This window comes from Prunus avium, chromosome 5 (assembly GCF_965620075.1).
Source record: "Prunus avium chromosome 5, drPruAviu1.hap1.1, whole genome shotgun sequence".
Taxonomy (NCBI): domain Eukaryota; kingdom Viridiplantae; phylum Streptophyta; class Magnoliopsida; order Rosales; family Rosaceae; genus Prunus; species Prunus avium.
In genome coordinates this window covers 27,014,224-27,238,349 of record NC_142288.1, presented here as the reverse complement: position 1 = coordinate 27,238,349, position 224,126 = coordinate 27,014,224, and the positions used below count along the sequence as shown (strand labels likewise).

Genomic DNA, 224,126 nt, shown 5'->3' with positions numbered 1-224,126 from the left:
GTTACTTTTCCCTCCCACCCTTTCCTCTCATTCTCTGTCTCAATCTCAGCCTCACTCCCATTCTCACTCTCACTTTCCTCTATACTCTACCATAAAAAAAAAAAAAACTAAAAACTAAAATTGAAATGGTTATCAAACGGGCCCGAAGATAATTAATTTATTTTTGCATGTTCTTGTATATGTTAGTAGTAGAGTATATGTACCCGAAGCTTTTGGAGGACATTAGGGTATTTGGCGAGATAATATAAAGCCCACATTTTTGAGAGGGAAGTGGATGAATATCCAGCAATAACAATGCTGACAATGTTATCTAACACCTCTTGGTCATTTAATCTATTGCCTTCATCGTCCTTAATTTGCATAAGCCCATCCATTAGATCATTTGTCACTCCTTCCTTTTGGGTTTTTTTCTTCTCTAGCTCCACCCTGAAAATGTCTTCAAGCTTCTTCCTACACTGCAAAGTACATATTCAATACTTTTTAATTACTTAGTGGAATTATATTTAACCAAAAAAAAAGAGAAAAAGAGAGAGACACACTTTGAGAGATTCAAACCTGACGGGCATGGTGATAAGCAGATCCAGGAATGTTCAATGGATGAGCTCTGATTCCTTTGACCAATCCATCAAACAAGTTGTCAATGGTATCTAGGAGAGGCCCTGGCTCCAAACTCACGAATAGGTTTCCAATATTTTCAAATGTTACCTGTCATTATAAATGACACCTCATCAAATTAATAACTTATAGTTAACTCGTTTAATTTATGTGGATTATGCCAGTTAATCAAGGTAGTGTTCCCGCCACATAGTTAGGGTATGTAGTTTAGAATATCGATATAATTTGATCAATTTTTCTTCTTCTCTTAATTATCATATAATTCTGGTGTTTTGATAGTTTACCTTTTTAGCTTCATCATATGCTTTGAATCGACCCTTGTGAGCCCATGACTCAAGTGCAGCCACCATGCGAGGCTGGACTCGTTGAGCTATACGACGTAGAGGGTCGGGTCGGTTAATTACATTTTCGACAAAACGTCTAAGTCGAGTATGGGACTTTCCATGAACTGACACTATAGAACTAGAACCTACAATGTCCACATTAGGCCAGTCTGGGATGAATGTCTCATCTGATTGGAACACAAACTTGTTGACTCCTGGGAAACATGTTATGATAGTCGGTGATCCAAAGAGGTGTGTTCTATACATGCCCACTCCATCGCCGTACCTGATCCAATCTTAATTTGTCAATAATAATCAATATTCAAATACTACGTATCATGCAACTAGTTTTTGTACGTACATATAGAGGAAAAATTGAATGGAAATAAATCGTACTTTGCTCGCTTAGCATTGATGAAATCATCTGGACGACGAAGAATTTTGAAATACCAAAGGAATGTGAGTATTTCGCCTAAGAATGGAAGTCCCATGTGACCTGGTGGCAATTTAGCGCCGGTAGGCGAATGTCGGAGTTTTAGAGGAAGCGCGTACCAAAGGTCATTCCACCACCACAAGAGCAACCCCAAGAGTGGCAAACCTCCCCAAACCAAGGCCACCAACTCCCCATTAGAAATATCCATGTGTCCCTACAAATATGCTAAGCAAAGTCTCTTTGGGATATAAAGTTTTGGTAGATCCCAAGTTGATTATTCGTCTTACCAGGAATGAGCAAGTAGACAAGGAGACCAACCCCACTGGAAACCTACAAATTCCTTGCGTCGGTCACGCCCTTTAATTATTATTTGTAGGTGTCACCTGTAGCTATAATTGATTTTGTGTCGTATTAAATTGGAGGTATTATAAACTTGGTCAATTTTGTTTGAGTTTTTAAATACAAAACAGAATATTATGCTCGCATGGTATCATCTATGCTTAGCATATAATCAAATCAATGGCCTCGTCGTTGTCCCAAGTAAAAATCCCTTTCATTGGCTAAAGGGTTATGCAGGTGAGAAATCATTCACCTCTATCTCCTTGTAAACTAGCTCTCCCGACAAAGGGTAAAGATAAAAAACTTACAAAATCTATGTAGCTCGAATTGGGAATTAGTTTTCAATTGAGTACATGGCATGTGTAAATCACATACATGCATGAGACGAGATCAATCAATCCGATTAAACACCGTTATGTACTAGGAAGATCACATTTATGTACCACATCTTTAATGTAGGACAAACGTATCATATAATGAATTCCGCCTGTATTAAAGAAAGAGTGCATAAATGTATTGTCTCCCTAACATTACCCAATAATACTTGACCTTTTTAGCTTCATCATATGCTTCGACTCTCTACCCTTATGAGCCCATGACTCGAGAGTCTCTGGCCTGCTTGTTACATTTGTGACGTACGTAGCTTCTAATCCTTTTATGGAACTTTCCTTGAACAGCCACGCTATAGAATTAGAACCGATAAGCTCAATGTTGGGCCAGTTTAGCATGAAGATATTGTCTGATTGGAATACTTGACAAGCATGTTATGATGGATGGTGATCCAAAGAGGTGTTCTATTTTGCATGTGACATGTGCTTAATTACAACCAAAAATGAAAAATGAAAAATGAAACACAAAGGCATTTCTATTTTTAAATTTTGCTGATTGTGATTTCAACCCTATCAACTGGTGTTGGGTGTGAAAGATGGATGATTTCTGCATCTGGATTGACAAGTTCCCATCTCAAAATTACATTACGATAAAACTCAGTAATGCCTTATATATATTATAATTAAAATTCAAAGCTAATTTTGTTTGTGAAACTTTCGTACTTGGATCCTGTAGATAAATGATGCAGAAGATTGCAAGTTGTATTTTAACAAGCATGTTTCCACGACATATTCTTGGTCCACCACCAAGAACTTGGAAAGTTACAGGCTTAGCTGATTCCTATAAGAAATGGGGGTACACACATTAGCCATCTTTTTTTAACAGACTACACACACTGGTCTAAACAGACCAGTCTAGAATGAACAATTCCAAGCAAATCATCAACAAGATAAGCACTTAACCAACTAGGGGTATTCTCAAACACGCACAGCCCGAGATCTACTTGATAACTCCAATTAGCCAATTGGTCAGCAACACCATTCTTCTCACGAAAAACACGCTGAAGGGCACAACTGGGAAACTGCTGCATAAGGTCACAACAGCTCCTAACCAAAGCAGCCAAGGGATGCAAAGCAAGCATAGAATCTGAGTGTTGGGTCGAGAGACCACCACCGTCTCTAGTAGGTGTGTTGGTGTCTGACGGCCTGCTTTGCCCCCCAACTGTTTGATTTTTCTGTGGGAAACAGGTTTTCTGTGTCTGAGTTCCTAGTGTGTTCTCTGTGGCCCTGTTTCCACCTTGGTTTCGTTTATGGTGTTTTCTTTCCCTTTGTTTTTCCTTGCCTATGTTTTTGAGGTTTCTATGAAATTCAATTGACCAAAAAAAAAATCTTCAATTAAGTTCTAACTGTCTCGTGCAAGAACGTAGTCTTACACTCCATCTATCTAGGTTAAAGCACACGGGATCATCAGAGTTCTCAGGATTTGTATGGAGATATCGAATCCTAAGAATCACTCTGGTGATTTTTCAGGAAAATTAAGATGATTTTTTACAGTATAGCCGGTCGGCTATACTCTAAAATATAAATAGAATATTTTAACGGTATAGCCGATCGGTTATACTGCTTAAATAGAATATTTTAGAGTTATAGCCGCGCGGCTATACTATATGAATAGAATATTTTACACGTATAGCCGCGCGGCTATACTCTTTAAATAGACTATTGTAAAGGTATAGCCGGCCGGCTCTACTATATAAATAGTATATTTTCAACGTATAGCCGGTCGGCTATACGTTTTAAATAAAATTTTTGTGAACGTGTAGCCGCGCGGCTATACTCCATAAATAGCATATTTAAACAGTATAGCCGCGCGGCTATACTCTTAAAATAGAATATTTTAAAAGTTTGCTGGTGCAGCTGAAAGCACTTCTTTCTTCATCCAGCTCCGTGTACAAAGCCATCAGCGACTTCCGATCCAACCGGACCTGTCTCTTCAACCGGTGCAAAATGGAATCACAATCGGCATCATTTGGAGTGCTCCTGTGGGCAGATTCTAACACAAAGTCGCTACATTTTTCCAGTGGTGATTTCCTTGAAATCCTCATAGCCACCCTGGGAGTATTTGTAGCTGAATCTGTAAGTGGTGATTTCCTTTGCCAAAAACAGGTGTTCTGTTTGCATCATCAGTTAAATCATCACCTTCTGGCAATAATGGCACTGCAGAAGCTTTGGGATCTTCCTTGACTGCTTCACAAATTCCATCCTCCAAATCAGTTAATGGTTTCCGAAAAAGAAAAACTCATATCGAATTTTAACAGATAATGCGGGCATTTCAATAAATAAGCCTTTAAAAAAAAATAATTAATTAATTGCTTTCCCACCCGTTGAGAATCATTGGTGCATGCCACGTTATTTTATTTTATTTATTATTTTATGCTGGGTTCCTTTATTTATGAAAGATTTTGTTTATTTTATTTTAATTTTTATATAATATTTAAACACTTTAATACGGTGTTTATATTTAATTTGGATTAAAAAAAATTAATAGTTAAAAGTACTAAAATGTACATGCCACATTAGCGATTTAACAGTTTTACTGAAGAAATAAACGAAATGAGATAACATGAAACACAAAATGTAAGTATAGTGGGAAAATTGAGTGAGTTGAAAGTTTAGAATAAGCAAACCACGTGGGCATATCAGTAAATAAGCCTAAAAACAATTGGATCGGTGAAGTTATGGAGGCAACAGCATGGGTCTATCTTACGTCAGGCCCAACCCAACAGCACACAGATGTGCGTTGACTACAAACAGTTAAGATTCTGAGAAACCTAAGGCTTAGGAGAAGCAGAAATTGTGCATATGCACGTTTCTGTAGTTTGTTAGCATATATGATATATGTGTTGTGTGTGCTGTGTGGGCGTGAGTTCCTGAGAAAATAATGTGTACGTAAAATTAGGATCCAAGTCAATGGCCATAACTCATAAGTCTTCACACACCCATAACAACCTGCTCCACATTTTGGTAATCAATCATCCATTTCACCATAACTATCCGTTAAGACTTCAAAGACTCAAATTGCAAATTTTGACTTAAAATCCAACCATTTTCTGAGCTGAAATCTTGGGCTAGTCCGAGTAAGCAGGCAGAACTACCGAGTCATAGCCAGTTTAGAAAACTTATCTCTTAAAGAGAGAAGCAAAAACATGCTAATATGGTTTAAGATAAAGTGGTGAGCAAGAGAGAGAGAGAGAGAGAGAGAGAGAGAGAGAGAGAGAGAGAGAGAGAGAGAGATGGAGAATGTGAATGATTCTTCTTCAATAGGGCAAGACCCTCCTCTAAACCCACCTTCTTCTAATGCAAGAAAACCAGGAGGATGGAGAGCTATCAAATACATTCTTGGTACACAACATTTTGCAACTAATGCGAAATTTTACAATCATGTTACTCAACTTTTTTTATGTGACTGATGATGGATTTTTTTTTTTTTCAACTTGATTTGAAGCAAACGAGTCGTTCGAGAAGCTGGCTTCAATGAGTTTGATAGCCAATATCACAGTGTACCTGACCACAAGATACAACTTGAGTGGTATATTTGTGGTAAATGTGGTTAATATTTGGAATGGTTCATCCAATGTTGCATCATTAGCAGGAGCTTTTGTTTCTGATGCTTATCTGGGCAGGTTTCGTACCCTCCTTTTGGGCTCCATATCATCTATCCTGGTAATTAACATTCATCTCTCTCTCTCTCTCTCTCTCTTTTCTAATGACATGTTCTAACTCTGGATTAATCTATTTGACAGCATCCATTTTTTGGAACATCAATAAATTTTAGGCTCTTTTTCTTTTAAACATGTGCTTAGAAGAAGGGAACAAATCTCCGGTCACTCTAGATCACTTTAGATCAGAAAAATGATGAACTTTGTATGTATGTTCGCACTTTTTTTTTCAGGGTATGGGAGCCATGACCCTTACTGCAAGTATAAATCAATTAAGACCCTCCACCTGCAAAGAGCCACCCCATTGCCCTGAGCCCCAAAGTTGGCAGCTGGGCTTTCTCTTCCTGGCTCTTGCATTGCTGTCAATAGGAGCAGGAGGGATTAGGCCCTGCAACATTGCCTTTGGTGCTGACCAATTTGACACCAAGACAGCTAAAGGAAGAGCACAACTAGAAAGCTTTTTCAATTGGTGGTATTTCTCTTTCACAGTTGCTCTAGTTGTGGCCCTCACCATAGTTGTGTACATTCAGACTAATGTCAGCTGGGCCATAGGCTTTGTTATTCCCACTGTCTGCCTTGCTTCCTCCATATCGATTTTCTTGTTTGGACGACACACTTACATTTACTTGAAGCCTCAAGGCAGCATCTTTTCAGACATAGCAAAGGTGATCACAGCTTCCTGTAGAAAATGCAGGGTTCCCGTTGGACCGGCTTCCGAGCACTCATTTTATGATCCTCCTTTAATTACTAATGCATCTGATCAAACACAGATGATCTTGAAGCTCCCTCACACTAATAGGTTTAGGTTCCTTGACAGAGCTGCTATAATAACTAGCCCAGATGAATTGGACAATCAAGGGAAGCCTAAGAGTGGTTGGAGACTATGTAGCCTCCAACAAGTTGAGCAACTCAAGTGCTTAGTGGCAATTCTGCCAGTTTGGATAACAGCAATTGGAACTTTCATGTCCGTGGACCAACAGAACACATTTGGGGTCCTACAAGCATTGCAAATGGACAGATCCATTGGACCCAAGTTCAAATTCTCACCAGGTTGGATGAATATCATATCCATGCTTGCACTTGCAATATGGATCTTCTTCTATGAGCGCATTTACCTCCCTCTAGCCAAAAAAATGAGTACTAGGAGGAACAAAAGACTGACAATGCAACAGAGGATCAATACTGGCATTATGTTGTCAATTGTGTCAATGTTAGTATCTGGGATCATTGAAGAACATCGTCGAAAATCGGCTTTGAGACATGGATCATACATCTCACCCTCAAGCTTTGCATTGCTCTTGCCACAATTTTTCTTATCAGGATTGACTGAGGCATTTTCTGCTGTTTCCATAATGGAATTTTTCACCATGCAAATGCCGGAGAGTATGAGGACTATTGCTGGGGCAGTCTTCTTTCTTAGCTTATCCATTTCAAGCTATATAGGCTCCTTGATAGTCAATATAGTCCACAAGGCAACTGAAAAGAAAGGTAAATCTCCATGGCTGGGTGGTCATGACCTTAACCAGAATAGGCTGAACTATTACTACTACATCATTGCTGGCCTGGGGGTTCTTAATCTTGTGTACTTCAATTTCTTTGCTCGGCGTTACGTGATAGTTGGAAGACCTGGTAATGGGAGAAAGGAGATGCAGTTAGAGAATCCAGTTCTTCATGGTTCAAGAGATCAGTCCGAATGTGCATCAAAGGATGAGGAGAAAGGCCATGGCAGTGCTAACCTGACCCTTTAGCACCAATTATATTAATTTTGCTTCTTTTTTTCAGTTAAGAACTATGTACATGGAAAATGGAAAGTACTATTATTTGTGCTATTTTGTTTGTTAATTAGGGAAGTGTATGCATGAAAACTGAAGAGTATCAAGTTGAGCTGCTAGACCACAGATCTTTCTCTTTCTGTTTCTTTTCTCACCCATATGAGGTTTAATTCATGAACAACCTCGAGCAAAAAGGGAAATCATGATATCATTTGGGTTAGGACAAGACATATTTACAAGGACACTAATTATTCAAAATCATTATTTTGCCCATTGTGCAGTAAAATTTCCACTGTATTTAATCATTTTTTGGGATGATAAATTACTATAATTATTTAAATTCCCCACTATCATCAAAGAAAATCAATGTTATTGGCACAGAACATGTGGTTGGCTACTGTTCAATTTCAACACAAACATGTGGACACACATCCAGTCAGAAAAATATCCATTCATTTGAATTCCACACACACATTTCAATCATTTCGATTGTCTAACACGGATAGTCCACGCACAGATTTTGTTCTTATGTTCAAGTGGGACTAACAATAGGCCTGTTTTGAGTTTTTAAAACCTAAAGCGTACGCATTCTAATCCCATACCTCAAAAGTCTGGAAAAATGCGCATGCTGCTAATTATTGTGACTTTGTCAACTGATTGTATTGCAGACGTGTTTTCTTGCACAGTTCTGCAAGAAATTTATACTTCAAACAAAACGTGCGTGGTTGGATTATTCACAGTTTAATAGAGAGATAATTAGGTAATAATACTTAAATTGCTGAAAAATCTGCAGCAAAGAGATAACCCTTGACAAGGACTCGAAAGTTTAAAAATGGCTTTGCTGGTTGAAAGTTCCAAGTTAAGGAAGTTGTTGGCCGACCTTTGTGGTATATCCTCAAGTCAGAATGAGCACTATGAATTTAGTCTCCTTCAATAATAACAAAAACCTACCAGTCAAAGGAAAAAGACAAATGAGTCAATGTGTAACGACATCCAATCTCATTGAGAAGAGGAAAATTTACTACCTGAAGTGAAAAAACTTGTGATGAAAGGACTAGAATATCTCAGCTATGGTGACTCGATTAGAGCACTTCCACCCCTATGGGCAAAGGCAAGGCAAGGGCTATCACTATTCACATGAATAGTGGCAGTCTTGATAATTTTGTTTCCACTTCTATGGGCTAGGGCAAGGGCAATTATTATTCACATGAAATATGAGGAGATGAATTTGTATAGAGTTTTTGGTGTGGGAAGTAAAGAACAAAAAAAATTCTGGAATTTTTGGTATTTTTTTCAATTGTTTTTGGTTGCTGATGTCATTATGACATTAGCATTGTGTTATTTTGCCTAGACAACAGCTCGAGCTGAATTTGACCGTGGGCTTGCCTGGGCTCGTGGGACCCAACTGTTGCCCAGACTGAACTTGCTCCTGCCCGGGTTGAAAAAGCACGCTGGAAGTGCTCTAATAGTAAAGGTTACAGCTAGACCAGTCCCGGGCAGGAGGCTGGACTCTAATAGAGCACTTATCGACTCTCGTCCTCTTTCCTCATCAGACTCTAGTAAAGCTCTGTTGTCGAATAGATTTTCATCAATGTGCAGCATTTTCCTTGTGGTTATGGCTTTTCCTATGTGGTTATGGCTTGAATTTGGTAATGGGAAAAACAGTTTTCTATACTTAACAATCTAAATCTAACTGAATCTACTGCATGTCCTTCGGCAAAATGACTCACAAATATTGAAAGAAACTAAGATGAATAGCATTTCACAGTATCTCAACTTACCAAAATATACGTGTGGGTTTAAACATTTGCAACCTACAGATTGAGACAAGAAAGTGACTGAGAGTTATCTCAGTTTGATTGAGAGCTTGGCTTGGTGTTCACATTAACGTGTGAGACCGTCCATTCACACGAATAAAAAACAAATGGCAAAAACTGCAAATCAACCACTTCAAAGAGTTCAAATTCGCAACGTCATCACCGTCGATCCCAACTCTAGTTGAGGCGGAGAGTCAAAATTGACGACTTTATAACACGTCCGTTTGTTAGCCTCACACTGTTGTCACAACTTGACAAATGTTAATAATGGCACTGTGGAGAGATAAATCATCTTCCTATCACAAAGAATAGCTTATATAAGTGGGAAGCTTATTCAGAAATTTATCACTTCTCTAGTTAGCTAGCCATCTTCCAATTTTTTGGCACTTTTAATTTCCACTTTGTATACTAGTTAGAGAGAGAGAGATGGAAGGAGAAAAAGAGCTCCATATTACAACAAGCATGGAGAAGAACAATAATGACAAGGCTGTGACAAAAGATGAGCCTGAGGTCAAGCACAGGGGCATCAAAGCCATGCCCTTTGTTATAGGTAAGAAATAGGGACCTTTTTTTTTTTTTTTTTTTGTGGCCTAAGAAACAGGGAACTAATTTAGTTCACTATTATTTTCTTTTTCAAGGATTTTGATTTCTACTTCTCCAGTATGATCAGACCTGAATAATATGTGTTAAAACCAACTGCAGGGAATGAGACCTTTGAGAAGCTAGGAACAATTGGAACCTCATCAAACCTCTTGGTCTATCTCACCACAGTGTTCAACATGAAAAGCATCACAGCTACAACTCTTGTCAATGTGTTCAACGGCACCACCAACTTTGCTACCTTGCTAGGAGCCTTCCTCTGTGACACCTATTTCGGCCGTTACAAGACGCTGGGATTTGCTTCTGTTGCTTCTTTCCTGGTATTAATAGCAGTCGTAATTCCTTTTATATGCAACATGAGCTAAAACCATGCAACTAGAGCTATGTCTGATTCTTTTTTTCTTCTTTTGGTGGGTTAAATTCTTTAGGGAATGCTGATACTAACGCTAACAGCAGCAGTCTCAAAGTTGCATCCCCCAAGCTGTGGACACAATGCCTCATGCACTGATGCAACACCATGGCAACTGGCATTTCTGTTCAGCGGCCTCGGACTTCTTGTTGTGGGAGCTGGTGGCATTAGACCCTGCAACTTAGCCTTTGGTGCAGACCAATTCAATCCCAACACCGAATCAGGAAAGCGGGGCCTCGACAGCTTCTTCAATTGGTACTACTTCACCTTCACTTTTGCCATGATGGTGTCCGTGACAATCATTGTCTATGTGCAATCCAATGTGAGCTGGACTTGGGGGCTGGCAATCCCTGCATTTATGATGCTCTTGTCATGCATTCTGTTCTTCATGGGTTCAAGAATTTATGTAAAAGTGAAACCAGAAGGCAGTGCATTGACAAGTGCGGTGAGAGTTACCGTTGCTGCACACAAGAAGAGGCGGTTGCAGTTACCGGAGCAGCCATGGGTTTCTCTTTTCAACTATGTTCCAACTGGTTCTATCAACTCCAAGATTGCCCACACTGATCAATTCAGGTAACTTAACCATAATGGCTAACAACATTTTCGTTTTTGTGTGAACTCTGACTCGAGAAAAGACTGTTTGGTAACGGGTATCAATTTAGGTACTGTAGATTGATATTCGGTATCGGTCCATCACTGCCCTTTCAAGTTTGGAATCATCATAAAGGTTACTGCTTGACTAACCAAAAATTACCTATGTTTTCAGAATCCTAGACAAAGCTGCAATAATTACCAATGAAGACAAAATCAACTTAGATGGATCAACAGCAACTCCATGGAAGCTCTGCAGCCTGCAGGAAGTGGAACAAGTGAAGTGCTTGTTGAGAGTGGTTCCCATTTGGACCTCAACCATTATATACTATGTTGCTATGGTCCAGCAGCAAACTTTTCCAGTCTTCCAAGCTCTGCAATCTGATAGGCGCCTTGGGAACACAGGCTTCAAGATCCCCGCCGCATCGTATATAGCATTTAACATGCTTGCCCTCACAATCTGGATACCAATCTATGACAGGCTCATAGTCCCAGCATTGAGAAGAATGACAGGAAAAGAAGGAGGCATCACAATACTTCAGAAGATGGGCTTTGGCATGGTTCTTGCTATAATAACAATGCTAGTATCTGCAGTGGTTGAAGAGAAGAGAAGAAGCTTGGCTCTCTCACATCCCATTGGGATTGAAGAAAGAGGAGGTGCAATTTCTTCCATGTCTGGATTCTGGTTCATCCCACAACTGGGACTCATTGGACTTTCTGAGGCATTTACAGTGATTGCCCAAGTGGAGTTCTACTACAAGCAAGTCCCAGAAAACATGAGAAGCATTGGGGGTTCTTTTTTGTTTGTTGGCATGGCAATGTCAAATTACTTTAGTAGTGGTTTGGTGTCAATAGTCCACCATACCAGTAAAGGTTCTTCAATGGGGGATTGGTTGCCTGAAGATCTTAACAAGGGGAAGTTGGATTACTTTTACTATATGGTTGCTGCATTGGAGGTTTTGAATTTTGGCTATTTCATTGTTCTTTCTAGGTGGTTTAAGTACAAAGGAAGTGACGACAGTGCCTCTGAAGTTGGGATGGAAAATATGCAATCTCAGAAACATCTTGTTTGATAGACAAGATCATACCCAGCTTAGCTACATGATTTAAAATCAAGTTCTCAATCTATGTCCATGTTACAGCTTGCCTGTCATGTATCGGTCATGTGACAGGTTATTATGAAAGACATTATATACACTTGTTGTATGCAAGAGTTTTTACGACACACCAAAAAACAAAGATATGAGAACATGACTCATGTTCAGATGATATAATTACAATGTGTTTTCTTGTTGATAAATGAGATTGATCAGATTTGCGAGTGGTGAACTAGTTGAGCTCTACCTCTATCTCCAAGTCCAACCCTCTATCATAAGTTATAAATGTTTGATATGTGATTGACAAGGATAATAAGAGTTCATTTACTTTCAAATAAGAACTGTCTTATTTGAAAGTATTTTCCTTTTAAAAATAGAATCAAGATATGTTAATTTACCGAAAGAAAAATCGAAATTGAGTCCAAAAGAAAAACGCAAAGCAAGGCGTGGCCACTTGAAGAAAAGCCAACTCCATTATTATGAAAGAAAATGAAAGGTCCATGCTCGACGATGCTGTGTGAACATTTGAGATGAAGTACCCACCGCAACCAGTGGCTTTATTATAATATAAATAATTGAACTAAACAAAGGAACAAGGACACAAATGCCTGCGGCGATCGATCAATATTGAAGAAAATGATTGATGACCAAAACAATAATGCATGGGAACCACATTTTTTTATTTGGGGATAAAATTGCATGACGTTCGGTACGTGTTGACTCATGCCACTCATCTCTTGTAAGGTAGTTGGGTGCATTTGGCTATCAACCATTCAACACCGAAATCAAGAATTAAGAAAAACTTAGAAGAGAGAGTAAAGCAAGAGAAAATGTATAGCTAGGAAGACTAAATGTTCTTCGTTTGCTTCTCCTTTTGGTTGTCCCGTTGTGAAACCCAATTACATCATTACAAACTAGAAATCAATGACTCAATAATTAAAAAGCTTATAATAAAAAAAATCTAAGTTACCAGGAGGGGATTCGAATTTGGGTGTGAGGAGAACATCTCACTGCTCTGACCAACTAACGAGTATACATTCATCGGATATTCATTAAATGTACAGGAATGGAATGGTTAGCAAAATTGAAATCTGCGTAGACTTGATATTTATTAGTAAGTTTTATTTTCTTTTGCCTACTGATCAGTAGAGTAAATATTCTTTGTAAATATGTATACAATTGCCTACTATAATTTATTATTGTCAGAAATGTATTTTTCTGGAATGAGAAAACGATGGGGCAGATGCCAAGTATGAGTGCAAAACCACTGGAATGAGGCCACTCTCTGCAAAACCCTATTGTAGATGTACTATATATTCTTAAGAGGTCAATTTCTTTTTTCTCACAGTACCTAGTCTATAATAGATTTACAACTTGCATTCAGACCTGCACAGTACCATAAACCAATCAGTCATAAAAATCCATTAAATTTCTGCAGACTTTTACTGTGGGCATGCAAATGAAAGTAATTAACTTGGTTTCATGGTTGAATTCTTGTTTTGGATTTGTCAATTAATATTTGATGGCTAAAAATTCTTCCACCCATCTACCCATTTTTATTTCTCTTTGGTAGAATTCTCCATCATGTTCCAATATTATCCATAACCAAAATTAGCATATTCATGAAGGTTGATTTACAACCAATCTCATCATGCATCACTAATAACAATAAGCAATTCATTCATCTAAGGAAATGAAATTAATTAACTTGTTTGCAAGGTTTGATTTCTTATTTTAAATTTCTTAACAATATAGATCCAGTCAATGGGTAAGCAGCATGCTAAACAAGTTCTGAACTAATATATAATCCGGAATAATATTAGTTTATAGTTGATTTGTTCTTGCATCACAATCCGTGTTCAAAATTAACCGATTTCAATATATATATGCCTCGTTTATAAGTGATACAAGATAGATCAAAATTATTTCTGTAAGAAGCACCTGGAATATATATATAAGGTATAGATATAAACAACAATAACCAAACATGACATTAAATATAGAGATTGTGTATGATATTTATTGAAGTTGTTCGTTCAAGAATAACGTTCATCCATGCCATATATAGTCAGTGGACTGACAGTCTACCATGACAACTTATTGGTCCAACTAAATCTCACTAACAGTAAGCAAGCGCATGTGTAAATAAATATACCTCAAACCAGCACAACTTTCAAGACACAGAGGACTAGGATCTGGTAAGAAGTAAACTAATCGTGTGCACAGGTAAAGTCGGGATGACTATCTGATCCTACTTTTTATTTTTGTCTTTTTGGTCTGAATTATTTTGCCTCTTGCTAGCTCTGTTCCTGCTTTGAAAATGAGAGAGATCATGGAGAAGAATGAGAGAGATGATGGCATGGAGAAGACTGAGATAGGTAATAGTTCTAGAACTGAGGAGCCAGTTAACTACAGAGGATGGAAAGCAATGCCATTTGTAATAGGTGAGAGAAAGGAAGGAGTTTGCTTTTCTTCTTTTTTTTTTTTTCTTTTTCATTTTCATGCATATGTTTTCTTCTTCTCTGCTCCCGTTTTAACCATGATTTTTTTTTCTGAATTTTTTTTTTTCAAGTTGTTTCTGAGTGAACCATCTGCATTACATTAACATTTTCAGGAAATGAAACATTTGAGAAGCTGGGAGCCATTGGCACCTTGTCCAACCTCTTGGTCTATCTCATTAGTGTCTTCAACATGAAGAAGATCACAGCTGCAACTATGCTCATCATCTTCAATGGCACCACCAACTTCGCTACCTTGCTCGGAGCTTTCGCTTCCGACACTTATTTCGGTCGTTATAAGACTCTGGGTTTTTCTTCATTCGCTTCTTTTTTGGTACTTGAATCACAATCTACTATTCTCCATACTCTCGCATGTATAGTATATGAACTGCATTTGCACCAAGAAGAAGATCAAATTACTTTTAAGTACCTCATGAACCCTTATTAGCTCCAAATGTACATTAATTCTATGATTAATTTGCTGCTTTTTTCTTCTTCTTAAAGGGGCTGTTGCTGATAGATCTTACAGTATTGTTCAAGAAGCTGCATCCTCCTCATTGCAAAGCAGAAGAAGGAGAAACATGTAAAGGGCCAACAGCTGGGCAGATGGCATTTTTACTAACTGGTTTTGCACTACTAGTAGTAGGAGCTGCAGGCATCAGGCCATGTAACTTGGCATTTGGAGCTGACCAATTCAACCCCAAAACAGAATCTGGGAAAAGAGGCATCAACAGCTTCTTCAATTGGTACTTCTTCACCTTCACTTTTGCACAGATGGTAGCTTTGACCCTCATTGTCTATGTTCAATCAAAGATAAGCTGGGCTCTTGGGTTTGGCATTCCACCCATTCTAATGTTAATATCATGTGCCCTCTTCTTTATGGGTTCAAAAATGTATGTGAAAGTGAAAGCCACAGGCAGCCCAATTACAAGTCTAGCACAGGTCATAGTGGTTGCTATTAAGAAAAGGCATTTGAAACTATCAGAGCCAGAGCAACCATGGCTCTGCATGTTTATTTATATGCCTCCCAATTCTATCAACTCCAAGCTTCCTTACACAAATCAGTTCAGGTAATTTTGTTATGTTTCAGTTTCATGCTTTTCTTCTTTTTTTTGGCTATCATGTGCCAGTTTACATGTTGTCACTTCTCAGATGCCTTGACAAAGCAGCAATTCTTACACCCCAAGACGAAATACTCCCGGATGGATCAGCAGCTAATCCTTGGAGACTCTGCAGCATGCAGCAAGTGGAAGAATTGAAATGCCTGCAGAGAGTTTTACCAATATGGGCTGCAGCTCTCGTATGCAATGTTGCAATAGTCCAGCTGCAAACCTACGTTGTCTTTCAAGCCATTCAATCCGATAGACGCCTTGGAAACACCAATTTCGACATCCCACCTGCATCCTACTCTGTCTTCTTGATGCTGAGCATGACCATTTGGATACCAATCTATGACCAACTTGTTGTCCCATTCCTCCAAAGGCTCACAGGAAAAGAAGGCGGCATCACTCTCTTGCAGAGGATAGGAATTGGCATGTTTCTCACTGTTATCTGCATGATAGTATCTGCATTTGTTGAAGAACGCCGAAGGACTATAGCTCTAACTAAACCGATTCCAGGACCAAAGGGTGCCATTTCTTCCATGTCAGGCTTTTGGTTGATCCCTCAGCTCTCAATTGCTGGACTTGCTGACGCATTTACCACCGTTGGTCAAATCGAGTTCTACTACAAGCAGTTCCCTGAAAACATGAGAAGCATTGCAGGGTCTCTCTTCTTTTGTGGAATAGCGGGTTCAAGTTACTTAAGCAGTTTGTTAATTGCGGTAGTTCACCTGACGACTGAGGGGGCTGCAACTGGAAATTGGCTGCCAGAAGATCTAAACAAGGGGAGATTGGACTACTTCTATTACTTGATTGCTGCTCTAGGAGCCATTAATTTGGGCTACTTTTTAGTTTGTGCAAATTGGTACAAGTACAAGGGTTCTGAGAACAACAATGCCCTTGGAGTTGAAGTTGAACTGGTGAGGGAAAAACTGCTGGTTGATAAAGCTTAGAAGTTATCACATTAGTTCATGATATGCTATAGCAACTGATCCTTGTATACGTTTTACATTGAAAGTGCTTAAGAATTTGAGACAGCATTAGGCTATATAGGTATCAAGAATCCATGTCTGGGAACAAAGGCTTAGAGCATCCACAGTGGGGGTGTAAAGCCACTTTTACATCCCCTTTACACCTCCAGGGGGTGTAAATACGTTTTTTGCTCCAATGGGAAAAGATGTAAAAGATAAGATGTATAATTGTTTTGTTTGTCTTAATTCATTTTTGTGTTAAATTTGTATTTTATGTTTACTTTATAAAATTAATTTTATTTGTATTAGGTTAATTTTAATTTTTCAAACAAATATATCTAAAAATATTTAAATTCGGAGAAGATATGATTTCATCCAAAAACATTGGGGGAGCATGAAAACCACAAATGAGCAAACAACATGTGAATTTTTTTTTCCAGCAATTACTGTAGCCATGGGTCCCAGCCTTTTATGTTGACTTTTCTTCATTTTTCTTCTCTTTTCTCGGATGGGTCCCGCCTGTAAGGGATGTAAAAATATATGTAAATATACATTTTATTTTACATCTCATGGTGGTGATGTATATTTACATCCCTTTACATCTCCCCATTGGAGACGATTCCGGTGACAAAGGGTGTATATTTAACATACACCCTCACATACACCCCTCCACTGTGGATGCTCTTACATGCTAGATTTCTAAAATATATATTTTTTTTATAACTATTTCTAAAATATATTAATTATGAAAAAACCCATTAAATGACATTAAGTACTTTTCTTCATTCTTCTGTCATATCAGTGTGTTATGCTCCTCATTCAATTTTTCGCCTTCTTCGTTAAACATTGTCAATTTTAGAGTCCACAAGCTGTTTGCCCACAAGGGCCAGCAATCAAACCAAATTTCAGTACAACCATTTTGTTGGGATGAATTTAATCAAATTTTATACTTCATCAGAATTCTCAACTCCATTGAGGCCCCTTTTCTTCCAACTTATCACCATTAATCAGTGACCAAATTTGAAATTGAGGTAAACCACAATAACCAGAAATGCATTTTAGCCTTCTTTATAAACCCATTGAATGTATGTGAACATTTCATGAATGGTTTCGATTACTTGAGGAGCAGTTTATTTCCGTTTACGTGTCCCCTGGTCATGTGAGACTTGACGCAAGAGGGAAGGGGGCAGAGGGGGAGGAAAAAGTAGAAAACAGCTGATTGCAGCACTCATTTTACATGCCAAAAACTGAAAGCACCAGTAGCAAATTTAAAATGACTGTCTACCGAAGGTTACTCACAACATGCTGAGTACACGTCTTTACTCTCAGCACACTAGGAGGAATCATCATCATCATCATCATCTTATACAGTATAGCAAGTAAATAAATTATGTCTCCCTTAAACTGTGTATGCTTGCTGAATTGTGTCGATGTCAAGTCCCTTCAATCTCACCACTGATTCTACGTGACCTTTCAGTGTGTGGAGCTCCCTCAACCTACAAGAAGGTGAACTTGTGGTTAGTGATTCACAAAGAAAATTAAAGCAAAATTTCCAAGAAAGTTTAAACTATGAATCTTGGATCACAATGAAACGAAAGGATATTGCAGCTCACCTTGCAATCTCAGCTCTTCTTTTGGCTTCTTCAGCCATCTGATTGAGTTCTGTGAAATGTGTGCGTTCTGTAAACATCTTGGTATCAGGTGGTTGCAACCCATGCAATGTTCTTTGTGCATGTGCCCATTGAAGCTCACGCTGTTCCTTTCCAAAATCCTTTTGCCTTGTGAAAGCAATCTAGAAAACAAAAGAATCCGTCAACACAGTTCACGGGAAATTCCCTGATCAAGTAAACCAGCCAGGTAAGCAAGCCAAATTCAATTCATACCCTTTGCTCAATGAGAAGATCCCAAGCCTTCCCACTCAGCGCATAGCGTATCATGAATTTTATGATATCCAGAGGGAAATAGAAGACGAGGTTATAAAGCCAGATCACCCCAGCCCAACCCCATCCAATCCCTTCAATGGCAGCAAAACTCCAATTTGCATAGACTGCAATCAAGGTGGCAATCTGCTCGAAATGGAAGATCAAAAGCTCAGTATTCCGTTTAAATGAATAGAAATGAACATGAAATGAGATGATTGCACAATTGACTCACCAGCTGAGCTATCACAAAAGCCACCACAAGCAACAATCCAGGACGCTCAACAAACGACCAACTTCGAGACCGAGTAACAAATATGAGGGCCTGACTGATAATGCTCACTTGTAGATATATAGCAGAGGCAAGCTTCCGGAAGTCATCATTAGCTGTTTTCTCAAGGGTTGACACCCCAAATACTCTCTGAAACAATAATGGGGCAGAAATTAAGTAATCAATTAACAAGAGATGACAAGCAGCCCTAACTGACAAGGCAGAGCATCTTACTGGGAAGAAGTCTGTTTTGTATGCTGCCCAAAAGAATATCACAGTCATTATTGCCAAGTAACTACCAAGCACAACTCCAGTTGCAAAAATCTCAGCCAGCTTCCAGCTATCTGGCAGAGGAGATGGTTTAACCCTATCCTTTGATATCGTCATGATAGTGCCTAAAAGGTCATATAGTTAATAAGTTGCTGCAGGTACTGACACATGAATTGACAATAAAGGAAAAACACACTTTACAGCGCTAAAAAAGTGCAACGTGTTTCAGCAACACCGTTGACCAAATAGCTATAAAACATAGAGCTAGAGAGAGAGAGATTTTGAACAGGGAAAGAAAGAACAAACCATCATTGAGGATGGCAATAATAAGCACCATGAAAGGTGGAAAATCAAACTTCCATATGAGGGCGAGCAACATGAAACCAAGCTGCCAACATAATAAGAATCAGAAAAGTGAGAAAATACTATACTGCATAATACAAGAAATTTAATTGAATAAATATGCAAAGATGCCGTCTACATGAATCAAACCAAAGAACCATTAACTTACCACAATACGAATTGTGATGGAAACAGCATATATCTGCCAACATAAACAACAAGAATTTGTCACTTTACTGCTAATGAGGACGACTCTTAATCACAAGAATAATATGCTACATAAGAAGCTAAAGCTTACTGTGTAATTTTTCATCCTCTGGAAGATTGCCCGACTGGTCAAAACAGCACTAATTATGACACTAAGGCCAGGTTCAGTTAGCACAATATCAGAAGCACTGCGAGCTGCATCTGTTGCATCAGCAACAGCTATACCAATATCAGCTTTTTTGAGGGCAGGAGCATCATTAACTCCATCACCAGTCATTCCACAGATATGTTTCCTAGCTTGCAAGCGTTTCACAATCTCGTATTTGTGCTCTGAACCAATACAATATTAATCCAGTCAATATAGGCAAGAGAACTGAAACCATGTTCTGGAAACCAAGAGAAACTTAAAACCTTTTCTCAAGTATGATATTTTGGTACATGCTTGAGCTTTTCCCAACAATGGGCAAGGGAAGAAGCATACCTGGGAAAACACCAGCAAAGCCGTCAGCTTTTTCTATCAGCTCGTCAATCGGTAAAGCAACAATCGACTCATCCTTGTCCTGTCCTAGCAAAGCAGATGAAGGATACATGTTGGTTCCCATCCCCAAGCGACGTCCAGTTTCCTTTCCTATGGCCAGTTGATCCCCTGAGAAAATACAAGGTTGAGCAAGATGGCAACATTAACAAAGTACTTAATATCATCATTCATCATTTTTCTATTGTGCTGAAAGGTGGGGCGGAAGGAGATAACTGATTACATACTAGCAGTATTGGAGACTCTGATTAATAAATTATTTATGCAAAATAACAAAAGCCAACTTCTACCCATTTCCTTCAGTGTCAAGTCATATGACATCTATGTTATTAAAGGTCAAAACTTTCCTTTCTGTCTCCAAAAATAACATTACATTAATACACCGATGTCACCAGTGTTCACAACATCAAGTAAAACATGCACTTGGTGCAGCATCCATGACAAATCACTCCAAGGATACATTAAGTAGAATATCAAGGCTTAACTAAATAGGAGCAAGAGGTTGTGAATTGAAAACATCCACTTGGATTGCTCATGATTTGTTAGATTCAATAGAGCATTATTAAGACTCCTTTAGATTTCCCATAAGCAGAAACAATACTAATCTAACCTACAATAAAGAACACACCTGTAATCATCTTCACATTTACACCAAGATCTAAAGCCCTCCTTATTGTCTCTGCACTGTCATGCCTAGGTGGGTCAAAGAGTGGCATTAGGCCAACAAACTGCCATGGGCTTCCAGCACTCTCTTTCCTTCCTTCTGGAACTTCCTGCATAAAATGAAGGAAATGTCTTAAAAAAAAAATTTAAGTTTAAACTAGAACAACAACCAAAAGATAAAACATTAGAAATTCACTAACCTGGTATGCTACTGCAAGAGATCGTAAACCTCGCTCAGCAAACTTATCAATAACAGCATGAACTCTACGCTCAATGTCTGACTTATTGTGGGCAAGATTTAGAATCTAACAAGAAAATTGCAGACAGGAATTAGGATATAATCTTGGGGAAACAAAGGGGGGGGGGGGGGGGGGGGGATAAGGACATAAAGTGAAGGACAATTTACCTGCTCTGGTGCACCTTTGCTAACTCTATGCATTTTACCATCACGGTCAAGATACGTTAATGCAGTTCGTTTATCAGTAGGGTTGAAAGGAAGGAAGTGTAATTCTTGAACACCAGCACGTGCCTTTTCACAGAAATGAAAAGAAATGGAATATGTAAAAGAGATAGTAGCACACGTATAACAAATGTACTTCAGAAATTATTCAAACTTAAAAACCAAAAGTGGTAAAATCCGCCTAAAGAACTTCACAGCTATATGAAAGCAGCACGATCCCATATAAAGATGTAATCACCTCCTTAGGATCAGCGAGCATCCCAACTATAGCAGTATCTATTGCATCTTGATTCTCCACTCTGGAGGCTCGAGCTGCCATCAGCACAACAGTATCTGGATCCACTCCTTTTGCAAAGACCTACAAATTTAAAAATCAGGGGCACATTCAAACAAGTATATTCATTGAGGAAAAAGAATTTCCAGTAGCCAGTAAGCAGCATATCTCCTAAACAACCTCAATAAGATTTTTGTCAACAGTAAGTTTATTTAATGTTAGAGTTCCAGTCTTGTCACTGCAAAGGACATCCATTCCTGCCATCTCTTCAATTGCTGTCATTCTCTTTGTAATAGCTCCCTGCAGTCATTAACAGACTTAATCATGTACAACCAAACACCTTATACCACACAGAATCGTAGCATTACAAGGAATCAGGCCAACCTGCTGTGATAATCTATGAGACCCAATAGCCATTGTCACTGACAGAACTGTGGGCATTGCAATTGGAATTCCACCAATGAGAAGCACAAGCAAGTTGTCAATTCCAGGACGATAGTCTCGGTCTTGTATCGGGTACATGACAATTATCTCTATTACCATCCCCACAGCAATGGAACATATGCAGAAATTCCCAATTGCAGTCAAGACCTAAGAATGAAATGAATTCAGAATCAATAAAGCCACAGCATACAAAGTCCTAAATAAAAGAAATATATAAAACTATTGCTCCCCTGCCTTTTGGAAGTGGCCCACTTGATTAGTGCTATCAACAAGGTGAGCAGCTTTCCCGAAGAAGGTATGGACACCAGTGGCAATGACCACTGCTTCAATCTCTCCTTGTTTGCAAGTTGAACCAGAGTACACACCATCCCCTGGGCTTTTTGTCACCGGAAGGGACTCGCCTGTGAGTGCAGACTGCAAAGCCCCAAAAAGAAACTTAAGAAAAACAGCCAAGATTTTCCACGACTCACCATGCATATGCTTCTAAACTTAATATAATAATAAACAATATAGTTCTAATCGCAGATCAACCTGGTCAATTTTCAGAGGATCCCCTTCAAGTAGACGAGCATCAGCTGGAACAATATCACCAAGCTTAATACTGATTATGTCACCAGGTACTAGAACCGCAGCATCTTGCTCATTCCACCTTCCATCTCGAAGGACCTTTCAAATATTTCTTTTTGTCAGAAATGAAACCAACAAAGAAATTCAAACATTATATTACCAAAGAAAACGACTACTTGTACTAGTACTCACACAATCACTTAAGATTCCACTGAATCCACAACTGATAACTAAACTAATGTGAAACTCATGGATCACTCAGTTTCCATAACAGAACAAGTATTCCCACCACCCTAAGAAATCAAAATATAACAAGTTGCCAATCTGATACCTTGGCTTTTGGAGCAAGACGAGCCATGAGTGCTGCTGCCGCATTACCGGCATTGTTTTCCTCGATGAAACTAATAGTGGAATTGATGACAAGGAGAGTAATAATACCCACAAAATCTTGCCAGTCGGGAGGCTTACCCTGCACAAAGATAATCATGGTAAAAATCAATGAAAATATAAATAAAAGCACAAAAGCAGAATCAGATAATTAGCAACAGTGACCCAGAGAGCTGAGCGCTTACTCCTCCATTTGCAAGAGCAATGGCCATTATAGCAGCAGCTTCCATAACCCACGAGAGAGGGTTCCACATAAAACCCAAAAACTTCAAAAATTTGCTCTCCTGAAACACACCCAGAACATGGAATTGTGTGAGCACAAAAGGGTCAGCTTGTAAATTACAAAATAACTAGAAAAAGAGGCTGTGAACATGAAAGTTAACCTGCTTTTCTTCAAGCTTGTTGTGCCCAAAAATGGTCAGTCTTTCCTCAGCAGCCTCACTGCTGAGGCCCTCTTTGCTACATCTCAGATTCTCAAAGACCTCCTCAATGGGTATATTTTCCTGCACTCAGAGAGTTCACAAAGAGCCTGTAAACAAAACCAAAAAACAGATGAACCAACCAAAAAAGGCTTCAAATTTCTCAGATCTAATTACCAAATCCACAGTTTCCTTCAACACAGCGTCCAATACTTCAGGCTTCTCCGCCATCTCTCTCTTCCTCTCTAATACGGCCTCACTTTTTTCGTTATATCTCTACAAAACCATTCAGAGATCAGGCCCCATTTAAAACAAACCAGAAAACATGAACCTTTTTCTCCTTTGCTCTTTTGCTGAAAGAAAAAAACCAACTTTTTCTGGCCTGAAATAACAAAAAATGAACCTTGAAAGCCAAAAAAGAGTGGAATTTTCAGAGAAAACAAGCAATACCCAGTTGCAAAAATTCGACTTTGATAGCAATTATGGTAGGGAAACCAAAATGAGAACGACCCTCGTCTTCCACCGAACACGCAAGCAGGAACCAAGAAGATGAACCGCTAAAGAGAGTATAAGAGTGGCAGTCAGTAACAGTCACAACCTTTTCTACTCTCTCTTTTTTAATGTCAAATTCTTAAAGAGCCCCTGAAAATTATTTTTCTTTACCTAAAAACCTCTAACTCATGAACCACTTGTAACTTGGCAACCTTAAATACTGAAAAGTTTGTAACTTTATTCTATCAGAAAAGACATTGTAACTTTTTTAAATAATGGTACATATAAATTGAAACAACAACAAAAATAAAAAATAAAAAGCTTATGTCTATCTTTTATAATAAATAATATTTTTATACATGAGGCTACCAAACCAACCAAAGCTATTGAATCATGAATTGCACATGCTCTGGTGCACATAGGTTATTGGCCTACCATTTTCTTTTTATTTTCTTTTATAATTTCTATCTGAAAATGATTATTTATCTTCAAATTATATCAAAACGTTTGTTAAAGCAGTGGAAAAGGCTGTGTGCGCTTTGGAGCTGAGAAAGGGTCGCATGAATGCAGTCAAACTTTTGTTGGTGAAAGTGTTGAAAATGACTCTCTACCTTCAGCTACAGAAACTTTTACCTGGCTCTCTCACTCACTGCTGACTGATTGGTGAGCAGCAAAGAAACTTCTTTTGGTTTAATCCATTGCCAACGATTTACAAGAAGGAAAATCTTACCCAAAATTTCATAAAATGGATTGCACGAGTTTTTATTGTTTCCCTAAAATATACGTTATCCGAATGTTTGCTATTATCACAAGCAAGTACCATATTGGTATTCCTGTAAATTCATGATTATTAAAACTCATCATCTCTTGTTTGGTTTAATCATAGTGGTCATGACAATGATATATTATAGTTTTAATAATTCAGAATTACTCGTTTGAGAAAGAATTTCGAAACACAATTACTTTGTTTTAGAAAGACAAATGCACAAAACAATACTCTATTAACACATAAGTGCGAGTCAAAAGACTATTAAAACAAGAAATGTGAAGCGTATTTTTTTATGATACGCATGCAAGATGGAGCATATGGGATAAAAGAATACTGGTTGAAAAAGAAACATAAGAAAAAGTATGAACCAATTAGACGTGAGATATCGTTATCATTCTATTTTTGTGATAAAAATAAACTTGTTTCAAATGATGGTGGTATATATTGGATATTTTGTGTATTTTAATAAATAATAGAATTCTCGATCTCACATCTCAAAAATTAACTCCTCGAGTGGTGGAGATAATGGAGGGAAAAAAACGGAGAAAAAAAAAGAAAAAAAATAAGTGGGAAATTGGAAACACAAAGAAATGAATAAAGGAAAGTCGATGGAGAAGAAGACGGAAAGGTGACGCAAAAGGAGGTGAGAAGATGGAAAGCAAAGTCATCACTGACTCTCATGGCTTTTTTAGATGTCCAAAGTTGAATAAAATTTCAGGTAACCAAACACTCAATTATTCAATATTTTTATATATTTAATTAATTTACTTCTATATTTTCGATTTTCTGCATCTTTTGACTAAGCCCTTGGCACATGCTCACCAATTGGTATTCTTTTTCTTTTCTTTTAGAATTAAACATGTCATTCATTTAAGGTAGGAAATTAGCGGCCTCGTTTGCATACACCAAATCATGAGTTAGGTGGCTAGCTTATGTTAGAATTGGATTTGCACGTTGTTTGACTCAATATATGAATAATTTATTCTAATATCATATTAGAATGCGAGCATCAAGTCCAAAATTACTGAAAAATAATAAAAAGGTTCGGCATCTTTTAAACTACTCATGCAATATTACTTCCATTTTCAATATAAAACAACTCTCACCAACAATTATTATTTACAAAATCATTACGTAGTACATTCCATTTCTACTATTTATATCTCCATGGATGCTAATAATTTATAAACATGAAGTTTGATGGCGATGAGTGACAATGACCCTCATAATGCATTCGTTTGCATCGTGACTAGAATGATCAGTAGAAAGCAACATAATTTAAGTGTATTTAATTATTTAAAATTCATGCATGCACGAGATTTAGCAAGTAATCAACATTTACCCATGCACGAGAGTCTCGTGTGCAAATAAAATTTTCCTTTTTTCCTTTTTCTCACTACTTTTCTTTCTTTTTCCTATTGTTTTTCTCACAACTTTTTTCTGTAGAGAGTAGTAGGTTAGCGACAGGGAGGATGAATGGAGATCGAGTATGATATTTGCTCTGCTTTTGTCGCCAACCAAGAAAAGCAGTTAAATTATTGGTACCATATTAATTTATATATATATACATATATACCCACCCTTTGTTTCACTCTCACACATGATTAATACGAGGAAGAGGGAGAAGAAGGGGTAAGTGGCAAGCATCCTTGGAAGAGAAAAGGAAGATCTCAAGATTTACTTCAATATTAGGTTAATTAAATTAGCAATTTTGTCACCTTTTTTAATATAATTTTAAGAGGATTTCCACCAATTGTTAATTGTATTGATGTGCATGAGAATCAGGCATGTCCACGTGATTGGATAGACATTGTTGGTCCATTACAGTGATAATAGACGTGACACAATAGTGAAAACAAAAGTTTAAAAAAGCTTATGATTATTAGCGTTAATTAATTATGTTTTGATTTTTTTTGTCATCTTTATGTACGATTCCATTTGCATTTGGACAGGTCAAAAGAAAAGTTAAAGATAGATTAAAGTCAAAATAATTAGGATTGTTCTCGTCTAATGTTTTTTTCTTTTGGTTAAATGATTCATTTAGCAGAGAATTCGGATCCAAACTGATCTTGTAATGCTACAAATATCAAAATAAATTAATCCAAAATATTAAAATCAAAATTATTTTTTATTGGCAAGTATAGAAATATTGTTATATCCTCTGTTTTATAAATTATTATTTTTTGTTGAATTATAAATTAAATATTGAAATTTGAGAAAAAAAAATTTATGATGAACAAATGCCTAATCATCCCAAATAATACTCTCTTTTTCTTTAATGTACTTATTAAATAATTATATCTATTATTCTTGAATTATATATTTAGTTTTTTATATCACCGAAAAAAATGAAATTTTACATTATTTGTGTAGACTGTGGGCGGTGGTGCCCTAATGGAAAATAATTTATTTGTTCGTTTAAAAAAAAAAAAAATTTAAAAAAAAAACAAGTATTGATAGAGTTAGTGGGCCCTTTGGGACCAGACATGCATGTGAAGCAATGGGCCCTGATGGTTCTAATGGGTAGCTGACACAGATGGGGCCGATGACAACGTGGCACGTGGCCGTTTGGCCAAAAAGCCAAAAATCTAAACAGCAACAGCACGATAAATGGCCCCACATGACAATTGTCTCCTTCTCAAAAGGAGGTACGGTCCGTACTATGCCGTACCACGTCATCCTCCCATTACATTTCTATTATGAGAACAAGGGCAAAAGTTCTGATGTGATGCACCGCACCAGCTTCTGATGGGACTGCAACCTTTATCTTTGCCAATCCAATTTCAGTCTGATCTTTGCCTCTTTACTTGGAATGGGTGTATTTTCCTTTTTTGTTCTTTTTTTCTTTCTTGTTCTATTTAATTTTCCAAGATAAATCTAAAAACTCAACTATATATATAGCAAAAGGCAGAGAATAATGAAACATTTAGAATACCAGAAAATGCTTTTGGTTAATGCAAACATTAAAAATTAAAATTATTAATTAAGTGAGGATAATATGGTAATTTCACACTTTTTATATTAAAATTAAAATTAAAAACAAAATTAAGTAATATGTCATATTTTTATGAAACACAACTACAAATTATCTTTTTTAATTCTAAAATAAAAAATTAAAATTTTAAAAACCAATTGACACGCGCACGCATGGGGCTAGTGGATGATTACTTGTGTTGTATGTTATTTTATGTAAATTGCAAATGCTTACTAAATACCTTTTTGAAACCATAAAAGAAAACGTTATATTAAATCTTGTCATACAAGGATTTGTTTCTCTTTTTAATATTATTTATTCTATTTTCTATTATTGTTTGTAGAGATCACGCTTTGCATACACAAATACTATAAAATTAAACGTATCTCAGATATTATTTTCATGGCCAAATCCAAAATTAGTTTAGTGGTGGTCGAGTCATAACCCAACACTGGCACACTTTTCGTGTAAATATTAAATTTCGAATTGAAATCTTATATAATCAAATCGACCATGTAATTTTTCGAGAAGAAAATGTATTTTTTTTTTTCACATAGAAAAAAAGAACTACGACTTCAACAGCCAGTTTGTTTGTATACACAATCTAGATATTTGATCTTTGATGTGTGGATGAGAATCCTTTCTAATCCAATCCAACCGATGAGAAATAAGACACCTCCAAAACTCACCATTTAAAAAAAATATATATATTCATTGAATTATTATCATATATTATTTTGCGTTGGACTAGTCCAAGTGTCTAAAAGATTTGGACCGTTCTTGAATTTAATTAAAATATATTGACGTTTGTTGTTTTACATTTCCAGGCCACCAAAAGAGAAAGAAGAAGAAGAAGAAGACACGATGGTCCCCCTAATTATAATAGGACTCTTTCAGCACCTAAAGTTAATGCTTGCAGGCACGAACACATGTTCATGTTGTGCTTCCCACGCCCTTTAAATTGACTTCAATTTATTACATTTTTCATTTTCAACTCTTATGTATGCATACATGGGCGGAGCCATGTACAGTATAGGCCTGAAGTGGTTGTGGTCTCTCGAGCTCTGAAAACTCTTTTGAAGTCGGCATGAAACTTACATAGCTAAATTCTGCTCCATCTTGATGTTTGTTTTTATTTTTTTCCGGTTGTTTCCGTCGTTTAGCCCCCCCGTTGTTTTTCGATGTTAAAATCAACAGCTATAACATGGAATCGCTTTTTCTAGAAGTGGTTTTGTTTTATTTGTTATTTGCACTATTTGTAACTATGTTCTTTGGTGAGGAATATTATTCAACAGCTACCGATAGAGATAGAGAAATGAAAGCTAGCTCAAAGACAAAGGAAAAGCTGCTTTTTTAGATATCAGGAATAATAAGCGTTCAAGTGGCAAACAGTGGATGAAGGCATCATCACATTCATGGCTTAACCTAATTAGGGTATACGTGTCCTCCCACTACATTAACTTAATTAACCCCATGCTACACTACAAATCACAAAGTACCCTAAAGCTTAGGGCACCGCACTATGCCCACTATCCTATATATATATATATATATATATATATATATATATATATATATATATTTCCATGCATATAATTGAACCAGTGTTATTTTATGTATGCAAGCTGATGAGGTGACCTAGCCTCCAGGGCTTGTGCTTGTCCTTTTCCAATTGAAACTTCAACGTTTCTGGCTAAACATTAATCTTTTGTTTAATGTACTTAATAGGACTTTACTGGATCCCAGAAACCTACTGATTGTTTGTTTTGTCATGGGTCGTATATTTGAAATGGGACTATAATCAATCCCACGCCAAAAGAAGCCAACATGCAGAAACTAACAAAAGGAAAAAGTGGGAGGGGGGATTGTTACGTCCCTATTAATTCCAAGGAGAGACTGGTTTGTCTGTTTCACTGTTCACTCATGTTGAGTGACTAAGAGTATTTGACATGCAAACTCTCAACTTAAATACACATTACACTAAACTCTTTACACATGTTTGAGGTTAAAAGGTCACAATTGAGATTGCACTTGTCCTTGGGTGAAAACAAAAACAGTAACAATCATCAATCCAAACATTTGATTACGATTATGAATCCTATCTAACTACATAATCATGTTCATTAAACAAGGCAAAGCGCAACGAATGTATTAAATTGATTGAGAGGAGATATTGTAGAGGATTCGGTGGTTTGGGAAGCATTTATTCAAATATTTTCTTTGGTATAAATAGAGGTGGCCTAAAAACTAAACTTGGGTTGAATCCCACCAGAAGATTAGGATTAAGTTGGATGAGATCCCTTAATTATGTTAGCACATAAAACGCATCATTGAATTAGTGTTATCTTCTCGAATCAAATACAAACCAATACGATCTAATTCTGCCTCATAATCCAATCAACTCCGAGTCACTAGGCGGGTCAATAGTTTATTCCCGCACATCTGTGCAAGGGTGTCAAAGTAGAAGAAAAGTAATAGAGGGTTCTATCGGGAGCTTAAAATATATAAAGTAGAGAGGGACGTGAGCTTGCAAGCAGCCTTGAAGAAACAAAAATGGAGATATGAGTCTTGACAGTGTGCCACATGTCCCATATAAAAGTATATTTTTTCTTCTGTGGGAAAAGAATTAATTTAAGAAAAGAATTAATTGATTTTATATAATTATCTTTCTCTTTCAGTTTTCTTTATATATTCGAAAGTTGGACCCCTTCTTTCTTTAATCTTCTTCTTTTCTTAAAGGCTTTTTATCACAAATGGTCCTTGACGTTTACGAAATTATCACGAATGGTCCTTGAGGTTTTTTTGTGACACTAATAGTCCTTAACGTTTGGACTTTTTATCACAAATGGTCCTTGCCGTCAAAAATTCTGTTATGTGTGTGATGTGGAAGATAAGTGGAGCCCACATGTACAATCACATCGTGACATGTGGATTAAATAAATAAATAAATATTTTTTTATTATGAAAATCCATTAAAAAAACTATTTAGAGAGTAGAGAGAGAGAGAGAGAGGCTAAATGGTTTTTTAATGGATTTTCATATAAAAAAAATATTTATTTATTTATTTAATCCACATGTCACGATGTGATTGTACATGTGGGCTCCACTTATCTTCCACATCATACACTTAACAGAATTTTTGACAGCAAGGACCATTTGTGATAAAAAGTTCAAACGTTAAGGACTATTAGTGTCACAAAAAAACCTCAAGGACCATTCGTGATAATTTCATAAACGTCAAGGACCATTTGTGATAAAAAGCCTTTCTTAAATTCAGGAGATGGGATGGGATGGGACGCATATATTTCTTTTATTTCCCTCTCCTTCACGCACACACAAACACTTTTTTTTTGGTTGGCCAAAAGACTCCCTCCTCATCTTTCTCCACTTTCTTTTGGTGGTTCACGATTTCTTTTGCTTCTTTTAAACTCGCAAGATTCTGTATAAATAAATGTTTTTTTAATCTTCTGAAATTGATATTTTTTTTATGGTAATTTAATACAGAGGTTACATGTTTTTTTTATTCTTAAATATCATGTCTGTCTAGGGCCTTTTGTTCTGTCTGCTTGTTGTTGAATAATGTTATTTTTCAATTTAATGTTGAATAAATAATCGTGTTTCGGAAACGAATACAATGCTTTGTAGAATCTAAGTTATTTTCATGTTTAGTTGGGTCAAGCCCATAGTTTGGTTGGAATAGGTTTGAAAAGCCTTCGTATGGTGGGTCTATAAGCCCAGGTTTGTTAAAGCTTAGTGTTTAACTTGTTGGGCTTTAGCCTGCCCACTGTTAGAGAGGGGGACTCGAATTTGGGTGTAAAGGAGAGAGTTCACTTATTTTGTCGCTTCTTAAAGGACTAAAAGCACTTCTTGACAACAAAAAACGCTTCTAACAGTGTTTGACATAAAAGTTTAGAAGCACTTCTGGCTCATAAAAGCTATTTCTGGATGTGCTTCTTCAAGAAGCACTTGAATTTCTTATGAAGATGTCAACATCTTTATAATAAAAGCACTTTTGCTAGAAGAGGTAATGAGCAGAGTGCTTTCTAGAGAAGCAGTTCCAAACGAGCTCTGCATCTTGTACTAACGCTAACGCTCCAATAACATTATTTACTCATTTAGAAAATTGGAAAATAGGTGGAAGTGAGAAGGAAATATTAAGCTTGAGACACTTTGGGCTCGTTTGGTACACGGGATTGGCTTGGACTGGCTTGGACTAAATTTAGTACCATGTTTGTTTTATCTAATCCTAGTCTTAGATGAGATTGCTAATACCGGGCCCACCAAAAACACCTCCTTAGGAGGGGACTAGTAATCCCATGTGGAAGGGGAGGATTAGTTAGTCCCAATGCTCACCAATGTATAAAATGCATATATTATATTGTAAAATTAATAACATATATTATTATTATTAAACTTACTTACACATATACTATAATGTACATATATACATGTATATACACATAAATTTATAATATATGTATATATGTACATATATGTGTATATATATACATACACATATATACATATATAATATACATATACATATATACATGTATATTATTATTATAATATACCCATATACACATATACATATTAATATTATAATAATAGCATACATGTATATATGTAATATATATTATATATTACAATACATATATATATATATATACGTATATATACATATTTGTGTATATATATATTATACCCATGTATGTATTATAGTATACATATACACACATATATACACATATACATTATATATGTATTATATATATTATAAAATACATATGTATATATATATTATAAAATACATATATATATGTATGTATTATACCCATGTATATATTATAATATACATATATACACCTATATACACATATATTATATATGTATAATGTATGTGTATATATATAATATACATATATACATGGGTATAATACATACATATATATATGTATTTTATAATATAATATATATATATGTATTTTATAATATAATATATATACATGTATGTGTACATATATATATAAATACATATGTTTATATTATTTATAATATACATATATACATGTATATACACATAAATGTCACATATATTATAAAATACATGTGTACACATACATAATATGTATTTATACATATATACATATACATAGATAGTTTTGAAAAACTAAAAAAAATCTAGTCCTAGTCCAAGCATACACCAAACGCAGGATAAGTGTTATCCAACTTAGACCAAGCCAAGCCAAGCCAAGATAGCCCCTAAGCATAGTTCATGCCAAGACAGTCCTGTGTACCAAACGAGCCCTTTATTTATTTACTTTTGTTTGGGGTAATGGCCTATTATGCTTAATAGGCTTTAATATAAATGCTTTTTGCTGTTACTCTATCATTTGGGGCCTGTGCCTTCCCCTTGGCACTCTACTGTGATTAAGAAGAGCGCACAAGTTGTTGAAGAAGGGATGCTAAACACACCGCAGGCAAGGGACTATGGAGAATCATAACTTCCTACCTAGAGTGCAAGCCAAGGAAAAATGATCCTGTTCTTACACCAGCAGAGCAAAAAAAATAAAAATAATAATAATTTAGTCATGAAATACATATATAATTCTTAAGCAACAAAATCGAGTACAACTCAAATTAATGGCCGAAAATGTTTTTAAAAAAAAAGAAAAAGGAAAGGACCAGCAAGTTGAATCTCTAATCACCAAACACAATCAAATTCAATAATTCAATTTCTAGAAGTGGGAAACTCACTTTACTATCTAATCAAAATCCAAAGAACAATTTCTAGGTATATAGAATGCAAATGAAAATAATAAATTAAAAAAAATGAACTGACCCAAAAAATGACTTAATTAATTCCATCGTGCCACAAGAAGCAGATTGCAGGAGCCTGCTAAAACCGCACCCATAACTCTTCCTTTAACCCCAGAAAGCTTCTAGTATTCACATTCTCCAAATAATAGCATACACGTATTGTATTTACATTACGGTCAACCTTTAGATCCATAGTTAGCAGTCATAATGAAACTCCTCCCAGAACTCTTTTCAGATCAGACTTTTGTTCTGTGGTGAGTCGTGAAGGATACTTGACATCAAACTTGATTCTCAAGTTTCCCCTTTTCCCAGGTTCTTTTGAGATTGGCATCCCCTCATTTGGTACAACCATCTCGGCTCCAGGTTTGATGATATCAGTTAACGGGACCACCAGATTCCTTCCGTCTAGGGTGGTTAGGTCAAGAGTCTTGCCAGTAAGTGCCTCCAACAGTGTTATCTCCTGATTGACCACCAGATCATTACCATCCCTCTTATAAAGTGCATGTGGTTTCTCATCTACCACAAAAATGAGATCTGCCGGAATGACATTAGGCTCCTGGTTACCCTTCTCCGGGAAGGTGATCTTTGTGCCCTTCTTCCAACCAGGTCTGATCTCGATGGTCAATATCTCCTCCACAGTCCGAACCTTACTGCAAGAGAATTACTCATGTATCAGGTCAAAGTTAACAAAAGCCAAATACTTACTGAGAACTACTCCTTTCGGACCTTTAACAGGGAAAAGAAAACACATACAGACAAACACCCCGACTAGATTCATTCATTTTCTAACAAGTAGTAGGTATTAAATTTATCTACTTTAACATGTATTGGCTCAAAGGGGAGTATGAAAACCCAAGAAACCAGAAAACAAAAAATGAAATGTGCTGATTCTTCTTTTAAATGTGGAAAGTGAGATCCCTAAGCAAAAAGTGGCATGTATGCTGCTTAATCATTATCAGACATGCTTCTTGCCGCAAAGGCAACAACAAATTACCAACACCTAGACACTTCGAAACGAAAAGGTTCGGCATTACAAACTTTACTTCTCTTATCACATTACGGACGCCAAATAGTCTCAACTCTATTTAGTGCAAGATGATTCTTACAAAAACATGAATAACACTTGATCTTGCCCCAAAGGACAACATCCAACCAACTGGAAAGGGCAACATCTTCGGGTTGGATCCTGTCTTTTTGGCCTTAAGGCCAAAGAAAGTAAAGCAACAAAACCATGCTTCAAGCATATAATTAGATGAGGAAACCCAGGTAGTTCCTGATCTTGCATATCAAATAATAATAACAAAGACAGGTAGGAAAAATAAGATTGAATCAAGAATGTGGCAATAGATGTAAGCATTCAAACGCAAGGCTCAATTCATACCACAACCCACAAACTAGGCAATATAGTATGGAAAATACACTGGCCGTGGTCGTTGTTAACTATAACTCTCTCCCCTTTGGAAAGTCTAGGGTTCAACTCATGGGAAGTCAGAGATCAAGGAGGAGAGAGGCTACCCATGGTTATTAGCCTACCAGAGAGCATATACCATGTTCTGCAAGATTGGGATAACAACTTTAACTTGTCCTTTAAATATTATTATCTAATTTTTCTGTTACCAAGTGTAACAAACATTTCTAACCCTTGTAAAATCAAGCAGACCCAACTCAAATCTAGAACAGCAGGACCAACTAAACTAAGAAATGACACAAACTTTGTACTCCCATCACGAACCTGCCCCTCAAATCCAAGAAAGATGAGAAACCTGCAATGTTGACAGAGCCAGCCCTAACAATAAACACCAAAGACTTGAGCTTATCTTAGTGCTGCCACTAGGCATGAGCTAAGTGAGCGTGCATACTTTTCTCCCAATCACAACCATATCTGGAAGGTGCTTGCTGTACTAAACCCATACACATAAGCATAGACCAGCTGACCTTCACTCTCAACCAGACCAACTTTATATACTTGAGCAACAAGTCACAAACCTCTTTATGCTTTATTTGATTTAATTGGGTGCTTTATGTGACAATTATCTACAGCATCTAAATCCAAATCAATAAGCAAGCACAATACAAACTTGTTACCTCTTTGCTAACACAAGCATTTTTCATCAGATACATAGATATTTAGCTGAGCTTCATGGGCACAACACAATTATTATTATTTTTTATAAACTGGGGGGCAAAGCACAACACTATTTTGGTTAAACTGTAGATTAGTTAAAAAAATTCACCAACTTTAGCTTCACCAAAATCAACTCAAAAGAAAGAAAGACTCACCAACCACACATCGGCATTATAACAAACAAGTTAACAACAACCAAAAATTTTCGTGTTGGGTGAAAAAAAAAAATAAAACATAAAAATTGGAGATTGAAGATAAGTGAATTACCCAGCACCAACAGCATCGTAGATGTTTCTGGAAATCTTCATCTTCTTCTTGACCCCCTTATAGAGCTCCTCCAAGCTGCAAGGCAACAAATTCTCAACCGCATTGGCCTTCCTCCCAAGCCCAGGCCCAGGCCCAGGCCCACTACCACTAGGTCCCGCAAACTCTGGCCCAGCACCATTGGACGTCCTAAAGAATCCATCCCTATACCTCCCGCCACCGCCACCGACACCGCCGCCGCCGTCCGATCCAAAAATCTCGGCATAAATATCCTCAGCGTCCCTGGGATTGAACCTGAAGGTGGAGGCATTTGGGTGGCGCTGGTGGTGGTGCACGTGGCTGGTGTAGTAGTGGGGCCCAGCGCCGGAGCGAGACGAGGAGGAAGAAGAGGGCGGGGGGAATTGGCCCGATTTCAAAGCCTCCTCGCCGTAGAGGTCGTAGATCTGGCGCTTGGCCGGGTCGCTGAGGACGTCGTAGGCCTCGGAGATTTGCTTGAACTTGGCCTCGGCCTCGGGTCGCTTCCCGGCCGGGTTCTTGTCCGGGTGCCAAATCATCGCCAGCCGCTTGTACGCCTTCTTCAGGTCGTCGTCCGTCGCGTTCCGATTCACTTTCAGTATGTTGTAATAGTCCACCCCCATTATCGCCTCCTCCTTGTTTTGCGCTTTTTCGTTTTTCGTTTTCGCTGGGGGTTTCGGTTATGAATTGGGAGAGCCCAGACCGGCCGGGGACGATATCATATAATCACGAGGGTCCCGCGTTCATTATCTTTAATGACAATTCCTAATAATAATAGGAAAGTATTAAGCTTTCTATAATATAAGAATCATATTTTGATTTAAACAATTTTGAACATAAATTTGAATATTAAAGATAATTTAGTGTTGCCATTTGTAACCATATGTGCCTATATTTGTGCTTCATTATATACATATATATTAAATATTTGAAATCATGTAAATGTGGTTTATTTTGATTCGATCAATAAAATATTATCGCTCTTTTTTATAAATAAAAGATATGATAATTAATTGTAGATTATTGACTCACGTATGCAAAGAATTAGAGTTTGTTTTGTTATCTATAACCTCTAACCCATTTTTGTTCTTCTAGCTAATTGAATTCTTATCGCTATACTCCACATTCCATGTTGTATTATGATACTGACTGGTTTGTTAACGTGCACCAAACTAACTAGGAAAGAGAGGAATTACAAGATGAGAGAGAGAGAGAGAGAGAGAGAGAGAGAGAGAGAGAGAGAGAGAGAGAGAGAGAGAGAGTTTGGGTATTAAATAATAATAAAATGGTTTGAGATGGCAGTTGAATGTTTAGGTATTTTTTAGTTGAATTAATTTTTATTTTTATTTTTTTATGAGTGTGGAGCCTTCAGAATATTGGGGGCCCAAAGAAATTTTCTGATTATTATTTAAGTGCTTTTCTGGTAAAGATCTTTGTTATTTGAGTAATTAAGTACACTGATTACACAAAAAGATATATTTTAAGTTTTCATTACATTATTATTATATGTACAAATTCTTTCACAATGTTGTTTGGATGCATTTAGCCGTCATTTGTACTAAAAAAATGTAATTAGCAGTACATGCCAAATTAGTCTCTTTCCCTGCCATCCCTTCTCTAATTTGTGTGGTAGCTAATAACTGCCTTTAGGAAGCAAAAGATGGTGTTGGAAAAAATATCCATACAATGACACAAGAAATCAGGATCACTTTTTAATAAATACAAACTGAGAACATCTCAGCTCAAAGTTTACAAGGCCAATGAAACAAATCGATTGCCATCCATTTAGTAAGCAAAAAACCATTAAACACAAAATGATGTAGAGATGACAAATACACAAAATGATGTAGAGATGACAAATATACAAGCGTATGTGACACATGATCGAAAAAATCTACATACTATGTATACACTGAGAGTCGATGATCTCCACAAACAGCTCCCCTTGCAACCTAACATGCCTTTCTTGGATGCAAAGCTTCATTCAGCCACAATCTAACAACCTACTAAGCCAAGCCAATGGTGTCCAGGAAGGTTGATTCAATATCTGCCCTCAAACCTCGGTTTACAAAAACCCCATCTGCCGCGATTTTCAAGTGTACGGACAATAAAAGAGAAGGAGAACCCCCAGCATGCACAATCTAAACAAGAATGCAAGTTATACAGCAATTGCTTGACCAGTTAGCCCGTCGTGAAGCTGCAATGAACCGTCTTTCATCAGGTTGAGGCTCAAACTCTTGAATCTCTCCCTTGAATACTGCCGAGACGCCTTTCTCCAATCCGTTCCAGTTTTCATCATCGCAACAAACTCCTCATAACTGATACGTCCATCCTTTTGTTTTGCAAAGAATAACAATAAATAAGAATTAATAACAAATGGAGCAAGCAACTCCAGTATTAACAAATAAAAGAGATTAAAAGGCTTGAAAGTCAAACCTTATCAGTGTCGACCTCACGCATGATGTCATTCAGCACTTCATTATCAATTTCACCTGATTCATCTAGTAAACCTTCCCTTAGCTCACCTAACTCAATATATCCACTTCCATCTTTGTCAAAGAACACAAACGCTCTGCGGAGATGCTCATCATTCTCCATTCTCTGCAAGTGAATTGTCACTGCTGCAAACTCTCCATAGTCCAAGACTCCATTTCCATCAACATCAGCCTACACAAAATAAAGCAGAAGGCATCAGTTTATTGTTAAATGGATCCTATATATAAGATATACAACAATACTTCCAAATTCTAAGTGACTATTATAGATTATTAATATATTAACATCAATTGGCTGTAAAGTAATTGTGGTTTTAGTTCAAGGAGCTACTTTGTAAGATATTTGGAGCATGAAGATGAATAACTTTTCTCAAAACCGTAATGGGAACCATAATGAAGCCACATCCATGCAAAAGTTATAGCATAGAAATGAAATTAAAATAAATGAAACTCTTCCCAAATGAATTTAAAACCACACAACTTACCACTTCCATCAGCATCTTAACCTCTGGTTCGGCCAATTGTGAACCAACTTTCTGAAGCCCAGCCTTCAATTCCTCATATGTTACTTTGCCATCTTTGTCAGTGTCCATCAATGTAAACATGTCTCTGATTACTTCCACTTCTTTAACAGATAAGTGTTCTGCAATTACCTACAGCATTTGATTGGAAGAAAAAAAAATCCCAAATGTTACATATATTTTGTGAATCACAGATCATTGCAATAGTAGCCAATACTTCAGCTGACACTCATAAAGTACCAATTATAGATGCTCACCCTTAGAGCCTTCTTTTTGAATCTATTCATCACTGAGAACTGCTTGAGCCTTGGCCTCACTATATCTCCTAATGGAACGTTTGGAGCTTTCTTTGCATTGTGTAACCATGGATGTTCTGTAATCACAAAAGGCAAAACAAAATTTTGTTAGCCTATTTCACAGAATACAAGTTATGTTGCAGAGTTATTCAATCTTGTGGCAGCATAGACATGACACACTGGTAACTTAAAAAATGAGTTTCGTCTAGTTTGGTCAAGGACTGAAAACATTCTCAAACCTTGGCTAGAACTCTAAATCAAATAGGAACTACAATGGCAAAGGAGCAAGAGTAAATCAGGTTAAATTGATTTTGCTTCGAAGGACATATTTTAGGTGTGCTGCTTACTTGAATTTCTACTATTGGACCCATCAGACTAAAAATAAGTTTTTTTTCATAAGGAGATCAAAGAGGTGTTTAAAATTGACCCCCGGTCCAGCCAATTTGCCTATCTAAATCCAACTAGTTTTCATATCCTTAGTAATGCCAAGCCCATAAGAACCTATAAGTACAGGTTTTCATTATCCAGCAAACTTACAGTATTTAACATTTCTTCTCTTTTTAGTTTTTTGATGAATAAGAATTTTTTCGATCAAAATATCATACAAAGCAGTAAAACTCAACTGAAACTAGACTATAAAAACATCTGGTCCTCTGTCTTATCCCGAATTTCACCCTAATTCACAGTTATATATAATGCAAAAAAGAGTGCTCCCCATTATGATATCTGGACCCTCCACGTATGGTTATTATGTTGCTACATTGTTTTCATCAATGATTTCACTTGTTTTACTTGACTTCATGTATTGCATAGTAGGTCTGAGTTGTTTGATGTTTACTAAGGAATTGTGAAAACGATTGTAATGCAATGTTCATGTAACATCAAAATACTTCACTCAGATTCAAATAATGCCATGGAATGTAGACTCCAAAGTTTCCAGGTTTCTAAAACAAAGAAGATGAGTGCATAATCCATCACCAATCAACACTGCTATTGCTATCAAAATGCTACTACCTACTGTGCAACTCACTTCAAATGGCATCAAGTTAAGATTCAGTGAGAAACACTGCTGAAGGCTTACCAAGCACCTGTTGAGCAGTCAAGCGTTTTCTAGGATCCGGCTCCAGCATCTGCCGAACAAGGCTTTTAGCACTCTCCGAAATCTGAGGCCAGGGTTCCCTCTTGAAATCAATCACCCCCCTCAAGATTGCGAGAGCAACACCCTGTTCAGATTCTGTTGCAAAAATTTCAAACAAAGAAAACCAATGTTACAATCCGAAACTAAAATCAAACCCACCCAATTAATGGAAAATGAACAGGGTTTCAAAAAGATTGGAGAGCTAGTTTTACTACAATACCTGCCCAGAATGGAGGAACCCCACACAACAAAATGTAAAGAATTACACCGGCGCTCCATATATCAACCTCTGGTCCATAATTCCTCTTCAAAACCTCCGGGGCCATGTAGTACGGACTCCCCACAATCTCCATAAACCTCTCCCCTGAACCCACACACCCAAAATTAAAATCCATCAAAACAACAATTTCAAAAACAAAATACAAGCTCAAGGACAAAAAGAAAACCAGAAAACCCAAAAACCCAGATAGAAATCACCAAATTCAACAAAAACCCAGAAACGTACCGGGCTTGAAAAACACAGAGAGCCCAAAATCGATGGCCTTAAGGGGCGAGTGCTCTTTCTTGTTAGAGAACAAAAAGTTCTCAGGCTTCAAGTCTCTGTGCATAACCCCATTGGCATGGCACATCCTCACCACCTCCGCTACAGTCCTGGCCACGTTGGCCGCAGCTCGCTCACTGTAATGTCCTCTGGCCACAATCCTATCAAACAGCTCGCCGCCTTCGCAGAGCTCCATAACCAAGTGGACGTTCTCGTTGTCCTCGTAAGTCGCCTTCAGCTTCACTATGTTCGGGTGCTCCGGCAACGTCGACATTATCGCCACCTCCCGCCTCACATCCTCTATATCCACCTGAACAAAACAAACCCAAAATTACAAAAACAAGCAAAAGAAACGACATGTCGTTTTCTCATTTCAGCTTCTGTACCGCGGTTCTGAGCTTGCGTTTGGATATGGACTTGCAGGCCAGGGCCTGCTTCGTCTCGCGGTCCGTACACAGATACGTGATGCCGAACTCGCCCCGACCCAGCTCGCGACCCAGTATGTACTTGTCGCCGATCCGGGTCCGGTGACCGAGCGGGATCACATCCTTTAGAACTCGGATCGGAGCCGGGGACCGGATCGGGTCGTCGGAGAACGGGTTGGGCCGTCGCTCTCCGGTCTTCTTCTTCTTTTTGTCGCGGTTGTTGGTACTTTTGTCGTCGACGACGTCCGCTCTCACGCAAACGTTGCAGTTTCCCATGGCTGTAAAAGCCTCAGCTTGCTAACTTCTTCTTCCTCCTCCTCCTCCTCCTCCTTCTTCTTCTTCTTCAGCTTCAAAAGCACACACAGAGACCAGTTTCACAGAGCAGAAAAGAACAAAGAACAACCTCTATGAGGTTGCTCCTTCTGGCTTTATACCAAAACGGGCCGTTTTGGTCTGCTGGTGGTCGTGGTGGTGCCGCCGGTTGTGCGTGACAGATGTGAAAGAAGGAGAGAGAACGCGCGCTGATCAGCTGAGAGACCCCAAAAAAACTGAAAATTGAAACTTTTTGAAAAAGGAAAAATATAAATTAACAACCTTTTTATTTGGATTTAATCAATTAATCCTCTGTGTGGAAATTAGAGAGCTCGGGTTAAGTTTCTCAGAAACTCTGTTCGTCGGTCACTCGAATTTTTGTCATTTTTTGTTTAGTATATGATCGTGCGAGCAATTGGATGGGGATCTAGTGTTGGAGGGAACATATTACATTGGGGTGGTGCGCCAAAAAATTTCGACAATCGACTCACTGTTTTGGCCAACTCGTCTATTCCACGTATATTTTGTGAACATTTTTTAATGGCAATGAAGTTTTAATCTTGGTTTTGATTGGGGTTTAGGATAAAAAGGTCAGCTTTAAGCTTGGATCTTTTAGCTACCAACCACTTTGCATGATTGGCTCTTGAATTATAATATTTTAAGAAATTAAAAATGGCTTAAAGGCACCAAATAATCTCAGCCGTTGATGTGAGGCTTTTGGATTGGTGTATCGTGTGGAGGGCTCGAATCCGATGGACATTAGTTGTTGTAGTAGGTTCACCGGTGGACAAGTTAAAGTCTTTGCGTGACTACGAGCGTTTGACTTAGTCAGTGGCCCATTGTAATTGTCTGGAACCAGAAATTAAAATTGGTATTAGCCTAATTAAATACGATTAGCCCTTCTCTTCGTTGCAATTGGCGCGCTGAGGTATCGCCACATATACATATTACGGTCTTGTAAATCAATATTTAAATTTAATAAAGAATTTCATGTGCTTGCTTCACTAATTTTCATGTTCACGATAAGTTATAATAAATACACGCTAAAACACTTTAGTTTTCTCGAGAAAATTAAATTATAATTTTTGCAGGAAAAAAAAATGTTCCATCGTTTGAAGCTCTTTGACTGCCATGTAGTCGATTAAATTATTGTTATGGATTATAAAACCATGCCGGCCCTCCTCGATCCATATGTAACAAATTTATTTTGGTTATGTATCAACTGTTGAGAATGATGTAGTGTAAGTTACTTGCTATTATGGATAACGTTATGCTTTACTTTTCTCTGTTATGTTGAAATGTTTACTTAGTCTAAGAGTGGGTTTGGTTGTGCAACTAAACATAAATGTGGTTAAATACAAAACAAAAAAATATTTAGGGGAGAAATTTAAAATAAATAAATAAATAAAAAGGAATGGGATATGCATGGCCGGAAAATGGCAAAAGGGTGAAGGGAGGTGTGGAAATAACAAGGTGGTGGTGGGTGACTTGGTCAACACAAGAGAAGTCCATGAAAGGCCACAGATGTGGAAAATTTAAGATTCGAGGATCAAAGTCAACAAAATGATGGCTTTACACATTTCTTTACAGAAAGCTAGTGCTGGCTGTGATGTTGGTTTTTCTTTCTTTCCAAACAAACCCTTTCTTTTACCTGAAAGAAAATTAACAGGGGAAAAGCAGTTCAGGTGAAAAGCCAATTAAATCACTCTTTTTCCAAGTAAAAAACAAAATTAAGTGATTAAATAAAAAAGTGTTTTAACTTTTACTTGTACTAACCCTTTTGAATGCAGTGTCCACTTAATTAGTTGGGGAGGGGATTGTTGGGTGGAAATGTAAATGTAAGACTTGAATTATACGCATAATGCATGGCTCCCCAGACCAGACCCCAAGTTTCTTTGATGTTGATCAGGAACAATATTATCACTGCTATTAATTCCAGCTACAAAGACAAAACTATGTTGAAATTGACTTGTGCTTTCATATTATAGTAAAGGGTTCCACTTCCACATTCAGTGGTGGAGCTAGGACTTTTTCGGGAAAATACAATATTTAAAAGGTTAAAAGTACAATAAACCCTCTTTGAGGCATTTAGTCGAACACATAGTGGACATCAACAGAGGGTAAATTCCGGCCTCTCCAAGAAATTTTCCGGCAAGGATCTTCAGGTTAAATATTTAACATATTATGTTGTTAGATTAGATCAAATAATTATAAAATCAACAGTCGATATTCAGTACTGATCGTGTTCAATTACATAACATACTCGATTAGATGACCCAACATAGGTAGCTTTATATTGTTTCCAAGATTATACGTGTGGGGGAAGAAAAGGAAAAGGTTTTTGACTTATTTCCCATTTTGTGGGCCATTTTTGTTCAACCATCAAAAAGCATCTATCATATAACTGCAGGTTTATTTGGTTACCATTAGTTAATATGCATAATATGTGTACTAATCTTGTGGAAAATCTGTTTACACATAAAAAGTCTTTTCTCTTTTGCTACACGCAAAAGTTAAAAACATTATATAATATGTTCTTTTTTTCTTCCCAAAGACACATTATATAATATGTTCGCTATCTCATAATTTTCATTGATTAATCTCTTTACTTAATCGCTACTAATGGGACCCTCATGAAGGGCCTTTTTTGTGAAAAAAATTATCATGTGGAAATAACACTTTTTCCTATTCCCAATCAATAATGCAACGACATGTGGACTAATTTTTTCACGTGTTATTCAGGAGCGGAGCTATTCCCAGACCTTAGACGGTCTGGGTCCCCTACTATATTCTCACATCCTTGAATATATAGAGAGTATAGGCATAGATTGCACAAAAAAAATCATATTTTTAAGCTTGTGCCCCCCCTCAAACATCAAACTCTACCTCCGCCATTGATGTTTTTGACCGGGTATAACAAAACAGTAATATCTTCGTTACAAGAAAGTTTTTTGCTTTTTTGCACCCTCCTCCTCCAGCTATAGGCAGCTAACAATAGGGCTACCTAGGGCAACACTTTTTGAAATTAAAATACAAAAGGGGGCTGAAAAAGTCTATAATCTTATACTTTATGCAGAAGGCGTGGGGGGTGAGCTGGGAATAGGAAAACATGCTTTTCTTGAACCCATCACAAAACATAATCATACCATCAACAATCAAACAGAGCCTTTTCATTCTCTTTTTTCACTCGCAAATACTATTCAATTCAATAAAGTTGTCTACGTGCATGAAGGGAAGAAAGCCTTTCCATCTTTACTCATGACCTATAAGCTCTGGCCTTCTAGCAAGCCCCTTCCTTTTTCCCTCTCCTCCCTCACATCACAAGAGGATTATGTAGCTGTTGATTCCGTCTTAAACTTCTAATCTCTCACATGGTGTGATAAAGCCTAACCTAATGCCAATCATGGGTTTGTTATGTTGACGACATACAACCCCGCCCTGGTTTGCGAGATGGGCGAGAGTATGAATGGAATTGAGACCCGAAATTTGGATGCAAAGGAGTGAGCTCACGGACTAATCGGCATAACTCATGTTTGCATCGAGAGGAGACTTGTTTTCTCCTCTTCAGTCATATAATCCAACCCATCAACAACAAAAACAGAAAAATGAGTTTAGGGGTCTTGTCTGAAAATTTTAATATGGGCCTACTATATGATTTGCAGAGAGGCCCACGCCGCTGTCAAGGCTGAAGCTAAGGCCCAAGGATGTGCCAAGGTCATAAAATCAGATCAGTAACGGAAAATAGATGGGGGACCCATATCCGTTTGTAATTACCAGAGTAATTACAGCAGTAAAATTAGGGAAATTAACGTAAATTACCCATTTGGCCAAGATTTTTGGCTTGAGCAACAAGGAAGATTTGATACTTTCCAATATAAAAACAAAGAACATTTGACTGTAACCGGTAAACAAAACAAACGCATGCGTCTTTGACCGCCGGTTGTCGACTTGTCGTCTAATGAGTAATGCTACTGTGCAGCCTCTGCATCAGCTTTCCAGTTAGGGTTGCACCACCATAACCGTTGGATCAACCAATTTTTATGAATGAGTTGCATGATTTTTGTAGAATGCCAATAACAAACTTCTTTTAGATTTTTAAATGACTATTTGAGAACTAGTGGTAATTAAGGAAGCAAATGCATAATTTTTACCAATCATAAGGAAAATATTGATAATGAAGTTTTATTCAATTGTATGTTTAAATTTATATTATTCGAGATATCAGTCGGCGTGGTTGTAACTTGTAACACAACCTGGTACTCCACGCAGTGTTATAAGTTCAATCAAATTATAAAATATATGACAATTATTAATTTATTTTTTAACTATAAAATCATCTTATAGGTTTTTACTTTTTAATAACATAACTTAGCCATTACAAAAACATATGTATTTTCTTTTTTCTTCTTTCGCATTTTATTCTATGGATCTTCATCATCAATGCATTTTATTCCGTAAAGAAATTGGACTAAAACAAGGAAAAATATTTATTTGCTTCCTTTTCTTTTTTCTCATTGCTGCTAAAGTTGACCGATCTTATTTTCTCCTTTTGCATACTTAAATAAATCTGATTTAAATATAAGCAAGCATAACAGAGTCTCTTGAGGTGAAGAATGGGTGACAAGAGCCGCACTGAATCATTCCAAAATATCAAAATCTCTAACACTCTGAACCGAGAAATCTGTAGAAGGGGTTTTTATCAGAACCTTCTGCAAAGTCACGTGTGAACCATGAAGGTCTTGGCACGTGTCCAAAAAGCCGCAGTACACGTAAGGAGAATTAGAAAGTAGGGCGAAGAGCGAAAACGAACAGCTGATTTCCAAGCCCTTCATCTCCCAACTTGGTTGGAAAAAAAAAAAAAAGCTAGAGTCTTGACGGCAGAGAGAGCAGACCCGCCGCCCCTCTCTCTCTCTACTATCTTCATCTTTTTAAACACGCGTCAACAACCCAGAAGGCCGTTCACCATTGTAGGTACCTTTCTCTCTGTCTCTAGGAGTTTTTTCAGTCTTCTTGTTCATTGGTATGTACTGTTTTTCTCTGTAAGAACTATTAGGATGAATGGTAAGTGGTTTTTCCTTTGAATATGGTGATTGAGGACATGGGTCGGTTGGAAAACTCTTAGATGTCGCAAAAATTGATTCTTTTTCTATACGCGTGGCTTTTTGTTTTGTTTAACATGGGAAGGTGACTTTGCGGGTTTGAAAGTTTCAATCTTTATGTTCATGTGTGTGTGGAAAGGTAGAAATTCCATTGTAGAATGTAGATTGAAGGTTGTGGATCATTTATAAGTTTTGATGTGTTCCTTTGTCAATAAAGATAAATAAAACAGAGAAATCCTAACACTAAGAAACTGTTAATGAGATAAAAGTGTAAGTGTAGCCTCAATTAATATAGTAGTTACAGAAATGAACAGTTAAGACATTGGCTTCTTACCAGTAGAAGGCGAAAACGAATGAGCAACTTGATTTATTTCAAGAGAGATGCCAGCTGTTATTGCAGAGAAAATCTTTGCAAGAAGGGGTGCTGCTGTTATTTCGGTTTGACTCTTTCTTAATGTCTGTTTAGGTACTTTTGGATATGAAGAATTGTTGTGGTTTTGTAAATACGATTGAAGAAGAGTTTTTTGGGATCAAAGTAAACATGGTTTGTGTTCTATCCACGAGCCAATGATATTGGGATCACAAGGCAGAATGGTATAGGCTGCAACCTTGATTTTGGATTACTGAGCACTTTGAGGATTTCATGACTCTTGTTAACAAATTGATACATGAAGTCTGATTGTATTATGGAGAATGCGTATTTAAGGAGTTCAATTCTCATTGAGGGGAATGCGTAATATTTTCCCTGTGGAGCAGTTACTCTTATCTTGGGACGTGTATCCAGGTATTAAGGGTTAGGATAATCTATTTATAGTGTTGATGTAACTTCGATGTGATAACTTTCTGACTCGTAACTGACTGCCTGCCACTAGCATTTTCACTTTTGAGATGTTAGAAATATTCCTATGTTGGTTTACATTTTGCTAATCCTTATCCTTTTCTTTTTGTGCAGGTGATACTGTGTCTGTAAATTATGTTGCGAGCAAAGCACATAAGTAATCTTTCAAGCAGTGCGAGGTCATTTTTCCTTAATGGGCCACGATGTAGTGCAACAGAAGGAAGTTCATGCACTTGCTCTGAAGATGAAACTTGTGTTTCGCAAAGGCAGCAAACAAGAAATGGAGGGCTACTTGCCCAAACTCCATCCACCATGGTATCCAAACCTTCAGCAGGGGCAGGAACCATCATCACGAGAGATGCAGTAAAAGTGGCAAGTTCTCATAAAGCTGAGAGTGTTGAGCACACAACTAATATTAAACAGGTTGCAACTGCCCCAAAATCTTTTGGGAGATCAGAGACTGTAACTTATGCTAGTAGCACGGATGCGGTACACTCATCACCTCTTGTTGTAGACCAGTTTGCTAGGGCTGGCGTTGCAGCTGTAAATTTTCTGTCTGATATAGTAAATGGTAAGCTTCCTTTATCGGATGGGCTTGGAATGCTTAACTTGCCACAGAACTGTATGGTTGATCCCACGAGGCCCCTCTCCGGTATCAAGCCCTCACATGTGAAACAAATAAAAAGAGAGCATTTCATTAGTGTTCATCCAAAACCATCTACTGAGACAGCAGCTGCATCAAAGCATGCAAGTAATAATCATGGTTCAAAGGGCAAAGGAGAGAAACCCAGTTTTGTTAAAGGTCTAAATCATGTTCCATACACTAGGACGGAAAACTCAGTGGTGGCTCACTCTGCATCTTCTGACACTTTTGATAAAAGGTCTATGCCACGGAAATCAAAAGTGCATTCAAACAACTTCATTCCAAATTACAGTTCCAATGTGCGGACTTCTGATGCAGAGAATATGGGTCGTGTCACTAAAGGTTTCAATAGACCTACAAGAGATATGAAAATGCCAACAGAGATAGCTCCAACCAACAGACATTTTGTGCATACTGGGAATGTTGTTCAAAATGTTTCTCACATACTGCAACAGATGAGATGGGGTCCTGCTGCAGAGGCGGCTCTTGTAAATCTCAACTGTTCAATGGATGCATATCAAGCAAACCAAATCTTAAAGCAACTTCAAGATCATTCTGTTGCTCTGAGTTTTTTTTATTGGCTAAAGAGGCAGGCAGGATTCAAGCATGATGGGCACACTTATACCACCATGGTTGGCATCCTTGGTCGTTCCAGGCAGTTTGGTGCCATTAACAAATTGCTTAATCAGATGGTGAAAGAAGGATGCAAACCAAATGTTGTGACATATAACCGGCTGATTCATAGTTATGGTCGTGCAAACTATTTGAAAGAAGCAATGAATGTGTTCAACCAAATGCAAGAAGCAGGGTGTGAACCTGACCGTGTCACCTACTGCACACTAATTGACATCCATGCAAAAGCTGGGTTTCTTGATGTTGCCCTACGACTGTATGATGGGATGCAAGAGGCTGGTCTTTCTCCTGACACATTCACTTACAGTGTAATGATCAACTGTCTCGGAAAAGCTGGCCATTTAGCTGCTGCTCACCGTCTGTTCTGTGAGATGGTTAATCAGGGTTGTGTTCCTAATTTGGTCACGTATAATATCATGATAGCTTTGCAGGCCAAAGCAAGGAATTATGAGACTGCTTTAAAGCTCTACCGTGACATGCAAGGTGCTGGATTTGAACCAGATAAAGTAACTTATAGCATAGTAATGGAGGTGCTTGGCCATTGTGGGTATCTTGAGGAAGCAGAGGCGATTTTTGGTGAAATGAAACGGAAGAACTGGGTACCTGATGAACCTGTTTATGGTCTTTTGGTAGATTTGTGGGGTAAGGCGGGTAACGTCGGAAAAGCCTGGAATTGGTATCAAGCAATGCTCCATGCGGGTTTACGGCCTAATGTTCCTACTTGCAATTCTCTGCTCAGTGCTTTTCTTAGGGTGCACCAGCTGTCTGATGCTTATAACTTGCTACAGAGCATGATGGGTTTAGGTCTGAACCCTTCTCTGCAGACATATACCTTGCTTCTCAGTTGTTGCACAGAAGCACGGTCACCATATGACATGGACTTTTGTTGTGAGCTTATGGCAGTCACAGGCCATCCTGCACACACATTCCTACTGTCTATGCCATCAGCGGGACCTGATGGTCAAAATGTGCGAGAGCACATGAGCAGGTTCTTGGATCTGATGCATAGCGAGGATAGAGAAAGCAAGAGGGGGCTTGTAGATGCAGTAGTGGATTTTCTTCACAAGTCAGGGCTAAAGGAGGAGGCTGGTTCAGTCTGGGAGGTGGCTGCACAAAAGAATGTTTATCCGGATGCCATTAAAGAGAAAAGCTCATGTTATTGGCTTATAAACCTGCATGTTATGTCTGATGGTACTGCCGTGACAGCACTATCCAGGACACTTGCTTGGTTTCGCCAACAAATGCTAATATCTGGGATTTGTCCAAGCCGAATTGATATTGTGACTGGATGGGGCCGGCGGAGCAGGGTGACAGGATCTTCTTTGGTGAGGCAGGCAGTGGAAGAACTACTTAATATGTTTAGCTTTCCATTCTTCACTGAAAATGGCAATTCTGGGTGTTTTGTAGGATGTGGGGAGCCTCTTAATAAATGGTTGCTCCAATCTTATGTGGAGCGAATGCATTTATTGTAAGTCGGTAGTGCTTCCTTTCTGTCATTACCGCGCGATTTTTGTTCTTTCTCGGCGGGAAAGATGAGCAGAGTTGGTGTTGATTAGGGCCTTTATGTATCATGAAGACTATGTATTTATGTTGTTCTCATGTCATGTGCAGCTATTTCTAGATAAATGAATAAGTTCTATTTTCACCAGTAGCATAGCCCTTATTATGGATTTTATTCAAGTTTTAAAACAGGATATACAGCAGAGCTAGCAGAAATAGAGAGGTTTGGCTTGGTGATATTCAGTTGCAGCAAGCCATTAATCATTCATCTATTACCACTTGGTTTCAAAATAACAGTCTTGCTTTGAATATCCAGGCAGAAGACTAGATCCTGGGTTGTGTTATATTATTGTTGGTTACCCCTTACCAGGCAGAAGACTAGATCATCATCAACTCCACCAAAGACAACTGCCCACCCAACAGACAGAAATGAGTTGAAAATGTGGAATTATTCCCCCAACTTTTGAAGTGTAGGTAGTTGAGATTGACCATTAAGTTGGTGTGCTTCTTTTCTCTCTTTTTATTCTTTGGACTCAAAGTTGGTGTGGCTGATTCTGTCAGAATAAGAAAAGATAAGATAATAAAAAATGAGTGGTGATTTCCCCACTCCCTTTTTATCCACTTACACTCTGGGTTGAATGTTGAGAACCTCTGCAGGGCTTAAGGCTCAAAGTGCATTTCATTTCTTGGCAATATCTTAATTATATGTTGTAGTTGGTGCATGCTTTTATTGAACTACAATTTGATTGGTGTAAAACCTGTAAACTGAAAAACAAACAACTAGAAGGTGACATAATAATGTAGCAGAATCAGCTTTTGGGGGATTAGGGGGAATTATTTCAGCTGGTTGTTGCAGTCTCTGGCTCTCTACTCTTATTACTGCTTTATTTGTTAACCTGTCTACCTTGTTGCTATACATCATGTTGCTCCATATAAAGCAAACTCTATATCTTCAATTCTTTTTTTTCACTCCGGATATATCTGCAAATGTTTGTTAGATCAGTTGGTTAGGACAGTGTGTCTGTTTCTTTTAATTCGAGTTCGAATCACTCTCCTCATAAATTAGAGTAATTTAAAATATCAACTTATGGAAAAAAAAAAAAAAAAAAAAAGTGTACATGATTCTAATAAGATTGAGACTAAATTTTTTATTTCTTGTTTTATTTGTTTCTTTTTAGGCTCATATTCTTAAAATAAGTAATCACATTCCATTAATTTACTTTTAACCCAAAAGAAAAATGGGGATATTAAAAATAAATAAAAAGTAGGTAGAGGATTTGAAGATGATACTTCTTTCAACAAAAGAGAAATACTTGTTAATCAATTTTTTTTTATTTCTCACCAATTTCTTTTTTTTAAAAAAATTTTAAAAATCAGAATCATACTTTGATTATGAATTCCAGACAAAGTTTACATGTATCAGTTGTGAATGGATTTATCTTTGAAATTCAAATCCTCAACGACCTCAAACTCGGGAAGATTCTGATCCAACAAAAAGGAAAAACAAAAATCAAATTCCACTCCTTTTGTTCTTGTCAATCTTTTATTTTCTTGGGGAAAGTAAAACTTTTCTTTTCAAAAAAGGAAAATCCTTCTCAAAGAAAACCATAGAAATTGCCTTAACCTCTACTAGTACTAACTTAAGTTTATTTTCTTTATCAACCCACTAACGCAATTAAAAACATAATCTAAAACCAAGGTCTAAAATATCGGTGATATCAGAAATATCGGTAGTCCAAAAATACGGAAATGTTGATGGAAATATCGGGAGATTATTGATATCGATAAAAATTGAATAAAAACCACGGAAATTGTAAGATAAACTTAGAAATTTTTATTGAAACTTTGCAGGATGTTTATTTAGTCAATTATCTATTAGTTTATCACAAAAAATTGGAAGGAAATGCATTGCATGATGGATTTAACTGATTTAAGTTGATTATATAGCGAGCTGGCAAACACTGTAAGTGTAGAAAACATGTAGTAATTAATGAAAGAAGATTAAACACACCATAATCATTTATATATATAATGAATTACTACAATATTTTACACTTTATACATTGTGTTGAGGCCCAAAAAATCTATGGTTGGGCCCGGATAAGTTCATAGCCCAAAGCGATATATTATCGAGAAAAGACTCGATTTGGAGCACGCAAAATCTGTCACTCACAAGTTATACTCTGCATGCCATGCCAAATGAAAATTCATCATGCTAGAAAATGAGACTAAAATTATAAAAATGCATTTAGCTCTGCGAATCCATGCTAATTATCTTATCAAGCATCGTAAATTAAAAGCATGCCAAGCAACATGCCATGCCAAGTGGGAAATCGTTATTTCACACCCAATTGCACTGCAAGCTTAAGTGGGCCCAAGCCACTCAAATGCCCGGGGCTTGCTTAAATGGGTTGTGGTATGGATGGTAACAAGTTATCATGGGGCCCATCGATGGGTTGAGAAATGGAAGTCTCGGGTTACTTGGGGGCCTCGGGACTCAAGCCCATTTTCTTAGGCCCAAACATGGGTAAGCACAAAAAAAGAGATGGACCATTGCCTCAACCAAAATAAGCCCATTGACCCAATTAGAATAAACTAGCCAAAATAAGCCCATTGATCTAATTAGAACAAACTAACCAAAAAGCCCAACCTTTGACAAAGCCATCCCATCCATTGGATAGATCATGTGGTTGTCCCAAAAGCCAATATAATTAGGATAAAACCAGCTCAAGCCCTGTCACTCAGTTTGGAGACAAAACCACAAAGGAACGTTGGAAATCTACACGTGAGTGGCTGCTGGGAGCAAGTTCCAAGCAAGAAACATTCAAGGAACCAAGGAGTATTAGCATGCGAGCTGCCAGAAGCACCCTTTGGACCAACATGTATATCCACTTCCTTTCCCTCATCAGATCTAGCCATTGAAGGAGGAATGAAAGAAGAAGAAAAATAGCTGAAAGTGGGAGTCTCCCACTGAAGCTGCTGCGGGAAAGGGAGGCCTTGAGCTCCCAAAATCCCTAATTTCGTGCAAATAGATAGAGCCAATTTCACTGAGATAGGAAAGTCAAGGGAGGAGAGGAGAAATGAAGGAAAAGCTTGGCCAAATTGGAAAGAAACCATTAGGGTTTCTTGGGAAAGGATAGTTTCCCGTAGCTATAAAATGGGGCCTCTTCTACCTAACACAACACAACCCACAACCTTCAGAGAGCAAGCTTTCTCTCTTGCAAACTCAACGAATTTTCGTGCTTTGCTAGCCCATTTCCCCCATCTCCCCTGCTTTAGCAAAATTGCTACAGCTCTGACAGAGTCACTGTCGAGCTGCCGGAAGCTACGAAAATCACCCAAAACTCTCCTCCTTAGAACCTCTCTTCTCTTCCATTAGAACTTCTAACCTTCATAGGAACCACAAACTTTCTCTTTCCCAAAGTGCTAAACCCATGGTAATTTTGCTCTCATGCCACATGCCCCTCATGCCAAGCCCAAAAGTTCATTTGTGAGTGTGAAGAAATTATCTGTAACTTGCTGTTGTGTTTGTTGGAGAAGATAACCAAAATACTTCCTAAGGCTTTGCTGCCCTTTCGAAGCATTTTGGGGCTTAATTTTCGAACTCAAACAAAGGGGACAATTTCATCAGCCCAGCCCACTCGCTGCCGGAAGGAAAAAGCCCCTACACATTGCATGGTAAGATACATGAGTGACTTAGTACAACATAGAGTTCCTATGAGGTTCAAAATTTTCACTATCTTCATCATCTCTATGTGTAGAGTAAGTATATTGTGAAGAGTAGTCATTCTCATCTCATGTGAAAATTTGTTTCTTGCAAAAAGAATTCAAAACAAAACCATGTATATATATAAATATTTTAGCATATTTTCACAAAAACATAAGTGATATGGTGATTAAGGTGTTGAAGAAGTAAAATGGGAGGGGTTCGAATCCCTAAAGACGTTATAAATATAGATATTTATAAAAATACCAAATCCTAGACATGTATTTATAAAAATACCCAAGTACTATTTAAACATAGAAACATACCCAAAATGGGTTTTGGGTATGTGTGTAATGATGGATTTTGGGTATGTGTAATAATGAGTTTTTGGTATGTTTATAAATGGGTTTTGAGTGTGTGTAATGATGAGTTTTGGGTACGTTTATAAAGTGTTTTGGGTGTTGGGTATTTTTATAATTTCAGCCCCCATTTTGGGTCCTTATAAATATTACATGCCGAAAATATAATCACAAAATGCTTTATGGCAGATGCTTCTCTAGAAAGTGCTTCCATGGCCTAAAAACACTTCTAAACTTTTCTACTAAACGTTGTTAGAAACACTTTTGGTTGTAAAAAAGTGCTTTTAACTCTTCTATGCGCAACAGGGGAGGCATAAACCTTAATGTGCGTTTTAGCTTAATTATTAAATTCCTCATCAAACACCTCAAGCCCCTGTTCCATGGGCACTGGTACTAGTAGTAGTAGGTAGTGTGTCTGTCTGTCTTTCTGTCTTTCTCGCTCCCTCTCCACCTCTCTGGATATCACCTCCGATCACCAATCGCCTCCGTGCCCTTGTAAAATTCCAATTATACCCCCAACATCGTCCCCCCCAGTAAGTACCCCTCTCCCTCTTTCTCTGTCTAAAACTTTCTCCCTCTATACGTACACACATATATATATATATATATATGATAGATATAAAGATAATATATATAAAATTTTATATATATGCATGTGAGTTGGATTGATAGAGAGTTGATATATGGGGCATAAGAAGCGAAACGCGGCTCCGCGACCCAAACAGTCGCCGGCGGCGGTGCAGCCACTAGCGGGGGAGGGAGACGCCGTCGTTTCGGTCCCAGCCGATACTACTCTCGCTCTGGTCGAAGCAGACTCGAATGATGCCCTATCGATTAAGATCGAATCCTCGCCGCCGATCGAATCGGACGGCTCGTCTTACTCGGCGGCGAAGCTCGAATGCGAGCGGGCCCTTACGGCTCTGCGGCGCGGGAACCACACCAAGGCCTTGCGGCTCATGAAGGAGTCGTGCCAGCGCTACGAGAACTCGGCTCACTCGGCTCTGATTCACCGAGTCCAGGGCACTGTGTGCGTCAAGGTTGCTGCGATTATCGACGACCCCAATGCGAAGCAGCGGCATTTGAGGAACGCGATCGACTCCGCGCGCCGAGCCGTTGAGCTGTCGCCGAACTCGATCGAGTTCTCGCACTTCTACGCCAATTTGCTCTACGAGGCCGCCAACGACGGGAAAGAGTATGAGGAAGTGGTGACCGAGTGCGAGCGAGCGCTGGCGATCGAGAAGCCCGTCGATCCTGCGAAGGAGAGTTTGCAGGAGGAGAGCCAGCAGAAGATATCGACGACGGAGGCACGGATTGGGCACGTGCATAATGAGCTGAGGCAGCTGATTCAGAAGTCGAATATCGCCTCAATTTCGACTTGGATGAAGAATTTGGGCAACGGGGAAGAGAAGTTTCGGTTAATTCCAATTCGGAGGGTCACTGAGGACCCAATGGAGGTGAGGTTGGTGCAAACCAGGCGGCCAAATGAGATTAAAAAGGCGACTAAGACGCCTGAGGAGAGAAGGAAAGAGATTGAAGTTCGTGTAGCAGCTGCGAGGCTTTTGCAGCAGAAGTCTGAGGTGCCCCAATTGGGGAATGATGGTGAGAAGAGTGATAGGGGATTGGATTCGTCCTCCGGGTCTAGCCAGAGAGGTAGTGAGCGAAGGAAGTTTGGGAATTTGAGGAAAAATGGGTCCTCTGCGGAGAGGAAAGATTGGGTTAGGTTGTATTGGAAATCAATGAGTATTGATATGAAGAAAGAGTTACTTAGGATTAGAGTTAGTGATCTTAAGGCAAAGTTTAGTTCGTCTAAGGATGGTTTGGCGAATGAGGTTTTATCCGAAGCATTAGCATTTGCGGAGAGTAATAGGAGTTGGAAGTTCTGGGTTTGTTGTAGATGTAATGAGAAGTTCGTGGATTCCGAGTCCCATATGCACCATGTTGTGCAAGAGCATATGGGAAATCTTATGCCAAAAATGCAGTCAGTTTTGCCTCAAAATGTTGACAATGAATGGATTGAGATGCTGCTTAATTGTTCTTGGAAACCGTTGGATGTGTCGGCCGCAGTTGGAATGCTTAGGGATCAAAGAAAATGCAAGGACCCTGAGGTTGTTGAGGATTTCTACTCGGGGATTCATACCAAGGACTGCGATGAGTGCTTCAAAGATGCGTGGGATTCTTCACCTGAGAAGGAAGTTCTTGGGGACAGTCCTAGTGACTGTACTATTGAGGGCAATAACCAAGAGAAAATTGCCCATGTTGAGTTTGGAGAATGTGAGGACAATGGGTCGATTGCTTATTCTTCTGTTGCTAATGGTTGGCCAATATCTGATGATTCGGAGCGCACAAAGCTACTTGAAAGAATTCATGCCTCATTTGAGGTGCTTATCAGGCACAAGTATCTTGCTGCAAGCCATCTTAACAGGGTGATACAATTTACAATGGATGAGCTCCAGGCTTCTGGTTCTCAGCTTCTTAACCATGGTGTAGAGCAAACACCTATGTGCATTTGCTTTTTAGGAGCTAACCAACTCAGGAAAATCCTCAAATTCTTGCAGGACTTGTCCAATGCTTGTGGTTTAGGTAGATATTCTGAGAAAAGTAGCAGTCCTATGGATGATGTGAATAACACGAATCAGGGTGTGGAGATTAAAGAAAGGATTGTTCTCAACGGAGATGCATCCTGCCTCCTTTTGGATGAGTGTCTATTGTCATCTGAATGTACATGTGGTGCTGGTCATCATACTGTTACTGATGCTGCTCCTGCTGCTGTTGGTAATGGAAATGGGGTTCTTCCTGATTCCGATGCTCTGCTGTCCTGGATATTTGCAGGTCCAACTAGTGGGGAACAATTGACATCATGGGTACGTACGAAAGAAGAGAAAACACAACAAGGGATGGAAATCCTTCAGATGCTTGAAAAGGAGTTTTACCACCTGCAGTCACTTTGTGAGAGAAAATGTGAGCATTTAAGCTATGAAGAAGCATTACAGGCAGTGGAAGATCTTTGTGTTGAAGAAGGTAAGAAGAGGGAAAATGTCTCAGACTTTTCCCATCGAAGCTTTGAATCTGTTTTAAGGAAGAGAAGAGAAGAGCTTCTTGAGAGAGAGAATGATGTGATGTTCCTCAGCAGTAGGATTGAGTTAGATGCCATATCAAATGTTTTAAAAGAATCTGAACACCTAAATATTAATCAGTTCGGATATGAGGAAACTTATGGTGGCGTGACTTCTCAGTTATGTGACTTGGAATCTGGGGAAGATGATGATTGGAGAGCCAAGGATTATGTGCATCAGGTGGACACTTGTGTAGAAGTTGCAATCCAGAGACAGAAAGAACAGTTATATGTAGAGGTCAGTTGGTAGACTATAAATTGGCTTACCTTTTGATTGAAATAATGATATAGATCGTTGTCATTTTACCTCAGTTGTTTTGTCATGCAGCTTAGCACAATAGATGCAAGGATTATGCGAAATGTTACTGGAATGCAGCAATTAGAAATTAAGCTTGAACCTGTTTCTGCTCATGATTATCGGTCGATACTGTTGCCTCTTGTGAAGTCATACCTGCGGGTATATATTAAAGAAGTTGAATTTGTGCCACATTTAGTGTTTCTGAATTTAACTGTATGTATTCTTGTTTTTCTCTACCTATAGGCACATTTGGAGGATCTGGCTGAGAGAGATGCCACAGAAAAGTCTGATGCTGCAAGAGAAGCATTTTTAGCAGAACTTGCACTTGATTCTAAGAAAGCTGTCAGAGGAGGAAATGATAGTTTGAGACATACGCAGGAGAAAACAAAGGATAAGAAGAAGAACAAGGAGTATAAGAAAGCAAAAGATTCTAAGGTTTTAATTGTGTTTTCTGGTTGTCGTTTTCTTTGTAGTGGTCAATATATAGGTTACAAATTCATTAGGATATCCTGATATCCAACCTTCTTTTTTCACATCTGCAGGTTAATGGTGTTTCGGACGAGCACATGCATCACGATGAGACTTCTGAACTGTAAGTCTCCTTGCTCCTAACATGCATCACTATAAAGCTATCCATTCATTATGATTGCTTACGCTGGGTATAGTTTATTTCTAATGTACATTTGATGTGTTTCTTGGTGCAGTTCGTTTCCAGTTGCATCTGATGGTGACCTTCTGGATTCTGAGATTATTGTTTCTGTGAATGGCGATGACTTGAAACAACTGGAAGAGGAATCTAAACGAAGAATTGAACTTGAAGCAGAGGAAAGAAAGCTTGAAGAAACTTTAGAATATCAAAGACAAATTGAGAAGGAAGCTAAGCAGAAGCACCTTGCTGAGCAAAATAAGAAATCTACTCAAATGCATGCAGAGAAGGTGGCAGAGGGGACTCATGATGTTAAATTGGAGCCTTGTGCTAATGAAGATGTGCATGAGCGATTTAAGCTTTCTATGCAGGTAATCATTGTTAGGTTGTGCCTGTTCGTATGTGTTTTCTTCTCTCTAGATTTATTTCCATCAATATTTGGTACATCAAACTGGATACTGAAGATATTTGAAGAGGAATTCCAAGCTGTCTAATTTAGAGGATATTTATAAAAGTAATAAACTTCATGAAAGTGTACTTTCCAGGAGCAATTGGCACAGAAGACTGGATTCTCAAACAATGTCGAAGGCATTCCTGTTAAGATGGCAAATGGTTCTGCAGTGCCAGTAAAATCTTCTATCGTTGGTGCTCAAATGATTAGTGGTGCACATCAAGCTAAAGTTAACCAAGGTTGGTGTAGGATTCCTTGGATGAGGCTGGGGTTAATTTAATAATAGGAGATGTTTTCATTGTGTATCTTATTGAACAGGCCTACCTAATGGAGGAATTCTAGAGGAGGATGGTTATTTGACTTCTGATCGAAGAACAGGAAGGAAAAATCGAAGGCAGAGGAGTTCCACAAAGGTGCCTGATGGAAAGTCTCAAGCCCTGTTATCTGAAAAGGAAAATGTTGATGTTGGGAGGTCAACTGTTGAGGGTCACTTGAGAGAACAAAGTACATCACATGACAGTCTCCTTGCAGACAGCAGTAAGTTTACACATCCTCCATGAGCATTTTTGTTTGAATAATATAAATGGTGTTTGGGTGCTTTTTTTTCTTCTGTTTTTTTGGGGGTGGGTGGGGGAGGTGTATTTTTTTTTGGTCCATTGTTAATATTCCAGCTGCTGTTTTAGTCAAACTGAATATATGATAGTCTAGAAGAGTGTATTTGGCTGGATCTAAACACTTAAGTGTTGATTTTAGCATAGAGCGTTTGATAAGCTCCTTTTGACAGTATGATGGACAGTGTCGACATTAGTTGCTCTGTCATTGTTTGCTTGGTGGCTGGGCAATTTTACCCGCTCATAATCTCATTTATAGCAAATGGAAAATTATTTTTGGTAATACTTTTACAAAAAGATTTTTCTTATGTAGTATGAATCTCTTTCTACTTGCCTGTCCAAGTGTTCTCTTGTAGTTTATTATAAATTTAGAATTTTATATCTGCTTAATGATTCTTCCTATGGTCTCATTAGCATGAAGTTCATCCCCTTTTATTTGAACACCCATCTTTATTTTTCAATGTTACTCTCATTCTTTGTTGGCATTTTGCTACAAGATGTGCATTACATGTGTCATCCATTTTTTGGAATTTGGAATTAATATGACCATGACTTTTGCCAAGTGAAAACCGGTTATACTGTTTTGGCAGACAGTGGAACAAATGAACTGAGACAGCAACGAGCAGAGGAAGATGATGAAGAAAGGTTCCAAGCTGACCTTAAAAAGGCTGTACGTCAAAGCCTTGGTAAAATTATTCTCTCATTTATTTGGAATTCTCTTTGTTATGTTATTTATGCCTTAATAGACAGGCTTCTGGACTAGTTTAGGCCCTGGTCTGTCTATGCTGTGATAAACATGAACTGAGAAATACGCTAAATGCAGTCTATATAGGCACTGGTCTGTCTATTCTCTTTGTCTATGCTGTGATCGACCATTTGAGTCATTAGTCTTATCTATATAATAAATGTGCGTTTAATGCAGTCTGACCTAGACGTTATGAGACTGATTGAGAAATATGCTAAACCTTGCCAAATTGTATTGCTACTAGCCGTCTCACTAATGCATTTCTCCCAATAAATGAGGCTCTGAGCACTTGCTACTATGATGTATGTGGTATGTGCAACTGCCTAACCTTTTAACTCATTTCTCAGACACATTCCAAGAACATCAGAAGTTGCCCATAGTCTCAAATTCGAGGATGCTTAAAAGGATATCTACAGAAGTAGATGGTGGTGCTGTTTTACATAATGACATCACAAATGAAAATGCGAGTGAAACCAATATATTTGGTACAGGTTTAAAGAATGAAGTTGGTGAATACAACTGCTTTCTGAATGTTATTATACAGGTTTGCGCTGTCTAATTTATGTTCTTCGTTCAGTTGTCGTTGTATTTCATTTTTCCTGAGCATCTTACTGATATTGAAACATTGCCTTTTATTTTATCATTTCAGTCCTTGTGGCATATTAGACTATTTCGAGATGAGTTCCTACGAAGATCAACATCAGAGCATGTGCATGTGGGGGATCCTTGTGTTGTCTGTGCATTGTATGAAATCTTTACTGCCTTGACCAATGCATCTGCAGATATGCGAAGAGAAGCAGTTGCCCCTACTTCTTTGAGAATAGCTTTAAGCAACCTGTATCCAGAAAGTAATTTCTTCCAGGAGGTATTTTTGGAGAACTTGATTGCATCCCTTGCCTCGCAAACAACTTTTATATTTATTCTGAAGTCATCACTGGCTCATAAATTTATCTTTATTTTTAAAGTTGGGACTAATATAATAGAAACTATACAGGCTCAGATGAATGATGCTTCTGAAGTTTTGGTGGTGATATTCGAGTGTCTTCACCGGGCATTTACACCTGGTTCAAGTGTTTCTGATGCTGAATCGGTGGAGAGTAGTTGTCCGGGATCTTGGGATTGTTCAAACAATGCTTGTATAGTGCATTCCATCTTTGGCATGGACATTTTTGAACGAATGAATTGCTACAATTGTGGTTTGGAGTCCAGACATCTCAAGTACACTTCATTCTTCCATAACATAAATGCAAGTGCTCTCCGAACAATGAAGGTATCACTTTGGAACTTTCGTGATCCTGATGTTTAAATTTTTTTAGTTAAGCAACTTATTTCTGTTTTTGGCATGTTAACTGATTGCTCCCATTTCTCTTTATCGTTCTTTGCTATTCAGGTTATGTGTGCAGAAAGCTCCTATGACGAGCTTTTAAATCTTGTGGAGATGAATCATCAGTTAGCCTGTGATCCTGATCCTAAGGCTGGTGGCTGTGGGAAGCTCAACTATATCCATCACATTCTCTCAACCCCACCACATGTATTCACAACAGGTGACTTGAAGAGTTGTGGGGAGAATCTTCGGTTATGTTTGTAAAGAGGAAATTGGATTTCCATTTAAACTAATATATGTATATTTATATTTGGTCATGCAGTTCTGGGTTGGCAGAAGACATGCGAGAGTGCTGATGATATAACAGCAACATTGGCAGCTCTTAATACTGAGATAGATATCAGTGTCCTTTATCGTGGCCTGGATCCAAAGAGCACGCATAACTTGGTTTCTGTGGTATGCATATTTAAATAATAACCCTCAATGTTGTTGTCATGCAGATATTAGCGTTCTATTTCCCAAACTTCTGTTGCGTAATTTTCCTCTGATTTTGAAATAGGAAAGTTGAGTTTGGTTGAAGGTTGAAGGCTTAACTTTCTTAACCATAGACTTAGGTTTATGCGGCTGCTTTTATTTATTTGTTTTCTATTTGGAGTTGTGAATCTCATGATATCTCCAAAATCTTGTCTGATTGAAAACGCTCCTTTGTTATCCCTGCATAACTTTTGAATATCATATTGAATTTGCTTTGACAAGAACTTTTGTAGATACCGGTTTTCTTAATTTTTTGTTACCTCATATCCGTTGTTTACTTTCAGGTTTGCTACTATGGTCAACATTATCATTGCTTTGCCTATAGTCATGACCGTGAATGCTGGATTATGTACGATGATAAAACTGTCAAGGTAAATTCACCTCCTAGTGTAAAAATAATGCCTTCTTTTGCTCTTCTTTCGCCCTTTGTTATAATTTGTGTCTGATGTCTAGGTGATTGGTGGCTGGGCTGATGTTCTTACAATGTGTGAAAAAGGGCATTTGCAACCACAAGTTCTTTTCTTTGAAGCTGTAAACTAGGCTTTTTGTGGATCTCATTACGTTCTTAGACTTCACAAGAGAGCATTGGTGTTGTAAGTGACTTCACATTCGTTCATCATCTATGGCGAGGAACCAATCATAGTAATGAATTCCTCTGTACCCTGCCGGTTAGACAGTAAAGTTCACAACGTCTTAGATATTTCAGTTGAAGTCCAGAGTTCTGATATAGAATTAACAGTTTTGTGATATAATGAAGAATTTTTGTGGGAGCAACTGGTCCTTGAGGAAGAACCGTGTATCTAGAAGAGAGTTTCAGCATAAGCAGGCAATTGAGGAGCCAAAAAGTGTAAGGTTGTTCTATGTTTACCACCAATAACTTTTCAACATAATCAGGTCACCTGTTCCTGCAATTTTCCTTTTAAGGTGGATTTGTTGATGATGAAGAAGAAGAAGGCATAACAACTAAGTTGTCTGGCATTTAAGGAGCTTATAAACTGCCATTTTCCATAATGGCATTGATTGCCAGTTGTTTCTCAGAGCATGTAACAGTTGTAACGGGGGAATTATAGGTTTTGCAAATCGAAGTCTTTGCTAGACGTTTTCTATTTTTTATATTATATTTCCCCCAAATTTTGATAAAAAAGGTTTTGTATGTATAGATAACCCTATTCCCCCACCCCCCTTTGGGTCTTCCAACTTCAGCTTAAAGTAGATTTGTTGCTGCATCTTGATACTACAATTGGGTTCAATTAATGAAGATCTTCTATTGCCCTTTCTCCTCTCCATAAATTTTTCTTGTATAATTTATCATTTCAAAGTGTGAGTGAGTTAACTGGTTTTGCTCTACATTACCATTTTGGCACGTGTTACACATTCCAAGTGAACACTCATGTGATATGTAGTCATAAGAAGGATGATAAACTTCACCCAATAGTTACTTATACAAGCGATAACCTAAATTACTCAACCTACGGAAATAGGGATTTGAATTTGAATGCAAGGGGAATGACTCACTGCATTGGCCAATTGACTTAACCTACAACAACTTTGCCCAATCAAAAATTCAAAAAGTAAATTAGAATTTAGAATTGGGAAGCCATGTCATGCTCATGCAGAGACGGGTCAGTGTGAAGTAGCTATGACCATAAAAGTGTCCCGAAACTTTAGGACTCTTCTCTCCAACGGTCATACACAGAGAGAGACTTCCCCGTCTATTTCGCTTCCTCTTCAAACTTTTCTTTTACTCAGTCTCTTCTACTTCCAGTAAATACGCACATTATCAGACCTTTTCAGATCCCAAAAAATGTCTCCCATATCACTTCCAACGATCTCCTCCTTCACCTTCTTCTTCTTCCTCCTCCTCCTCATTCTTGTTCAACTCATTGCCACTCTTCTTCTTCTCAAACGCAGCTCCAATTGCTTTCTGGGTTTTTCCTTCTCTCGTCTGCCACATTGGTTCCAATCCTTGTTTTCTCCAAACATGACCCTTAAGGGTGCCACTAACTCGGCCTGTGCTGCGTGCAAATACCAAAGAAGAAAGTGCACCCCCGAGTGCCCTTTGGCCCCTTTTTTCCCAGCAGACCAACCCAAAATGTTCCAAAACGCACACAAGCTATTTGGAGTTAGCAACATCGTGAAAATACTTAAAAACGTGGACCCTGAAATGAAGTTTGAGGCCATGAGGTCCATAATTTACCAGGCCAATGTTCGTGACAAGTTTCCGGTTTACGGCTGTTGGGAGGTGATTTGGCATCTACAATACCAACTTCTGCTGGCAGAGGAAGAGCTTCAAGCTGTTCAAGCCCAGCTTGCAATGTACAGGCAACATCACCACCACCAGCATCAGATTTCATCTGTGCCTGAATATGTAACCTCACAATTAGAACTGGGCATGGCTCCACCTAATAATTCTCTCCCTCTTTTCAATCACAACCCACAGCCTTACAATAATAATAACAATAATGCCATGCCTGCTTTGCCTGTAACACAACACCACCATCAACAGCAGTCTTACTCTAACAGCAGTGATGCTGCTTATAGCTCTGCTTATATTGACTCTAAGGATAACAATGCCGCAAATCCTTTGTGGGTTTCAAATCCTTGTACCACTAACAACAACAGCAACAATAACAATTCAGAGACAATTCAATCCCAACTGGGAGTTCTTCAGCCACTCTCTCTCCAACCAGATGTTGTTCAAGATTATGATGAGCTGCATCCCTTTTTCGACACCATCGACGACAGACAGTCCTACATTGATTCTAAAGCGGCTTACGAGTCAAGGTACATTTCTTTTATAATCACTTTGGTTATGTAATGTAATGCACTAAATGATTGTGATTAAGGTTCTGGTTCATTGTTTTGTTCTCTTCATGATGCAACATTTTACTTGCAGCTCCGAAGAATCGTTTAAGGACACGACACAATCGATGGAGCATGTGGAGAACGCATTGAAGAATGCTGCATCATGCTTTAGTCTTACCAGCGTCAACTGATCAGTAAGCTTTAGATGAAGTAGTGTGGTTGTTATTCTTCTTCTGCTACTTTATTTTCTTACATCTTGAATTGATAATTCACACGGGAACACCAACAATTTTGTTTTGTTTTTTTAATAAAAATCCACAATACTGAGCTTTTTTTTTCTTTGTATAGAACTTTGGCTTTCAATGTTTCACAACTGAGTTTATAATCGACTATTTGTTTATTTGAATAACATTTTCTATCTCCAGATAACTGTGCGCAGTGTTTTAACTTAATGAACTAACTATAGCATATTAAAATAATTTACAACATTATGAAATTAAGATCTCAAAATGAGGGAGCTTAATATACATATTCATAAGTGTTGAAATTTGATTTCTTTACATATAAAGTAGCTTCATCATCTATTGTGTCGAATTGAGTCACAGAATCCTGGTGTTGTATGAACCACAAGAGGAGCACTTGTGGTAAAGCCAATGGAAGGGAGCAGTTCCTTTCTTCTCACAATCATTGCAAAGTATGACCTACAATTCTTTTGACAGTCAATTAACATATATATATATATATATATATATATATATATATATATATATATATATATCTATGTCTGGAAGCATTAGAAGCTCTTGAGAGAGTATGATGAGGAAAAATGGGGTGACAAACCTGAGTTTGGCCAGAGTACTCATTTGGAGTTTTTTCTTCAGCCAAAAATGCATCCAACATTTTAAAATACACCTGCAAAATGGTTCAAGGGCCGTGAGACGTCACACAACTCAGTTGGATACAATTCAACATATCAAGCAATTGGATGAACTGAATCCGCTGAAGAAAGTTTCTTAGTTTATAGCTTAAGCTCAAGACAATATCTTAACAGTAAGTTTACATTTTATTCACTCAGAGAATCCATTGTTTTTCGAAGTTTCTAATCGTAAGTTTAATTCTTTTTTTAAAATAGTGTATTGTTTGCAGCAATATAAATTCTAACAAATTATAAGTAAATAAAATGCAAAAGACTAGAGAAAATATTTGGTAACTGACCTGCATGTCCCCAAGTGACTTGCCACAGATTGGGCAGGTATAATTAGTGCAGGTGTAGGCCTAGAAGCAGCATCAGAAGTACCAGTAGTAAAGAAGTCTGAATATATGCAAAATCTCCAAGTAGAAAAGCGAGAAATTATGAAAGGCAAATACCTCAAAACATGTTGAGTGCATCAAATGACCACATGGAAGGGACTTTACTGGCAAGGTGGATGTGAAGATGTCCTCATTGCAAATAGGGCAGTTATCCATGAATAATTTCTCTCTGCATGTGTGCTTCATTAGCAAACGGGACATACAAGCATTACAAGTCATGCAATGGAAGTAGTCAATACCCAATCCCTTTCCAAGTCGGCACAAGTTACAATAAGGGCAATGGTAGATAACCCTGTTAAACAGCTTCTTCGTTAGAACCATAAAACATCTGGTAGTGGTGAATCTAATAGTAAAATAGCTAATTGGCATGGCAAGGTAGCATTAAATTTATCCCAAATCACTCACTGCCGTCGTACAAAATGGGGGAAGAGCAGGACCCCATTCTAATCACTAGAGAATTTTAGCAGATAGAGGCGGCCAGAAGTGCTTAATTCCTTACAGTACAGATCAATCCAGTCATTGTGGTGACTAGACCAGAGAACTAAGATTGCCTGCATAATGATGTAATGAGATTATAGATTATACTCTACACTTCCAAACATGTGTTCTACACCAGGGTAGCTACTGACTGTTGACAAGGTCATAAGTTGTTCCATTTAAGAAATAGGTAACTGGAGGTGGCAAGTTGCCTAGCAGATTTCAGAGCCTCGACCATCTTAACCATCTTAATTTTAAGTCAAGAATACTCCTCTGGTCAGCTTAGTATCTGCTTCCTACTATGATTTCTATATCCTTTTCATTTTCTGAGGCAACAGAAGCAACAAAGAGGCTGGACTTTTGTTTCAGAGGGAAGGAGTTTAAGTGCTTGTTATGGTCAAACTTTTAAAGTCACCCATTTAACATGCTATTATCTTACAAGCAAAGAGCTAAAACAAAGCAGGCCAATCAGGATAAATTACCGTTCATCATCAAATATTTTGCAGATCCTGCAAAAGTATCTTGCCATGGAAATATTACTGCAGGATGCAGTTGAGCATGTGGACCCCACTGGCTGAATTTTCAAGCATTTCATGCACATCATCTCTGTTATAGATCTCCTGCATATGTATCACATAAGAATCAAAACTGAGAAGATAGAAAAAGAAAACTATAATCTTCACAGGCTAAATGCCTGAACTGTAACTCAGACTGTTGATACCTATCTATTGTATGATCAGCCATCTCATCATGGCAGCGTATGCAGGTATAAAGCTGGTTGCAACAGGCAGCAACAAGCTTACAGTTCCTCTTATAGTGTTTACAACCAAAGGTTAGTCCAAAAGGGTCCTGATAGGATGGATGCTGACCAGGAAATTCTTTCCCATTACTTGTGTCTCTTAATTCAGAGTGTTGTCTGACTATCCAACGGCTGAAACAATATAAATATTGAAAAGATTTCACTTTGGTCTATGTCATATTTTATGAACATGTAGAGACAAACAGACATGTTACAAAGTAAGAAAAAGCACACAAGTCTTAAGGACTTTTGTGATATCATATTTGTCAGATTTCTGATGTACAAAATACAAAATTATATAACTTTACTTCTTTGGTCCAACCTACTCCACTACCTCTTCTAATTTTACCTATAAGCTAGTTTTGTCAAGGTGATGTTATACTCAAATTACTTTTACTCATACCAAGGTAATTTTTCCTCTTATACTAGGAATAAACCATGTCAATAAAATACTCAGATTACTCTTACATATATAAAGGTATTTTGCCTCTTTCCTTCACAATAGATAGTATAATTTTCTCATAAACAAGGGAGAAAAATGATAAAGAAAGAAAAAAATGGGACGGGACCAACCTCATTAGCAGGTTCTGGATCATATGTGATTTCTTCTGAGGATCCAAGGAAGAGTCACGGGATATTTTTCTAATTGCAGCCTCCAGATCCTCTTGGCCTAGTGTCAGCAAGCACTCACAATACTTGGATTTCTGGCTTGCTTGAAAAAGTTGAACTGGATCATTGATTTGGTTTGTGGCATTTTCTACTTCTTGGCATCTCTTCTTGTCACCTTTAGCACAAGGTCTTACATATTCTGTATCAGTATAAATACACCGGTTGCTATCAGAATCCTTCGGCTTCTCATCCACATCACTATTTTCAAATGGCTTGGTATTAACGGCAGGGGAATCTTTGTCTGAACAATTGATACTTTTGTAACAGACACTTCCTTCCTGTTCACCTGATCCACACAGATAGGTACAGACAATCTCCAAGGGATCTGCAGTCAATGAAGGAGGAGGGACATTTGACTCCTCTACCACTTTAGCTGCATCATACCCCTCCCACCATTCTTTAAGCCACTCATCAAACATTGTGTTTCGTGTGACCTGGCGCCATAGAGACATCATGGCTTGCTGTTCTTCTGGTGTCAAAGACTCCATTAGCCAGGGTAGCATATCCTGCAATATTTTTGCTTCTGTTCTACCAAGTATGCATCCTACGATCTTTTCTTGCTCTTTAATGGAGAAACATTCTTTAAACAAGGGCCAAAGTTCAACTTCTTCACGATGAATATGTTCAGTCAGTAAGTAGCACATTGATTTGCACATATCATGAAGCCTCATGCACAGCTGATGGTGCTGCAGCATTTTCTGATCCACTGTGTTTGACTCAACCTTAGAAGCTGAAACATCCAATTGAGACATCTCATCTAAAATGAGGGATATCTTGTTAAAGTGTTCAACTTCCAGTTTGTGGTCCATTGTGTAAGAGTGGCTAATGTTTTGCAATTTTCCTTTTGCCTCCAAAGCTGGAAACGCAACCTCGTCCTCTGCTTCGCTATGAATTTGATATAAAAACTGTATAAGATGGAAGCGTCGGCAAAAATCTGTGAGAAAAGCAACATTTTCGGCCAACTGAGCTGAACCAAAGACAAGGTATTCCAAATCTTTCTTGAGAGCCTTGTGGAAAAAAAATATGAGATCTACTGGTTTTGGTTCATGGAGATCATAACCAAGAAGGTTTTCTCCACTAAGACTTTCAGGCAAGTGATGTGATGTTTTCATTGTTCCAGGGAAATATATGTGAATATTGGTTCCACTGGAGTATGGCATAGAATTCTTGCCCTTGTCAGACGAGATTGGTGCTATTAGCCGAGTGTTTGATCCCTCACAAGGTTGCACATTGGAACTTAAGGATGAGGATCCAGTAGTATCATAGAATTGCTTGGATAAGGAAGTGCACCTGCTCTTGAATATTTGCTGCAAGTCCTTTCGAAATTTTTCAACAGAGGTCTTACCAGAATGACCAATGCGGAACCACTCATGTAAGAGGGATGCAAATGATTTATTGACTAAAGAATCTCCCTGCTTCAAGCTGCTAAGGATGGACCTGGATTCGTCCTCAGATAAACAAGCTGAAAACCAAGTGGTCGTGCACTTTAGCAATCCAAGTGGCAGAATATGAAGGCTCACGTACAACAGTTGCTGCTGCATTTCATGGCTACAGTTCATCCTTACAATGGGAAATACCTGATAAAAACTGGAAAAGTGTTAATTTGCAACCAATGTGGAAAATATTTTCAGTAACATACTGATAGTAGAGTTAAGACATGTGATCAATAGAAATCATGGTAACCCTAAATTCCCTATATCATCGGAAAGAGAGCCTAGAATGCTGATAATATTTCTCTTCCTTGATTTAAAAGCATCTTCAATAATTTATGCAGCGTACCTTCGTCTCTTGGAAAGCAAAATGCTTGTTGATTCCCACCACAAAAGACTCCAGTTCCCAGCAAAGTTTCTCCACAAATTTGCATAAAGGTGTTCCATTTTCAGGAGTACAGTATAGCAACCTCTGCAAACCTTCGACATGTATTTCATTGGGAAATTGTTCACTGGAAGGGTAAAGACAGCTATTGAAAAGTTCATTTAACACAGGATGAAATAACTTCTCCAATGCACTGCTGCAGGTCAGAAAGTTTTTGGTGAAGAATCAATTACTGAACAAAAAATAAAAAAATATAAGCACATAAGGACACAGCAATTACATCAATTACCTGTAGAAAGCAAGGACATCAGCAAAGAACTTTAGCTGGACAACTATTGAATCAAGACTCAAAAAACTGCTTGAGCTTCTTAATTGGTAAAGCTCCTCCAGAATCTTTGTCAAATCTTTCATAATGGCAGCATGCCAAAGATGAAGGCCATCAACCGGATTGTATCCAACTTCAGAGTGGACGCAATTTGCCTTAATGCTACTCCTATTTTCTTCAAAAAACCTCTTAGGCGAATGAGACTTCAGTAATTTTTTCAAATCTGCAGATTCGCCAGTGTGTTGAGCTCCTCCAGCCTTATTGTTGGCCTCAAATGTGACTTGTTCATTGCTAGCAAGCCAAGAAAGTACTACCTTCACAAAGATTTAAGCTAGTAACTATCAAAAAGTTGATTCACACAAAGGTTAGAACTTTGGGTCAGAATCTACCTCTTGGAGTGATTTTTCGTCAGGTACAATTTCTTTTATGCAATGTATAACTTCTTCTTGTTCATCAGGTGGAAGAAAGGACATCATCCACGGAAGTAGATCCTCCAGCAGCACTAAAGGAATGCTACACATGAACTGCCACACAAGCGAGGCCTGTTCTTCCGCAGAGAATTGCTGGAGGATCAGAGGGAAAACCTGCATCCCATACACATAATTTATGTAGCGCAAAGCAAGCACCACAACCAGTTGATATATAACTACAGAACTATACAAAGACGATACAATCAAAATATCAATGGAAATACACGGTTACAAATGACATTTTGAATTTGGTTAAATAACCATTTTGGCTATACCTGTTCTTCTTCTTTCAGCATATGCTGGCAAATGAATGCCTGAAGCGTCCCGATGCAGAACACAAGTTCTTGAAATTGCTTCGAAATATTCCCACTTTCATCTAACAAAGCATCCAAGCGATTGAAAATTGAATCGAAGAGACCGTCTATGGTCCTATGTTCTAGTGAATATGTACTGGCTACATTTTTTGTTCGTCCATCTAGCGCTAAAAAAATAATCTGCCAACAACATTATGAAAATTTAAGTTTAAAACTCTAGTTAATAATGCATTGCAGCTTCAGATACTTTTTGTCACATTAATCAAGCAATTTACTAAAATACATTAGCTTAATTAGTTCATGAATTAAATTAATTATAATTATAATTTCTTTAAAAGAAAATTGATAGCCAATTGGAAAACTTTGAGCTGACCTCGTCCTCTGCAGAGCAGTGGTACTTATAAGCGAGCTTTAGGAACTCAAACCGCCGCAGAAGCTGCAGAACAAAGTCGCGGCCTTGGCGGTCACGTGAGGCACTCTCCAAGGCGGCCGATGCCACGTGGCGGAGATTTTCGAGCTCGGCTCGCAGCGCCTTGTGGAAGCAGACGAGAAAGAGGATCGGCGTGTGAACGAGCCTGACATGTGCGGCGGAGGAGGGGGAGGACGACGCCGGCTGAGTGTCGTTGATCGAAGGGGGGAGGAGGCATTGGGGAGAGTTGTCGTCGCCGCCCATCCACGGTGAGACGACGACGTCGTTTAAGCACCATGAAGGTTGAGAAAGAGAGAGGGAAGTTTGGCATTGCGAGGGTCAAGGGAATTTAACACACTAGTTTTCTAGGCTCTCTCTTTCTGTCTGTTCCCCAGCTAACCCACACATCAAATTCAAAACTATTTTTTTTAACTTATATTTTTTTTATATATTTCGAATCTTTTATTTTATGCATTTTACTTGCTGCCACGGCCGGTGATTACGACGTCGTACTGAAACCCCAACGCTGCCTACTGTTCCAACCCCAGGCGCTTCAACTGGAGCGTGGAGAGTGCGCAACGAAAACGGTTGTTTGGCCTTTTTTCGTCTTTGGAAAATACTTGCTTTCTAGCATAAATGGTTCGTTTTAGCATTTTTATGTCAAATTGTGATTTAAAAAAACAAGAAATATCTCCTTTCAAAAGAGGGCGGAAGCAGCTATGTTCGCCTTGTATGCCAACGTGGTTCTCCAACGGCACAAGAGCGCGTGGCTTTGACAGCCTCTCCCGCCAATTGTTTAATCCTTCCTGCCAATTGTTTAATAGTGATTAGATTAATTTAATCTTGTTTAATGTGGTTCAAGTTTGAATAATGGTACTAAAAGCCTAAAAGGGGTAGGGTCAGAAATCACCATGCAATGCGTTGGTTAAGTAGGAAGGAGGGCTTGTTCACGCCGTCCCGCTTTGCCTCCTTGTGCTTGTTCTGTCTTATTTTAATGTCGGTGAAGGAGCGAAACGGTGCGTTTGGTGCTGGACGATGCTGGAGACCTTGTCGTCAAGTGAGGCAGGTCAACCGTCGAAGCTCCTAATGTCCACAGTTAATCTTTGTCCAGTTGTGCACGTGCATTGGACCTTTGGCCGTGTGGTTTCCATGTGCCTGCACGTTCCTGCCTAAGCTTTTTGCGCCACGGTGACCTGGACTTTTCTCTAAATGAAAGGGCAAAATATAGATCTGTTGTTTCTCAATTTTGGGCCATAAGAAAGAATAATGATAACATGAAGCAACTCAAGTTGGACAAAATTATGAAGACTTTTGGGCTGGACTGGAGGGAGGAACGCCGAAATCATCGGACGTCGAACAAAAGCAAAATATTGTTATGCAAGCTTGAACTTGAACAGACAGCCCAATGCCGTACTGGGCCATAAGATATGACAAATTCATTGAACATTTTGGACCTCCTTTCGGTTCTCCGTGAGCGGGCCTGTTATTTGTATATTTATGATCTATCTGTTGATGCATGTAAAACCCACAATGATCCAGTGATCATGCTAGCTTCACAACGCACATCTCGAGCACTTGAATTTACAAAATCATGAGCAATAAACATGGTTGGATTTGTCCTCCATTTATTTTAACAATAGAAAACCATATTATAAACGTGAGATGATCCCAAAATCATGAGTGGGATTTGGAGTTGATTTTGTGGGTGGGTGTGTCTTAGTCTTTCCAAAAGTCAAAACATAGAGGTCACAGCCCAGCAAAGCTACCTCATTGATTGAAGTATTATTATTGTTATTAGGGCCCAATAAATGGTAAGCTAGCATGGCTAACACAGTACGACATGCGTGTTGTATCTAAATCTCGAGTCTTCAATCTTATTTAAAGTCATTGTCATCACCATCAGTATATCTAATAATGTATTGAATCTGTATTTTTGGGTATAATATATAAAGTTACCTAAAAATGGAGGCAGATTTTACATTTGTGAAATAAAATTTCGTGCACTTTAAGATGGTCAACTTTTGTATATTCCCGAGATTAGATAGCGTGTATTTAGAACATACAAAAATTTATCCCCTATCAGATAAGTGTTCTACCTTCTTTTAGTGAAAATTATCGAGACTAGAACTGCTTTTTCAACAAGCGCTTTATATCGAGGCAACAGAACAGAAATAGGATATTTTTGTTTTGGTTAGGTCTGAAAGAAAGCTGTCACGGATTGTGTGTGGTAATCTTGAAAATTTGATGTTAGCTGCAATCATTGTCGACAGCATAGCCAATAAAATGGTTAACAGCGAAATAGATAAAAGATAGCTTTCATTTTAAAAAAAGTGAGAGCTAAGCTAAGCCATGGCAGAGATGGAGAGGCTGAGCAGCAAGTGGACGGCCACAGCGGCCAGCATATATATCCAGAGCGCCGCCGGCTCTTCCTACGCCTTCAGCATCTATTCGTCGGCGCTCAAGTCCAGCCAGGGCTACGACCAATCAACGCTCGACACGGTGTCCGTCTTCAAGGACATAGGCGCCAACGCCGGCATCCTATCGGGGATTTTATACTCCGCCGTCGCACTCAATCATCGCCGTATCGGCGGGCCCTGGGTGGTGCACGCGGCGGGGGCTATCCAGTGCTTCTTGGGGTACTTCTTCTTGTGGGCTGCTGTGACCGGATTGGTCGAGAGGCCGCCGGTCGCGGCTGTGTGCTTGTTCATGTTCTTGGCGGCCCACGCTCAGACTTTCTACAACACCGCCAATGTGGTCACCGGGGTCCACAACTTCTCTGAGTACGGTGGGACCATCGTGGGCATCATGAAGGTTAGATAGATATGATGACTACATTGTTCATCACACAGAGATAAATGTCAAGAAGAAGTACTAATCTAACTTCTATATTACAAATTTGCTTCATAGATTCTTACTTGTTTATATTTATTGGAGGGCAATAAAAGCAGCAAATTTGTACCATGGAGATATGGAGATATGCTATATTTTTCTTCACATGATTTATAATATAGAAGTTAGAACACATATACATGGTAAAACACCTAGTCAGTTGGCATAATATGGGAGATAGGGTTTAGGGAGATATGGAGATATGCTAGCTGCATCAATAACTAGCAGTCACTCACGCGCATGTAATACAACATTTCTCTTTAAAGTCGTGAGTTTACTAGAAATTTCCTGCATTCACATAGGATGCATAATGTATGAGCAAGAAAGTGGGGTTCTTGGAATTCCTATGACAACTTTATATTCAAAAACAATCGTTAAAGTTATTTAATATAATGTCTTAAATTCAGATTCAGAATTTTCGCATTCTCCTACTCAAGGTGTGTGAGATTCACCAATTAGACGAAAATTGAGAAAAAAGTTTGTTCTTTGGTATCTTCAACAGATAAACTTAAATGATAATATAGTGTTTGCATTTCTTTCGCTTTTGGGAGCTGGCTAATGTCTAATGAAACCACATATGTTTTCATGGCCAGGGATTTCTTGGTCTTAGTTCAGCAATGCTAGTCCAAGTCTATGACACGTTCTGCAAAGACAAGCCCAGCACATTCCTTCTTATGCTGGCTTTGTTGCCTACATCTGTCTCCATCTTGTTCATGCCTCATGTGAGAATCTATGAAGCTCATAGATCTGATATTGATAAGAAGTACTTGAATGCTTTCTCTGCTTTTGCGATGCTCATAGCTGCTTATCTCATGGTGATAATCATTTTGAAAAACATCTTCAGTTTCACATCATGGGCGAGTATTGCTACATTCATAGCACTTCTTGTAGTCTTAATTGCCTCACCCCTTGGAATTGCAACCAAAGCCCAGAAATTTGAGTCAAAGAGGCTTCCAGAGACTGTTGATCCTTTGCTAGAAAACCCTGAACCAAGATTGGCATCATCAAAGTTCTCTGCATCAGGGGAACCTGTAGAACATGAACATGAAATGCTGGTAGATCATCTTGAAGATATGAATCTACTGAGAGCTATGGGTTCTGTTGATTTTTGGTTGTTGTTTATTGCCATGATTTGTGGAATGGGGTCTGGATTGGCCACAATAAACAACATGAGCCAAATAGGCCAGTCCCTTGGTTACACAACAGTTGAGATCAATTCCTTTGTTTCTCTATGGAGTATATGGAACTTTCTAGGCCGTTTCGGAGCCGGGTATGTCTCAGATTATTTGCTGCATACCAGAGGATGGGCAAGGCCATTGTTGATGGCTGTTACTCTAGCAACCATGGCTGCTGGCCACATTGTAATTTCATCTGGTTTTTCTGGAAATTTGTATGTGGGTTCAATCCTAGTTGGCATTTGTTATGGCTCACAGTGGTCACTGATGCCCACAATCACTTCTGAAATCTTTGGGATAAGACACATGGGTACTATTTTCAACACAATTTCCATTGCCAGTCCTATTGGTTCTTATATTTTCTCTGTAAGAGTGATTGGGTACATATATGATAAAGAAGCTTCTGCAGAAGACTCCTGCAATGGCACTCACTGCTTCATGTTGTCTTTTCTGATCATGGCATCTGTTGCTTTCTTTGGGTTTCTTATTGCTCTCGGTTTGTTCTTTCGAACTAGGGGGTTCTACAGCTCGATTGTGCTCAAAAGATTGCGGCATTCTCCGAGACTGTGAGTCAAAATATGACAACGTTGTGTGGAGGCCAATAAGGCAAATATTATTGTGGTTTGAGGTTGTGATCTCTTGGCATTCTGTTGTTAATTTGTGATCTATTACAACTGTTGTAGGTGTACAATTCTTTTACATGTATAAAAAATGGTTTGTGTTCAAGAAGAGAGTTTTCTGTCATATTGTTAATTTTTTTGGTACCAAGTGGTAGTCCTAAATTACAGGGGATGGAGTTTCTCACACACACAGAAAACTAAGATGCGATTCAAATTTGAGACCTCTGGTCTGCAAGTGAAGATCATTTTCGACTGGGCTAGATCGTGGGTGTCATATTGTTCATTTATATGTGGAAGTTTTGATCAAAACTTTAGTTGAAATGTAATTTGCTAAAGATGGTTGTTATCAGTTCTTATTTATTTGATCAAAACTCACTTTTTCATATAAATTTTACTCTTTTTTAAAATAAAAAATAAGTGCATTTTTGGTTCATAAAAGTGCCACCTTTCATATCATTGAAAGTTAAGACAACACGTGGGCACAAGAGCAAACTAAAAACCCACACATCACAGAAAGCAACAAACGACCATGTTGTAATCGAAGATGCAGACTTTGCCACCAAAATTAAAGATGCAGACTTTACCGGGGTTTTTCCCAAAAGAAAAAGAAAATGGAGGGCAGTCAACAGAGAAAGAGACTGAGACTGAGGCTCTTCGACAGCAAATGGGTATCTACGGTGGCGAGCATATGGATACAGTGCAGCAGCGGCTCCCTCTACACCTTCTCCATCTACTCTCAGACCCTGAAGACCACACAGGGCTATGATCAGTCGACCCTCGATACCGTTTCAGTGTTCAAGGACTTTGGAGCCAACTGTGGGGTCCTCTCTGGCCTCCTCTACTCATGCTCCGCCACGTGGCGTGTGGTTTGGTTGGTCCTCTTGGGCGGGGCGGCCCAGTGCTTCTTGGGTTACTTCCTCATGTGGGCCGCCGTCTCCGGCGTTATTCCCCGGCCGCCGGTGCCGGTGATATGCCTTTTCATGTTCGTGGCGGCTCATGCTATGTCTTTCTTTAACACTTCCAATGCGGTCACTGGTGTCAGGAACTTCCCATATTATAAAGGGACCATTGTTGGCATCATGAAGGTACTTGCAATTTCATGTTTTTTTTTTGGGCAACTCTGTTTGTTTCCTTGGAAAATATCTGCTTTTCTCAGTGAAGGTTTATTCTGTTAATGAAGTGAATTGGTTCGATTTAACCCATTTGTTGTTTTGGCCAATTATGTTACTTTACTGAGAAAATTAGATTATGGAGGTATTTGGGTAATTGGGTTGATGTTCTAGAAGAAACTTTTGGCTTGTAGGATGGGATTATTGGTTGTGCTCAAATCTGGGAGAGCTGCCTTTAGTTTTTTTTGTTTGTTAGAAAATAATCTTACTTTATATTGTTTTTCTTCTATGAATATATATATAATCTTACTTTATGTTGTTTTTCTTGTACTAACAAGCAACATAAGTTAGCAGGGCCTTGTTTTTGTTTTTTTTTTTCCATCCCCTCTTTCTTTTATGACATGGTAAGCAGTAATTTTCACCTGACCTTCCGGACAATTCTTATATCCATTGAAACTGGTTACTATGCTAGAAGGATGCTCAATGAAGTGGTTGTCAGTGCCATGGCTCATGTGTAATGGCTAATGTCCGAGCTTGAGTTCTTTCTGATCTAAATACTTGGATTTGATGTGGATGAGAAGTTTATCTTTTCCGTGTTAGGGATTTCTTGGTCTGAGTGGAGCAATATTAATTCAAATATATTGGACATTTTTATGCAAGAAACCTGCTTCATTTCTCCTGATGCTGGCACTGCTACCTACCATAAATACTTTGTTGCTTATGTGGTTTGTGAGGATCCACAAGAAGTACGAAGGAAACGAGAAGAAGCACCTAAATAGTTTGTCGTTGATTGCTCTCATTGTTGCTGCTTACCTTATGGGATTTATAATATTAGAGAACCTCCTTACGTTGTGCTTAGCCATACGTGTCGTTGCTTTTGTTGCGCTTATACTGCTGCTTGCCTCACCTCTTTGCATTGCAATTAGAGCACATCAAAGGGAGTCTAATAGGGTTTCACAGACGTTATTAGCTGAGGGTGACCAGTTAATAGATGGTGAGTCCAACTGGCGAGATACTGAAAAGAGCCATATACAAGATCCTTCTGGGTATTGCCATTTGCCTAGCAATAATACTGATCAAGAGCTGGATAGTAATGATAGGACTTTGCAATCTAGAGATGGTAAAAAGTAGCAATTTCTTTACATGTAAATAGATTGGGAATAGATTGGGAATGCAATTTATCTACGTGTATGATAAAAAACGATAATGTGCAATTTAAGAAAAAATTGAAGTAACACTTGCATTCCATGGATTAGCTTATTTGTTTACAACAATACGAGCATGGATAGCGTTTACTCAATTTCTACTCTCTACATATATAGTTTAAGCAAGCATTGTCTCACTTTTTACAGGCAAACAAATTCTACTGTTGCAGGCACCTTATTTTTAAGGTGCATAGCATGATGTCTTGCCTTTGCTTCCTTCAACCTCTTTCTCTTTCCCCACTCTGATCCGCTATGATGACATTCCCAGGTCGTAGGATCAATAACAAGTTTCTCGAGTGCAAAAGCATTCTCTATCAAGAACATGACATGTTCGACAATATTTCTACGACCACAATACCCTAATACTTCTACTACCTTGAGGTAATGGTGGGGGCATTTGGCAGCTTTCTGTATTTTTCTCTTCTCCTTGCTCCCCCAGACTTGCAACTGCATCAAGAAAACAATTTATTAGCGAACGATGCACATATATGCAGCAAGACCCACAATTTAGTCAGTTTATAGTTGACATATAGAATCACCATTAACCTCGTAAGTCATAAGACCAATGGAACCATAAAGCAGTATATACTCATCTCCTACAACCTAAGAAACAAGAAACAAGTATATACTCATCTCCTATAACCTATGAAACAAGAAACAAGCACCATTGGAAAGTGCGAGCTAGATATAACGATTCTCTTCTAGTATCATGTTTTACTGCGTACTCAACAAATTATGCAAAAATATACCTTCAACGTAAGTCTCTGCAAGTAAGGAAATGCCTTCATAAAAGATGATAATTGGCTAAGACCCCACTCATAATCCGGGTCAGCCGTTAACTCAAAATGCTTGAGATTTGATAATATAGGAAAGACGTGATCCTTATTGTACTCCTGAGAACCAGAAAAGAGTGAGTAACTACATAATGAAACAAAAAGAAAAGAAAAAAAAAACATATCATAATTTTTCAAATACTAACCATTAATGTAATATCGATCATGAAAGTCTCTAGCTGATAAAGACAACATGAAAGTTGGGTAAAGGCAAATCTCATGCAGTCAGTGGAGGCACATAAATCATTGATGTCAAAACCAGAAATGCCTACCTCAACCAGAGAGGGTACATTACTGAGACGCAAGTCCATTGGAAACCCAGTGTGAATAAACGAAACAAGTTTTGTGTCACAAATTTCAACACTTTTGAGGCTAAAGCAGTTATTTAGCACTAAGTATTTCAATTCAACTGATGGACCGACAACTCTTAAGTTAACTAAACTTTTAGCGAAAGACACTGATAATCGTTCAAGAACTGGACAGTGTGACAAGAAGTACTCAAGAATTTCTCCAGTCACATAAACATTATCAAAATAAAGAACTTTGAGAGATTTAAATCCAACATAGTGATTTGAAGCAAACTCTTTTTCAAGATCTAACAGTTTCCTCGGAAATGCATAGGCATATTTGTTGATACCATATATCTTAACAAAATCCAAGACAAACACTTGAACTCTCTTTTTCAATGCAAATTCAATCCATTTATCGATGGAACTTGTAAAGCGGTGATCTAGATCAAAGCAAGCCCTAAATGATTTGATATTAGGGCCATTATGTTGCTCGACCACATGATTGACCCAGTTGACGTACCTATGACTTTTCTTGTCTTGTAACGTTCGACTAAGGTATCTGAAGCCAACCAAAGTTTTCTCGGGATCAAAATCAAGTGTCAAAGTAGATGCCCACACATGCCGCCAGTGCCTTGATAGAAGGCTAGTAGCCACTGCTTCCTGTTGTGCGGAAGCGTCAACCAAGTGCGAGTGAAAATAAACACAACTAGCAGGAGATAAAATAATGGACACAAAACAACACCAACAAGAACACCAAGATTTATACTGGTTCGGCAATGCCTACATCCAGTTTGGAGACGACGGAGTATTCCACTATAATCAATGAGAACATACAACAGTGTTTATCACTCAATTTCCCAAAGACCCAAATAACCCAAGCTCACACATTTACAATAGGAAGAGAAACTGAAAATACAAAGCAAAGACAACTTGAGAGAATTTTCTTCTCTCTGCCGAATGGCTTCTTGCTGTTTCTCTCCCTCTACTTCACTCCTTCAGCTGCTGCCATGCTTCTCAATTTATAGAGAAGCCAACGGGTGAAGGCCAGCTAGTCAAATTATGAGGCCAACTATGAAGTCAGAAAGCCAGCCAAGTTTGCATGGCTTTTGTCTCCCACGTGCTCCCATCTTCTGCCAAAGCTTCAATATTCTTCTGCAAAGGCTCTGCAAGGTTGTTATTCTCCTACAAAGCTGCTGCCACCACTTGACAGCATCCACCCACAATATTTGGTCGGCTGACACAATTCTTCCTTTGGCCATGTGATGGCTAGTGTGGCAGCCATCATGAAGAAACTATCAACACACGTGGGTGCAATTTGAGCCAATAATCAACAATCTCCACCTTGGCTCAAATTGTACCAAACTCGTAATACTCCCAATAGTCGTCTCCCAATCCCCCACGGGGCAATCAACAAATTTTACAAATTCCAATCAAGTCTAAGCAATGCTTAAACTTGAGCAACGAAACTGGTTTCGTCAACATATCTGCAGGATTGCTGGTGGTTCCAATCTTCTCAAGAAGAATATCTCCCTCTTCAATAATCTCACGAACAAAATGGAACCTCACGTCAATGTGTTTCGTACGTGCATGATGAACTTGATTCTTTGCTAAATAAATAGCACTCTGACTGTCGCAATACACATCCACATGGTCCTGTTGAACCCTAAGTCATCAAGCAACCCTTGAAGCCAGATGGCTTCCTTTATAGCTTCTGTTACCGCCATGCATTCAGCCTCAGTAGTCGACAAAGCAACAGTAGATTGCAGAATCGACCTCCAACTTACTGGACCTCCAGCAATAGTGAATACAAAACCTGTAGTGGACCTACGCTTGTCCAAATCACCTGCGTAATCAGAATCTACGTATCCAACAACACATTGACCATTAACTTTATCTTGCTGAAACAATAAACCAACATCCACAGTACCCAGAATATACCGTAGAATCCATTTCACAGCTTGCCAGTGCCCTTTTCCTGGATTATGCATATATCTACTGACAATACTAACAGCTTGTGAAATATCAGGCCTAGTACACACCATAGCATACATCAAACTACCAACAGCACTTGCATATGGAATTTGAGCCATGTAATGACTCTCCTCATCAGTATTAGGAGACATAGAAGCACTAAGTTTGAAATGAGGGGCAAGAGGTGTACTAACCGGTTTTGAATTTTCATTCATCCCGAAACGTTGTAGTACCTTCTTCAAATACTGCTTCTGACACAGACTAATCTTGCCTTTCGCTCTATCTCTTTCAATTTCCATACCCAGTATCTTCCGAGCTTCTCCCAAGTCCTTCATCTCAAATTCATTACTCAGTTGAGTCTTCAACCTTTCAATCTTCACTTTGCTCTTACATGCTATCAGCATATCATCAACATATAAAAGCAGATAAATGAAGGATCCATCTTGTAGCTTGCGAAAGTATACACAATGGTCATAATGACTTCTTGTGTACTCATGCCCGATCATAAACCTATCAAATCGCTTGTACCATTGTCTTGGAGACTGCTTCAAGCCATACAATGATTTTTGCAATTTGCAAACCCAATTTTCCTTGCCAGCAACCTTAAAACCTTCTGGCTGAGACATATAAATCTCTTCCTCCAAATCACCGTGTAAGAACGCCGTCTTGACATCAAGTTGAGCTAACTCGAGGTCAAACTGCACAACCAAAGCCAACAAAATACGAATAGAAGAATGTTTTACTACAGGAGAAAATACCTCGTTGTAGTCAATGCCTTCCTTCTGAGCGTAGCCTTTAGCTACCAATCTGGCTTTGAATCTTACATTGTCTTTTCCCAAAGATTCCATCTTCTTGGCATAAACCCATTTGCAACCAATTGCTTTCTTCCCCTTTGGTAACTGAACCAGCTTCCAAGTCTCATTTTTATGAAGAAATTTCATCTCCTCATCCATAGATTTCTTCCACTCCACGTTCTCTGAACTTCTGACAGCTTCTTTGAAGGCGGATGGAATATCATCTTCAATAACAGGAAGTGCATATGCCACAATATCAGTAAACCGAGCAGGCTTCCGAATTTCCCTTCTCTGTCTTCTGATTGCAATAAAATCTTGTTGCTGTGGAGGCTCTTGGGTAGGTGCCTCCTCTTCATCGTCCTCATCATCAGAATCAACTGCAGGACTAGTGTCTGTAACATCAGACCTTACTGGAACAACCGGAGTCTTTAGTAACTCCACCTGCTTTGAACTACTCATGGTCTTGGTCGCTTCAGTTTCACCTTCATGCTTGTTCTGATTAACCATAGCAGCCTCATCAAAAGTCACATCTCTGCTTACAACAAATTTCTTCTCATCTGGACACCAGAGTCGGTATCCCTTCACGCCAGTGCTAAAGCCCATAAATAGAGCTTTCTTTGCTCTTGGATCCAACTTGCTTTCCCTGACATGATAGTAAGCAGAACAACCAAATATGTGTAAATACTTGTAATCAGTACAAGGTTTACCAGACCATACCTCCATGGGCGTTTTGCCCTCGTTCGCAGCAGCCGGCAACCGATTAATGAGATGGCTTGCATAAGTAATCGCCTCAGCCCAAAACGCCATGCCTAAACCAGCATTAGACAACATACACCGAACTTTCTCAAGCAAAGTACGGTTCATGCGCTCCGCCACCCCATTCTGTTGCGGTGTCTCCCTAACCGTGAAGTGCCTCACAATACCCTCATCTTGACAAACTTTCAAGAAAGGATCAGACTTATATTCACCACCATTGTCTGATCTGAGAGTCTTGATCTTTCGACCGCTTTGCATTTCAATCATCTTTTTCCACTTCAGGAATATCTTTAAGACTTCATCTTTACGCTTCATGCTGTACACCCATATTCTTCTAGAGAAGTCATCAACAAAGGAGACAAAATAATGGCTACCTCCCCAAGATGCATTCTTGGAAGGTCCCCAAACATCAGTGTGAACATAATCAAGAATGCCTTTAGTGTTGTGAATAGCGGTGCCAAATTTTACTCTAGTTTGCTTACCCAACACACAGTGTTCACAGAATTCCAATTTGCATGCCTTTGCACCTTTCAATAAGCCTTGCTTCACCAATCCTTGCAACGCTTTTTCACCAGCATGCCCAAGACGCATATGCCATAACCTCGTAGTGTCTGTGCTATCTGCGTCAGCAGCTTCGGTGACAGCTGCTCCACCAATAACTGTACTCCCCTGCAAGAAATACAAGTTATTTCGTCTTGTACCTTTCATCACCACCAGTGCCCCGTACACAGCTTTAAGAACTCCACCCTCCATGGTGATCTTGAGACCCTTGGATTCCAAAGCGCCCAATGAGATGAGATTCTTCTTCATATCCGGTACATACCGAACATCACTCAATTCTCTGACTGTTCCATCATGCATCTTCAAACAGATTTTGCCTATTCCTTGTGTTTTGCAGGCATTATTATTGCCCATCAAAACAACTCCACCATCCAGCTCCTCGAAGCTAGAAAACCATTCCCGAATGGGACACATATGATAGGTGCAACCTGAATCCAAAATCCACTCCTCGGAGTGACCATCAGCAGATGAACTAGCCAAAGCAAACTCGAAATCATCATCTCCAGATTTTGCAACATTTGCTTCAGAACTCGCTTTCTCCTTCTCTTTGTTCTTCAATTTGGGGCAGTCTTTCTTCCAATGACCCTTTTGGCGACAAAAGGCACATTCGTCTTTAGCAGGAAACTTCCCTCGCGACTTGGAACGAGATTTTCCCCGCTTCCCAGATTTTCTTTCCTCTGTTCGACCCCTTGCAACAAGTGCCTCGGTTTGTGAATTGTGAGTCTTCTGATCCCTTTTACGACACTCATGATTCACCAATGCCGCAGACACCTCCTCAAGTTTCACCTCGGATTTTCCATACAACAAAGTAGTTGTCAAATGATCATAATCATCAGGTAATGAATTTAACAAACATAGTGCCTTGTCCTCGTCAGGAATTTTCACATCAAGGTTTGCTAAATCAGCAAGTATTTTATTATAATCATTGAGGTGTTCATGCATAGAAATACCTGGACGATACTGAAATCGGAAGAGTCGCTTCTTCAAGAAGAGCCGATTTTCTGCACTCTTGGTCATATACTTCTCCTCCAATTTCGTCCAAAACTCCTTAGCAGAAGTTTCCTTCATATATGGGTATTTCAACTCCTTATCAAGGAACGATCGAATAGTGGCACAAGCATGAAGATTAATTCGCGTCCACTGCTTGTTATCAATATCTTCTGGTTTATCCTCCAGAACTATATCCAATTCTTGTTGATACAACACATCCATAACTTCACATTGCCACATACCAAAACTATTAGAGCCATTGAATTTATCAACCTCTAACCTTGTAGTAGCGATCGGATGTCTATTGGATGTAGGTGCCGACGAAGACGATGCCGACTCCTTCTCCTTCCCAGATTCGTCTTTATCTCCAGCCATCAAATCCACTCGGCACTATTCACAGCTACTGTAGCAATCACTATTCACGGCACTGTAGCGCAGCTACTATTCACGGTACTGTAGAACTGGTACTGTTCACAGTACTGTAGCACGCCAATTTCCCCGGTCGAAACTGGAGCTCTGATACCACTTGTTGTGCGGAAGCGTCAACCAAGTGCGAGTGAAAATAAACACAACTAGCAGGAGATAAAATAATGGACACAAAACAACACCAACAAGAACACCAAGATTTATACTGGTTCGGCAATGCCTACATCCAGTTTGGAGACGACGGAGTATTCCACTATAATCAATGAGAACATACAACAGTGTTTATCACTCAATTTCCCAAAGACCCAAATAACCCAAGCTCACACATTTACAATAGGAAGAGAAACTGAAAATACAAAGCAAAGACAACTTGAGAGAATTTTCTTCTCTCTGCCGAATGGCTTCTTGCTGTTTCTCTCCCTCTACTTCACTCCTTCAGCTGCTGCCATGCTTCTCAATTTATAGAGAAGCCAACGGGTGAAGGCCAGCTAGTCAAATTATGAGGCCAACTATGAAGTCAGAAAGCCAGCCAAGTTTGCATGGCTTTTGTCTCCCACGTGCTCCCATCTTCTGCCAAAGCTTCAATATTCTTCTGCAAAGGCTCTGCAAGGTTGTTATTCTCCTACAAAGCTGCTGCCACCACTTGACAGCATCCACCCACAATATTTGGTCGGCTGACACAATTCTTCCTTTGGCCATGTGATGGCTAGTGTGGCAGCCATCATGAAGAAACTATCAACACACGTGGGTGCAATTTGAGCCAATAATCAACACTTCCTTTAGCGGCAAGAGAGACAATATACTAGCCAGAATTTCAAGTGGCAACTCACTGATGCGGTCCGCCGAGTTGTACATGCTCTTAACAAAAGAAGAAAACATAAAAAAGAGTAAATGCACGGAAATCTTCTGTCTTAAGTTTCATGGCTCCACCAAATTGGAAAATTAATTTAACAAAAGAGCTAGCACGACCTAAGCAACGACGACACAAATAAGAAAACCAACCCAAACCAAGAGGCAAGAACAAAGGCTAGAAATTTGTTCTAGTTAGATATGTAAGAAAAAATAAAAGATGCAATTCTTATACCAACTAAATATCATGCGAATAAAAAAATGTTACCTTGTTCTGGACAAATTGAAAAGTTTGGCCTACTCTCTCTTCCTCCATCAAATCTGGCTCTAGCAGGATGCCCACTTGCAAAGGCAACGACGCAGGCCTGAACACTTTCAGGCTAGACAAATTTAAGTACCTTTCCTCTAACTCTCAGATATCCAATGCTCCTAGCCCTAGGTTTGTCTGTTGTTGCACTGGTAAGGTAATTGTGTAAACCACTCTTTTTAACTTAATTTTTTTTCCTTTTCTGATTAGAAATAGGATATGCTTCCCCCCAAAGAAAAGGAAGGATAATAGGATATTCTCTTCTTTTCCCTCAAAGACTAGGAACTCGGAATAGAATAGGATATTGTGTGGATGCCTAATTACTTGGTCCATGACAGGAAAGTTGAAAAGAAATGTGTATTGTGTGGATGCGTTTGCTTTTTAAGTAAAATCGCATTGAAAATACATAGCCGAGTAAAAAATCTTGATTATAAAAAATTCATAAATAAAATGTCATTACATATTACTTAGGGGGGTGTATTCAATTGAGATTTTAATGGATTGCAATTACATGATTTTAATGTAATGGATTTCAGCCGGATTTGTAATTATATGATTTTACTCATGATTTTACTAGATTGCAATTACATGATTTTACTTATGATTTTAATTCACTTAGGATTTTACTTATGATTTTAATAGATTGCAATTACATGATTTTACTTATATTTCTATACAAGCTTGAACTCTATCACTTGTTCATACAGGTTACAAGCTGAGAGCTCTACCATTTTGAGCTACATCCCTTAAAACCTAACTAACTAAACACAAATATACACAACAGACAGCAAAACAAAGCAATGCACATAACATAACCATCATACTAAAAGCCAAACAAATCTAAAAGAGAAAAAGCTACCAAGAAGTTGACATTATACAATTGATAAACAATAAACAACAAAACAATGTCATAGTTCAAATGTACAAAGAACTTCAAAAACTCCGACCCTATATGCGAAAACCAAGCAACTTCAATATAACATATATACTTCAAATATCCAAAAAGAAAAACTACTCAAGAGAAATGTTAGTTTAGAAATCTCCTTTAACAAAAGCAAGACAAAAATTCTCTCCCATAATAAGCAATCTACGTAAAGGGCTCATTCCAAAATGACAAACCAGGACTACATTCTTTCAATACATTACATGTTCTCTTTGTAAGTTCATTACTTAGTCATAAATTAGAGACAAGTGTTACATTTAATGCAATCTCTCAGAGGACCTCATCCCTATCATCCCTTATCCACACTTCACGAGCTTAAAATCCAGCTAAAGTATATTTGTTCATTGTTATATTGTAGGTTTTTGCAAGATCCAAAATAAGCTATGCATGCATTAAAGCACGACTCACATTCACATTAGTTCCAAAAAATCAACCTGTATTAGCAACCAGCTGGGAATAGTCGAATGACGCTCAACCACAGCATTATTGAACCAATAAAAGAAACACACCCAGCAACTCATAAGGACATCAATATAAAAAGCACACTAAAGTTCAAAATGTCTAATTTGATACCAACAATCAACAATATAATTAATACTCAATAAGTTGGATTGCAATGTCAAATATAATAAATGTCAAATTGATCATAGAAAGTGTGTCAGATTGCAATGTTCAATAAGTTGGACTACGCATGAGAAGCACCAAATGAAGAAAAGCCACCCAAATACATGGTTCTGATGGGGTTTGGCAGTGGATTGCTGGGGGGTGGCAGCCACGCAAAGGTTGCAAGGTCTCACATAAAAGAAACACAGAGAAGAGATAGAAAGAAAAATAGAAAAATAGAAAGAAAAGTGAGAATCAGGCATAGAATGATGAGATTTTTTATGGGGCTTGGTATTTATATCATCTACTCAAAAGTCTCATACAATACACCATTTAATGAAATATTTCAAAATCAATAAGCTTTTCAATACCACCAGACTTGTATTTAGTACTTAAAAATCCTAATTGAATACCACTAGATTTTTAAGCTTCAAAACAATCTATTTTAAAATCTTAATTGAATACCACCAGACTTTTATTCATTACTTAAAAATCTTAATTGAATACCACTGGACTTTTAAGCTTCAAAACAATCTATTAAAATCCTAATTGAATACACCCTCCTTAAATTCACTAGACTTTTTTATCCTTAAATTATCTTTTAAAAGCCACCTTATTTTAGTGAAAATTACCGAGACTAGAACTGCTTTTTCAACAAGCGCTGTTGTGGCAACAGAACAGAAGTAGGATATTTTTGTTTTGGTTAGGTCTGAAAGAAAGCTGTCACGGATTGTGTGTGGTAATCTTGAAAATTTGATGTTAGCTGCAATCATTGTCGACAGCATAGCCAATAAAATGGTAACAGCGAAATATATAAAAGATAGATTTCATTTTAAAAAAAGTGAGAGCTAAGCTAAGCCATGGCAGAGATGGAGAGGCTGAGCAGCAAGTGGACGGCCACAGCGGCCAGCATATATATCCAGAGCGCCGCCGGCTCTTCCTACGCCTTCAGCATCTATTCGTCGGCGCTCAAGTCCAGCCAGGGCTACGACCAATCAACGCTCGACACGGTGTCCGTCTTCAAGGACATAGGCGCCAACGCCGGCATCCTATCGGGGATTTTATACTCCGCCGTCGCACTCAATCATCGCCGTATCGGCGGGCCCTGGGTGGTGCACGCGGCGGGGGCTATCCAGTGCTTCTTGGGGTACTTCTTCTTGTGGGCTGCTGTGACCGGATTGGTCGAGAGGCCGCCGGTCGCGGCTGTGTGCTTGTTCATGTTCTTGGCGGCCCACGCTCAGACTTTCTACAACACCGCCAATGTGGTCACCGGGGTCCACAACTTCTCTGAGTACGGTGGGACCATCGTGGGCATCATGAAGGTTAGATAGATATGATGACTACATTGTTCATCACACAGAGATAAATGTCAAGAAGAAGTACTAATCTAACTTCTATATTACAAATTTGCTTCATAGATTCTTACTTGTTTATATTTATTGGAGGGCAATAAAAGCAGCAAATTTGTACCATGGAGATATGGAGATATGCTATATTTTTCTTCACATGATTTATAATATAGAAGTTAGAACACATATACATGGTAAAACACCTAGTCAGTTGGCATAATATGGGAGATAGGGTTTAGGGAGATATGGAGATATGCTAGCTGCATCAATAACTAGCAGTCACTCACGCGCATGTAATACAACATTTCTCTTTAAAGTCGTGAGTTTACTAGAAATTTCCTGCATTCACATAGGATGCATAATGTATGAGCAAGAAAGTGGGGTTCTTGGAATTCCTATGACAACTTTATATTCAAAAACAATCGTTAAAGTTATTTAATATAATGTCTTAAATTCAGATTCAGAATTTTCGCATTCTCCTACTCAAGGTGTGTGAGATTCACCAATTAGACGAAAATTGAGAAAAAAGTTTGTTCTTTGGTATCTTCAACAGATAAACTTAAATGATAATATAGTGTTTGCATTTCTTTCGCTTTTGGGAGCTGGCTAATGTCTAATGAAACCACATATGTTTTCATGGCCAGGGATTTCTTGGTCTTAGTTCAGCAATGCTAGTCCAAGTCTATGACACGTTCTGCAAAGACAAGCCCAGCACATTCCTTCTTATGCTGGCTTTGTTGCCTACATCTGTCTCCATCTTGTTCATGCCTCATGTGAGAATCTATGAAGCTCATAGATCTGATATTGATAAGAAGTACTTGAATGCTTTCTCTGCTTTTGCTCTGCTCATAGCTGCTTATCTCATGGTGATAATCATTTTGAAAAACATCTTCAGTTTCACATCATGGGCGAGTATTGCTACATTCATAGCACTTCTTGTAATCTTAATTGCCTCACCCCTTGGAATTGCAACCAAAGCCCAGAAATTTGAGTCAAAGAGGCTTCCAGAGACTGTTGATCCTTTGCTAGAAAACCCTGAACCAAGATTGGCATCATCAAAGTTCTCTGCATCAGGGGAACCTGTAGAACATGAACATGAAATGCTGGTAGATCATCTTGAAGATATGAATCTACTGAGAGCTATGGGTTCTGTTGATTTCTGGTTGTTGTTTATTGCCATGATTTGTGGAATGGGGTCTGGATTGGCCACAATAAACAACATGAGCCAAATAGGCCAGTCCCTTGGTTACACAACAGTTGAGATCAATTCCTTTGTTTCTCTATGGAGTATATGGAACTTTCTAGGCCGTTTCGGAGCCGGGTATGTCTCAGATTATTTGCTGCATACCAGAGGATGGGCAAGGCCATTGTTGATGGCTGTTACTCTAGCAATCATGGCTGCTGGCCACATTGTAATTTCATCTGGTTTTTCTGGAAATTTGTATGTGGGTTCAATCCTAGTTGGCATTTGTTATGGCTCACAGTGGTCACTGATGCCCACAATCACTTCTGAAATCTTTGGGATAAGACACATGGGTACTATTTTCAACACAATTTCCATTGCCAGTCCTATTGGTTCTTATATTTTCTCTGTAAGAGTGATTGGGTACATATATGATAAAGAAGCTTCTGCAGAAGACTCCTGCAATGGCACTCACTGCTTCATGTTGTCTTTTCTGATCATGGCATCTGTTGCTTTCTTTGGGTTTCTTATTGCTCTCGGTTTGTTCTTTCGAACTAGGGGGTTCTACAGCTCGATTGTGCTCAAAAGATTGCGGCATTCTCCATGACTGTGAGTCAAAATATGACAACGTTGTGTGGAGGCCAATAAGGCAAATATTATTGTGGTTTGAGGTTGTGATCTCTTGGCATTCTGTTGTTAATTTGTGATCTATTACAACTGTTGTAGGTGTACAATTCTTTTACATGTATAAAAAATGGTTTGTGTTCAAGAAGAGAGTTTTCTGTCATATTGTTAATTTTTTTGGTACCAAGTGGTAGTCCTAAATTACAGGGGATGGAGTTTCTCACACACACAGAAAACTAAGATGCGATTCAAATTTGAGACCTCTGGTCTGCAAGTGAAGATCATTTTCGACTGGGCTAGATCGTGGGTGTCATATTGTTCATTTATATGTGGAAGTTTTGATCAAAACTTTAGTTGAAATGTAATTTGCTAAAGATGGTTGTTATCAGTTCTTATTTATTTGATCAAAACTCACTTTTTCATATAAATTTTACTCTTTTTTAAAATAAAAAATAAGTGCATTTTTGGTTCATAAAAGTGCCACCTTTCATATCATTGAAAGTTAAGACAACACGTGGGCACAAGAGCAAACTAAAAACCCACACATCACAGAAAGCAACAAACGACCATGTTGTAATCGAAGATGCAGACTTTGCCACCAAAATTAAAGATGCAGACTTTACCGGGGTTTTTCCCAAAAGAAAAAGAAAATGGAGGGCAGTCAACAGAGAAAGAGACTGAGACTGAGGCTCTTCGACAGCAAATGGGTATCTACGGTGGCGAGCATATGGATACAGTGCAGCAGCGGCTCCCTCTACACCTTCTCCATCTACTCTCAGACCCTGAAGACCACACAGGGCTATGATCAGTCGACCCTCGACACCGTTTCAGTGTTCAAGGACTTTGGAGCCAACTGTGGGGTCCTCTCTGGCCTCCTCTACTCATGCTCCGCCACGTGGCGTGTGGTTTGGTTGGTCCTCTTGGGCAGGGCGGCCCAGTGCTTCTTGGGTTACTTCCTCATGTGGGCCGCCGTCTCCGGCATTATTCCCCTGCCGCCGGTGCCGGTGATATGCCTTTTCATGTTCGTGGCGGCTCATGCTATGTCTTTCTTTAACACTTCCAATGCGGTCACTGGTGTCAGGAACTTCCCATATTATAAAGGGACCATTGTTGGCATCATGAAGGTACTTGCAATTTCATGTTTTTTTTTTGGGCAACTCTGTTTGTTTCCTTGGAAAATATCTGCTTTTCTCAGTGAAGGTTTATTCTGTTAATGAAGTGAATTGGTTCGATTTAACCCATTTGTTGTTTTGGCCAATTATGTTACTTTACTGAGAAAATTAGATTATGGAGGTATTTGGGTAATTGGGTTGATGTTCTAGAAGAAACTTTTGGCTTGTAGGATGGGATTATTGGTTGTGCTCAAATCTGGGAGAGCTGCCTTTAGTTTTTTTTGTTTGTTAGAAAATAATCTTACTTTATATTGTTTTTCTTCTATGAATATATATATAATCTTACTTTATGTTGTTTTTCTTGTACTAACAAGCAACATAAGTTAGCAGGGCCTTGTTTTTGTTTTTTTTTTTCCATCCCCTCTTTCTTTTATGACATGGTAAGCAGTAATTTTCACCTGACCTTCCGGACAATTCTTATATCCATTGAAACTGGTTACTATGCTAGAAGGATGCTCAATGAAGTGGTTGTCAGTGCCATGGCTCATGTGTAATGGCTAATGTCCGAGCTTGAGTTCTTTCTGATCTAAATACTTGGATTTGATGTGGATGAGAAGTTTATCTTTTCCGTGTTAGGGATTTCTTGGTCTGAGTGGAGCAATATTAATTCAAATATATTGGACATTTTTATACAAGAAACCTGCTTCATTTCTCCTGATGCTGGCACTGCTACCTACCATAAATACTTTGTTGCTTATGTGGTTTGTGAGGATCCACAAGAAGTACGAAGGAAACGAGAAGAAGCACCTAAATAGTATGTCGTTGATTGCTCTCATTGTTGCTGCTTACCTTATGGGATTTATAATATTAGAGAACCTCCTTACGTTGTGCTTAGCCATACGTGTCGTTGCTTTTGTTGCGCTTATACTGCTGCTTGCCTCACCTCTTTGCATTGCAATTAGAGCACATAAAAGGGAGTCTAATAGGTTTTCACAGACGTTATTAGCTGAGGGTGACCAGTTAATAGATGGTGAGTCCAACTGGCGAGATACTGAAAAGAGCCATATACAAGATCCTTCTGGGTATCGCCATTTGCCTAGCAATAATACTGATCAAGAGCTGGATAGTAATGATAGGACTTTGCAATCCAGAGAAAATTTTAATCTAGTCCAAGCCATGTGCACTTTGGACTTCTGGATTTTGTTTATTGCCATGGTATGTGGAATGGGCTCAGGACTTGCCACCATCAATAACCTCAACCAGATAGGAGGATCACTGGGCTACAGAACCTTTGAGAAAAGTACTTTGATTTCTTTGTGGAGTATCTGGAATTTCCTTGGTCGTTTTGGAGCCGGGTATGTATCAGATCATTTCCTGCATTTGAGAGGATGGGCAAGGCCATTATTCATGGTAATCACTCTAGCAGGCATGAGCATCGGTCATGTGGTGATTGCTTCTGGTATGCCTTGTGCTCTTTATACTGGATCCCTACTGGTGGGTGTTTTTTATGGTTCTCAGTGGTCGCTAATGCCCACAATCACTTCTGAGATATTTGGTGTGCTACATATGGGAACCATATTCATTGCCATTACCATAGCCGCTCCTGTGGGATCTTATATCTTTTCCGTGAGAGTGATCGGGCATATTTATGACAAAGAAGCGTCGACGGCATGGAATACATGCACCGGAACTCACTGCTTTAGGTTATCATTCCTTATCATGGCATGTGCTACCCTTTTGGGGTCTCTCACTGCCTTGGCTTTGTTCTTCCGGACAAGAAGTTTCTACAGTCAGGTAATCCTCACGAGACTGCTGTATTCTTTGAGAGTTTAAGCTGTTTTGTTGGGTTTTTCATTTGATACAAAGGGGAAAAAAAAGTTTAAAAAGGATTTGACACTGCATAGAAGCAAGCTTTGTCCTTGTGGAGGAGTGATGAGAGTCTCAGTTTTATCATCTGGAATTTTTCCCTTAATTTCAGTCACATTTGCTCCTATTGAAGTAATATCAGATTGCTATGGTAATTCAATTATGATAATTTAAGTGCTTTCTGTCTTTGCAGGATATTGATGGAACCAGCAACACCTAGCTCCTCTGTCCTGCTACATCTCAACCTGCACTTGTAAATTGTGATTAAGGTGACCATAAAGTCCAATTGTCAAAAGAAATTATCAAGTTGCAGATACTTTTAGTGTCTCAAGCTGCTTCGACCTCGCCGAGATTTGCATCTTTTTCTCTGTTGTCATGTATACATTGGTTGTACTTTTGGAAGTCTGTCATTTGTAAGCAGAGTTTCCTTCTAGGAATGCCATTCAAACGCTGAAACAGTACAGTATTTTTCTCTAGAAGACTAGTTCTCCTCCAAATTCCCAAAGGTTGTGAATAAAACTCAGACGCTTGATATACAGATCAAACGTGTCTTGATCTTGAACATTAGATCACAAGAATATTTCAAGAACAGAGACTTACCCTCAGGCCCTAGACACCGAGCCCCAGCCCACCAATTTGGGCCAAGCAGGGCCTTATTTTCCCAAATATTACCCATTTAGTTTATTTATTTCCATTTTTTTTTTATAGGCTTTTTATCACAAATGGTCCTTCACGTTTACAAAATTATCACGAATAGTCCTTGAGGTTTTTTTGTGACACTAATAGTCCTTAACGTTTGAGCTTTTTATCACAAATAGTCCCCGCCGTTATAAATTCTGTTAAGTGTGATGTGAAAAATAATTGGAGCCCACATGTCCAATCACATTGTGACATGTGGATAAAAAAATAATTTTTTAATTTTTTAATGAAAATTCCTTTTTTTTTTTCTGCAACTTTTCATCCCCTTCCTTACTCCATCTCTCTCCCACCTCTGCCCTCGCTCTCCACCCTTTGCTATGATGAAACAACAAGAGGGTCACAAACCAAAAACAGTAGGGTTCTATAATTGGATGAGAAATGCATTATTGTTGTGCTTTTTGCATCAATTGGTCTGAAATTGGATGAGAAATGCATTAAGAGTGGCCCTTCAAATTCATAAACCCTAACTCTAATGCTATGATGTGGGCCATCTGTACCGCCATGGAAACCATGCCAAAAAAAAAAGAACACAATAAACAGAGATGCAGAGTATATTAATGTGTATGAATCATAGTCCAACCTCTAAACATAAAGCCACATATTCTGCCAAAATACCAAATCCTCACTACTAAAATCTTAAAAAAAAGAAAGAAAAAAAATTACTACATCAAAAGCCATCAATTCATGTTTCCATGGAATGAAAGAACCAGATGACCCACAAAACCGACAATCCTCATACTGAAAATGAGTCAACATTTCATAGAAAAAAATCCCGACTTAATTAAATGAAAGAACCCAGAAACAGCAGCGGCATAGACACTAAGGGTCAAATGACAGATCTAAGACCTATTAGGGTGGAGAGCGAGGGCAGAGGGGGAGAGAGACGGAGGAAGGGGGATGAAAAGTAGCAGAAAAAAAAAAAGGAATTTTCATTAAAAAATTATTTAATTATTTTTTATCCACATATTACAATGTGATTGGACATGTGGGCTCCATTTATCTTCCACGTCACACTTAACAGAATTTATAACGGCGGGGACCATTTGTGATAAAAAGCCCAAATGTTAAGGACTATTAGTGTCACAAAAAAACTTCAAAGACCATTCGTGATAATTTCGTAAACGTGAAGGACTATTTGTGATAAAAAGCCTTTTTTTTATAAGGGATACTTTCAAATTATTTTATTTAAGGATGTATTTAATAAAACTATTATTGGGGTATAAGATAAGACTAGAGATGCACTTGGGCAAAGTTTTTAAATTTTATCTTGTATTGCTCATCTAGAGACTAGAATGAAAGTTAGTATAGCAGCGCGGCTAACTATGGGATTTTTTTAATTAAAAAATAGTATAGCTATGGGCTTTTTTATATTAAAAATAGTATGGCCGTCCGGCTATACTACGGACTTTTTATTTTTTATATAAAAAATAGTATAGCCCCGCGGCTATACTATTTTTACATGCTGGTCCTTTTATTTATTTATTATTATTATTTATAAAGAACAAAAAAAAAAAAAATTTTGATTTGATTTTATCTTTTATAAGTTTCCTATCACACTTAAGGAAAAACAGAAGAAGCTGGCTAAACAAAAAGCTAGGTGAGGTTTTTGGGTCCTCGGGGTTTCGTTCAACACTTTAGAGCAAGAGAGGAAAATATTTTCTGCATCATCCACGTTTCGCTCTGCAACTTTTGTTTTGAATTTACCCGATATTCCTTGAAATCGAATTAAAACCAACAAAAAGAGAACAACTTTGAAGAGAGCCAGAGAGAGAGATCACAATGAAGACGACGAAGGGAGGCAAGGTGATGAACCCTACGGACGCTTACCGGAAGGAGCTCCGAAAGAAGGAGTTGAAAAGGGTAATTACTTCTCAAAACTACGCCGTTTTTGCTCTTTTCTTCTTTCAATTCCTTGATTCCATGCTTAATTCGAAGTTGGGTTGTTCGTTTTTGCCCATATTCAATCGATTTTCTCAATTTGGTACTCCATTGCTCTAATTTCATGTTTCCCCTCGTTTCTTTGCCAGAAAGCACAGGAAAATAGAAAAAGATAAACTTATATCGAATTTGAAATTTAACTACAGTATCCAAATATCTAAATTTGTCTACAAAGTTTAGTCACCATTTAAACTAATCTGAAATAAATTTAAATGGGGTACCTTCTTTTGTGCATAAATTTAATCAATATTGTAGTTTGGCATCTGCAATCCCAATTTATTTTTGAAAGGAAGATGTAAGCATAGCAGGCTTTGGGTTGTTGTAATGGAATTAATAGCATCAAGTTTGTGAAAGGTCAATGCTGTCATTTGATATTACCCTCTAAGTTATCAGGCTTAGCCAAAGGTCGAGAAAGGTATATATGTGTACACACACAGTTGTATTTGGAAAGCAGATGTATGACCATGCTGTTACCTTTATGTTTCTGAGTTTGTTTTGATAAATGTTTTTTTTATAGCATATGTTTGAGGTCCTCATCTTAAAATTGAGATGTATAGAAAAACGTATTTGACCTGTGTTTAGGTACTTGCACATATCCATTGACTGTATGATTATGTGCAGTTCCAAGAAATTACCCCCATTTATATTGTTACCTTTGGTGTTCTTGATAAGCTTATTGCATAGATTAAATCTTTATTCATACACTTCTGACTTTATGTTGTCTATGACGAACAGAATAAGAAAGAAAGAAAGAAGGTGAGGGAGGTGGGGATCTTGAAGAAGGATCCCGAGACACTGAAGGAGCAGATTGATAAGCTGAAAACGATGAGTAAGTCACAATTGACTTCTGGACTTTTGTTTAAAGATTCTAGAAGTTCATTTTCATCTGCTGTCTCAAACCTAGAGGTTCTTTAACATAATGAATTTTTTATTTAATTTTTTTAAACATACTCATTGTAGTGTAAGTTTTTTTTTTGAATAATGAAATTAATATTGATATAGATAACAATGAATTTTTTTCTTAAAGGAAAATTTCAGTTTGTGCTTATTGTTTTTGGTTTTGTTACTGCTTTACTATATCTTGCTTTTTGCTGCTCTTTGTCTAGATTTTTTGTTTTTACTATTTTAATTTGATATGCAGCCATGCCATGCTGCTTTTCCTGTTCATACCCACTGATGTATTTTACTGATTGGCACAGAGGCTGATGGTGCTCTGGACAAAGCAAGAAAACACAAGAAGAGGCAACTAGAGGATACACTTAACCTTGTTATAAAGAAGAGGAAGGTAATTTTCACATATAACATTGTTTTTATACCATTCTTTCAGAAATTCAACTAGCCACATTGTTATATGCTGTTGTACTGTGATCTTTCATTGGTGACTTAGTGGTTCAGGGTCTTCTAACTTCATGTTCAATCCATGTGCCTTGTTGTAATAATTTTCTTGCTTGCAATGATCAGTCTTATGTACTCTTTTGTACAGGAATATGCAGAGAAATTGAAGGAGAAGGGTGAGGCCCCAGTTATGTTCAGGTGAAAAATCTGTTTTCCGAATCTGTTTCTGTGCCAGTGGTCAAATACTTGAATTCATTTTCTGTTTGTTTTGATATATGAACTATAGTTTGTTTTCTGGTCAGTCATTTGGGGCCGCCTAAAAGACGAACTGCAGAAGAAGAGGAGAGAGCGAAGCATCCGATGCCTGAGGTACAATATGCCTGGTTTGTAAATGTTTTTTAAATTCTTTCTTCTTCTTTTTTCCAATATATTAAACCAAAATTTCTTATGTTTTCCTGCAGGACTCCGTTTACTACCACCCAACCCTGAATCCTACTGGGGCCCCACCGCCTGGAAAGCCTCCAATGTTTAAATCATCGATAGGTCTGGTTTCCCTCCCCACCCCAATTTTGTGTCATAATGTGACCACTTTACTTTCTCTCTCTTATTCTCTTTTGGAATTTGAATTGCAGGGCCCAGAATTCCATTATCTGCTGCTTCTTCAAGTGGTGCTGCATCGTCATCCTCAACAATGGAGTCAGAGGATGCTGCTTTAGCTGTACCTCTGCACGATTCTGGTAACAATGGGCCTGGTGATAGCTCCATCATCCCTGAGTCTTTACCTCTACCTCCTCCACCTCCGTTACCGCCTACCCCTGCGGCTGTAAACCCAGGTATCTCTTTGCCACCACCTCCACCTCCACCTCCAGGACCCCTGCCTAAAGAGATTGCTAATCGCCCTTTACTTCCCCCTCCTCCACCTCTGCAAAAGTCCGCACAGCCACCTCCTCCTGGTATCAGCAGAAATGAGATGGAAACCAGTGAATCTACATTGTCTGATCAATCAACCTCTAAGGACTCGACGCAGGTAAGCTGCCCCTTATTGTCCATTGAAATGATATCTTCTATTAAGAGGAACAAGAATTTTCAGAGTTGTAAAAGTTAGCAAAATATTCGAAAGTAGTAGTATATGCTTGACTGGTAAGCCCAAAGAAAGGTTGTATGGGTGGCCAAGCCTATCTTTTAAGTTTTTCAATTTGTGAAAATAATGCCTCTTCCTCTCTTGTAGGTGCACACCATACTTCCTCCTCCTCCTCCGCCTCCTGGTTTACCTCCTAAGTCAACAAATAATCAGTCTGACGGTGTAACGTCTGATACTGAAACCAATAATACTCTAGTGACCAAGGATCTTACTAACATGCTTCCACCACCTCCTCCTCCAAGACAACAGCCTCCAATGCCTGGACCCACCCTGATTCCAAATTTACAGCCTGATGTATTACCCCCAGGTATCTCTCGTTTCCCTCCACCCCCACCTCCACCAGATATGCGGCCACCATTGTCCACTCCTGGACTTCCCAGTCGACCAGGTCCCCCAGGAATGATGGCCCCAATGATCCCCAGGCCACCATATGGTCCTCCTCCTGGACCACCCCCAATGATGAGACCGCCACTTCCACCTGGCCCCCCTCCTACTTATCAAGATGATGATCATGCTGCAAACCGAGTGGCTGCTCATCAGAAACCTTCATATGTTAAATCTGCAGCATCTACTGTTGTTAAGAGGCCTCTGGCGCAGCACACTCCAGAACTTACAGCCATGGTGAGTTGATTCACTTTCGCTATCTGTAGGATTTATCACGTCCTTATGCTATGCATGTGGCATTGTTGCTTGTTACTATAAGTAACACCTAACTCAATAAGCATTCTGGTTTGTAATTTCTCCATCAGTTTTTTAATTTTGTTTAAAGGAAGATGCAGGTAGTAGAGGTTTATTGTTACAATTCAAGGTGGTTAGGGTAGACCTTTATGAGACTTTTATCATACTGCAAGATGTCAATATGTACTCTTTACATTTTGTCTGTTTGGATCAATAAACTTTTATGACCTAAGCCTGTTTTCTGGTTCTGGGTTTAGGTTCCTGCGTCTGTTCGGGTAAGGAGAGAGATGGCTGCCCCCAAAGCAAAAGCAAAACCATCACTCCCAACCACAGCAGCACCTACCCAGTCAGCAACTCCTTTTGTTAGACAAGAGTCTGTGAACTCATCGTCAGTACCGAAGCCACAGAGCATTGACGACTCTTACATGGCCTTCCTGGAGGACATGAAGGCGCTTGGTGCACTTGAAAGTTGATATCTACCTGGTTATTGGGCACAAAGATAGAAAGGGGGAAAGAGGAGAGAACCGTGAAAACAAAAAGGTGGCATGCCTGTAGCCAAAGGAAACATAAATGCACAGCCTATTGAAGTGGAGCTGAGGACTGATGGATATTCTTTTCGTTGCTGTTAACTTGGTTTCCTAATGCATCATTTTCATGGTGCAATTTAAAACTAAATCAGATGTTGAGATGGGTAGACTAAAGATGTGCTAGAAATTCATAATGTACTATATTTGAAATTATTTTTAATTGAAATAATTTCCTACTTTTCTTTCTTTGGTGTTTCTTACTAGTCTTCTTATGCCTTCGCTTCGCAAGCCGCCATGCTATATTGTTTTTCTCCTCTTTAATCAACTCAGCTCCTAGTTGAAATGGTGGCTTTAAGAACAGAGAACCGAAAATGAAAGCGTAGGCATTGCTTCGTCTTCTTCACAAATGCGATGACGAAAATCTGTAAAAGGGTTAAAAGCACATTCTGACTATCAAAGGAAAATCCGAAAATGTCTCCCTCTGCCCTCTCTTCAATTTCACACAGGCATTTACAAGCACCACAAATAACCAAAGGACCTCTTGTCGTGGCAAAGCAGACACAACCTCATTTTCTCAAGCCATCTTGTACTGGGTTTGTCTGCTTGAGATCCGGGACACTTCTGCATAAACTATGATTTTCCTTAAGCAAAACGGTAAAACCCAAGTAAACTTGACTTTCATATGGCTGCTTATGCAATGTAAAAATCGAGACTTGTTTTTCTAATGCTTTCTTCAATATTCAATATGATGTTTGTGGAATCCCATAAACTAAATAAACCCAACAATAACTGAAACTCGCAAAACACATTAACCAAGCAATCACAGAGTAATTTAAGGGAATGGACAGGAAACTTGGCCGTTTATCTTCTGCTCTCAATCGTTTGCAGTACAAAGTAGAAACTGTAGCTTTTGGTTTTGGTTTTTTGTGACAGTTTCCGAGTAAAAGTGATTGCACTCTATCAGCTTTTGTTTCTTTTGAATCCAAGATGAATAGTTGTGTCTGTTTTTTGTTCCTCTTCTCCCTATCATTGTTTCTCGATTGTTTGTCCTCATTTCCACTGTGCACTGTTTCAAGTTGGTTCTCTCTGTCTCTGCATCTGTTTTTGTTCTTCATTTCGTATTTTACCCTTTAACGAATATGTTTTGTATTTATTTCCATCAGTTAACGAGTTATTTTCTATCAATGCAAACAGGGCAACCTATAAAGTAAGACACTCCTCTGAAGTTCTGTTCTTACAACGGAACCGTCTGCTGCAACTCCACTCAAGATTTGGTGTTGCAGAAACAATTTGAAGCACTAAACGTCTTTGATCCTGCATGTGCTGCTCTCCTGAAATTGACCATGTGTGCAGTAAGCCTCTTTGTCCAGCCACATAAGTTAGTTTTACTAGAGAAAGTACTTTGCTTTTGCTAACTTTTGGTGTTCCATAATCTGCAGATATGTTATCAATTTTCTGCTCAGCTATTTGAAATTGATTCTGGGCCTAGAAAAGTTCCTGCTTTGTGCAACACCACTGATTTGGTGAAACCCCATCAGTCCAAAGTTGGAGATTCAATTGACTTCTGCACAAAATTGTGGGATACATGTGGACATATATCCATCTTGAGTTCTCCATTTGCTCCACCAATGCCAGGCAGAGTTGGGATGCAATATAGTTCGTTGCCTTCCAAACTGACTGATCAGTGGCGCTCAAGGAAGGACTTCTGTGAAGCATTTGGTGGGTCAGAAGATGATGTGTGTTTTAAAGGTGAACCAGTTTCATTTAGTCAAGAAAAAGCTTCACCTCCAGCTGGTCTTTGCCTTGAGAAAATTGCAAATGGAGCTTATATCAATCTAGTTCCACATCCTGATGGTTCCAACAGCGCTTTCGTATCTAACCAGCAAGGTAAGATATGGTTGGCAACTATACCTGATGAGGGATCAAATGGGATTTTGGGGATCAATGAATCTGAACCCTTTCTGGACGTTACTGATGCAGCCATGCCAATATCATAGTGTTGTTGCAGAATTTACTGCCAATGGTACAGCGTCAGAGCCTTCCTTGGTATAAATGCACACCTCTCCATTTTATGTTTCAGAAAACTATCATCCGAACTATTGCAATGAAACTCATCCATGAGCTTCTTATTGTCTGTTTTTCTTGTTAGGCAACAAGTGCAAATCCTTCAGAAGTGAGAAGGATATTCACAATGGGGCTTCCATACAGGGGAGGTCACGCCAGTCAGATTCTTTTCGGACCTGCAGATGGCTTTTTATACCTCATGATGGGAGACGGTTCAAATCGAGATGACCCTTACAATTTTGCACAGAACAAGAAATCCTTGCTTGGAAAAATTCTGAGGCTTGACATAGATACCATACCAAGTAAGTCCTGGGAATTACAAGTATAAATGTTTGATCTTTGTTTATATTTTAACTGCGCAGTTTGAAACAATGTTGTTATGTTGGCATATAAACAAGCATAAATGGTTAAAATATCATTATCTGTGTTGAAATAATTGTCCTGTTTTGCCACAATTACTAGGTGCAATGGAAATAAGCGGAAAAGGGCTATGGGGACATTATTCTATACCAAGTGATAATCCATTTGTTGATCTCAAGGATGTGAAGCCTGAGATTTGGGCCTTGGGATTCAGAAATCCTTGGCGCTGTAGTTTTGATTCAGAAAGGCCCTCCTACTTTCTCTGTGGAGACTCTGGACAGGTTTGAATATCATGTTTTTGCTAAACCTTTATGAAGCTGTTGTTTTCTCCAAAAGGGTTTTGGCATTCATAGTTTTCATTGCATTTTGCAGGATCAATATGAAGAGGTTGATATATTGATAAAGGGTGGAAACTATGGGTGGCGAGTTTATGAGGGCTCCATTCCTTTTCAGCCAACAAAGTCTCCAGGAGGAACAACATCTGCTACTTCCATAAACCCCATATTCCCTGTAATGGGATATAGCCACTCTGACATAGACAAGAATAATGTAGGATCAGCTGCATCAACCTCCATCACAGGCGGCTACTTCTATCGATCGATGACCGATCCATGCATGCACAAAAGGTCAGTTTGCTCCGTGCACTAAATAGTAAATACACGTGTACATGCGTCATACTGTGATTTGCTAGTAAGGAAGAATAAATATAACCACGCTTTGTGAACAACATTGCAGGTATCTGTACATGGATTTGTATGCTGATGCTGTGTGGGCACTGGGCAGGCACTGAAAGCACTGAAAGCCCTGAAAACAGTGGGAATTTTTCAACTGCAAAAATGTCTTTCAAATGTGCTCGTGATTCTGCAATTCAATGTAACATTGTGCCAGCTGAAATTTCTAATGCCACCCCTGCTCTTGGGTACGTGTACTCATTTGCAGAAGATAGCAAGAAGGATGTTTATATATTAACAAGAAGTGGTGTTTATAGAGCTGCAAGACCAAGCCGCTGCAATTTCTTATGTGCCAAGGAACATGCAGTCAACTCTGTGACTCACGGTCAACGTTCTTGCTCCCCTATGTCTACAAAACTGTTCAAGGGACACAAAGATGTCCCTTTTTTTCTTCTTTCATATCTTGTTTTGTACACTGGATTATATCTTGTGAACTATCACTGATACTAACAATATCAATTCCATTATGAGTAAATTCACGAATTATTCCCGTATGGTTTTAAAATTATATCAAACAAATATCTCTATGTACTTTATACACATTTTTCCCGTCTCGTATTTTACTAACTACGTTGCCATGAACGTGCTGTATGTATTAATTTGCAGTTCCAATAATCCCAATCTTCAAAACCACCATGGCCCACCTAACAAAGCCCAATAGATTCACTTTCTCTAAGATTGTTTCTTTTGAAATATATAGTCCATACATTCACTGTAGAATTTCGCTAACTAGGTCGCTAAGCTTTATTTGGAGGACCAGCGTGAATACAACAGAAAAGCGAGCCGAGTTGTGGAACAGAGTTGGTGGACATCTTGTGGAGCAAGTCTGTATATTAATAACATTCCAACCAAGAAGCAAAAACTTACTAACAATTAAGGATTGTTTTTGTCGTTTAAGTATGCATAAATTCTATGTACATATCGAGATGTTATTGATAATATATTGACAGTTCAATATACAAAGACGAAATATTAAGTATATGCTAGTTAATTAGAATTACAACGAATTGTATGCAATCGATTACACTTAAAATACTTTTTCTGCAGTTGATCCCTTAAAAAGTTACGAATTTATATGCAAATACTTTTTCTGTCAGTTGATCCCTTAAAAAGTTACGAATTTATATGCAAGCGGTTACACTTGAAAAGACTTTCTTTGTAGTTGAGCCCTTAGAAAACTTACGTGTTGCAGGTCATCGCTTGGCCTTTCCCATATCCCGCCACCCCTGTGTCACAAGATGCAAAGCATGGCCAAGCCCAATACCACTTTTTTAGTACTAACCTTAACCTTTTAACATTTCTAAGTTTCAGTATTGTCTTATTTACTTTAACTAGGGTACATAAGTACGTTACAACTTACGTGAAAAACTCAAAATGGAGATCAAAGAGTGCGAATGAGAAAGATGTACATGGATGCTGCTGTTGCCGGCATCAATCAAATCCAAAAGAAAAGCTCTTCATATCTGAGTTATAGCTGAAACAGGACAAAAAGTAAACACGAAGGCAGCGGAAACACTGTTCTGCTTTTTGCTAAACTTCAGGTATACTATTGATCATTTTCAAAAAAAGAAAAGAAAAGAAAAGAAAAGAAAAATATTTGTTTATCAGAAAACAGTGCTCAGGAAGCATATCTAATAAGCTCTTGTATCCACTTTCTGCTATCCACGTTCAACAATTACAGCTGCTTTTTTTCTCTTATTTAATGTGAACAGGTCCTTGTCTTTGAGCCATTTTTTTAAAATTAATTATTTTTTAATCCCAGAAAAACCTGCCAAACAAACATTGATGTCGAACCTGTGATGATGCATGTGATGACCCTTATTTTGTTTCTAGAAGAGCTCCACATATATTATGCAGATACAACTCTATCAACCCACATCATACTTTGGTTTCTTTCTTCAACTGTTGATGTCATCATCATCACCGTTGAATCCCAAGATTAAAACCTTTTTTTTTTATATTGGAATTCTAAGTAGGTTCTCAATCATATTGAATATGATGATGCTTTTCCAGCATGTCTTTTGGTGTTGGGTTTCAACTTTGAACACACACTATAGCCATAAGGGCATTTGGGTAATCAGTGTTGATGGCACAGGAAACACTGAAGCCAACCAAGATCTATCCAGGTTTGTCTTCTATGTAAACAAACAAGTGGGTGCCTTCCTTCCCAACAACCCCATCAATTTGGATAAAGTATTCAGGAAAAGTCAAACCATATGTAAATTGTCAAGTTGATCATGGTGGTGCCTCAGTCTTTAATTCGCTTTAAGTTATGGTGCCTCTGTCTTAAATCAATGAGTTGAAAACAAGGAGTCAAAAAAGCCTTAGAGGGAGAGAGAAAGCAAATTGAAAACATATTCATTTCTGGAGCAGAGCTGAAGAGAGTTGAAGTGGAGAGAGAGATAGAGAGAGTTGAGTTTAAAAAAGGAGGGAGAGAGATTTGAAAATGATCTCCCTTCTGGAAGCGGAATATAAAAATTTTGGTCTATAGAGAGAGAGAGAGAGAGAGAGAGAGAGAGAGAACATATAGATGGGCAAATAATGGAGATACATAACAGATAGAAGCTAGAGTGGTTGGATTGGCAGAATGCTGATATTCCAGTGAACTTTTAGTTTGTAAACAATCCTTCAGCATTTCTCAAGTCAATGCAACACTGTTGCTAATTGGACCCTGTTGAAGTAGATTAAAGGGAGAGATGTTATAAAGAGAGATACCTGCTTTCCTCTCACTCACTCTCTCTCTCTCTCTCCTTTCTCTCTTGGTGTAGTGATGGGTGGTGTTCTTGCCATTGGGTTTCTGCTTTGCAACTTGCTGCTGCTTTTTGATACTTCCTTTTCACATCCTTTATGCATTGATTCAAGTGGGTTTTTCTCTCTTCTTCTTTTTTGTTGTAAAGTTTGCTGCTTTATGTTTGATTATCTTCTGCAGTTCCTAATGAAGTTGAGTTGGAATGGATTAATTGGTGCAGGGGCACCTTCTACCCTGAGTAGCCCACTCAAATTTTGTCCTTACAATGAAACCGCTTGCTGCAACTCCACTGAAGATTTACAAATACAGAAACAATTCCAAACCATGAACATCTCCAATTCTGGCTGTGCTTCTCTCTTAAAATCAGTACTTTGTGCGGTAAGGCTTTTGTCTTTCCCTTATTATATATACCCTCCCAATTCAGTGTTTCCAATTTTAAAATTTCCACAAATACAGTGTGCTCTGTTGATAGAAATGCTAGCATGGTTTTGTGTTTGTCTTTCCCTTCATTATATAGCTCACAGTTTATGATTTATTCTGATAATGTTATAATCATAGTCACCATACATAAAACTTCAATTCCTTATTTATTTTCTGTCATGGTTTTTAGAGGTGCGATCCATTTTCGGGTGAGCTTTTTACAGTTGATTCTGTGCCCCGGCCAGTTCCTCTACTTTGCAACTCCACTGTTTCAGCAAATTCATCTCAGTCTATCCAAGAAGTGAATGATTTTTGCTCTAACATATGGGACACATGCCAAAATGTGTCCATATTGAACTCTCCCTTTGCCCCTTCATTACAAGGCCAAGCTGGAGTGCCTGTCAAGTCCAATGTTAGTGAGCTGACCAAACTCTGGCAATCGAAAGCCGATTTCTGCAATGCATTTGGTGGAGCCTCTGGTGATGGATCAGTATGTTTTGGTGGTGAGCCTGTCACTCTAAATGACTCTGGAACTCCAAACCCCCCACATGGTTTGTGCCTTGAGAAAATTGGAAATGGATCTTACCTCAATATGGTTGCTCATCCTGATGGCTCCAACCGCGCATTTTTCTCCAGTCAACAAGGCAAGATTTGGTTGGCAACTATTCCTGAAGAGGGATCAGGGGCTGCAATGGAGCTTGATGAATCCAGTCCCTTTGTGGATCTAACTGATGAAGTTCATTTTGATACTGCATTTGGAATGATGGGTATTGCATTTCATCCCAACTTCGCGCAAAATGGCCGGTTCTTTGCTTCATTCAACTGTGATAAGGTGACGTGGCCAGGATGCACAGGAAGATGTTCATGTAATTCAGATGTCAATTGTGATCCTTCAAAAATAGGTTCTGATAATGGTGCTCAACCATGCCAATACCAAACTGTTATAGCAGAGTATTCTGCTAATGGTACAGCATCCCAGCCTTCCTTGGTACACCTCTATACATTATAAATTTTTGTTACTTTAACTCAATTTTTCCTACTGAATTCTGATCCTTTTTTTTTTTCCAGGCAACAAGTGCCAAACCATCAGAAGTAAGAAGGATATTTACTATGGGCCTCCCCTTCACAGCTCATCATGGAGGACAGATACTCTTTGGACCAGAAGATGGGTACTTATACCTCATGATGGGAGACGGTGGGGGTACAGGTGATCCATACAACTTCTCTCAAAACAAGAAATCCTTGCTTGGGAAGGTTATGAGGCTTGACGTCAATAACGTACTAAGTGAGTATCAGAATTAAGTAATTCTAGTTTCTGTTACCAAAGCCATCTGCTTCCTATTGCATTCTTTCCTTACCCTTGTAATGTACTTCCAGGCGAGGCAGAAATTGATAAACTTGCTTTATGGGGAAACTACTCCATCCCCAAAGACAATCCATTCTCAGAAGATCCAGAATTGAGGCCAGAAATTTGGGCTTTAGGACTAAGAAATCCTTGGCGCTGCAGTTTCGATTCTGCTAGGCCTTCCTACTTTATATGCGCAGACGTTGGGCAGGTATGATATATATCTTTCATTTGTACAAGCAATTCTTGATTTTCATATTCAACAAAACACAATCCTGTCTGCTAGATGATCCCAAGTGCTCAAAATTTTCTGTTTTCAATATCAACTTCCTCGTTGGCGAAGTCCTTAAAAACAAAGACAAACAGAAAGACATCTCTTCTTCTCCATTGCATACATCCTCTGATCCTAATCTGTTTATCTAACAGGATCTATATGAAGAGGTGGATGTTATCACCAAGGGTGGAAACTATGGCTGGAGTTTTTACGAGGGCCCATATGTTTTCACTCCTCCAAAGTCACTTGGTGGAAATACATCCAGAAAACCTACAGACCCCATTTTCCCCATAATGGGATACAACCATTCTGAAGTAAACAAGAAAGAAGGATCAGCATCTATAACCGGAGGCTATATCTACCGGTCTGAGACTGATCCATGCATGTTTGGAAGGTAACTGACAACCGTTCTTTTCTTTCAGCTCAAGTATGGAAGTAAAATATCACACTCCTTTGAAAAATAACATAAACTTTTTGCTGACCAAGCTAGACAATTGAAGCATTAATCTTGATTGGATTTTTATTTTTAGGTACTTGTTTGGAGACTTGTATGCTGGTGCCATATGGGCAGGCTCTGAGGACCCAGAAAACAGTGGCAACTTCAGCTCAAGCAAGATTCCTTTCAGCTGTGGACGCGACTCTCCAATAGCTTGCAGCTCTGTCCCGGACAGCAGCCTTCCAGCTCTAGGCTACATCTTCTCATTCGGCGAAGACAACCGAAAAGACATCTTCATTCTAGCCAGCAGTGGTGTTTACAGAGTTGTTCGTCCTAGCCGTTGCAACTACACTTGCTCCAAGGAAAATGTCACTGCTGTTGCAACCCCAGGACCTAACGGTTCACCTAGTTCCCATGCTACATGGTTATCAAGCAACCCATCCAAGAATGTAGTGCTCCTATTTTCTTCTCTAGTGTTGCTTCTCCTCAGTTTTGTCTAAGTATTACTAACTGCAGCATCTGATGCTGGTGTTTTGTACCACGAAGACTTCTCTTTGTAATTATATGTTCTCAACGAAAATAAAGATTTTAATTTAAAGAGAAGGGTTCTGTTGACTTGTAATCAAATTATTTAAGTAAAACTTAATTATGATTGGGAGTGAAGTTTAAGAAACAAGTGCGCACATAAAGGAGAGAGAAAGAAGCAGACCATGAAAATGTAACCATCTTTAGAGTTCATATGTTTTTCCCTTATTCCTTACCCTTAAACATAGGGTTGCATAATTTAAACCAAAAGGCCCAAGAATTAGACAATGTAAATGTAATTTCCTAAAAAGAGATCTCTTATTTTGTTAATAGCAAAATATTAAACCCTGTTTAACTATTTAATTTATAGAAATAATCATGCACTTAATTGAGAATTTATAGAACACTAAATATAATGATCACACACATCCACCTGACAGCCTTCTAGTCTTTATTTCTTTTACCTGGAAATATAAGGGGGGGTCCAAATATTTTATTTATTTATTTATATATAGGAAATAAAAAGGGTTAGTTTGTAAAAAAAACAGAAAATAGATAAAAATAGATAAATATTATAAATTTAATTTAATGCCAATTACAGAGATTGAATTGAAATCAACTTTATTTACCCGTCTTCCCCTTCTCTCTTTCTTTCTTTCTCGGTTTCCTACATATATCTGCAGTCCCATAAACACAAATATTAATATTAATAATTAATTTTTATAAAAAATCAATAATTAATTCAAATTATTAAAATCTAATATTAATATTAAGGAAAATTAATAAACCCTGTGTGATATGTGAATGGTGGTTTGGAGCTTTTGGTCCTCCATGCCCCTTCTCTTTTTCTCTCTGTGTTTCTCACTCTGAAAACAAAATCAACCCAACCAAACCCTCAATGCGAGAAACGTCGCTGATCCTCCACATGTAATCTCATTCTAAACCCTCCCTCCCTCTCGATCTCCCCAAAACCATGTCTCTAGAATCTTCCCTTCCTCCGATCCCGGCCGCCCGATCCTCGCCGGAGCCCCAACAACAGCAGCCCCCTCAAAACGACAACGCAACATCAACCGCAAACCCTACCCCGCCCTTGTCCAGGAGCAACCGTCCCTCCCGCGCCTGCACCTTACGCGCCGCCGCTCGGCTCCAACAGTACCAGCAGCAGCAGAACCAGCCCGCCGAGAAACGACGAGCCGTTGCCAAAAAGGAACAGCAGCAGCAGGGAGACGACGAGTCGTCGTCGCCGCAGCAATGCAGCGCCAGCAAGATTATCACGCCGCTGGTGGGCCCTCCCCCGCCCTCGCAATTGCCACGCTGGACCCTCCGCTCTATGTGGGAATTGGCTTCCGTACTCAATTTCTTGCACGTGAGCCCCCAAAGCTTCGATTTTTAGCTCTTGAAGCTTCGACCTTTTAGGGTTTTGGGACTGTTTCCTGGTGTTTTAGGGCTTATGCGTTTTTCATTTTGTTATGTGCTTGCCAGGTTTTTCGGCCGCTTCTAAATATCTCGCCTGAGTTCTCGGCAGAGGAGTTGGAGACGGCTTTGATTACACCCAATGACACTTTGAGTGACATTCACATTCCATTGTTGAAGGTTGGTAGAACACTCGTAACTTTGTGCATTGTTAGGTTCGTTAGTTAATTTTTGTTATAAAGCTTCAATTTTTAAAATTTCAGAAGCATTTCTCCAAGAACTTAAACTTGCTAAGTAGTCCATTAGAGTTGTTATAGCCTACTTCTTTGTGGAAAACCTCATCCATGCTAAGCTTTAGGTTCCCTTCAAAATGTAGATAGAAATGAAAACAACTGCCTTCATGGGGGTGATTATTTCTGCTATTAAAATTGCTTTGTGGATATTTCAGCTGTTAACAACGACCATAACCCGTGGTTTTAAGAATCCTGGCCTAAAGTAGCCTTAAAACTTGAGTCCTTGTCCTTGTGAACACCTTTTAAAGTTCAGAGAAATAGATGTAAAAGAAAAGTCTGGAGCTTTCTTTCAGGCACTTGCAACACATATATGGTGTGACTGGCAGTGGTTTGTATCAGAATCTGTATATATTAATGCAAGAGTCTTAATCATAATATGGAATGATTAAATGTCTTAATTTTTTGGTGTCTGCTGAGGCATGATTTTGGATGGAATCTTGACTAATTTTCTGCAGAAGACATGTCCTATGGAGAAGATTAATGTTGTACCCAATCCTATGGAAAAGACTAATGTGGTTAGACAAGTCAACCGAATGTGGTTGATTATGTGAATCCTTCTTCTTTATTCACCCTTATGCAAGACCATCTTTGCTTTTAATTCTTTGGTAATCATGCCTTCCTCGCTACTCTTATGTTATCTTTATTCACCCTTAGCCAATCCTTTCTTTTGTCCTTTCAGATTTCAAAATCCAAATAAATCTGAAACCTTTTTAGGTTTTCCTTGAATGTGGATTTTTGTGGTCATCGTCTTGCTTATTAGGTTGAAAATGTCTCCATAAAATTTTAATCTTATTTGACCTCACGAAAGCCCATGCTGCTGGAAAGCTAATGTTTTGTTGATAGTTTGTCAATGAAATTGCTACTAGCTTGCCCATAACTTTTAATTGATTTCTTTTATAGGCAATTCCTCCTATTACGCGAATGGCACTTACACGTGATACTTGGGTCACTGTTTTATGCAGAAAGTTGAGAGACTGGTGGCATTGGGTAACTTTACTCATATAACTATTTTTGGCAAGATTTTAGCCAGAGCCAATTTGTTTTGTAGTTCTACAGAATCAGTAAACCTAATTCAGATTTCTCTCCAATTGCAGGTTGCAGATGGAGATCTACCCATTGTTGCTTCACATGGGTGAGCAATCATGTGTATTTGTCTACTCTAACATATGAATCTTTTTCTGTTTATAACATGTCACATAATGTTAATTTGATAGGGCGGAGGTCGAGGTGTATAAAACACTTGATCCTGGGGTTCGTGTGGTCATCTTGAAAGCACTTTGTGATATTCGTGTTGAGGTATAGTGTTAATTAAAAAGATTTAATGCCTTCCAGCTGCTGGTTACAGATGTCACGCTTAGTATCAAATTTCTGTAAAAGTTAATGTAAAATCCACTCATCAATATTATTAGTAACCTTTTGGTCAATTGCCTAAGCAAGATGATAGTTGTTATGGCCAAACTTTGAATACAAAACTGTTCCCTTAAAAATAACATTAAAATCTATTGGAGATCCAGTACATGTTACAGAGTGGGATTTCATTATGTGCCCCCTCCCCCCCTCCCCCTCCCCCTCCCTCTTCCTAGTTGAAAACAGGACTCAGTATCAAGTCGTTGGACAATGTGAAATACTTTATATGAGCTTACTGGCACCCTCAAAACCAATGTGGTTAACTATATTGCTATAGTTCTTGTAATATTCTGGAGAAGTTTGTTTTCTTTTATCTGAAGGAGAGAGAAATGGGAAGTGAACGACCTCCCTCCTTGACTAGATGATGCATACAATACTTAGTTTTCCTCTTTTTTTCTCACTCTGCATGACCAAGTACCTCTCGCGCTCTCTCTCTCTCCCTCTTTTCAAAATTGGTTTTTAGGATTTATCACATGCAAATCATGATTTTAGAACTAGAAAATTGATTTTGTATTACCTACTTCTCAAATGATTTTTCTATGCTTATGTTACTTTACCAGAAGGAATAAATCTGAGTGATGTTTTGCAGCAAGAGGATATTCGGAACTATATTGACAACTCACTGAAGCATGGAGTTCAACTTTCAACATTTCGTAAAGAACGTGTTGGAGGTGATTCACAAGGAATCTCTTACTGGTAAATATAATGAAGTTTCTTAACAAAACTGTTTTAGTTAATAAATTACCTTTTTGGTTCCAATTATTTTCCAATATTGTGTGAAATGTCTGTCAAGTATCTTTTTCACCGATTGCTAGAGATATTGCACAACTTCTTTTTTTTTTTTGGGTACATTGAATAATTGTATTCAAGTGTTTATCCACTGGATGTTTGTGGTTGCTGCAGGTATGAAGATGATCCAATAATTGGTTATAGGTTATACCGGGAGATACGGAAGGTTGAGGTGAAGAAGGCAAAAGCGAAAGGTTCCCAGGTCCTTCCTAGTGCGACATATGAGTGGGAAACAGTCGCAACCAATTTTGATGAATTTCAAGATGTTTCTGTAAGATACTAAAATTGTATTCCCATCTGTATGTGCTGTTGTGCCCTGTATTCTTATTTCCTTGCAAAACTTTTAGGATTGAATGTTTAAGTCAGTCTTCATTTTCAAGTATTTCTGGAATACGGATAACCTCTGAAACTGGTAACCATTGATAATACATTTGTTTTCCTTCAAGTAGGAGATGCAAATGCATATGCACAGAATTTGAGACAAATATTGTTAAGGGAAGCAGCATTGTTCTTTATCAGATCCTATCTCGTATATATGGAAAAACTACTAATAGAAACTGCACATAAGATTTGGATTAGTAGAATGTGATAAAATCAAGTGTTCATACGAAACCTTTTTTGCGAAAGTGTATTGTTAAGTGTTTTAATGAATCTGTGGCTGGTCCAAATTTTAAAAGCATCTTCTTATCACAGGAGAAACTTTTCTCAAGTAAAAATAGGACAGAGGCTTCTCTAGGAAAAAAGTTGAAAGGAGACATGCTTGCAGAGATTGAGAAGGTTCACAAGGTATGTAATACTATTGCTGACCAACCTTTTAACCTCCTTGGGTTTATATATCTTGTATGTGGTTGGAGTATATTTTCTCAACAAATCTGCTGAGAGAATTGCCATTTCATCTTTTTCCTGTTTCTAGTAAAAATTTCATCTCATAAACTTCCTTTACAATTGCTGCTTGCACAGAGGAAAGAGAGGTTGCTGAAGAAGCAACACAGACAAGCTCTCCTCCTTGATAATTTTTTGACTGTGGATGGCCTTGGTCCAGGGCGCTCTCTCCGTGACAGAAAGCCAGTTACCTACACTTTTGGTAAGGGAAACAAACTTCTACCTTTTGTCCTTGTTTTCCCGTGACAATTGCACTGCTTAAAAAACCTAGTGACTCTTTTAGCCAAAATAGACGAACCATTGAGAACTTGTGGGCATGTTGCTGAATCAGAGTAAAACCAAATTAAAAGGTTACCTTGGATGTATTTTGCTTGTTAGAAACCTGCGGTTCCACTCTTAAGAGTGGTGGTTTTCAATTTTTTTTCTTCCCAACATTCTCTCTACATTTTGTATAATTAGATGCAGGTTCTTATTAAAAGCAAAAAAGAATAACTAGATTCAGGCAGGGTATGTGGCTGTTGGTGAGGCTTCTTCTTATGGTGGTTGTGTTTCTGGGTTACTGGTGACGGATTAAGATGAACTGATCAGATTAATGTATACTATTGACTGTCGTCTATTGATATGAAATCCTAATTGATTTTTTGAGCAATATTCTTTGGTAGTAGTTGGTTACCTAAGAGGTTGGTGCCTATCATAGATGGAAAGGTTGTTATAGAAGTGTACTTGTGTTGGGATTTTTGGGGAATGGGGGGGCGCTGTCCCATGAATTTTTAATCTGAGTTTTACCTGAATGTGTAGATTTTAATTTTGGGAAGTAGCTGATGACCAATCTTTATAGTTACTGTTATTTTTCCTATGTGACAATGGCTATATGGATTCCGATGATTGTGTTAATAATTTTGCAGATGATTATGACCGGTCCATCAATGAGGCAATCAAGATAACCAAGTATGGGTTTCATACTCTCTCTCTCTCTCTCTGTCTGTGAGAATAAAGTACTTTTGACTTATTTTTATTCTTCTCCTGTTTTAGAAGGAAGCAGCCATCCCCGGAACCTTTACAGAAACGAGAGGGAGTTGTGAAACCTGAAGCTTCTAGTAATGGTAAATGGAATGCTACTCCAAATTCCTATGAGCATGTAGGATTTAGTGCTCCATCTCCTAAATCACCTGATTATGATTATGATGTCGAAGAAGATAACAAATCTGAACAATTGGATCGAGGGTGAGCAAATTTCTTCTTTTTCTTCTTTTTAAGATGTTCAGCTCCAGTATATTTTAAATCATTGGACTTTTTCATATACTGATTTTTATGTATTGAATGTAGCAATCGACGAAGACAGAGGCCTCAACGTTATTCTGCGAAAGAATTTGTTGAAGCAGTTTCAGATAATGAGGCAGACTTTGACAGTGATGATGATATAGTTGGTGAAGCTATATATGATGAGGAATACTTAAAGAAACGTAAAGAGAGAAGAAAGTTTTCCAGTAGCTCTGAAGGAGATGAGGAGTATCATTTTGAGGAAGAAAATGCTGAAGAGGAGGAAGAAGAGGAGGAAGAAGATTCCGTAAGTGCAAGCGAGGATAGTGATGAACCCCGAAAAGTTAAGAAATTGCCAGGCCGCACTAGGAGGGAAACTAAATTGAGGTCAGTTGATGAGCTCCAGTCAGGTCTAAGACGCAGTAAGAGGGCCACCAGAAATCGTATTGATTATCGACAATATGAATTCTCAGAGTCAGAACCAGAGCAGTCTATGAAACCTGAGAAATCAAATGCATCGGATGGACACTATGATGCAGGTGAGAATGGGGATTATTCAATGGAAAGTCAAGATTCAGATGGTAATGATGAGGACCAGGAAATGAAAGTTGATCAGGCTGTTGAAAATTACCCTGAGACGAAAGTTGAGAAAGAGCAAATCCAGCCACCTGGAAAATCAAATAGTCCAGGGGAAGATGAAGTCGAAGGTGTACAGAAAAGACGTTTCCTCGACCTAAATGAGCTTGCCCCTGGTTCAGGTTTTGATGATGGTCCAAACACAATGATGAAAGATGATACGGATGATTTATGATGCGACAGTTCCCCCCCTGCGAGACAGCAAAGATTGTGTATTGCAAGGAAGCCGAACTCTGTACGATTGTAAAATTTAGAAATTTTGTGCCAGTGCCCATGGAGAAAGTTGTGGCCAGAGTTCTCCTAGGCATAATTTAAGCAACAACCTTGGTGCATGATTTGCAACAGGGTCGCAACATGATGCGGCGAGTTATGTAGATTAGGTAGTCATTTTTTAGTATGTCGACATCCGAAGGAACCTACGAGCTCAGCTAGGACAGATGAATGGAAGTTGTTGGGATTTGCTTAGTTCATCCGATCAATGTACAATAACCCTCAGCTAATATTGTAACTGAAAGATTTGGCCTTAGATGTTAAAAGCCAAAGCCTTTGTAGTATTATCTCTCATGTTCATGAATCCCTGATAATGATCTGCCTTTGAGTCTGAGCTTATTTGGGTTGGTTGTGTTATAATAGAACCATCCTCCCTTAGAAGGTAAGGTAATTGTACTTTCTCTTGTATTCAGATTGGCTTTCTTATTTGTCATTTCATTTACCAGCCATCTTAGATTTATTACCTTTTGCTCGGCACAAATGAAAGTCAGTGTAAGCATGACGGAGTGGTATTATGGGAAAGAGGGAGTCTGGGAGCGTCATTTTGCATGCCCGCCTGCCCCCGTGCACGTGAGTTTTTGGTTCTTTGCTGATTTCATTCTGAAATACCAGCATTACCTGTGCCATGTTGAACATTATTTTTAGCGTTATCTTAACTTTGACAATCAAATTGGGACAAAGATTTTGTTCTCTGGTGGGGTTTAGGGAATTATTTATTGAACAATAACCTAACCTGCAGCCTGCAATTGAATAGATCTGTTCAGTGGAGAAGGTTACTGGACCATACAGCAACATGACTCAAGCAGATGCAGCAATCTCTGAATTGACATTTTGGTAGAACTCTTTCTTTTTAGAAAAAGAGATTAACACCATAATTAAGTTTTGGTTAATGTTTGGATGTGACAATATGAACGTCTTTTTCTAACACATCACCCCTCTCCTAAACACACGAGAGCTATAATGTTAGTCAAAGGAAGGGTCAAAAGAAATGAAGCATCATATGATGGTTCTACTAATAAATATTCTCCAGCCAAGCCAGCTCATTCTTCAGAATACCTTTATCAAGAGATCTTCTTATGACGGTAAAAAATATACATCATGAATGATTCTTGCTCAATGCCCCCACAAGCAAATAGGCATACTATTTGCATGCAAACCTGGCCTGTACCTATACCCATTATTTAATGTATGAAAAAGACAAGCTGCCTAAAATTATTTCCATGAAATATGAACCATCCAATTTCCAAACACTGTCCAAAAACAACAACAAAGATGTTTCTATTGCATAGGCCAGTGGTGGGGTCCAATCCTTCATCCATCTTCTTCCATCAGATATCTTTGAATTCACTTTTTAGTTTTTATTTGATCCTTTGGTCCAAACATTGTATCACAACACAGTGAGTTTGGTGGGAGTATTTTATCACATGCTAAGAACATAAGAATTTAACATGTGTTTCGTGAAGCAAATATGATTGTGGATGCCTTAACGACGAGTATGTGACATAATTATGCGCATCCTTGCGCTTGGTTTTTCTAATTACCCTATTTTTCAGTCGTTACAATTTGTTTTGACTTTCGTAATATTGGAATCCTTGGAGGATCTTCGTCGTAAATGTTTTGCTTGTTTCATTCATTTTAAAAAACCAACTGAGCGAGTTAGTCAGATAGTGTCCAACACTTTGTGGGAGAAAGTGGTGCAATTGCGTGGCCACTGCGTAAAGTCCCTTTCAATTTGGATGAGTTTGAGTTACTTTCTTTCCAAGTTGGAACAAACAAGAAATCCAAAACGATCGAGCACCAAGTCTACATCACTCACGTGGTCTTGTCCTATCACTTCTGCCACTTTATAGTACGAATTCGATCGAATTATCTCACGAGTTACAAAGAATTTTTTTGTTCTTGGTTTTAATAAAAATGCCCATCTGTTATGTTATGTGGGATTTTCTGCACCACCGTATGTTTTTACCACTGATTCTGAACTAAGAAGTCGAGTATGTATATTCGGAGAGACGGTAGACTCTGAATTTGAACTACACATTTAAATACTAATCGACTTGTGAGATTAGAATATTTGCTAGCATGTATACTTTCATATATAAAAATCTATACCACTGAGAGTCAAAATGTACTACAGCACTAGTGTTAAGCAAAAAGAACTTTATGTACTTGATATTTAATCACCCAAATGATAAAAGTAGGAAGGGTTTTGGATCAGCTCAACTCTAATTAGTATTTTTGCTTCAACAGAGATCTTTTGCAGAGCTTTTTACCCAAAAGGTGAATATTAATTCTTAACATCATCAACTCAACCCCATAATCAGCCACTTGCCCCTCCAGAAAATTCAAAATTCTTTACAAAAGTTAAACTCTACTACAACGACACATTCGCATTGCCAACCAAATCACTCTGGACTTCAACATCTTTGTTTTCTTGTGTCTGCACATCATCATCATCCTCCTTGGCTGCACCAATCTCCTTAATTTCTTCAGCTGTTTTCTTAGCTGCTTCTTCCTTGGCTTCTTCAAGAGCTTGAATGAAATTTGAAAGACATCTCTCTGGATCATCTTGTGGGGACTTGGGCATGAGATTTTCTGCTACATCAGCAGGGGTCATTTTGACCTCCCCCATCAGCCTCTGAATTGTATCAAACATTTGATGTGTTTCAAGCTTCAGATAGTTCTTTGCCAGAACTTTGAACCCATCAAAACTGCAAAAAGAAAGCTCAATATGTTTGTCCATTCTGCCCCTCCTGATGAGGGCAGGATCAAGCTTCTCAACGTAGTTTGTGGTGAACACAACAAGCCTCTCACCACCACAAGCAGACCAAAGCCCATCAATGAAATTCAACAGCCCAGAAAGAGTGACCTTGCTGCTGCCCTGACCCTCTTCTTTTGGTTCCTTAATTCTCTCCTTACTGGACTTAGTTTCATCTTCCAAAGAAGATTTGTCTGCTTTCTTCTTCCTCTGGCCTGTAAGATCAAGTGAGCAATCAATATCCTCAATCACAATTATAGACTTACTTGTGGTCTCAATCAAAAGCTTCCTAAGCTCTGTGTTGTCCTTGACAGCAGTGAGCTCAAGATCATAAACATCATAACCCAACAAATTAGCCATTGCAGCAATCATGGTAGATTTCCCAGTCCCTGGTGGCCCATAAAGCAAATAGCCCCTCTTCCAAGCCTTGCCAATTCTGGCATAAAAATCCTTGCTTTTGCTGAAAGTCACCAAATCTTCAATGATCTCCCTCTTCTTCTCTGGCTCCAATGCCATTGTTTCAAAAGTAGCTGGATGCTCAAAAACAATGTGGCTCCACATGGTCTGCTTGTAGCTAGGCCATTTGTATCCAGGACTATTTGTGTAAAGCTTCCTCTGCCTATTTCTCACCCTGATTTCCTTGCCTTCCCTCACCACATGGTCTAAATAAGACTCTGTAATTACATCCCTGTACTTCTTGTGAAAAGTGAGCTTGTAAAACCTCTTCTCCTGCTCTGGATAGTAAGACATTGACATTGATCTTCCTGGAGACACAGATTTGGACAAAACCCACCAAACCTTAGCACCCTGAAAATCATCTGTAACTCTCTCGTACTCATCCATGCTCAAAACCAAGTTGCTGCTGTCTTTGACCATCTCTGCCTTGAGCCTCTTGGCGCTCTTTGAAGTGTTGTTACTGAGATAGGCTTCCACGGCAGAATAGGCCTCGCTTCTCTTGAGCCTGTCCCCAGTGAACTCATGGATGGATATTTTGATGTAGGGGTAAAAGTAGCCCATGATTCTGTGTGAGTATTTCTCAAAGAACCTGCGAAGCTCGTAGGGGCAGTACTGGCGGATGATTGCCCAAACGAACATGAAGCTGGCTATGGTTGAGCCCATTGTTGCCCACATCTGGGTCATTGTTGATGATGGCAGGGGCATCATTTTTCTGGCTTGGTTTTGTGGTTCTTGAGTTGAAGTATATAGGATTTAGATTTTATGGTACTTGTGTTGGTGTTTTGATAAGACTCTTTGGGATTTCTATTGGCTAAGGACTAGACCTTTTCTTCTTCATGGCTTTTGTGTTTGATTTTGAGTGAGACTGTAAACCAAGGGTAGGTAGATAATGAGAGAAGAATGAAGTTTATAAGCAAGACTAGTACACTAAAAGGAGCCACATTTCTGTATCACATTAGCTTAAGAAGATTATTTGTGGAGAGAGTCTCTTTTTTGGGTGGAATCACGGTCTGACACGTGTATAAAAGTAACTTTTCAACAAATAAATAAAAATACAAATTTAAGCACTTACACCAAGTTGTGATTTACACTAAAGAGAAATAATTCATTGTAGGTAAAAAATACGGAATTGTAAGTTACAATAATTAACTGATCATATGATCCAGCAATTGATATGTTTAATAAACGACATTACTTGGTGATCTAATATGGTCAAAATGTGAACCTTTTTAATCACTTTTCTATAAACAAATGACGAAAATTAAGGGAAATTATGTAAACGAATTGTAAAAGAACAAGATTGCAAAGAGAGAGACAGGAGATTAAAACAAACAAAACACAAACTTGTGGCATGAGTATGAGATTGATTGGTCATTGGTGGGGCTACGTGGAGTGTGAACCAGATTAAAGTACAGAAATTGCATGGGATGGGAGGTGACTAATCCATAGCTATAAGGGTCAATTATTGAACACGTGTCACGCACATAAGACACCCCGAGGAAGAAAGTGGGTCTGCGCATGGGATTAGAAATATTTGGGTGACTTCGATTATTAAACAAAATGACAACTTTTTGCTCTGTAGCTTTACGTTTTCCTCATCATCTTTTTACTAATGAGATTTTGGATATTCCATCCATAGTTTGATGTAAAGGACTTTCTCTACATTAACAACCACATAAATTGGTTAAGAGCATTCCTTTCACTCGAGATATTAGGTTCGATTTTCCTTTCTCCATCGCTTGTATCGCACCAAAAAACGTACACATGATTAAGAAAGAGTTGCCTCTGGATGAACTACAGATTGTTTGGTTGATCACTCGAACAGAACCTCACCCCAAAATCCCATCATGCAATTTGCACACACAATCTGCTTGCTTGTAAGTTGTAATTAGCAAAAGTGACGTGAAATGTCGAGGAACCAATTTTTTCTTATGGTTTGGAAATCATCCACGTAAGTATGGAAGACTGTCGTTAATTGTTGTTCATAGACAAAGTCTATATATGCTCAAATCAATGTCTGGTTAGTGCGTGGAAACATGATTGAATTTGAGACGAGACGACCTTGCATTTCTTTCTGTCATGTAAACATCAACTTCCTTGGCTTCATCATGATGATTGTGAATGAGATGAGATTCTCTGCCCTATCAAAACTCATACATCTTTGGTTCGAATCAAACATTTGATGCTTTTCAAGATTCAACTTGATGATTCTTTTCAAGCATTTCCAACTTGTAAATAATCATGAAAACTTTTGCTACTTCTTTTGCCAAGTCTTCTTTTTTATCACTCATGTGGTTGGTTTGGTTAACTTCCTCCTTTGTTGGGTTGAAGAAGATGATGAATGGTTCAGTAACATAACGTCACTCACATGGATCTGTGGCAGGCCAGTTTCCCAACAACAAGTACATTGAGTTTGAGAGGTGCAACAGAAGAAAAATTGTAGACCAGTTCAAATTTGGTTTCTATGTTCTAAGCAATTTCTCTCTCTTTTTACTTACTTTTGAGGTACATGGAGACTGGAGGGAGCTCTTTCTCCTTTTCCCCCAACCTTGAAATTATTGGACTGGTTATGCTTGCCTTTGTAGCACAATAATTTGCTCGTGAATGAAATCACAGAAATTGTCCACTGCTATAGAAAATTTTGTAATTTTGTGGAAGATGAAGAGCACCATATTGCAAGTCAAATTTCTTCCAAAAGGGGTTGGGGGGTTTATGGTAATTCACCCACAATAATTCCAGATAGCAACTTCACTAGATAAATGGTTCCATGCCAATACAAGGGTGAGGGCCCTTTTACAAACAGATTTAGAGGGGAAAACTCAATGTTTGAACCATTTCCATGAGTCAGATTCAATTATATTCTCTATCAAAGACTATGAGGTGGAGGGAAAGCCTGTTCTATTTACATGGGAAGTAAAAATAGAACAACGAAAAGAGCAGAAAGAATTCCTATTACCTTCATAAAATGAAGGAAGAAGCATTAAATTGTTTTTGATGCTGCATCTGTTATTGATAGCTATCACCTTCAACCAGTTTTAGTTGCAGAGATTCTTGACATCTTCCTCCTTGGCAAACCAGTAAGGTATTAGCCGTGGCAGATGAGGATACAAGTCTTTGTAGGAATTCTTGATGGTCCCTTCAGCCACTCTAGTAGCGAGCGAAATATCTGCAATAAAATGGAACTTAGTATAGGCTTTTGCAAGAGGATGAATAAATAGGTACCACAGCTTTCTAACCTTTAAAAGTCCTTTTGTCATCCGATAGTTGGGTTATGATGTATATAACTGCAGCTGCCACCGATATCGGGCTCCTCCTGCAGAAGTGAGAGGGCATTACTTATATTAACTTGAAAAGAAACCATCAACACTAATGCTTCAAAAAATTTGAAATATAGGGATTTGGTTGTATGTTCTGAATTTTAATATACTTCAAGATCCAAAATTTCAATTGGATAAAAGGAAAGTTCTTAGTCTAATTAAAACACTGATGAAGGCATGGATTTGGTTTGGATATCATGTTTCTCCTCCGCCCTTAGTTTAAATTCATGCATAAACATCTAAGGACTCCCTCTCCTCTTGTGCAGTTATAGCATAAATATAATACTTTGATTTCTAGCAAACATAGCGCGGCCAACAAGAAGATCTAACCTTATGACAAGATCTTCAGATTTCTGCACAGTTTCTTGGGCAGCCTTGACTTCCAGATTCTTCATTCCAAGAATGGAGCAAAAACGTCTCTACATAAAAAAGACGGAAAAAATTATGTTATCATTCAAAACACATCTCTAACAAGAAAGCTAAACATTGAGATACATATAGACGCAATGTATGTAATGAAGAGAGCTCATGTAGCAAACTCACCAGATAGTCTCCAGCATGAATAGTTCCTATTTCCTGACCTATCTCAACCTCAAGGTGTTTCCAAATGAACTCTTTGGCCCGCCCAATTTCTTTCTTGCTAGCTCCACTGACTGCAGAGCATATTTCTGTTGAAACCCACAAGTTTAGCAACTCCCATGCTCACAAGAAATACAAAACAAGTAAACCATTACGAACACGAAAATGCCCTCATACCTTTCACAGTACGAGGCTTATTTTCTTGTCTACAGGCAATGTAGAGGCAAGCAGCCACAACTGCATCTTGATTGCGTCCTCTCAGAGGTCTTTGATCTTCCACCTTCTTATATATCTCATTGGCTCGATCCTGGTAATCAGAATAACAAAACCATAAAGATCACATCATAGTTCTAAAGCAAGAAATGATGCATCAAAAACACATACAAAATAAAAAATGTAACTTCAATTGAAGCATTGGTCATGTTCGAAATATTAACTAATGTTTGAATCATCTATAAACACGAACACAGATTGGAGGACAAAAAAAGTAAGGCATTTCCTTTGACTTCTATTGTAAATCAAAATACCAATATTGACAATTTGAAAACAAACCAATTACATAAGCAAAAGACGTGGAAATTATGGTAAAGAAACTGATATACCTTTATGGTTGTGACGAGCCCCAACCTGCAGTGACACGCATAAATTGGCATCAGTTATGTTCAAAATCGACACTGTTCATCAATAATGACGCAATAAATCATAAAAGTTTCTTTCTTTTTAACTTTTTAGTACCAAAGTTTTAGTCTTTCATTTTCCTACACTTTCCCAGCAACCAAACAGCAATTAACACAACATTTAACTAAAAGTCTAAACCAAACAAAACGGACCTGTCGGCCATAATACCAATAGCGCTGAAGATGTTGAGAAGATGACGGTCGGGTTTAGAGGCGCGGCTCTGCCACCTGCCGACGGAGGAAGGCAAGGCATTGGAGGAAGCGCCGTTACTGGGACCGGCGATAACGGTGGAAAGCCCACCGTGGGCCAAAATCGGGTTAACAGGTCCGCCGACCCGGTTCAGGTCGTTGCCGTTGGACTCGTCGGCGAAGGAGCGCCACTCGGAAGTCTTGTCGACCGAGCGAGACTCCAGCACGAGCCCGCACTCCGAGCATATCGTGTGGCCCGCTGAGTGGTCGAACACAACCTCCGTCAGCATGTTACAGTCGCGGCAAAATATGTCCGACATTCCACAAATGTTTTTTTCTTTCTCCTCTGACTTATCTTTGGGATTTTGTCTTGTCTGTTTCTGATTGACCGTTATAATTTTTCTGTTTTTCGTTTTTGGGGGTGTTTACAGTGAGCACTGTAAAATGTTGTGAGCGGTAACGGAGGGTTTTATTTTATATATACATTGGAAGGGAAGGAAGAATGAGGGTGAAATTGGAATTTTGGATCTGCCTTTATTAAATGCAGGGGTGAGTTGGTGAGTACTGGCCGTTGGGTTTGATAGGGCTAATGGCTTGATATGGGAATTTGATAGGGATAGGTTCAATGAACAAATTTATCTTGTATAGAGAATTTGGGATGTAATTCAATAGCATATCCAATTTAAGATATTGATTTTCATGCAAATCAATGTATAATACTTAGTTTACTTTTTGGTTTGACTTTTATGTACGAGTGATTATCGATGAAAATAATATCACATGACATGTCAGCACGATATTTCGACAACCCGCGTGTTGTCACCTTCATGTCATTCTTTCAATTATTTCAATCCATAATTTCTCCTTCATTTACTAACATGTAAAGAATAAAAAGTGATGTGAGTTCCACATTAAACTCCTTTATCTAAGACCTGAAACAATGAATTAGATTAAATGCGTGAAGTAATTGATCTCATACACATTTATTCTTTCCCGATTACAAGTGAGAATGCCATTAGAGTCCCAATATCCCTCTACGCAATTGGCAAAGTACATTGACAAAAGAGCACCGCCAGTTGCCCTAGTGGTTTTAGATTTCTTATTTATTTGTTCATTTACGGGAAGATCATTAAGCCTTGAGGCAAGAATAACGCGCCATTCCTAAATTGCTAATTACTTTCCAAAGCAAAATATCAAGTCGAGTTTGGGAGGCCCTTCGAACCGGCCGGTCCATGAACATTGGCATAGGGAGAATGGACCCGGCGCAATAGAGCGGGTTCAGATATCGGGTTGCCACCAATAGCTGAATACTATAAACAAATTCTTCGATACTAAACCGTCTGAATCCAAACCAACTTTTGTTTGTTTTTAAAAATTAAAATTAAAATTAAATTAGTGGAGAAACTTGAGGACCAAAGTTGTAAGCATTGAAACCAGACTCACTGACAACACAACATCAACAGGATGATTGTCGTTTGAAGATCCATGTCCATGTGAAGAAGAATATATACCACTTTCCAGTGGGCACATGGGTGCTCTGAATATAAATTATATTCATCTCATTTCCATCTGTTGCTCTCCTAATTCTAAATGCAAAATTACAGCACCTGGATTTGTATGCAAATGTTCCCTACACATATCCGGTTGGACCTCGTCATCGTTCATCGCCTTCCTTCTGGCCTCGGGTCGAAAAACAAAGAGCAGGAACAATAAAAGAATATATGGAAGGCAATTTTTTTGTACACGGACCAGATCATATAATCAACCAACCAACTTGTCCTACACAGACTACACAATATGATGGTGCTATGACTGCAAAACTTCCATGTTCTTTCCTAGATTCTCAAGATGGGGGTCATGAATACCACAACTACTATCTCATGCTGCAACACTGAGGCCGTCCCAGCCGTTTCAATTTGTCCCACATGCAGGTCATCTGTCTCGGAGACTGGTAATGGGCTGTATAATAATCTTCTATGCACCCGAACTGGCAGAACTTCAAGCTGTGTATGTACTCTACTGGTCTTAAAGTGTTGAATTTCTCAACCCACATTCCCATGCTTACATCTTCCATCTTAAACAACTGCAAAAAGTTCAAATTGTTTATAATCAACTTAAGCATGCCATCCATCACAGTATCGTATGCGGCGTGTGTGTGTGTGAGAAACAGAGAATGCATGTAATGTTACTTACCCTTAATTTACGTCTCTCAAACTCGGACACTACGAATTTTGCAATGTCAGATGACAAAATGTAACCTGGTCCATTTGCATAAGGTGGATAGTCTTCTTCTGGCCACTCCTGAAACCAGAAAACAGTGAACAAATGGCTATGAATATTAACATCAAAAGTGCATCAATACATATAGAAGACCGGGCTGGGTTTGCAATTATTCACTACACAGTATAGGGTCTCAGAAACAGTAAGTTCGTTCATACCTCATATGTCACAGCCCATTTTCCATAGCGTAGAGGCTTGTGGTAGTAATTTATGTTCCCTATATACAAGCTCCTACCCTCTGGTACTTTATGTGCTTCTTTGATAACGGCATCCACCCTAACAAATGTGTCATCATCACACTTCATAATGTACTTAGCAGACATTGTACGAACCTGAAACAGAAGAGACACCATTATTAATAAAATTATTGCGAGGAGAATGATCAACAATATCACATCTTCATTTATGTGTTTACTCCACAACTCACCCCATATTCGCAGATGGCAACAGTTTTCAAGACGACCAGGTCATAGTTATCCATGTAAGGCACTATAACAATATCACCAAAAAACTCTGCTTCTTTCTTTAGCTCGATATTCACCTCCCCTTTAGCATGCTGTCCTCAGATATCAACAAAAAGATTGAGAATCTAACACTGAAAAATTGTACATCAACCAACCACAAAATATTCAAGGGCCTTTATTGCTACCGCTTACCAGTGCTACAAAGAAACGAGCTACTACTTTTGATGATTGGATAAGACTGTACTGCATCCAAGACTTCCTTACTGCCATCCTCTCAACAAAATGGTTGCCTGCAGAAAGGATACCAATGAAAAGTTCAACACCTCCCTCAGAAAGAGGTGGGGCACGCCATCTGGTTGACATCTCAAGATGCTTCTGTGGAGCAAAACTAGGATGGGATGAAGGCAAAGATGCGGCAAATACAGAGTGCAGATCAACATCCCCACTCAGAGACAGCCCAGTGGCATCCTCAAGAGAAAATCCCTGTAAAAAAATATAACAAAATCTTAGCAAAAAAATCCCATTAATCATCATGAGGTCAAGAGGAAGTAGAAAATTACTCACACTATGATAAGGAAAAGAGGCGATATGCCTCCCATCGACATTAACATGATAACCTTCCAAGCCAGCACTAAGGGTTAAAACAAACAATTTCTCCTCTGCAAATGGGTATGGCCAGTCAACAGGCACCTTTTTAGTTCTGCCTACCAGCCTGCTCAACCACCATGTTGCCTTAGACTCCACTGAGCGACTGTCATCATCACGAATCCATTTCTCACACTTTACCTGACCATCAACTAAAACCAGTCTACAGAATTACTCAATTGGTGGTGGCACATCAAAGAAGAATGAAATCAAGGAATACTGGGCAAAATGGCTAAGAATCACAACGATAGAAGCAAGAGAAATGAGGCTAAAACGCAAAAAAGGAAAATCTTTTAATTTTCATGTCGTTCTCTGGAGCATATTATCAATCAGCAGTTATTCACTATGCTCATAACAATTAAAACACATTTTGATTTTTAATTTCTACCCCGCATGCTGATCATTAAGCTGGCATTACCACACCACACTCTAAAGCAAGACTTTTCTATTCCCTCTTCAAGTAGCTTAGCTACAATGTTCTAATCCAACGGCATGCTAAAAACTCGAACAACAACTGATGTACTAAACCCACTTCCTTTTCCCTAACCAAACAATATACAAATTTACCAAATGCCCTCATTCTAAGAAAACCATGCAAACCAAACGAAAACAGAGCAATTCATAGCATCCACACCTAACATAACCAATATAAACTTTAAAATAATCACTTACCAGTTTCATCATCAGCCTTGGATTTCCAGCCCTCGCAGCGAAGCGCCGATCCCCACTGCATCCTATAACAAGTGTTGAGTTCAATCACAGGCTTTCCACTCCAATCCCCTCTCAACCTTGGATTGAAATGCAGAAGCCTTGGTGGGTCCTCACCCTCCACAGTCTTCAACCCCAACAACTCCACCTTGAACTGCGAAACCATCACCGACTCTCCGTCATTCACCAGCGCTATATTGGGATGAGCCTCCTGGTGCGCCGCCTTGGGCCTCCCCACCAGCGTTATGTGCGAGCCCAATGTCAGCCCACACGGCAGCACCATGACCTTTCCCTGGGCCGAAAACTCCGACCCGGATAACGAAATCGAATGCTGGCACGACTCTGATCGGTTCTCGAACCTTTTGGCCTGAATTCGGACCTTTCCAGCCTGCAACTCTTCCCAGAACTTCTTCCCCACTTCCCAAGCAACCTTGGCCGGCTTATAAAGCTGGGAATCGAATGTTTTCGGGTCGAATACTAAACCTGAGACGATTTTGGACTCACTGGGTCGACTCTGAGTCGGCTGGTACGAGTTTTGTGAAACTTGTTCGAGAGGTCGACTTGGGGCGTCTTTTTCTTCAACGGCTTCCTTGCTCTGGAGCCTGTTGGGTCGAGACAAGGGATCCTGAGAGATGATACTGAACCCAGTTCTCAACACAAAGGGGATTTCCACTGTGACTAACAGTAGGTACAGAAGCCCAATAGCAATCAGAATCTGAACTGATCTTTGCCTGGTTAGAGAGAAGAAGGTGCCGAATCTGTCCAATTTGGCCCTCCTCATCCCCAATCTTATAAAACTCAAAACCCCAAGAATTTACCAGCAAGCAAACTGCTTTCCAACTGGCAGAGCAAAAAAATCGATTTTGAACTCTGGGTTTTGCGAAAAAATGAGTCTTTGATTCAAATTCAAAAGTTAGTTAGAGAACCGGAGGGACGGGTCAACAAACTTGCAACACAGACGCGTAACGAAAGAGTTAAGGAAGAAGTAGGGGGAGGAGGTGTTTGGGTTACTTTGATTTCCAGGTCGGTCACGTTAGCTTTTTCCTGGGAGATCAGAAACAAGTTTTCTTTTTTGTTTCTGTCGGTCTCCAATGGAAACTTAAAAAAAAGAAGTGGTGCTCCGGTTTAAAACGGAATTGTGATTGAAATTGAATTTTGAAGAGACGTTTTTTTGATGCGAAGTGGAAATTATTAAATAATTATTTGTGTGCGGTGGTGGGGTTGGGGCGCCACTTCGCCGGTGAGTCCGAGGCAGAACTCTGGAGAGCAAACACGCAGTAACTACATGGGAACCCTAAAGTGACCCTATATAGTTTACTAGAGTATTTATCCACAATCAAAGGAGTGTAGGCCAAAAAATCTATAACGAAAGGAGTAATTTGTTAATTAAGATATTGATTATGCAAATTATACCTAAATCATTTATCCATTTTGAGTGTATTAATCTCAAACTTCTTCAATAAAATAAATTAAAATCACAAAACCTTGTATCACTAACAAGAATAGTTCTTTACCAGTTCAATTAGTTGGCACCTTGTTTTAGGGTTTAGGGATAATTTTAAATCATGAAAGTTTTCTATGTCAATTTTACGAGAAATACTTAGTTGCAATGGAGATAGTATTGTTCAGGCGTAGAAATGTTATTATACGTGTCATAGAATTGCTATACCCATTCCGTTTCATAAAAAAGTTTCTCCAATTTTACACCTAAACGATAGTAAAATTTTATTTCTGAAAAAGTTGAAAGACCTATCTAGATCCCTTTAGAAAGAAAAAAAAATTGAACATTATTTGTTTTTTTTTACTCTTTTGACTCTCATCTTTATCTCTTGCCACTTTTATAATGTGCGATGCACTACCAACAATTTTTAACAACTAAAAGTAATGAAAAGGTCATGATCAGATTGAAGGCACAATAGAAACAAGAAGGGAATAAAAAAAGGGCCGTTAGAACAGCGTAGGAGGCTACACACGGGTGGAAAAACAGCAAAGCAACCGTTGGGATGGTGGAGCAGCCATGCATAGCAAGTATCTCCTTTTTATTTTAGGAAAATACTTCCCTAATAGAGTGATATATGTGCAGAAGGGTTTGTTTTTGTGTTTTTTACGAAGAATTTTTTTATATGTATCAAATTGTAATTCATATGAAGAAAGAGTATCTCCTTACATGTAAGGAGGCAAGTAGTGTCCTTTATTTTACTCTCACGTGCGGGGGACTTTATATATCACTATTTCACTATTAGATTATATTAAACTGAATTGATTAACTAGATTAATTAACTTGTCTTTCTCATCATGATTAATGAATCTCTTGGGATCTTTATTGAAAGGTCCGCCTGTGATTTTAAACACCTCATTTTTAGGTGAAACTTTCCCAAAACCATCCCTTTGTTTTTTCGTCCTCCTCCTAAGTCCTAAAAATTTATAGTCCTTATTATGTAGTTGTGTTTCTGTGTTGAATTTCATAGCCATTGTTAGGGTTCTTAGAAATTCATGGGATATGTCTTGCTCATATTTCAATGTCTATGAATATTGAGAATAGAAAAAAAAAAAATTACCATGATACTGATAATATAGTCATTATTATCGTAGAGTTATTTTATCACTAGATTCATAGATAACTAATGATATAGTTAAAACTAGGAAATGAGAGTGAGTTAAGTCGTCTTTGCATAACTTATTATGCTCTGATTTGTTCTAAAACTTCCACTTTGATCACTTTGTTCTAAAAAATTGTTTTTTAATTAGCTATAATAAGCCCTTGATTATGGTAAATACCAAATAGGTGCACTTTAATTAATTACCAACTGACTAGGGACGTACGGGAAATATTTGTTTCTTCAATTACACAAAAGCGCTTTAGAAAAAAGTTACTTTTGTAAATGGTGAACATATTATTTCCTAACTAGCTTTTGTGAAAGGAACAAGCAAGTCCCTCCAATTATATATGTTGAAAACCTCCCTTTCTCGATCGGGTGGGTGCAAAGGCTTTTTGGATGAATTGAAGAGAGTGATGTCAAATGATTTGACTTGGCAAAAGGAGACATCATATACACATCACTTATTTATACGCTTCGTAGATATCGTAAAAATTAGCAATGTAATTAAGGTGCTTAATTAGGTACTTTACGTTAAACTAATTCAATTCAAAACTTGAAGTTGAAGGAGACTCCTTCAATAAAAATGTGCTTAAACCATCTCATGGGTTTATAAATACACAATCTAAGCACCATTTAAGGTGTAACGTTCTCTTTTTTAAAAAATTTCTTGGCAACCTCATACATACCCACCACACAAAGACAACAAATGAGGTGGAGTATTTCATCACGTATCATATATTATGCCTTGGAATTCCATGCTTCATTTCAAGTCATTTCTTGGGTTTGTTTTTTAATTTTGTCAAGTTGGAAAGTTGTTTTCATGATCCATTTCTCTCTCTCTCTCTCTCTCTCTCATAACAAAACTTAGTTTGCACAGTTTTGATTGATCTTGACATATATATGGACTCGATCTATGGAGAAATATATAGCATGAAATATTCAAAGATCACCAACCTTAATTTATAACCAAATGGGATATGTCTTTTGTTTTCTTAGTTAGAGAAGTGAGAGTTAGACACGTTTTCCTGAGTATAAAACTTGATGAATGATATTATTATGCATGGACTTACGTTGAATAGAGATATTTAAATAAAAGGGAAGGTTTAAAATAATAATAATAATAATAATAATTTAATTTAATTTTTATACAAACGATTTTCTACTTTAACTTTTTCATGTGACATGACATTATTGACCGAAAATAACAAAAGAGTGCTATGTTTGTTGCAATCAAGTTTTTCTATGAGCGAAAACAGGTCAGGGCCACATATGTCGGCATATGTCATTCATCAAGTTTCGGTATAAAACTTGATGAATGATATTGAATAGAGATAATTAAATAAAAGGGAAGGTATTTTTATTTTTTTTAAACAATATTTTATTTTACTTTTATACAAACGATATTCTACTTAAATTTTATTTAAGTTAAAGAGAGAGGGGTTCGACTTCTAGTACAGAGTATAGCCAATTTGACTAAATCCATATCTACAAATAAAAGTAAAATTAAACATGCATGCGATATTTTTTTTTTGACAAAATGATATTCTAAATTGGACTTTAAACTACTCTTATTTGTCTGAAAAAGATTTTAAACTTGGTGTAAACGCGTCAACTGGTTCATAGCCTAATAGTAAAAGTTGCCTGATGACACTTCCCACTTCTCCTTCCAAACTTTGAAAAAAAAACGAAAGAAACAAACACACTATTCTGATTTACTAATATATGTGGCACATCTGAAATTTGACAACGCACAAATGTGACATCGTGACATGCATGGATTGAAATTTAAACAAGTCTGACTCACATCCCTCTTCTGTTTCTTTTTACATGTCACACGCACACGCATTATAGATTAATGCGTTGTAAAAGCTCTGAGGTTGAGGCCCCCATTATTATCCAACACGAAAGTTGCACTGGATTTTTAGGCTTACTTTGGAGCACCACTACCTTTTGTATTTTTTATTTACACCCAACTTTGATAAAAAATAAAATAAAATCCATGAACCACTTTTATCAAGCTGACCAAAACAAAGTGGCAGGGTTTCTCTCATCCGGACATATTCCTGTTAGCATCGATGTTCCGCTGGTTTAAGTGATTGTAGGTTTTCGATTAAAAAAGTGAATCTCACAACGCATCAACGGATTTTAATCAATGTCTAAGGAGCTGTAGTTTGGTGAGGAACAATACCTGTCTCTGAAGTCTCTTACTCCGGAAAGTTTGAATATAAAATTTGAAGCTCATCATATTAGCTGTGCGCCACATGTTCCAGGTTCTTGCTGAAAAAAGAACAAAACCTGATAGTTTATAATTTCTAATCATTTTATGCTATATTGCGATTCTTGTTCTGGTGATATACGCAAATCCATTTATCTATATTATACAGATACAACAATCTCTTTGCTGCTTATTATGGGTTCGACTTTTGTTCTATACACTGAATGGCATCTTTGATCATAATTAGTTTGTCCCTTTTGGCTTTTGCTTTTAAAATTTCTTATGAAATGAGGAAATTTCAAATTCTTGGCCGACCAGAAACATGATTTATTTTCTGATTTTCATTTTGTGGTGCTCCACTTTAGGCCTCTGGATGATGATGACACACGAGTGATAACTTTTTCACGTGACATGACTGCCCGAAAATAACAAAATAATACTGTGCTTGTTGCAACCAAGTTTTTCTACGAGCGAAAACAAACCAGGGCCACATAATGTCGGCATATGTCAATTGAGCATGTATTATGAGTCTGCTTCATAGAATGTGTCAAAATGGGATCCATTTACAAAGAGATTTTCTATTTAAACCCCACACCTCTCTCAGTTCACCCCATCTTTTAATTTAAATTTTCACAATTTCTAAGAAAACCCCATTATCTTCCCAAACTACCCTTAAATACACCTCAAACTAAAAAAAAAAAAAAGATTTTCTATTTAAACCCCACAATTTTCTTTGGTCCCAGCAAAAAAAAAAAACACAAACAAATAGAACCCTAAACCTAAAATTTAATACTTTCTAGAGAAAGAGAACAACTTTACCTCTCTCCAAGAACGGTAAATGGAATTCCAACACTTTGGTATTGTTGAGTTGATAATAAACAAGCCTTTCCATCAACTCCCACGCATATTTAAAGAGGTAGACTCGTCAATTTTCTATGTCTTTAAAAGAGAAGAGTAATCTGGCAATAGGATGTAGAGAAGTTTGTATTTTTCTAAAACTTGATATGAAGAGTGGTGGGGTGTGTGTATGAATGTACTAGGGTTAATTATTAAGTTGGATGACCTTTTTGTCTTTTTACACAATAATAAAACTTACAGCTTAATAATTTAAGTATTGGGGTGAACAAAGAGAAGTGCGGGATTTAAATAGAAAATCTCTTTACAAACCCCACAAAGTCAATAGGGGCTTTTTAGAATTATGGATCAAAACCACCACCACGAAGGAAGCAAAAAAGGGATTGAAATTCCTTTTATTTTATTTTAAAAATACACAAATTTCATATGATGTGGCCTCCTGTGAACCTTTGGATTGGTTTTGATGGCTTAAATTTATTTTTAAATTTTTATAAAAAGAAGAATTTGAAGTTGGGTGATCATAATTTAGTTCTGCCTCTTTTGGGTTTTTAATTATTTTTAGTAAAAATATTAAACAGAGGACTGAAAACGACAAACATTTGAAAAACTAATGTTACAGGAGCTTCTCCGAAGAAGAGAAACTCCTCCAAAAATGGGCGTATGCCACTATGAGCGGCGAGCACACGGTATTCTTTAGTAAAAGGCGAAAGAATAGTTCGCTCTGTGCTCACCGCGTGGCTGCGTGATTTCAAATGCAGCATCTCTTCCATTTTTATATCCGGTCTCTATCCGGCCTGGTTTTGTTCTTTTCCGATGTGGGACTTACTGAAAACAGAAAACTATTACTCGAGTTTCTGATTGTTTTTCTTCTTCTTATATTTACATCATAAAGGATCCAATATTTCAGTGCCTGACAAGTGCATTTGACACAGAAAAGTTATAAAGTAGTTGGTAGGATAGATTTCTACTGCCACATGCATATCACGCAAACATGGTGATTATAGCTTTGTGTGTGCCTCATATGCATGTTTCAAGTCAATATCTTAATTAGTTGACCCTTTTGTTTAAAATAGGTAGTCTCATCAAACTTGTGATTAATCACAAACTAAAGCACTGGTCATCTGCTTTTACACAAAGGCAGAATAATCTAAACTACCAATTATTTATGCTTTTTTACTTAGATTTAATCTAAGTTGAACCAAATAATTCACCCAATTTGAACCAAGACTAGGGTCTCCAGGAGCCAAGCATGTGAGTATGGAAGACTAATTTTTATGTCATATTTTCATGTCAATGCCATTTCATCAGCCTCATGCTTTTCTTGCCTCCACACTTGTCATACTTTAAACCAGTACCTTTCCTCTTCTCATCTCACATCTCTCTCACTAAGCATCTGCATAAGCAGAGTTAATTGGAGTTGAATCAGTTTCATCTCTCTTTATAATCAGAGACTAGTTTTGTTTATCATTTCCTTTTTGTTTTTAGGATTTTAAGTGCAATATTGGATTAACACAGATAAGATGGTGAGGCCTGCTTGTTGTGAAAAGCTGCATTTGAAAAGGGGTCTTTGGACTGAAGAAGAAGATGCAAAGATACTCGCGCATGGGTTGAAGCATGGAACTGGTAACTGGACCGCTTTTCCAAAAAAAGCAGGTTAACTTTGGTGTTCTTTTTCCTCAATTCTTTCTTGACCGGGTGGCCGGAGGATGTTGGTGGATTATATGCTACATTTCTGGGCTAATTAATTAACTTAATGTATGAGTGTTTACAGGACTTACAAGATGTGGGAAGAGTTGCAGGCTTAGGTGGACTAATTACCTGAGGCCTAATCTTAAGCACGAGTCCTTCACACCCCATGAGGAGGAATTGATTGTCAGGCTTCATGCAACCATAGGCAGCAGGTTTGGTTTTTTTATATGCAGACTTCTAGCTATTTACAATAGTTCATCCAAAGCCTCCTTCCTTGCCTATCTTTACTGCTAATGCATCATATCACTCTTGTTTTTACTATTTAACATTGCAGCTACATTGTCCTTGTTATCCTTCTTGTACAAACACTTCATTTGATCATAGGTCTTCTGCTGCTGTTTTCCATTAACTGCATACTTTAGGGGGAGGAATTTGGGAAAAAAAATTCTCACTAATCTTTACTTTATGGTATCCGATCTGATCTGCATTGTCGTTGTTTCCAGTTCATAGTTTTTCTGATTTAACCTTTGGAGAGAGAGCCTGTGAATTTTGAACAAACTATTAATTGTCAAGAAATTGTACTCAGGATAAAAAGCTAAAAGGTAGGGGCTCTTTTAGCTCCTAATTGTAGCAAGTGTGCTTATAGTCACAATACCTGAGTGACCCAACAACCTTCACTGATATGACAAAATGAGAAATTCACTTCATATCCAAAAGTCAACCCAACAGATCATATGGATTGCCAAGCAAGAAGACAAGCCCCAATCCCCAAGTCTCATTTTCTGTTGCTAATGCAAGAAACCTGATCCTCTCTCACTATTTTTTATCATGGATTCTGTGGTGCAGGTGGCCTATAATAGCTCAGCAACTTCCTGGGAGGACAGACAATGATGTAAAGAACTACTGGAACACTAAGCTGAAAAAGAAGCTCTCAGGAATGGGAATTGATCATGTTACTCATAAGCCCTTCTCTCAAATCTTAGCGGACTACGGAAACATCGGTGGCCTCCCGAAAGCTGGAATGAGAATGGCAATAGGTTCTCTCAACAAAGACTTGAAGAATGCAATCCTGATGAAGCCAGAATTACCATATTCATTGTCAACACAAGGATTTTTCACTATCAATAGCCATTTGATGCCAATGACAATGATACCAATCAAAATGGAACCAATTCAAGACGGTTTCTTGAGCAACGCTCAATCTAGCAACCAACCCTTTGATCTTCTTACACAGCTGCAGGCCATAAGATTGGTGACAGAGGCCTCAAACTCAACCAACCTTGAATCTTCCCCTCCCAATTTGTACATTCATGAAGGCACATTGTCATCATCACCATCATCTTCTACTTGTTCATCTGCTGCGCAAGAGCAGGCAACCCAGGAGGCCTTTAGCTGGAGCGATTTTCTCCTTGAAGACGCGTTTTTTCCAACCGTTAATGCTCAAGAACACGAGAATAAGGCTGAGCATTTGTCGATGGACATGTTGAACCAATCGAAAGCAGCAATATCGCAAAGCCAAATTGAAGACCAAGCTGGTGTGCAAACCTATAATGAAGTTGAGGCTACATCTCCATGTGACAGTTCATTTGTGGAGGCCATGGTCGCTAGAGAGAATGAGATGTTCTTGGAGTTTCCCCAACTTATGGAAGAACCATTCTACTACTGAGTTTACATTTTACTCCAGAATTTATGCTACTGTTTGCAATAAGATTTTCTATATAATTAAGCTGTGAGAATAAGAACCTGATCACAGGCCTCTCCTCTTGTTGGCACTTTATGCCTTGCGTTGTATAATGCAGCTGAACTTAGTGACTTTCTTAGCATCAAAGCCAAAATAGTGGTATTTTAATAACAAAAAAGCCACACAAAAAAACAAAAAACAAAATCTATCAGAGCCTGGTTTCGATCCAGGGACCTGTGGGTTATGGGCCCACCACGCTTCCGCTGCGCCACTCTGATTTGTTGAAATTATTTTAATTCGAAATATAATTAACTAATAAAATGAAATATTTTTATTTACCCAGCACTGTCCACGCTTTAATTAATTTTTTAAAACATTTTTCTATTGGATTTTAAACATCTAAAATAAAATAAAATAAAAGACATCCGTAGAATTGTTTTACCCGCGTTTGCTTTATTATATAAACCCCTTATTAAATATAGTTAATCTTAATAATACCCACTTAAACACTTTCCTTCTTCTTCTTCTTATAAAAAATTCAACAACATAAAATCAAAAGCAGAAAAGCAGAGATTGAAGCAAAATAGAAGCTACAAAAATGGTGGCAATTTCGTTGTACAGAGGAAACCTTCACAGAGTCCCAGACGTACCTCGTCGATGGCTTATGCCAAACCCTAAAATTTCTCTCAAGGACTTCAAATCCCTTTTAACCCGTCGCTCTATAGCTCTCTCTCGCGTCCGCTCCACCCTCCCCGCCACCTCCTCTAACCCTAACCCTAACCCTTCTTTTGTTCCAGAACAGCTCAATGAAGCACCAAAGGTGAACGCTTTGACACACCCCAAGATTAAATTCGAAGCACCGGAGAATGTTGTTGCGGATTGCGAAGCTGGGCCTTCTGGGGTCGACAAGGATGAGAAACAATCGGACGGTGCTGATTTTACGCTGAAACCCGTTGATGGGTCCGATGCATCTCCTGCTTTTAAACCCGATTTGCCTGAGAAAGGTTCCGATGCTGTGGATGTCGGTGCAAATTCACGAGCTGTGAAGGTTGAGAAAGTGGATGAAGTGGAAAACCCCAATTCTTCGGTATGCAAGAATTGCCAGTTTTATGAATTAGTAGAATTTTGTTTTCGAATTGGGTATTTATGAGTTTATGTTGTTCTTACACTGAAGTATGAAATTTGGATTTGAAGTATCAATGTGTGAAAAAAGAAACAAGAGTTAGTTCCAGCTGTGATTCCTAATGCTTACCAAATCAAAACAACTAAAATCTATATACGCATTGAGAAAGCAAGTCCAAGCATTCATTTGATTTGTTGAACTATGATTACAAAATCAAGTGTTTTTTATTGCGCAGTTTTGAGCAATGTTAAGTAACTACTATTGTTTGTTTATATGATAGGCACGTAACAAAGAGGATGTGCTAGATGAGAAGCAAAAAAGGAAAAGAGAAGTTGAGGAGAAGCTGCAAGTTTTGAATCAAAGGAAACATACTATAGTACAAGTTTTGAAGCAGGTAATTTTTTGGCCTCGTGATTCATTTGTGTGTATCTTTATGTTACATTGGGAAGGATCAATACTAAGGAGTTGGTTCGTGGTGTTTTACAGATGTTAAATGCCGAGGAGGAATTAAAGAGACGAAGTAGTATGCAAGGAATGGTGGTTCGCCCATCTGTATCACTTCAAGTGGATGTAACAAATGACTCCGGGTCAATGACTAGGCATGCTGCTGCTAGGTTGGGCTCAGAGGCGAATCTTGAGATGGAAGGGTGTGAAGGTGATGAGCATTCAAATCATAACTTTCATTCTCGCCATATCTTCCGGATGAACAGCACATCCCCATCTTCAGAGTCTCCTCTCAGAAGGCCAACTCATGTTCAGCACAATGTGGTAATGTATTTTGGTTCCTACTGCAATTGCTATGGTACCAGTGAAGTGTCTGTGCATGTTCCGATTTTGCTTTCATTTGTGTTGACTGCCATGTTGATGGTTTTATATTTGTCTTGTGAAAGCTTATAAACTAAGGATCTTTAGAATTATAAGTTAAGTCTGGGACTTGTAAAAGTAGTTTTCTTAAGAAACAAAGAGATTCTTAAAAATATGAGGAAGTACTTTGCAATTCATGTCTCTTTGCTTTGCTATCTATTCATGAACTCATTTTCAGGTATCAAATGTTTGTGCAGGTTCCACACCCCTCTCGGGCAAGTTTGGGGGCTACTGGCAGCAGTCCATCACGCTTTGCACCTGTAGGACACCAGGGGAATCCTGCAACTCTTCCCACATTATCTGTATCAGGAACAAACTACATGGCATCCTCTCCATCCCCTGCAGCGTCCGGCGGCACTTCTGCTTTTAGAGATGCCCGGCTGCCAAGTCCATGGAATTAGATTTGCGTTATGCACTCCCTTTGTTTACCATGGGACTATAGGTTGATCGTGGGGATGGAATGAAGAACATTAGACAACTATGAAGCCATCCATTGCATTCACGTAGGGGATTCAAAATTCTGGTGACTTAAAGGATCAGAAGCCTATCTCAATTGGGTTCCTTTCATTTTTCGATCATAGTATCTTTGTAAATTAATGAAGCTTGTCAAATTGTAACAACAACAAAAAGGGTTGTCAAATTGAGCTGTATTGAAGGCGTATGCCAACTGATAATTTTGCTGAACTTTTGTTACACTGATTCTCAAGGTTATCAAGTTCATATTCCTATCAATTCAATCAAGGATCAATCAAAGCCTTCACATGAATTCTATTATTGAGTCTAGGGGGATCTAACTTTATTAGAAAAATCCAATAATTGGCTGTTCCATTAACACGCTCTCAAAAGCACCAAAAGTCATGTGACAACTATAAACAAGTGAGATTTGTAGGGTACAAATCCAAATTCTTGCCCTACGCTAAAATTGTAAGACAGTATCACCCAAATGTTGCCCTAGGCTACACACTAAAGCTAGGATCATTTAGATAGTTGCAGTCAACGGTCAAAACATCACAAGCCTCCCTTGTCCTCCGCCAACGGCGCACGTTAGAACAAAAAAAACAGAACCAGATCTCACCACACAAGTCCCAATCCAAGGAACCCCACCACTCACCACTGACCACACTCCAAAAACATATCAACACAACATAACCTCCTCCACCTCCAACTCCATTTCCATTTCTTTTCCTCTGATTTATCCACCCAGCACCAAACACCCAAAAAAAAAAAACCAGTATGGCTAACCACACCACCCAACGGCGCATTTTAGCAGCACCAGAACCAAAAGCATCCATGGATCCCACCCTCAAAAAACAGACCAAGCCCTCCATTTCTCAACACCTATCTAATAACCTAGATTCTTCCATGCCCTCTAAACCCTCTTCCATTTCCAGCAACAGCTCTAGAGTCAATACAAGTCATAGAGTTCGTACTTCACAAAGACCCAACAGTCAACAAACACTCCCAGCTCTCACTGACACTCGTTTGCAAGCCAAAGCCATGTCAGTTTCTGCCATAATGGGTTCCTCCAAGTCTTCCATTAAATTAAATCCTCAGCCCAAATCAGTTGGTCCCAATATTGAGAAACAGAGCAAGACAACAAAGGAATTAGCTTGCAAAGACAAGTCCCAAAAATCCAGTAAAGATGTGGAAAAGAAGAAATTTGAGGAGGTGGTAGTGAAGAAGAAGAAAGAAGCTCAAAAGGGATTGGTGGGTTTTAAAGAAGAGCATGAATTTGATAATAGGAGATTGTCAGTTTCATTGAACTCAAGCGGTGGCAGAAGGAGATCCCTCTCTGGCTCACAGGTTCAATTGGCAGATGTGCTTGCAAGTTATGGTGTGAAAATTGTCTCAGCTGATATGCCACCATTTATGCAGATCCATGCCGTTGAGTGTGCAAGAAAGACACATGATAGCCTGGAAAAGTTTACCTCCAAGACTCTTGCTTTGACTCTCAAAAAGGTATTGACAGTTGTTATTATGAGCTTAATTATCCAGATTAGGACTTTAAACTTTGATTTAGTTGAGATTACTGGTGATTATGTGATGTGGGTTTTATGAGTTTATGACTAATTGGTGAATGGTTTGTGGGGTTGTGCAATTTTTGTGCAGGAATTTGATGGGGTATATGGGCCAGCTTGGCACTGTATTGTAGGAACCAGTTTTGGGTCTTTTGTGACACACTCTGTAAGTGGGTTTCTGTATTTCTCGATGGATCAAAAAATGTACATCCTCTTGTTTAAGACAACGGTACAAAGAGCAGACTGAACAGTTGGAAAGCTCAAGAATTTTTAGCGTAGGAAGTTCTGGAAAGCGCAAAAATAAGTTATTTTCTTTCCAGCTTGTACATTGGTTAATGGTTATTGCAGGGAAAGCATAGGAGAGATGGAAATTTCTCCCCATCTTTTTGTTCATAGACATTTACTTAGTTGTAACTTGTAGGGGCTTAGTATTTGTCTAATTGAGAAATATGAAATCCCTTCTTCTGGTCCTGTAAGTCTATATGTATCAGTGTTATAAAATCATAATATAATTGTCACAATGTTCTTTTTGGTTGCTTTTCTGTGTTTTTCTTTTGGTTCTTTTCTGTTTTTGGGTTAATCTTTATTGATTGCTCTGCAGCCTAAGTTTGGCTTCTTGCATCAGTGGTCATAGGAGAATGATAGGATCACCTGCATTTGAGTTTCACACCAGATAAAAATGAATTTTCTCATGAGCTTAGGAGTTGATATATTTCATGGACCTCATGCTCCATGGTTGTTGCTTTGGTTTCACCATCTAATCTAATGTGAGATGATTTGGCATTTGATCTGTTCTTCAGATTCAGTGCATTATAACTTGCACCACCTGCCTATTAGTAAACTTGCATTCTGCATTCAATCCATCAAATGATAGCATCCAAAAAGGTCATAAAATATGTCCTGTTTCCAAACTTGTATTGTATCTTTATATTATTGGTAGTTTGGTCAGAGACTCGGAGGCCCCTACAGGCTACACTCACAAACCCTTTAGACAGTTCTAGGCCCCTCCCCCAAATCAATCATTTAACTTGCTTGTAAATTGGGGCCTTCTGTTCCATCATTAAGAACAGAGGCATACAACGCTGATGTTGCAGCCTGTAGATAGGTAGGGTCGGAAAGGCAACAACGATGGGGTATGGGTGAGGGGTTCAATTCAACCATTAAACTTCAACATTTTCCTCACCCATACCCCCTCATTGTAGTTAAAAAAAAATTGTATGAAACGAAGATAGCATTGTAGCAGCACTTGAACCATTTTGGGAGACCATTTGTCAATTTGTGCATCTAACACAATGGGGCTTTGACTAAAACTTGGGTCCTAGCCCAAAATTCATATCTGATGGCACTAACTGAGTTTGCCTCCATTGAGATGAAATTTGATCTTGATGTGGGCACATAAATTGAATAAGGGTTGAAGACCCTGCAAAATTCAAAGTCTTCCTATTTGCATAAAATTTCCATTTTTGATTGCACTGAGATGAAAAACGATATTTCCGCAGACTAAACCCATCAGTTATTGGTTAAATGAAGAAGCAACAATGATTGAGCAAAATAAATTGTGTGCATACACAAGCATTATTCTGGTAGATTTTACGGCCATCACATGCAAAATGCAGAGCTTGTTTGACTGCGTTGATAAAGTAGCCACGTATATCGCAAATGTACCAGATAATAATAAGTTCTAACAGTTCATGTACAGGTGGCAGAAATAGTTGACCTGGTAATTTCCCAAGTGAACAGGAAGTTCCTAAACAGAAAAGAAAGTTGGCATGATGGTGGTACTGTTTTCTTCTTTATTTAAGTTTATCTTTCCCCTTCCAAATTAAAAAGCAACTTCAATTTCAAGCAATACCAAACAAACACAAAATTATACGCATTCGAAAGATAATATTGATAAAAATTCATATAATTAAGGTTTTAGATTGAAGTTCTATGTTAATCGAATAACATAAAACTCACATGGTACTCGTGTATGTGAGTTTTCCCCCTTCCCCTCTCCTAACTTCGGCAGAAAAAAAAAAATATATATATATATATATATATATATATATATATATATATATATATAACACTCACAGTCCATATTCTACTATGCAAAGAGCCAAGTTTGTTGCTTCATGAAAATTTGAAGCCTTGAAGAGGTAGAGGTCTCAACTAATTATATGAGCTTGACTCCCTAGCATTCCTGTAATTCAGGGATAATTACCATTTGACAAGAGAAAAAAAAGTATTTGTAAAAGAGAGGAAGAAGGCAAAAATATCAAGTACTTTTGGAGTACCACCTTTCTGTACCATACTATTACTATGGTAAAAAATAATTTACTAATTTTATTGTCAAAAATTGACCTAATGTCTCATTTGGCTTAAATTTTGAATGGATGCAAATGACCTGTAATAGTCCTTTAATGACTAACCCAATAATGATTGTTTAAGCTAAGGTTCTTTTTTCTTTTCTTTTCTACCAAACATCAAATTAAAACTGTTTTTTCCCAGCATTTATTTCAATTTTTCGGCTCCATCTGCAACAATACATGCCATGACACAAACCCTTGATGCAAAAAAATTGAAAACTTAGCAAGAGATGCATAGAAATCGCTTTTGATGTCAGGCAGGTGCAAATATATGAAGTGGACATGATAAAGAAATGGGGTCATTAACTCTATTTCCAAATCCATGATAATGAGGCACGTTTTGATATCCAGATTAGGAATAGGAGGCTCCAAGAGGGAGTTAGTCTCTCTCAAAAACCCATCAATGACATAATGGCAAGTCAACTTTTGCTTTGCATTGGGCAAGATTCTAAGATAGAGGGCACATGATGAGGTTGGCAAAAACTATCTTGGGCATAATCTCAAACACACTTTCTCTAGTGTAACTATATTTGCTTAGCTGAGTATCATTTTTCTGCTAAGCAAGTTAGGCAGTGACAAATAAGAAAGGGGGGTTAGGCAGTGATGGTGCTCTAAGCTATTTTAGCTATGAAGAAAAGGCAAAAAAGAAAAAAGCTTTCTCCACAACATAAAATTCTTTGAAATTAATTTGGAGGGTTTGTATTGTTCACTATAGCAACCCACCAAGCCATGTTTCCACCCAAATTTTTATCTCTGGACAGAATAAGATGCCAATTGAAAATTCTCTTACATGAACAGTAACTTTAAGAAAATGGATGTGGCATGAACTATTCCATATTAATTTTTTTGCCCACTTGCTAGCTAGGCACTATTCTAAATAGGATAATTTTTATTTACACGGAATTTGACATGTTAAGTCATTAGGGCCGTTAACTAATTACATCTGTAATGTAAATGGTTAATAGAAGGAAAATCGAACACAAAATTTCATATGTAGGGATAAATACTCTGAATAATGTGATTTACTTCAAACAATTAAAGTTTGTAACTATGTGATTGGCTTAGAACTATATAATTTGAATTAGAGATGTGTGCAAGTATTATACATATACGGGTTTGGACTCTTTGACCCCACTTTCTTTCTAATAATGTAATGGTTAGGCACTTGATCCCATGCCTTGTTAGATCAACCAATTAAGCAACACTTACAGGAAATTAAACAAATTAAAAAAAAACCAGAAAAATGCTGTTGGGCACGTGTCTCTTACCGAAGAGCGGGTACATTAATATACCGATGGTAGCTTTCCTGGATAAATCTGTATCCCCCCCTCGGATAAAATAACCCACTTGCCAAACTTGCCGCTTCTCTCTCTCTCTCTCTCTGTCTCTCTCTGTCTCTAAAGGCTACAGCTTTCACTGTCCCGTGGTTAAAAAGCACAGTGGGCGCAACGCGCACTACTCTCTCTCCCAGTCCAGCGAAAAGGATCACACTCTGCTTCTCTATGCCCCCACACTTCCTCCCTTTCTCTCTCTAACTTTCATCATCATCCATTAATGCCTCTCTCTCTCTCTCTCTCTCTCTTTCTAAAGACCAAATCTTTCTCTCTCTAAATAACTTGTTAAATAACCCATCAGCTCACTAAATCCCTCATTCACTCCCACAAGCTCTTCAGAAGCTCGTACACACGCTTAACACACTTTCCCTCTCTCTCTCTCTCTCTCTCTCTCTTTATTGGTAGCTCAAGTTTCGGATTCGGATTCGAGTTCAGGTCGAATGAATTCGGGCTTTTGAGAAAATGGATCCTCCACTGATCAACGAGTCTTCCTTCTCAGCAGCTAACCCATCAGCGTACAGCCTGGCAGAGATTTGGCCCTTCAGCGGTGAACCCGGTGGAAGTGGTGGCGGGTTGGGTCTCCGAATGGGTAGTTTGGGTGGGCTTGGAGACAGCTCCGTGAACAGAGATGGGTCGTTGGAGGAATCGACCGTGACTGAGCAAAGCGGTGGCGGTGGTGGAAGAAAGAGAAGGGATGTGAGCCCTGAGGACGAGTCTTCTAAGCTGGTTTCCACTAGTAGTGCCAGTGGCTTGGTTCGTATTTCACTCTTTTAAGTGAAATTTGATTGCTTGGCTCAATTTTGAGTTTGGTTTATGAGAAAATGGAGCAAATTAGTACTAAAGCAATGAATTTTGATGTGTGAGTCTGTTTTCTTTAGCTGAATTGAGGCAAATGGATGAAAGTAATAAGAAATGGAATGAAAAATAAGGGCGGGTCTTTATATTTTAACTTAATTTAGTGAATATTTTGTTAGCAAGGGAAATAGTGAATTTGTGTAATTGTGATTGTGCTATGTAAGCTATCTATAAAGGAATTAATATTGGTTGTTCTTGTATAGCCTTTGTTTCCCCTGTAATTTAGAAGTGATATTGTGAATATTAATACATCCAAACATGGTGTGATATGTTATCTTTAGCGAGTTAAGCTGTATTAGACTAGATATGGATTGAGGCTCTAATTGGTGTTTGAGTCTTTATGTTGTTTACTTGAATCTTAAATTTCTCTTTTGATGTTTAATTTTTAACTTTTTCTGCTTGTTTCAAACAGAAAGATTCCAGTGGAAAACGGATGAAACTAGCAGGATCTCAAAATGAAAATGGTGGTTCGAAAGCTGAAGTTGAAGAAAGTTCAGCAGCTGGTGACAACAAGCCAGCTGAACAAAGCACTAAACCTTCTGAGCCACCTAAGCAAGATTTTATCCATGTGAGGGCACGAAGGGGACAAGCTACTGACAGCCACAGTCTAGCAGAGAGGGTAATGCACTTTTGGCCCTTTTTGAATTTGCAATATTAGCATCTAGAACATCAAACAAATTTTTCATGCTCTTTATGGAGTTCTCTAGATCTTGATATGGAATATGTTTTATATAATGAACCTATTCCGTTTTGTCTTTGACATGTTTGGTAAATCAGTTTTGATCCATTCACTATTGAAACATGCCACATACCATGCTCATTTTGGCAGGCTAGGAGAGAAAAGATCAGCGAGAGGATGAAACTTCTCCAAGATTTGGTTCCTGGATGCAATAAGGTAGTGTATGTTGTTTGGTTGGTTTTATGTCATTCATATTACTTAGCATGTGTAGGTAGTATGTTCTACATAGTTTAGCATAGGGAATCTTTGTTATGTAATTTGTTGTTTCCGATTTCTTTACTAGATTAATTGTGAACATGTCCTGGTAATTATCTAGTATGTTTCCCTTACATATGTTGAACTTTTCTTCTGAAAAGGTTATTGGGAAAGCACTCGTCCTTGATGAAATAATTAATTACATTCAATCACTTCAGCACCAGGTTGAGGTATATATTCCATCTGACTCTAATCTAGTGCACTTGGTGACATGGTTTTCCTTTAAACTGTTAAACCTGAATCTGTACTTTGTTAATTGGATTCTGTAGTTCCTTTCAATGAAGCTTGAAGCAGTCAATTCAAGGATGAACATGAATCCCACCATTGAAGCCTTTCCTTCGAAAGATGTAAGTCTGGTGTACTTTAATTACCTTCATAAAAGCTATTGACACTCTGTTTGGAACTATTTTTCGATATTTTTTCAAAGACCCTGCTGCTTTTTTAGATTGTAAACCCTTTGTCTGGGGATTCTTTTTTGTACAACTCTTCAATCTCAGAGATACATCAAGTAATGTAAATGTCTGTCAACCAAGTAGTCTTGGTAAATAATATCTAACTTGACTGGCAGTAAAATTTAGTCCAAGAGTGCACTTTCATTCAATTCCTAGGACTGTTCTTGTTGTAAACTTGGCTGTTGGGCATCACAGTTATGCTACTGATTCCTCAAGATTGGTATTTGGGCATTTCTATGCCATTTTGAAGGGAATAAGCAGACAACAAGGCACCTTCTAAGCTAATTGTTTTCTATAATCTAACCCTTACTATAAGCATGATGAAGATTCCAGGGAATCTCTTCTAAACTCCATGATGACATTAATATATCATATCATCCATTTAAGCATAACAGCATGATAATAACAACATTTTCTTTGTTTTTGATGTCCCTTGGAGTGTAAAGTGCTTGGTTGCATTCCTTTTCTATCATCATCATCGTCACCATCACCATGGCTTTTATCCTTGTCTATATTCTCATCCGTTCAACTCTTATTTGGTGTATGTGTTTGACATGCTGAACAATGTATGTTTACATTGTATATCTTTTCTCTTAAAGATAGTGTGACTACCTCATTAGTTTTTGTGGAGGATGTTTCTGTCGCGGTTAGTGTACTAATGTAGGTGCTGCAGTAAGATTGTGAACTCATTGGTTTTACTGTCCCACGAAGAGAAATATTTTTGGATGCAGCAATAATTTATACTGTTTCATAGGTTCACTAGGTTATTTCCGTTAAATTGAGATTCTTTAAACACATGGAAAGACAATTCTGTTTAGGTATATGCTATATGATCTTACCAGTTGACCTGGTGTTTCAGCTTGGTGCACAGCCATTTGATGGTGCAGGATTGCTATTTGGCTCGCACACACCAAGGGAGTATGCCCAAGGCTCACATCCCGAGTGGCTACATATGCAGGTCGGCAGTAGTTTCGAAAGAGCAACGTAAATTCAGGGGATAATTCTTCAAGTCATAATTGGTGGGCTTGTGGTTAGGTTCTACATCTGGTGTAGAAATGTGTTCGCTAAATGTATGATCATTCTTATTGTTGTAATAGGATATTAGTTGTAGGAATGCATCTAATCTTCGCATGTATCATCTGACTAGATATACTCTACTTTGTTGTACTAGTAGTGGTACCCAGAAAATATCTTAAGAGTGGCTTAGTTAAAATGTGTAACAGAATGATTGCAATTGTGCTTGCCAGAATTTATATATAGAATATCTGATTATTTTTACATAATATTACTCCGTGTCACGAATATGTACGGACTGGTTATGAAATAATTGAATTAATTTACTTTTCACTCTCTATCATGTTAATTATAATTTTATATCTTGAAAATAAAGTGAAAGTATTACAGTCTTTACTGAAAGTACAATATGAACAAGTGAAACTATTACTGTATGATCCGTTGATGGCCAACAGACCTGGAAACAGACTGATATAACAACAAAGAAAACAGGGGGAAGAGAGACAAAACCAAACGTATAATACACGGGATTTTAAAAGCCAAACTTGGATCTGATGGTGTTGATGACATCTTTATCTACTCGAAGGGCCTTAGTTAAAACTTGGTCGGGAATCGAAGGCGTCGAAGCAAACAGAGTTAAAGGAAGCACAACAGCCCCAGGCAATTGACTGTTGAAAGCTGTGAAGGCCAGAGCCTTCCCTTCTCCAACATTCAGCTGAAAGTGAACAAGTCCCTTTGGAATCACAAACATCTGCCCAGCACTCAAAACCTTGGAGTAAAACACATTATTGGTTGTCACAAACCCTACAAGGAGCTTCCCTTCAATGACTACACCGGACTCACTTGCACGAGGGTGCGAGTGGGGCGGATTAATCCCGCCCGGCGCAAAGTCAATTCTGTTCATTGATATCCCAAGAGTGTTGAGGCCAGGAAATGCAAGGACATTCCCAGCTGTTAAGTTCGCTCCAAGGGGATTGCTCGTGTTCCCTTCTTTGCTCAGTCCATCAAAGAAGAAGTCATCAGAAGTAGTTTTCGAGACGGGTTTGCAGGGAAAGCCATTAACTGATGTGGAAGCACTCAAATCTGCCACACAGAAGTCTTGTAACGGATCAGGGTCTGCACCATGGGAGGGCAAGGGAAGAAGAAGCATTGAAACCATGAGGCAGAATAGGAAGCTGAAGACTAAGCTGGATGAGGTGATCATGTTCATGGCTACAAAAATAGACTTTTGTTTCCAAAACCAAGTTGATAATGGGTTTGAAGTCAATAGATTGTGGTTCTACTTATCTCTTGCCATACCACATAACAAAATTGCTTTTGCTGTTATTGGATTTGGACAACCATGACCAGCCGAAGGTTAAAAATTGAAGTCTTCGTATGGGACAAAGAATTTAATTGCACATTGATTGGTGGAGGTTAGTTAGCATTGATTGGTGGAGGTTAGTTAGTTGGCTTTGACAAAGTTTACCCTTAAACGACTTAAAAACAAAAGCTTAGATTTGAAGCAATCATGTTAGTTTCCAAACAGTTTACATGGACATCAACTTTTTATTTTAAATCATTTTTTTCTTGTTGTACCAGCAACATCAAACTTGAAGCTCATTGCTTAGGGTATGATTCCCAGTACAATTATGAATTAACTTTGTGACTTTTTGTGCATTGTAGTGGTTGCAACTCGCGACACTCGCTAAAACTTTGACACAGTTTTTTTCTTCTTCTGTTTTTCTTTGTTTGGGTGAGCATTGATATAGCTGAAATTGGGAGGTGCTTAGTCGTCAGCGTGTTTACATAAGCATGAGAGCCGCATGCGGTGTAGCGAAAAATAATTTAATCATCTGAAAATTCAAAAGGTACCTTGACTAATGATTAAAATAGTAGCTTAAAACGGCTTTAATATAAAAACACACTAGGAAACAACATCTTCATCCTCCTAATAGTAATAAGCACCACAGCAGCAGATCAGAAGAACTTCACACATTAATTTGCCAACAAGAAATCCTGTATCTGTGTCCTAATAAGCTCGAAACTTTTTGCGCCGGAGTGACGGTAACACGGTGTGGCATGTGGCATGGTTATGGTGTGTTAAGAGTACACCCAACCAGAACACGTGGATTAATAAACCTCTTTGAACCTTTCAGCGTGCTGGAAAAGTAAATGATGCCATGATAAAATTGGGAGGTGTTTAGTCGTCGGAGTAGTTTAAATTGATCTTTCAAAGAATAATGGATCATAAAAGAACCATAGACCTTTTGATCATGGTCTAAATTATTTTGAAGAGAAAATGCGCACGCTGCTCTAATTTGAAAAGTCTCTAATTGAAATAGTCTCAGATTTTCAATAATAAAGCCCAACATGATAAAGAAATCTTCTCCAAAGGTCCTATCGAAAATCCGTATAAAAGTCGTTTTAGAAAATGATGCAGGAAAAAGATAAAGGGGGGAAAGTGAGAAGCTTTACTGTAATGGAAGTACAACATGAAGAAGTGAAACTCTCCTGTATGATTCAAAATGAAGACCAATGGGCCTAGAAACGGAAACAATAGGGGGAGAAGAGATACAAACCCCAGTTCGTTGTTTAATAGCGCATTTTTCACACAAAACCAAGCCAATTTCCTATAATAAAAAGCCAAACTCGGATCTAATGCTGTTCAATAACATCTACATCTACTTAAAAGCCTCAGTTAATGCTCGGTCGGGATTGAAGGTGTGAAGAAAGGAAAGTACAAGAGACCCAGGCCAGTGACCGTTTGAATTCAGCCGAAAGCGAACAAGTCCCCGTGGAACCACAATCATCTGCCAAGCACTCAAAACCTTGGAGTTACACACATTGTTAGTTGTCACAAACCCCACCCGTAGCTCCCTTTCAATAACCAACCCAGACTCACTTGCACCGAGGGTGTGAGTGAGTGGGTTCGATTTGGATTTGCTCCGCATGGAGCAAAGTCAACTCTGTTCATTGATATCCCAAATGTGTTGAGCCAGGAAATGCGACGACATTACTGGCTGTTACGGTCACCCCGAAAGAGATTAGTGCTCCCCTTTATGCTTGGACTGTCAATTAACTTTTGTACCTCTATCTTTACAAAACATATGCCACTCTTGGAGCACTGACGTTTGAAGAGCACGGTGTTCAGCCTCCTCTGCAGTCAACTTTGACAGGGTTGTAGGTCCCTTTGGTTTGCCATCTTCCTCACCATCTTTTTTCTTTTCCTTCTTTTTCTTTATTTTATCCTCATCTTCTTCATCACTTTCTTCTTCATCTTCATCATCATCATCATCATCAGATTTGGGAATCTTACGTTTAGGCTGGGCTGCCTTTAGCAAAGCTATCCTTTCCATTGAGATTCTAAGCCTCTCAACAGCAGCCACTTTCACTTCGTCTTCAGGCATGTACTCAACACCCCCATCAGTGAGGTCATCTAACCAGCCCTGGAGATCCGATCCAATCTCCTTTGTAATTGATGCATCAGAAGCTCGAACAACAAATTTGCATATCATGGTTGTAGTCTCATCACCCAGGTCAACATTCCGGCTCACTTCACTAGCTCCAAAGATCATTAGGCCCAAGAAGCCACCGTACCAAGTTTTTGCAGCAAAACAAAGCTGTTCCAGAACAAAGAAATCAACATGAAATTTGAATGGTTTAGGGTTGCAAAGCAAATAGTAACAAAGAAAAAGAACTTCCATAATAGGAACACGATCAGTAAAGTTTCACAAAAGTAGAAACATGCAACAAATAACAAAAGAGAGATGGAAATCAAATGGTAACAAAGAAAAAGAGATAATACCTGAAATCCTGCCACTGTCCGGATAACATGTGAACAAACTCTGTGGAATGGTTTGGATGACAATGATTTCAGCCCACTCAGGAAAGGAGATGCCCCATACTGCTGTGCAGCAGTAGCCTTGAAGCCACTTCCTTCGTAAGTATATGTACCAGTGTACTCTACTATGGCTGGTAAACTGGGCCACAGACGGAAAAATTCAACCGGTGAGATCTTATGTGGCATAAGAAGTTCAGTCAGAGGAATTTTGTATGGCTGACACCTTAAAATTACAGGTTCTCCCAGTTCTGGCCTTAAACTTCTCTTTTGTCTCATGATTTGAGGATCTTCTTCGGTGTAGTCTCCTTCATAATCTATAGCAGCACTTCCATAAAAGGGGTAGTATAAGACTTGAACCCAAAGAGAGCACCTTTCGAAATGGGAGACACCCACAGTTACACTGCAAAGTACCGGATCCTAGGAACAAGATAAACAAACAAAATCAAGATGCATTGCAATAGAAAACAAGATGCATTGCAATAGAAGACAGGGCAAAGAGGACGAAGAATGAATTCATTATAGAGGCAGAAAGTAAACCTGTGAAACAAGGTTACGCAACTGCCGTACTGCTTGAGGAGATCCATCCATAAAGTATAATGCACCAGATAACCCAACTCGAATATCAACCCGGTTGAGCTCAAGCTCAGTTAAATTTAAGACCTGCACATTCATCAACAAGGAATAAGAACTATCAAACAGAAACAGGAAACTGGAGTCTGCCCAGAACATAAAGGGCTTTTAAAAGCATTAAAAAAAAAAGATAAGAAGCAAAACTTAACCTTCAAATGCAGAGATATCCTTCCATCACTAGCATCTGCCAGATGATATGCTTCAATGTAGCAGGGATCACTGCTACCAGTCGAAGTAATTGCACTAGGAGGAACTTTGAGTAAAGTAGAGTCAACTCCCTTAGTCAGCAGAAGGGTTAGTTCACTAGGATCCGGCCTCCAAAGTTCTAGAATAGCCTTATGAACCAATCCTTCTAACTTTCTATCCTGAGCTGCAGCTACTTCGTAGAACTGGACAGTTAGTTTATGGTGGCTAAATGGGTAATCACCTCTGGCTTCACTGACTCCTGCCCACCTGAAAAATAATTGTAACTCCCTCATCGTTTTACATTTGTGCGTAGATATGCATAATTTCCCCCCACTAATAACAGGTATTAATAAAGCGAAAATTACAAAACATAAAAGCACAATCTAGTGCAGTTATATAGGACATACGCATATGTGATGTATATACGTGCTTATATATATGCACAAACACATGTATGCATTAGACAATGGTCCAGTAATTTCATATTGAAGATTAAGAGGATGTGCCTCCACTTTCATCAAAGTCATTCTCTCCTTCCTGATAAATTCAGTTTGACCTAGGCCAAAATCAATGTCTACAGAGATTTCTTTCAAATATCTGGATCCAGCAATCAAACCACACTATCGGTGAAGGTGAAACCCAAGCACCAGCCTTAGCCAGTGTTTTATATTTTTTCTTTTTTGGGAACAGTGGAGAGAGAAGGGCCCAATAGAAGAGATGTAAGACTAACTATCAAAATAATGCAGATTATCACTGAAAATGGTTTTCGACCCCAGGGGGAACAAAGAAACACCTCTTAAAGGCGGACAACATGGATGTAGACTACTATAATCATATATTGGGCATAAAAAGAAACTTCATTAACAGTTTGGTACACACCACCCAAACTCTATGGCAGACAGCTCACCCTTATAGATTAACGAAAATATATAATATGCTCACCTGCTTTCTGGATGACTTGAAACATACTTGATTTTCTGCAATATCAAACGGCACTGATGCTTGTTAACAGAATCCGCCATAGTACCGTTCCTGAACTCTTCAAGTTCTTTAGTCAGTAACTGCCCAGCCCTAAGGTTGCGTGATCCCAACCGCTGAGCACATAAAAGAACAGCTTGAACATCTAGAAGCCTGTTTGTTGAATCAGCAGATGAATCTACATTGAACAAAACCTTGTGGATATTTGATACAATAATGTTCAGTGGATCCTCAGGATCATCAGCAAGAAGTGGGTCCAGACCTTCTAAATCTATGTGCTCAGAAATAGCCCAAATAAGGCGAGCACATATTCTTGGGGTATTCACCTGTATAATATGCTTCAGTAAGTGTGCTTCCCTACAATACATATGCATTGCTAGTATGCTAAATTACATTAATCAAAGAAGAGAGGTACATACCTCACGTAGATCTTTCACAAGTTCACGTTGCAAATTTTGTAGCCTTGTCTCATTTAAAATTTGGTCCTGTGAAGCCCCGTCTTTAACTCTTTTTACACCTCCCCTAGTATCATAGATATGGCAAAGCCTCACAAGCAACTTCAAATAGCAATCAATTGCGTAGGTCCGGCCATCACAACCCCATTTGACACAAGGCCTGCAAACCTCCACCACTTCCAAAGCAGGCTCTGTCCAGTTTAGTGCACCATAACCAGTTCCATATGCCAAGGCTCCAATAACCCTGCTCTCCATCCCTGAGTTCTTTTGTTCAGGCAAAGGCAGAGACAGCTGAAAGCAACTTTCAACTAATGACGCCACTAACTCCTCCCTAAATAAGGTCTTGCTTGTCACACTATTAAGATCATCCTTTATTCTCGCATCCTCAAAAAGTGAAGCTATATCAGTGCCAGCAAGAGGTTTCTGGCCTCTACGGACACTCTCCTTTGCGAAGAGATCGACACAAAGCGCTGTTCGACAAATGCATGCTAAAGCATGCATACGATCTGATTCTGCCCTCAAGTTTCTCACCATAAGAAGCAGCCTCTTAAACAACGAAACCTACACCCAAATTTTTCTTCTTCTTAAAAATACAACTCATGTGAATTTAATTTAATTTATCATCCGTATTGACAAAGATAAAAGATTGATTTGCTATATACCTGCATATGAAGATCGAGAAGGTGAAGATTGGTAACCACAGCTCTAACAATACTCTCTCTTGCAGAAGCAAACTCTTGCCTATCCCAAAGTGTGAGAATTGCGATAATTGACTGTGAAGCCCACTCCGGCTTCCCACCAGGCACATCAGCCAAATACAACAAGTCAATCCCCACTTCGAAAATCAAAGCTGGATCCAATGACGACGCCAAGAATGGCACCAAATGCGTGACCACATCTGAAACTCCCACCAACCTCTCTGCATTGCTATCCGCAACAGTCCCATTGGAGCCCTTAGACGACTTCGACAGCTTCCTTATGACCTCGACCGAGCCTGAAGCCATGGCCTTGACCGCGTACACGATCGGAAACACAGTGGCCCTGAAACTCTCCACGGGCAAAACCAACGATCTCGCCATTAACGCACTCCGCTTCTTCCACACGAAGTCCACCATCGAGGAGACCCAATTGGATCGAATCGCGAGCGAATTCTCACTATCGACTAACTTATCACCCGCTAATCTGCTCATGCGCTTGGAATCGAACTCCTGAAACAAACGCCCCACCGACTCGAATGCCACCTTCGATACGGCGTCGGATGCGTCGAGCATGTTACCTCCGATGCGGGACCACCAGCTGGAGACCTTATCGAGCAAATTGACATTGTTCTCACAGAGCGTGACGAGGTCGTCGCGAGCAAGAATGCATCCGAGGGTTTCGGTGATGGAGAAGCGGAGATTATCGCTCGGAGAGTCGAAGCAGCTGTTGATTTCTTTCTGGGCGTCGGTGATGAGCTTGGAGAGGCGGTAGGAGGGGATGGCGGCGAGGATTGAGACGGCTGCGGCGCTGACGTCAGGGTCGGGGAAGTCCAGATCGGTAAGAATTCCGACGCAGACGGTGTCCCAGAGGTCGGCGGTGAGGCGGGTGGAGCGAATGAGATCAAAGGCGAGCTTTTTGCAGACGGCCGAGGCCGGCGAGGCGACGATCTCTTCGACGGCAGACTTGGCAATGACGGAGATGTCACGGCCGGCGGCGGATTGCTGGAGGGCTTGGAGGAGAGCGCCGGACTGGCGGAGAGCGTCGTTGGAGCGGAGGTCCGCTTGGATCTGAGCAAAGAGTATGTCCATTTTGAGAAGCTGAGATCAACTTCGTTCGATGAGCTGAACTGTTTTAGGGTTCGTTAGGATTTGAGAATTTGGGACATTGAGAGAGAGGAACTGAGAGTTTGGGCAGATTGCAGTAGAAATGCAGAGTATGATTGTTTAGCTTTAGCTTTTGCTTGTAGTGGTTTTAGTTTGAAGAAAATGATGGTGGTAAAAATCATCAGGCTTCTTGGCGGTTCATTTGGTTGGCACGGCCGGGTTGGCAACAACCGAGTTCATTGTCTGGCTGAGTTCATTTGAAAATTGACCTTTGAAGGAAGATGTTGATTGTTGGAAGCCCAACCCAAACAGCTCGTGATTTGGGGAGCTTCTATAATGAGGATGCTATTTGAGGAGTTTATTTGAGGAGGCCCATCTCACCATCAAAAGGGGTGTGGAGCCCCCAATGCACCCCCCCATGTGCTTTGTTTTTTGTTGTTGATGGTGAGATTTCACCTCCTCAAATAAGCTCCTCACTTAACCTCCTCATTCTAGCCTTTCCGTCGTGATTTGGGCCTTAAGTTGGAAGTGAAGGCCCATTAACTTTTCTTCAATGTTTCCTCTAGGCCCTTCTTATTGGATCTTACTTGGATCCGGGATATGGACCTAGGTCGGGAATCACGAACCCGAGATCCAAGATCCATGATTCGAAGTTAGGACTCTAGACCTAAAATTCGGATGTGGGATGCCAAATGTTGCATCCGAATAGAAGAATCACTATGGTGGTGCTGACAATGGAAGAAATTGTGATGGGAATTCTCATAAAAACTATAGTTAGTAGAAATTGCCAGTACTCCATAAAGTCCCTTCTTGCAATTGTATGTCTAATAAGCTGCAATACATTATGAAACAGATGCAAAAGGGTACATAGCCCCAACTTTCTCCTTTCAAACTTCTTCTCCCAATAAAATACCACATACAAATTACAATACAAACAAACCTTCAAACATGGTATTTCAAAAGACAAACTTGGATTTAATGTTGTTGATGGCATCTTCATCTACTAGAAAGGTCTTGGTCAGCACTTCGACTGGGATCGAAGGGGCCGCAGCAAACAGATTCAGAGGAAGAACAGTGGAGCCAGGCAAGTGGCTGTTGAAAGCTGTGAAGGTAAGAGCCTTTTTCTGTCCAACATTCAGCTGAAAGTGAACAAGTCCTCTTGGAATCACAAACACTTGCCCGGCAGTCAAGACTTTAGAGTAGTACACATTTTTAGTCGTCACAATCCCTGCAAGGATGTTCCCTTCAATGACAATCCCAATCTCGCTAGCACGAGGGTGCGAGTGAGGGGGGTTAATCCCGCCCGGCTCAATGTCAACTCTGTTCATGGCTATCCCCAGAGTGTTGAGCCCCGGGAACGAAAGGACGTTCCCAGTTGTAACCGTGACCCGCGTCCGTGAAGTTAGCTTGCTTGCGCAGCCCGTTAAAGACAAAGTCATCTGAAGTAACCTCCGAGAGGGGCTTGCAGGGGAAGTTGTTAGCTGATATGGAGGCACTCAAGTCTGCCACACACAAGTCTTGCAATGGATCAGGGTCTGCACAATGGGAGGGTAAGGGAAGAAGAAGCAGCAGCAATGAAACTGTGAGGCAGAACAATAGCAAGCTTGGAGATGAGGTGATCATAGCTTCAAAATACTACTTTCTTGTAGTTCAAGGTATAGATACACTCTGGTTCTATATATATATAGTAAATGTATTTTAAAAACTAATTTTTTTTCTACATTATTGGATTTCAGGCCACCATAGAAGCGACCAACTAGAATTCAACAAAAGGAACATCATCATCCATAGTACAGATTAGATAGATTTATATTGGAAAAAACTCGTAATCATTGGATATTGGATGACGCTAGTTGGCCAAAAACCAAAGTTAACGTCGTCAAAAATCTTGTTTATGTGGGAACATCTCTCAAGATTATTTGGGATCTAGGCCGGCTTTGATTTGAAGTTGAACCATTTGGAGCATAAAGCAACTTACTGAAAAGAAAAAAAAATGGGGCCATATGTCAAGTGGAAAAAAATAAAATAAAATATGGTCTTAACTTAACAAAAACAAAACACTAAACAACATTCAAGTAGAGCATTTAAAAGCATAACTCTTTTTCTCTCCAAAAAAAAAAAAAGCATAACTCTTTAAGTTTTCTTTTAAAAATTGGGGTTTTTATAATTATTTTAAATTTGTGGGCTAGAGCATTTTATTTGGATATAGTAAACATCACATTAATTTTTCTTTTTCTTTCTTTTGGTAAGTATTTGCATGGCTAATTGAGATTCTGGTCGTCCAAATAGTAATCTTAATAGGTTACTATCCAAATGAAATTATAATAATTACGATGCTAGTCATACCACATTTGCATACCACCTATTAGAGAGGTGGAGCCTACCAATACAATGAGGCCTGCCTCTATTAGAGAGGTGGTACACACAGTGGTATATAAATGTTGTATGGCTAGCATTTTTGCTCATAAAAATTTATAGTTCGATCGAAAGGCATAATTCTTTGTTAATAATCCATTTTAGTCCCCTGTTGCAGTTGTATGGATGTCTAACAAGCTGCCATACAATACATAACATTATGAAACAGATGCAAAAGGAACGTTGCCAAAGAGAAATAGCAATAAAGAGTATGCACATACGATACAAGGACGTACGGCCCCAGCTTTATTTTTCAAACTTCGTCTACCCAGACAACATTAACATTACTACATACATACAATCCAAACCTTCAAACAAAGCAAAACAAATCGAGAATTCCACTCATTATTTTAAAAGACGAACTTGGATTTCATGGCGTTGATGGCATCTTCATCCACTAGATAGGTCTTGGTCAGCACTTCCATTGGGATTGAAGGGGCCGCAGCAAATAGACTTAGAGGAAGAACAGTGGAGCCAGGCAAGTGGCTGTTGAAAGCTGTGAAGAAAAAGGCCTTTGTTTGCCCAAGATTTAGCTCAAAGTGAACAAGTCCCCTTGGAACCGCAAACACTTGCCCCGCAGTCACGACCTTACCGTAGTAAACATTCTTAGTTGTTACAATCCCTGAAAGGATCTTCCCTTCAATGACAATCCCAATCTCACTCGCACGAGGGTGCGAGTGAGGCGGGTTAATCCCACCCGGCCCAAAGTCAACTCTGTTCATGGATAACCCGAGAGTGTTGAGCCCCGGGAACGAAAGGACATTCCCGGTTGTCACGGCCACCCCAAAGAGGTTCGTGACGTTACCTTGCTTGCTCAGCCCGTCGAAGACAAAGTCATCTGCAGTAACCTCCGAGGGGAGTTTGCAGGGGAAGTTGCTAGATGATGCGGAGGCAGTCAAGTTTGCCACACACAAGTCTAGTAAAGGATCAGGGTCTGCACAATGGGAGGGCAAGGGAAGAAGAAGAAGAAGCAATGAAACTGTGAGGCAGAACAATATCAAGCTTGATGATGATGAGGGGACCATAGCTTCAGAACACACTACTTTCTTGTAGTTCAAGCCAAGGTATAGATAGACTCTGGTTCTACTACATACGTATATATATATACACACACACATATTAAAACTTACTTTTTTATTTCTTCATTATTGGATTTCAGGCCACCATTTAGAAACTTACTTTTTTATTTCTTCATTATTGGATTTCAGGCCACCATTTAGAAACTAAGTATGCACAAGCGACCAACATTAGCATCATCCATGGTGCACAACTGATAGATTTATATTGGAAAAAAACACTCCTAATTGGATATTGGGTGAGGCTGGTTGGCAAAACATCAAAGTTAACATCGTCAACAATCTTGTTAGTTTTCCTAACAGTTGAGGCTAGTTGGCTATATGTTTATATGCTACCTCATTATTAAAGATATCCGTCTGATTAACAGGTACAATTATGAAGATTTAGAAAATGAAAGAACAGTAAATATATATCCACGAAAACCATTATTTGACTAAAATATTTTAAAAAATGATAATAATCAGTTTGTTTATATGCTAACTCATTATTAAATATATATCTATATCCTTATGATTCACCTGGTGGTCCAATTATGAAGATTATTTTGGTTATGTTATAAAGTATGTGGGGTTCATAACTTTACAATCAGTATGTAGGTATTATATAGTGAAGCAGTTCTGCATGACTGCATGAGTTGAAAGCAACTTCCTTACAATCAGTATGTAAAAACCAGATAGAGGTCAGGTACCCTTAATTTGAGAGTTCAAATGGGACCTCTTCGACAGATGCATAAACTCATGGAATTAAAATAGTTTAGCAGAAAAGCAGAAGAAGAATACAGGAAAAGAACATCCTCATTCTAAAAACAATAACTTTGATGTACCAGAGGACCAGAACTTCGCGGATTCATTTGATGACGCTGGCCGAGCCCTGTATCTCAGGCAGACCAAGATTATTTCCTTTAACAGATCAAGGGGAAGCCAGAGTCCAACTCCAAGAGGATCTGATCTAAGACGAAAGCTTCTAGTTTTGTTATCAAGGCCTCATCCTGTATATGTTGTATGAATTTGATAACCAAAAAAAAAAAATTAACACATATCTGAATTTGCACCCAGAAAAGTGAAGAAAAATAAACTCATAGTGAAAGATTTACTCAGTCATACCTGTCTAAAGCTGCTGGGCTGATGGGAATAACACCTGCCGGGGACACAAGCGCATCCACCAGAATGTCATGTGGAGTGACCGGTACACCTTCATCCAATATTTGTACAGAATAGGACAGTGAAACTGCAATAAAGCCACCAACCTTGACTAAAATACCAACACTACCACCATATTACCTAGAACACTGAATACACTGACTTTCAGATCCGAGGCATATATGCTACAATACAAGGCGAAACAAAAAATGATGCATACCAAGCAGTGGTTGCTTCCAATTGCGTGTTTTTGCAAGCTCTTGGTAGTTCTTCAGGAAGGTATCATAATAACTGTAGAAGTTACAACACGTTAACATCAATTATGCATAAGATACTTAAGTTTGTTTTCTTCAAAACATGTAAGGGAGAAAAAACCACGGCTCTAGCAGCCTTTATTTGAGAAGAGCAGTGATATCTCCAAACAACTAAATACATGGTACTTGAAAAACTGAATAAAAACTCTATAACCATACCCTCCACCACGACCCAAGCGTCTCCCAGATCTGTCAAATGCTAGTCCTGCCAGCATAAAAGGATAAGCAAATGCAGTTAACTACAGTTTGACTTTGATAATTATAACACATCCTGTAAATGGATGCGTATTAAGAAAATAGGAAGAAAAGTTCTACCCGGTAAGAGGAACAAATCAACTGGGTCGCTTGCCTGTAAAACTGCACCAAGAGAGACCCTTTAGATATGAGATTCAATATAATTACATCAATAAACTCACATATATACAATATGAAACCCATCCCACATTCTTTTTGTGAGCATTAAAACACAAGTGCCAAGGTGTCTATGAAGCCCACCCCTACATGAACATATGGACATCAAACAAATATGATTCCAGGAATAAGGCTTATGTATATCAAGCCAAACAGCCTAGACAAGGTCTCGGTGAAGGGAGTACAAGAATTGTGCCATGAGTTTCAGAAAAACAAGGGCTACTCATGTTTCCTCTCCCTATCTTGTTACTTATAAATTACTCAGTTACAATTTCTGGCAACATTCTGATGCCCAAACCTGAGAATTATAATATTACAAATCGGTATTTTAAAGGAAAACTAGGCTTAAGAAACCCTGTTGAAAGCTGTACGAATGAGAAATTTTCCCATCCTAACCTGGTCTTACACAATTTCTTAGTCTTTAGATTTGCCACCCATAAAGAAAAATGGAAGACACTACTTTGAGGCTTCAGCAGAAGCACTCTCAAAAGAGCAAAAGTTCGGAAATTTGACTACAAATCTTAGAATATGTTAATCCCATCTCAGCTTTTGTAACCTCTAGTATTATGAAGTTCAAATTTTAATGCAAATACTCAAAATTTTCAACTTTGAGACTAGTTTTGTGACATCAAGAATCTGTAAATAATAGAGAATGACTACGATCAAAGACATTATTATCCTCTAAAATAAGTGAAACATTACCATCTTCCCGTTCATTTCCATCAGCATCGATTGGAGCTGGTTCTAAAATGTTCATCGAATTCGCAACAAGATCATCCATACATGAGATGTTGAGCATTCTCATGTGACAATTCTTGTCCTCCACACGCGGAACATAAAGCTTTTTCCTCACCTGCACATCACCCTCTTCATAAAACACAAAAAACATAAGAACCAAGAACAAATTTCTCAAAAATTATGATTTCAGGCTACTATAGCATGCTAAAAAAACTAAAATTTGGAGATGGGCACATAAAAATCACACCTTTGAGTGGACTTTGAAGAATTGCAGACAACAAGTTGGAGGTATCAACTTCCCTCAAAGCACTGCAGCATATATATGCACATAATCTTTGACAAGATCTAAACCACGGAGCTTCCAATACAACACTCTGGATTGCATTATCTAATCAGAAACAAAAAAATTGCAGACTTTTAGTTTTTTTTTTAAATTTAATAAAATGGAATTGACGCAGAGCATACTGGTTCAGTAAAGTGAAGAGTGGCTTGTTACCTTCATGGGATCTGAGTGTGGGGTCCATGGCCTTGAGGGCTTTGCGGACTTTGGACCGTAGGATCCGTTTCTGCTTGAATATGCCGTCGAGATTGTCTTGCTGTTGTTCTTGACCGTTGGTGTTCATTGTGATTGTTCGAGTGGAAAGTGATGGTGGTGGTGCGTATGAAGGTGGAGGGCGTAGGATAGCGGCGCGGGAGAGTTTGAGGGAAATTGCGGCTACGGCAGATGGTGGAGTTGCTAATGTGCACGATTGGGTCATCAGCGCCACCACCAACCTACCTGCCATGTGCGCGCGTCCTCTTTGTCAATTACTCTGTTTTATACCAGGGCCCTTGCAAAAGTTGGTTTTTATGTTCAACACACATCATGTTTTTTGAATTTTTTTCTTCCACATGTTGAATTTTCTCTTTTTACAATGAAATGTCTTATGTTATTTTTTCGAAATGCAATACCACATCCTTTTTCGTATAGAGTTGTGCTAACGACCAGCGGCTACTCATTTTATTTCATTTTATTCCGAAAAAACAAACACAGAAAATTAGAAGAGCTACAAAGTGCGCACTTTTAACATTCCTCGCACTTTTAGAAAGATGTTGAACCAAATACAAAACAAGTCAAACCTTTTACAAACAAAGAAAACAATGTTCCAACAAAACCAAAACTATAACTAATCAATCTTCAAAGCATCTCAAAACCTAAACTTGGATCTAATGTTATCAATAATATCTTCACCCACTAGAAACGTCTTGGTCAACACATGGTCAGGGATCGAAGGCGTGGCAGAAAATAGATTCAAAGGAACCGTAGCAGAACCAGGCAAGTGACTGTTGAAAGCAGTAAACTCAAGGGCTTCACCTTCTCCAACATTGAGCTGAAAGTGAACAAGCCCTCTGGGAATCACAAAAACCTCCCCAGCAGTCAAAACCTTGGAGTAAAAAACATTCTTAGTCGTCACAAAACCAGTGAGGATCTTGCCTTCCATGACGACCCCAACCTCACTGGCTCGAGGGTGTGAGTGAGGTGGGACGATGCCACGTGGCGCAAACCCAACTCTGTTGAGTGATATGCCAAGAGTGTTGAGCCCAGGAAATGTGAGGACATTGCCAGCTGATACAGATACCCCAAAAACTTTGGTTTTGTTTCCTGGTTTGGTCAGGCCGTCGAAGAAAAAGTCATCTGATGTGATCTCTGAGATGGGTTTGCAGGGAAAGTTATAATCGGCTGGTGTGGAGGCACTTAAATCTGCCACGCACAAGTCTTGTAGTGGATCAGGGTCTGCAGAATGGGAGGGGGGCAAGGGAAGAAGAAAGAGTATAGAGATTGTGAGGCAGAGTAATGGGAAACTTGATGAGGTGATCATGGCTGCAAAAGACTATACTTAATTCAGTTTCAAAACCAAGTAGTTTTAAGTAGATCATATATGGTACCTATCTATAAGTTAATTATATTTTTCTTTTGAATTATTGGATACGAGACAAGCATTAGAAACCAGACAAGCAAAATCCAACCAGAATTAAACAAAATAAACGTCAGCAACCATGGGGAAAGAATAAAAAATAGGGATTGAAAGTTTTATATTGGAAAATTGAAGACAATTGGATGTTGGTTGTGTTGCTATCTGGCTTATGACAAGGATGTTGTGAACTTGTGTGATATTGAGATAAAGACCGAAGTTAGAAGAATAGGGTTGATCTTTTTTATTTATTCAATCGAGACGTTAAAAGGGAGGGATATTCGAACACAGGATATGGAGTGATGATAATTATTCTTAACCACTTGAACTGTAAACTATCAAAAGAAAACAAGAAATAGATGAATACCTATACTAATGATTTAAATTTGGAATCAAAACTGTTCTATTTTCTTGACCAATATGGATTTGGTTGTTTTCTGTTTTTACTTTCTTATTTTTAATAAAAAGAATCAGCAATGTTATCCAAGAAAACAACTATAGGTTTCTCCATTGTCAGCCAAATGTCAATGTGGCATTTTTGACTTATTTGTTAAAATTGGTTTGTTTAGTATTTTTTTATATATTTTACTAGCCTCTCTGCATGCACTTCCGTGCCTGCGAGAGGCTTTTTTTAAAAAAGTTTAAATTTATTTTAGAATTAAAAAAGATGATGGGTAGTTGTGTTCCATAAAAATAGGATCCATTATTTGATTTTTCTTTTATTTTTAATTTTTTTAAATATGAAAAAGTGTGAATTTACCATATTATCCTCATTTAATTAATAATTTCAATTCTTAATGTTTGCATTACCCAAGGGCATTTTCTGGTATTTTGAATGTTTCACCATTCTCTGCCTTTTGCTTTATATATACTAACCTCTCTACACGCGCTTCCGCGCCTGCGAGAGGCTTTTTTAAAAAAATTTAAATTTATTTTAGAATTTAAAAAGATAATGGGTAGTTGTGTTCCATAAAAAATAGGATCCATTATCTGATTTTTATTTTTATTTAAATTTTTTTAAATATGAAAAATGTGAATTTACCATATTATCCTCATTTAATTAATAATTTCAATTCTTAATGTTTGCATTAACCAAGGGCATTTTTTGATATTTTGAATGTTTCACCATTCTCTGCCTTTTGCTTTATATATATAGATTTTATTATAACAGTTTGTTTAGTATTTAAAACTAATTAAAATAGTGGTGGTTTACTCTCAAACTAAAAGTTCAACGCTCAGTCTCCCAATGACCCATTTGGTATTTTTAATCAGATATCATGAGAGAGAGAGAGAGGTAACTAAGTTTACTAATCCATTCGAGTATGGAAGTAAACAAGTCCATAGGCAATCCCAATTACCACTTCATTGGATGTGATCAAAACAAGATGGCTAGTACAAGGATCAACCTTGAGCCTAAGGTATCAGTTCTTTTTGTGGCTTGTAATTCAATTTTATTATTAATTTCAGGTAACTTTAGTTGTTAGTGTAGGAAGAAGATTTGTTGCAAGCATTACATGCTAATGTTACCTGAACAAGGCATTGATCACATTGGTCCACAGACACAAGCACTATTTATACTTTGTGATTATAAAGGAGACTTTACAATTTTTCGCGACAAAATCAACTCATTGATTCATCCTGGTATGTATTTTATATAGGCTTTCATATTAACTCATTGATTGAAATTTGGGTTTTTCAATTAAAGGTCCTTGAATTTTGACATGATTCACAGTTTGGTCCCTTAATTTCCAAAATCATTCACGTTGTTTTTCAACTTCAGTTTTGTTAGGACAAATGATCATGCCGTCAGTTTTCTTAACTTTTTATGTTAAATTTGAGCATGTACATGGCACATGATGTATTGTTGAGGTCAAAATCGAAAATTGCTTCATTCATGGGAGAAAGTTTTCCCTGTCACAGGGATTCCACATTCAGCATCCAACATCAGTATCCTCATCCAATAAAATATTGACAGCTGGAAACCAATTTAAGTTGCAATTTAAAATTTTACTAATGTTTTTTGCACCTATTTTCTTCTCTCTCTTTGGCACCCTCTCTCTCATCCATTCCCTTTCTCTCTTCAATCACTCATCCTCCATCATCACCCGCACACCCTAGATTCCTCTTTTCCTCGTCAATCACTCATCCTTCATCACCTAGACACTATCTCTATGCTTTTTATCAATTTTATTTTATGAAGTTATATATTTGCAAATTTTGGAAATTTGGAAATGGTGGAGTTTGAGAAAGATTTGGGTTGGCTTGGGTTCTATGGAGGAACAGTGTACAGTTTGGGGGAGAAAAACTTTATATGGTGTCACTCTATCTCCTCTAAATATGAGGAATTTGTTTTGTTTTGTTTCTTTCAAATTTTATTATGTGTTGGGGAATTTTGGAAAATTTAGAAATTGTGTGGCTGAGAAACTGTGTTGGGTTCAGGTTATGTCGAGGAGTGCGGTTTGGGATAGAAAGCTTTCTTGCGTCACTCTCTCTTCTAAAGATATGAGGAATCTCTCTCCATATTGAGCCATTCCATTATCACTTTTTCATCTTCAATTTAAATATATTAGGGGGGGAAAAGAGGGAGAAATCAATAAGTGATGAAGGAGTGACTAAAGAGAGAGAGTAACAGAGTTGCATAATTTTTGAGAACTAAGAAACATAAATGAAGGAGAGGATGAATGCTGGAGAGAGAAGAGGAAGGAAATGAGTGCATAAATTAAAAATAATACAAAAATATCATTTTGCCCTTGTATTTAATAAAAAAAGATAATAAACTTGACGACATGATCATTTGTCCTATTAAAAAGTGAAGTTGAGGGACCATTGAAACAATTTTGAAAAAAAAATGACCAAAATACAAATCTGCTAAAAAAATTAAGGACCATTAAACCTAAAAACTCCTAATAAAATATAATTTGAAACTGACATAGCGCGTCGAACTCATCTGCCACATAATAATAGTAGCTTTATTGATTTGGATACATCGACATGCCAATGCCACATGAATGTTTCCACATTCATGTTAAGTAAGGTAACTTAATAAATATGCAATCCTACTGCGTATACGAACAATGTGCTCATACCAGTCACCAGCAACAAAAAAATTGAGCTACAGCACCCAATCCTAAATTCTCTCTTCTCAAACCCTAACCCTAATCTCCAACATCTCGCCCCGACGAGATGACCTAGAATCAACTCCATTTCCGGCGAGTTCAGCTCAGACCGTGCCCCAATCAACGAGTAGCGAAGATAATTCACGACGATGCCACCGCACGCCGATCTGGACCGTCAGATTGAGCACTTGATGCAGTGCAAGCCTCTGCCGGAGCCAGAGGTGAAGATACTGTGCGAGCAAGCGAGGGCGATTTTGGTCGAGGAATGGAATGTGCAACCGGTGAAGTGCCCCGTCACGGTTTGCGGAGACATCCATGGCCAGTTCCACGACCTCGTCGAGCTCTTTCGGATCGGCGGCAGTGCCCCCGATACCAATTACCTCTTCATGGGCGACTATGTAGGTCAGTTAGGGCATTATCACTTGGCCTTGTTGTTGTTTAATTTAGTTAATTTGTTTTAGAGAAATTAGCAGTAGATTGATTTTTGGAAAATGCGAAATCTTTAGGAGCATGGACATGTCTTTTCGGTGAAAGTTTTCATTATTGGGTTGAAATGGGTAGGAAGTTTGTTTTTGTTGTTTTTTTTTTTTTGTTTTTGGTCGAAGAAATGGGTAGGAACTAGGAAGTTAGTTAATATGTAAATGTAACAAGGGGCAGGCCGGTGCTTTTTTGTTCTTTACAAAGAGGAGATTTAGCTGGTTATTTATGGAATTCAAGGACTTGGGCAGGTTCTGAGCTGTTGCAGTAGAACATGAGGTTCTTACATTATTATGATAGTTGGTTATAAGCTAGAAATGAACATTAAGTTTTTCTCTGGGAACACCTACTTAGGGATGACTTTTATGTGTGCTCGTGTTGTTAGATTTGACTTGTGTTCGGTCTAAGGGATGGAGCGAAGTAGTCACATGTAATTTTCAACCACACTAGGCTCAATAAGGTCTCTTTAAGTTCCCATGTCTAACCCAGCCATGACTTACATACATTTTTCCAACGCAAGCCTAAAAGTTAGTTTAGATGATTTGACCAAGCATGCCATCTTATCCATTGTATTCACAATTTTTAGTTCATATCTCATTTCTTTGTATCTTTATAGTTCGGATTTATTAAGTAGTGTCTCATCTGAGCAATGAGCACACTATCAATCTTTGAAAGTTGATGAACAAGATTATTAGACATCTTTGTCTGTAAACCTGAAATTGAAAGCCATTTGATTCTCTGACTATGTAGTGGCAAGTAGGATACTAACTTCCTTTTAATGACAAAGATGATTTAATTTCACACAATTTTAGACCGTTCAATCATTTTGTTTGACCAGAAAATGCTTATACAACTTTTGTCAGTAATTCTCTTTTCTTCTTTAATCCAGATCGAGGATACTACTCAGTGGAGACTGTCACACTTCTAGTGGCCCTGAAAGTACGTTACAGAGATAGAATTACAATTCTTAGAGGAAATCATGAGAGCCGGCAAATAACTCAAGTGTAAGGCATTATTCTTTTAAAGTGTTTTCATCCCAAAAGTGAAACCTTACAAGTATTGATAGTGAAGACCAAGTCGTGGAACTCGCTGTTGATCCGAAAGACTTCCCAATTAGTCGTGTAAAAGAAGCCATTTATATGTTGTAGACAGTTTTGCCTTTATCTTTTTCATTATGTTGACAAATACTCCAAGGAAGTTGCTAAATTTCATAGGAGTGATGACACACTAGGGTAAAAGTGTTTTAATTAGTCATTCTGAAATATCAAATCCTGATTTATATCAGTAAACTGTTGCCTTCTCAGGTATGGTTTCTATGATGAGTGTTTGAGGAAATATGGAAATGCTAATGTCTGGAAGCATTTCACTGACCTTTTTGATTATCTTCCGCTCACAGCCTTGATCGAGAGTCAGGTTTGAATTGTATAGATATTATCTTACCCTGTTATCCCCATTATTCTCATTTAACAAGCATTTTCCCCTTCTTTTAGATCTTTTGCTTGCATGGCGGACTCTCCCCCTCTTTAGATACTTTAGACAACATTCGTGCTCTGGACCGGATACAAGAGGTACGCTAAAGTTTTCATCCTCTAACAGTATATTTTTCTTCAGCAAGTCTGTTTTATGTGTGTTACACAAACTGAAAGAAATATATAAGTGAAATGCATGCTCACATTGTTGTCATAATTTATTTTACGCATAGAAGGTCAAAATTGTCTCATTCTCGTTTTTGATCTGCATGGACGGCTCACCTTGGTTGTTGGGTTTGCTTGCCTGTTAACTCTTTATGAAATAGAACCTGAGCGGTCCTGATGTTCCAATATTTAACTCGCTTTATCTGTAAGTTATGCAATATTGGTTTCTTGAGTATATTAACGTAGAGAGAAGTCACCGACAAAGCTTCACTTGAACAGATTGAAGCAGCACATCACTTACTCGGGGGTTGTTTTGAAGTCTTCCATGTTAGACAGTTTTTTCAAGATATACTGGCATAAGCATCTCTTGAATACTGGTGTGGCATTGTCATTTCATGGTGTATGTATATACGATTTTAGTAATTCTAGTCTTCCCCTCATTTGAATGGGAGCAGGTTCCTCATGAAGGTCCGATGTGTGATCTCTTGTGGTCTGACCCGGATGACCGATGTGGGTGGGGAATATCTCCTCGGGGCGCAGGGTATACATTTGGACAAGATATAGCAGCCCAATTTAATCATACTAATGGGCTGAGTCTTATTTCTAGAGCGCACCAGCTTGTGATGGAAGGCTACAATTGGTGCCAGGTTAGTGCATAAGAAGCATAAATACCGTTTCACATTGATGCTTTCAGAGTTCTGTTTCTAATTTTGTTTAATTATTTTAGGAAAAGAATGTTGTCACGGTGTTTAGTGCTCCAAATTACTGCTATCGGTGTGGAAATATGGCTGCAATTCTTGAGATTGGAGAGAATATGGAGCAGAATTTCCTTCAATTTGACCCAGCACCTCGGCAGGTTGAGCCTGATGCAACACGCAGAACTCCAGACTATTTTTTGTAATCCACATAACTTACCACCCATTAGCAATTCTTCTTGTTTCGTATTTCTTTTTGTAGATTTGTCTTACAAAGAAGATGAGTTTTGATGTTTAGTTGAGAAAGAGACAGAAAGAAAACATATTCATTCTTTTGGTTAAAGTGGTTCTGTTGCTTAATTCATGTGATTTATAGGATTATCTCAGTAAGACTTGTGTCTTGTATTAAAAGAGTTGAAAAGAATGACTGGAAACAGCAATAACTAGTTATGTGCTTTATGAGCTGCTTTCAGTTTCAGGTGAAGAAAAAAGAATTATTTCCAGATTCCAATTATGTGTTTCTTTCGTTTTTGTTTTATCCTTTCTCATATTTGCAAAAGTTTGGCTGGCTCTCGTTTTTGATTTTTCCTTTCTCATATTTGCAAAAAGTTGGCTGGCTCTTGTTAATCTACGCATTCCAGACTAGTTGTCTTGATCATCAATGGCAATTTCCGCCTTCTCTCTCTCTTTCCGCTTTTTGGAACAAAAGTTGTGGGAAAGAAAAATTCTATTTAAAAAGACAATATCAGTACAGAAAAAGCATATGCCTTTTGGTTTTGGATCCATGCATGAAGCAACAACTCTAGTGAAAAGAGAAAAACTCTAGTGGACAAGAAACATGTATACTTCAAGGAATTCATCTGTGGAGGTTCGCAAGGCCGTTCGGGTCCTCCGAGGCGGGGTTTGCTCGTCAGCTATGAAGATTTTTGCCTCACCTTTTCTACCTTCTCTGGCATTGCCAACAATATCCTAGCATCCTTGTAAAGTAAATGTTGATAAAATTACAAATTAATTGAAGCTTCAACTTCAAGCTATCTATCTAATCAAAGAGAAGATATCATGTAAAATTGGGAAGAGGATTATAAGCAATTACCATGAGAACTATCAGGATAATCTTTTTTTTTTTTTTTTTTTTTTAAGGTAATCCGCTGTTTTTCTCCGGGGGCATCATGACAAGGTGCCGAAGCTTCTGCAAGTTTTGAGTTATCTCTGTCAAAAGTTGTGTTCCTTCACTATGTTTCTCAAGCGTCTTAGCAGCATATTCTAAGAATCCAGTGTCTGTTTCAAGGGCCTTCACCCTTTCACTAAGATGAGACAATAATGACAATTGCCTTGTTAGAGCAGCTTTGTTTCCATTTCCTGCCATATTGGAAACAGAAATTGGTCTTTTGTTAGAAATGCAAAAGAACATGCTCAAATTCTACTTCAGTGCGTGTGCGTGTGTATAAATGTATGTGCTTGTATGTATGTGTGTGTGTCTGCATATGTTTACCTATCTCATCATCAAGATGATTCAGACCGTCAGAGCCCTGCAAGGAATGGAACCCGTTAGCTGATAAGTTACTTCTCTTATCGAGTTTCTTCATCCGACCCAGGAGGTAGGTTTTCTCCTCTTTCAAAGGTTTCAAAGATTCAGCAAGCGCTCCCTCTACATTCTCCTCCTTTGATGACATGACTTGATCATTGGGTGTGCTCTCCCCATTATGCTCACCATTGTTCAAGCCTTTGACCTCTTCACCAGCCTCATAGCCAAATTCCTTGAGCAATCCATATTTTTCTCTATAAGCCTCTACTTCAGTTTCTATAATCCTGAGCTCTTCCTCTCTCTTTGCAAGCAGATCATATGTTGCTTCCAGGGCTTCCTGGTCATACTCTGCCTGTTCCTCCATCATTCTCTGATATTGTAAGGCCTCCATCTGAACAGCAGCCTTCTCTGCTTGTAGCCGGGTGATCATGGCCATTGCATTGTTTGCTGCTACAGCTGAAGCACTTCTTTCTTCATCCAGCTCCATGTACAAAGCCATCAGCGATTTCCTATCCAACCGGACCTGTCTCTTCAACCGGTGCAAAATGGAATCACAATCGGCATCATTGGGAGTGCTCCCATCGGCAGATTCTAACACAAAGTCGCTACCTTTTTCCAGTGGTGATTTCCTTGAAATCCTCATAGCCACCCTGGGACTATTTGTAGCTGAATCTGTAAGTGGGATCCCAAAAAACCTGTTTCCTTTGCCAAAAACAGGTGTTCTGTTTGCATCATCAGTTAAATCATCACCTTCTGTCAATGATGGCACTGCAGAAGCTTTGGGATCTTCCTTGACTGCTACACAAATTCCATACTCCAAATCAGTTAATGGTTTCCAAAAAAGAAAAAATCATATCGGATTTGGACAGATAAAGCATAAAGCTGCCAGCTTAAAGATACATGTAAAGAACTTAACCAAAAGGAAGCTAGAACAAGGTTTTGCGCTTAACTCACATTGAGAGTCACGATTTGGTGGGTGTGATCCATACTCGTCCTCTGGAAGCTCGGACTCATGATCAGACATAAGTTTGAGTTCTGTGTATCGAATGTGGGGCAAGTCCAAACCACGATTCTCATCGTTTCTCAACGGTGCTCGTGGAGAAGGAGCCGGAGCATGTGCTAATGCGCTGCCATTTTTGCCCTTAGGATAGGCGGAGGAAGTAGAGCTCATCTTCAATGGCACGCCACAACATGAACACGAAACCTGAACAATGCTGCTACTCTTCTCAACCTGCCCTGTTGCCTCCTCCCATGTCCTTGCTGCAGGCACACTCAGCTGAATTTGGTGGTAATCATCCTCAACAAAGCACTCAAGATCCTTATGCAAAATACCAACCAATGACTTGTATGTATCGCAATCAGATTCTTTCTCAGTAGCAAATGAAAGCAGGCATGCCTCACACATCTTTCTTATATCAGACAGCTTCTTGTGGTTGTGGCAATAAGCAAGATATGAAACATCTTTCCGGTGAGCTTCACAAATGGAATCATTGTAATAAAAATCTTGGTCCCTATGAACGAGGATGTGATCGATTCTGGTGCAGAGCCAACATGGGATTCTCAGCTCGAAGAACTTGGCAAATTCATTGGCAGCAAAGGCAAGGAACCCATCAATGAAAAGCAGAATGATTAACGTCCATTCGAGCAAAGCGTAGATCACGAAATGTGGCAACTTTCCCAGCTCTTGTTCGACATAACGAGTAAAGGATCGCTTCGCCATTTTAGTTGTGTTGATTCAACACAGAAACAACCATAAAACCAAGAAATATATGGCCTTTATTTATCCTTATCTGGGTTGCTGCAGCTTTGTTAGGTCTAGATTGTGGAAATGAGAGATGCTATGAAAATGGAGTCAAAGTGCTCAAAGGCTGATGAGATGGAAGATCATGACCTTGGTGGAGCAGACCGTTCCTAGATCATGACCTTTCTCTCTGTGTCTGTGTGCGTCTGTGTAAATGCCTAAACAAGGAGAGGGGCAAACTTTTCCAAATCAAGATTTTAAATTTTGGGTGGTGGAATTTGATTGCCTATACATAGAAAAAGGGCTTTGGACAAAAATGACGGTTCTGAGGCTGAGCCTGTACCTGAAATAACGGTCTATCATGCACTTTCCAACCAACTGGGATTATTCCACCTGATTCAAACCACTATTTGCCACCTTTATTCTTCTTATTTTCATTGTTTAGACTGCAATTTATATTGGGGATATTTTTTGTTTCCTCCAATATTTTACTCAATAAAAACAGAATAACAAATTGTTAAATAAGAACAACAATAATTTATTTTTTAAGGTGTTTAGATTCGTTAGTCAATAGACAATTTGGAACTAGACATGATACCACGCTTTTCATTTCACTTTAAATACAGTTCATATTAATTTTTCATTGTTAGAAATGAAAAAAAAAAAAAAAAAATTTGAAGCGACACAAAATATTAATGTCTAATGTTGTAAAATGATTGTGAATGTTAGGTAGGATGTATTTCATATCAAAAGTGTTTGAGAACATAGCACAAGTTTTGGACCTGCCATGTCAAAGGCTGAGAATTAACTTCATCCCATATGCAGTGAAATTCTATTGTGAGGATGTCATATATGGACTCGTTATGTGGACCTTCATATTAGTCATATGATCATTTCATTAAACTTAATTAAAGTTACTATTCAAATGAATCATGTGACTCATATAAAGTTACGCCCTTACGGCAGAACGATGAGCCTGGGTTAAAAAAGAAAGAGATAACCCAATCTACAACTTTCTATTAAATGGATCGGGCCTATTTATATTTTTTATTTGTTTGGGTTTTTTTTAGGTTCAAACTTTTATTTGTTTGGTTTAGTGACTATCTCAACGTCTCTACTTCTGGATATCCAACCAAGAGGAAAAAGACAGTTTTACTATTTTAAAAAGGGGTGGCACAAAGTTTGTATCACCACTCGTATGAAATTAGAAAATAATTATTCACTAATTAAATTACACTGTTATGATATTATATTGCACAAACTCACATACTTATCCTCTCCTTCTTGCCACATGGAATAAAATATCATTTTCGATTGCCGTTGTGATTGGATGAAATCGAGTACTCCACCTGATATCAACCACCGTTGGTTGGTAGTCTTTCTTCTTCTTCATATCTTTTAAAGTATTGCATATAATGTTCGGAATGTTTTTAGTTTCCTTCAATATTTTACTCAATAAAAATGGTTTTATGAAATTGTGAAATTAGAAAACCAATAATCTATTATTTAAGATCATTGAATTCTTTAGTCAATAATCCGTTTGGAATTAGACACGATACCGTTTTCACCTCACCTTTAAATACAATTCATGTTAAATTTTCATTGTTAGAAAAAATTGAAGACGCAAAATATTAATGTCCAATGTTGTAAAATGAATGATTGTGATTGTTAGGTAGGATGTATTTCATAGTAAAAGTGTTTGAGAAAAATAACACAAGTTTTGGACATTGCATGCATGCGTCAAATCCTGAGAATTAAGAGAAGATAGTTTTTATTTATTATTTTTACATAGAATTCAATGTATCATGATGATTATAATGAGGATATCTTCATGATTATATGATATTTGAGAAGTTTGCCATATTTATAATACAAATAATTTCATTGAAAGAAGGAAATGGTTAATTTATTTTTAAAACTATAAGACTCGAGCCTAATAGAACTTAATATTCTTTTCCATTTATATAAATAGTTGTTTACATTCCAGCATTCCAAAATATCCTCTCATGTGTGCACAAAGTATATCAATTTCCTCATTAAGTTGTATCAATGGATCAGCATTTTCATGACAATAGAGTTAAGCCACTGATTTGAACGACTTAGCATTTGTGTTCCAGAAGAATTTTTGTCTATCCCAAGCCTTGGGCCGTATTTCGAATTTCAAAATGTTCAGGGTCTTAACTATGCTTAAGAAAATTGGTATGACAATAAATAAAACAAAAATTTAATGAAGATTATGAAGGGTTATATTTGGTGCTCTAAAGCACTGCTCCTTTTACCATACGTAGCTTCTACTTCAAACATAGCTCCACCAAGACATTGGACATACAAAACATTCAGCAGGTCGTTTGTTTATAAGTGTCATCTAGGAAACTTAGCTTCTAGCTCGGCATTTACACCGCCAATCTGTATCACCCAATAATTTGCTAACCAAGTGGTACAGAAAAGTCCGACCACTGGAGCATCTGCCAATTTCAGAGTAAGTCCATGATTCAACAATGCAATTCAAACCATTCCATGAACCATAAAAACTGAAAATGCAGTTCTGCGACTCAAAGCAACAAAAATTGCTTCACCACAAAAACGAGAAAGAGATTCGCCAAGTTATTGACTAAGGCAGGTCAAGTAATATGTGTTCTTTTAGATATGCGTAAGAGCTTCAACAAAAATGTAATTTTGTTACAACAATTGGCTTAATTGTGCAATCACCACTGCCCAATAGTATAAACATAATACCCTTGATATTTTCTTTACGATCAAATCCAAGTGTAATTACATAAAACAGGGGGCTGCCACATTGCTTGCCCATCTCTTGAACAGCAGGAAACTACTTAGCTTAATGACTGCAAACGAGGTCATTTGAAACCCAAGCAACTGTGGATGAGCTTAGCTTGCAGACAAAACATTCGCAGACATATAAGGTGATATGCACCCCTGGACCTGAAAATTCGGTCCATTCAATAAGAAGAACAGATCAATATTAATGAATCTTGCTTTACAGAGATTTATTTAACAGAAAGAACACTCAATAGTATTGGATGAGATAGAAATATATATGTTAGCTGAGCAACATTCCAGTTATTCTGTTTCATTTACTGTAGCTTGTACGCATCCCATATAACAGTGAGAAACTGATTGATTGACTATCCATGAAACAAGAACATTTCATCACCAACTGTTGTTCCTATAAGATCAGATTGTATTGGGAAAAAGGGCAAGAAATCCAAAATTGTCTTCCACACAAATGCATGCGAGAGACTATGAAAAGGCAGAGAATTGTTCCGAAACATCTATTACATAGGAGGGGTTCAGTTACCTGCAACAAACCAGTAGGAATTTGGATAAAACCTTGCAGAAGAAGATTGACCTTTTCCAGAGTGCCTCTTGGAACAGGTGTTATCACATATACCAAGCCTTTGAATGTGTCAATGCCTCTCACAATTCCTAGATAAAAAAGGCATCAACCAAAATGCATAAGAACCTTAGTTCAAACTGATTGGTTCTACCTATCTATATGTTTCCACATTGCACCAACAATAAAAATCTGGATTTCTCTGATAACATAAACACAAAAAACTAAAGAATGTACTTTACTGCCACCACTAAACCAAATTCTAGAAAAAAATCTTCTTAATTTTCCTGAAAAGTCGCAATTAAAACCCAAGGTTCCCCCACATATTTGAGTCAGAAAATATAAAATTATGAGCAGAGCTATACAGAGAAGATTAAATATAACAAAAAAAAGTGGCAAAGCTGAGTAACCTACCAAGACCAACACACCAAGGTAAATCTTTCGATCCTTCAGAGCTAACTGCCAAGCCAACAATGGTTGCGTTCAAACTATAGAAGATCTCAGAACCTGGGACCTAACATAAATGAACTAAACTATTACAAACCTTAATTGGAAAGATAATGACAATTAACAACAAATCAAAAGCAATGAGGTAGAAAAGCAATCACCACTAAGCACTCCCTCAAAATGTTCTAAAGAACCATACAGAAAACAGAAATAGAATTTAGAATTCAATCACACATGTAAGACACCAAGATTTTAAAATTTCCAGAACCTGCAGGGAACTGACCTGGCAATGCAGATGTCTAATCTTAATGCTAGATATTGGAACTTCATAAGGAGGGTGAGAGGCCAAAGCATGAGCCAGTTCTTTAATAGTAGTAATGTTCAGGTTACTTGAAAAGCACTGTCTGAAATAAGCCATTATTCGTACATCACGCAACAGGCGTGCGTCCTTTTGTACTAGAACCCTGCAACACAATGGAGATTATATGTTACAGAGAAAGCCAGTACATCCATACAATTCCATCTCTTCTAGCAAGCATACGCTACTTACTGAAGGAAAAAAATTATGCAAATGACTGACACTGGATAACTTGATTCAATCAATGATTTTGTTCGAAAGAAGAACTTTCCTAAGTTTAACTAAAAGCAATCGCCTCCTACAAATTCTTTATGAAACATAGAAAAGAAATTTGGCATTTGGTCTAAAACTAATATGAATATTGCAGTATTTAATCAAGCAAGAAAAGAATGCAACAATGCACCGATGGTTCTCAACAGGGGGAAACCAATTATTAAAAATGTACAGATAAGCTGCACCAAATTAAAGTTACCAGGTAATGCTGAGGACATCAAGAACTTACGATCTATTGAAAGAGTCCTGACGAGCTGAATTGATCTCGATTAGATTTAGCATCCCATCATGATCCTCATCTAACCAGAATGCCCCACATGGTAGATTCTTACTCTCAGCAGATATGTTTATTTTAACAACATGGGTAGGGGCCATATACTTCAACATATCCACCAATATATCATAACCAACACCTAGCACACAAGAGGAATGAGGAAATCATATATTATTCATAACCAGACAACAACACTCAGTAAAAGAAGATTCATAAGATAGCCCCTTGGGGCTTGCCTCAAACAGTACATGGCTAGGGTGGAACTTTGGTAAGTCTAGTTCGCATCTACAGGAGAAGGCCAAATAGGAAAGAAAAAAAGTAACAAAAAACAAAATATATGATTGGAAAAATTGTTCGATTGCAATTAAAAGAGAGAAGCAGTTGACCAAGTAAAAGAGCATACCTTTCACCCAGCCAGGAGTATTCACAACAAGAGGCAATCCAACTTTAGAAGGGCTAGCACTCTTGTCAAACAAGCAGTATTCCTTCTGATAGTAATCATATAAAGCAAATATATAATTCAAGTATGTTGTAGGATTCCTCTTCGAAGAAACATCACCGAAGAAAAGACATCTGTGACAAAGAGACAAATTATAAATTTACACTATTCCTCAATTATTCTCAAGCTTCTACACTACTATTCTGAATCCTATAAGGCTTGAACCATCTACTACACCATTCATGAGCTAAATTGAAATCTTTATGGGACACCCTTATTTTTCATTGTTTATTAGTCTAAGCCTTGCTCCTAAAGACAGTCATATTTAGCCCATTAGTATTCATATCCATGCAGTCTCACATAACAAGTATTCTGCAATACATAATAGCAATATTACCACTTCCTCTAACAAGTTAAAAACCTAAACTAGGCAGATAAAAGTTCATACCTCTCCGGTGTCTTCAGATGTGGGATTGTCAAATCTATTTTTAACCAAAACAGGAAAAAGAAAAACTCAATTAGCAACAGAAGCAAAAAAGAACACCTCCTCTAACATGTTTAACAGTTTACAGCGTGAAACAAATTATTCACAAGAAGTGCAAAAAATAAACAATTGCCTGGAGTGACTTCATCTACTACAGTGAGAGATAGAAAACCAGGAGGACTAAACTCAGGTTGACCAACATCTGTATCCAAGTAACCAACTTTTTTATACCTGAAAATAGAAATAGAACCACAAAAAATTAATAGAACATCACTGTAAAAAAATCAATGCAATTATAGAACTCACACAGCCAAAACGTAACAAAACTTCAAATTCAAAACAAACCCATCAAAAAAATGAAAACTTTTTCCAAATTCCACTTCCAAAGTAGAGAGAATTCATAAACTAAGGAGACCCAGTTCAGCTAACATGAAAATAAGCACAAGGAAATCAACGGTTACTTCAAAAACTAATCAGATACGTGAACTTAATCAACGGTTGCAAAGTGGGAAAGGGAACTGAGCAGCCGACCTCTGGAGCAGAATGTTCAGGAGGTAGCGGGAAAAGGTGGATTTTCCGCAGTTTTTGGCGCCACATACTATGGCAATGGGAGGCGGCGAAGTGACTGAGTCGTATGCTATACAGTCTGCGGCCTCGGACCACTCTGGCGGTATGTAAATGTTCGGCGACGGGTTTTCGGGTTCTGAACGTGAAGCCATGCCTCTCTCTCTCTCTCTTCTAGCTTCTTTCTCTCTCTACTGTGTTTTGCTCTGTAGCAGAGGAAGAGCGGCTTGTCGACTGAAACTTATATGCGCTTGGAGGCAAAATTGCAATGGCACATGTTGATTTCATGAATTTGCCAACAAAAAAAGCATTACTTGGTTTGACTGTTTGACCCACCGGGAAAGGAGACGGTTCGGGTTAATATTCGGATTCGGGTTGGTTAACTGGGCGGGACGAAGCCCAAACGGAAACGGAAAAACTACAGCAAAACAACCCAGGCCTGAGCCACACCTTGGGCCTCCTAAGCCAACACCTTACAATTTCTGCTTAAAACAATTCAATATATAATTTCTTTTTCTTGTTTGGCCAAATTACATTTTTGGTTCTTTTTTACTTCTTTACCACTCTGATTCCTGTCATTTTAGGGGTGAGGATGAGATTGAGAGAGAGGATTAGAGGAAATGATGGGGGAGATGAGTAATAAAAGTGAAAACAAAAACTTGAAAGTGAAAACAATTTTAAATAGATTTTAGTTTTTAGTTTTTATTTTAACTTTTGTTACTCCTCCCTCCCATCCTCCCCGCTCTCATCTTTCCCCTCATTCTCATTTTCATTCTCTCTCTATTTTCTCTATACTCTAGCACAAAAAAATAAAAACTAAAAATTAAAATTGAAATAGTTATTAGACGGGCCCTAAATTTTATAGATTTGTTTAATTAGCAATCATGTCCTATATTGTTAAGAAATATGGACAAAAATCTTACCGATTCTGGTTAATTACAAAATGTTTAGGAGAGACAAATGCGTTTGCACATGTAGTGGTTGCATATTATCACGTCGAATTTCATTTATTAATTTGACGAAATTTATGATATGGAATACACCTTGGGTATTCTAGTTTTGCTTATCACCTAATATTTCTTAATTAATTCAAAAGGTGAATTTTTTATTTTTTTTAATCATGTGAGAGATTAATGGTAGTTATTATCATAATAGGGAAGTAAATTTGTATGTCAGATTAGTGAATTGATCCAAAACCATTTTTATTACAATTATATGGGATGCACTGCTTATTTTCATTTTTAACTAAATAAATATTAATATTTCCCTATCAAAATTGGAAAGAAAAAAAAAAGTAATATTATATATATATATATATATATATATGATTTTTGTATTTTTGCTTTGAGGCTCCCACAAAATTACTTTAGTGGTGCGGTTAAAGTGTTTCAATCCATGAGGGGAATTTTCACATGGACAATCTGTCCCGTGGGCCCCAATCCGATCGCCCAGCCACATCTAAATCACGCGCCACGTGTCCCATCGACCAGACATCTCTTTCAATTTAAACAGCCTCTTTCACTCCACAGCGAAACCCTCCCCCGATTACTCGGATTGACCAAGAGTCAACCCCACGCCCAGATCGGACGGCCAGCAAAATCCTCATCGCTGATCAAATTCAACCCCCAACCCTTATTTCTCATTGGGGCGCCAAAAGCCCGTTTTATAAAAAATAAAAAAAAAATTCACTTGAGACCAAAAAAAAAACAGATAAAGAAAGAAACAAATCGAACAAGTGCGAGAGAGCTTCGAGCTACTGCAAAACCATGGAGCTCCAGAACACAGTGAAGGAAGCCCTCAACGCACTCTACCATCACCCCGACGACGGCGTTCGTTTGCAGGCCGATCGCTGGCTTCAAGACTTCCAGCGGACGCTCGACGCCTGGCAGGTACTGTGCGCTTCACTCTGTGTTTTGGTAGATTTGAATGTGCTTTTCTCTTTTCCTGAGTTTTTGATCTATTGCTGAAGCTTTGGAGAGTTTGGTTCTGGATTTGGGTTTGGGTTTTTTGTTTAGTTTACGTTGTGATTTCAGTGATTACTTTGGTATGTTTGCCCGTCGTGATGCAATTGGATTCGTGAGTAGTTTGGAATCCCTAGTTCATTTCATTTGAATGAGATGAATTCAATTTTAGGGTTTATTTTCAATAATCTGATTTGAGCGGTATGCTAAGGTCAGGATAGTATTACTTAATTTCTTATGTATTTCATTTCTAATTTGCGAAAGGGGAGCCATTTGTTGCTTTGATACATTTCTCAGAAAATTTTGAAAATTAGAAGTTTTACCTTGAGGAATTGATAGATTTCTGGTTGTCATATGTCTTCTTTATCTAGAATAGGATAGGCTATATTTGTACTGTGCATGCATATACTTATGCTATTATGTTATACTTGAACTAATTTGTCATGCAACTCCTAATATATTCAATAAAACAGAGGTATGAAGTCAAGGTTGATCGGTTCCCCATTATTGTCTCCTATCTCTCTATCTCTATCTCTATATATCTAAACTACAGATTAAATCTAAACTTATTTTGTAAAAATCTATAAAAGATCATGATTTTAACATAAAATTAATTACAACAAGATTTATCCATCTCCAGAATGTGTTGAAAAGTGTCCCAAGACATGTAAAACAGTTAATTAAGACATCCCACTCATAAAATATGCCTGTGCTTAGTAGTCACATAAATAAAACATACAGACACATGCATACAAGGTGGTGCAGCGAGTGTAAAATCTATCAATTCATGTGGCCATATATGAATGATTCGATTGTATGCATGTGTCTGTATGTGCCTGTGATTCTCTTTCAAGTTTTTCGTTTTTATGGGTGTTCTGAGTTTTTCCCTATTGAGTAAAATCTGTTGTTATTCCTTTTTGGGTTTTCGGAATATTAATGTGCTTATTTTCTATTAGGTTGCTGATAACTTGCTTCATGATGCAACTAGCAATCTAGAAACTTTAATCTTTTGTTCTCAGACCCTTAGAAGCAAGGTAATTCTCTTCTCCTTATTGTTAGTGATCAAAGTTCATGCACTTACTTTATTGTGTTATATTCCCATAGTTGCTTAAGATCTAATGTCCAAACTATGTAAGCCTTGGTTAGGTTGTGGTGGTTTCTTGTGTTAGATTCTTAGTTCATTTTGCATCTCGTCTAGGTACAACGAGATTTTGAAGAACTACCTTCTGAAGCTTTTCGCCCATTACGTGATTCTTTAAATGTGAGTGAGTATCCACTATCCATTGTCAATTTGAGTGAGAATTGAGTATCCATCCTCAGTTTTCACCTTAGTGTCTTCTTAGAGTGTAATGGACCTTTTTCTTTATATGAAGAATGGTTGATTGTTTTGTTACAAATATTGAAAGTTTTTTGTTCATGCGTATTTTGGGTGCAGAACTTGTTGAGAAAATTCCACAAAGGCCCCCCAAAAGTCAGAACTCAGGTATTATCTAGAAGTTTCTTTGACACTCTTTCATCACATTTATGATCCCAAGAGGATATATGCTCAAGTATCTGGCTTTGTAGATTAGCATTGCTGTAGCTGCTTTGGCTGTACATGTTCCTGCTGAAGATTGGGGTGGTGGTGGTATTGTGAAGTGGCTTCAGGATGAGATGAATTTGCATCCGGAATACATACCAGGGTTTTTGGAGTTACTAACAGTTTTGCCTGAGGTATATAAATGATGCTTGCTAAATTTATATTTGCACACTGCAGTTGGCATCTGTGTTTGACAAGGATGATTTAAATCTCGTCCATGTGAAATGATGAAAGTGCTTTGTAAAAAGTTAAGTCATTCTTCACGGTGCTACTTGGTTAGATTGCAGTTTTAAAAGGTTTTCATAAAGATTTCTAGGAAAATGATGAAAGTGCTTTATAAAGTTAAGTAGTGCTACTTGGTTAGATTGCAGACTCAAAAGGTTTTCATAGTGATTTTGACTGTTTTTTTTCATTGTTTCTGGATTCCTTCCCCCCACCCACCCACACACACGCACACACACACACAAAGGAAGCATGAGGTGAAGTTAACAAATCTGACATATAAATAATGCATGTCCTTTCTAAAGCATACTGTTTCTTTCCTAATGCTTTCAAAGTTTTCAGAATCATGCTGATGTAGAACAGCCCGTAGGTGCTGCATCACATGCTCTTTGGTCTTTTCTTATTTTTAACTGAGGGTTATTCATGTAGTGAAGCACTGGAGTTATTTTATTAGCGGTCTTATATATGGCCCAAATAATGTATTTTTCTTTCAACTTTAGTTGCATCATTGTTGACGCATGCCTAATTTTTCACCGTTTTCATAAGTTTTTTACTTCTTGGATTTAAAATCAGGAAGTATTCAACTACAAAATAGCAGCTCGCCCGGAAAGACGTCGCCAATTTGATAAAGAGCTTACTTCACAAATGGAGGTTGCTCTTAACATCTTGACAGCCTGTTTGAATATTAATGAGCTTAAGGAGCAGGTGATTATTCTCATAACTGTATAGATTACTTTATGCTGATGTTTGAGATTTACCAAGTTTTGCTCTTGGATGTTATAGTGCTTTTTTTTAATCATTTTTAGCTGGTTGGTTTTTCAGGTTCTTGAGGCGTTTGCTTCTTGGCTTCGACTGAAGCATGGGTATGAACTTTTGTTGGTTTAATGATCCCTGGTTCTGTGCTTGCAATTAATTGGTGTTTTGTGCAAACTTAATTAGGGCTTTTTGAGGGGAAACAAAGATTCGTGGTACTTAATTGAAATTATGTGGGTTTCAGGATCCCTGGTTCTGTGCTTGCATCCCACCCATTGGTGCTCACAGCCCTCTCAAGCTTGAATTCTGAGCTACTTTCAGAGGCATCGGTAAACGGTAAAAACAAATTGGATAAGCTGATGTTCCTTAGGGAACTGTATTGTAAATTATATGCATTTACTTCATCAATTTCTGTGTTGCCTTTGGGCTGATTTTCTTATTTTCCCCCCCTTTTGTTTTCCTTTGTATTGCAGTTATATCTGAATTGATACACTACACAGCCGCTGGAAGCTCTGGCGGCGTCACTGTGCAGATGCCCTTAATTCAAGTGCTTGTCCCTAAAGTAATGAATCTTAAGGCGCAGCTTAGAGATTCTTCAAAGGTATTGCATGTGTAGAGTTGTACAAGTTTCCTTTTTTCCTTCCGGGGGTTGGCGTACATAATTGCCTAGTTGATAAGTAATATTTGATTGTTTACGTAATCTCTTGTTTAAATGGTGGTTTGGTCCATTTTGTATATCTATTGGGAATATTGCTTTGATTGCAAGTTTGGCACTGGTCATATATGTGGGTTCCTTGATCATGTTGGTGATTGTCTAGTTGTGGATGTTCTTTCACAAGGTCCTCATATGAAGTCTATGGGTGATGCAAAATTTTCAATTGATTTTGTTAATGCCAAGGGCATTAGGTTTTTCCAATTTGGCATCCAATTTTATCTTTTTTTAAAGGAGCCATAATTATCATGAGCTCATTCATATTTCTTAGGATGGACAACAACATTCTTAATCCAGGCACTAAAACTTTTTTTTCATGTCGGATCTGGGTTGACATTTGTTGTATACGAGCAGCCGAGATTATAAGAGTTATTTTCCGGAGCTACTTTAAACATTAGTCACTTGTATTTTCAAGAATTTATTTATTCATTGATGTGAGAGTACCATATCACATAGGACACCCTTTTTGTTTATCATAGTAGAGATGGAAGGTGAGCTTTTCATAGAGTTTTTTTTTTTAAAAAATCATCAATTGCCAAGCACACTATAAATTTCGGTTAAAAAGTGATTTTTACCTACAAGAAAAGCAAACAAACAACCAATATGTATTCTTATTTTCAGGATGAGGAAGATGTGAAGGCCATTGCCCGCTTATTTTCTGACATGGGTGATTCATACGTTGAACTTATAGCAACTGGTATAAGCATTCAACAGCTACAATATTTTGAACTTATCTCTTGAACTGTTTCTGATCTTTTTTTTTTTGTTGGTATTCAGGTTCAGATGAATCAATGTTGATTGTACAGGCATTATTGGAAGTTGCTTCACACCCAGAGTACTATATCGCCTCCATGACATTCAATTTTTGGCACAGTCTTCAGGTGAACTTGACCAAAAGGTCAGTCATTCTAGAACTACAGACTACTTGATCGTGCGTAAACAAATGTTGACTATAGTAATTCTACTCTTCCAGGGATTTGCATATATCGTTTGTTAATGAATCTTCCATTGAAGCTGAGAGAAATAGAAGGCTACAAGTTTTTCGTCCAGCTTATGAGTCACTTGTTTCCCTAGTAAGTGTTTTTGCTTATGTTGTATTCTGAATGTAATATACACGACTTGTTACCGTTATTGTTCTCATGATAATTAATGAAGTGATTTTACCAAACTAATAGTTTAGCTTGTTAACCTGGTCATGTAAAGAGAACCACATATGTTTTCCTTTTTGTTGCTGTTTGTATCAATCTTCTATCTAGTGGTTTTCCCAAGAAATGATTCTTTCATACATGGATCTACCATGATACCTTTTGTCACATAAATTAAATGGCTATGAAAAGATTTGAGAACTAATTTCCTCATTTATAATAAAAAGTAGATTTGTTTATGGGGAAATGGTTAATTGTCCTACAACTGAACTTCAACTTAATGGAAGAAGCAATGAAATACCACATTACATTCCATTCCATTTGGACATTCTTCTATTACACTAAACTTTCAGAGACTGAAATTTTGACAGGTTAGCTTTCGAATTCAATATCCTCAAGATTATCAAGACCTTTCATATGAGGACCTTAAGGAGTTCAAGCAGACTAGATATGGTAATTCTTAGTTGTTTTGTTTGGTGTATGTCGTTATTGTCTTGTAGTTTCCTCAGAAATTGTGCAAGTTTTCCTTAGAAACTTGCACTTGGAAATTAATTTGCATCTCATCAGTTCAGTTTGGATCCATTTGCGAATTTCTTGTACCCTAAAGATATGTTCATATTAGACCTTTTACAAACCATTGGTGTTGGAGGTCACAGTTCCACTAGAAAGTTAGTTGCTTTTTTGTTTTTGTTCTAACTTTGTTATGTGAAGGTCAGTGTATTTGCCTCTTCTTTATAGTCTTTTTTATGAGACCTGGAATGTAGCATGTCTTCATTTTTAACTGAATCTGTTTTGTTTCCAGCTGTTGCCGATGTCTTAATTGACGCAGCATCAGTTTTAGGGGGTGATGCAACCCTGAGAATTCTTTACATGAAGCTTGATGAGGTGTGTATTGATTTTTCTGACTGTAACCCCAATTCGATGAAATTTTGGTCAGACACTCTGAAAGTTGAAGCATACGATGAAATTTTGACTATATATATATTGTGAAGCTCATTAAATATTCTTTTGATATCTCTAATAAATATATGGGTCTGTCGAGATCTTATTAACCTGTAAAAAATTGATGTTTGGGGAAAATTAAAATGTTCAAGGATTGATTATTCTTCTCTTTGAAGGAGTGATCCTTTACTGCTTTAGCAGTTTCAAAGATGATATATTACATGATTTTGAGGATGGTTCTTCTATAATACTTTTCAGTTTTTGTTATGTAAGATTCCTTTTGTCATCTTTCTACTACAGTTTGAACATGATATTTTCATATTATTAAGGCTGCAGCTTGCTGTCAAAATGAAAAAAGTGAATGGCGCCCAGCCGAAGCTGCTTTATTCGGCATCCGAGCTATATCAAGTTATGTTTCAGCAGTTGAAGCTGAAGTAATGCCGAAGGTATGATGTTGTCCAAATTTTTTCTACATCAATTTGAATTTTACTATTGTCCTATATAGTAGTTGAGAATGAAGTAATTCACAAGGTATGATCTCATAATACTCACTCTTTTTTGGGTTTTTTTATATATTATATATTTTTTTTGTGAACAGGTTATGGATAGGCTTCTAAAACTACCTCAACATCCTCAACTACTTCAGACAGGTAATGTATTTTTAATAGTTATAGTTCTTCTGTCATGGATGGTTCAGTTATGACCCTCTCCCCTTGTGTTGTAAGAGGGCAGCATCAAATAGAAGTTATAATTTTTCTATATTATTTCACCACTCTTATGTCTAATATACTAATGCATGTCACCTGCATATGGAGAGTGTTCAGTGTGCTTGACAATTGGAGCTTATTCAAAATGGCTTGATGCTGCACCTGGCGGACCGTCCATACTGCCTTCAGTTCTAGATGTCCTCATGAGTGGCATGGGTGTTTCAGAAGATTCTGCAGCAGCTGCAGCTGTAGCATTTAGGCAGATTTGTGACGGTACAAAATCTCATTAGTTTAAGAAGAAAAAATTCATGGTAGTTTGTCTTTCTAACCTGGTCGGCCTCGGTTAATAAGCTCTGTGAATGCCTCATATTTGAATGCAGATTGCCGGTTAAAGCTCTGTGGATGTTTGGATGGACTCTTCCATATATACCATAGGGCAGTGAATGGTGAAGGTAGTTTTAAGGTCTCTGCTGAGGACTCGTTGCATCTAGTTGAAGCTTTAAGGTAAACTATCTTCTGCATGTTCTGACATTGTGTGATCAATCTAGTTTTGCACCATGCTGTTGATGATCTGAACATCTACTGAACACTCGTCTGCAGCAAGGTCATTACTGAACTTCCACCTGACCATGCTAAGAGGGCTTTGGAGGCCTTGTGCTTGCCCGTCGTTACTCCTTTACAGGTGTGTTTCATTTCCAGAAGAAAGTGTACATATAAATTCTTCTGTAGGTGATGATACTGAATTAATGCTGTCAACAACCAGGAAGTTGTCAGCCAAGGCCCAGACACATTAAATAGCAAGCCTGCTCGTGATTTAACAGTTCACATTGATAGATTTGGGTATATCTTTAGGTATGATCAACTTCTTGTTGTTATGCCCCTTATTTCTTTTTATTTTGTTCAGATGTGCTAACATGCTAGTAAATATCAATTCCAGATATGTAAATCATGCAGAAGCTGTGGCAGATGCAATCCAAAGACTTTGGCCAATATTTAAAGCCATATTTGATCTGTAAGTGTTCCTACATTTCTTGCTGAACATTACTTGCGGTGTAACAGATTTCCATACTCATATATCTTAATCTCCTTTCCTTATTCTAATCCATTTTTTGAATGTTTCTGGTGAAGTCGTGCTTGGGACGTGCGGACAATGGAGTCTCTGTGCCGAGCATGCAAATACGCTGTGAGTTCACTGATCCCCCTTCTAAAATGTTAAATCTGAATTTGTTAAAGCTACTATAGAGGTTTTTTGCTAAATTTATACATTGAATCCAGTGTGTTTAGTTATGTGATTCAACTGTGATACCTGTCTTTTTTCCTGTGGCATCTTGTTTGGTCTTCAAAACTTTTCCTATTGCCTTATATGATAAGAGGAAGAATTTGTATCAATAGTGTTCTGTTTTCCTGTCATTGGTGGTTCGGTGTGAGCTATATGAATGTTTTGCTCTGGCAATGCTGTTTTATTCGAAACTTTCTGATCTTATCATTGCCCGTCTGGAAATGATGAAGTTAAAAGAATCTGTCACTAGGCGGTAATGAGACTTTCATTTTCCTTAGGTGAGGACTTCTGGAAGGTGCATGGGATTTACAATTGGAGCTATGCTAGAAGAGATTCAAGGTTTATATCAACAGCATCACCAACCATGCTTCCTCTATCTCTCTAGTGAAGTTATAAAAGTAAGCTATCCTGGAAGAAAAAAAATCAATGTTCTTTTAGTTATTTTTTGTTTTATTGTTTACTATAAACTTAAATTGGTGCATTTGTTGCTTCTTATGCTGCAGATATTTGGTTCTGATCCATCTTGTGCAAATTATTTGAAAAGTCTGATTGAAGCACTCTTTATGCACACAACACATCTTCTCACGAGCATTCAGGTAAGGTTTCATTTAGCTGTAATTGAAATTTGTTTCAAATGTTACTGTTTTTGTAGTTAACTTATCAATTATTTCAGGAATTTACTGCCAGACCTGATATAGCAGATGATTGTTTTTTGTTGGCATCAAGATGCATTCGGTATTGTCCTCAGTTGTTTATTCCATCTGCGGTATTTCCATCATTAGTGGATTGCTCAATGATTGGAATTACAGTGCAGCACAGGTATTGTAACTCTCTCTCTCTCTCTCTCTGTGGTGTCAAGGTCGAATGTTTTATTATCTTTGGCTGTAACAGAATGTCAGTGATAGATGATAGCCTCATTTACATGATAGCACGGCCTCTTATTTCACAACCTTCCATGCTTTCCAGTTAACATCTAAAGGTTACCTAGCAAATAAAGAAGCACGGATTCATTTACATAACATTGAATGAATATGAGTTTGGAAATTCAAAGAGTTTTCCATAATTTGTGAGAGATGTTTTACAAGTGGGTCCATAATTTTACAGAAATGTCAACCCTGCATGTGCATGGAAAAAGATGCATGTATCAAATCAACTGGGGTTTTATATATGGTGCTATTGTGTCTTTAACAACATAGGCGCTTCTTTCTGTGTTTGATGTCAAATATCTTGGTTGAGGCCTTTTATGAGCAATGGCTCTTTAACTTTGTATTTCTCTTCTTTGCAGAGAGGCATCAAATTCAATATTGACCTTCTTAACTGATATCTTTGATCTTGCAAACTCTACTGAGGTAGAACAATACTTACCCATCAGGAATGCTGTAATTATTCCTCGAGGACCCAGCATTACAAGAATTTTGATTGCTTCATTAACAGGAGCACTTCCAAGCTCTCGACTAGAATTGGTATAATTTTACTTGTATTCTCAATCTGCACACTAACACTCTCACTGTTTACCTAATGAGTGATGATGGTATGTGTCTGGAATTTCACTTAGCTCCCATTGCACAGGTACGCTACACACTACTTTCACTATGTCGAGCTTATGGGCCACAGTCAGTGGAGTGGGCCAAGGAGAGTGTTTCATTAATTCCTTTGACAGCTGTGACGGAGTTTGAGCGCTCAAGATTCTTAAAAGCATTGTCAGATGCTGCGTCTGGGGTTAATGTTAATGCCGTCTCTGCTCTAGTTGAGGAGTTATCAGAAGTTTGCCGGCGTAACCGAACAGTTATGGAGATTGTTCAAGGATCTTTGAGGCCACTTGAGTTGAACATAGCACCTGTATCATAAAGGATGAGAGATGAATCTGTCATAGAGTGGCCATTTTGCTTGGGGGGCCTCGCCTCACCTGTCGGTAAAATGAGTTGTTTACGCGTGTAATTTATCTCATATTTTTTTGTCAGTATTTGACTTTGATTCTCCAATTTTTAAGGAGATTCAATGCCCTTCTTCTCCACATGGGTGGGAGAGGATATCCCAGAGATGTCGTTTTCTGTATTTGAGTGGTTTCCTTGGCATTGTCATTTTTTGGGGGTAGGATGACATGGTATAGAGTTGTAGATTAATGAAGGGAAAGAAAAGTTGTAGGCATTATTATTATTCTTTAGTCGTAGTTTTCCAAATTCATCCTTTCATGTTGTCGGATATATTGGACTGGAAGCTGTGGGTAGTGGTGGGCATAGTGGCTGCTGTACAAACTATATTGAATTGAAAGCTTTCTTAATTTGATTCATATATTGTGATCCAGACAGATGCATTGTTCAAGTCACACATCATTTGTCAATTCGTTTGCGATTCTGAGAAAAGATGAAGAGGGTATAAGCACATGATTATATATTTTGAATCCAATAAGCAGCCGTGGCCTAGCCGGGACCCTTGTCGGCGGTGGCATGAGGTGTTGTAAAGGATTTAAGCTCTCACACACACACCACAACACAAATGCCATTCCCTTTCCTCTTTTTCCAAGAAGAAGAATGCAAAGCCCACGCATGCTGCAACTCATGATCAAAGTTCAAAGCTATAACTACAACCTAATTCTGTGACGACTATCATACAAGAGGCACCGCTTTCATAGCCCTTGTAGATGACGTCGCTGTTTGTACACCTACCTAGGATGATAATTGAATTTTTTATTTATACAAATGATATTTGGAAAATGAGTGATTCAACCATAGGAACTCATACATGCTCTTGACCGCTTAAACTGTAAGCCCCTGCATAAGATCATCATTGATTGTAGGGGCATAAGATCATCATTGATTGTAGTCTTGTAAAAGGAAATTTTGGCTCATTATCAAACATGTCATGAATTAAAAAGTTAATTAAATCAGATTTTATTAGCACTCCAAAAGAAAACTTATTATGAACTCTCTCCTTTATATTTCAATCCAACCCTATAGATAATTTGGATCCAATCCGAAATACCAATACCACCATAGTTGTAGATAAGAAGGGAAGGGACATGTCGTTACTATTCGTTTTTGAAACCTTAAAGTCGAACGGTCGATTTTAATTATATTTAAAAAAAAAAGTTGAACGGTCGATGTCGTATAAACCAAACGACGTGTAGTAGCGGGAGCTGATGGGAAATGCCGTTCACAATATCAAATGGCGCGTTGCCAATAGCAGTCAGTTATGTTAACGTCATCTTCGTTTCACTGACTCGGCTGACAACCTCACGCACACTCAGCTCAGCTTACCATTCTCTCTCTCTCTCTCTCATCATGTAGAAGCAGAGAGAGAGAGCTTGAAGAAAGAAACATGGTGTCGTCGTCTCAGAAGAAGAGCCTCCACTCTCTGCTCGCCGCAAAGCTCAGCAACCTCACTATCCCGCCTTCCTCTTCTTCTTCGTCCTCCTCTCCACCTCAAGACTTCGACTTTAACGACCTCTTCGGCCCCACCACCGCCACCCCCAATGACCAATCAACCTCCGCCACGTCGCTCCCTCCGGCTCCACTGGTCATCCACAACCGCTCTCACTCCTTCGTGGGCCCCTCCCCGCGCTTCGCTCCATCTTCCTCCCTCCCTTTCACCGCCGAATTCCTCGATTCCCAGAGCGACGAAGACGAATCCGAAAACCCAGACAGAACTGATAATCGGAATGATGGGGAATCGGAAAAGACCGAGCTCGCAGTCAAAGAGAGAGCTCGTAAGTTTGGGCCTGCGGATTTTGAGATGCTCAGAGTTGTGGGTAAGGGCGCGTTTGGGAAGGTCTTTCAAGTGAGAAAGAAGGGCAACGATGACAGTAACAACAACGAAAGTGATGGGCTTTATGCTATGAAGGTTATGAGAAAAGACACAATTATAAAGAAGAACCATGTGGATTATATGAAAGCTGAGAGAGACATCCTCACTAAGGTTGTGCACCCTTTTATTGTCCAGCTTCGCTACTCTTTCCAGGTACCCTTTTTGTGAATTTTAGTTAATTTAGTGAATTTGATGAAATTAAGTTTGCATAGTAGAAAAACTGGTCCTTCCCATTAATTTTCAGCTCTGAACTCTTGCTGGGTTATTGAAATTTGTTCTCTTTTTGTACCAAAAATCTTGTCTGTTTTATGTATCAGATGTGCTCTCTTTGATTGCTTACCATCTTATGTGATTTCATTGGCTGTGAACCATTTTATGTGAATTTCATTGTATACTAGTATGCTCTTAAGCTTGTATGTTGACTTTGGCTTTGCAGACCAACTCTAAGCTTTATTTGATCATGGATTTTATAAATGGAGGGCATCTCTTCTTTCACTTGTACCGGCAGGGAATCTTTAGGTAATTTTTCTTTGTATTATTAGAAATTTATACTCAATGTATATGTCCATTTGTTTTGATTTCGTCTTTGGGATGTTTCTTGAGTAGCGAGGATCAAGCAAGACTGTATACTGCTGAGATAGTATCTGCTGTTGCACATCTTCACAAGTGCGGGATCGTGCATCGGGACCTTAAACCTGAAAATGTTCTTGTGGATTCTGACGGGCATGTAATGGCCATGCTCATTTACTTACCATTTGTTGTAGGAACATGCATGGTAGTCAGATTATCCGTTTCTCGCTGGGACTTCTACTTTTGCTGAAATGGATACCTGTGATGCAGGTCATGCTAACTGATTTTGGACTAGCAAAGGAAATTGATGAAGCCAGCAGATCAAATTCAATGTGTGGGACCACAGAATACATGGCTCCTGAAATATTGCTGTCTAAAGGCCATAACAAAGATGCAGATTGGTGGAGCATTGGTATACTTTTGTATGAGATGCTAAGTGGGCAGGTAAAACAATAGACGTATCCAATGCAATTTTGTGATTTAAACTCGTAATTGTCTAATGGTCCTCTCAGATTGCACATTCAAAATTATGAGTTTTTCAAAGGTATGTTTATTGACGAAATAGAAGCTTGTTGAACTCTGCCCATTGTTAGGTCCTCTAATTTTCTTCTAATTAGGCTTTTAGGCTCCATCAACATCGATTCATAGGCAGGGCACGTCGTTAACTTGAAACATTCATGCAAGAAAGCAAAACTATTACAAGTTATAGTGGGCTAGCATACTTCTGTAAATTCATTAGTTGATACCATTATACTGTTTTAAATGATCAAGATGGCTATAATTTAAAGTCTTTAAATTACCAATATTGACTGTTTGTTCAAAAATTGTTTTGCCCCTTTCCTGCAGCCACCATTTACGCATGCGAATAGAAAGAAACTCCAGGAGAGAATCATCAAAGAGAAAGTTAAACTTCCACCTTATCTTACCAGTGAAGCTCACTCCTTGCTCAGAGGAGTATGTATATTCTTCCATATGATCTTTTCTCCCTTTTATTTTTCATTTTGTCAAATGAACAGCTAGCTAACCAATGGAAGATTCTTCTTCAATTGTGCAGTTGCTACAAAAGGATCCGTTACAAAGGTTGGGGAGTGGGCCTAATGGAGGTGATAATATCAAAAGTCATAAATGGTTTCGATCAATCAACTGGAAGAAGTTGGAGGCCAGAGAACTGCTCCCAAAGTTCAAGCCGGATGTGAGTGGAAAAGACTGCACGGCCAACTTCGATCGGTGCTGGACTACAATGCCTCTGGACGACTCACCAGCTCCCACACCAACAGCGAGTGAGCATTTCCAGGGATATACTTACGTGGCACCTAACCCGTGGCTTTCGTCTGCATAAACTGAAGGCTGCTGCTAGACTAGAGTGTTAAAGGAAAAAAGAAGGAGAACTAAATGAAGTGAAGACGATTTGAATGAAGCCCCCATTCCAAATTGCCGTCAAGTAACGATGTAAGTGTTGAGTTTAGAATACGTTTAACATCATCTCAAGTGTACATTTTATTCTATTCTCACTTAATAAATAATTTCATGTCTTGTTATATTTGGAAAATTTCTTGGAGTACTTCCACTTGTGGTTCATCTGGTTTCTCCTCCTCATTGACTTATATAAGATGTTGAATTCTTGTGTGAACTTCTTTCAATTTTACAAGGCTCCAAAGTTACAAAAGTTCTTAATTAGTTTCGGAGATTTTTAAGAAATGATTCTCTCACAATATACTTTCCAATATTAATCTCTAGACATACTTGTGCTAAAATCTTCACTTGAAACTGTTGTGTTGTTGGGAAAGAATGTGAATCTGAATAAGTTGTCTGATAAGATGACGACCAACAAGAATGATGTGGGTCGGAATTGCGACGAAAACGCATAGCTTTTGAAAAGGCCAATCTTCGGATCGCTATTCTTCAGTGACCTGAGGGAGTGAGAAATAGTCAACAAATCAGTGGGGGAAAATCGTAATTTGGTCTTACTTATATACCAAGGCAAGGTGGTCAGTGATCACAACACCAGTGTTAAATTGCACTCTGCTGAGTTTTTAATAGAAATTGTCAATTGTAGAATTGGACTTGTACATTATTTTATTTCTTATATTATTAAGATTCAATCATTCTATATATCAATAATGTGTATATATACTAGAAGGTTCCCTCAATTCGATGCATGTATCATGTGTACAGATGCACTCTTGGCATCACACTTTACCCAATTGATACAAGAGGTCAATTGTCTTGGCTTTAACACACAATTTCACCCCAACTTTTTCTCACAAGAGCATTGAAACTTCTATTCTAAATTCAAGTGCTTTTAGAGAAAGCGCTTCCCAAAAACACTATTAGTGCCTCAGAGTCAGAATCACTTCTCATTGTCAGAAATCAGTCCCAATCAAGCTCTTACTTTGAACACTCACAGGTCATAAGCACACTCACTTCTCAACACTAAGGTTGAGCCATCCTAATTATAATTAAAGTTTCTGTCATCTCATCCTAGTCAAAAAGTGGGAATGAAAGCAACCATTTCTCTGCCCAATTAAAACCCCAAACTAACAGAGTGGCAAAAGTCGGCCAAAGACACCGCATAAAGTCGATTCCTTTAAACCCCTTTAGGCCACTCAGATAAGGCATTATCAATGTCCCAAACACGTGTTAATATTAAAACGTTTGTTGCAACAATCACGATCCATTATTGAGGGCCAGATTCAATGACTATCACACAATTAATTTTGTCCATCCAGAATAAAGAAAGGGCAAGGAAATGCTACCCCACCAAAACCCAACTTGATATTTGTTTCCTCACAAAGACATGTAAACCACTTGTGACTTCTGACCAGGCCCACCAGGGTACCAAAATCAGCAATCAAAACACTGTATACTGTACCAGTTATTTTCCAGTTATATCAGCTGCTAACAAAAAAAGCCAAATGAAAAAAAGGAGAATCGGTGAGATAATACCACAGAACAAGAAGAACAGGACATTACATTATCTTGGGGGGGGGGGGGGGGGGGGGGGGGGGGGGGTGGGGGGTCTGTACAACAAACTAAAAGGAACAAATTCAGTCACCTAATTACCTTGCCCTCTCTAATCCATTGTCAAATTTGGGATTTGGGATCGCTTTATCTCACCCATTTGCCCTAATTATAAACCATTTCCACAAATCAGCACACTCTCAAGCAACACTAATAATGCTATCCCCATTGCTGAAGCTTGGCATTGCCTGGAAAGCCGAATGCCTTGATGACGATTCCCTCGGGTCCATTGACAAGGAGAGGTCGAGAGTTAGAGTCGACGTGTCCATTGTCGACTTCAAGTTTAGATCAGACATTGCTGTAGCATGAGGGGCCGAATGAAGGGCAATTGGACGGACAAGCCTAGCCGAAGCATTATTCTCAAGATTTGTGTGTCCCAAGGTTAGATTTCCCATTGGATTCTCAATGGGAACTGGCAAGACAGCCGGACCTACAGTCAATGGAAAATTTGGCACCATCGAAAATCCACTAGGATTGCAAGCCTCAGATGGTGGTGGAGGAGGCAATGGATGTGATTGAGATGTGTTATCTTGATGATGTGCTTGCTCTTCATCCATTGGAGTTGCAGTGACCTAACACACAGAAAAGGAGTTATCACGATAAGATAAAGCTTACTTTTGCTTTTGGTGGTTGTGAAAAATTGCATGAACCAACTAATTAGACAAACAAAACAATAACATCCACTTCAAAGAAATTACAAATCAACAATTTGACTTCTTTTGTTTCAGTTCATAAGAAGACGACCATTAAAACACATAGCATTCTTCATCAAATTTCGTTTTATGTTCCAAAATTTCCTGAGCAAATAAAAGTAATCCCAAACTTGAACAGATCACCAAGTAAATAATCTTATGCTCTCTCAAGACTCTGATTGCTAAGAAAATTGGATAGGGATATAAAGTTCAAATGTTGCATATATTTCAAACGATAAGGCCCTTGTATCCTCAACTCCAAAAAACCTACTTGCCAGATCCATATAAACAACTACTTTTGAAAAAACTGCTAGATCCACACTTTAAATGACTGCAAAGCTACTTGTCAGATCAAATACATGAATTGGATTGAGTTGCTCTGAAATTAGAGGGAACTGAATTATTACCGTATCTGTGGTGATATCGAAGAGGCTAGATCTGCGGCGGCGGCGATTGTGGTTGTTTCGGCGCAGAAAGTATTTCTGAGCGTGGCTAGCGACCTGAGTGGGTGTGCGAGTCTTCACGAAGTTTCTAGAGATCCCTCTCCAATCGCCCTTCCCCACTTTCTGCAACCCTAGCAGGAATAGCTTGTGCTCTTCCTCCGTCCATGGAACCCCTATCACCATCCATATAAATAATAAATTCACAATTTTTCAAACAAAATTAACTCATTTCATATCAATTTTCTTTTCTTAAATGAATTTGAATTAACATAGAAAAACAGAATTAGTAATTTCATGAATTTAGGACATCCAATGTAACAATTGACAAAAATTTCAGATTTATTTTTTTGGTAAAGAATGCAAATTTTGTCAACGATGATCAGAACATTTAATCAAATTTGTTCCCTTTTTGATAAAATGAATACAAAAGGCGCAATTGACTAAAATTTCAGTGTAGAGTGGTTGATCAGAGATTATCAGCGATCAGAGAGAAAGAGAGAGATAGAGAGAGAGACTAACCTCGCTTGCGTTCGCGCTCGCGACTTCCGCCAGAATTGTGAACGACGTCGTTCTCGGAGGCGTAACCGGCCACGTCATCCTTGCCGGTGATGTTGTTATTGCCGCTGTTGTTGTTGGAGCCCTCTTGAGGCTGCTCGTACTGCGAGAGATTGTTCAAACTCACGCTCTTCCTCATGGAGTCGACCACCACGCGCACGCCGAAGAGCATGATCTCTCCGGCGCCCGCAGGCTCGACGGTGGAGCACGTGCCAGCCATCTTCACCGACCACTGCGACGACGACGACGTTTTTTGGTCTCTGCTTTTTTCTGGACGGCTATGGATCTGAGGCCGTACGATTCGGAGAAAAGGAGCGAATAAAAAAGATGAAGAGCAGTCTGCGGGTGAGGTTTTATATATATACGCGGGAGACGACAGGGATGAGGTGGCTACATGTGGATCGTGGAACGGACGGTGTGTAAAGGCTGTAAAGTTTCGGGCTTTGGGACTGCGTTCGCCACGTGTGATCTAATAGTCCGTTTACTTTTTTACCATTTCGTTTCGTGGTTTATTCTGTCTCTTTAGCATCTCTCTCCAACAAATATCTTGGAAAAACAAAATTTGACATGGGATTGGATTTTGATTTAAAGCTTACCAATTTATCACACCACCTCCTCCATGTCATTTGGCTTGAACTCATTGGAAAATGAAGCTTTAATTAATTATGATAATTTGAAGAATTATGTAGGAATATAAGTCTTATATCGAAAATCTGACTAAATAAAACACAACATAAAATGAATGATTCCACTACTAATATTATCGATGTCTTTTGTGATGAGACTTCACATTTACTGGGCTTTGTGGGTGGTTAAGTTATGAATAATATCAGTGTTGCTAGTAGTGGATCATTGGCCCGACAAATTAATGGACCAAATATATGAGAATAATTCATAGGTGTTTATATGATGATGTTAAAAATGAACCAAAATAGGGGTTGGTGGAGCAAACAAGAAATTTGGATTTGGTCAAAATTATGAACAATTGTGGTAGAAGGCTACCAACAAACAAAGAAACAAACTTGACACATGAGCATTGTTGTGTGGCTAAATGTTGCCCTTCAAGCTTTAAAATGAGTCAATTATTTTGTTTTTTGGGTCTTTTTTCCTAAAATGGTACTTCAATTTTAGTGTTTAGGATGATTGTTTTTCCTAACAATTATGGGCCTAGATAGGACCAAATTTGTACACAAAGAAGATTCCAAATTTCATTGGAAGAGAGGCATTGTTTATGGGGCCCCACTCAACCACCAATTCATGCTGTCTCTAGAATAAATAAATAAATAAAAAAGAAGAGAGCATCGCACATGGTTGAGGCATTTCACAAAATATAATATGCTCTCTGCACCCCTTTCTTTATCCAGTCAAACCCAACTTGATTACAGATAATAGTGAGTTAAACAAATAATTAACTCATCCAAACCCCAAACTTATGCGGAACAGAACAGACCTACCCCAACATTATTTTTTTTAAAGGTAAAATCAAAATGACATCTTCACTTTGAATATCTTAATCCACTTGCGTTAGTTGGGTATAATACGGTTGGTTGAGTTTTCACTTCGGGCAAATGTTCGAAACACCCAGATACTCAATGAATATTTGTATAAACTCCCCTCTTCTAATCGCTTGTATTAAAAAAAAAAATTATGTAGTTGCAAATTGCAATTAATTAATGATAAAACCCAGCTCAATGCTATTCTTTATGCTTATAGTAGTTATCAATCTATGATTTTCGTAATATATTTTTGGATATTATTATGGTTATAATAATTGAGAGATGCTCTATGGACCGTCAACTTCGCATATTCGCTTTTGTCCACTGAAAATAAATTGGCGGATTTGTTTTCGTTATCTCTTAAGATCGTACACTCCTGTTTTAATATAAACTTGCTTTCATGGTGGGGTAGTTGTGCTTGTGATAGAGGATAGAGGAAGAGCAGCTAAGATAAGGTTTCTGTGGGGTTCCACCATTACCCTTGCACTCTTATCTTCTTGGCCTCTTTTCATGAAAAACTTTTGTTCCTCACCTGCACTCCTTATCTAAAGTCCATACCATATATGTTGAAGAAGACAATTTCTGATGCAATTATTGCACGTTTAATTGCATACAATTAGGATTTCTTGTCGTGGCTATACGTTTGTTTTGCTCCAAGGGGATAGGGCGCGCTTAATGCAACTTCACATACTAAATAGCGATGAACATATTACGTCATTTTGCCCACCTAACTTAATCTCTGTCACAAAGCAATCACTTTGATTCACTACTAAGTTACAAGCCTACGCTATGAGCGTGTAGCAAAACAAATAGGTTTCATGTATAATGGAATTTCTTATCAAATGGTTGGGAATTTTCTTTTTGTTTATGTAGAGGAGGTGGAGTGCAGGGCTTGAACTTTTACTATTGATGTGGGCAACATGATCTAGCATTGGAAGTAGAAGCATATTCACCTAAACTACTATTTTTGAGATAAAAGGAAAGTTGGATAAAAAGTCAGGGGAGCAAAGTGATAGATGATCCTATTGAAGAAAGCACTTCCAATGGAAGAAAATTCCTTTACTTGTAGATTTGGACATGAATTTGACTTTAGGGCTTGAGATGTGCTTAGTTAAATACGCTTTTACTTTAATTGTTGACACCAAATATTACCCCCTTTCTCTAAAAAGTGCTTTTTGTTAATTCTGTGTATGTTATTTTGCATATGGAGAGCATGTGGTGTTTCTTAGCTTTTTTACTTTGTGCCAAGAATCATGTTTGTATCTTTGTTACCCACGAGTGTTTTCTTAGTCTCCAAGAAAATGATCGAGAAACTGCTTTCTCTAAAAAAGACTCCAACCCAAAGAGAAATAGAGCTTTTTGAAGACATATATATATATAGCTTTAAAACATGTTGGTATTATCGTAGTGCTTGATGAGAGAACACATGAGAGATGAGAATGAAATGGAAAACCACAATAGGCCCTGCTTGCTTTCTCTTATTGTTCACTTTTTGTTTACCTTTTTTTTTTAAAAATAAGGCGAAGTTGTAAACTACTCCGATGTACGTTGAGGATGATCAACTGACCTAACCCGTAACCAGATTTGGAAAATAAAAGAGTATTACACGTACAAGTGCAACGCACAATTGAATCCTTTAATTTATGATATGATTTTGAAACTAATGGGCGGGATTAAAATTTTAATTTTTAAAGTTTAGTATTGTGGAAGATTGAAGCCCAAACAAGAAAGAATAAACAAGATCAACTCTGGGCCTAAAGAGAAACCCTACACATATTTCTCAATCAAAAAGTGGCCCACAAAACTACGAGGTCGTGCGGCCCAGATCCAAACTATGTCCAAATTTGTTCATTGTGTAAATGTACTGCACTGATGTAATTATTCACAATGAAGGCTAAACTACAACAACAATCTGTTAACTTTTCTCAAAATATTTAGTCACAAAATTTTTTAGTGTACATTTACACATGAAAAAAGGATAACTACAGCTAGCTACAAAATCACAATCCTTGTTACCTCGAGGTCTTCCACAAGTGATCCCAAGGACCAGAACTCACTTCAAATCAAACTAGAAAGGGCGTGGAACTGAGCATTTCGCGGTTTGGTCAATGCCGCCTTCTTTGCAAGCTAATACTTAGGTTGGTGAGGACCTGAAAAATCATTCTCCACCAAATTGAAACTCTAGGGAATTGAACTATGAATTGGCCCTGTAGCATTCCCATTCTTGTACTGAAATGGCGACAAGTAAAACTAAACCAAACTCTAGTAAGTGATGAGTATATCTAGTGTATCTAAACTGCGCTTGTCAAAAGCTCTGTTCTTATCCTTAATCTTTCATCAGAACTGACGTCATTATACCGTCCACTATTGACATCTTTGGAGGATGTTTTTGTTCCTGGAAGAGGAAACGGGGAGTTACTTAATGTAATTATTTTTTTCCTTTCTGACCCGTCTGTAGATGGTTCGATGCTGGATAGAATCCGCTTGAGCTGAGGGCGCTGGCAGAGAATTCGACCCTTGTTCCATTTTGGGAAGGAAAAGGATGATGGCATATTATCCTCCAGAAATGAAAAAGCAGCCTTTGCAATCGGCAAATCTTGTGTTATTGAGCTTTTCTCCATCTTTCCTCGTCTGATCGATAAAAAAACACATCACTAATAGTCAGACAACTTGAAGTGACAAAGTTAGAAAAGCCTAAACTTATATTTTTTAAAATCACTTAATCTACATGTAGCCTTTTATGTCTTTTTCTCCTTTTCTCTTTTTCCCCTTTCTTATCGGCCCCCAACAAAAACAGTTTGATCTGTGAATTTATTGCAATACCAAAACAGATATATCTATGCAAGTGCAAGGTTTGCCATAGGAACAGCAGGTTACTCCCTCCCACTAATCTATATCGAGTGTAGACCTAAATAACAAGGAACTGAAAATATTTTTATTATTATTTGAGATTCTAGATTTTGTCAAGGTTCATGAAAATCACTTTGTGTCACTATTAGATCCCTAGCCTACCTAGACCATATAAACCCTAACCAATATCTGTATCAAGTAGGCCTTCAGAAAAGAAATTGATGGAAGGAAAGAGCAACTTACACTACAACGACAGTTGCAATATTGGGAAGATCCTCTCCATTCAGGAACATCTCATACATATTGTTTAGCCAAACTGACATTGCTGCATATGCACCGCCTTGCCACATCCTACAAAATGGTCAACATCAGGATTAAAATAAACCTGTGTCAGAGAACATGACTTGAAGGAGATGAACTCTCAAAATACCTGTGCACATCAACAGACCCCACAAGTTTATTTTTACGAAAAAGTTCAGGAAAAAGCCCCCGCTGTGTCGCTTCATTAAGAACTCGGACAGCTCTTTGTTTCTGGCCCAGCCACCAAAGTGCTTCTAGTAGTGTGTTGTAGAACCTCATTCCCAACCTGCATCCTTCAGATTTTAATTTGTCAAAAACATACTCTACCATCTGCCAGTTAGAGTCATCATCATAATCTCCCTTTATCATCTGCCCAATTACTTGATGAATATTTGATGCCCTATTTGTGAGCATCTCATTTAGCAACTCATTGGCATCATCCCACCTGAAAGAAAGGAGCCCAAAAGGTAAGATAAATCATCACAAGGCAAAAAGATAATAACTTTATCGCTGTAAGGCTTTCACAATGCCATAGACCAATGATAATGATGCAAGTTGCAAGATCAAGTGCAATCAAAGTAGCCTTGATTTGAAGTTCTCCAGTGACGGATTGCTGAAGGCTGAATATTAACAATACAGTTAATGCAGAATAGCAGAGGCCATACCGCACATATATTGCCACTCATCTTAGTTATAAAATTTTGGGATAGAGAGTATGAAGGACATATTGTCTCGAGCACTGCAAAGTATTTCAATAGTGGATCATGGATTTTTGAAGCTACTATATAACATTAGTTAAAATTTGCCGAAGTTTCTACAGATACTGTCTTTAAACTCAGTAACTTACCTACCAGTTGCACCATACATGTCATAGAGAGATGAATTACGAATTCAGGAGAACTGAATGTTGTTTATCTTTTATGCACTCAATTTTTTTAGCAAATAAATATCTTATGTGCTCCTTTCATTCATAGAAAAATATTATGTTGGATAATTGTATGGGTGACCATTAGCTCAGAAATTGCTCCCTTACCATAAACAATGAAAGGAAAATATTATGAAACAATTGAGTGAATGCTGACCTGTCACTCCTTGCATAAACAGCAAGCATCATGCAGTAGCACATGACACTGGGCAATATTCCCGAGGCTTTAATCTCTTGGAAGTGCTCCTCACACTCATTCACAAGACCTGCAACGCAGTAAACACTTAAAACTGCCTCAAGGGTCCACTCATCATGATCACATCTTCTCTTTTCCATCTCAACGTATGCCTTTATAGCTTCCTCAAACTGACCTCCTTGTCTAAAAGCTTCAATCATACCATTGAATGTATGGACATTCCTGGCAACACCCACCTCGCCCATTATTGACAAAACTGCTTCAGTCTCCCTATATAGGCCGCCTCTTGCAAATGCATATATCAGTGAGTTGTAGCTTTCAATTGATGGTTTGCTTCCCACTTCATTCATTGTGTTGAAGGCAACAAGAGCTTCGTCATACAATGCCGCTTGCCCATATGCTTCAATAACCCCTGTATAAGCCTTCGAACTAGGCACTATTCCTTTCTCGCTCATGTAAAGTAAAATGTTCTTGGCATCCTCATGGAGTCCTCCCTTTCCACAAGCATATATCAACCCTTCATACGTCTCCATATTCGGCTCAATATTCTCCTCCACCATATCATGAAACAAAGTCACCACCTCTTTAAAATACCCACCCTCCCCAAACACCTGTATGAGTATGTTATATGTAGCCGCATCTGGCTCTGTATTGCTCACTTTCATCTCAAGAAAAAGCTCCCGAACATCATCATACCGTCCATGGCTCCCATACAAATTCAACAGAATACTATAAGTGGCCGCATTTGGCATACACCCTGCTGCTTGCATCTGCCTAAACACACCCATTGACTCTCTAATTGACCCCAATTGTGCATATGCCTCTAATAACACATTATACGATGTAATATCAGGTAAATTCCCTCCAGATTCCATCTCTTTAAGCAGCTCTGATACTTTCTCAAGCTTATCCAATTTACCAAAAGTTTCAACAAGATAACGATATGTAGTTATATCTGGAACAATCCCACCCTCATTCATAGTCCTGAACACCATCTCTGCCTCATCACCTAGACCTCTACCAGCACAAGCACTAAGCAAAGTATTATAAGTAACAAGGTCAGGTTGAATCCCTTCATGCCTCATTTCGGCAAACAATCCTAATAACCCTTCCCATTCCAACCCACCTCTAGCACAGGCATTGAGCACGGTATTATAAGTCAATATACTCGGCGAAACCTTATCTTTCTTCATTCTATCAAGAAATTGAAGGGAGGTTTCATACTGACCGTTGCGCCCATAGGCATTGATCAAAGCGGTGTAGCTGAATACGCTACGGACCACGCCTTGGCTTGGCATGTCGTCGAACACCTCGGCGCATTTATCGAGCAGGCCTTCGCGGCCAAGCAAGCTGATCATAATGGTGTAAATGTGCTCGTTCGGCTTGCACCATATCTGGCGCTGCATATACTTGAAGAGCCTCAGCGATCGCTGCCAATCGCCGCGCGCCGCGAACTCCTTGAACACCAAAGCGAAGTCGTTTAGCGACAGTTTATTCTTGAAGATGTCGAGACACCGAGCTATGCTGCCTCGGGGAGGGAGGCTGCTGAGCTTGTTGATTAGGGTTTCGACGTCGTAGCTGTACTTCCCCTTCTCGACTGTCACCGACGGGTTCCCAAGGATGAGATCCTTCGGCTTCGCCCTAGCAGAGAACTCCAACCGCCGGTCGCCGGAGAGGAAGTTACGGTGGCCGGATAGGAATCTCCGGTGTACGGATGAGTCCGGGGTTTTAGTGACGACTGAGAGCTGGTGGGACTTAGGGTTAAGGTTGGAAAGTGAGGCTGGGAGAGGCGAACAACTGGAAATGGAGAGAGCTGGGGATAGGGTCATACTGGTAATTTGGCTGGCATTAGCCTCTCAGAGCTTCGGATGTTGAAGAGAATTGGATTTTCAAGAGAGAGTTGCAGAGAAAGCAGAAGAGGAGAGTCGGGGTGGGAAAGACTGAGCTTGAAGAAGGACACGTGGAAATAGTTGTGGATAATAGGTGGGAAGAAGGCGGGTAGAGTAGTGGGTCGGATCCAATTTGGGCGGATTATCCACTGCGTTGCGTTTGAGTAATGGCCCAAATACTGGCGGTAACGAATTTTCAAATGGTGATGGTTAACTAAACAAGTTTTGATTAAAAAATAATTAAGAAATAAGAAATAAGAAATCACCAAGTAAACCTTTTTTTTCCTGTGAAAGGTACACCATTATTTAGTAGAGTTTTTTTATAAAAAAAAATAATCCAAATGGCCATGAGTTTAAGCACAAGTTTCATTTGGTTTTCCAACTAATTTTTCGAGTTAAATTAGTCCCATTATCAAATTTTGTCAATATTATCGGGAATAAAATAGTTCATTTGAATTAAAATATTAATTAAATAATTAGACATTATGATTTTTCACCAATATGAATCCTGAATTTTATGTCCAAGTTCCATTTTGGTCGTTTAGCTAATTTTTTTTATCATAATAGTCTTCGAACACTTTCTTTCGTATCAGATTAGTCCCACCATTAACGTAGATTAGCTTAGAGATTAGCAGACGGGGAAAAGCAAAAAGTCTCTAAAGAAAAACCTTGCACTTAGGCAGCTATGATCTTTCTAACATATTTCATCTTTGAATTGAGCTATGTATTGATTTTCAAGAACGAATATTTACAAATTTAATTCTTGCATATAAACTCCCAAAACCAAAAAGACATTATTATATTATGTCTCGTTAACCCACTGTAGGCAGAGTAGGCCTGCAATCAGTACCGCCCAACTGTCGCACCACGCCTTTCAAAGCCCCGTTTTCCCACAAGCCCAATGCGTGCCCATGAAGCCACGTGCGCACTCGCCACGTTTCCGCTTACTAGACATCCACGTCATCGATGGCGGGACCGCAATCATGGCGCGGCGCGAGGAGGAGGAGGAGAGGAGGAGGAGGGGACCCCACAAACAAAAAGGGCGCCCAACTGAAAATACAACCGCACCGAGTTGTGACTGGTTGGCTCGTCAGGAGACGTGGCAATGTCGTAAATTAACCAGGGTAACGAGGGCAGATCGGGTAATATGGTTATGACATTCAGTTCCCAACAGACAGCTGCTTGCTGCTGCAAAGTGAGGGGAAAACAGAAAACCTCCGCGTCTTCTCTTCTTCTTCTCTATTTCTTTTTATTTTCAAGACCCAGACACGACTTGGTTTGAAAACCAGCAACGGCTTCTCTGCATTAGCGAAAATGGAGGAGTCTGAACTTGTAATTTCGACTTTGCCCTACTCTTCACAATCTAAACTCCCTCTCTCTCCCTCTCTTTCTATCACCACCACCAACTAACTACCTTTTCTTTTTCTCTCTCTTTTTGTTTTTGAAAATTCGAAAGAGGGTCTTGAAAGTTGATTGCGATCTTTGTTTTGGTCTTGTTTGAGTTGTTTTTTGGTGGGTTTTTGTTTGATTCTTTGTGGGTTTTTGGTTTTGTCTCAGAAATTGACGGCTTTGAAGAAGGCCTACGCCGAAATAATCCTCAACACGGCGAAAGAGGCGGCGGCACGTATTGTACTGTCGGAGAGAAAAGCTCTAAGGTTTCAAAGGGAGCTCTTTTCGACTAAAGAAGAGGCGTTTCGGATGCTTCTTAGGCTCAAACAAATGTTGGATTCCAAGGTATATGTATGGTCTCAAATGAAGTTGCTTTTGTTACATTTGTATTTTGTTTGAATGTTGGTTTTGACTGTTCTTTCATTCTCTGTTGGTGAAGTAATGTGGATATACAGTTGGGATTTGTTAAAGTTGTGTTTTTGTGGATGCAGTGTGGTGTGAATTGTTGTTTAGTTTTAAACTTGTGTTGTTCTCAACATGTGATCAATAGGAACAACATATGTTATTGGGAATTCCTGTTTTCTATCAAGGATGGAATTTGTTGTTATAGTTGGTTTTCATTTTAAAGGGGATTGCTTGGAGAAAAAGACATGATTCACTAAAAGTGGTTTATTAGGCTTTTGTTATTAATTTTCTGATGAAATAAATCAAGCGAGTTGAGTAACTGATTGTGCCATATGTTCAGGCTTGTGAAGCAAAGATGATGTCCTCGAGTCAACAAAAAAAGATTGACGAACTTGAAGCACAGCTCCAGGAAGCTGAGGATATAGTGAAAGACCTTAGGGAAGAGTTGAGCGAAGCGCAGACTCAACTGGAGAAGGTGACAAAGAATCAACCACAGCCTCTGGCAGGGGAAAGTTTAGACAGTGATACTGCTGCTCCAGGGTTAATGATATCTCAACTGAGTTCACAGATAGATGCAGTTGCAACTTATGAAAAGAATTCAATTTCGAATGGGACATATGAGGGGAGCAGGTGCTACAGTGCAAATGATGCTCTTAAGGATCGGTACTATGTTCCTAATCCCGATTTTGCCTCTTTAGTAATGAGAAGTAAAGAGCCTGAGTTATACAGAAATGGATGCACTCAGAGAATTCGTGCATTTGAAAGAAACCTATTGGATGAAAATTTGTCTCTTTCTGGACTAGTTGATGATGCAAAGAATGCAACATTCATCAGAGGAGATGATGAAGGTAAAGGGATGCGTAACACGCCTAAACCAAAGGTTGGCAATACGCATGGGGTAGAGAAGAACCAAGAACAACCGAAAGTGATGCAGCTAGATGGTAGCCATATTCAAGCACCTGCCTTTAAGTCCTTTCAAAATAAGAGGAAAAGAGCTGCTAGATATAGGAGGAGCAAAGCTCCCTCATGCAGGTATCTTCCTCATCAGTTCAAGGAAATGCGCCAAGATCTATCCTGCTCCATTACTTCTGCTTCTTCAGTCAAGAACAATGCTCTCACAGATAATGCTTCCAAGAAATCTGAAGATGAAATTCGAAAAGTCACAGAATCTGTTTTGACCCCAAAATTACTATCAGATACAACTGCAATGAGTACACGGTCAGGATGTTCTAACGTAACTGACAATGATGCAGGGTTTTTTAGACCTTGTAGTGTTCAGAAGGCAATGGACAATGATAAGATGATCATTGAAGAATCAGAATTGACCAGACAGGAATGTTTCTCTGCAGAAAAATTGGAGATTCTGGCTTGCAAAACAGATGTTGAGAAAGATAATAAACCATTAAATAAGTCGGATATGAGAGCATCTGATTTAGATGGTGGCACTGGTAGTCAACCTGCAGACAATAAGTTTCTTAAATATACATTCTGCAGAAAGCGCAAGAAGGAGAAATTGAGCAGCCCTGAAAGGTTGTCCCTTCTTGACAATGACAGTTTGGAAAGAAAGACAGGGGAGGAACAAAATGTTTCTCTAGAGCCACAGAAGTCAAGCTTATTGAGTGAATCATCTCGGGAAAGTCGACGATTAGCACAGGTTGCTCGTCAGGTGGGGATACATAATATTAGTGCGTACTTGATGTCATGTGTGTCTCTTTGCTCGTATGCTTGCTTGTGTCGCCTCTGGCATTCATACTTTAATATGATAAATAAAGCTAGAATTAGTAAAAATTGTGCAAGATTCAGTTGTTAGTGCTGGATACTGGGATTTACTGAGAGGGTCAATCTGAGTGGTCTTCGGGTCTTCCGTGAAAAGATTAAGTATGCCTCTTTAAACCTTGAAATATTGTGAACCTGAGCTGAACTCAAGCTGGTTCAGTGTTGGAATTCCGTGCTGCATTGGCATATCAATATCCTGGGACTAGGATACCAATTACCCTAGTTGTGCAAGATTGTCAGTCACTTTGTTCATCCCTAAAAATGCTCTTGTATATGAAACTAATTTTAGAGATCAATATCTATGTTATGAGATTTAAAATATTCATCAAGGTATTAATATTTTTCCATAAATGATCAATTACCATGTAGTTTGGATACTTGAAGATCATTTTTTAGTGCATTACACTTTTTTCATCTTGTTTGTTTGTTTTACTGAGCTTTCAGATGCCTTGGAGTCGGATTGGTTTTGTATTTGATCGTTTAGTCGTCCATCCTTTCTTCCACCTGTTAGTTTGCCTACATTACTCTCACATTGTTTCTGTTTATCCCTGATCTCCTCAAAGCTGATGGTTTGAGCAGCCTGAAGTTTTCTTTGTTTAGAAATAGAGTAATTGCGAAACACTTTGCAGCTGTGAATATAAAATTATTTGCATTTAGAGATCTTTGAATACTTTACTTCTTTTGGAGTTGGATGAGAACTGTAGAATGCTACTTACTAATACCCTATGCATTTTCTTTCGCACAGCTTATATCTTTGTCAGAGAAGAAGTGGTGGAAATAGAGATCTGGATGGACTTTGCTTAGGAATGGCAAGGACATTGAAGTTGAAGTATAACGAAAACCAGATACACTGCCTCTGCTATAAAGATTCCGAGCACGGCTTTGGGTCCGGAAAAATTAATGGTTCCATTGTTGAGGAAGAACTGTAGATCCCTCTGAGTTAGAAACATATGGGGATTATGATGTTATTTAATACATGAATTGAAGTTGAGCATTGTTATATTTCTAGTCTCTTTGCATTCTTATGAGTTTTGTATAACTATAAGAGTATGTGGCATTGTTGCCCATATTGTATTGCAGCATGCTAGTAAATGATTAAAAGCAAATTTCTATTGGAAATGTTCCTTTGTATCTTTACAAGTGCTTTCTCAATTATCTCCATGTTTGTTCACCACAAGTATTGATTCTAAATTTCTCTGATTAATAATACCTCTAATGAAATAAAATGTCCAAATCCAAAATAAAAATAAAAATGTTCATTAGTTACTTCAATCAAAATTCAAAACACAATCTTCAGCTGATTAGCAACAAGAACTCATCATTACACACATACCCAAAATTCATTTTGGGTATGTTTCTATATTTAAATAGTGCTTGGGTATTTTTATAAATACATGTCTAGGATTGGGTATTTTTATAAATATCTATATATTCTAACCAACAAGAAGCTACTCTATTTTTACTAAAACTAAGAGTGTAGTATTTATATGACAATTGTTTGACCAATCTTAATATCCTGGAAAATTTTCCGGGAAATATACTTAAATGATCACTTTTCACAAATGTTATTCTGAAATGATCACGTTACAAATTCTATACGGTGCTTGTTGTACCTTATTTGTATGATAATGAATAATGATCTGGCATTTTCCTTTACAATATAAAATTACACGATCAAGTGTTTTCTTTTACAAAATATCCTTATAAGTTCCTTCATAAGATAAACTTGAAAAAACAAGTGATAAGAAACAAATATAAGTGCAATAACCAAGCAATACCACAACACTAAAATGGCAATATGATGACAATACAAATACAATAGGGGAGCAATACAATGGCAATACAAAAACTCCACATTCCCACTATAATTTCATTCCACATTCCCACTAAATATTCATAATCTACAACATATTACAAAAAGGACATGACATCCTTAATGGAATCACGTTTTACACTCCTACATCATCAAAATACCTTCGAACCAGGAATGGGCGGAGAGGCTTCTGTAAAAGTTGAGGATGTAAAAGATGTTCTTGACTTGAAGGTGGATTAGTTACTGGCCAAAGGATTCTTAGGAAATTATTTTCCTTTCGCAACTCTCCAAGAGCTAATCCAACCTGAGGGAAAAAACAGAGTCAGAGATACGTAGGCATAACCAGTGACACTTGAGTACATTATGAACGCCAGAGAACTCAGATAAATCACCAACATAATTGTCCTTCATAGATTAGGCCTAAGAGCACTTCCAGCAGCCCCCTAGGGCAAGGGCTGGGGGGGGGGTAAAACTCCAAAACCCATTTCCAGCAGCAAAGTCCAGCCCGGGCAACTACTGGGGTCCACCTGCCTGGGCAGGCCCGAAGGCAGGATCAGCCCGAGTGCTGGCCCGAAGGCTGCTGACGTCATCTGCCATAGTGATGCTACAGTGATCTGCTACAGTGCTATGCTACAGTGCCTGCCCTTTGCCCGGGCAACTGCTGGAAGTGCAACTTACTTTTTGCAAGGGCAGACACTATTCATGTGAATAGTGTCAGCCTTAGCCCCCCCCTTGCCATGGCAAGGGTTTGACTGCTGGAAGTGCCCTAACTCATCTCAGAACCTTAAAAGAAATTAAGATGGCCATCCTATTTTCTACTTACGAAAACAGCTTTTTTATCAGGTACAGTCTGATATGAATACCGGTTTTTACCAACATCGCATAAAACCTTTCACTTTCTTATACAATTCACAAGCAGCCCTGTCCTTTGTACCACGAAATACTAACAAATTTGAAACTCATTATCTACGAGAGAAAAAATGAAGTGCCTGACCCTTGTGGCATCAAAATACTAATCAAGTGTAAACTTGTTAAATGGGGGACAGGAATGCATACTCTACCTCCTATTGCAGAATGCATACCTGAGAGTGACGGTCCATTGTTGATCTAAAATCTTTGTCACGAAATGCTAAGTCCCCACGCTTTTGCGCCTCCAACATATCCTTCATTTGCTGAGTCCATTCTTGGAAAGACAACTAACACAAAGACAAACAGTTTCAGAAAGGCATCAGAGAACCATCTGAACCTACGTGTGCACAATCCAATTACCTCATTGGTTCCTTCATCATCTTTGTAGTGTGTCATTAACAAAATTTGATGGATGGCTGTGAGGTCCATCCTTGAACAGGCATCGCCCATGGCCGAAAGAGGATGTTGTGGAGTCGGAGGTGCTTCCTCGTGCTTTGGAATTCCCAGCATCGCATAAGATGGAACCTACAAAGCATCGTCATCATAAAAAATTGCTGACTAAGCATGTTTCAGAAAATGTAGAGGTAGTTAAAATTGCTTTGAGGGAACAAAATCAGACTGGGAAGGAGTGAGATTATGCATGACAGAGAATGATAAGAACAGGAAACATACAAGGTCGTTAAAAGTATAAAGAAAATAAACTGCATTTATTTAGGGAGCATAGTTGCACTACTTTTGGTTCAGAATGTTGGTGGTGATAATATTTACAAAAAGGCAATGTTTAAGAAACGAACAGAACGAAAACAACATGTAATTGCATCCATGAGGAGAAAAGGCATGGAAGACTTGCATCAGATTTATTTTGCAGTGGGGCAACTGTTGCAACAAGGTCTTTGGTATTTGGCCGCTCCCTGGGTTCATATTGCAAACATCGTGAGGCAAGATCAAAAACATCCATCCAAAGGGCCCCTTATTTCCGAGTACTAAAGACTTCCGAGTAAGAGGAATTTGAACAAACAACTCCTCTATTACCAATTTACCATACAGTGTATGGACTTCCGCATAACTCATTGGCAGAAGCACTGGACTTTAATTTTTACAGACCATGGGTCCATTCCAAACTGACTGAGTGGAGAACAAGGGCATGACATGTTAAAATACTCACATGAGTAGGAGGGATGTGTTTCCCACTGAGAAGATCCAAAAGGATAGTCCCAAAGCTGAAGATAACACTTTCCGGAGTCACCCTTCCTGCAGCATACACATATTATAGTTGGTAGGGAAGTCCAAGTAATTCATAAAGCCAAGAAGGACTCTTCATAAAACATAATCTCCATGCGGTGAAAATTATCACATTATATCATGTCAAGTTATGGAGAAAAATATTTCTTACACAAACTAGCAAGGGCATTTCACAAAACTTTCAAAACAAAGACCAAGGCTTACCTGCTTCCAATAGTCTTACTCATTGCCTCACTATGTGTTCAGTTTACCTTCTTAAGGTATCTCACATTACTATTTTTATTTAAAAACAGCCTTATGTCTGCTAACACAATAAAAAACCTTACATACTACAGAAACATCAAACTCAGTTATTGATGAGTACACTAATATGTTAACGCCACATGAAATTTTAAAAAATCTTCCAATTACATGATTTTCAATCTTCTTAATTCTTTTCAGCATAAAACTTAGTAACGTCGTTCTGCCAACTCTTACGACAACCTTAAGACATACCAATTTGCATCAAAGCATTCCTCCCACCGCATCAATCTCATCAATGAACACAATGCACGGCGCTTTCGACTTGGCCTTCTCGAACAAGTCCCGCACTCTCGACGCACCCACTCCCACAAATAATTCCACGAACTCTGAAGCTGCGCAAGAGAAAAACGGCACTCCAGCCTCGCCGGCCACGGCCCGAACCAGAAGGGTCTTGCCGGTACCAGGTGGACCCACCAAAAGACAGCCTTTTGGGATTTTGCCTCCAAGGGCAGTGTACTTATCTGGGTACTTCAAGAAATCAACCACCTCCTGCAATTCCAGCTTTGCTTGGTCAGCTCCAGCTACATCAGAGAAACTCACCCCCGTCTCTGGAACTTCTTGGAATTTGGATTTGGAGGAATAATCCCGCGAAGGAGCAGAGGAGAAGAGAAAGACGTCGATTGAAGACATGAAAAGAGAGGGAACTGAGAGATTGTTGAAGGGAGAGAGCATTTAACGAAGAAACCCTCTCTTTCACCTTCAAGAACCCCCTCAACAAAACCTAACTTTGACTGCTGAGAGAGAACAAGAGAGTGATGCTTAGGTTTTCGCGACAGAGGGAGAAAGAGAGTCGTCGTGGTCGATGGAGAGAGCGCGCGGAGAGAGGAAGGGGAAACCGTGAGAGACAGCTGAGACAGAGAAAGAAGTCAGAAGTGTTAGGTCGCCAATCAATGCCCAATAACTCCACAATAGATATGTATTTATATGGAGGGCACTTGGGTAATTTCACATCCCAAAGTGATTATATCCTAATAGAATTTGTAACGTGATCATTTTAGAATAACATTTGTGAAAAGTGATTATTTCAGTATATTTCCCAAATTTTCCATTGGTTAGTGTATTTATTAATTACAATAATCATAAGTGAATATAAAACCCCAAAATATATGTTGACCCACCACAAGCTCAAAAGATAACTTTGGAATTAATAATTGATTATTTATTTATTTATTTATAATTTTTGCCTTATTCCATTTGCCACAATATAACAGAAGATCCCTTGAAAAAGCATTAAAATTGTTATAAAATAGAAGAGGGCAAAATAATAGTTTCTGGGAAGGGCAACTTAGGGCCCACCGTATGCCGCAAGGGTACGATGGTAGTTTCGGTGAAGGGCACAACTGATTTATTTGGTTTCTATTTCTATTAGCCAATTTTCTTTATGAACAAAGAAGCTGCGCATTGCTAAGATATTATGAAAATTGACCAATTTTTTTTGTTGCACCAAATGCTTCACTAAAGGAGCGATTGGCTGACAGGAGCAAACGCATGTCTATATCTTACTTAAATGCACAGAACTATAACCTACACGTACATCTGGAAAACACGAGCATATGCAACACAAGTTTATTGAATGACAGATGGGATTACAACTTGTTCCTAAAAGTGCTTAGAACTCCAACATCTAGGATTTCCCCGGAGAAGAATTTAGTGGACAAGTTCCTAAGACATATAGAAGCAATTATGTAATTTGAGACACTATACTATTGGAGAATTGTGGCATGTAACAAAGACTTTGTAAACCAAAAAGGATAAGACAAAGACGAAAGTCCTACAGTATTGTGAGATGAGAAAGGTTTCCAATAACTGATGTTATACCTCCTTACATATACTTAGCCCTCAAGTACCTAACAGGTAGAAGAAAAGGGGAATGCAATGCTCAATTCTTGTGACATATAACATAAATAGATGGGAACTCAAAGGAGATACAGAAATGAGAAGGAAACGTTTCCACTTACACAGCCCTAAGCTCAGGACAATTGGTAATTTCATTGGGAATGGATCCATATAAGCTCTTTTGGTGAAGTGCCCTGGTTCACATTGAAAAAGAATAATAAATGCAAATCAAAACGGGAAAAGGAAATGCTTTCAACTAATAAAATCGTCATATATATATGAATCTGATTCTTTTTTGTGTAAGAATGCTTGTTTGCTAACACAACAGCAGCAGTTAACTAAGTGTTAGGTGAACTGTTCTGTTTGTGCACTCTAAAAATTGGAGGGGTCCATGTGGGGTTTGCAATGTATTGTCAGTCTTATCATTACTCTTGCTTTCTGAGACCTCCAACGCAAATGTGAGAAGCAATAGTGTGACAACTACCACCAGTATTAAGTTTAATCCAAATTTCAAGGGGATACTTCCACGCCACCATAACATCTTCTCTAGGTGGTTTGGTAGAGATGGACCTATTAGCCACAAGCCAATCCCTAGCAATGTTAATAGGATTAGATGCCATAATCTGTCCTTAAGATTTATTTGCAGCCAATCTTTAAAGGGGAGGACGAAGGTGTGAGCAACTCAATGTGGGGTACCAATAGAGTTTCCAAACACAGAGAGATTTGTTGCAACTTCTGAACAAATGCTCTAAAGTTTCTGATGCCCCATGGCAAATAGGACAATTTGCATTGGTTGTCATATTCTTGCAGATAGAGGCTTGCAGAATTGCAATGTCTTTTCCCAAATCATCTAAAAAGTTTGGGACTAGTTAAGGCTTAATTCACTGGTTTAGCTGCAACTTTATTAAGTTAACCCCTTGATTAATCTACAAGCAGCTAAGGGGCAGTTATGGAGGATCATATGAGTTTCAAATGACAACAAATTCAGATCATGAGCAAGAAGTAGAGAAAATGGGAATAAACCTTTCACCAATTGCAAACATAGTATATTTACTGGCAGGCGCACAGAAGTTTGAATTGCCCAAAGATGAGGTCAGAATTGCAGATTTTTTTTCCCTCTATAAATGTAGAATTTCCAAACCAAATAAATTTCCCACATATTATATTTGGTAGTTTAATGATTGATATTAATTCAAATTCATAAATTTTAAATTTCAAATTAAGTCAAATATGACAACAACATATTGCTAAATTGAAATCCAGTTTGTTTCGAAATTTACTCTTATCTCCCATCTCCAACAAACATATAATCATACCATTATCCGCTATCAGCAATAATCTTATCTCAATCTTGATTATCTTCTATATATAATTCATCACATTCAAGCATTTTGATGGTGGTAGAGGGTTTATTGTTCGCCTACAATACAATGCCTAAGATATCTATCGTGTTTTGGTGTTTTCTTCACTTGTTGCCGTTGGTTTTTTATTGTTCTGAGGCAAATCAAAAGGTTGGAATTCATGAATTGAAGAGGGGAGATTTCTCTGTGAAGCTGACCAATTATGGTGCAATTGTGCTCTCTGTTGTTCTCCTGAGAAGAACGGTATGTGGGATTGTGACTGCGCAAGTTTTCAATAGTTTTATTTGGTGTTCAAATTTTGCATTCCATGTGTTTATAAAATCTGCATCTTATGTTCTCATTTGTATGATTTCTCTCATCTTATTTCAGGAAAACTAGACGACGTTGTTCTTGCATTCAAATCACTTAAAGACTACTAGGTCAGTTCATAAATATGTTTTATCTTCTTCGTGTTTCGATCAAATTAGAATGATTGCTATTGAATGTTAATTGAGCGGTTGCAAGTATTGTAGAATGATTCAGTCTACTTTGGAGCCATTGTTGGACGTGTTGCCAATAGAATTGGAAGTGCTCAATTTAGTTTAGATGGTGTTCACTACAAGTTGGTTGCAAATGAAGGTATGTTTATGATCATTTCATGTTCTTCTCGGAATTTGAGTTAAATATTCGATATATAACATAATTTTCTTGTGATTATGTCAGGTGGCCTTAAAGGATTCAGTGATGTTGTATGGACAGTAAAAAGTTACATCAAAGATAGTCACATAACATTCACCTATAACAGCTTGGATGGTGAACAAGGTAAAACATGGACAACAATTAAGAATGACTGTGGATGTGACTAATGTAGATTGGGCAACACTAACAATGAAATCTCTGCTAATTGTTAATGCAGGCTTTCCTGGTGATCTTGTTGTATCAGTAACATACATGCTTATTGAGACAAATAAATTAGCTATCAAAATGGGAGCCAAAGCTCTTAACAAGGCCACTCTAGTGAACTTAGCCCACCACACCTACTGGAATCTCCGTGGCCACAACAGTGGCGACATCCTCTCGCACCATCTCCAGCTTTTCGGGTCCAACATCACACCCATTAATGACCAACTCATTCCCACTGGTGAAATTGCAACTGTGAAAGGAACACCTTATGATTTCCTTGAGCCCCAAGAAATTGGTAGCAAGATAAATGAGTTGCCTGATGGGTACGACATCAACTATGTGCTAGACCCTTCAAGTTACAAGCATTTGAGGAAGGCAGTACTGTTGCGTGACACCGAAAATTGGAATTGTGGACTAACATGCCAGAGCTGCAGTTCTATTCAAGTAACAAGTTGGACAATGTGAAGGGAAAAGATGGATTTGTATGCAAAAAACATGCTGCAGTCTGCTTGGAGACACAGGGGTTCCCAGATGCTGTGAACCACACAAATTTTCCTTCATAAGTTGTGAAACCATGAGAGACTTATTTGCATGTTATGGTTTATAGATTTACTGCTGCCTAGAGCATTTTACATGTTATGGTTTATAGATTTATTTGCATATTTCATGTTTACTGCTTCTAGTAGTGCTCTTATATATATGTATATATAACTGGGGATTGTGCAGAGAAACATGCCCACTATGTTTGCTTAATACAATGCAATTATAAATAATTTTGTCATGTCATGGTGATTCTTCTCATTCCTCTACTACATGCTAGCAACTTCTTGCTTGCAACATTGCCTAATCCTTCATTGCTTATAACATTGGGTGATCCTGAGACTGCTGATCGGTTCATAATTGTATATTATTTCTTACCCTTCTAGCTTATGATTTGGTTATGTTTTTGAGTTAAACTTGTGCTTTTAATCCTTTTTGTGTTTATCTTTCAGTTAATTGAGCTTTAGGTAACAATGATGGCTTTGGAGAACATAATTCATGCAATTCAAGCATGTTAAGGCCTAATTTGGATGAATTGATGAAGAGCTTAAAGACAAATTCATTATGGCTACAGCCCCCTGCCAGTCCAGTTCCGTAGGTCATATTGCAAGCTTTGTTTCAGCAACCTACATAGCTCGGATGAGGCCACATTCTTCATGAAAGTTGCTCCAATTGGTGTGTACTATAACATATCCAAAATTCAGCCCCATTGGATAAATCTGGAGTCCGTTACCTAGCAAACACAGAACCATGCTCAGGATGGATCTTATCAGCGCGGAAAATGAGTTAGCAATTTGTTTCGGCCTTAACTTCTTCCTCCGACCTTGGATTGGCCCAAATAACATATGGCTGGAAAGAAGACATTCTGAACTTCAATTTAGAGTGCTTAAAGTCCTAATTTGATTAAGAGAAGCCCAAGTTGTAAGCCCTTGAAGTTGCTGGTCATGCTGACCTCAGCATGTGCTGGTTGGAAGCTTGGTCATGGTGACATGAAGATGAGCTAGGGCTGCTGGTGGGATTTAGTGGTGAAGTGCATCAACCAATTCAAGATTTTCTAATACAAGTGCATCACCCATTTCAGATTTTCTAATACAAGTGCATCAACCATTTCAGATTTTATAATTCAAGTGTTGTATGCATTAGTCTTATTGAATTCTGATTTTCACTTCCCCTAGGCCTATAAATAGGGAAGTTCTCTAAGCTTGTAATAACACCCCAAGGGGGGGGAGCTCTCAAACACTTCTCTAGAGCTCCCTTCCCTTCTCTCCCTCAAATTCTCTTAGTTTCCCTTTGTAGTTCTCAATTGTTGTAATAAGATCATTCTATTAAATTTTCTTTGTACTAAATATCAAACACTTTTCCTTTCTCTTCTTCTAATTCTCTAAAGCTTTCAAACACATGTTCTTCCAAAATCCTCAAAGTTCTCAAACATCTCTCTACTTCCCTTCTCTTCCAAAAGTCTCCATGTCTCAAACACTTCACAAACACATTTCTCTTCCTTCCCTAAGTTCTCAAATTCTCCAAGTTCACAAACATCCTCCAAGTTCTCAACCACTCTCTTCCAAATTCTCAAAGTTCCTAAACACTCTCTTCCAAAATCCACAAAGCTCTCAAAACACCTCTCTACTTTCTTCTCCAAATCCTCCAAGTTCTCAAACACTCTCTTCCAAATTCCCCATGTCTTAAACACATTCCCTTCCAAAATCCTCAAAGCTCTCAAACACATGTTCTTCCAAAATTCTCTAAAGTTCCCAAACACTTTCTTCTCCCTCCTCAAAGTTCTCAAACACTTCCTTTCTTCCTCAAAGTTCTCTTAGTTTCCTTAATGTTTTCTTAGTTGTAATTTATTTTTCTTTGTTATGTAAATTCTTTTCTTAAGTTTTCAAGTTGAATTAGTTTCCAAGTTTCAATTATGGTTTTTGTTCTTATTCATTATGCTTATAAGTTAATATGCTAGTTTGAATGATTGATCACCATTTAGGCTTGCATGTTAGCTATCTTGGTTTGAATTAAGAGTATACACCATGCTTTAATTCGAATTGAACTATGAATAGGAAGAGTATGTATGGACATTCGACAACAGGGATTAGATACATACTTGGTTGTTTAAAATGTTCTTCTATGCTTAATGGGTTCCTAATGCTTAATTTTAGGTTAGACAACAAATGATCAAATTAGGGAATTAGGAACACAAGGTTATGACCACACACCATGGCTTAATCATACTTTAGCTAGAATCAATCCATTAATCTAAATTGAACTTGGGAACTTATTTGCTTGAGTTACTTATTTCTTTCTTCCTTGTTTTATGTTCTTTGTTTTTGTTTCTATTTTGTGTAGGGAAACTAAATTGGATCATTCAATCACCAATCCCTGTGGAATCGACCTCGCACTTACATATGCTATACTACCAACGGTTCGTGCACTTGCGAGTATCACAAGTTGAGGATGCAGCTTAATCCATTTTGGTGGAGCTAAATCTACGCAATAAGTTTTTGGCGCCGTTGCCGGGGATCGGTAACATTGTTTGATTCTATTTGGCTTTCCTACTTTATTTTTTTTTTCTTAACTGGACAATTTCAAGTTTTAAAGTTAATGACATTAATGGACAAGTTGTGTTTGTAGTCCAACAGAAAAGGACAATTGCCCAACAAGCAAGAGAACTGGGTTTAAGTCCCAGCTTACACAACCCATTGGTGATTGTTGCTTTGAAACATGGAATTGGATGTGTGTTGATTTTCCTTTTCATTTTAGTTTTTATTTCCTAATCCTTTTTTCAAGTTTTCTGTGTTCGTTTTAGCAATTTATGATAGCTTAATAAAAATGGAGAGAGATGGCAACCTCAATCATAAGAATGGGGAGTGTGGAGCAGTGGGAGAAGTCGCGACCTCCAAATGCATCCATGCTCGACCTAATCGCTTCAAGGGGGAGTATTCCAATCTTTTCTCTTTAGTTGTTTTGTTATTATTTTAGTAATTTTAATTTTCTATTTCTTTTATTAAAAAAAAATTTAAAAAGATTTTTTATATTAGCTGACTCGTGGTAACTCCAGTGAGCGTCTCCGTCAATACAGTGTCTAGGAGTTCTTTAGGCGACACCTTCGGTGTCTAAGAAGTTTGGGTTTTAAGTGGGACCTTTGTGACCCCTCCAACCTTCCCGGATCCCCTGGTTATGTTTTTGAGTTAAACTTGTGCTTTTAATCCTTTTTGTGTTTATCTTTCAGTTAATTGAGCTTTAGGTAACAATGATGGCTTTGGAGAAAATAATTCATGCAATTCAAGCATGTTAAGGCCTAATTTGGATGAATTGATGAAGAGCTTAAAGACAAATTCATTATGGCTACAGCCCCCTGCCAGTCCAGTTCCGTAGGTCATATTGCAAGCTTTGTTTCAGCAACCTACATAGCTCGGATGAGGCCACATTCTTCATGAAAGTTGCTCCAATTGGTGTGTACTATAACATATCCAAAATTCAGCCCCATTGGATAAATCTGGAGTCCGTTACCTAGCAAACACAGAACCATGCTCAGGATGGATCTTATCAGCGCGGAAAATGAGTTAGCAATTTTTTTCGGCCTTAACTTCTTCCTCCGACCTTGGATTGGCCCAAATAACATATGGCTGGAAAGAAGACATTCTGAACTTCAATTTAGAGTGCTTAAAGTCCTAATTTGATTAAGATAAGCCCAAGTTGTAAGCCCTTGAAGTTGCTGGTCATGCTGACCTCAGCATGTGCTGGTTGGAAGCTTGGTCATGGTGACATGAAGATGAGCTAGGGCTGCTGGTGGGATTTAGTGGTGAAGTGCATCAACCAATTCAAGATTTTCTAATACAAGTGCATCACCCATTTCAGATTTTCTAATACAAGTGCATCAACCATTTCAGATTTTATAATTCAAGTGTTGTATGCATTAGTCTTATTGAATTCTGATTTTCACTTCCCCTAGGCCTATAAATAGGGAAGTTCTCTAAGCTTGTAATAACACCCCAAGGGGGGGGAGCTCTCAAACACTTCTCTAGAGCTCCCTTCCCTTCTCTCCCTCAAATTCTCTTAGTTTCCCTTTGTAGTTCTCAATTGTTGTAATAAGATCATTCTATTAAATTTTCTTTGTACTAAATATCAAACACTTTTCCTTTCTCTTCTTCTAATTCTCTAAAGCTTTCAAACACATGTTCTTCCAAAATCCTCAAAGTTCTCAAACATCTCTCTACTTCCCTTCTCTTCCAAAAGTCTCCATGTCTCAAACACTTCACAAACACATTTCTCTTCCTTCCCTAAGTTCTCAAATTCTCCAAGTTCACAAACATCCTCCAAGTTCTCAACCACTCTCTTCCAAATTCTCAAAGTTCCTAAACACTCTCTTCCAAAATCCACAAAGCTCTCAAAACACCTCTCTACTTTCTTCTCCAAATCCTCCAAGTTCTCAAACACTCTCTTCCAAATTCCCCATGTCTTAAACACATTCCCTTCCAAAATCCTCAAAGCTCTCAAACACATGTTCTTCCAAAATTCTCTAAAGTTCCCAAACACTTTCTTCTCCCTCCTCAAAGTTCTCAAACACTTCCTTTCTTCCTCAAAGTTCTCTTAGTTTCCTTAATGTTTTCTTAGTTGTAATTTATTTTTCTTTGTTATGTAAATTCTTTTCTTAAGTTTTCAAGTTGAATTAGTTTCCAAGTTTCAATTATGGTTTTTGTTCTTATTCATTATGCTTATAAGTTAATATGCTAGTTTGAATGATTGATCACCATTTAGGCTTGCATGTTAGCTATCTTGGTTTGAATTAAGAGTATACACCATGCTTTAATTCGAATTGAACTATGAATAGGAAGAGTATGTATGGACATTCGACAACAGGGATTAGATACATACTTGGTTGTTTAAAATGTTCTTCTATGCTTAATGGGTTCCTAATGCTTAATTTTAGGTTAGACAACAAATGATCAAATTAGGGAATTAGGAACACAAGGTTATGACCACACACCATGGCTTAATCATACTTTAGCTAGAATCAATCCATTAATCTAAATTGAACTTGGGAACTTATTTGCTTGAGTTACTTATTTCTTTCTTCCTTGTTTTATGTTCTTTGTTTTTGTTTCTATTTTGTGTAGGGAAACTAAATTGGATCATTCAATCACCAATCCCTGTGGAATCGACCTCGCACTTACATATGCTATACTACCAACGGTTCGTGCACTTGCGAGTATCACAAGTTGAGGATGCAGCTTAATCCATTTTGGTGGAGCTAAATCTACGCAATAAGTTTTTGGCGCCGTTGCCGGGGATCGGTAACATTGTTTGATTCTATTTGGCTTTCCTACTTTATTTTTTTTTTCTTAACTGGACAATTTCAAGTTTTAAAGTTAATGACATTAATGGACAAGTTGTGTTTGTAGTCCAACAGAAAAGGACAATTGCCCAACAAGCAAGAGAACTGGGTTTAAGTCCCAGCTTACACAACCCATTGGTGATTGTTGCTTTGAAACATGGAATTGGATGTGTGTTGATTTTCCTTTTCATTTTAGTTTTTATTTCCTAATCCTTTTTTCAAGTTTTCTGTGTTCGTTTTAGCAATTTATGATAGCTTAATAAAAATGGAGAGAGATGGCAACCTCAATCATAAGAATGGGGAGTGTGGAGCAGTGGGAGAAGTCGCGACCTCCAAATGCATCCATGCTCGACCTAATCGCTTCAAGGGGGAGTATTCCAATCTTTTCTCTTTAGTTGTTTTGTTATTATTTTAGTAATTTTAATTTTCTATTTCTTTTATTAAAAAAAAATTTAAAAAGATTTTTTATATTAGCTGACTCGTGGTAACTCCAGTGAGCGTCTCCGTCAATACAGTGTCTAGGAGTTCTTTAGGCGACACCTTCGGTGTCTAAGAAGTTTGGGTTTTAAGTGGGACCTTTGTGACCCCTCCAACCTTCCCGGATCCCCTGGTTATGTTTTTGAGTTAAACTTGTGCTTTTAATCCTTTTTGTGTTTATCTTTCAGTTAATTGAGCTTTAGGTAACAATGATGGCTTTGGAGAAAATAATTCATGCAATTCAAGCATGTTAAGGCCTAATTTGGATGAATTGATGAAGAGCTTAAAGACAAATTCATTATGGCTACAGCCCCCTGCCAGTCCAGTTCCG

The 224,126-nt window shown here is 38.4% G+C and overlaps 37 protein-coding genes, 2 non-coding genes and 6 pseudogenes across 62 annotated transcripts in view; 23 read left to right on the top strand and 22 right to left on the bottom strand.

The window, feature by feature from the left end:
- The window catches only part of LOC110752049 (ent-kaurenoic acid oxidase 1-like), a 3,042-nt gene extending 1,451 nt beyond the window's left edge, over positions 1-1,591 (bottom strand). The window contains exons 1-4 of the mRNA XM_088253858.1: positions 1,335-1,591; positions 900-1,224; positions 556-705; positions 204-455 (exon numbers count right to left, since the gene is read on the bottom strand). Of these exons, the coding sequence (XP_088109984.1) occupies positions 204-455; positions 556-705; positions 900-1,224; positions 1,335-1,579 (972 nt within the window). The 5' untranslated portion in view covers positions 1,580-1,591. The remainder of the gene's footprint in view (positions 1-203; positions 456-555; positions 706-899; positions 1,225-1,334) is intronic.
- A 3,706-nt stretch (positions 1,592-5,297) lies between these two features.
- On the top strand, positions 5,298-7,757 carry LOC110752045 (protein NRT1/ PTR FAMILY 2.8-like). The gene is made up of 3 exons (XM_021952630.2): positions 5,298-5,441; positions 5,545-5,762; positions 5,992-7,757. The coding sequence occupies exons 1-3, from the start codon at positions 5,333-5,335 to the stop codon at positions 7,504-7,506; spliced, it is 1,842 nt and encodes a 613-aa protein (XP_021808322.2). The 5' UTR covers positions 5,298-5,332; the 3' UTR covers positions 7,507-7,757.
- Positions 7,758-9,679: 1,922 nt separating this feature from the next.
- LOC110752079 (protein NRT1/ PTR FAMILY 2.11-like) lies at positions 9,680-12,276 on the top strand. The gene is made up of 4 exons (XM_021952668.2): positions 9,680-9,897; positions 10,050-10,267; positions 10,376-10,929; positions 11,123-12,276. The coding sequence occupies exons 1-4, from the start codon at positions 9,774-9,776 to the stop codon at positions 12,018-12,020; spliced, it is 1,794 nt and encodes a 597-aa protein (XP_021808360.2). The 5' UTR covers positions 9,680-9,773; the 3' UTR covers positions 12,021-12,276.
- A 1,881-nt stretch (positions 12,277-14,157) lies between these two features.
- LOC110752048 (protein NRT1/ PTR FAMILY 2.9-like) lies at positions 14,158-16,824 on the top strand. The gene is made up of 5 exons (XM_021952633.2): positions 14,158-14,270; positions 14,346-14,488; positions 14,659-14,876; positions 15,047-15,612; positions 15,695-16,824. Exons 2-5 carry the CDS (start codon positions 14,365-14,367, stop codon positions 16,593-16,595), a joined length of 1,809 nt encoding a protein of 602 aa, XP_021808325.2. The 5' UTR covers positions 14,158-14,270; positions 14,346-14,364; the 3' UTR covers positions 16,596-16,824.
- A 994-nt stretch (positions 16,825-17,818) lies between these two features.
- Positions 17,819-24,038, bottom strand: LOC110752028 (ATPase 11, plasma membrane-type). 2 transcript variants are annotated; one of them, XM_021952606.2, is made up of 22 exons: positions 23,822-24,036; positions 23,549-23,647; positions 23,336-23,455; positions 23,138-23,236; positions 22,897-23,034; positions 22,530-22,664; positions 22,233-22,412; positions 21,939-22,145; positions 21,735-21,854; positions 21,519-21,638; positions 21,227-21,349; positions 21,021-21,125; positions 20,786-20,930; positions 20,104-20,268; positions 19,714-19,952; positions 19,585-19,617; positions 19,380-19,461; positions 19,038-19,198; positions 18,768-18,953; positions 18,497-18,679; positions 18,227-18,405; positions 17,819-18,109 (listed from the first exon to the last, which is right to left on the bottom strand). In XM_021952606.2, the coding sequence occupies exons 2-22, from the start codon at positions 23,600-23,602 to the stop codon at positions 18,013-18,015; spliced, it is 2,871 nt and encodes a 956-aa protein (XP_021808298.1). In that variant the 5' UTR covers positions 23,603-23,647; positions 23,822-24,036; the 3' UTR covers positions 17,819-18,012. The 2 variants fall into 2 exon arrangements, with proteins under 2 accessions (XP_021808298.1, XP_088109967.1); XM_088253841.1 differs by having other exon boundaries at positions 18,768-19,198; positions 23,822-24,038.
- A 9,272-nt stretch (positions 24,039-33,310) lies between these two features.
- LOC110752117 (DNAJ heat shock family protein) lies at positions 33,311-36,581 on the bottom strand. The gene is made up of 2 exons (XM_021952719.2): positions 35,819-36,581; positions 33,311-34,076 (listed from the first exon to the last, which is right to left on the bottom strand). Exons 1-2 carry the CDS (start codon positions 36,451-36,453, stop codon positions 33,629-33,631), a joined length of 1,083 nt encoding a protein of 360 aa, XP_021808411.2. The 5' UTR covers positions 36,454-36,581; the 3' UTR covers positions 33,311-33,628.
- A 936-nt stretch (positions 36,582-37,517) lies between these two features.
- LOC110752069 (calcium-dependent protein kinase 10) lies at positions 37,518-41,979 on the bottom strand. Its single transcript, XM_021952659.2, has 8 exons — positions 41,208-41,979; positions 40,786-41,131; positions 40,501-40,644; positions 40,224-40,376; positions 39,104-39,219; positions 38,811-38,978; positions 38,267-38,497; positions 37,518-38,162 (listed from the first exon to the last, which is right to left on the bottom strand). Exons 1-8 carry the CDS (start codon positions 41,520-41,522, stop codon positions 37,989-37,991), a joined length of 1,647 nt encoding a protein of 548 aa, XP_021808351.1. The 5' UTR covers positions 41,523-41,979; the 3' UTR covers positions 37,518-37,988.
- Positions 41,980-46,195: 4,216 nt separating this feature from the next.
- LOC110752103 (pentatricopeptide repeat-containing protein At1g74750) lies at positions 46,196-50,419 on the top strand. 3 transcript variants are annotated; one of them, XM_021952704.2, is made up of 2 exons: positions 46,196-46,525; positions 47,610-50,419. In XM_021952704.2, exon 2 carries the CDS (start codon positions 47,631-47,633, stop codon positions 50,241-50,243), a length of 2,613 nt encoding a protein of 870 aa, XP_021808396.2. In that variant the 5' UTR covers positions 46,196-46,525; positions 47,610-47,630; the 3' UTR covers positions 50,244-50,419. The 3 variants fall into 3 exon arrangements, with proteins under 3 accessions (XP_021808396.2, XP_021808395.2, XP_088109671.1); XM_021952703.2 differs by having other exon boundaries at positions 46,196-46,529; XM_088253545.1 differs by lacking the exon at positions 46,196-46,525 and adding an exon at positions 47,301-47,441.
- Positions 50,420-54,681: 4,262 nt separating this feature from the next.
- LOC110752080 (uncharacterized) lies at positions 54,682-63,347 on the top strand. 2 transcript variants are annotated; one of them, XM_021952669.2, is made up of 15 exons: positions 54,682-57,686; positions 57,777-57,905; positions 57,990-58,181; positions 58,289-58,338; positions 58,451-58,763; positions 58,938-59,082; positions 59,162-59,380; positions 60,045-60,140; positions 60,547-60,743; positions 60,849-61,064; positions 61,194-61,469; positions 61,590-61,743; positions 61,846-61,979; positions 62,342-62,428; positions 62,511-63,347. In XM_021952669.2, exons 1-15 carry the CDS (start codon positions 55,020-55,022, stop codon positions 62,595-62,597), a joined length of 4,962 nt encoding a protein of 1,653 aa, XP_021808361.2. In that variant the 5' UTR covers positions 54,682-55,019; the 3' UTR covers positions 62,598-63,347. The 2 variants fall into 2 exon arrangements, with proteins under 2 accessions (XP_021808361.2, XP_088109577.1); XM_088253451.1 differs by having other exon boundaries at positions 58,926-59,082.
- Positions 63,348-63,760: 413 nt separating this feature from the next.
- LOC110752082 (LOB domain-containing protein 27-like) lies at positions 63,761-65,158 on the top strand. The gene is made up of 2 exons (XM_021952674.2): positions 63,761-64,841; positions 64,954-65,158. The coding sequence occupies exons 1-2, from the start codon at positions 63,862-63,864 to the stop codon at positions 65,051-65,053; spliced, it is 1,080 nt and encodes a 359-aa protein (XP_021808366.1). The 5' UTR covers positions 63,761-63,861; the 3' UTR covers positions 65,054-65,158.
- A 145-nt stretch (positions 65,159-65,303) lies between these two features.
- On the bottom strand, positions 65,304-71,852 carry LOC110752081 (zinc ion binding protein). 7 transcript variants are annotated; one of them, XM_088253452.1, is made up of 12 exons: positions 71,416-71,852; positions 71,004-71,222; positions 70,648-70,842; positions 70,223-70,572; positions 69,898-70,129; positions 68,023-69,695; positions 67,372-67,581; positions 67,133-67,270; positions 66,231-66,465; positions 66,078-66,137; positions 65,703-65,774; positions 65,304-65,571 (listed from the first exon to the last, which is right to left on the bottom strand). In XM_088253452.1, the coding sequence occupies exons 1-12, from the start codon at positions 71,713-71,715 to the stop codon at positions 65,440-65,442; spliced, it is 3,816 nt and encodes a 1,271-aa protein (XP_088109578.1). In that variant the 5' UTR covers positions 71,716-71,852; the 3' UTR covers positions 65,304-65,439. The 7 variants fall into 7 exon arrangements, 5 of the variants coding, with proteins under 5 accessions (XP_088109578.1, XP_088109580.1, XP_088109579.1 ...); XM_088253454.1 differs by having other exon boundaries at positions 66,231-66,342; XM_088253453.1 differs by having other exon boundaries at positions 69,898-70,126.
- Positions 71,853-73,523: 1,671 nt separating this feature from the next.
- On the top strand, positions 73,524-76,244 carry LOC110752084 (protein NUCLEAR FUSION DEFECTIVE 4). Its single transcript, XM_021952678.2, has 2 exons — positions 73,524-74,262; positions 74,934-76,244. Exons 1-2 carry the CDS (start codon positions 73,801-73,803, stop codon positions 76,083-76,085), a joined length of 1,614 nt encoding a protein of 537 aa, XP_021808370.2. The 5' UTR covers positions 73,524-73,800; the 3' UTR covers positions 76,086-76,244.
- A 145-nt stretch (positions 76,245-76,389) lies between these two features.
- On the top strand, positions 76,390-78,488 carry LOC148294594 (protein NUCLEAR FUSION DEFECTIVE 4-like). 2 transcript variants are annotated; one of them, XM_088253474.1, is made up of 2 exons: positions 76,390-77,220; positions 77,905-78,488. In XM_088253474.1, the coding sequence occupies exons 1-2, from the start codon at positions 76,747-76,749 to the stop codon at positions 78,373-78,375; spliced, it is 945 nt and encodes a 314-aa protein (XP_088109600.1). In that variant the 5' UTR covers positions 76,390-76,746; the 3' UTR covers positions 78,376-78,488. The 2 variants fall into 2 exon arrangements, with proteins under 2 accessions (XP_088109600.1, XP_088109599.1); XM_088253473.1 differs by having other exon boundaries at positions 77,845-78,487.
- A 9,973-nt stretch (positions 78,489-88,461) lies between these two features.
- On the top strand, positions 88,462-91,076 carry LOC148294593 (protein NUCLEAR FUSION DEFECTIVE 4-like). The gene is made up of 2 exons (XM_088253354.1): positions 88,462-89,094; positions 89,766-91,076. Exons 1-2 carry the CDS (start codon positions 88,633-88,635, stop codon positions 90,909-90,911), a joined length of 1,608 nt encoding a protein of 535 aa, XP_088109480.1. The 5' UTR covers positions 88,462-88,632; the 3' UTR covers positions 90,912-91,076.
- Positions 91,077-91,221: 145 nt separating this feature from the next.
- On the top strand, positions 91,222-94,385 carry LOC110748686 (protein NUCLEAR FUSION DEFECTIVE 4-like). The gene is made up of 3 exons (XM_021948638.2): positions 91,222-92,052; positions 92,677-93,834; positions 94,100-94,385. The coding sequence occupies exons 1-3, from the start codon at positions 91,579-91,581 to the stop codon at positions 94,124-94,126; spliced, it is 1,659 nt and encodes a 552-aa protein (XP_021804330.2). The 5' UTR covers positions 91,222-91,578; the 3' UTR covers positions 94,127-94,385.
- Positions 94,386-96,166: 1,781 nt separating this feature from the next.
- On the top strand, positions 96,167-100,470 carry ELF5 (proline-rich family protein). Its single transcript, XM_021952681.2, has 9 exons — positions 96,167-96,465; positions 97,279-97,372; positions 97,743-97,828; positions 98,027-98,076; positions 98,181-98,247; positions 98,340-98,421; positions 98,511-98,905; positions 99,107-99,640; positions 99,955-100,470. The coding sequence occupies exons 1-9, from the start codon at positions 96,385-96,387 to the stop codon at positions 100,168-100,170; spliced, it is 1,605 nt and encodes a 534-aa protein (XP_021808373.1). The 5' UTR covers positions 96,167-96,384; the 3' UTR covers positions 100,171-100,470.
- A 594-nt stretch (positions 100,471-101,064) lies between these two features.
- Positions 101,065-103,823, top strand: LOC110752076 (HIPL1 protein-like; annotated as a pseudogene).
- Positions 103,824-105,441: 1,618 nt separating this feature from the next.
- LOC110752118 (HIPL1 protein-like) lies at positions 105,442-109,232 on the top strand. The gene is made up of 7 exons (XM_021952720.2): positions 105,442-106,240; positions 106,349-106,506; positions 106,739-107,536; positions 107,617-107,833; positions 107,926-108,104; positions 108,320-108,561; positions 108,698-109,232. The coding sequence occupies exons 1-7, from the start codon at positions 106,150-106,152 to the stop codon at positions 109,101-109,103; spliced, it is 2,091 nt and encodes a 696-aa protein (XP_021808412.2). The 5' UTR covers positions 105,442-106,149; the 3' UTR covers positions 109,104-109,232.
- Positions 109,233-109,915: 683 nt separating this feature from the next.
- LOC110752091 (DDT domain superfamily) lies at positions 109,916-116,474 on the top strand. Of its 2 annotated transcripts, none has more exons than XM_021952686.2 (12): positions 109,916-110,494; positions 110,611-110,721; positions 111,735-111,821; positions 111,929-111,966; positions 112,049-112,130; positions 112,831-112,937; positions 113,145-113,301; positions 113,724-113,816; positions 113,991-114,114; positions 114,818-114,860; positions 114,948-115,136; positions 115,239-116,474. In XM_021952686.2, exons 1-12 carry the CDS (start codon positions 110,102-110,104, stop codon positions 115,981-115,983), a joined length of 2,169 nt encoding a protein of 722 aa, XP_021808378.2. In that variant the 5' UTR covers positions 109,916-110,101; the 3' UTR covers positions 115,984-116,474. The 2 variants fall into 2 exon arrangements, with proteins under 2 accessions (XP_021808378.2, XP_021808377.2); XM_021952685.2 differs by having other exon boundaries at positions 114,945-115,136.
- A 1,746-nt stretch (positions 116,475-118,220) lies between these two features.
- On the bottom strand, positions 118,221-120,216 carry LOC110752110 (AAA-ATPase ASD, mitochondrial). The gene has a single exon (XM_021952710.2). It carries the CDS (start codon positions 119,995-119,997, stop codon positions 118,450-118,452), a length of 1,548 nt encoding a protein of 515 aa, XP_021808402.1. The 5' UTR covers positions 119,998-120,216; the 3' UTR covers positions 118,221-118,449.
- A 1,757-nt stretch (positions 120,217-121,973) lies between these two features.
- LOC110752055 (transcription initiation factor IIB-like) lies at positions 121,974-124,632 on the bottom strand. Its single transcript, XM_021952642.2, has 7 exons — positions 124,016-124,632; positions 123,788-123,812; positions 123,363-123,492; positions 123,150-123,274; positions 122,937-123,025; positions 122,526-122,602; positions 121,974-122,455 (listed from the first exon to the last, which is right to left on the bottom strand). The coding sequence occupies exons 1-7, from the start codon at positions 124,369-124,371 to the stop codon at positions 122,325-122,327; spliced, it is 933 nt and encodes a 310-aa protein (XP_021808334.1). The 5' UTR covers positions 124,372-124,632; the 3' UTR covers positions 121,974-122,324.
- Positions 124,633-125,519: 887 nt separating this feature from the next.
- On the bottom strand, positions 125,520-129,421 carry LOC110752105 (Galactosyltransferase family protein). Its single transcript, XM_021952706.2, has 7 exons — positions 128,113-129,421; positions 127,360-127,592; positions 126,988-127,278; positions 126,759-126,887; positions 126,490-126,663; positions 126,245-126,352; positions 125,520-126,134 (listed from the first exon to the last, which is right to left on the bottom strand). The coding sequence occupies exons 1-7, from the start codon at positions 128,927-128,929 to the stop codon at positions 125,925-125,927; spliced, it is 1,962 nt and encodes a 653-aa protein (XP_021808398.1). The 5' UTR covers positions 128,930-129,421; the 3' UTR covers positions 125,520-125,924.
- A 5,018-nt stretch (positions 129,422-134,439) lies between these two features.
- On the bottom strand, positions 134,440-134,558 carry LOC148294592 (U5 spliceosomal RNA). The gene has a single exon (XR_015836163.1). It is a non-coding gene; the product is annotated as a U5 spliceosomal RNA (small nuclear RNA).
- Positions 134,480-137,263, top strand: LOC110752030 (transcription factor MYB35-like). Of its 6 annotated transcripts, none has more exons than XM_021952613.2 (4): positions 134,480-134,769; positions 135,334-135,471; positions 135,590-135,719; positions 136,354-137,263. In XM_021952613.2, the coding sequence occupies exons 2-4, from the start codon at positions 135,339-135,341 to the stop codon at positions 137,171-137,173; spliced, it is 1,083 nt and encodes a 360-aa protein (XP_021808305.1). In that variant the 5' UTR covers positions 134,480-134,769; positions 135,334-135,338; the 3' UTR covers positions 137,174-137,263. The 6 variants fall into 6 exon arrangements, with proteins under 6 accessions (XP_021808305.1, XP_088109392.1, XP_021808303.1 ...); XM_088253266.1 differs by having other exon boundaries at positions 134,480-134,812; XM_021952611.2 differs by having other exon boundaries at positions 134,481-134,769; positions 135,304-135,471.
- A 131-nt stretch (positions 137,264-137,394) lies between these two features.
- On the bottom strand, positions 137,395-137,466 carry TRNAM-CAU (transfer RNA methionine (anticodon CAU)). Its single transcript has one exon. It is a non-coding gene; the product is annotated as a tRNA-Met (tRNA).
- Positions 137,467-137,681: 215 nt separating this feature from the next.
- On the top strand, positions 137,682-139,868 carry LOC110752032 (tRNA (Ile)-lysidine synthase). Its single transcript, XM_021952614.2, has 4 exons — positions 137,682-138,275; positions 138,592-138,705; positions 138,798-139,079; positions 139,373-139,868. The coding sequence occupies exons 1-4, from the start codon at positions 137,787-137,789 to the stop codon at positions 139,574-139,576; spliced, it is 1,089 nt and encodes a 362-aa protein (XP_021808306.2). The 5' UTR covers positions 137,682-137,786; the 3' UTR covers positions 139,577-139,868.
- Positions 139,869-140,163: 295 nt separating this feature from the next.
- Positions 140,164-141,730, top strand: LOC110752033 (uncharacterized). Of its 2 annotated transcripts, XM_021952617.2 has the most exons (3): positions 140,164-140,978; positions 141,051-141,134; positions 141,285-141,730. In XM_021952617.2, the coding sequence occupies exons 1-3, from the start codon at positions 140,409-140,411 to the stop codon at positions 141,438-141,440; spliced, it is 810 nt and encodes a 269-aa protein (XP_021808309.1). In that variant the 5' UTR covers positions 140,164-140,408; the 3' UTR covers positions 141,441-141,730. The 2 variants fall into 2 exon arrangements, with proteins under 2 accessions (XP_021808309.1, XP_021808307.1); XM_021952615.2 differs by having other exon boundaries at positions 140,170-141,134.
- A 3,254-nt stretch (positions 141,731-144,984) lies between these two features.
- Positions 144,985-148,464, top strand: LOC110752034 (basic helix-loop-helix (bHLH) DNA-binding superfamily protein). The gene is made up of 6 exons (XM_021952618.2): positions 144,985-145,631; positions 146,146-146,352; positions 146,563-146,628; positions 146,829-146,897; positions 146,997-147,074; positions 148,039-148,464. The coding sequence occupies exons 1-6, from the start codon at positions 145,341-145,343 to the stop codon at positions 148,165-148,167; spliced, it is 840 nt and encodes a 279-aa protein (XP_021808310.2). The 5' UTR covers positions 144,985-145,340; the 3' UTR covers positions 148,168-148,464.
- A 139-nt stretch (positions 148,465-148,603) lies between these two features.
- LOC110752035 (germin-like protein subfamily T member 2) lies at positions 148,604-149,531 on the bottom strand. The gene has a single exon (XM_021952619.2). It carries the CDS (start codon positions 149,401-149,403, stop codon positions 148,726-148,728), a length of 678 nt encoding a protein of 225 aa, XP_021808311.1. The 5' UTR covers positions 149,404-149,531; the 3' UTR covers positions 148,604-148,725.
- Positions 149,532-150,672: 1,141 nt separating this feature from the next.
- On the bottom strand, positions 150,673-156,314 carry TPLATE (ARM repeat superfamily protein). Of its 2 annotated transcripts, XM_088253257.1 has the most exons (8): positions 154,928-156,314; positions 154,230-154,826; positions 153,775-154,136; positions 152,796-153,099; positions 152,554-152,676; positions 152,240-152,433; positions 151,981-152,155; positions 150,673-151,795 (listed from the first exon to the last, which is right to left on the bottom strand). In XM_088253257.1, exons 1-8 carry the CDS (start codon positions 156,050-156,052, stop codon positions 151,247-151,249), a joined length of 3,429 nt encoding a protein of 1,142 aa, XP_088109383.1. In that variant the 5' UTR covers positions 156,053-156,314; the 3' UTR covers positions 150,673-151,246. The 2 variants fall into 2 exon arrangements, with proteins under 2 accessions (XP_088109383.1, XP_021808299.2); XM_021952607.2 differs by having other exon boundaries at positions 151,981-152,433; positions 154,928-156,313.
- Positions 156,315-156,801: 487 nt separating this feature from the next.
- On the bottom strand, positions 156,802-157,730 carry LOC110752062 (germin-like protein subfamily T member 2 pseudogene; annotated as a pseudogene).
- Positions 157,731-158,694: 964 nt separating this feature from the next.
- LOC110752063 (germin-like protein subfamily T member 2 pseudogene) lies at positions 158,695-159,981 on the bottom strand (annotated as a pseudogene).
- A 272-nt stretch (positions 159,982-160,253) lies between these two features.
- On the bottom strand, positions 160,254-163,002 carry LOC110752060 (5-formyltetrahydrofolate cyclo-ligase, mitochondrial). 2 transcript variants are annotated; one of them, XM_021952649.2, is made up of 8 exons: positions 162,658-162,999; positions 162,409-162,549; positions 162,126-162,290; positions 161,328-161,369; positions 161,172-161,217; positions 160,919-160,989; positions 160,663-160,786; positions 160,254-160,547 (listed from the first exon to the last, which is right to left on the bottom strand). In XM_021952649.2, exons 1-8 carry the CDS (start codon positions 162,944-162,946, stop codon positions 160,535-160,537), a joined length of 891 nt encoding a protein of 296 aa, XP_021808341.2. In that variant the 5' UTR covers positions 162,947-162,999; the 3' UTR covers positions 160,254-160,534. The 2 variants fall into 2 exon arrangements, with proteins under 2 accessions (XP_021808341.2, XP_021808342.2); XM_021952650.2 differs by lacking the exon at positions 160,254-160,547 and having other exon boundaries at positions 160,715-160,847; positions 162,658-163,002.
- Positions 163,003-163,112: 110 nt separating this feature from the next.
- On the bottom strand, positions 163,113-164,135 carry LOC110752061 (germin-like protein subfamily T member 2 pseudogene; annotated as a pseudogene).
- Positions 164,136-167,155: 3,020 nt separating this feature from the next.
- LOC110752059 (serine/threonine-protein phosphatase PP2A catalytic subunit) lies at positions 167,156-170,378 on the top strand. The gene is made up of 6 exons (XM_021952648.2): positions 167,156-167,631; positions 168,596-168,710; positions 169,011-169,119; positions 169,197-169,274; positions 169,796-169,987; positions 170,068-170,378. Exons 1-6 carry the CDS (start codon positions 167,379-167,381, stop codon positions 170,239-170,241), a joined length of 921 nt encoding a protein of 306 aa, XP_021808340.1. The 5' UTR covers positions 167,156-167,378; the 3' UTR covers positions 170,242-170,378.
- A 366-nt stretch (positions 170,379-170,744) lies between these two features.
- LOC110752058 (putative myosin-binding protein 5) lies at positions 170,745-173,548 on the bottom strand. Of its 2 annotated transcripts, none has more exons than XM_021952645.2 (4): positions 172,515-173,548; positions 171,528-172,358; positions 171,129-171,394; positions 170,745-171,012 (listed from the first exon to the last, which is right to left on the bottom strand). In XM_021952645.2, exons 1-3 carry the CDS (start codon positions 173,278-173,280, stop codon positions 171,171-171,173), a joined length of 1,821 nt encoding a protein of 606 aa, XP_021808337.1. In that variant the 5' UTR covers positions 173,281-173,548; the 3' UTR covers positions 170,745-171,012; positions 171,129-171,170. The 2 variants fall into 2 exon arrangements, with proteins under 2 accessions (XP_021808337.1, XP_021808339.1); XM_021952647.2 differs by having other exon boundaries at positions 171,528-172,355.
- Positions 173,549-175,922: 2,374 nt separating this feature from the next.
- Positions 175,923-179,775, bottom strand: LOC110752036 (Pre-mRNA cleavage complex II protein family). The gene is made up of 9 exons (XM_021952620.2): positions 179,460-179,775; positions 179,062-179,159; positions 178,893-178,926; positions 178,409-178,578; positions 177,961-178,144; positions 177,384-177,564; positions 177,068-177,167; positions 176,618-176,745; positions 175,923-176,241 (listed from the first exon to the last, which is right to left on the bottom strand). Exons 1-9 carry the CDS (start codon positions 179,645-179,647, stop codon positions 176,188-176,190), a joined length of 1,137 nt encoding a protein of 378 aa, XP_021808312.1. The 5' UTR covers positions 179,648-179,775; the 3' UTR covers positions 175,923-176,187.
- A 1,341-nt stretch (positions 179,776-181,116) lies between these two features.
- Positions 181,117-191,100, top strand: MOS14 (ARM repeat superfamily protein). Of its 2 annotated transcripts, none has more exons than XM_088253456.1 (27): positions 181,117-181,381; positions 182,410-182,487; positions 182,652-182,714; positions 182,889-182,936; positions 183,020-183,166; positions 183,828-183,959; positions 184,077-184,117; positions 184,252-184,343; positions 184,481-184,608; positions 185,341-185,416; positions 185,497-185,617; positions 185,693-185,792; positions 186,236-186,317; positions 186,667-186,749; positions 187,136-187,252; positions 187,405-187,456; positions 187,622-187,786; positions 187,894-188,017; positions 188,114-188,195; positions 188,277-188,365; positions 188,451-188,525; positions 188,642-188,696; positions 189,071-189,190; positions 189,296-189,388; positions 189,466-189,611; positions 190,078-190,255; positions 190,362-191,100. In XM_088253456.1, the coding sequence occupies exons 1-27, from the start codon at positions 181,259-181,261 to the stop codon at positions 190,638-190,640; spliced, it is 2,889 nt and encodes a 962-aa protein (XP_088109582.1). In that variant the 5' UTR covers positions 181,117-181,258; the 3' UTR covers positions 190,641-191,100. The 2 variants fall into 2 exon arrangements, with proteins under 2 accessions (XP_088109582.1, XP_021808389.1); XM_021952697.2 differs by having other exon boundaries at positions 181,119-181,381; positions 187,631-187,786.
- A 904-nt stretch (positions 191,101-192,004) lies between these two features.
- Positions 192,005-194,744, top strand: LOC110752104 (serine/threonine-protein kinase AtPK1/AtPK6). Its single transcript, XM_021952705.2, has 6 exons — positions 192,005-192,749; positions 193,033-193,115; positions 193,203-193,323; positions 193,437-193,610; positions 194,013-194,120; positions 194,221-194,744. Exons 1-6 carry the CDS (start codon positions 192,111-192,113, stop codon positions 194,503-194,505), a joined length of 1,410 nt encoding a protein of 469 aa, XP_021808397.2. The 5' UTR covers positions 192,005-192,110; the 3' UTR covers positions 194,506-194,744.
- Positions 194,745-196,082: 1,338 nt separating this feature from the next.
- LOC110752102 (Homeodomain-like superfamily protein) lies at positions 196,083-198,206 on the bottom strand. Its single transcript, XM_021952700.2, has 3 exons — positions 197,842-198,206; positions 197,287-197,495; positions 196,083-196,759 (listed from the first exon to the last, which is right to left on the bottom strand). The coding sequence occupies exons 1-3, from the start codon at positions 198,095-198,097 to the stop codon at positions 196,328-196,330; spliced, it is 897 nt and encodes a 298-aa protein (XP_021808392.2). The 5' UTR covers positions 198,098-198,206; the 3' UTR covers positions 196,083-196,327.
- A 3,062-nt stretch (positions 198,207-201,268) lies between these two features.
- PTAC2 (plastid transcriptionally active 2) lies at positions 201,269-205,594 on the bottom strand. The gene is made up of 4 exons (XM_021952708.2): positions 203,606-205,594; positions 202,654-202,968; positions 202,467-202,574; positions 201,269-202,004 (listed from the first exon to the last, which is right to left on the bottom strand). Exons 1-4 carry the CDS (start codon positions 205,471-205,473, stop codon positions 201,665-201,667), a joined length of 2,631 nt encoding a protein of 876 aa, XP_021808400.2. The 5' UTR covers positions 205,474-205,594; the 3' UTR covers positions 201,269-201,664.
- Positions 205,595-206,674: 1,080 nt separating this feature from the next.
- LOC110752119 (uncharacterized) lies at positions 206,675-210,222 on the top strand. The gene is made up of 4 exons (XM_021952721.2): positions 206,675-206,865; positions 207,091-207,267; positions 207,668-208,993; positions 209,849-210,222. The coding sequence occupies exons 1-4, from the start codon at positions 206,848-206,850 to the stop codon at positions 209,882-209,884; spliced, it is 1,557 nt and encodes a 518-aa protein (XP_021808413.1). The 5' UTR covers positions 206,675-206,847; the 3' UTR covers positions 209,885-210,222.
- A 634-nt stretch (positions 210,223-210,856) lies between these two features.
- LOC110752077 (serine/threonine-protein kinase BSK1-like) lies at positions 210,857-214,243 on the bottom strand. Of its 2 annotated transcripts, XM_088253101.1 has the most exons (5): positions 213,563-214,243; positions 212,991-213,076; positions 212,186-212,350; positions 211,999-212,112; positions 210,857-211,220 (listed from the first exon to the last, which is right to left on the bottom strand). In XM_088253101.1, exons 1-5 carry the CDS (start codon positions 213,570-213,572, stop codon positions 211,053-211,055), a joined length of 543 nt encoding a protein of 180 aa, XP_088109227.1. In that variant the 5' UTR covers positions 213,573-214,243; the 3' UTR covers positions 210,857-211,052. The 2 variants fall into 2 exon arrangements, with proteins under 2 accessions (XP_088109227.1, XP_088109226.1); XM_088253100.1 differs by lacking the exons at positions 212,991-213,076; positions 213,563-214,243 and adding an exon at positions 212,676-212,946.
- Positions 213,572-214,042, bottom strand: LOC110752078 (ATP-dependent zinc metalloprotease FTSH 1, chloroplastic pseudogene; annotated as a pseudogene).
- A 2,393-nt stretch (positions 214,244-216,636) lies between the features above and the next one.
- LOC110766937 (uncharacterized) lies at positions 216,637-218,072 on the top strand (annotated as a pseudogene).
- Positions 218,073-224,126: the final 6,054 nt, after the last annotated feature.

Excerpts from the sequence above, each read along its gene's own strand:
- LOC148294594 (XM_088253473.1), top strand. The coding sequence starts at position 76,747 with ATGGAGGGCAGTCAACAGAGAAAGAGACTGAGACTGAGGCTCTTCGAC. Across the intron at positions 77,221-77,844 it reads CCATTGTTGGCATCATGAAG|GGATTTCTTGGTCTGAGTGG; the intron begins GTACTTGCAATT and ends TTTCCGTGTTAG.
- LOC110752110 (XM_021952710.2), bottom strand. The coding sequence starts at position 119,997 with ATGATGCCCCTGCCATCATCAACAATGACCCAGATGTGGGCAACAATG.
- LOC110752077 (XM_088253100.1), bottom strand. The coding sequence starts at position 212,783 with ATGGATGTTTTTGATCTTGCCTCACGATGTTTGCAATATGAACCCAGG. Across the intron at positions 212,351-212,675 it reads CACTGCAAAATAAATCTGAT|GTTCCATCTTATGCGATGCT; the intron begins GCAAGTCTTCCA and ends GATGCTTTGTAG. Across the intron at positions 211,221-211,998 it reads CAATGGACCGTCACTCTCAG|GTTGGATTAGCTCTTGGAGA; the intron begins GTATGCATTCTG and ends TTTTTCCCTCAG.
- LOC110752036 (XM_021952620.2), bottom strand. The coding sequence starts at position 179,647 with ATGGCTTCACGTTCAGAACCCGAAAACCCGTCGCCGAACATTTACATA. Across the intron at positions 179,160-179,459 it reads CTGAACATTCTGCTCCAGAG|GTATAAAAAAGTTGGTTACT; the intron begins GTCGGCTGCTCA and ends TTCTATTTTCAG. Across the intron at positions 177,168-177,383 it reads TTAGACATCTGCATTGCCAG|GTCCCAGGTTCTGAGATCTT; the intron begins GTCAGTTCCCTG and ends CATTTATGTTAG.
- LOC110752084 (XM_021952678.2), top strand. The coding sequence starts at position 73,801 with ATGGCAGAGATGGAGAGGCTGAGCAGCAAGTGGACGGCCACAGCGGCC. Across the intron at positions 74,263-74,933 it reads CCATCGTGGGCATCATGAAG|GGATTTCTTGGTCTTAGTTC; the intron begins GTTAGATAGATA and ends TTTCATGGCCAG.
- TPLATE (XM_021952607.2), bottom strand. The coding sequence starts at position 156,052 with ATGGACATACTCTTTGCTCAGATCCAAGCGGACCTCCGCTCCAACGAC. Across the intron at positions 153,100-153,774 it reads TCAAGTCATCCAGAAAGCAG|GTGGGCAGGAGTCAGTGAAG; the intron begins GTGAGCATATTA and ends ATTATTTTTCAG. Across the intron at positions 151,796-151,980 it reads GGACAGTGGCAGGATTTCAG|CTTTGTTTTGCTGCAAAAAC; the intron begins GTATTATCTCTT and ends GTTCTGGAACAG.
- PTAC2 (XM_021952708.2), bottom strand. The coding sequence starts at position 205,473 with ATGACCCTATCCCCAGCTCTCTCCATTTCCAGTTGTTCGCCTCTCCCA. Across the intron at positions 202,969-203,605 it reads GTTTATGCAAGGAGTGACAG|GTGGGATGATGCCAATGAGT; the intron begins GTCAGCATTCAC and ends CCTTTCTTTCAG. Across the intron at positions 202,005-202,466 it reads ATTGCAACTGTCGTTGTAGT|ACGAGGAAAGATGGAGAAAA; the intron begins GTAAGTTGCTCT and ends TTTATCGATCAG.
- LOC110752032 (XM_021952614.2), top strand. The coding sequence starts at position 137,787 with ATGGTGGCAATTTCGTTGTACAGAGGAAACCTTCACAGAGTCCCAGAC. Across the intron at positions 138,706-138,797 it reads TAGTACAAGTTTTGAAGCAG|ATGTTAAATGCCGAGGAGGA; the intron begins GTAATTTTTTGG and ends GGTGTTTTACAG. Across the intron at positions 139,080-139,372 it reads CTCATGTTCAGCACAATGTG|GTTCCACACCCCTCTCGGGC; the intron begins GTAATGTATTTT and ends ATGTTTGTGCAG.
- LOC110752117 (XM_021952719.2), bottom strand. The coding sequence starts at position 36,453 with ATGGGGGTGGACTATTACAACATACTGAAAGTGAATCGGAACGCGACG. Across the intron at positions 34,077-35,818 it reads TACGATGCTGTTGGTGCTGG|TAAGGTTCGGACTGTGGAGG; the intron begins GTAATTCACTTA and ends ATTCTCTTGCAG.
- LOC110752034 (XM_021952618.2), top strand. The coding sequence starts at position 145,341 with ATGGATCCTCCACTGATCAACGAGTCTTCCTTCTCAGCAGCTAACCCA. Across the intron at positions 146,353-146,562 it reads GCCACAGTCTAGCAGAGAGG|GCTAGGAGAGAAAAGATCAG; the intron begins GTAATGCACTTT and ends TCATTTTGGCAG. Across the intron at positions 146,898-146,996 it reads CACTTCAGCACCAGGTTGAG|TTCCTTTCAATGAAGCTTGA; the intron begins GTATATATTCCA and ends TGGATTCTGTAG.
- LOC110748686 (XM_021948638.2), top strand. The coding sequence starts at position 91,579 with ATGGAGGGCAGTCAACAGAGAAAGAGACTGAGACTGAGGCTCTTCGAC. Across the intron at positions 92,053-92,676 it reads CCATTGTTGGCATCATGAAG|GGATTTCTTGGTCTGAGTGG; the intron begins GTACTTGCAATT and ends TTTCCGTGTTAG. Across the intron at positions 93,835-94,099 it reads CAAGAAGTTTCTACAGTCAG|GATATTGATGGAACCAGCAA; the intron begins GTAATCCTCACG and ends CTGTCTTTGCAG.
- LOC110752080 (XM_088253451.1), top strand. The coding sequence starts at position 55,020 with ATGGGGCATAAGAAGCGAAACGCGGCTCCGCGACCCAAACAGTCGCCG. Across the intron at positions 59,381-60,044 it reads CAGTCTCCTTGCAGACAGCA|ACAGTGGAACAAATGAACTG; the intron begins GTAAGTTTACAC and ends CTGTTTTGGCAG. Across the intron at positions 60,744-60,848 it reads TTCTGAATGTTATTATACAG|TCCTTGTGGCATATTAGACT; the intron begins GTTTGCGCTGTC and ends TTATCATTTCAG.
- LOC110752060 (XM_021952649.2), bottom strand. The coding sequence starts at position 162,946 with ATGGCAGGTAGGTTGGTGGTGGCGCTGATGACCCAATCGTGCACATTA. Across the intron at positions 162,550-162,657 it reads CACACTCAGATCCCATGAAG|ATAATGCAATCCAGAGTGTT; the intron begins GTAACAAGCCAC and ends GTTTCTGATTAG. Across the intron at positions 160,990-161,171 it reads CGCTTGGGTCGTGGTGGAGG|TTATTATGATACCTTCCTGA; the intron begins GTATGGTTATAG and ends TAACTTCTACAG.
- LOC148294593 (XM_088253354.1), top strand. The coding sequence starts at position 88,633 with ATGGCAGAGATGGAGAGGCTGAGCAGCAAGTGGACGGCCACAGCGGCC. Across the intron at positions 89,095-89,765 it reads CCATCGTGGGCATCATGAAG|GGATTTCTTGGTCTTAGTTC; the intron begins GTTAGATAGATA and ends TTTCATGGCCAG.
- LOC110752048 (XM_021952633.2), top strand. The coding sequence starts at position 14,365 with ATGAGAGAGATCATGGAGAAGAATGAGAGAGATGATGGCATGGAGAAG. Across the intron at positions 14,489-14,658 it reads AGCAATGCCATTTGTAATAG|GAAATGAAACATTTGAGAAG; the intron begins GTGAGAGAAAGG and ends TAACATTTTCAG. Across the intron at positions 15,613-15,694 it reads CCTTACACAAATCAGTTCAG|ATGCCTTGACAAAGCAGCAA; the intron begins GTAATTTTGTTA and ends GTCACTTCTCAG.
- LOC110752103 (XM_021952704.2), top strand. The coding sequence starts at position 47,631 with ATGTTGCGAGCAAAGCACATAAGTAATCTTTCAAGCAGTGCGAGGTCA.
- LOC110752118 (XM_021952720.2), top strand. The coding sequence starts at position 106,150 with ATGGGTGGTGTTCTTGCCATTGGGTTTCTGCTTTGCAACTTGCTGCTG. Across the intron at positions 106,241-106,348 it reads TCCTTTATGCATTGATTCAA|GGGCACCTTCTACCCTGAGT; the intron begins GTGGGTTTTTCT and ends TAATTGGTGCAG. Across the intron at positions 108,562-108,697 it reads GATCCATGCATGTTTGGAAG|GTACTTGTTTGGAGACTTGT; the intron begins GTAACTGACAAC and ends TTTTATTTTTAG.
- MOS14 (XM_088253456.1), top strand. The coding sequence starts at position 181,259 with ATGGAGCTCCAGAACACAGTGAAGGAAGCCCTCAACGCACTCTACCAT. Across the intron at positions 182,488-182,651 it reads CTCAGACCCTTAGAAGCAAG|GTACAACGAGATTTTGAAGA; the intron begins GTAATTCTCTTC and ends CATCTCGTCTAG. Across the intron at positions 189,389-189,465 it reads ATCTTCTCACGAGCATTCAG|GAATTTACTGCCAGACCTGA; the intron begins GTAAGGTTTCAT and ends CAATTATTTCAG.
- LOC110752105 (XM_021952706.2), bottom strand. The coding sequence starts at position 128,929 with ATGAGGAGGGCCAAATTGGACAGATTCGGCACCTTCTTCTCTCTAACC. Across the intron at positions 127,593-128,112 it reads CAAGGCTGATGATGAAACTG|TTGATGGTCAGGTAAAGTGT; the intron begins GTAAGTGATTAT and ends GACTGGTTTTAG. Across the intron at positions 126,135-126,244 it reads TTGAGAGACGTAAATTAAGG|TTGTTTAAGATGGAAGATGT; the intron begins GTAAGTAACATT and ends AACTTTTTGCAG.
- LOC110752033 (XM_021952615.2), top strand. The coding sequence starts at position 140,409 with ATGGCTAACCACACCACCCAACGGCGCATTTTAGCAGCACCAGAACCA. Across the intron at positions 141,135-141,284 it reads TTGCTTTGACTCTCAAAAAG|GAATTTGATGGGGTATATGG; the intron begins GTATTGACAGTT and ends ATTTTTGTGCAG.
- LOC110752082 (XM_021952674.2), top strand. The coding sequence starts at position 63,862 with ATGTCTCCCATATCACTTCCAACGATCTCCTCCTTCACCTTCTTCTTC. Across the intron at positions 64,842-64,953 it reads AAAGCGGCTTACGAGTCAAG|CTCCGAAGAATCGTTTAAGG; the intron begins GTACATTTCTTT and ends TTTTACTTGCAG.
- LOC110752028 (XM_088253841.1), bottom strand. The coding sequence starts at position 23,602 with ATGGCGGAGAAGCCTGAAGTATTGGACGCTGTGTTGAAGGAAACTGTG. Across the intron at positions 21,855-21,938 it reads CTCATAGATTATCACAGCAG|GGAGCTATTACAAAGAGAAT; the intron begins GTTGGCCTGATT and ends TAATGACTGCAG. Across the intron at positions 19,462-19,584 it reads CCATCACAATTCGTATTGTG|CTTGGTTTCATGTTGCTCGC; the intron begins GTAAGTTAATGG and ends TTATGTTGGCAG.
- LOC110752058 (XM_021952645.2), bottom strand. The coding sequence starts at position 173,280 with ATGGCGAAGCGATCCTTTACTCGTTATGTCGAACAAGAGCTGGGAAAG. Across the intron at positions 172,359-172,514 it reads ACCAAATCGTGACTCTCAAT|CAGTCAAGGAAGATCCCAAA; the intron begins GTGAGTTAAGCG and ends GAATTTGTGTAG. Across the intron at positions 171,395-171,527 it reads TCATCTTGATGATGAGATAG|GAAATGGAAACAAAGCTGCT; the intron begins GTAAACATATGC and ends CCAATATGGCAG.
- LOC110752069 (XM_021952659.2), bottom strand. The coding sequence starts at position 41,522 with ATGGGAAACTGCAACGTTTGCGTGAGAGCGGACGTCGTCGACGACAAA. Across the intron at positions 41,132-41,207 it reads AACGCAAGCTCAGAACCGCG|GTGGATATAGAGGATGTGAG; the intron begins GTACAGAAGCTG and ends TGTTTTGTTCAG. Across the intron at positions 38,163-38,266 it reads GTGAGGTCGACACTGATAAG|GATGGACGTATCAGTTATGA; the intron begins GTTTGACTTTCA and ends GCAAAACAAAAG.
- LOC110752081 (XM_088253452.1), bottom strand. The coding sequence starts at position 71,715 with ATGGGCGGCGACGACAACTCTCCCCAATGCCTCCTCCCCCCTTCGATC. Across the intron at positions 70,843-71,003 it reads TGCTGAAAGAAGAAGAACAG|GTTTTCCCTCTGATCCTCCA; the intron begins GTATAGCCAAAA and ends TATGGGATGCAG. Across the intron at positions 66,138-66,230 it reads TGCACTCAACATGTTTTGAG|GCCTACACCTGCACTAATTA; the intron begins GTATTTGCCTTT and ends TGCTGCTTCTAG.
- LOC110752104 (XM_021952705.2), top strand. The coding sequence starts at position 192,111 with ATGGTGTCGTCGTCTCAGAAGAAGAGCCTCCACTCTCTGCTCGCCGCA. Across the intron at positions 193,611-194,012 it reads ATGAGATGCTAAGTGGGCAG|CCACCATTTACGCATGCGAA; the intron begins GTAAAACAATAG and ends CCTTTCCTGCAG. Across the intron at positions 194,121-194,220 it reads CTCACTCCTTGCTCAGAGGA|TTGCTACAAAAGGATCCGTT; the intron begins GTATGTATATTC and ends TCAATTGTGCAG.
- LOC110752045 (XM_021952630.2), top strand. The coding sequence starts at position 5,333 with ATGGAGAATGTGAATGATTCTTCTTCAATAGGGCAAGACCCTCCTCTA. Across the intron at positions 5,442-5,544 it reads AGCTATCAAATACATTCTTG|CAAACGAGTCGTTCGAGAAG; the intron begins GTACACAACATT and ends CTTGATTTGAAG. Across the intron at positions 5,763-5,991 it reads GCTCCATATCATCTATCCTG|GGTATGGGAGCCATGACCCT; the intron begins GTAATTAACATT and ends TTTTTTTTTCAG.
- LOC110752059 (XM_021952648.2), top strand. The coding sequence starts at position 167,379 with ATGCCACCGCACGCCGATCTGGACCGTCAGATTGAGCACTTGATGCAG. Across the intron at positions 167,632-168,595 it reads CTTCATGGGCGACTATGTAG|ATCGAGGATACTACTCAGTG; the intron begins GTCAGTTAGGGC and ends TCTTTAATCCAG. Across the intron at positions 169,988-170,067 it reads AAGGCTACAATTGGTGCCAG|GAAAAGAATGTTGTCACGGT; the intron begins GTTAGTGCATAA and ends TAATTATTTTAG.
- LOC110752119 (XM_021952721.2), top strand. Across the intron at positions 207,268-207,667 it reads AACAAATGTTGGATTCCAAG|GCTTGTGAAGCAAAGATGAT; the intron begins GTATATGTATGG and ends CCATATGTTCAG. Across the intron at positions 208,994-209,848 it reads TAGCACAGGTTGCTCGTCAG|CTTATATCTTTGTCAGAGAA; the intron begins GTGGGGATACAT and ends TCTTTCGCACAG.
- LOC110752035 (XM_021952619.2), bottom strand. The coding sequence starts at position 149,403 with ATGAACATGATCACCTCATCCAGCTTAGTCTTCAGCTTCCTATTCTGC.
- LOC110752091 (XM_021952685.2), top strand. The coding sequence starts at position 110,102 with ATGTCTCTAGAATCTTCCCTTCCTCCGATCCCGGCCGCCCGATCCTCG. Across the intron at positions 110,722-111,734 it reads TTCACATTCCATTGTTGAAG|GCAATTCCTCCTATTACGCG; the intron begins GTTGGTAGAACA and ends TTTCTTTTATAG. Across the intron at positions 112,938-113,144 it reads TCACAAGGAATCTCTTACTG|GTATGAAGATGATCCAATAA; the intron begins GTAAATATAATG and ends TGGTTGCTGCAG.
- LOC110752030 (XM_021952613.2), top strand. The coding sequence starts at position 135,339 with ATGGTGAGGCCTGCTTGTTGTGAAAAGCTGCATTTGAAAAGGGGTCTT. Across the intron at positions 135,472-135,589 it reads CGCTTTTCCAAAAAAAGCAG|GACTTACAAGATGTGGGAAG; the intron begins GTTAACTTTGGT and ends GAGTGTTTACAG. Across the intron at positions 135,720-136,353 it reads CATGCAACCATAGGCAGCAG|GTGGCCTATAATAGCTCAGC; the intron begins GTTTGGTTTTTT and ends TCTGTGGTGCAG.
- LOC110752102 (XM_021952700.2), bottom strand. The coding sequence starts at position 198,097 with ATGGCTGGCACGTGCTCCACCGTCGAGCCTGCGGGCGCCGGAGAGATC. Across the intron at positions 197,496-197,841 it reads CGAGCGCGAACGCAAGCGAG|GGGTTCCATGGACGGAGGAA; the intron begins GTTAGTCTCTCT and ends GGATGGTGATAG. Across the intron at positions 196,760-197,286 it reads TCGATATCACCACAGATACG|GTCACTGCAACTCCAATGGA; the intron begins GTAATAATTCAG and ends TCTGTGTGTTAG.
- LOC110752079 (XM_021952668.2), top strand. The coding sequence starts at position 9,774 with ATGGAAGGAGAAAAAGAGCTCCATATTACAACAAGCATGGAGAAGAAC. Across the intron at positions 10,268-10,375 it reads CTTCTGTTGCTTCTTTCCTG|GGAATGCTGATACTAACGCT; the intron begins GTATTAATAGCA and ends TAAATTCTTTAG. Across the intron at positions 10,930-11,122 it reads GCCCACACTGATCAATTCAG|AATCCTAGACAAAGCTGCAA; the intron begins GTAACTTAACCA and ends CTATGTTTTCAG.
- LOC110752055 (XM_021952642.2), bottom strand. The coding sequence starts at position 124,371 with ATGTCGGACATATTTTGCCGCGACTGTAACATGCTGACGGAGGTTGTG. Across the intron at positions 123,275-123,362 it reads TAAGCCTCGTACTGTGAAAG|AAATATGCTCTGCAGTCAGT; the intron begins GTATGAGGGCAT and ends GGGTTTCAACAG. Across the intron at positions 122,603-122,936 it reads TCTGAAGATCTTGTCATAAG|GAGGAGCCCGATATCGGTGG; the intron begins GTTAGATCTTCT and ends TCACTTCTGCAG.
- ELF5 (XM_021952681.2), top strand. The coding sequence starts at position 96,385 with ATGAAGACGACGAAGGGAGGCAAGGTGATGAACCCTACGGACGCTTAC. Across the intron at positions 97,373-97,742 it reads TGATAAGCTGAAAACGATGA|AGGCTGATGGTGCTCTGGAC; the intron begins GTAAGTCACAAT and ends TGATTGGCACAG. Across the intron at positions 99,641-99,954 it reads CTCCAGAACTTACAGCCATG|GTTCCTGCGTCTGTTCGGGT; the intron begins GTGAGTTGATTC and ends TTCTGGGTTTAG.